General features: G+C 38.3%; 4 protein-coding genes and 1 long non-coding RNA gene across 13 annotated transcripts; 4 read left to right on the top strand and 1 right to left on the bottom strand.

Moving 5' to 3' along the window:
• Positions 1-3,975: 3,975 nt before the first annotated feature.
• On the top strand, positions 3,976-31,729 carry LOC120304354 (cysteine-rich secretory protein-like). Its single transcript, XM_039334815.1, has 8 exons — positions 3,976-4,130; positions 23,610-23,671; positions 25,099-25,212; positions 25,828-25,915; positions 27,086-27,234; positions 28,135-28,229; positions 30,515-30,603; positions 31,211-31,729. The coding sequence occupies exons 2-8, from the start codon at positions 23,612-23,614 to the stop codon at positions 31,321-31,323; spliced, it is 708 nt and encodes a 235-aa protein (XP_039190749.1). The 5' UTR covers positions 3,976-4,130; positions 23,610-23,611; the 3' UTR covers positions 31,324-31,729.
• Positions 31,730-58,959: 27,230 nt separating this feature from the next.
• LOC120304352 (cysteine-rich venom protein piscivorin-like) lies at positions 58,960-98,285 on the top strand. The gene is made up of 4 exons (XM_039334814.1): positions 58,960-59,099; positions 94,903-94,964; positions 96,365-96,478; positions 98,150-98,285. Exons 2-4 carry the CDS (start codon positions 94,905-94,907, stop codon positions 98,249-98,251), a joined length of 276 nt encoding a protein of 91 aa, XP_039190748.1. The 5' UTR covers positions 58,960-59,099; positions 94,903-94,904; the 3' UTR covers positions 98,252-98,285.
• A 4,797-nt stretch (positions 98,286-103,082) lies between these two features.
• LOC120304351 (glucocorticoid-induced transcript 1 protein-like) lies at positions 103,083-129,835 on the top strand. Its single transcript, XM_039334813.1, has 4 exons — positions 103,083-103,259; positions 120,049-120,259; positions 126,389-126,509; positions 127,263-129,835. Exons 1-4 carry the CDS (start codon positions 103,131-103,133, stop codon positions 127,609-127,611), a joined length of 810 nt encoding a protein of 269 aa, XP_039190747.1. The 5' UTR covers positions 103,083-103,130; the 3' UTR covers positions 127,612-129,835.
• Positions 129,836-139,531: 9,696 nt separating this feature from the next.
• ICA1 (islet cell autoantigen 1) lies at positions 139,532-219,231 on the bottom strand. 6 transcript variants are annotated; one of them, XM_039334810.1, is made up of 16 exons: positions 218,992-219,231; positions 218,202-218,248; positions 211,356-211,395; positions 210,571-210,742; positions 206,571-206,643; positions 205,785-205,908; positions 193,176-193,374; positions 171,095-171,220; positions 170,809-170,907; positions 160,594-160,685; positions 153,518-153,567; positions 151,962-152,021; positions 151,752-151,793; positions 146,781-147,053; positions 141,224-141,319; positions 139,532-140,444 (listed from the first exon to the last, which is right to left on the bottom strand). In XM_039334810.1, the coding sequence occupies exons 3-16, from the start codon at positions 211,370-211,372 to the stop codon at positions 140,323-140,325; spliced, it is 1,545 nt and encodes a 514-aa protein (XP_039190744.1). In that variant the 5' UTR covers positions 211,373-211,395; positions 218,202-218,248; positions 218,992-219,231; the 3' UTR covers positions 139,532-140,322. The 6 variants fall into 6 exon arrangements, with proteins under 6 accessions (XP_039190744.1, XP_039190741.1, XP_039190743.1 ...); XM_039334807.1 differs by having other exon boundaries at positions 151,962-152,024; positions 218,192-218,248; positions 218,992-219,228; XM_039334809.1 differs by having other exon boundaries at positions 151,962-152,024; positions 210,571-210,739; positions 218,192-218,248; positions 218,992-219,228.
• A 124-nt stretch (positions 219,232-219,355) lies between these two features.
• LOC120304350 lies at positions 219,356-275,582 on the top strand. 4 transcript variants are annotated; one of them, XR_005555706.1, is made up of 6 exons: positions 219,376-219,488; positions 249,135-249,192; positions 266,332-266,416; positions 270,872-270,955; positions 273,517-273,629; positions 274,851-275,582. It is a non-coding gene; the product is annotated as an uncharacterized LOC120304350 (long non-coding RNA). The 4 variants fall into 4 exon arrangements; XR_005555707.1 differs by lacking the exon at positions 249,135-249,192 and having other exon boundaries at positions 219,356-219,488; XR_005555708.1 differs by lacking the exon at positions 270,872-270,955.
• Positions 275,583-288,358: the final 12,776 nt, after the last annotated feature.

Raw genomic sequence — 288,358 nt, 5'->3', positions numbered from 1 at the left:
AGCGGAGCGGAACTTGCAGTCGGTTCTCCTGTGGCGACCTCCACAGCCGATGCACTTGAGCAGAGCCGAAGAGCTTCCCTTCTGGTTCTCTTCCTTCGCGGGGTGTAGACGGTCGACTTCCTCGTCCGGATCCTCCTCGGAGTTTCGTCGGACGTCTTCCTGGTGCACGGACGCACCCTCTGCACTGTTTCTGATCGGCCGCATGTTTTTGATGGCGCCGCCTGCTGCTTCTTCTGCGGTGACTTCCCTTAAGGCGTCTTGGAAGGATAATTCTTCCTTGGCAAAAAGTCTCTGTTGTAGCTCTCGATGCCTTAGCCCGCACACGAATCGGTCCCTCAGTCGTTCCTCGAGGTCCTTGAACTCGCAGGGCTTGGCGGCCTTCCGTAGCGCGGCGATGTATTCCTTGGCTGTTTCACCGGACCGTTGATCCCTCTGCTCGAAGGTGTGGCGCCATGAGATAACGGACACCTTGGGGTGGAAGTGCTCTTTCAGCAGCTTCTTCAGGTCTGCGTAGCTTACAGACTCTACTGGAACAGGTGCTACAAGATTTTCTGCGATTTCGAAGGCGTCTTGGCCGCAAACGCAAAGCAGGGTGGCGGCCTTCAAGCTATCTTCCCTCACTTGGTTTGCCTTGAAGTAGTTCTCCATTCTGGATACGTAGGACTCCCACCGCTCTGGATGTGAGACGTCGAATTCCGAAAGCCTTCCGATTTTGCCATCTTCGGATCTTCAGGAGACGGGTCTATCAGCCAGCCTACCCCCGAATGCGCACCGGATTGGCGGGCAGCTGCCGAGTCGACGCCGTTCCTCTTCCGCCGCTCAGGACTCCTTGGGTAAGCTTACACTTCTTCCTTTCCAGGTAGTGCAAGGCATCCCACCTTCGTCGCCAGTGTTGCGTCCTTGGCGGGAAAAACAGACACGAGAAGCAGCTGGAGTTCTCAGTTTCTTTTATTCAGCGTTCAGCTTACAGGAAGATGGCTTCAGCCTCGCCCAAACGCCTCGCAGCCTCTTATATAGGCAACTCCCGGGTAAATGGGTTACTTTTCCCGCGCCAGCACCCGCGCATGCGCACGGCGCTGGCGACAGCCTGTCTGGTCCCGGGCAGCTTTGCACCTGCCCGGGACTGCCTGCAAACGCCCGAGCCGTTTGCAAAGGCTCGGGACATAACACTTCCCATTCAATATTTTTTTATTTTTGCCGGAAATATCTTAAAATCATGGCATCTTTTAGTATCAGCAAATTCTTACTTGACATTTGATTTCATATACTTTGCATGAATGTCCTATGAATGCCTAAGGGAAACATCAGCAGGAGTAGAGGCTAGGGATGAAAACTGTAAGTTCAAAGGGTCACAGGAAAAATCACAAGCCTATGTAGCATCAAAAAAGGTTGATTAAAAGAAAATACTGAAGGCTTGAAAATAACATCACCAAAATTATTTGAACTCCAACTATAGCACAAGGATTTCTTAAATGCTTATATTAAAACTAATCTAGAACTGATCTGATACCATTCATGCAAGATATATGCCAGGATTTGGTGTTTTTCATGTTTTAATTGGTTATGGTTCATAGTTTGATATGATTTTATATTATTTTTAATTTTTGATTGGGAGCCACCAAGAGTTGATCGAAAGATGGGCAGCTTTATAAATGTAATAAATAATTAAATAAGCAAACAAATAAATAAATTCTGTAGAAGAGCAAAATGCCTCATTGATTGGTCAATGTATTGTGTATATGTATCTATATGTCTGTTTGTGTGTTTGTAATTTGATATAACAATCATCTATCAAAATATTATAAAAAGGTAACCTTCATAAAGCAGTCTAATATCCCTGATGGCACTCTTAAACCAGACATTTTAAACAAAGTCTTCCTCAGTGCTGTGAATCTTCTGGATAATTTGTAGTAGTTTTTTACTTAAAACAAAAATAGTTACATAAAAAACCCCACCTTGTAATGCAGAGTTTAAACATCACAAATTCAATATCATTTCAAAACAAACATGAAAGGTAAAATCACCCTGTTGTTAGACTTGGTGGTGGGATTCAGCCAGTTTGCACCAGTTCAGCAGAACCGGTAGCTAATTTTTTGTTGCCCAGACGCAGAATGGTCTTCCGGAAGTGGCATCCACACAGAGAACCGGTTGTTCATATATTTGAATCCCACCACTGGTTAGACTCAACACCTAGTGACCGTGGAGCTATGTCTGTATGATTTGCTTGCCAGCATATGGAAATGGCCTTGTATTGCCACCTTCTATGTGTTTTTAATTTCCCAGTCTTGTTCAACCTAGCCCTAGAAGTTTTTCATGGCTTCCCACCCAACTACTAACCCAATCTGACTCTGTTAACCATCTCACTATGATTCCATTTATGACTGAACTCTTTCTTCACTGAAAACAGAACTGCCAGTATGAAATTGCTCTGACACAAATCCATGGTGAGCACATTCTTGAAGTACTAGATATAATTTTTATTAAAAGGGGCATTACAAAGCTTAAAAGATACAAAAAGTGTCAGCAAAACTCCTAAGAGATAGAGGTCTCCTGTGAGAAAAGATTTTATATACAGTATGTGTGTGTGTTTGTGTGTGCACACGGGGAGGGGGAAGAGTATATTCTCGAGTTTGTATAGCTACCTATCTCACAAATGTGACTCAATAGCTTAAAACAATTAAATACAAATTAAAATAACAACATGGGATAAATGTATCAGCATTTGATATACAGTGTAACTATCTCATAAGATCCCCATTTCTTTGGGGTCCCCAGTGCTGCTGAAGAGGGATTTCATAAATGCCAGTAGGATTGGGGCTAATATCACCTCAGGGAGATTGACATTCCAAAGAATGGGTGCCAAAGCAGAAAGGGCCTTTCTTCTTAGCAGACAATATCCACAATACCCGTAACATGCCTCTCCTACTAGGCCTCATGGGACCGGTATATGTAATTGGGGAAAGTCAGTCCCTCAAATAACCTGGGTTCATGCCTGTGGGATTTTAGAAGTCAAAGCCAGCATCTTCAATTGAACAAGAAAGCAAACCAGCAACCAATGCAGCTTGCAGAGCAAAGGTGTAACATGTGCCATTCTTGGGAGTACACGTACTGTAACTGCCTGCACCATCACATTTTGTACCAGTTGAAGCTTCCAGATGTTTCTTCAAGGGCAGCCTTTTCTGGAGTGCATTACAATAGTCCATTTGGTCAGCATTCAAAAGGTAATGAAAACACCACCCAGGAATGGGCACAACTGGCACACAACACAAAGCTGTGCAAAGTTCCTCCTATCCATGACTGCCACTTGCTCTTCAAGCAGGATCTATGCATCCCAAAAGGATTCCCCCCCCCAGATTGTGCACCATGTCTATTTGGGGCAGTGCTATCCCTCCATTAACAAAGATGGTAAAGTCCCAAATCTAAAAGGCCCTAAAACCCCAAACCACTCAGTCTTCCCAAGGTTGAATTGAAGCCTATTGTTCCCCATTCTATAACCCAAGGAATTACAAACTCTTCATTCTGATTTTAGTGATGGGGAAATTACTAGAACATACCTTGTTATTCCTATGTTTATGTGGTAGTTTAGCAAGAATCTATCGATTTTTTTTCTTTAAACAGCAACGCAATAGAACAAGATCAGGGACTTAGCCCTGGCTGGCAACTAATGCTATACACCCCTCATTGATCATGGAGAAGAAATGCTGGCCAACTCTGCTTACGTTTCTATGCTTATGTCTGAAATAATTACATTTATTTCTGAAAATGAGAGAAATGCTTGAAACATATCTCCTTTATAGGTTATAACATAAAAACCACAAATACAGTAAAACAAAATGCCATGGAGTGTCTGCTTAGGTAAGTAAATAGTTAAGCAACAGTGCTAGAGCTACGGTTGAATTTTTGGCAAAATCCCATATACCATACAGCAGTGATGCCCTCACTGAACTTAATATATTACTTGGTTGAATCATTACCTAATTGGTGAGCACCAGACTACCATACAGTCTTAGCCCAAACCATTCCTAAAAGTGCACTTAAAATTAATCTAAGGAGGCTGGAGGAACATTTGTGGATTCCATTGACCAAAAAGCTTCATTTGACGGATCCAGGAGAGAGCCTTTCTGCTACCGGTATGTCACCTCCCTCTAGTCTAGAACATCATTCCCCTGAGGTGAAATTGGCCTCAACCCTCTTGCCCTCCCAGGAGGCCCTTAAAACTTAATTCTGCCATCAGGTCTGGAGATCTCATGGAACTATGGAGCCCTTTGAATGGTTGCATGCATATAAGTTGAGAATGTACTCTCCCCATCTTTTTGTTATTATAGTTATTTTAACCATTTTAACTTTATTTTACTTGTTTTAATTCTGTGGATTGTTTGGCTTTTACTTGTGTATGTCACTCAGATCACAAGTGTAGGGTGGGTGGCTATATAAATTGAATAAATCAGTAAATAAAACCTGAAAAGCTAGCTGAGGTATTATATTAAAAAAGTCTATAGTGCTTAAACACTTTACCCTGTCCTGTAATGCTGGACATAAAGTTGTGACAACCTAGAAATCACTACTTTATTTTGCTCAGTTAGGAAAGGGAATTCAAAGAGAAGTCTGTATTTTTATGAGCAGATGTTGAGAGAAAAAAGAGTGAATTAGAAGGAAATAAAATACCCGGTTTGAGTGGTTAATCCGCACAGGATTACCAAAGCTCACTGTGGTTGTATTCACATGACAAACTTCTTAATGCTTTAGCTAATTAACCCAGCAGTCATAAATTAACCATGGCCTCACATGATAGTATTTTCTCGTTCAATGCAACACATCCTTCTTTCCTTGACTGTTCAACCATAGCAGTAGCATTTAGCACTTAGACTTCTATACTGCTTCACAGTGCTTTTCAGCCTTCTCTCAGCATATTGCCCCCAACAATCTGGGCCCTCATTTTACTGACATTGGAACGATGGAAGCCTGAGTCAACCTTGTTTACTTTTACCTTTGGTTTTGTTTGGATATTCTACAGCCTTTATAATCCCAGGAGAAAAAGGATTAAATTGCTGTTGAAACTGTTCTTGCTCTTTTAATCTCAGACAGTCTTTTTAAACTAAAAGCTTATCTCAGAAAAATAAGCTATATTCTTATTCTGAATATATTTTTAATGTTATTCTATATTTTTGCATGATAACACTTTATAGTTTTTCTTCTGTTTTTATTAGTGTTGGATTAAACTTCCTCATATAAGAATGTCTCTTCTGGAGATTGGTAGTCTTCCTTTTTAATCTTTAGGACTGGCAAGAATGAATTGAGTGATATACCTGCCTTATTTATTTGTTTATTCGCTTGTTTATCAAATTTATTAGCTGCCCATCTTACCACCAGGTTAACTCTGGCAGATTACAATAATAAAAGATAAATATATACATATATTAAAACATAAATAAATACTTTCATAAACTACTTTGCTGGTCAGCAATCCCTTTTATGGTGGCCTGCATGAGTAATCATCAAACCAGCAAGAGAAGCAGGTGCCTTCAAAAAATTGACATGCATTTCATAGTATCATTGTAAGGTGGTGCTGATAAATTTGCATAGGCATTCAAGGAATGATAAAGTGATAATAGAAGAGTTGGACCCTGGGCTTGATCCCCAGCATGAAATAAAACAATCATTACTGAGGGAAACAATTAAAACTTATATGGAAGAATTGAATTAAATAGACTTTGGTGTTTAAAATATTCAACTAAAAATGAATATACATTTTATTCAAGAATGCACTGGTATTTTTTAGGCTTGATTTTTTAAAATATCATTGATTTTAAATCACCAAATTCAAGAATGCAATATTGATGTTTGTTATGTATGCAATCATAGTGCAGTTACCTTTAAATTTGTCTTTCAGAAACTGGTTAAGGTATCAAGAAATTACTATTTCAACATTTCCCTATTGAATGATAAAGAATTTGTACAACAAATGCCAGTAGAGACCTTACAATACTCTGATTTGAATTCAGAAACATCAAGTGCCCAACTTTTTGAATGGGAAAGATATAAAACATTTATTCAAAGTCAAATTATTCCTTATGCATCATATAAAGATAAGATTAAAAATAAAAGAGAAAATAATTTGGAAGATTAAATAATAATAATAATAATAATAATAATAATAATAATAATAATAATAATAATAAGTCATCTAGTCCAACCCCCTATTCAGGCAGGAAACCTTATACCATTTTGGACAAATGGCTGTCCAGTCTCTTCTTAAAAACTTCCAGTGTTGGAGCATTCACCGCTTCTGGAAGCAGGTTGTTTCACTGGTTAATTGTTCTGTTAGGAAGTTTCTCCTTAGTTCTAGGTTGCTTCTCTCTTTGATTACTTTCCATCCGTTGCTTCTTGTCCTGCCTTCAGGCTGTAACGATGCTAAGAAAAAGACTCAGGCATTTCTTGAGCAGAGGTTTGAAGCTGCAGGACACAGTTTGACAAACTCTGAGTTTATTGCTTCTTATATACTTTTTACATACATAGGCTTTACCATTAACTGCTGACATTTTACATTCATAAGTTTAACCTTTAGCTGTTGACATAAAGTAATTGAAAAATTCCTTCATATAAGCAATTATTTTCTAGTAAAATATTACCTGTTGAGAGCAGGTAAAAACAAATACAGGTAGATTAGAAAAGGAGAAAAAACTGACAAAGACAGGAAGAGATAAAGACAGGAAGAGATAAGGGGGAACTTAAAGCATATTATTTATTTAGGTAGGTAAGGTATTAAGTCAAAAGGGGGTGATCTTTTGGCTGCTTCCTTGGGACAAAGGGTATCAAAAGATTATGAGGTTTGTGGGGGGAAAGTATGGCAGTTTGCTGCGCATGTAGTTTTCCTCACACAGGCGCTTTGGAGAATAGCCTGACTCCCTCTTCTTTGTGGCAGCCCCTGAGATATTGGAACATTGCTATCATGTCCCCCCTCGTTCTTCTCTTCATTAAACTAGACATACCCAATTCCAGCAACAATTCCTTATATGTTTCATTTTTAACTTCTGTTTCTATTCTGTTTTTTATGGCACTATTTTGATAGGTTGATCTGTTTTTTCCCTTTGTGTAAAGACAGATGCAAAAAATGAGTTAAATAGTTCTGCTTTCTCCCTGTTGCTTGTCACCGTCTTGCCACTTTCCCCCACTAATGGACCAATCATTTCCTTCACTTTTTTCTTGTTTTTTACATGTTGAAAGAAGCTGTTTTTGTTATTTTTGACTTTGGTCGCAAGCCTTAGTTCATTTTGAGCCTTAGCTTTCCTCGCTTCATTTTTGCAGGCTCAGGCTATTTGTTGATATTCTGACTTAGTTATTTGCCCCTCTTTCCACTTTCTATACTTGTCCTTTTTATCTTTCAATTTATCAGAGAATTCTTTATGCAGCCATGTTAGTTTCTTTTGAGAGCTATTATTTTTTTTCTTTGTTGGTATTGTGCTGGACTGGGCTTTTATTATCTCGCTTTTCAAAATTTCCCAAGCTTCTTGAGCTGTTTTCCCCTTGAGGATTCTCACCCATGGAATCCTTCCCAAGCCCTCTCTACGTTTATTGAAATTAGCTCTCTTAAAGTCCAAGACTCTAGTCCGACTGTGTCCTATTGCTTGTGCTTCCATAATGTTGAATTCCAATATTGCATGATCACTTTCTCCCAAGCTTCCTATGGCTTCAACATCTTCTATCATTTTGTCTCTCTTAGTGAGAATTAGATCCAAAATGGCTAATCCCCTAGTTCCCTTCTCTACTTTTTGGGAGACAAAATTGTTTGCTAGGTTTGCAAGGAATCTGTTTGATCTTCCACTTGATGTCAGGGTAGTTAAGGTCCCCCATTACTATTGTGAGGTGCTTCCTACATACATTAGTTAGCTGACTAGCAAAAAGTTCATCTATTTCCTCTGTTTGGTTAGGTGGCCTGTAGTATACACCTATGCAATGTCATTTTTTCCCCTTTTATATTGATCCAAATGCATTCAGGACAGTTTTCATCATTGTTGTGCTCTATTTCTGTAGAGATGTAGTTATTTCTTACATATAGAGCAACTCCGCCTCCTCTTTTATTTGGTCTGTTTCTTTTAAATAATTTAAATCCCTCTAGCTGTGTGTTCCATTTGTGGGTTTCATCCCACCATGTTTCTGTAATGGCAACAATATCATATCTGCCCTCATTAACCTGAATTTCTAGTTCACCCTGTTTGCTGTTCATACTCTGTGCATTGGTATATAGATATTTGAGTCCTTCATGACTGACCGTGTGTTTACTTCCTACATAACCTGTGTGGTGCCTGAGTTCCCCTATTTTCTTACCACCTGTTTGGTTAGTACACTTTGTGTGGTACTCACTATTACAAGCTTGATTTTGCTTGACAGCAACTGAAATATTTATGAGCACAGATGATTAGATGCCCATATTTTGTACAGAAAAATAAAGAAAAAGAAATATAAATTAACTGCTATAATATAATATCAGACAGAATTCATGCTGACATGCTTATGATAGAGACCCTGGCAGCACAGTGAAAGACCTGGCAAGATCTTACTAATTGCCTAAAGCAAAGGAAAGGTAGGGCATTGATTCCAATGATTGCAGGTCAAAAACATGAAATACATAAAACTCCAATGGGTGTAAAAAAGCATTCAAGGAAGGATATCACACATTACACATTTGCTGGGTTACTTCTTGGAAATGTTTGTATACAGCCACAAATTCTTATACATCATGAACTGTTTTTTTTTTTCATTTCTGTTAAAAGCTGGAAGCATTAAATGGAAATCTGACCGTGAGAAGCTTTCCAAAGGCAGGCCTGATTATTAAGGGGTAGGAATAGATTTTATCTAATGTCGCAGGTGGATATGAGGTATTTATCCATCCCTTGGTAACCATTACTTATGTCTGATCAATATAGTTTAGCTTCAAACAGTTTTCCATGTATGTCCCACTTTATGCAAGCTTACAAATGCCTCATCTTGCCATCAGATTGATGCAACATTCACCCAGGCACAAAAAGAAGCTAAAACAAAATCATTGCTATTTTTTAAAAAAGAAAGATTGTACTATTATAATTAAAATTAACTATTACATCATTAAGGTGCTTGTCTGATTTGGCAATGTATTAGCCCAGCCAGCCTGACATTCATTTTGAAATAAGAAACACTTGTTGCATTTTTTTGCTGATGATCATAATTATTAAAGAACATCTTATTTGTCAAAACAAGGCAGGTGTTTCCCTTTCAGAGATGTGGCCGGGCGGGTTTAGGATTAGGCACCAGCTGGGACCCCAGGGTAGGAGAGGTGGGATGAAAGTGGTCATTCAGAATCTCTCTTGGCCTTCAGGGGCCTTGCTTCTCAAGTCTCATGAGATCAGTTTGAATTGTTGCCAATGCACCTGGCTGCACAGCAACCTCTCTGCTTGAGCTCCTGGAGACCATCTCGAGGTTGGCAGTGGAGTTCCCCAGACTTATGGTTCTGGGGGACTTCAACTTACCATCTCTTGGTTTGGCTTTGGAAGCAGCCCAGAAGTTCATAGCCATCATGGCAGCCATGGGCCTATCCCAGATCATCTTGGATCCAACTTAGGACAGTGGTCACATACCAAATATGATCTTTTTGTCAGAGCAATGGTAACATGATTTGGTAAGGGAATCTAACCTTATCCCCTCTGTCATGATCAGATCATGCCCTGGTATGAATCCTTGGGATTCTCCTATACCATCACCATCCCTTCATAAGGAAACCAGATCCATTTAAGCGGTCCACCCCAGCAACTGATGAACTCAAATGGGTTCCAGAGGAAAATGGGGGATATCCCAACGGCTCTGCCACACGACCCTGCTGAAGCCTTGATATAATCCTGGAATCAAAGGGTGGCCAAGCTCTGGAAAAAGATCACCCCTATGTGGCCTCTCTTAATCTATCACTCCTAACTCTCCCCATGTTTCACAGAAGAGATGTGGCTTCTGAAATATGTTATGGACACTTAGAGCACCACTGTAGGAAAACAAAGGATGATTCCTACTGAACATATTAGAGCTGCTATTAAGGCTTATCAATGGCAATAAGAGCAGTGAAACAGCATTATTTCTTGTTGCATCTACACCTGGAGGTCCAGTTCCAGACCACCAGGTCCCTCCTGGAACAGGAGGGTTTGGGTGATCATCTTCAGCACCATGCAGAGGAATTTGTTCAACACCTAACAAACAAAGTTGCTTGGATTCATTTCCAGTTGGAATCATATGTGATGCAGGTCCATGTGAGATGCCTGGGGAAAAGTCTGGAAACAGTTTGATCCTTTGGATCTGATAAAGTGGGCAGGGTCCTCAAGGCTATCACTGCAACCTCCTGTCAATTAGATCCTTGTCCCTCTTGGTTATGAAAGCTTCCAGAATGGTGACTGTCAGGTGAGTTCAAGCAGCGGTAAAGGTGAGTTCAAGCAGCGGTAAATCCTTTATTGTAGAAGTGATGTTCCTAGGGCCTTTTAAGGAGGCCCTAGTTTACCCCCTCCTTTAAAAACATGACTTGATCCCACCTGCCTGGACAATTTCCATCCAGTTATTTATCTTCCCTTTTTAGGGAAGATGATAGAAAAGGCGGTTGCTTGGCAGCTTCAGAAGATATTGGATGAAATAGATTATCTACACCTCTTCCAGTCAGGATTCAGGCCTGGTAATGGGACAGAAACAGCATTGGTCACACTTGTTGATGATCGCTATAGAGGGTGGAATGGAAGTAGTGCAAGCATCCTTGTTCTCCTTGACCTCTCAGCAGCCTTCAGTACCATCAACCATTATATCTTTTGGACCTGCTCTAGGGTTTGGGTTGGGCAACACAGTCTTGCACTGGTTTGGCTCCTTTTTCCAAGGCTAGTCCCAATCAGTTTTGATAGGGAGTGAGAGGTCCATCCTACGGCCATTCCTTTTTGGCATGCCACGGGACTTGGTGCTGTCCCTACTCCTTTTTATCATGAAGCCACTGGGTGAGATCATTCACCACCATAGACTGAGGTATCATCAGTACGATAATCCTCAACTTTATACACACACACAACACACACACACACACACCAGTGATCCAAGTGATGCAGTTGCTGCCCTCTCACAGTTTTTGGAAGCTGCAGGGGTCTGGATGGGGGTAACAGACTTTGACTGAACATTGGCAAGACCAAATGACTTTGGGTGCATAGAGCTTCAAGATACAGGATTTTAACATTCTTAGTTCTGGACAGGTTGCACTACCCCAGACAGACCTGCTCTGCAACTTGGGGTTTCTCCTGGTCTTGCAATTCCAGCTCAAAGACCTGGTGGCTAGGAAAGCCTTTGCACAGCTTTGTGTTATGCACCAGTTGTAACCTTTCCTGGATCAGGAAAGCAGCAGCCAATCACTTTCCTTCCTGCACACTGATCTTTATCTATCTACATATTTATGTATCTGTATGTGTGAGTGCATGCACTCATCAAACAAACCCAAACAGAAGCACACAAAGATAAATGTGTATTTACTAGGTTGAAGTATCAAAGTATAGATATGTCCAAGAAATAAAAAAAAATGCTTTCCATCATGCACTCTAATAGGTTCTATACCACTCCTTACCACACTAAAGAAATATCAGAGTGATTAAGATCTTTGCTATCTCATAGGTTCTGTTACTATTATTGAAATGATTGTAATTCTTGACGTGATTTTAGACTGGTAAATGACTGAAATAAATATAGCTATCTATATACACAATCTTTATTAAATATTGCTGGATTTGTTTTTTATAAAGTAATGTGACCTCTTTTACAAATACTGACTAGGAAACTCAACACTTGCTTGCCTTTCTCTCTTTTAAATTATAACAATTGCAATAGCACTCAGACTTATATACCACTTTATAATGCTTTACAGCCCTCTCTAAGCTGCTTGCAGAATCAGCACATTGCCCCCAACAATCTGGGTCCTCATTTCACCAACCTTCAGCCGGTCAGGATCAAACTGCTGGTAGTTGGCAGAATTAGTCTGCAATACTGCATTCTAACCACTGTGCTACCATAGATGTTATCAAAAGATGTACAGGAGATACTTGTACTTGTACTTTTTAGGATACCTCTCAATGGGTTTAAGCAGTGCTTCCAGTAGCATTTGAGAAATGAGAGCAGACTCACCAAAACTGCTTCAAAATTGCTTCCTATGATCAGTAATAGTAAAAGGACCTGAGGGATCTCCAACTAGTCTCTAATGCAGACTGTCTAGAACAGAGGTCTCCAATCGTTCCAGGCTTGCAGCCCAGAGGAAAGGAGAGCAGCTTCCAAATTGATGTGTTTGTGTGGACACAAACGGGGCCACGCGCACTGGTGCGGCACTAGCGGCCTCATTTGCGCATACGCAAATGGGCCATACAAATTTGAGAAGTCCTTAAAAGCTCATCCAGTGAGGTCTACAAGAGGGAAGTAAGGAAGGAGTATCACACTGGAGGTAGTTGATAGATTAAGAGAAAGTCACACACACACACACACACACACATACATCCTGCTCCCATCTTTCAACTGTAATTTTATTTTTTGTTGTGATTCTATTCTATTTTATTCTTTTTAGATATATTTATGTTTTACCATTTTACAGCTTTTACTATCAAGATCAGCAATAAATAAATAAACAAATAAACAAACAAGTAAGTAAGTAAGTAAATAAGAGACTTATTTAGAAACTCTTACATGAAAACAACCTAATTTACCCCGACATGTTGTAAGTTTAATGTTGTAGCTAAAGATATCACAACACTGGTAGAGTATTTAATTTGTATGTAAGACCTTGATATACTTCCGTGACGTTTGATGTACGTAATGTTCAATCTTTTGAACATTAAAGTCATGACTTACTGCATAACTTTTCCCACTGTTTTCACTTCCTGATCCTTTAAGTAGGGAGAGTTATTTTTTTAAGGAGAATTGGACTTGGTCCCAATATAATTTTCCATTGCAACACTAGCTAGGTTATTAAATAAAATTATAACAAGTCTGAAGATAGGGCAAATTATTGCAAACTATGACTGGGACAGTATTGATCCTTTCTTCAACCAATAATTGAATACTTGAAAGAATTGATAATACAGAGGAGTGGTTGGTGAATGAGATGGCCAAATTGACCTGTTTGATGAGAGAAAAGACAATTATCTACATTTATTGCTGACTGGAAACCTTATGGACTTTTTGTGTAAAGCAGAAAAACATACTTACGCACTATAGTTTTGACAAGTAGATGGGATAGATTACACAAAGAAGAGAGTCACAACATAATTTTTGAGAAATAGGTAAATCTATAATTGTATTTATAAGTGCTACAAAGCAGATTGGAAGACACTTACCTTTTTCGTTATTTTTTATTTTTCTTCTGTCTTTTTTCTTTTTGCATTTTAGCTTTCTCTTTCATTGCTTCCCTTTCCCTTTTCTTTTTTCCTTTTTACTCTTATTTTTAGCTTGCATTAATGTTTACTCTTTTAAAAATATTTCAATAACATTACATTTGTAAAAACGTGGTACAGAACAAATTTCATAAATATTACTTCAGTCCCAGCAAACAATGGTAGCTTTCAAATTCTCGCATTGCTGCATAGTTGGAAAAGGCTAATTTTCTTTTGGTTCAGATCTTTTTATTACTACCCAAAATTCAAGTAAGTTGCCAGCCAAATGTGGCTCTAAAAATAAAAAACCTGGAGGAGCAATAGTAGAATGGGAATGAAAGGACACTTTCCTCTGGATGCTCCTAGTCGTTTGATAAACATCTGATTCTTTATGCCTATTCAGTTTAGTGTGGAACAGGGGTAATCAACCTTGGGTCTTTTATGACTCGTGGACTTCAACTCCCAGAATTCATGAGGCAGCTAAGCTGGCTCAGGAATTCTGGGAATTGAAGTTCACGAGTCATGAAAGAGCCAAGGTTGACTACCCCTGGTGTAGAACATTCGTAAGAGAAATCCCACGACTGCCCTTTAGAGATAACCACGAAATGGTTATGTACATCTCCAGCAGGTGATGCCCCCTCTCAGAATGGGGAAATTCTTTCTGGGTTGTAATAAAAGGAGCCCTGTGAGAAACACTGAGTCTTCCTTTATTTTGATATAATTTGGCAAAAGCACATAGCCCCCCCCCCCCCGATCTTTTTCTTGCCTTTCTCACTCCCAGTCCTTGCTTATATTTTACAAGGAAAAACTGGTTCTAGATTTTCTCTGGTTGTCAGAAGAAGCAAAAAAAAAAGGATGTAATTTGGAAAGAAGATGACATTCCCTTAAATGAGCATGATGAACTTTGCAAATATTTACAAAATATTAGCTGTTCGATTTTATATGACATGTATGTCATTTCTTAAGCTTTAAGTAAACCTGCTCTGATTTGTAAGCCTTAAGCTTACTCAAAGACCCGAAGAGCGGAGTAGCCTGGATGTTGTAGCATGGCCATGGTGAGAAGGATGGAAGATGTGGCAGCATCCCTGGTATGGTACTGAGACCAAAAGATACTATGAATATCCTATTGATAGATTTGACAGCAGTATCCAAAGAGTTACAAGTGTTTGGGGTCCATATTAGGACAGATGGTTACTGTGACCATTCTGTGGCTAAATGTGGTTGAGATAGTCAGACTAATATAGGGGTGTTCGAGGATCAATGATCCCTAGCCTAAAATTTGACAGAAACATCTTCAGACTTCCTTGAGTCAATCCTGATAGACGTCCTTAGCAGGTAAAGCTGATTTATGAGCCCCAGGTTTGTAAATGTGGGAAGCCCAGAGAGTTATCCCTGGTATTTGTCAAGGGGTAAAACAGAGCCAACTACAACAGCTGAACCTGGCAGGACATGGAACTTCAAATCTGTTGTTATGGAAAACAACACATTGAGGGTGGTAATGAAAAGGGGGGCCATATTATTGCTTGTCATGCTACCACTAAAGTTTAGATGGTATGGTTGGCTAAGATTACCTAGCTATTCCATTTGGGAATTAGGATATCTAAACCCAAGACCTTCTGAAGAGCATCTATTGTATAAGGTTGAATTAGAATAGAGCTGGAAGGGACCTTGGAGGTCTTCCAGTCCAACCCCTGCTCAAGCAGGAGAACCTATACCATATCAGACAAGTGACTGTCCAGTCTCTTCTTAAAAATCTCCAGTGATAGAGCGCCCAGGATTTCTGAAGGCACGCTGTTCCACCGGTTAATTGTCCTCACTGTTAGGAAGTTTCTTCTTAATTCCAAATTGCTTCTCTCTTTGATCAGTTTCCCACCATTGTTTCTTGTCCTGCCTTCTGGTGCTTTGGAGAATAATTTGACCCCCCTCTTCTTTGTGGCAGCCCCTCAAATACTGGAATACTGCTATCATGACACCCCTATTTCTTCTTTTCTTTAGATTAGCCAAACCCAAGTCCTGCAGCTGTTCTTCGTATGTTTTAACCTTTGTATCTTCATATCTTAGTCTTTGATCATCTTAGTGGATCTTCTCTGGTTTTTTTCCAAAATCTGAACATATTTTTTTGTAGTATGGTGACCAAAATTGGTTGCAGTATTCTAGGTGTGGTCTTACTAGGGTTTTTTTAAGTGATACTAATACTTAATGTGATCTTGATTTGCCACTTTGCCAGGCCATAGGTGGGTGTGCCTCTAAAAGATACAATGGGTCTTAATGGCCTGGCAAAGTGGTTAAGCCTAAAATTCAAACATCTAGTCAGTAACTCTTCAACCACAGTAAAATCCTCTGAAGATTTTTTAATGAAATTGTGTCCAATAAAGGTGAAGGACGATGAGATTATGATTTATTTATTTATTTATTCATTCATTTATTTATTTATTTATGAGACTTATATACCACTTTAATTGCAAGCACTCTCTAAGCGGTGTACACTAGTAAGCAATGTATATATATATATATATATATATATATATATATATTTACATTGCCCCCAACAATCTGGGTCCTCATTTTACCTACCCTGGAAGGATGGAAGGCTGAGTCAACCTTGAGCCGGTGAGATTTGAACCGCTGACCTGATGAACACAGTCAGCTAAAGTGGCCTGCAGTACTGCACTCTAACTGCTGCGCCACCTCGGCTCAGTCTCATTCGATGTAGTATCCCTATTCACCTCCATTCCCGAAAATCTAGCCATCTCTATTTTTAGAAACCTTCTACAAAAAGAACTACAACACCCCAATTCTCCTAACATACAATTACATACAATTACTGGATTTCTGCCTTCAAATCTATTTTACTTTCAAAAACACAACATATGAGCAAGTAAAAGGCACACCCATGGGGTCACCCATCTCAAGCATTATTGCTGAAGCGGTATTACAAGAACTAGAACGTGTGGTGATGACTGATTATCAACTCAGTTTTTGGGTTAGATATGTTGATGACACCTTTGCAATCATCAAGCGATGTGACACTATCAAAATTTTGCAAAAACTTAATTCCATCTATCCAGACATTCAATTTACAGCAGAAGAAGAGAATAACAACACCTTACCCTTCCTGGATGTATTGGTCCATCGCCTTCCAGATGGCAATCTGTCAACCACCGTCTATCATAAAACCACTCACATAGATAGAATTCTTCACTACCAAAGCAATCATCCCATATCACATAAAACCAGCTGCATAAGAACACTATTCAAAAGAGTCAAGACCCACTACAGCACATAAACAGCAAAGTCTAAAGAGAAAGCATATCTCCTCCGCATATACAAACAAAATGGTTACCCACCAAGTTTCATCAGACGTTGCTGCAAGGATAAAACACCACGCACAAACCATAATTCTCCAACCACTACAACTTGGGCAACAATCCCATATATCAATGGAGTTTCAGAAGCAACTGCTAGGATTCTTGCCCCATACAACATCAACGTCGCACACAAACCTAACCAAACATTACGTTCCAAGCTAATGCGACCTAAAGAGCCATCACCAACAAGTGATTTGTCTTCCATCATATACAAAATTAACTGCAACACATGCCAATGTAACTGCATTGCAAAGACATCTAAAAGGCTTAAAACTAGAATATACAAACATATTCTAGCAATAAAAAGACAAGAACAACGCTCCCAAGTCTGAACTCATATAGCTGAACATGGCCACACTTTCAACTTCAAAGGAGCAGAAGTCATCGCTCAAGAATCCACCAAAAGCGGCCGTCTTTTAAAAGAAGCTTGGTTTTCTTTTCCTTTTTTAAAAAATATATTTTATTAGATTTTATATGGATAGGGAAAGGGTAGTATTGGTGCAGGTACAGGAAAATTTCTTCTGATGTTTCTAAAAAGTCTTTTCTATTTTCAGTATTGTCACTCCTTTTTCTGATTTTTCCATTGGCTGGATCTGTTGGTCAATTGGGTCCTCTGTCTTAGTGTTTAGTTGTTCCACTTTTCTTGTTATTTTCTGCATTGTTAGTTCTTTGGTTGTAGTCAAGATTTGGGTTTGTATATTTAAGCTGGCATCTTGTTCCTTTATGTTGCATCTTATTTTGTCACAAGCTGAAAGAATGGTTTTATGTATTGATTTCAACATGGAAAGGGTTTTTTTCCTGATCTTCATCCATATTCTCTATTCCATAGTACGTTAAGTTGAAGACTTTAGGATCAAACAATAAAAATCTTTTTTTTATAGCTAGATATGGGAGACCTATTTCACGTGTTATAGGTGGTCTTTATAGTTGAAATTGTTTGTCAAGTAAGTTTTTGTAGTCCAAGGTATTCCATCATCTCATATAACAACAAATGCTTCTCATGGAAAGAAATAGGAAAGCAATTCCCCAAGTATAGCTCTGAAAGTCAGTAAAAGTTTACATTCAAAGTTCAAACAGGCCAGATACGCCACCCAGAAGTTCCTTCTTTTCAGATGAGTTTTGCACAGGTGTAAGACACTAAGAAAAAGATGCAGGAATGTCTTGAGCAGAGGTTTGAAGCTGCAGGACACAGCTTGACAAACTCTGAGTTTATTGCTTCTTATATACTTATTACATACACCAGCTTAACCATTAGATGTTGACAAAGTTTTCTTCATTGGAAAATGTCTTCATGTAAGCAACTATTTTCTAGTAACACATTACATGGTCAAAGACCAGGTAAGAACAAATACAGGTAGATCAAAGGAGAAAGAACTGACAAAGACAGGAAGAGATAGGAAGGAACTTAAGCATATTATCTGTTTAGGTAGGTGAGGCATTAAGTCAAAAGTGGATGACCTTCTGGCTGCTTCATTGGGACAAAGAGTATCAAAAGGTTATGAGGTTTGTGGGGGGAGAGCATGGCAGTTTGCTGCGCGTGCATTTTTCCCCACACACAGATGGTAACTGTCAAGGTCAGAGAAGTTTTTTCTGGAGTCTGGGCTTCAAGCCAAGTATTTTTTAGGCAATAACAAATTGTAATACCATACTTCACCACAAGCTATCACCAACATCTTTTAAAGCTTTTTATGATAGTTTTTCAAGTCTTATTTTCTTATTTAGATAAAAACAAACGTCTCCAGTAAGAATAGGAAAACCTTTAATCCCCAAGTTTCAAAAGCATATACATCCAATTAGATTAAAATTATTCTTATAGTTGCTCTGTTTCCCCTAGGTAGTTAGCTGCCGCTTGTCTTAGAGTGTGGGGTAGAAATTCCCTTCCCTTTCTCCTCACAGGGGGAAAAATACTTTGGGCAACTTTTACAGGAAAAAATACTTAAAGTCTTAAAGAGAGGATCAGATCTCACCTAGTTTCATCTGTGTTGCTTTAAAAATGCTTGGTGGGTGATTCTGACTGTCAGCAGCTTAGTGATAAGGCATATTGCTATGGCCGGTCTTTCCCCCGCTGGTTTGGAGGGCTTCCCCGGATCAAACAGAAGGGTCCCGCCCTTGCTCGTCACCCCTACAGGGCGACTTTTGACCCTTTCCAGGGTCCCCCAGCGGGACAAATTAAGATGTGAAAGATGAAGCTCATCTTCTAGCATCCACGGCACTGCGATGGCAAACTGGAAGTCTGGCATGATCTATTTTTAACAAACCCATGCTGGCTACCAGTTATAACTTTGTTTGCTTCTAGTTGTTCACAGATCTGTTTTTTGATTATCTTTTCCAGGATCTTCCCAGATATTGATGTTAGACTAGTCTGTCATTTCCTAGATCTGGGGTTTTTTTCCCCTTTCTTGGAGAAGGGAACCACATTAGCCCTTTTCCAATCCTCAAGTACTCCCCAGGTGATCCAGGATTTTTGAAAGATATGGTGCAATGGTTCTGAGATAACATTTGCCAGCTCCTTCAGAACTCTGGGATATAATCTGTCGGGTCCTGATGATTTATATTCGTCAACGTCGGATAGCTGTTATGTTACCATTTTCTTGCTTATTTTAATTTTTGTTTCTAGTTTGTATTTTGCAGTAGGTTTCTTTTTTTTTTGGTAAATCAAGATTATCATTCTCCATACTACACTATTAGCATATGAGTATAGAGTTTGAATGATCACAAAGCTACAGTTTATATACTTTCAATATTTTTACATTATCTTGAAATGTAACTGCAGGGCTGATAACATTATAAGTAGTCCTTGCTTAACAACCACAATGGACCCCAAATTTTGCTCATACGTCATTGTGCTACTGCCAGTAGGGAAAAGAAGCGTATTTCTAAAATAATCAAGAATGACAGCAAGGACTGTGATGTGGAGGCTATTGTACATCTTGGCACTAATGATCTGTCCCAAAAAGATGTACTCTCTGTGCAGAATGATTTCCAGAGCTTGGGGCAGGAACTTAGCAGAACAGGCTGTAGGCTTACTTTTTCAGAAGTTTTACCAGTATATAAGGAGCAAAATGGAAAAGGCCAGCGTATAGCACAATTCAATATGTGGCTAAAGGAGTGGTGTAAAGGGGAAGGGTTTGGATATATTAGTCACGATGTCTGTAGCTGGTCCAATGAAAAAATGTACAAAAGAGATGGTTTGCATCATCAAAGAAAGGGACTGAGTTACTCGGCTATAAATTCACAGATTTTCTGGAGGAATATTTAAACTAAACAGCGGAGACAGTGAGTTAATTGATACAGAACATCCCTGTCCCCAGCAATCTAAAAACTATAGGGCTATCAGTGCATGTAACATAGATGTGTGTGCGGACAAGAATATCCACTTTGCTGTCAAGCAAAATCAAGCTTCTAATAGCGAGTATCACACAAAGTGCACTAACCAAATAGGTGGTAAGACAATAGGGGAACTCAGGCACTACACAGGTTACATAGAAAGTAAACATAGGGTCAGTCATAAAGGACTCAAATGTCTATACACCAATGCACAGAGTATGAACAGCAAACAGGGTGAACTAGAAATTCAGGTTAATGAGGGCAGATATGATATTGTTGCCATTACGGAAACATGGTGGGATGAAACCCACAAATGGAACACACAGCTAGAGGGATTTAAATTATTTAAAAGAAACAGACCAAATAAAAGAGGAGGCGGAGTTGCTCTATATGTAAGAAATAACTACATCTCTACAGAAATAGAGCACAACAATGATGAAAACTGTCCTGAATGCATTTGGATCAATATAAAAGGGGAAAAAATGACATTGCATAGGTGTATACTACAGGCCACCCAACCAAACAGAGGAAATACATGAACTGTTTGCTAGTCAGCTAACTAAGATATGTAGGAAGCACATCACAATAGTAATGGGGGACTTTAACTACCCTGAAATCAACTGGGAGACAAACTCTGCACCAAGTGGAAGATCAAATAGATTCCTTGCAAACCTAGCAAACAATTTTGTCTCCCAAAAAGTAGAGAAGGGAACTAGGGGATTAGCCATTTTGGATCTAATTCTCACTAACAGAGATGAAATGATAGAAGGTGTTCAAGCCACAGGAACCTTGGGAGGAAGTGATCATGCAATATTGGAATTCAACATTATGGAAGCACAAGCAATAGAACACAGTCAAACTAAAGTCTTGGACTTTAAGAGAGCTAATTTCAATAAACTTAGAGAGGGCTTGGGAAGGATTCCATAGATGAGAATCCTCAAGGGGAAAACAACTCAAGAAGCTTGGGAAATTTTGAAAAGCGAGATAATAAAAGCCCAGTCCAGCACAATACCAACAAAGAGGAAAAATAACAGCTCTCAAAAGAAACCAGCACGGCTGCATAAAGAACTCTTTGATAAATTGAAAGATAAAAAGGACAAGTATAGAAAGTGGAAAGAGGGGCAAATAACTAAGTCAGAATATCAACAAATAGCCTGAGCCTGAAAAGATGAAGTGAAGAAAGCTAAGGCTCAAAATGAACTAAGGTTTGCGACCAAAGTCAAAAATAACAAAAAAAGCTTCTTTCAACATGTAAAAAACAAGAAAAAAGTGAAGGAAATGATTGGTCCATTAGTGGGGGAAAGTGGCAAGAAGGTGACAAGCAACAGGGAGAAAGCAGAACTATTTAACTCATTTTTTGCATCTGTCTTTCCACAAAAGGAAAAAACAGACCAGCCTACCAAAAATAGTGCCATAAAAAACAGAATAGAAACGCAAGTTAAGATAGGCAAGAAAACGGTAAGTGAGCACCTGTCCAGCCTAGACGAGTTCAAATCACCAGCACCAGATGGATTACACCCCAGGGTTCTCAAGGAACTGGCAGATGTGATCTCAGAACCATTGAACTATATTTTTCAAAGATCATGGAGCACTGGGGAACTACCGGAGTATTGGAAAAGAGCTGATGTAGTTCCCATCTTCAAAAAAGGAAAAAAAATGGACCCAGGAAATTACAGACCTATCAGCCTGACCTCAATACCTGAGAAGATTCTGGAAAAGATAATCAAACAATGAATCAGCAAACACCTAGAGGCAAACAAAGTCATTACTAAAAGCCAACATAGGTTTGTCAAAAACAGATCTTGCCAGACAAATCTTATTGCATACTTTGACCATGTGACAAAATTAGTGGATCAGAGGAATGCTGTGGATATAATTTACTTGGACTTCAGTAAGGCATTTGATAAAGTAGATCACAACCTACTACTTGATAAGATAGGAAAATGTGGGTTAGACAGCATCACCACCAGATGGATCTGTAGCTGGCTGACCAGCCGTACTCAGCATGTGGTCTTCAATGGAACCGCATCTACATGGAGGAAAGGTGTAGTGGGGTGCCCCAGGACTCTGTTCTGGGCCCAGTGCTCTTCAACATCTTCATCAACGATTTGGACAAGGGGATAGATGGGGAAATCATCAAATTTGCAGACGACACCAAGCTGGCAGGAATAGCCAACACTCCAGAAGACAGGCTTAGGATACAGGAGGATCTGGACAGACTTGAACACTGGGCGCTATCTAACAAAATGAAATTCAATGGTGAAAAAAGTAAGGTTCTACATTTAGGCAAGAAAAACCAAATGTACATGTATAGTATAGGGGGTACCTTGCTCAATAGTAGTAACTGTGAGAGGGACCTCCGAGTCCTAGTAGACAATCAAATAATAACAATATAGTGGGCTTCCCATTCAATATTTTTTATTTTTGCCGGAAATATCTTAAAATCATGGCATCTTTTAGTATCAGCAAATTCTTACTTGACATTTGATTTCATATACTTTGCATGAATGTCCTATGAATGCCTAAGGGAAACATCAACAGGAGTAGAGGCTAGGGATGAAAACTGTAAGTTCAAAGGGTCACAGGAAAAAATCACAAGCCTATGTAGCATCAAAAAAGGTTGATTAAAATACTGAAGGCCTGAAAATAACATCACCAAAATTATTTGCACTCCAACTATACCACAAGGATTTCTTAAATGCTTATATTAAAACTAATCTAGAACTGATCTGATGCCATTCATGCAAAATATATGCCAGGATTTGGTGTTTTTCATGTTTTAATTGGTTATGGTTCATAGTTTGATATGATTTTATATTATTTTTAATTTTTGATTGGGAGACACCCAGAGTTGATCGAAAGACGGGCAGCTTTATAAATGTAATAAATAATTAAATAAGCAAACAAATAAATAAATTCTGTAGAACAGCAAAATGCCTCATTGATTGGTCAATGTATTGTGTATATGTATCTATATGTCTGTTTGTGTGTTTGTAATTTGATATAAAAATCATCTATCAAAATATTATAAAAAGGTAACCTTCATAAAGCAGTCTAATATCCCTGATGGCACTCTTAAACCAGACATTTTAAACAAAGTCTTCCTCAGTGCTGTGAATCTTCTGGATGATTTGTAGTAGTTTTTTACTTAAAACAAAAATAGTTACATAAAAAAACCCCACCTTATAATGCAGAGTTTAAACATCCACAAATTCAATATCATTTCGAAACAAACATGAAAGGTAAAATCACCCTGTTGTTAGACTTAGTGGTGGGATTCAGCCAGTCTTGTTAAATAAGGGAAAACTTAAGGAATTAGTGTGGGTTTATAGATGATTTACATATCCATGGAATGAACCATGGATATGTAGGATGCCTACTGGAGTACAAGGGAATAAAAGAGAACACACATAGAGTAAGTTTTGTGTCTAGGAGATATCTGAACTACTTACAGAAAGTTGAGACAAATCCCATTAAGGAGATAAAACATTGATATGTCTCAATGTTCTTTTGTTTTTAGAAATGATTGCCTTCATTATCTTGCCAATTCTTGCTGCAGTGCTGCAACAGTCTTCTGGAAGTGTAAGTTTAATAATTTTGTATCACATATAGCAGATTTAATATATACAGTACATAACTTTCTCCTCTTGCAATTAATCATTCATTAAACTGCCTATTATATGTTGGATTGCTCCATATGTGTCCTGAGCGGTAGAAATAACCTTGAGGAACAAGAGGAAGAGATGTAGCTGAGACAACAGTCAGTTAAATCTGAATCTAGCGCGTAAATATAATTTGAGAAAGCTTCTCAGACAAGACCACTCTTAGCTCTCAATAAGAAGAAGGCTGGAAAATGCATTCAGACTTTCAAGACTCTTGCTGTAACACTGTAACTGTCATGCTTCCGATTAATGAAACACTTCAAAGAACTTCCAGGCATTGTTTATCCTAAAAAGTCTTTTTTATTCATGTGACGAAATGTCGGCATGGCATGAAGAGAGGATGCTAAGATCTGAAATCTCCACACACACCCCCAGCAGTTATTTTCGCTAACATTTTCCCTCCCTTATTTTGCTGTCATGATTCACGTTCTCCAATTAGTTTGAAGGGCAAAGGTTCTCTTCCATTTGCAACTCATACTTTCTTCCTTCTCCCCTCCCAGCGTCTTCTGAGTTAACTCTAAAAATACCACACAGCTCTGCATATTTTGTCAGAGCAAGAACATCCAATGTTAGCAGCTTTGACATCAACCTTGTAATCAAATGGAATTAGATTCATTACTATGGTTTCTTGGTCTGGTCGGTGAAGCTTGGTCAGTCTAACTGTTCATTTTAATTCATAAATATATTACAGGGCTGAACACACAAAGCAAAACACAATCATGCTGAACAGGGCAGTCAAATATAATTAAAGCTGACAGATTTAATGAAAAGAATAATTTTAATTCCTGTGGTCTATAATAGAACTCAAGTCCCAATCTGCTGGAATAGCTCCCCCACAACTGAGATTTTAGGGATCCCTACCCTTTTAAGCCTTCTGGGGGGGCAGTGAAGACCTGGTTTTGTCCCCCTCCCCAAGTGTAGGGCTAGGATGGGGGTTCAATGAGGCTGCTTGGTCTGACATTTGGTGGGTATGATGGCTCTCTTTTTATTCCTGTTGTGAGCCACTTAGGATCATTATATAGACATCCATATAAGTTCTTGATATAAATCCGTAAATACCATTGCAGTATTCCCTTGAAGAACAGATTATGGGGAAATGATTAATTTATTTTAACTTGGTTCTGTGATCCCCTTTTCCTATCTTATGGCTAGTCTCTTTTCAAATACAAAGACAAATAGGGCCACTGTTTGATAGCTGGGGATCAGAAGAAAGTTGCATGGAGTAGAATGGTGACAGAAGGCGATAAGGCAAAGTCATTCACTGAGTCCTGAGACCACTAGTTGCCTGTTCTGTTTAAAGTCATACAATTTTAATTGTTTTTATTTTATTTTGCTTGCTATCTTAAGGTTGATTTTGATTCTGAGTCACCCAGGAAACCAGAAATACAAAACGAGATTGTTGACTTGCACAATTCTTTAAGGAGATCTGTGAATCCAACTGCTAGCAACATGCTAAAAATGGTAAACTAAATGTAATTGTATTCGTCAGAGAGTTTGGAAGTTTAATTTTCTTTCTAGTATAAAAATTATGTGATTTACCAAATAGGATAAGAGAACATACCTACTATTTATTGACTGAGTGATTCTCTTTTTGGCCCATATGCATTTAGGTGCATCTGTATTTATATTTGAATCTGTCAGTTATAATATCACTCAGAGAAATATACAATGAAAAAAAAGATCATGAAAACATATAATCAAAGTAGGAAATTGAGAGGAAATTAAGAGGGTCTTCGGCAATATCAAGTATAGGAGCATTCAACATACGCTCATTAGAGAACTCCATCTTAATTAGAATTTTAACACTGCTGGTCAGAAGGAAACATTAATGGCATTCATCAGGGTGCAACATGGGTTGCTTGCACTTGGTGTCAAAAAGGGTGGGGAGGAAGCCATACAATCCCACTCCAACTATTCAAAGGATGTTTTAGTGAATAGTGCTGTAACTTCTGAGTTCTTAACTACCAGAGTTTAAGGAAGCCAAAAGGTAGTAAAAAAGGATTAAATATTTTCTGCAATTTTAAATTATGCCTCTTTCATTGATTGATTGTTGCTGTTGATTTCTATTCCATTCAGGAATGGTATCCTGAAGCTGCTGCTAATGCAGAACGTTGGGCATACAGATGTATTGAGAGTCACAGTCCACACGATTCAAGAATTCTTGGTAAGTCGATCTAAAAGTATAGTATAGCTATAGCTGGTTAGAGGATTAATAGTATATTTCACATTAAATAGCACTTACAATCAATCTTATTCATCAGTATTAGCAGCAAGAGTAATACCTATGAATCACTCTATAGTTGCCACTCCCATGTAGATAATTAGAATAGAATAGAATAGAATAGAATAGAATAGAATAGAATAGAATAGAATAGAATAGAATAGAATAGAATAGAATATTGAGTTGGAAGGGACCTTGGAGGTCTTCTAGTCCAACCCCCTGCTCAAGCAGGAGAACCTACGCCATCTCAGACAAGTGACTATCCAGTCTCTTCTTAAAAATCTCCAGTGATGGAGCGCCCACGATTTCTGAAGGCAAGCTGATCCACTGATTAATTGTCCTCACTGTTAGGAAGTTTCTCCTTAATTCCAGGTTGCTTCTCTCTTTGATCAGTTTCCAACCATTACTTCTTGTCCTTCCCTCTGGTGCTTTGGAGAATAATTTTACCCCTCTTATTTGTGGCAGCCTCTCAAATACTGGAATACTACTATCATATCACCCCTATTTCTTCTTTTCTTTTTTTCTTTTCTAATTGGGAGGTAGAAGAATTGAGAAGGTAATAATTTTCTTAATTTTCCTTCCTACCCCCCCCCCCCGTGAGTTTGCAGGAGAAATGGTATTTGAACAGTGATTTCTTTCATTTTTTAAATATTATATATTACTACATTTATAGCCCACCTTCCCCCCATGATGTTAAAGATATTATCCTCACCACAGCTGTTTCTGATGGTAGATGCTGAGCCCAAAGATGTTCAGAGATTTCCATGGTCAAGTGGAGAATTAAACCTTAATCTCCCTAATCTCAATACCACACTATGTAGTAACATATAATTTCCTCCCAAATAAACTATATTATTTGATGTTCATCAGAAAACAAATGATTATCAATTTGCACAATTAAAGGTTCTGGAAAAGCACTACAGAAAAAAAAAATCTGGGTGCAAAATGTTCATTTCCTTGCCAATAGTTTAGCAAGACGAATGCGTCAGTGCTTCTGGAGAGATAAGAAATGCTCAGTTATCTCCTTTTTGCTGTCCTTCGCTTGTTTCAAAACATGTATTTACCTGTGGTTTTTTGCTGTTGCTTTTTTTTTTTAACCCTCCCCACTTTTAGGAGGAATAAACTGTGGTGAAAATATATATAAGTCATCTGTTCCTATGAAATGGACTGAAATTATTCACGCTTGGCATGGTGAAAACAAAGATTTCAAGTATGGCATTGGAGCAGACCCACCAAATGCTGTAACTGGCCATTTCACTCAGGTAGTACTTTTTCATATCTTTCTCATTTCTATGTTCACAGGTATAAACCCACAAAAATGAATAAGATTAAAAAAGTAGACTCCCTTGAATCAAGTTCAAGTCCTTGGCTGATCCTGAATCACTGAGCTAAGCCAGGCCTGGCTGCTGCACAGGAAAGCCATGACTTGAAGGTAGACTGGAAAATTGAGAAAACACCCCACAAAAAGATAATAGCAAAATATGTGTGGTGCTGTGGCCATGAAAACCAAGCAACTGTGTCCTTACAATCACTAAGTAATTCCATAAACATGAGCATCTTGGCTAAGAGCCATAGTCCCAATGCATGTTAAGGAAAGGGAAAACTAGACTAGGTTAAAGTGTTGTACTGTTTTGTTTTTTAAGTTCTGATATAGTGTAAATGAAGGATTGCAAACATACTAAATGTGTTATTTGTTATTCACATCTAGTGCCTCAGATCTTGGCTTTCATGCAGCTAGGAAGGAAGAACTAACTTGCTGGTAATAGCAAGTTACTCGGCTTGCTTTGGATGTGATGGGGCACTTTAGAAAGAGATGGTCTATAAAGTTCAGGATGGAGCATTTTCATATTTTACATTTTAAATACATGCATTTAAAGCACAGAGGATGAAGCCTCATTTGTTCTAATATTTATTTGCTTCTGAAACTATAGAAATGAACACACTTTTTAACTCAGAGGAAAAAAAAGATTGGAAATGTTCATTGTACACTCATTGTTATTGTGATATCCCACTTCACTGGCTAGGAGCAGACAATTATATATAGTACATTTTCTTACATCCCTTATGCAATTTTCTTTACATGCCCCTATACAATCCGAATGTTTATTATCAATATTAAGCTACTAGCATGTTAACCTGTGTGCATATTTTTGTATCTACAGATAGTTTGGCGCAAAAGTTACCGTGTTGGTTGTGCTGCTGCCTATTGTCCTTCATCGGAATACAGCTACTTCTATGTTTGTCAGTACTGCCCAGCGTATGTATCAACTATGATTTCTTTATTTGTCACATTTACAGCAAGTCTAATTAGAATGATTCTGATTGCCCTGGAAAAGAAAACAATGGGCTTAAATCAAATGTTGTTTATTATCTTACACTCAAACAAAATATAAAGCAGGGTATGATAAAAAGAACAAAATAAATGCGAGTGTAGCAGTAAAATATGGCTACCCCTAGATAGACGTATATGTTAGCTAACTGCAATATGTTTTGCATGCTAATAATGCAAGTTTAGCCATCGTATGTGAGTTTTTGGAGAGGGCATTTGTTCAGTGTAAGATATTGAAGATGAAAGATATCAAGACTCCAAGGATTACCTGAAATAGGGGTTCCAACAAAGAATTTCTAAGAGTTCTAAGCAATGGGCCTGAAGCATATGGACAAATCCTTTCTATGTAGGTGATTTTTCTAAATCTGCCTTTGAAGTTGGCTGATGGTAGAATATGAAATTGAAGCAATGAAAAATCTCCCAGATCATTTACTGACCTTGCCACTTTGAAAGAATATAATTTCCTATCCTCAAAAGTAATTTACTATGTTCCACTTGTGCTTCCACAAGAAGAATCCTTTTTGCTAAGAATGAACATGGCCTCATCCTGTCCCAAAGCCAGTGATGCTCTAGGATAGAATCCAAAATGGCACAGATTTTCTTCAATAGTCTTCTCTAGTTGCTGTGGGCTGAAATGTTATCTAATAAAAAAAGTTTGAACTGCTAGTTGTCATGATGGGAAAAAAAAAGGATGAAATAGGCATTGTGACAGTACAATGCAAATCCCATCCTTTTTTTCTTGTGCCCAGATTAGACACAACATGTTAAGCCACAAGGTTGTGCTCTAACATCACTGTTCCTTCCTGCAGATGCTTTTAGCAAGCAATAGAATCAAAAATACTTAAATTTTCATAAGATTGGCTGACATGCACAGTTATATTTCAGGAATATATCTTCCAATTATTTAACTGTATTGTTTCTGTGCTGGGTTATGAATAGATTTAAATCAAAACTGACTTTGGAATTTTTAAATAAAAGGCTATACAGGTAGTCCTCATTTAATTACCACAATTTGGACTAGCAACTCGGTCATTAAGCCAAGTGGTCCCAAAGGGGAATCTTGACTGTGTTACAGTGTCGATCTTACTTTCCTTTACTTTTACAGACCTGCAAAGTTGTAAAATCAAAGATTGACCGCAACGTTAATTTTTTGTTGCCATCAAAATTTTGCTATCTAAGTCAATCACTGAATGAAGACTACCTATATAATTCTGCAGACAATTTCCCTTCTGTGTTGGTCATGATGTGGTAGGATGTTATGATATTGCTTGGATATCTGTTTTTAATATAATACTGTTTCTTTAATTCGTGAAGCTGAACAGAGTCATTCTGGAATGGAGTAGCCAAGAAACTCTTTCAATTCATGTATCCATCCAGAAAATAAAAAAAAATAGAAAGCTGTGGATGAATAGATATTTTCTTTCTCCTTCTAGACCTGGATGTAACCCAAGTATTGAATGCAGCCCCCAGAACACCAAATTACTATTTTTGATATGAGTAAAGGGACAAATTATTTACTACATGGACATATACAATATACAACATTAGATTTTACTTATTTTAAATTCCTTAATTTTTCATTGTTTTGTATTCATTTTGCTTACTTTTTCATCCATCTTATTCTTTTTAACTTGAGTGGCAATTCCAGGAACGGAACTGGAAATCTTCAATCTCCAATCACATGTTTGTCACATGATCCCTCTCCAACTATGGGCAATACATGGGAAATAACCTGCAGAGAGACAGCATGGATGATAGGCATAGAAGGCAGACTTGCATCCTCAAGCTATCATGGCATATGATTGGCAGGAAAGGGGGAAAGCCTTTCTGTATTGGTTAGAGAGAATTGAGAAAGATAGAGAGATGGGAGAAGGAGAATGTTTCGGAGGAGAAATGAAAGAGGGGAAGAAGGAAGACATTAGGAGGAAGTCAGAGTTTCTCTCAATTCTTTCTCTAACAAGCCAGAAAAATCCTTTTTTGCTCTCTCACAAAACTTGACAGGGTTTACTCCCTTTTGGAGAAGACTTCAGAAGTCAGGTCTTCCCCTCTGATGGTAGTGCTGTCTGCTCTCTCAAAACTGGAAACTCAAACCAGAGAAACCAAGACAATGCAACCAAAGTCAATTATCTATTGAAATGGCATGGGTGTTTCATCAATCACAAATGGAACAGTAATAATGTATGGCACCTTTCTGTTCATCTTTTTCATTCCAGAGGAAACATCATAGGTAAAACTGCTACTCCATATACATCAGGACCACCTTGTGAGGATTGTCCTTCGGCTTGTGACGATGGACTATGCAGTAAGTTTTTTTAAAGTCAATTATTAAACCAACATTTTTAAAGGTCATGTCATGTCAGCAAAGAACAGATTTCATATGAGGAGCTAATCGTCTCTAGGTAGAATAACAGGTTTAATGGAAGATAGCCAACTATCCAGTAAGATAGGCCTAGGCAAGACATCTGGATCACCACATACATGAAGCATGCTATCGTGGGATAACCAGACATCCAGAGTTGCCTCAATGGTGCTTCTATATGCTCCCACACTAGTGGTTGATGAGCCCAGATAATTGAATCAGGGAAGACAAGGACGATATCAATCCATTTCAGCTTAGGAAGAACTTAAAATCCATACCAGCTTTTTGTTGGATTTTGTTCAGGACTATTGATGAAAGTAATAATTCAGCAGCTGCATATAATTATTCTAACATATACTCTAAAATAATTACTCTAAGTACTATTTTCATTTTTAAAAATCTTCAGCTTTGAATCCACCCCTTAAGAAAAAAAATAAGTTTGATGTTGAGCTCTAAAACACTGCATAAAATTGTAAAAGAGTCCCTAGCAAGTTGTACTTTTGGTGATGTCTCACTTTTATTTACATTTTTCTCTTTTTAAATTTTTCAGCAAATCCTTGCACACGAGTAGATGATTACGCGAACTGCAAAAGTTTGGTCCAACAAATTGGCTGCCAGAATGAACTGATACAGTCAGGCTGCTCTGCTACTTGCTTCTGCTAAAATAAAATAATATAGTGGGCTTCCCATTCAATATTTTTTTATTTTTGCCGGAAATATCTTAAAATCATGGCATCTTTTAGTATCAGCAAATTCTTACTTGACATTTGATTTCATATACTTTGCATGAATGTCCTATGAATGCCTAAGGGAAACATCAGCAGGAGTAGAGGCTAGGGATGAAAACTGTAAGTTCAAAGGGTCACAGGAAAAATCACAAGCCTACGTAGCTTCAAAAAAGGTTGATTAAAAGAAAATACTGAAGGCCTGAAAATAACATTACCAAAATTCTTTGCACTACAACTATACCACAAGGATTTCTTAAATGCTTATATTAAAACTAATCTAGATAAATGTAATAAATAATTAAATAAGCAAACAAATAAATAAATTCTGTAGAAGAGCAAAATGCCTCATTGATTGGTCAATGTATTGTGTATATGTATCTATATGTCTCTGTGTTTGCAATTTAATATAACAATCATCTATCAAAATATTATAAAAAGGTAACCTTCATAAAGCAGTCTAATATCCCTGATGGCACTCTTAAACCAGACATTTTAAACAAAGTCTTCCTCAGTGCTGTGAATCTTCTGGATAATTTGTAGTAGTTTTCTACTTAAAACAAAAATAGTTACATAAAAAAACCCACCTTGTAATGCAGAGTTTAAACATCACAAATTCAATATCATTTCGAAACAAACATGAAAGGTGTTAGACTTGGTGGTGGGATTCAGCCGGTTTGCACCAGTTCAGCAGAACCAGTAGCTAATGTTTTGTTGCCCAAACGCAGAATGGACTTCCAGAAGTGGCATCCACACAGAAAACTGGTTGTTCACATATTTGAATCCCACCACTGGTTAGACTCAACACCTAGTGACAGTGGAACTATGTCTATATGATTTGCTTGCCAACATATGGAAATGGCATTGTATTGCCACCTTCTATGTGTTTTTAATTTCCCAGTCTTATTCAACCTAGCCCTAGAAGTTTTTCATGGCTTCCCATCCAACTACTAACCCAATCTGACTCTGCTTATCCATCTCAGGATTATTCCGTTTATGACTGAACTCTTTCTTCACTGAAAACAGAACTGCCAGTATGAAATTGCTCTGACACAAATCCATGGTGAGCGCATTCTTGAAGTACTAGATATAATTTTTATTAAAAAGGACATTACAGAACTTAAAAGATACAAAAAGCGTCAGCAAAACTCCTAAGACAGCGGTTCTCAACCTGTGAGTCGCGACCCCATTTGGGGTCGAACGACCATTTCACAGGGGTCGCCAAAGAATGCAGTCTGCCATTTTTTCCCTTTTCCTTAGCTGTGCTACTCCCTCTTACTCTATTGGCTTTTGAAAGCCAATATAATAGACTCTATTCAAGAGACTCTATTCTATTGGCTTTTGAAAGCCAATAGAATAGACTTTCTTGAATAGACTCTAATTCTATTGGCTTTCGAAAGCCAATAGGAATTGTCCAGACCTGGTCGTTAATGGCTGTCTCTGCACTGCTGAGTGCACCAAAAGACCCAGCCCGCAAACGTTGCACATGCAAGTTGTCTGCAGCAAAGGCAAGTTTGCAGGAACTTTTCACCCCTCCCTGCTGAGCAACTACGCCATCTCCTACTTGTAAGTAAAAGAGGACCAGGGGTGGGAGGTGGGGAGCAGCACTTAATTCTGCCCTGCCAAAAAAGTGGAGTCCATGTGCACTCCTGCCTCGTGCTCACCCGTGTCGGCCAGGCTCTCCATGTCGCGCTGCAGCATGGAGAGTGTTGGAATATTCATGAACAGGAAGAGTCATGTGGTAACTCAGTCAGCCAGTGGGAAGAAAGTGCTACTGAGTCTGTGCAAGAAGAGCATTGAGTTAGGAGCTGGATTTCCAGTCTCAAGGTTTTGTCTCTGCTCTGTCTCTGTAAGAAGACTTCATTGAGTTATGTTGCTGTAAAGAAGAATGGTATTGTAAATATTTTTATATAAATATAAAGTTATTTGAATCAGCTAAATGCAGTCAACTGTGAGAGCTTCTGATTTATTTTTCACCAATAGAGAAATTAAAATTCTCTAACAGGTTATGGACCCAGAGCTTACTAAAGACTGCATTGTAATTTAAAGCTGGAAGAAATTGCCTGTGTGTAGAAAGTATAAGAACAAGGCAGAATTAGCAAAATGGCTGCAATGGAATTTAAGGAAAGCTGTGTGCCTCGTTTAGGCCAGAAGAATTACATTGTGTGGGCTGCAAAAATGGAATGGTTGCTGAAAGCTAAAGAGCTGTGGTATATTGTTGAAAATCCACCACAAGTGTTTGCAGCAGTTGATCAGAAAAGCCATGATCGAGCAATTGCTTATCTCATCTTGAATTTAGATGATGATCAATTTCTAAATGTTGCAAATTTAAAGACTGCAAAGGAGATATGGTTGAAATTGAGAGCTGTGCACATGAATGTTTCTGCTTGCAACATAGTGCAATTCTCAAGAAAACTTTACAGAGCCTGTTTGCAACCAGGTGAATCTGTGGAACAGCATTTCAATAAAATGCAAAGTTTATTTTTGGACTTAGAACAACATGGGATTAAATTCCCTGAGTCCCAGAAGGTTTTGTTGGTGTTGAACAGTTTAGATAAAACCTGGGACACAGTTTCTGCAATATTTGAGTGTAAAGAAGAGCAAGACTTAAAGTTTGAGGCTTTAAAGGCATGTTTGCTTAATGAAGAGGAAAAATGCCATTTTAGAAGCAGCCACGAGGAGGAGAAATTCCTGAGGAGGGGGTCCAGACTGCAAGTCTCAGGAAAAGAAACAGGCAGATTAGACCCGGACCAAATTGCAACAAAGGAGAGATTTTGCAAGCAGAGAGCTTGCTACATTTGTGGAGAAAAGACACATTTGAAAAGGAACTGTTTGCAGAAAAAGACATTTGTGCAAAGAAAAAGGACTGCTTTGCAAAAGGAACATTTTGGTGTTGCAAAAGTTTGCAATAGCAACAACAGAGACAAGTGGCTAATAGATAGTGGGGCAAGTCAAACAATTGTTAATGATTCTAAATTATTTTGCAGGTTTGTTCCAGTAGCACAAGAAGCCGTGGCTTTGGCAAATGGCCAGAAAGCAAAAGTCATTGGAAGAGGCGATGTAAAAATTCCATATTTGGAATCAAAGTTTACCAATGTGCTTTGTGTACCTGAGATGGAACATAATTTGTTAAGTGTGTCTAATTTAGACAAACAAGGTTTTGAGGTCATTTTTGTAAATGGGAAATGTCTCATCAAAAGGAATGGGAATATTTGTGCAGAAGGCATAAAGGAAGATAATCTATATGTATTGCAGGGACAAAAGGTTCAATGTTCTCATATATTTAAGAATGTTGCAGAGCATGATTCATGTGTTCATCTTCTGCATAGAAGACTTGGCCATGCAAGCTTTAAAGTTTTGCAGCAAATGCAAGATTTTGCAGAAGGGCTAAATTTGAAGGGATGCAAAACATATTTGGACTGTGCAGTACGCAAAGCATCAAAGTCAAAGGCATTCCCAGTTAGTAAATGTAGCACAAGACAAACAAAAAGAGTTCTAGAGCTGGTTCATGCAGATCTGGTGGGACCTATGCAAGCCAGTTTGGGAGGAGCAAAATATGCACTGGTAATTGTTGATGATTATAGCAGGTATTCATTTTGCTATTTGCTTAGAGCAAAGACAGAGGTGCTACAACAATTCAAACAGTGGGTAAGTTTTGTAGAGAGAAGGTACAGACAACAAGTGTGTCAGTTGCAAACTGACAGAGGTACTGAATTTATGTCAACTAAATTCCAACAATGGTTGGGGCAGTTGGGGATAAGACACAGACGTACAAATCCTTACACAGCAGCAGAGAATGGTGTAGCTGAAAGAAGGAATGGTGTTTTGCAAACAATGAAAGATTCATTATTGGAGGATTCTGGTATGAGCAGGTCATATTGGAGAGAAGCCATATTGACTGCCAATTATATAGTTAACAGGCTGTGGAGTTCCTCCATTAATAATACTCCATATGCCATTCTATATGGGAGAAAGCCATCACTGGCACATTTGAGAATTTTTGGAAGTACTGCATGGGTACATATTCCAAAAGCAATCAGAAGAAAGGGACAGCAGAAGGCAAGAAAGCTCAGGTTTGTGGGCTATGAGCCAGGGTCAAAAGGATATCGTTAATTGATGGAAGTAAAAGAATTATAATTTCAAGGTCTGCTAATTTTGCAGAACAAAACTGGGGCAGAATTAATGCAAATTCTGGGTATGTCTCACTTAATGACGGTGATCTGTTTAGTGACAATAATTCATCTAATGATGAAAAAATCATTATTGAAGATGTCCATGTTCAGGGAGGAGAGGCTGAACAAGACATGAAGCCAGAAAGACTTGAGACACAGAAGCAGTTAATACCTCGTAGGTCAGAGCGATGTAATAAAGGAATTCCACCTGACAGGTATTCTGCCAGCAAGGTAAAGGTTTGCAATGTGTGGCATGAGCCAAGAAGTTATAAAGAGGTGTTGGCATTACCAAAAGCTGAACAAGAAAAATGGAAGGAGGCCATAGATAAAGAGATGAAATCCATGGGAAATCATGAAGTATTTAAATCAGTGACTTTGCCACAGGGAACCAAAGCTGTGGGTTGTAAGTGGGTATATAAGAAAAAGGTATTGCCAAATAATGATATACAGTATAAGGCCAGGTTAGTGGCACAAGGTTTTTCACTATTAAAAAATGTATTAAGTTAATAGGTCTGATGTCTCTTCCTGTCATGAAGGGAGGAGTGTTGGAATATTCATGAACAGGAAGAGTCATGTGGTAACTCAGTCAGCCAATGGGAAGAAAGTGCTACTGAGTCTGTGCAAAAAGAGCATTGAGTTAGGAGCTGGATTTCTAGTCTCAAGGTTTTGTCTCTGGTCTGTCTCTGTAAGAAGACTTCATTGAGTTATGTTGCTGTAAAGAAGAATGGTATTGTAAATATTTTTATATAAATATAAAGTTATTTGAATCAGCTAAATGCAGTCAACTGTGAGAGCTTCTGATTTATTTTTCACCAATAGAGAAATTAAAATTCTCTAACAGAGAGCCTGGTACTGAAGCATGGAAAACATGAGCTCGCTTGCCTCGTGCTCATCTCGTGCGCCATTGGTGTGCATTGCGGCTTCTGCTGTGGGAGTCACAGGGCCCATTTGACACAGCGGGGCTGTGCGGGAAAGGTGGTGGCAAAGGTGGTGCTGGCGGGCCAGAGGCGAGCGCTGGGTGCGAAGGTGGCATGCGTGGGGCGTGGTGGGTGGTGACCTTCCTTGGGCCAGGCCAGCTGGTGGTCTAGCCGGTGCTGAACCTGCGCCACCACTGCCTCAACCTGTGTGCCTACATGGCTGCCCTGGAGCACCTGGCCCATGATGCTTGCCACCGCCTCAGCCTGCCCGCAGCCCGCACCCTCCTGCCATTGGCGTCTGGCTCAGCAACTGCAAGCTCTGCACCATCAGTGTGGTGTGCAGCTGGTGCTGTGGGAGCTGCGGGGCCCGCTCTGCATGGCAGGGCTGCACGGGGTGGCTGCAGGCTGGGGTATGGAGGTGGGGGCGGCTGCACCAGCCACTCCAGCTCTGGGGGGGCAGCCCACCACCGATGCCCCCCATGCCTCACACATATTCTTAGGAACCTGTCTCGCTTTCAACTCCCCCTAGGCTTCCAGAGTTTGGCCAGCAGGATGCAGGTAACCCCTCCCCCCTGTCCTTCCGCCTCCCACCGCACCACCCCGCGTCCCACACCTTAAGCCTCTGTGGCACCGAACTACTGGCACCTTAAGCCTCTGTGGCACCGAACTACTGGCGTGGTCCCCAATGGCCACTGACTCGCTCCCCCCCGCCGGCAACCATGCAAGCCCTGGCAATTGCTCCAGCCGAAGAAGCGGGTGGCTGGGTGGCTGCCGTGGCGCCGATCTTTTGCACCCGTCAGCTGGCGACCCCCTGAATGTGCATGTGTCAGCTGGGAGGTCTGGCCACGGAGGCCAATGGGGAGGTGGAGGCTCAGCAGGCGGCTTCCCACCTGCCCGTGAATGTCGGGCCCGCAGGGCTCGACACAGAGTCGACGGTCCAACATAACTTCCCTCCTTGGATGAGAAAGAACTAATCTCTCCCGCCCGTGTCTCTTTCCCCCCCTCAAGCAACAACAGGAGGTTGCAGACAACTAAGTCAGCCGGTGCAGGAAGCCCTGGAATGACCAGTCCAGGGCCCCTGGTTGCAGTGCTGGATGTCTTTTGCTCCTCCTAGAACCCGGTGGCAAGAGAAAGAAGTCATTCAAACTTCAAGCTAGCTACTGGATGCCTATTCGCACTTATTTTTCCTTTTTTTTTGAGTACTTGTCTGCCAACCCATCCATCTGTAAAAGAAAAAGTCTTCCACCCAAGCATAACTTTTAAGGATTTTAAGGATCTTTGAGCGGAAGAGAGGGAGAGAGAAATAGAGAGAGGGAGAGAAAGAGGGAAAGAGAAATAGAGAGAAGGAGAGAAAAAAGAGAGAGTGATAGGGAGAGAGAGAGGAGAAAGGGAGAAAGAAAGAAAGAAAGAAAGAAAGAAAGGGAGACAGAGGGAGAGAAAGAGGGAAAGAGAAAAAAAGGAAGAGAGGGAGGGAGGGAGAGAAATAGAGGAGGGAGAGAGAGATAGAAAAAGGGAGAAAGAGAGAGAGAGAAAGGGAGAGAAAGAAAGGAAGAGGAGGGAGAGAGGGAGAGAGAGAAAGAGGGAGAGAGAAAGAGGGGAAGAAAGAAAGAGGGAGAGAGAAAGAAAGAGGGAGAGGGAGAGAGAAATGGGGGAGAGAGAGAGAAAGAAAGAGGGAGAAAGAGATTAAATTAGTAACATGGTTGTTAAATGAATCTGGTTTCCACCATTAACGTTGCTTGTCAGAAGATTGCAAAAGGGGATCACATGACCCTGGAACAATGTGACCATCATAAATATGAATCAGTTGCCAAGCATCGAAATGTAAATCACATGACCCTGGGGATGCTGCAACGGTCATCAGTGTGAAAAATGGTCATAAGTCATTTTTTTCAGTGCCGTTGTAACTTTGAACAGTCACTAAGCAAACTGTTGTAAGTCAAAGACTACCTGTACTTTATCACTTTTTTCCATTTTTTTTGTCATCAAGTTTTTGACACCTCGCTAGGTGACTGGTGGTACTCAAATGTTGCCATATTCTAAAAGTGGTACAATCAGTGAAAAGATTGAAAATCCCTGAACTAATGGACCATTTATTTCATAACAGTAGCAAAATTACAGTTATGAAGTAGCAACGGAAATAATTTTATGGTTGGGGGTCACCACAACATGAGGAACTGTATTAAGGGGTTGCAGCATTAGGAAGGTTGAGAACCACTGTCCTAAGAGATAGAAGTCTCCTGTGAGAAAAGGTTTTATATACAGTATGTGTGTATTTTTGTGTGCGCACACGAGGAGGGGGAAGAGTATATTCTCAAGTTTGTATAGCTACCTATCTCACAAGTGTGACTCAATAGTTTAAAACAATTAAATACAAATTAAAATAACAACATGGGAGAAATGGATCAGCATTTGATATACAGTGTAACTATCTCATAAGATCCCCATTTCTTTGGGGTCCCGAGTGTTGCTGAAGAGGGATTTCATAAATGCCAGTAGGATTAGGGCTAATATCACCTCAGGGAGATTGACATTCCAAAGAACGGGTGCCAAAGCAGAAAAGGCCTTCCTTCTTAGCAGACAATATCCACAATACCCATAACATGCCTCTCCTACTAGGCCTCATGGGACCGGTATATGTAATTGGGGAAAGTCAGTCCCTCAAATAACCTGGGTTCATGCCTGTGGGATTTTAGAAATAAAGCCAGCATCTTCAATTGAACAAGAAAGCAAACCAGCAACCAATGCAGCTTGCAGAGCAAAGGTGTAACATGTGCCATTCTTGGGAGTACACATAACTGCCTGCACATCGCATTTTGTACCAGTTGAAGCTTCCAGATGTTTCTTCAAGGGCAGCCTTTTCTGGAGTGCATTACAATAGTCCATTTGGTCAGCATTCAAGAGGTAATGAGGGCATGAGTATCTATAAACACCACCCAGGAATGAGCACAAATAGCACACAACACAAAGCTGTGCACAGTTCCTCCTATCCATGACTGCCACCTGCTCTTCAAGCAGGATCTGTGCATCCCAAAGGATTCCCCCCCCCCCCAGATTGTGTACCATGTCTATTTGGGGCAGTGCTATCCCTCCGTTAACAAAGATGGTAAAGTCCCAAATCTAGAAGGCCCTAAAACCCCAAACCACTCTGTCTTTCCAAGGTTGAGTTGAAGCCTACTTTCCCCATTCAGATATACACAGCTTCCAGGCATTGACATAGGACATCAACAGCATTTCTTAGTTTGCCGGGGTAGAAATATATAATTCCCCCACAGCTTCATGTAGATGTTAAACAGGAATGGAGAAAGTACCAAACCCAGTGTTGTTCCACATAATAAAGGGACTCTCATTCCCAATCAATACCAACCAGTGTCTGCCCCGTAAAAAAGAAGAGAACCAGCACAATACAGTGCCACCCACTCCCAGACCACATAGCCATTCCAGAAAAATACCATAGTTAATGGTGTTGAGGACGGCCAAGAGATGAGATAGAGCCAAGATGAATACACTATCCCCATCCCGCCCCAGCCAGAGATCATTCAAAAGCATGACCAATACCATTTCTATCTTTTTTATAAAGTTTTATTGATTAATTTTTTAAGAGAATTCAATGGTAATTATTCAACAAAACGTGTTGTCTGAATATCTTATTCACTAATACAAATTAAATTCCTAATCCCTAAATCTTTTCTCTAACCATTGATAAAATAGGTCCCAAGTTTGATAATATTCTGTTTTCTTTCAGTCTCATAGTCAGTCTATTCATCTCTGCGCATTCTAGTATTTTTTTTAATTATTTCTTCATCTGATGGTATTCCTTCATTTTTCCAGTATTGCGCAAATATAATTCTTTTTTTTTATTGAAAATTTTTTAAAAGTTTTACAAATAAACAACAAAAACAAAGCAACCTTCCCAGAACTGAATATAGGCTTATTTAAAATTTAAAAAAAAAACCTAAACAAAATTTTACAACTTATGAAATAGTTAATAATAAAATAATATAACATAAGCATTAATAAGAAAAATACTTTAAAAAAAGAGAAAAAAGAGAGGAAAGAGAGAGAGAAAGAAAAAGAAAAAAAAAAAAGAAAAAAAAGAAAGAAAACAAAAGACGGAAAAAAAGAAAAAAAAACAATCTATACAATATAATCCAGAAGGCTTTTATATTTTTACACGACCACCAAATATGATAATAGGTGGCATCCAAACAACCACATCTCCAACATTTAGGCTGTAAATCAGGGTACATAATAGACATTTTTTGTGGATCAAGGTGCCATCTATAAAACATTTTATAAAACCACAGCATCATAATATAATTTCAAATTTGGTACCTTGAGTCCACCTCTCTCACGAAAATCTTGCATAATTTAAGTTTTACCCTTGGTTTTTTCCCTGCCCAAATAAATTTATTAATACCTTTCTGCCATTCATTTAAATTAAGCTCATTCTTTAAGATAGGTAACATTTGAAACAAAAAAAGAAATTTTGGTAGAACGTTCATTTTAATAACTGCAATTCTACCCATAAGAGATAACTGTAACTTATCCCAATTCTTTAAATCCTTCTGTACCCCGATCCACAACTTTTCATAATTGTTTTTATACAATTTTGCATTAGAAGCAGATAGTGTGACCCCCAAATATTTTACCTTGTCAACAACTTCAAAATCTGTTAAATTAACTAAGGTCTGTTTATCACAATTAGTCATGTTTTTAGATAATATTTTAGTCTTATTATTATTAATTTTAAAACCCGAAACACGCCCATATTGATGAATCAAATGTAATAATTTTACTACCGAGTAAGTAGGATGAGACAAAGTAACAACCAAATCATCTGCAAAAGCTCTTAACTTATATTCTTTTTTATTAACTTCTATTCCTTTTATTTCTTGCGATTCCCGAATTTTAATCAACAAAATTTCCAATGTTAAAACAAACAATAACGGAGATAATGGACACCCCTGTCTTGTACCTTTTTCTATTGTGAAGACCTCTGACAAACCCCCATTGACAATAAGTTGAGCAGTCTGTTTTTGATATATGTTAGATAAAGCTTGTACTATTTTTTGTCCAAAATTCATCTCCTTGATTAAACTTAACATAAACTGCCAATTCAGTTGGTCAAAGGCTTTTTCAGCATCCAAAAATATCAGCCCTGCAGAGACTTGGTTGTTCTTATCTAAATATTCTAATAAATTAATAATTTGTCTAACATTATTTTTCATATACCTTCCAGTTATAAAACCCGATTGATCCTTATGTATAAGCTGCTGCAAGACCCCCATAAACCTATTAGCTAAAATTTTTGCAAAAATTTTATAATCCACATTTAAGAGAGATATAGGCCTATAATTCTTAGGCAAAGTGAGATCTTGATCCTCTTTTGGAATCAAAGATATAAAAGCATTGCGCCATGACGGAGGGATCTCTAAACCCTGTAATATATTATTAAAAAGCTCACACAAAGGTTGAGTCATCTCTTCTAATAAAGTTTTATAATAAATAGACGTCAAACCATCCATACCCGGCGCTTTACCTAATTTCAATTGCTTGATAGCTGTCACAATTTCCTCATTAGTAATTAAACCATTAATCTCTTTTTTCTGATCTTCTGTTAATTTAGGAAAATTAGCTTTACTTAAGTAATTATTTATATCTATAGTTTGTACATTAGTACTCTTATATAATTTCTGATAATATTCTAAAAAAGATTTCTTAATCAATTCTTTCTGATAAACCAATTTGCCATTATAATTTATTTTATCTATAATTCTCTGTCTCTGTTTCTTTCTTAACTGATAAGCCAACCATCTCCCTGGTTTGTTAGCATTACAAAATGTATTTTGTTTCATAAACATTAAATTAGTTGCAGCTTGGTCAGCCATCAACATATTAAATTGTATTTTTAACAATTTTATAGCTTCTTTCACCTTTTCATCTAAAGGATTTGAGATTAAAAGCTTCTCTTTTAATTTAATCTCATCTTCCAATTCTTTACGTTTCTGAGTCTGCTTTTGTCTATGAAGATTATTCATTTTTATCAAAATCCCACGCATAAAGGCTTTACTTGCATCCCATACCATTGACATTGATGTTCCCTTATACATGTTTAAAGCAAAATAATCCTTTAAGCATTCCTTTAATTTTTCAACATTCTTTTCATGTTTAAATAAATTCTCATTCAACCTCCAAGATCTCCTCTCCTCTTTCTCAGCAACCAGTTCCATCCAAACTGGGCTATGGTCCGTCAATGACCTAGGAAAAGTTTTTACATTCTTCACCCTATTGTATAAGTCTGTTGTAATCAGGAAGAAATCAATCCTTGAAAAAGATTGGTGTCTATCTGAGAAGAAAGTGAAGTCTCTTTCCTCTTGATTACGTTCACGCCAATAGTCTCTCAATTCCCAATCTTCTTTCAAATCAAAAAAAGCTTTAGGTAGTTTAGCCTGCTTGAAAAAAGTAGAAAAACCTTTTTTGTCCTTTTGTGTATCTAAAACACCATTCCAGTCTCCCATTAATATCACAGACCTATAATCCAACAAAGCTATTTTCTGATGTAACAACCTGTAAAATTGTTCCTGTTGCTGGTTTGGTGCATACAGTCCCACTATAAGTATTTTCTTACCATATAAGCCAAGTTCAATCATAACATATCTTCCTTGAGGATCTGACTCTACCAGACTAGCTGGTAGATTTTGCTTAACATAAATTACCACACCCCCTTTTTTCCCAGAGGCAGGAGATACAAAATGAGATCCCAAGCGAGCATTAGCTAAATATTTTTGATCTTTAAGTAAAATATGAGTTTCCTGCATGCAAATATAATTCTTGCCACTGTTGTGACATGAAAATCAAATACATGCTTTGATTGTTAATCTTTTCTGGCATTATACCTAATTTAAAAAGTTCAGGTTTAAAATCTACATGTTCTCCAACATCTTTTCTAGCCAGACATGTATCTTTTTCCAATAACTCTTTACTTTGTCACAAGTCCACTAAACGTGATAATGAGTGCCTGACTTATGTTTACATTTCCAACATCTATCTAACATGTTTTTGAACATTTTTGCTAGTCTTGCTGGTGGCACGTGCCATCTGTAAAACATTTTATATAATTTTTCTTTGTAGGAAGTTGATATTGTCAGTTTGTAATTTCTTTCCCATAAATTTTGCCATTTTTCTAATTCTATATTGTATCCAAAATGTTTTGCCCATCTTATCATTGTTTCTTTAACTTGTTCGCTTTCCATTTTCAAAGTTAATAGAAAATTATACATTTTCTTAATTAGTTTCTCATCAAAAGTTAGCAATGTCTTATCAAACACAGTTTGTTCCTTATAAAATCTATACAGTTTAACATCTTTATGATATCTAGCTTGCATTTGTAAATGTACCCACCATGATAAATTGATACCCTGATTTTCCATTTCTTGTTTAGATTTAAAATTCCCTTCAGAGTTTAGAATATCTCTATATGTCCAGATTTTTTCAAAGTTCACTTAATTTGGGTGTACAAATGCTTCCATGATTGACAACCACCCTGGAATTTTCAAATATATTTAACATTTTATTTTTTCCCATGTTGTTAATAATGCATTTCTTATATAGTGATTTTGGAAATATTTATGAATTTTATTTTTCCCATACCATAAAAAAGTGTGCCACCCCAATTGTAAATCATACCCCTCCAGATATAACAGCCTTTTATTTCTAAGAGTTATCCATTCTTTTACCCTGTTAATGCAGATGCCTGATAATATAAAACCCACTCTGGTAAACCAAGACCTCTATTTTCCTTGGCATCTTGTAACATTTTCATCTTAATTCTAGCTTTCTTTCCTTGCCAAATAAATTTCAAGATTAATAAATTTAAGCCTTCAAAGAATTTTTTCTCAAGTTTTATAGGTATTGTTTGGAATAAGAATAAGGTTTTCGGATTTATACAAGAAGTTTTATAGATGGCACCTTCCTCCTACAAGGCTAGCAAAAATAGATAAAAAAACCTCACCGACATGCTGGAAGTATAGAAGGCTTCCAGGGACTTACTATCACATGTGGTGGGAATGTTCAAAGGGGCAAAAATTTTGGAATTGGATAAAAAATTGGCTGGAAGAAATATTATTACAAAAAATTGATTTAAAACCAGAAATCTTCTTATTGGGGATTATTAATGATAAACTCAGCAAAGCATCTTTTTACTTACTATTGCATATTTTAACCGTAGCAAGATTGGCATACGCCCAAAAATGGAAAGGAAAGGAAACCCCCACTGAGGAAGAAATAATAAATAAAATTTTATCCTGCGCCGAAATGGACAGGTTAACTCTAGAGATGAAAAATAAAACTGAAACAGACTGTTATGAAATTTGGAAAAATTTGTATGATTGGTTAGAGATAAGGAGGATCGCTGAGATGATTATCGATTGACTAGTTGATATTATAAGGACTTCTTATTAGTACCTATATTAGGACACAACTGAATGATATGTAAATACAACATTGATGATTGAAAGATGGTTTATCAAAAAATTTACAGATGTTATATGCAAAGTTTGTTATACTCTGTCCTGTTATAGAATGTATTTTAAGTTTCTGTTTTTCTTTCTGTAACATAAGGTAATATTAATAGCAATGTTGAAGCCAGGGAAGTTGAATCATGTCCATTTTTGTTTTTAAAATGTACATTTAATAAAATTTGTTTTTAAAAAAAGAATAAGATTTTCGGTAGTATGTTCATTTTCACTGTAGCAATTCTTCCTAATATTGACAATTGCAAGTTTTTCCATTTTTCCAAATCCAGTCTTATTTGATTCAATAGTTTTGTATAATTATCTTCTTTTATTGTTGAACATCTTGCTGTTAAATATATTCCCAAATAGTTGACCTTTTTAACTATTTGCAATTCTGTTTTTTCCGACATTTGGGTTTTTTGCTTATCTGTAAGGTTTTTAACTATTACTTTGGTTTTTCCTCTGTTTATTTTCAGTCCTGCCATTTCTCCATATTGTTCTATTTTTCCCAAAACTTTAAGAATCATCTCCAAAGGTTCTTCTAAAATAAATGCCAAATCTTCAGCAAATGCTTATAATTTATATGTTTTGCCTGTCAAGGTTCTGACTAATGAAACACTTCAAAGAACTTCCAGGCATGTTTATCCTAAAGCCTTTATTAATAGTGTTACAAAATGATGGCACATCATGGAGGTATGCCAGAATCTGAATTCCTCTTGCTGGCATCTAATGTTTCTTGCTAAAACCCCTCCCTTATCTTGCAGTCACATCTTCCAATTAGCCCAGAAGGCAAAGATTCACTTCCGTTCCTTTTCCCGGGCTTTTGTTATTATTCTCCTCCCTTTTCTCTGTCATCTGAATTAACTCTAAAAATACCAGACAGTTCTGCATATTTTGTCAAAGCAAGAATATTCAATATTAGCAGCATTGACATCCAGCCCCCCTTACAAAAAGGACAGATTCTGTAATGTAAACAAAAGCATATGTTAATAACTAGTTTTTGGTTTGTTGGGGTATTTTGCATGAAACCTTTTGACGAGCCTGTCAGCTTTCACCTCAATGAATTTCACCCAGATGGCTTCAGACAACGGGTATCCCTTCCATTGTACTAGGTACTGCAATTTCCCTTCAAAGATTCTAGAATCAAGAATTCGTTTCACTTCATAGTGTGTCTGTCCCACAACTACGAGGGGCCCAGGTGCCTTCTTCAGGGGAGGTCTTAAAGTGGAGCCCCGATAAGTTTTCAACAAGCTGCAATGGAAGACTGGGTGAATTCTTCCTAAAAGTCTAGGGAGTTTTAGTTCTACAGTGACCAGATTGATGATCCTTACCATGGGAAAGGCCCCAAGAATTTGGGCAATTTGAGGCGTAGATATTTAGTTGACAAATAAACCTTTTCCCCAACTTGGAAAGTTCTTTGGGGAGGCCTTTTTTTATCAGCCTGCTTTTTATAGGTTTCAAAAGTCTTTTTTAAAGCAGTTTTTGTGTTTCTCCAAACATCTTCCCACCCCCTCACCCACTGGTCAAGTGTCTGGGAAGCAGAGGGCACCTGAGGATATTCAGGTATTGGGCTGAACTCTTTTTCTGTGGCCACTCTGAGAGGCATGTAGCCAGTGCTGCTGTGCACAGAATTATTGTATGCCACCTCCGCAAAAGGGAGGAGATCAGTCCAGTTCGTCTGCTGGTAAGAAATGTAGCACCTAAGATATTGCTCCACTATTTTGTTAGTGACTTCTGCGGCCCCATTGGTAGCCGGATGAAAAGCAGATGATAAACCTTGAGATGATCCAATTAATGTAAGGAAACTTCTCCAAAACTTCGCTGTGAACTGCACCCCCCTGTCCGAAATTATTCGCTTAGGGGCGCCATGCAGCCGGTAGATATGTTTCAGGAACAATTTGGTCAGTCGTTGGGCAGATGGGAGTCCTTTGCAGGTGATGAAATGAGCCTGCTTCAAGAAAAGGTCTATTACAGTCCAGATGACAGTATTTCCACTACTTTCAGATAGGTTTACTATAAAGTCCATAGCTATTTCTTCCCATAGTTGAGAAAAAAAATCAGCTTCTCTGGGTCCCCATCGAAGAGTTGTTTTGAAGGGTGGTGCAAACACAGGCTGTTGCTGCTGGCCCCATCCTGGCTGCAGATTTATGCCCAGGGGTTGCAGATTCAGGGGCTGTGGCCAATCTCCCTGCTGTGATCGGTCTCCCACCAGCTGCTGATCTCCTGGTTTCTGCACCACCCCAAGCTGTTGCAAGGCTTCTATTAATTGTGGCAAGCTCAGAAATCACTGACCATCCATCTGCTGGGGAACCCCATCTACCCATTGCTGCAGATGCCTCAGACTGGAATTCCCTCTCTCTTCAGGGTTGGGGTCCCTGGCAGGGGAAGACAGGTTCTGACAGGCATTCTGCTGGGTCATGGGAGGCGTATAGGCTCCTCCCTCCAGGAATTGATTTCTGCTTTTCACATCTGGGTTTTGAAATCTTTCCAGTGACTCACCCAAAACTTCATTATCTCTGCATTCTGCTTTTGAAGTCTTTGCTCTCAGCTGGGAGATCTGCCAGAATTCTTTTTCCCTCGGCTGGCTGGCTGCCACTCCACTCCCTGGGGAAGCTGCTGTTGCTGAACGGCTGGCCTCAAGCCATCTTTCTCCTTTCATAATGAGATCTTCCCCGGATCTTTGTCATTATCTCCTTCAGATTAGGAATAGTGACCGAGGTCCAGGACCTTTTAATTAGTTTAAAAGATATGCAGATTCTGGCATGATGTCAAGGTTCTAACTAATGAAACACTTCAAAGAACTTTCAGGCATGTTTATCCTAAAGCCTTTATTAACAGTGTTACAAACTGACGGCACATCATGGAGGTATGCCAGAATCTGAATTCCTCTTACTTGGCATCTAACTTTTCTTGCTAAACCCTCCCTTATCTTGCAGTCACAAGTCACATCTTCCAATTAGCCCAGATGGCAAAAATTCACTTCTGTTCCTTTTCCCAGGCTTTTGTTATTATTCTCCTCCCTTTTCTCTGTCATCTGAATTAACTCTAAAAATACCAGACAGTTCTGCATATTTTGTCAAAGCAAGAATATTCAATATTAGCAGCATTGACATCGCCTTTTATTTCTAGTCCTTTAATTCCTATATCTTGTCTAATATTTCTATTTAGAACTTCCAAGGTGAAAATAAATAACAATGGAGATAATGGACATCCTTGTCTTGTGCCTTTTCTTATCTCAGAGTTCTCAGTATAATCTCCATTCACAATCACTTTCGTTGTTTGTTTATTGTATATTGTTTTTTATCATGTTTATAAAGTTCTGTCCAAAGTCCATTATTTTTAATTGCTGAATCATTAATTGCCAGGAAACATTATCAAATGCCAGGAAACATTATCAAATGAGCATCTAGAAATATTAGTGCCAGTTTTTCCCTGGATGTAATTTATAATATTCCAATACATCCACTATCACTCTTAAATTATTTTTAATTTGTCTCTTTGGCAAAAATAAAAAAAACATTTTGGTCTGAATCTATAAATTCAGTTAAAATCTTTTCAGTCTCTCTGCCATTATTGAAGTAAAAATTTTATAATCCACATTTAGTAACGATATCAATCTATAATTTTTTATCTGTGTCAAATCTGAGTCATTGCAAACGTCTTTCAGTGGTTCACTTAGTTAGTATATCTTATAAAGCTTTATATAACTCCACCGGTAGTCTATTTGGCCCCAATGTTTTCTCATTTTATTTATTTATTTATTTATTTTTGTCTTCTTATGGGCTCTGTTATTTCTATCATTGTTCTTTTTTCCTCTAACATAATCTTACAGGTTTCTGAAATTTTGGGAAGACTATTTTCTTCCAGATATTGGCTCATTCTCTCTCTTGAAATTTTTTCTGTGTCATACAGTTTCTTGTAATATTCTTTAATTATCTTTTTTATTTCTTCATTTTTAAATTGTAGGCAACCTTTTTCATCTACTAAATTATTTATCATTTTCTTCTCCTTCTGTTTTTTAAGTTTATAAGCTAACCATCTTCCTGGTTTATTTGCATTTTCAAAAAAGTTTTGCTTTGCTCTTTTTATTTGCTGTGCCAATTTTTCTGAATCCAACAGATTTAATTTATGTTTTATTGTTTCCATTTCTCTTTTCAGAATCTTCTTTTGCGGGTTCATTTGCAGTTCTGATTCTAGTTTTTCAAATTTTTCTTTTAATAGTATATATTGCTCTCTTTTCTGTTTGTTTGTTTTTTTTGCCATGTACGTTATAGCTATATCTCTAAAGCAGGAGTAGGCAACCCAAAACACTCAAAGAGCCACTTGGACCCGTTTCCCACCAAAAACAAAACACTGGGAGCCGCAAAACCCTTTTGATATCTAAAAGGAAGATAACACTGCATATATCCTTTTTTACCTTTTATATATATATATATGTATGTTTGTGTATGTATGTGCATATATATATATACAAACATACATATATACACACATACAGACATATATATATATATATATATATATATATATATATATATATATACACACATACATATACATATACACACATATATATATCTCATAAAGGTAAAAAAGGATATATGCAGTGTTATCTTCCTTTTAGATATCAAAAGGGTCTCTCTCTCCCTCCCTCTCTCTCCCTCTCTTTCTTTCTGCCCTTGGTCTGCCAGTCCTCTTCCCCCACTCTCTTTCTCTCTCTCTCTCTCTCTCTCTCTCTCTCTCTCTCTCCTTCCCTCTTTCTCTCTTTCTCTCTCTTTCTCCCCCCCTCTCCCTCTCTCTGATCTTCTGCTCACCTGGCAAGCTGGCTTCAAGCTGTTCTCCAACAAGCTCAGAGGTAGGCAACCTCAACTCTTTTATGACTTATGGACTTCAATTCCCAGAATTCCTGAGTCAGCATAGCTGGGCTAGCTAGCTCTCTCCTGCCCTTCCTGCTTCCTGCAGAGATGCAGCAAAGGGAGGAGCCACGCCCAAAAAGATTTTCAGCTTGTCGGAGAACACAGTGAGTCCACTCTCTTTTACACACACACACAAACATATATACACACACACATACACACACAGAAACACAAACACACACAGAGAGAGAGAAGCAGGGAAGCACAAGTGCCTCTCTCTGTCTCTGTCTCTCTCTGCAAATGGCAGAGGAGGCTGGGAGCCACAGGGGAAGGCTCAAAGAGCTGCATGTGGCTCCGGAGCCGCAGGTTGCCGACCTGTGGTCTAGTCCAATGGAAAGAAAGACTGGGACATGTGGTAGTATTTTTCCAGGATTTGAAGGGTTCCTACAAAGACAAGGGGGTCAAACTATTTTCCAAAGCACTATAAGGCAAGACAAGAAACAATGGATGGAACCTAACCGAGGAGAGAAGCAACTTAGAACTAAGCACTTCCTGTTCCGGTTCGCGGCATCACGAGTCATACGAGGAGACTTCTCTCCTCATCGACTAGGTTTCCCTCCGTTGGTGGACCCTTGTTGTTGTTAATTGCAAAGTCATGTCCGACCCATCGCGACCCCATGGACAACGTTCCTCCAGGTCTTCCTGTCCTCTACCATCTTCTGGAGTCCATTCAAATTCACACCTACTGCTTCAGTGACTCCATCCAGCCATCTCATTCTCTGTCGTCCCCTTCTTCTATTGCCCTCAATCTTTCCCAGCATTAGGCTCTTCTCCAGTGAGTCCTTCCTTCTCATTAGGTGGCCAAAGTATTTGAGTTTCAACTTCAGGATCTGGCCTTCTAAAGAGCAGTCGGGGTTGATCTCTTCTAGGACTGACCGGTTTGAACGCCTTGCAGTCCAAGGGACTCGCAGGACTCTTCTCCAGCACCATAGTTCAAAGGCCTCAATTCTTTTGCGCTCAGCCTTTCTTATGGTCCAGCTTTCACAGCCATACATTGCAACTGGGAAAACCATGGCTTGGACTATACGCACTTTTGTTGGCAGGGTGATGTCTCTGCTTTTTAGTACGCTGTCTAGATTTGCCATACCTTTCCTCCCCAGGAGCAAGCGTCTTTTAATTTCTTGGCTGCAGTCCCCATCTGAGGTGATCTTGGAGCCCAGAAAAATAAAATCTGTCACTACCTCCATTTCTTCCCCATCTATTTGCCAGGAATTGAGAGGGCCGGATGCCATGATTTTGGTTTTCTTAATGTTGAGTTTCAAGCCAACTTTTGCACTCTCTTTCTTCACCCGCATCAAGAGGCTCTTTAGTTCCTCTTCACTTTCTGCCATTAGAGTGGTATCATCTGCATATCTTAGGTTGTTGATATTTCTCCCGGCAATCTTAATTCCAACTTTTGATTCATCTAGCCCTGCCTTTCTCATGATGTGCTCTGCATATAAGTTAAATAGGCAGGGCGACAGTATACAGCCTTGCCGGACTCCTTTTCCAATTTTGAACCAATCAGTGGTTCCGTGTTCAGTTCTCACTGTTGCTTCTTGACCCGCATATAGGTTTCTCAAGAGACAAATGAGATGGTCTGGTACTCCCATCTCTTTAAGAACTTGCCACAATTTGTTGTGATCCACACAATCAAAGGCTTTTGCATAGTCAATGAAGCAGAAGTAGATGTTTTTCTGGAACTCCCTAGCTTTCTCCATGATCCAGCGTATGTTGGCAATTTGATCTCTAGTTCCTCTGCCTCTTCGAAATCCTGCCTGTACTTCTGGTAGTTCTCGATCCACATACTGCTGGAGTCTAGCTTGTAGGATTTTAAGCATAACTTTACTAGCATGTGAAATGAGTGCAATGGTGCGATAGTTTGAACATTCTTTGGCATTGCCTTTCTTTGGAATTGGAATGTAAACTGACCTTTTCCAATCCTGTGGCCACTGTTGAGTTTTCCAAATTTGCTGGCAAATTGAGTGTAGCACTTTTACTGCATCGTCTTTTAAGATTTTGAATAGCTCAGCTGGAATACTGTCACCTCCACTAGCTTTGTTGTTGCTCAGATTTTCTAAGGCCCATTTCACTTCACATTCTAGGATGTCTGGTTCGAGGTCAGTGACCATCTCATTGTGGTTATCTGGGATGTTAAGCTCATTCTTGTATAGTTCTTCTGTGTAGTTTTGCCATCTCTTCTTAATCTCTTCTGCCTCTGTTAGGTCTCTGCCATTTTGGTCCTTTATCATGCCCATCTTTGCATGAAACGTTCCCTTCATATCTCCAATTTTCTTGAAGAGATCTCTGGTCCTCCCTATTCTGTTGTTTTCTTCTATTTCTTTGCACTGTTCATTTAAGAAGGCATTCTTATCTCTTCTAGCTACTCTCTGGAATTCTGCATTCAATTGGGTGTATCTTTCTCTTTCTCCTTTGCCTTTCGCTTCCCTTCTTTCCTCAGCTATTTGCAAAGCTTCCTCAGACAGCCATTTTGCTTTCTTGCATTTCTTTTTCTTTGGGATGGTTTTAGTTGCTACCTCTTGTACAATGTTGCGAACTTCCATCCATAGTTCTTCAGGCACTCTGTCTATCAGATCCAGTTCCTTAAATCTATTTGTCACCTCTACTGTATATTCATCAGGAATATGATTTAGTTCATACCTGAGTGGCCTAGTGCTTTTCCCTACTTTTTTCAATTTAAGCCTAAATTTTGCAACGAGAAGCTCATGATCTGAGCCACAGTCAGCTCCTGGTCTTGTTTTTACTGACTGTATAGAGCTTCTCCATCTTTGGCTGCAGAGCACATAGTCAATCTGATTTCTATGTTGACCGTCTGGTGATGTCCATGTGTAGAGCCGTCTCTTGGGTTGTTGGAAAAGAGTGTTTGTTATGACCATCGTATTCTCTTGACAAAATTCTATTAGCCTGTGCCCTGCTTCATTTTGTACTCCAAGGCCAAACTTGCCTGTTATTCCGGTTATCTTTTGGCTTCCTACCTTAGCATTCCAATCCCCCATGATGATAAGGACATCATTTTTTGGTGTTAATTCTATAAGGTGCTGTAGGGCTTCATAGAACCGGTCAATTTCATCCTCTTCAGCACCAGTGGTTGGGGCATAGATTTGGACTACTGTGATATTGAATGGTTTGCCTTGGATTCGAATTGAGATCATTCTGTCATTTTGGGGATTGTATCCCAGTATTGCTTTTCCTATTCTTTTATTGACTATGAAGGCTACTCCATTTCTTCTGAAGGATTCTTGCCCACAGTAGTATACCTGATGGTCATCTGAGTTAAATTCACCCATTCCTGTCCATTTTAGTTCGCTGATTCCTAAGATGTCGATGTTCAGTCTTGTCATCTCTTTTTTGACTACGTCTAGCTTGCCTTGATTCATGGATCTTACATTCCAGGTTCCTATGGAGAAAAAATCTTTACAGCATCGGACTTTCCTTTCACCACCAGATATATCCACAGCTGAGCGTCCTTTCGGCTTTGGCCCAGTCACTTCATTCTTTCTGGCGCTACTAGTACTAGCCCTCTGCTCTTCCCCAGTAGCATATTGGACACCTTCTGACCTGAGGGGCTCATCTTCCAGCGTCATATCTTTTTGCCTTTTAGTACTGTCCATGGGGTTTTCATGGCAAAGATACTGGAGTGGTTTGCCATTTCCTTCTCCAGTGGATCACATTTTGTCAGAACTCTCTGCTATAACCTGTCCGTCTTGGGTGGCCCTGCACGGCATAGCTTATAGCTTCATTGAGTTACGCAAGCCCCTTCGCCACAACAAGGCAGTAATCCATAAAGGGGTGGTGGACCCTTATATGGGTCCAAAGTCACCCTGGAGGGTGCGACTTCCATCGAGAAGGCTGCTATCTGGCTGCGGAGGAGCAGCAGCTCCTCCAGCTGTCCGGACAAATCTCCGAGGGCCGACGGAGAAGATCGGCCAGTAAAATGGCCAATTGCCCTGCCGCTTCAGACCATAAGTCAGACAACATCTAAGCTTTGAGTGCCCCCGTGGTGAATCCGGGTGAGAATTTCTTCTTGTTTCTCTTTCTTTTCTGCCGTTTTTTGTTTGTGTACCTGTAAGAGCTTTTGGAATTATTTCCCTGGCTTGGAAAGGCGGCTTCTGATTTTTTGGGGAAGAAAGGCATCTTATAAACACTGAAAGACTATATTGTACTTTTATTTGGACACTAAAAAAGAAAAAAGAAGGAAAAGGTTTTCTCTTTCCTCTTTTTTTAAGAACTCTACTGTTTCTATTTTTTATATATATATTATACTTTAAAAGACAGAAAAAAGGAATTGATTTTTGGAAAAGACTTTCTTAACTCACTGAGGGCATCTAATGGCGAAAATGTAATACTGCAACTTTGCTTATTTTTCTACTGAATTTCAAAACACTAAAAATAAGCTGTGCACCTGTGAAGCTGTAGGGGTGGATGTTTTTGCATTAAATAAAGCCTCTACAAAAAAGAAAAAGAGATTTTCTTTTAAGCATTAGTATTAAAATGGAGAAACCTCAGATACAACTGAACTATGCACTTATATTGGAAAAGATTTATGAGGCCACTGCAGAAATTTGTGCTACATTCAAAAACTGTACTTTAGAATTAAGATCCAGAGACTCTACTACATCTGTTCAAACTGATGTCCAGGTTACAACTGACTAAGGCATAAATCAAAATTTACCGGAAGAGGAATTTACAGAGATAGAAGTGGAATTTATTTCATCTGACAATCCTTTCTTCAGCAACTTAGAGAACCAGAAGAAGCAAAGACCAAGACCTCAAAATACAAAGCAACTATACCGCAAGGAGAACAGAAAAAGACGTTTACTGCAGAGGAAGGGATTTATATTTTCTCAAAGATTACTACAAGCAACAAGAATGGATCTATTGGTTGAAAGGGAAAAAAGATGTTTACTGCAGAGGAAGGGACTTATATTTATTCAAAGATTACTACAAGCACCAAGAATGGACTTATTGGTTGAAAGGGAAGCGCTTTTATGGAAGCCTGTGTGGCATAGAAAGAAACCCAGAATTAGACTGAAAAAGAAATTCAAAAATGTTTAATGGAGTAAAAGGCAATGCTGATTTTATGGATTGTTTTAAGGATAATGATCTAGAGTTAGGAGTAAGAAAAATGCAATTATATACATGTGTGTTTAAATTAGTAAGTGCTTAAATTGATTAGGTGATTTTTCTGTATAATAATATGATCTAATAAGGTATGATAATTAATTGGATGGAATTTGAAGTTTGTGTAATGAATTGAAAGGAATTAAGGTTTAACATTATTATTTTTTTTCTTTTCTCTCTTAATTAAGTCAGTTATAATTATATACATATGTGTTTAAATTAGTTAGATTTTTTTTTGTTGTATGGAAATTTGTTTGGATAAAAGAACCTTGGCTCTATGGATTGTATTAAGGATAAAAAATATATAATCATATATAATGTGATCACCAGGAAAAATAATAAGTTAAAGTTTTAAATATAAAACACTAAAAGTTTTAAATATAAAACATTAAAATTTTAATAAAAAGCAGACCTAGCTTTCGTTGGCTCCTGCCAACATCAGCAGGGTACAAATGAATCAATGGAAGAAACATTTATAGGCACGCCAGCGCATGCGCTCGACTTCTAGACCGTGTAACAGGTCCTAACCGACCAATCACTGTGTCTACGCTAATCTCTACACAATTAGTTAATTTGTCCTCATCCCCCTTGTCTACATGCGTATTGGCCGCTACTTCTCCACTTTTCCGCATCCATGATGTGAGAGGGCAATCGGTCTTCCTCCAATCCAGCATGCAACCATCATCGTCGAATTGTTTCCCCCTCTCCTCTTCCTTGAGATATTCTATATGGACGGATCCCTTCCCCCCTCCAACCTTTTGATGTCCGTCATCGTTGTTCTCATACTCTCTATTCCGAGGTTTCATTGCAAACAACCTGCACGCACTCTCACTGCTGGATTCCCTTTCACACTCCATCTTTCTAACCTCCCCACTGTCACAATCCTTTAAAGCGCCCATCCCCTTCCTGCCTGTGATGGTTCCTAATCCATTCCAAGGGCTGATCTGTGATTCCTGCTGCCCGTTAAACGGAGCGATAGGCTTTCCTCAGGGTGGTCGTTTCAGCACACGATCTAGTTGGTATTTTTTGCCCTTCCCCCCCATGAGTTTTAATGTGGAGTCTGGTCTAGTGGTCGTGTTTTCGTCTTTCTTCATCCGCTGCGCTGCCATTCGGAAGCGTGTAGTCATTCCTGGGACAAGGAGCTCGCAAACGCTCTCTTTCCATGTGACAATGGGGGGTGTGGCTCCCTTCGGATGCAGGGAATAAGGTGGGGGATCCAACTCGCGCACCATTCTACTTCTGTCTTGCGATGTTTCCGCCACTTCACACGGGCACGAATGCGTCCCTGACGGGCAAGTAAAGGAATCAATAGTAATGGAGGCTTCCATGGGAGTGGAGGGAGTATCCAAGTCGATGGGGGTCAAGTCCTTAAGGTTGATGGGTTTCTCCATATGTGGTGGACATGTCTCCATTCTCACAGTCGGGAAAGTCTCTAATCGTCAGTTGTTATTCCCGTGGGTATTAATTCTCTGAGGTGAGGGAATGGGACTGCCACTATGGAATTGTCTACGCCATGGTGGTCGGGTGCAAGCTTCCCATGCCTTCAACGCTATATGTGCAGGGCATAGGTCTATGTGGCAATTGATGGATCCTTCACACGAGAGCCAGGCCTCCTTTAGTAATCTGCCATTCTTCGTGGTGTCATTGGCCACCACCTTCACCCCATCGAAATCAAACCTATGGCCAGACTCTATCATGTGTGTCAAAATTTGGGAGTATTGCTCCCCTCTTCTTATGGCCAACTTGTGCTCTTGGATCCTTGTCTTAACCCTCTTAGAGGTCTCACCCACATAATTGCTGGGGCAGTTATTACAATTAATTTTGTACACCACCCCAGATTTCTCCACTGTGGGGAGTGGATCCTTGGGTCTCATAATGCAAGAGCGCAGTGTCCGGTTAGGTTTGTGTGCCACCCTAACATTGTAGGGTGCCAACAACCTAGCAGTGGCTTCCGAGATGTTATTAACATAAGGGAGGGTGACAGGTGTCGTCTGAGATGGTAAAACCTCCATCTGTGAACCATTGGGGGTTTTAGACAGAGCACCATGGCGTTTAATAAATTTGGTGGGATACCTGTTATGCCTGCAGACATGGAAGAGGTGTTGCATTTCTTCCACTCTGGCTTTGGCTGTATTGCAGTGGGAGTCCACTCTCTTAAAGAGTGTTCTAATACAGCTGACTTTATGGGCCACCGGGTGGTTGCTGTAATAATGTAAGACCCTATCAGTGTGTGGGGGTTTACGGTAGACTTTGGTTCTCAGGGTACCATCGGGTTAGCGGTGGATTAGAACATCCAAGAACGCCAACCTACCCTGGTGTTCTTCTTCCTCCGTAAACTGTATATCCGCACACACTGAATTAATGTGCCCACAAAGTCAGTTTTCCGACTCCTCTTAATGATGACAAAAGTGTCATCCACATAGCGGGCCCAGAACTTGGGGTGATACTGGGACATCGCCACGTGCTCTAATTGCTGCAAAATAGCTTTGGCTATAATGCTCGAAATTGGGGATCCCATGGAGGTACCCTTAATCTGCTCATATGTGATGCCCTGAAACGTAAAATAGGTTTTCAAGCACAATCCCAAAAGGTCCACAAGGTCATTAGGGCTTGAAAACTTATTTTACGTTTCAGGGCATCACATATGAGCAGATTAAGAGTACCCCCATGGGATCCCCAATTTAATTTAATCCCCAAGGAATTAAAGTTTAATATTGTTTTTTTTAATCAAGTTAGTTATCAATGGAAGAAGAAATAAATGAGATTGGTGATAAGAAGAGGCTGAGAGAGATTAAGAACTTGAATATACTTGGTAGAGATATTTGAAGTGATAATTTGTTGATGTAAAACAATATTTGATTAAGGTAATTTTAAATTGATAAAGCTTTAAAACAGGTTGAGTAGTAATAGAAATTTAAGCTAGAAATGGAATATATTAAATCTATTATGTCATTTGTGAGAAATAGAGAGATGATAGTGAATGTATTAAGTTGAGCTGTTTATGTATGTTTTTTACCTTGAAATGTTTGTTTATCCAAACACCATGGTGCGTTTTAAGTACTTTTTGTTAAAATTAAAAAACCAATAAAATATATTTTTTTTGAAAAAAAGAACTAAGGACAAGTTTCCTAATGATGAAAGCAATCAGTCAACGGAATAGCTTGCTTTCAAAAGTTGTGAGTGCTCGGGCCATCACTGAAGACTTTCAAAACGGGATCGGGCAACCATTTGTCTGAAATGGTATAGGGTCCCCTACTCAAGCAGGGCATTGGACTAGAACAGTGTTTCTCAACCTTGACAATTTTAAGGCATGTGGACTTAAACTCCCAGAATGCCACAGTCCACAAGCCTTAAAATTGTCAAGGTTGAGAAACACTTGACTAGAAGAACTCCCAGGTCCCTTCCAATTCTAATATTCTATGTTCTAATATTCTATGTTCCAAGGAATTACAAACTCTTCATTCTGATTTTAGTGATGGGGAAATTACTAGAACATACCTTGGTATTCCTATATTTATGTGGTAGTTTAGCAAGAATCTATCGATTTTTTTTTCTTTAAACAGCAACGCAATAGAACAAGATCAGGGACTTAGCCCTGGCTGGCAACTAATGCTATACACCCGTCATTGATCATGGAGAAGAAATGCTGGCCAACTCTGCTTACATTTCTATGCTTATGTCTGAAATAATTACATTTATTTCTGAAAATGAGAGAAATGCTTGAAACATATCTCCTTTATAGGTTATAACATAAAAACCACAAATACAGTAAAACAAAATGGCATGGAGTGTCTGCTTAGGTAAGTAAATAGTTAAGCAACAGTGCTAGAGCTACGGTTGAATTTTTGGCAAAATCCCATATACCATATAGCAGTGATGCCCTCCTTGAACTTAATATATTACTTGGTTGAATCATTACCTAATTGGTGAGCACCAGACTACCATACAGTCTTAGCCCAAACCATTCCTAAAAGCCCACTTAAAATTAATCTAAGGAGGCTGGAGGAACATTTGTGGATTCCATTGACCAAAAAGCTTCATTTGACGGATCCAGGAGAGAGCCTTTCTGCTACCGGTATGTCACCTCCCTCTAGTCTAGAACATCATTCCCCTGAGGTGAAATTGGCCTCAACTCTCTTGCCCTCCCAGGAGGCCCTTCAAACTTGATTCTGCCCTCAGGTCTGGAGATCTCATGGAACTATGGAGCCCTTTGAATGGTTGCATGCATATAAGTTTAGAATGTACTCTCCCCATCTTTTTGTTATTATAGTTATTTTAACCATTTTAACTTTATTTTACTTGTTTTAATTCTGTGGATTGTTTGGCTTTTACTTGTGTATGTCACTCAGATGACAAGTGTAGGATGGGTGGCTATATAAATTGAATAAATCAGTAAATAAAACCTGAAAAGCTAGCTGAGATATTATATTTAAAAAGTCTATAGTGCTTAAACATTTTACCCTATCCTGTAATGCTGGACATAAAGTTATGACAACCTAGAAATCACTACTTTATTTTGCTCAGTTAGGAAAGGGAATTCAAAGAGAAGTCTGTATTTTTATGAGCAGATGTTGAGAGAAAAAAGAGTGAATTAGAAGGAAATAAAATATCCTGCTTTGAGTGGTTAATCCGCACAGGATTACCAAAGCTCACTGTGGTTGTATTCACATGAGAAACTTCTTAATGCTTTAGCTAATTAACCCAGCAGTCATAAATTAACCATGGCCTCACATGATAGTATTTTCTCGTTCAATGCAACACATCCTTCTTTCCTTGACTGTTCAACCATAGCAGTAGCATTTAGCACTTAGACTTCTATACTGCTTCACAGTGCTTTTCAGCCTTCTCTCAGCATATTGCCCCCAACAATCTGGGCCCTCATTTTACTGACATTGGAACGATGGAAGCCTGAGTCAACCTTGTTTACTTTTACCTTTGGTTTTGTTTGGATATTCTACAGCCTTTATAATCCCAGGAGAAAAAGGATTAAATTGCTGTTGAAACTGTTCTTGCTCTTTTAATCTCAGATAGTCTTTTTAAACTAAAAGCTTATCTCAGAAAAATAAGCTATATTCTTATTCTGAATATATTTTTAATGTTATTCTATATTTTTGCATGATAACACTTTATAGTTTTTCTTCTATTTTTATTAGTGTTGGATTAAACTTCCTCATATAAGAATGTCTCTTCTTGAGATTGGTAGTCTTCCTTTTTAATCTTTAGGACTGGCAAGAATGAATTGAGTGATATACCTGCTTTATTTATTTGTTTACTCGCTTGTTTATCAAATTTATTAGCTGCCTATCTTACCACCAGGTAACTCTGGCAGATTACAATCATAAAAGATAAATATATACATATAATAAAACATAAATAAATACTTTCATAAACTACTTTGCTGGTCAGCAATCCCTTTTATGGTGGCCTGTATGAGTAATCATCAAACCAGCAAGAGAAGCAGGTGCCTTCAAAAAATTGACATGCATTTCATAGTATCATTGTAAGGTGGTGCTGATAAATTTGCATAGGCATTCAAGGAATGATAAAGTGATAATAGAAGAGTTGGATCCTGGGCTTGATCCCCAGCATGAAATAAAACAATCATTACTGAGGGAAACAATTAAAACTTATATGGAAGAATTGAATTAAGTAGACTTTGGTGTTTAAAATATTCAACTAAAAATGAATATACATTTTATTCAAGAATGCACTGGTATTTTTTAGGCTTGATTTTTTTAAATATCATTGACTTTAAATCACCAAATTCAAGAATACAATATTGATGTTTGTTATGTATGCAATCATAGTGCAGTTACCTTTAAATTTGTCTTTCAGAAACTGGTTAAGGTATCAAGAAATTACTATTTCAACATTTCCCTATTGAATGATAAAGAATTTGTACAACAAATGCCAGTAGAGACCTTACAATTCTCTGATTTGAATTCAGAAATATCAAGTGCCCAACTTTTTGAATGGGAAAGATATAAAACATTTATTCAAAGTCAAATTATTCCTTATGCATCATATAAAGATAAGATTAAAAATAAAAGAGAAAAGAAAATAATTTGGAAGATAATAATAATAATAATAATAATAATAATAATAATAATAATAATAATAATAATAATAATAGTAAGTCATCTAGTCCAACCCCCTATTCAGGCAGGACAAATGGCTGTCCAGTCTCTTCTTAAAAACTTCCAGTGTTGGAGCATTCACCGCTTCTGGAAGCAGGTTGTTCCACTGGTTAATTGTTCTAACTGTTAGGAAGTTTCTCCTTAGTTCTAGGTTGCTTCTCTCTTTGATTACTTTCCATCCGTTGCTTCTTGTCCTGCCTTCAGGCTGTAACGATGCTAAGAAAAAGACTCAGGCATTTCTTGAGCAGAGGTTTGAAGCTGCAGGACACAGCTTGACAAACTCTGAGTTTATTGCTTCTTATATACTTTTTACATACATAGGCTTTACCATTAACTGCTGACATTTTACATTCATAAGTTTAACCTTTAGCTGTTGACATAAAGTAATTGAAAAATTCCTTCATATAAGCAATTATTTTCTAGTAAAATATTACCTGTTGAGAGCAGGTAAAAACAAATACAGGTAGATTAGAAAAGGAGAAAGAACTGACAAAGACAGGAAGAGATAAAGACAGGAAGAAATAAAGACAGGAAGAGATAAGGGGAACTTAAAGCATATTATTTATTTAGGTAGGTAAGGTATTAAGTCAAAAGGGGGTGATCTTTTGGCTGCTTCCTTGGGACAAAGGGTATCAAAAGGTTATGAGGTTTGTAGGGGGGGAAAGCATGGCAGTTTGCTGCACGTGCAGTTTTCCCCACATCTCACTCTTCTTTATTTTATTAGTGAAAACATCATCTTAAGCTGGAGTAGTTAGTGGGTCTTAGTTTAGTATGGAAGATTGCAAGACATCTTATTAAGTAAAGAGAAAAGACATTGAAATAAACAACAACAGCTGATAAGGACAGCAACTATTATAATGAGATAGTGAACAATCTTTCCAAGAAGGCCAATGGGAAGCCATGACCATAGAGCACTCCACCAATTTCCTAAGGTATCAATTTTTAAATCAGAAACCAAGTTATGCATAAGAGCCGAGGTGGCGCAGCAGTTAGAGTGCAGTACTGCAGGCCACTTTAGCTGACTGTTCAGCAGGTCAGCGGTCCAAATCTCACCGGCTCAAGGTTGACTCAGCCTTCCATCCTTCCGGGGTAGGTAAAATGAGGACCCAGATTGTTGGGGGCAATGTAAATATATATATATATATATATATATATATATATATATATATATATATATATATATATATATACATTGCTTACTGGTGTACACCGCTTAGAGAGTGCTTGTACTTAAAGCGGTATATAAGTCTCATAAATAAATGTAAAACATTTAATTTGCTTTTGAATAACGCCAGATTGATCAGAAACATTGAAATAACACAAAAAAACTGAAGCTGGGACACACACAGGTATAAGACAGGTAGAGAATAGATTTTCCATGTCATATGATTCAGAAATACAAAAGTCTGTCACTTGTGTTACATTAGCTAATTGCACCCAAATATTATATTTCATCCATGATTCTAAAAGATGAGGTGGGAGGGCTTGAGCCCCCACACAGCAATTAAGGACAAAGAGGCAAAGAATGACTAAGGAATTTGCAGTCAAAACCACAAATATGGCAGCGCATAAATTCTCTGGTGTAGGTTCTTTTCCCTGTTGTCTCAGAACCTCCTGTGCTTTGGATGTTAGGTTTTTCACATCGCCCCAGGTTGTTGGTCAACTGCGATGGCGAGAGCGAAAGGGACGTTGTGCTGTCTGAAGAGTCACCTGCTTCATTTCCAGTATTGGGTTCTGGACTTGATGCCATGACATCTTTGGCTGGTCGCACACACCAGGCTGGAATCCAGAGAGGGCCTGTAGGAGCAAGCACAGAGCATAGCCTCGTCCCCAAGTTAATAAAGGAACTGGACCTAGCCAGGTTTTATCAGGCAATTGCCAATAATATACCAATGGATTAGGAAGCACAGCTTTCTGTTGAAAGTGACACTGGTAGGCAGTAGTGTTTTGAAAAGAAATATTTAGCTGGTTTAAAGTTATTAAGACTTTATTGACTTGATGAGTTATCCATGCCAAATTAGGTACCCTTGATCCCTCCTTTTTTAACTGCTTATGAAGGCAGTCCTTAAAGGACCGATACATATGTGAGAAACAAAGGATAGCTGCTGTAAAGTTAAAAACAAAGCCATAAGATTGGAGTTGATCCTGGGCCTGATGTAAGCACCTGTAAGATTAAAAATAAGTTGGCACACATAATGAGAATCAGAGATTAAGTTAAAAGTCTGTTGAGAAAAGGTGTGGAAAGCTAAAATAGCAGCAGATAATTCTGAGCGTTATGATGAGGATTGTACTGCAGTGTAGGCAGATGATATGAAATACAGCCTACATATTCAGCATTGAAGAGATAAGTTATTCTGAAAATAAAATTGAAAATCAAATTTTGGGATAGAAATAACAATATTAATTAAATCAGTCCCATTTCAAGGACAAGCTTGATTGTGTCCTAAGGTTATTTCAGCAACAGCCTGGATAAAAGATAAAACATTTTGGGATGGGATAAGTAAATCCATTCAATACAATATACTTTTTTGCGCTTCTAACACAGTAAATACTCCTGTAAGTAGCTTACTAGTAAGAAATATCAAAAGTGTTAAGTGACAATTCCTATGTGGAATTCTGTCCACAAATTGAGTACTCAAGTACTTAATTTGCTAAACTGTGGTAAATGCTGGAACTACAAATGAGATCTCTAGGTTGTTTTCCTTTGGTCAATAAGTTAAATTCCAAGTTAATCAAAGATGGAAACAAATTTCTATTAAGTAGGTTAAACATTTACAAAACTTAAATTTTGCCAGCTGAAACTGCAAGAGCGGGGATTAAATTTCATCTCCATTCGCAAACTGGAATTCTAAGCAGAGAAGGAAAAAAAGTTTAAAATGAACAGTTCCCCCCCCCTTCTTTCTTTTGGTCTATCTTGCTCTTAAAGCAACACAGCCAGTTGAAAAACAAAAGAGACAGGAAAATTTTTTGTTACAAACTTTTCACTACTTCTTTTTGATAACAAAAACTGGAGTGTTCCATGGACTAGTGGAAGGGGCAATGTGTTTGGCTTGTAATTGTTCTTGAACAAGAATTTTTAAGGCCTGTAATTTGTACAGAGGAAGAGGCCATTGTGGTTAATGCAATTACAACAGGATCTGTGGAACCAAACCTGCCGTCCCCTCAATCCCTATCACGACCCCCTGCAGGGACAAAATAGGGCAAATGGAGCAATTGTTCAGGACTAGTATTGCTTGGCAAATTCTGTGGCATATTAGTCCATAATTGAATAAAGATGACACCTGTATAGTCAGAATCAATTACTCCAGGTATTACAAAAATTCCCTTTTTTCCCATGCTAGATCGAGGCAAAATTAATCCAACATATCCAGAAGGGAGAGGTCCAGAAAGTTGTGAAGGAACTACTTGTATTTCTCCTGGAAATTTGAAACACACTTCTTGTTGGATAGTTAAATCTATCCCAGCACTCCCTCTAGTGGCAGCAGGGCTATTGTTAATTGTTGATGGAATTACTGAAGGGTCTCTGTTTGGACCGGGGCCAGAGACCGGCCCGCTTTGAAGTTTCCCGACCAACATTCATCAGCCCAATGAAATCCCTTATTACACTTAGGGCATTTTGTTTTTGGACATCTCCCAGCATTATTTTTAAATGGTCGGGAGGCATACTTTCCTTCCCCAGGATTTCTGCAATCCTGTTTAAAGTGTCCAATTTTACCACAATTATAACATTTCCCCTGAGGTTTTGTAAGAGCTGCAGCTAAGAGATTAGTTTGAAAAGAAACAGTCCCTATATCCTGACATGCTTTTATCATTTCTGCTAAATCTGGTTTTGCTCCCAATCCAATGATGGCCCGTTTACATTCAGTGGTGGCATTTTCTTTAGCGAATTTCATAAGCAATTCAGCTTGGGAATCAGGATTATCAATTTGTCGTCTCAAGCCATCTTGCAGACGGTTAATAAAATCTGCATATGGTTCATTTGCCTTTTGACGAATATTTGAAAATGCTTGAGATGGTTTCCCAATTATAGGAACTTTTCCAAAAGCTTTGTAAGCACATTCAGAGAATATTTGAAGAGTAGCTATAGGCAAAACAATTTGTGCATCCACTGGAGTGTAATCACCAGAGCCATATAACTGCTCTGGGAGGTAAGCACCTCCAGAAGTTGCTGCTCTTAATGAACATTGATGTCTAAACTCATTATCCCATATCACATACTGAGCTGGTGTTAATAACATATGAATTGTTGTTTTCCAATCTTCTGGTACCAAAACATGATTCCTCATTGTTGCTTCTAACATACCTTGCACATATGAACAACCTAACCCAGTGTCTCTTATATCCGTATGCAATTCTGTTAAGATTGCATAAGAAAGTGGTCGATATTCAACCACTGGGGCTCCATTCGTATCTACCTGCCCAGTCAAAAGTACAGGACAAACTGAGAGCATATCTGCTATTTCCTGTATATCTCCCTCTCCTTTCACCATTTGATTTTCTATATACATGGCAAATGGAAACATAAGATCTAGAATTCTTTTGCTCTGAAGGTGTCACATCCATCATGGAAGATATAGGAGCTGATGGAACTGAAACCTTTTCATGATTAAAACCTGGAGAGGGAGTAGAACTTAATTGTACTGCATCAGCCCCATATTTTTCCACTGCATGGCAACATTGATGCCAACAATGCAAAACATCCACTGAGGCTCAGGGTAGCTGATGAACGGTGTTACCTATTCTTTCCCAATCCTTAAGTTGGAGCATCCCCCTTTCAGGATATCAGGGACAGTTTTTTCCTACCTCACTCACTAGCTTCCTAAGCTCTCTTTCAGGCATTGTCATTCCTGATTTTTGTAAGAGAAACTTTAACGCTCTTACATGCTTTTGCTGATGGTGAGATATATCGCAGCCCATACTTACAGTTTGAGAAATCTTGCAGGACGAGAAGACGAGAAGGTGCAACAAGGGGTCTATTCCAGACGACTTTAAATATGTTGGTTGCTGCTTTCCCTCAGAAGGGGATGTCCCTGCTTTCCCTCGGGAGGGGATGTCCCTGTTCGGGCACCAGTTGTAATGATGCTAAGAAAAAGACTCAGGCATTTCTTGAGCAGAGGTTTGAAGCTGCAGGACACAGCTTGACAAACTCTGAGTTTATTGCTTCTTATATACTTTTTACATACATAGGCTTTACCATTAACTGCTGACATTTTACATTCATAAGTTTAACCTTTAGCTGTTGACATAAAGTAATTGAAAAATTCCTTCATATAAGCAATTATTTTCTAGTATTACCTGTTGAGAGCAGGTAAAAACAAATACAGGTAGATTAGAAAAGGAGAAAGAACTGACAAAGACAGGAAGAGATAAAGACAGGAAGAGATAAGGGGGAACTTAAAGCATATTATTTATTTAGGTAGGTAAGGTATTAAGTCAAAAGGGGGTGATCTTTTGGCTGCTTCCTTGGGACAAAGGGTATCAAAAGATTATGAGGTTTGTGGGGGGAAAGTATGGCAGTTTGCTGCGCGTGCAGTTTTCCCCACACAGGCGCTTTGGAGAATAGCCTGACTCCCTCTTCTTTGTGGCAGCCCCTGAGATATTGGAACATTGCTATCATGTCCCCCCTCGTACTTCTCTTCATTAAACTAGACATACCCAATTCCAGCAACAATTCCTTATATGTTTCATTTTTCACTTGTATTTCTATTCTGTTTTTTATGGCACTATTTTGATAGGTTGATCTGTTTTTTCCCTTTGTGTAAAGACAGATGCAAAAAATGAGTTAAATAGTTCTGCTTTCTCCCTGTTGCTTGTCACCTTCTTGCCACTTTTCTGCACTAATGGACCAATCATTTCCTTCACTTTTTTCTTGTTTTTTACATGTTGAAAGAAGCTGTTTTTGTTATTTTTGACTTTGGTCGCAAGCCTTAGTTCATTTTGAGCCTTAGCTTTCCTCGCTTCATCTTTGCAGGCTCAGGCTATTTGTTGATATTCTGACTTAGTTATTTGCCCCTCTTTCCACTTTCTATACTTGTCCTTTTTATCTTTCAATTTATCAGAGAATTCTTTATGCAGCCATGTTAGTTTCTTTTGAGAGCTATTATTTTTTTTCTTTGTTGGTATTGTGCTGGACTGGGCTTTTATTATCTTGCTTTTCAAAATTTCTCAAGCTTCTTGAGCTGTTTTCCCCTTGAGGATTCTCACCCATGGAATCCTTCCCAAGCCCTCTCTACGTTTATTGAAATTAGCTCTCTTAAAGTCCAAGACTCTAGTCCGACTGTGTCCTATTGCTTGTGCTTCCATAATATTAAATTCCAATATTGCATGATCACTTTCTCCCAAGGTTCCTATGGCTTCAACATCTTCTATCATTTTGTCTCTCTTAGTGAGAATTAGATCCAAAATGGCTAATCCCCTAGTTCCCTTCTCTACTTTTTGGGAGACAAAGTTGTCTGCTAGGTTTGACAGGAATCTGTTTGATCTTCCACTTGATGTCAGGGTAGTTAAGGTCCCCCATTACTATTGTGAGGTGCTTCCTGTTATGTCCCGAGCCTTGCAAACGGCTCGGGCGTTTGCAGGCAGTCCCGGGCAGGTGCAAAGCTGCCCGGGACCAGACAGGCTGTCGCCAGCGCCGTGCGCATGCGCGGGTGCTGGCGCGGGAAAAGTAACCCATTTACCCGGGAGTTGCCTATATAAGAGGCTGTGAGGCGTTTGGGCTGAGCTGAAGCCATCTTCCTGTAAGCTGAACGCTGAATAAAAGAACCTGAGAACTCCAGCTGCTTCTCGTGTCTGTTTTCCCGCCAAGGACGCAACACTGGCGACGAAGGTGGGATGCCTTGCACTACCTGGAAAGGAAAAAGTGTAAGCTTACCCAAGGAGTCCTGAGCGGCGGAAGAGGAACGGTGTTGACTCAGCAGCTGCCCGCCAATCCAGTGCGCATTCGGGGGTAGGCTGGCTGATAGACCCGTCTCCTGAAGATCCGAAGATGGCGAAAATCGGAAGGCTTGCGGAATTCGACGTCTCACATCCAGAGCGGTGGGAGTCCTACGTATCCAGAATGGAGAACTACTTCAAGGCAAACCAAGTGAGGGAAGATAGCTTGAAGGCTGCCACCCTGCTTTGCGCTTGCGGCCAAGACGCCTTCGAAATCGCAGAAAACCTTGCAGCACCTGTTCCAGTAGAGTCTGTAAGCTACGCAGACCTGAAGAAGCTGCTGAAGGACCACTTCCACCCCAAGGTGTCCGTCATCTCATGGCGCCACACCTTCGAGCAGAGGGATCAACGGTCCGGGGAGTCAGCCAAGGAGTACATCGCCGCGTTACGGAAGGCCGCCAAGCCCTGCGAGTTCAAGGACCTCGAGGAACGACTGAGGGACCGATTCGTGTGCGGGTTGAGGCATCGAGAGCTACAACAGAGACTTTTCGCTAAGGAAGAATTATCCTTCCAAGACGCTTTAAGGGAAGCCACCGCGGAAGAAGCAGCAGGCGGCGCCGTCAAGAACATGCGGCCGATCAGAAGCAGTGCAGAGGGTGCGTCCGTGCACCAAGAAGACGTCCGACGAAACTCCGAGGAGGATCCGGACGAAGAAGTCGACCGTCTACACCCCGCGAAGGGAGAAAATCAGAAGGAAAGCTCTTCAGCTCCGCTCAAGTGCATCGGCTGTGGAGGTCGCCACAGGAGAACCGACTGCAAGTTCCGCTCCGCTACCTGCCGGGCATGCGGCAAACAAGGGCACATTGCAGCTGTGTGTCTGGGCCGACGAAAGGCACAACCTCAAGAAGAACGCCTGAAGGGTACCAGAGTCCCCAGCCAGAATAGGGTAGGTTTTTGCGCTTCGCGTAGAAACATTTGTAGGACAGGCACACACAAGCCCATGAAGAAAAAGCTGTCACTCAACGTGAAGCTACAAGGGGTTCCATTATCTATGGAACTAGACACAGGGTCTGCCCTTTCCATCATTTCATTGCATACATTTAGGAAGATTTGTTCCAGTAGTGGGACTAAGGCCAAGTTAAGGCCTTCTGATATTGTATTAACTGATTTTCAGAACTCAAGAGTGTGTGTTAAGGGGGAGGCCACCCTTAACGTGCAATACAAGAGTTTTGAAGGTCCACTAGACTTGTTAGTAGTAGGGGGTGAAAGAACGAGTCTCATAGGACTCGATTGGTTTGAGGCCCTGGGGATACACGTCACAGGACTCAACAGCTTACAAACACTCGACCTACAGGAAGTCTGCAAGGAATTTGCAGATGTTTTCAGCCCCCAGCTGGGCACATTCAAAGGACCACCTGTGTCCTTAAAGCTAGACCCCACTGTCACTCCCATTAGGATTAAAGCAAGAAGGGTCCCTTTTGCTTTAAAAAGTAAGATTGACACTGAATTAGACAAACTAATCCAACAAGGAATCCTAGAACCTGTTGATTCCAGCCCATGGGAGACCCCCATTGTCACGCCTCTAAAGGCAAATGGGGACATTCGCATTTGTGCTGATTACAAATGCACACTCAATAAGGCATTGCAGCAACATGCCTATCCTGTTCCTGTGGTCAGTCACATCCTGGCCTCTCTCAAGGGGGGGCGTGTTTTTGCAAAGCTTGACCTAGCTCAAGCATATCAACAGCTGCCTGTTGATAATGATGCTGCCATAGCTCAGACTATTGTGACCCACAGGGGAGCCTTTAAGGTAAAAAGGCTGCAGTTTGGAGTGAATGTCGCTCCTGGGATTTTCCAAAGCGTAATGGAAAACACACTACGAGGTATACCAGGGGTCTGCCCCTACTTTGACGATGTCTTGATTGCAGGAGACTCCACACACATTCTAGCTGAAAGGCTTAGGGCTGTCCTGTTAAGATTCAGGAAATCAGGCCTTAAGCTCAGAAAAGACAAATGCAAGATTGGGGTGCCTTCTACTGAATTTCTGGGATTCAAAATTGATGCTGCTGGGATTCATCCTGCTGAATCCAAACTAACTGCTATTTTAGAAGCACCCAGGCCAAAGTCTAAGGCCGAACTTCAGGCCTTCTTAGGCCTCCTGAATTTCTACAATTCTTTTCTTCCACATAAAGCTAGTGTAGCTGAGCCTCTTCACAGGCTACTAGACAAACAAGCTGTGTGGCTGTGGTCACAAGCACATGAGGCTTGCTTTAAAGAAGTCAAGGCCTTGCTCACTTCTAACAGTGTTCTTGCACATTTCAACGAGTCTCTCCCTGTGTGCATCGCTTGTGATGCATCCCCCTACGGGGTTGGAGCTGTCCTGAGTCACCTCAGGTCTGATGGAACTCAGGTTCCTATTGCATACTACTCCAGAACATTGTCTTCTGCCGAGCGCAACTACGCTCAGATAGACAGGGAGGCTCTGGCTGTTGTTGCTGGAATTAAAAAATTCCACGATTTTCTATATGGCAGGCATTTCACGGTCTTCACTGACCATAAGCCTCTGCTGGGACTGTTTACCACACGTAAGCAGACTCCCCACATCATTTCCCCTAGAATGCTTAGGTGGTCTATTTTTTTGTCTGCATATGATTTTTCATTACTCCACAAGCCTGGGAAAGAAATGGGCCATGCTGATGGCCTCAGTAGGTTGCCTCTGCCAGTAGTAGAAGCTGACCCCGCGCCAGCTGTCAACATTCTATCAATCCAAGCCTTGCCCGAGCTTCCTCTTAGTGCCAGGGATGTTACCGCTGAAACAGGTACAGATCACACACTTTCACGTGTCCGCTCCTGGGTCCTGTCCGGGTGGCCTGAGCACTGCCCTAGTCCTGAGTTTCAGAGTTTCTGGTCCAAAAGGAACGAATTGTCCCTTTCTCAGGGTTGTTTGCTTTGGGGAAACAGAGTTGTCATTCCCACCTCAATGAGGACTAGGGTCTTAGAATCCCTCCACGAGGGTCATCCTGGCATTGTTCGCATGAAGGCTCTTGCACGCAGCCACTTGTGGTGGCCTGCTTTAGATAAAGATATTGAGGCTAAGGTACACGCATGCCACATGTGCCAACGATCTCGCCCAGAGATGCCCCAAGCTCCTGTGCATAAATGGGAGGAAACACAGTCCCCATGGTCTAGGGTGCACATTGACTACGCTGGGCCCTTTCAGGGCCAGTTCTTCTTGGTCCTTGTTGACAGCCATTCAAAATGGCTTGAGGTTGTGCCTGTCTCGTCCACCACCACTGCAAAGACTATTCAGGTACTGAGGGGGATTTTTGCTGCACACGGGCTGCCAGATGTCATTGTGTCTGACAACGGCCCTCAATTCACCTCCTCCGAATTCCAAGCTTTCTTACAGGCAAACCTGATTCGTCATGCCACATCTGCGCCTTTTCACCCATCCACCAACGGTATGGCTGAACGCATGGTGCGCATCGCAAAGGACGCCTTGAAGAGACTCACCTACGGGGACTGGCATCACAGGTTGGCTGACTTTCTCCTTTCTTATCGCACCACACCGTCCACTTCTACAGGGAGAAGTCCAGCTGAACTTCGTTGGGGGCGCCAACTTACTACTAGACTTGACCGGTTGCATCCGGACAGACTGCCTTCATCTACCTCACATCCTAGGGCACCTAGACAACTACTTGTGGGTGCCCCGGTTTGGGCTCGCAATTACGGGCCTGGTCATACATGGGTCCCCGCTTCTGTGTCCAGGATCACAGGTCCTCTCTCCTACGAGGTTGCCCTGGACAACGGTCGTGTCCTGCGTCGGCACATCGACCAACTCCGCTCTAGGCGGGACTTTTCTGCTGAAACTCCTGGGTCTTTTCCAGGGGGGGAGGGGGACCCTTTGGAGCAAAGGGAAGGGCAAGAGCTACTGCCCATCGCCACTGAGGGAGCCACAAACGGCTCGTCCCAAGATTCTGCAATTGCTCCGAAAAGGAAGTCTTGGAGCTTACCCACACAACAGGCACTCACGCCTACTCCAGCCAGGGAGTTACCCCGGGGGCATACTCACTTTCCACACACAGCACACAGCACTCCAGCAACGGAGGATACCCGGGGGCATCCCAACAAATCATTCCCCGCAAGAGAGCTGGCACACAATGCCCAAGGTTGGCCTGACCTTACCCCAAATCCTACAGGGGGTCAAACATACACAGAGCTAGTCGAGGAACCAAGTCCCGACTACAACACCCCTAGCACAAATCAGGGGACACCTGAGTTTTGGGAGAGTACAGAAACCCACACGAGCCCAAACACAGAATGGGGTTCAGGGAATAGACAGCCTCCTGACAGGTCTTGGACTGACCTAGGGGGTTCTACAGAGACGCCCAGCAGTGGCTATCACTTCAAGGGGCCTGAGGGTCTACAGCTAGGTAGGACAACCAGGTCACAAAGCAACAGAAGCCCTGGCCTGACGAGCCCGGTGGGCAAGCAAGCAGGCCAGGCATCGGGGCACAGTCCTTGGAAGACACCAGGGCACAGTAGAGAGAACAGGCTCACGCCTCCCTCCAGTCAGGGGACTTATGCCAGTAACCCAGAGCTAAGAAGGTCACAGAGAGCAAAGAAATCTCCTAAGTACCTAGAAGATTACATAACATTGTTGGCAAGACAAAAGCCAGTAAACAGTGGGAACACTGGGGAGCAAATTGTCGTGTAAAATAAATGTTGTATGTTGATAGTAGTTTTAGCCCGGGGGAAAGGGGTGTTATGTCCCGAGCCTTGCAAACGGCTCGGGCGTTTGCAGGCAGTCCCGGGCAGGTGCAAAGCTGCCCGGGACCAGACAGGCTGTCGCCAGCGCCGTGCGCATGCGCGGGTGCTGGCGCGGGAAAAGTAACCCATTTACCCGGGAGTTGCCTATATAAGAGGCTGTGAGGCGTTTGGGCTGAGCTGAAGCCATCTTCCTGTAAGCTGAACGCTGAATAAAAGAACCTGAGAACTCCAGCTGCTTCTCGTGTCTGTTTTCCCGCCAAGGACGCAACACTTCCTACATACATTAGTTAGCTGACTAGCAAAAAGTTCATCTATTTCCTCTGTTTGGTTAGGTGGCCTGTAGTATACACCTATGCAATGTCATTTTTTCCCCTTTTATATTGATCCAAATGCATTCAGGACAGTTTTCATCATTGTTGTGCTCTATTTCTGTAGAGATGTAGTTATTTCTTACATATAGAGCAACTCCGCCTCCTCTTTTATTTGGTCTGTTTCTTTTAAATAATTTAAATCCCTCTAGCTGTGTGTTCCATTTGAGGGTTTCATCCCACCATGTTTCTGTAATGGCAACAATATCATATCTGCCCTCATTAACCTGAATTTCTAGTTCACCCTGTTTGCTGTTCATGCTCTGTGCATTGGTATATAGACATTTGAGTCCTTCATGACTGACCGTGTGTTTATTTCCTACATAACCTGTGTGGTGCCAGAGTTCCCCTATTTTCTTACCACCTGTTTGGTTAGTACACTTTGTGTGGTACTCACTATTACAAGCTTGATTTTGCTTGACAGCAACTGAAATATTTATGAGCACAGATGATTAGATGCCCATATTTTGTACAGAAAAATAAAGAAAAAGAAATATAAATTAACTGCTATAATATAATATCAGACAGAATTCATGCTGACATGCTTATGATAGAGACCCTGGCAGCACAGTGAAAGACCTGGCAAGATCTTACTAATTGCCTAAAGCAAAGGAAAGGTAGGGCATTGATTCCAATGATTGCAGGTCAAAAACATGAAATACATAAAACTCCAATGGGTGTAAAAAAGCATTCAAGGAAGGATATCACACATTACACATTTGCTGGGTTACTTCTTGGAAATGTTTGTATACAGCCACAAATTCTTATACATCATGAACTGTTTTTTTTTCATTTCTGTTAAAAGCTGGAAGCATTAAATGGAAATCTGACCGTGAGAAGCTTTCCAAAGGCAGGCCTGATTATTAAGGGGTAGGAATAGATTTTATCTAATGTCGCAGGTGGATATGAGGTATTTATCCATCCCTTGGTAACCATTACTTATGTCTGATCAATATAGTTTAGCTTGAAACAGTTTTCCATGTATGTCCCACTTTATGCAAGCTTACAAATGCCTCATCTTGCCATCAGATTGATGCAACATTCACCCAGGCACAAAAAGAAGCTAAAACAAAATCATTGCTATTTTTTAAAAAAGAAAGATTGTACTATTATAATTAAAATTAACCATTACATCATTAAAGTGCTTGTCTGATTTGGCAATGTATTAGCCCAGCCAGCCTGACATTCATTTTGAAATAAGAAACACTTGTTGCATTTTTTTGCTGATGATCATAATTATTAAAGAACATCTTATTTGTCAAAACAAGGCAGGTGTTTCCCTTTCAGAGATGTGGCCAGGCGGGTTTAGGATTAGGCACCAGCTGGGACCCCAGGGTAGGAGAGGTGGGATGAAAGTGGTCATTCAGAAACTCTCTTGACCTTCAGGGGCCTTGCTTCTCAAGTTTCATGAGATCAGTTTGAATTGTTGCTAATGCACCTGGCTGCACAGCAACCTCTCTTCTTCAGCTCCTGGAGACCATCTCGAGGTTGGCAGTGGAGTTCTGGGGGACTTCAACCTACCATATCTTGGTTTGGCTTTGGAAGCAGCCCAGAAGTTCATAGCCACCATGGCAGCCATGGGCCTATCCCAGATCATCTTGGATCCAACTTAGGACAGTGGTCACATACCAAATATGATCTTTTTGTCAGAGCAATGGTAACATGATTTGGTAAGGGAATCTAACCTTATCCCCTCTATCATGATCAGATCATGCCCTGGTATCCTTGGGATTCTCCTATACCACCACCATCCCTTCATAGGGAAGCCAGATCCATTTAAGCGGTCCACCCCAGCAACTGATGAACTCAAAGGGGTTCCAGAGGAAAATGGGGGATATCCCAGGGGCTTTGCCACATGACCCTGCTGAAGCCTTGATGTAATCCTGGAATCAAAGGGTGGCCCAGCTCTGGAAAAAGATCACCCCTATGTGGCCTCTCTTAATCCATCACTCCTAACTCTCCCATGTTTCACAGAAGAGATGTGGGTTCTGAAATATGTTATGGACACTTAGGAAAACAAAGGATGATTCCTACTGAACATATTAGAGCTGCTATTAAGGCTTATCAATGGCAATAAGAGCAGTGAAACAGCATTATTTCTTGTTGCATCTACACCTGGAGGTCCAGTTCCAGACCACCAGGTCCCTCCTGGAACAGGCGGGTTTGGGTGATCATCTTCAGCACCATGCAGAGGAATTTGTTCAACACATAACAAACAAAGTTGCTTGGATTCATTTCCAGTTGGAATCATGTGTGATGCAGGTCCATGTGATATGCCTGGGGAAAAGTCTGGAAACAGTTTGATCCTTTGGATCTGATAAAGTGGGCAGGGTCCTCAAGGCTATCACTGCAAACTCCTGTCAATTAGATCCTTGTCCCTCTTGGTTATGAAAGCTTCCAGAATGGTGACTGTCAGGTGAGTTCAAGCAGCGGTAAAGGTTAGTTCAAGCAGCGGTAAATCCTTTATTGTAGAAGTGATGTTCCTAGGGCCTTTTAAGGAGGCCCTGGTTTACCCCCTCCTTTAAAAACATCACTTGATCCCACCTGCCTGGACAATTTCCATCCAGTTATTTATCTTCCTTTTTTAGGGAAGATGATAGAAAAGGCGGTTGCTTGGCAGCTTCAGAAGATATTGGATGAAATAGATTATCTACACCTCTTCCAGTCAGGATTCAGGCCTGGTAATGGGACAGAAACAGCATTGGTCACCCTTGTTGATGATCGCTATAGAGGGTGGAATGGAAGTAGTGCAAGCATCCTTATTCTCCTTGACCTCTCAGCAGCCTTCAGTACCATCAACCATTATATCTTTTGGACCTGCTCTAGGGTTTGGGTTGGGCAACACAGTCTTGCACTGGTTTGGCTCCTTTTTCCAAGGCTAGTCCCAATCAGTTTTGATAGGGAGTGAGAGGTCCAGCCTACGGCCATTCCTTTTTGGCATGCCACAGGACTCGGTGCTGTCCCTACTCCTTTTTATCATGAAGCCACTGGGTGAGATCATTCACCACCATAGACTGAGGTATCATCAGTACGATAATCCTCAACTTTATACACACACACAACACACACACACACACACACACACACACACACACCAGTGATCCAAGTGATGCAGTTGCTGCCCTCTCACAGTTTTTGGAAGCTCTAGGGGTCTGGATGGGGGTAACAGACTTTGACTGAACATTGGCAAGACCAAATGACTTTGGGTGCATAGAGCTTCAAGATACAGGATTTAAACATTCTTAGTTCTGGACAGGTTGCACTACCCCAGACAGACCTGCTCTGCAACTTGGGGTTTCTCCTGGTCTTGCAATTCCAGCTCAAAGACTTGGTGGCTAGGAAAGCCTTTGCACAGCTTTGTGTTATGCACCAGTTGTAACCTTTCCTGGATCAGGAAAGGAGCAGCCAATCACTTTCCTTCCTGCACACTGATCTTTATCTATCTACATATTTATGTATCTGTATGTGTGGGTGCATGCACTCATCAAACAAACCCAAACAGAAGCACACAAAGATAAATGTGTATTTACTAGGTTGAAGTATCAAAGTATAGATATGTCCAAGCACAAGAAATAAAAAAAAAATTGCTTTCCATCATGCACTCTAATAGGTTCTATACCACTCCTTACCACACTAAAGAAATACCAGAGTGATTAAGATCTTTGCTATCTCATAGGTTCTGTTACTATTATTGAAATGATTGTAATTCTTTTTTTTATTGAAAATTTTTAAAAGTTTTTACAAATAACAAAAAGAGAACAACAACAAAAAAAAACAAAACAACCCTCACCCAATCCCTCCCAAACCACCCCGTCCATCCCCCCCCCGAGCTTCCCAGAACTGAATATAGGCTTAATTAAAATTTTAAGAAACCTAAACAAATTTTAACAGCATATGAAATAATTAATAATAAAATATATATTATTTTAAAAGAAGAAAAAAAAAGAAGAAAGAAAGAAAGAAGAGAAGAAATAGAAAAAAGAAATAAAGGGAAAAAAAAGAAAGCAATCTATAAAATATCAAAAATTATATACAAATTATAAAAAGGCTAAATGATATTTTTTTATATCCAATTTATGTTGTATAAAATTTATCCATTTTTCCCATACAACAAAAAATTTCTCTTGCGATTGCTCTTTTAAAAAAGCCGAAATCTTTGCCATTTCCGCCAGATAAGAAACTTTAAAAAACCACTCTTGCAAGGTAGGCAAAGATTCCTTCTTCCAATATTGCCATACTAACAGCCTTGCGGCTGTAATCAAATTTAACATCAATATAACCTCCTTAGCATCACAATCAGTAACAATACCTAACAAAAATAATTGCGGGGTAAATTTTACACTCCTTCTAAAAATTCTTTGAATATTCCACCATATTTTAATCCAAAAAGCTTTTATGTTTTTACACGACCACCAAATATGATAATAGGTGGCGTCCGAACAACCACATCTCCAACATTTAGGCTGTAAATCAGGGTACATAAGAGACATTTTTTGTGGATCAAGGTGCCATCTATAAAACATTTTGTAAAAATTCTCCCTTAAATTCTGGGCTTGTGTAAATTTAACATTCCTCACCCAAATAATTTCCCAGGTATCCAGTGGGATTGGTTCACCAAAATTTTGTGCCCATTTAATCATACAGTCTTTAATTAATTCAGATTCTGAATCCAATTCCACTAGAACCCCGTAAACCCTCTTAATATGAGTTTGTCTTTGATCCTTTACTTGTTTAAAGAGATTTTCATCTTCTCTAAGCCAGCCCATATTACAATCCATCTTCCATCTGTCCACTATTTGTCTATATTGAAACCATGAATAGGTAATATTTTCATGTATTAAATCTTCCAAAGATTTTAACTGCCAATTTTGACCATCCCATCTAAGTAGTTGTGTATAAGAAACCCTATCCATTTTAACTCCTCTCCTTATCCCCTCTATCGCATGCCAAGGTATGGCCCATAAAGGTATTTTAAAATCACTCTTATAATACTTCCTCCAAACCCGAAGTAAAGAAATCCTTATGATATGTGATTTAAAAGCTCGATCCACTTTTTTATTAAAAATTAAGTAGGCATGCCATCCAAAAAGTAAATCCCAACCCTCCAGATGGAGTATTTCTACATTTGTTAAATTTACCCAATCACTAATCAATGTTAAGACCACAGCATCATAATATAATTTCAAATTCGGTACCTTGAGTCCACCTCTCTCACGAAAATCTTGCATAATTTTAAGCTTTACCCTTGGTTTTTTCCCTGCCCAGATAAATTTATTAATGCCTTTCTGCCATTCATTTAAGTTAAGCTCATTCTTTAAAATAGGTAACATTTGAAACAAAAAAAGAAATTTTGGTAAGACATTCATTTTAATCACTGCTATTCTACCCATAAGAGATAGCTGTAACTTATCCCAATTCTTCAAATCTTTCTGTACCCTGATCCACAACTTTTCATAATTATTCTTATACAATTTTACATTAGAAACAGATAAAGTAACCCCCAAATATTTTACCTTATCAACAACTTCAAAATCTGTTAAATTAACCAAAATCTGCTTGTCCCGGTTAGTCATATTTTTAGGTAGTATTTTAGTCTTATTATTATTGATTTTAAAACCCGAAACACATCCATATTGATAAATCAATTGTAGTAACTTTACTACAGAATAAGTAGGTTGAGACAGTCATCTGCAAAAGCTCTTAACTTATATTCTTTTTTGTTAACTTCTATTCCTTTTATTTCCTGCGACTCTCGGATTTTAATCAACAAAATTTCCAATGTTAGAACAAACAATAACGGTGACAATGGACATCCCTGTCTTGTACCTTTTTCTATTGTGAAAACCTCTGACAAGCCCCCATTAACAATAGGTTGTGCCGTTTGTTTTTGATATATAGCACCTAGAGCTTGTGATATTTTTTCTCCAAAATTCATCTCCTCAATTAATTTTAACATAAACTGCCAATTCAGTTGGTCAAAGGCTTTTTCAGCATCTAAAAATATCAGCCCTGCAGAGATTTGGTTATTCTTGTCTAAATATTCTAATAAGTTAATAATTTGTCTAACATTATTTTTCATATACCTTCCAGTTATAAAACCCGATTGATCCTTATGTATAAGCTGCTGCAAAACCCTCATAAACCTATTAGCTAAAATTTTTGCAAAAAATTTATAATCCACATTTAAGAGAGATATAGGCCTATAATTCTTTGGTAAGGTAAGATCTTGGTCCTCTTTTGGAATCAAGGATATAAAAGCACTGCGCCATGACGGAGGAATCTCTAAACCCTGTAATATATTATTAAAAAGCTCACATAAAGGTTGAGTCATCTCTTCTACTAAGGTTTTATAATAAATGGATGTCAAACCATCTGTACCCGGCGCTTTGCCTAATTTTAATTGCTTAATAGCTATCACAATTTCCTCATTAGTAATTAAACCATTGATTTCTTGTTTCTGATCTTCTGTTAATTTAGGAAAGTTAGCCTCACTTAAATAATTATTTATATCTAAAGTTTGTACATTAGTACTCTTATATAATTTCTGATAGTAATCTAGAAAAGATTTCTTAATCAACTCCTTCTGATACACTAATTTACCGTTATAATTTATTTTATCTATAATTCTCTGTCTCTGTTTCTTTCTTAATTGGTAGGCCAACCATCTCCCTGGTTTATTAGCATTACAAAATGTATTTTGTTTCATAAACATTAGATTAGTTGCGGCTTGATCAGCCATCAACATATTAAATTGTGTTTTTAACAGCTTTATAGCTTCTCTAACCTTTTCATCTGAAGGATTTAAAATCAAAGACTTCTCTTTTAGTTTAATCTCATCTTCCAGTTCTTTATGTTTCTGAATCTGCTTTTGTATATGAACGTTGTTCATTTTTATCAAAATCCCACGCATAAAGGCTTTACCTGCATCCCATACCATTGACATTGATGTTCCCTTATACATATTTAAAGCAAAGTAATCCTTTAAGAACTTCTTTAATTTTTGAACATTTTTTCTTGTTTAAATAAGTTCTCATTCACCCTCCAGGATCTCCTCTCCTCTTTTTCAGCAGCCAATTCCATCCAAACTGGACTGTGATCTGTCAGTGACCTAGGAAAATTTTTTACATTCTTTACCCTATTATATAAGTCAGTTGTAATCAAGAAAAAATCAATCCTTGAAAAAGATTGGTGTCTATCTGAGAAGAAGGTAAAATCTCTCTCCTCTTGGTTATGTTCACGCCAATAATCCCTCAACTCCCAGTCCTCTTTCAAATCAAAAAAGGCTTTAGGTAATTTAGCCTGTTTGAAGAAGGTAGAAGAACCTTTTTTGTCCTTTTGTGTATCTAAAACACCATTCCAATCTCCCATTAATATCACAGACCTATAGACCAGCGAAGTTATTTTCTGATGTAACAATCTGTAAAATTGTTCCTGTTGCTGGTTTGGTGCATACAATCCCACTATAAGTATTTTCTTACCATATAGACCAAGTTCAATCATAACATATCTTCCTTGAGAATCTGATTCTACCAGGCAAGCTGGTAGACTTTGCTTAACATAAATAACCACACCCCCTTTTTTCCCAGGGGCAGGAGATGCAAAATGAGATCCCAAGCGAGCATTAGCTAAATATTTTTGATCTTTAAGTAAAATATGAGTTTCCTGTAAGCAGATAATATCATTATTATGTTGCTTTAAATAATAAAAGATTTTCTTTCTTTTCTGCGGGGAATTGAGACCGTTAACATTCCAGGTCAGGAACTTTGCCATCTCCCTTGACCAGGAGCCTGGAGAAAACTGCCTGAAGATCTGCCACTGAAGAATGTGTTGCAGAACTCTTGGGTCTTGTTCCTCCCACCGGCATTGAAACACTCTCATGAGAAGATTATTTAGCTTCTTTCTTCTGTTGTTCCTTTTCCTTACGTTTATGTGCTGCGCGGGTCATTCTCTGCTCTTTGACCTCTGTTTGGCGCAGCCATTCCACCTGTGATTTTCCAGCAGCCATCAAACCTAGTCCTTCAGACTGCTGTTCCACCTCTTTGCCGCCCAAAGCTTTCTGAATCATAAATGGAGATGAGCCTGCTCCCAGGACTGTATTATAAAATTCTTTGGCTTTAGCAACCGTATTAAGTCTATAACGTGTCCCCGCATGGCTCAAAACAATACCCATCGGAATCTCCCATCTGAATGGCATCAATCTTTTTTTAAGTTCATTAGCTAAAAAAGCAAAATCTTTTCTATTTCTTAATATTTTAGATGGGATTTCCTTTAGGATGATAACATCTTGGGCAGCAATCTGGAACCTCTTATTATAAAAAGCTTGTATAATCTCATTACGCAGAGACCTCTTTGAGAAGTAAATCACCACATCTCTTGGCAAATTCTTTTGTTTCGCAATCCAAGAATAAACTCTATAAATTTTTTCCACTTCTCTACGTAATCCATCTTTATCCCTATTCAGAACAACAGCTAGATCATTCATCACCATCTCCATCAGGTCTTGATTCATATCTTCTTTAAGACCCCTAATTCTCAAAGCATATTCCATTTGCCTATACTGAGACATAAGAATATCCTCTTGTGAAGTTTCCATCTTTTTTTCCATATCTTGAAATTTGTACTCGAGGAGATCTACTTTCTCTGCAACTTCTTCCACTCTGGAATCTAACTTCATGACCACAGAAGCCAATCCTGATAAAGCTGTAACTATGTCTTGCCTCAGAATAATATTATTCTCCACTAAAAGCTCCTTCATTTCCTCTTTAGTTTCAGATTTATTCTGTTCAAGAAGATCTTTGTTCTGTTTAAAAAGGTCCTTCATTTCCTCTTTACTTTCAGACTTGCTCTGTTCTGCTTCATTTCCTCCCTGATTTGAGATAGGGCATTTCCCATTATATCTTTAATATCTTGTACAGACAAGGCTGGCAAGGGAGGAGAAGATGGAGGTGTAACCTTAGGTTGCAGCACTAGTGGTGTAACTTTAAGTTGTTGTTGTACAGTTGCAATTACAGGAGAAGAAACCACCTTAGAGACTATAGAAGCTGGTTGTCTCTTTGAAGCCATTTTTTTAAAAGTCTTATTCTCTCTTTCTTTCTTCTTAAAAAAAAGATACTAAAATCCTTAAAATTAAAAAAAGGACCAGGGAGAGTGCAAAAAAAAAAAGAACTTCCAAAGCGCTTTAAAAGAAAAAGGAAAAAAGAAACTTGAAAGAGAAAAGAACTATGCTCATTTAAGTGCGTTCTTTCTTTCCGGAAAGGGAAAAAAAAAAGCACTTTCAAAACGCCATTTTACTTTCACTCTCACTTTCCACCGAAAAAAAAGAAAAAAGAATCAGCATAAGCTAAAAGAAAAATAAAAAGAAATACAACTCTAACTCTAAGTAAAATCCTTTAAACAGTTCTGTCCACTTTAAAGATCACTCACCAGAAAACTTTAAGCGCGGAGATGGTAGCGGCATTTCACTTTGTTTCCGAAGAAACAAAGACAGCTGGGAGGCAGAGAAAGCACGAACTCCGAGGGAACACTCTTTCTACCCCCCCCCAAAAAAGAATCCAGGGGGGGTTAAGAGGTTCTACCTCTATTCGTGTGGTCTCTACCCCTTCCCTTCGCCCGGGAAGGGGATTTTGAGCCGCGGGCCAGCTGATGCGCGCTGTGCTCCGCAGATCTGACGTCGTTGACCACCGGAAGCTCCAAAATGATTGTAATTCTTGATGTGATTTTAGACTGGTAAATGACTGAAATAAATATAGCTATCTATATACACAATCTTTATTAAATATTGCTGGATTTGTTTTTTATAAAGTAATGTGACCTCTTTTACATATACTGACTAGGAAACTCAACACTTGCTTGCCTTTCTCTCTTTTAAATTATAACAATTGCAATAGCACTCAGACTTATATACCACTTTATAGTGCTTTACAGCCCTCTCTAAGCTGCTTGCAGAATCAGCACATTGCCCCCAACAATCTGGGTCCTCATTTCACCAACCTTCAGCCGGTCAGGATCAAACTGCTGGTAGTTGGCAGAATTAGTCTGCAATACTGCATTCTAACCACTGTGCTACCATAGATGTTATCAAAAGATGTACAGGAGATACTTGTACTTGTACTTTTCAGGATACCTTTCAATGGGTTTAAGCAGTGCTTCCAGTAGCATTTGAGAAATGAGAGCAGACTCACCAAAACTGCTTCAAAACTGCTTCCTATGATCAGTAATAGTAAAAGGAACTGAGGGATCTCCAACTAGTCTCTAATGCAGACAGTCTAGAACAGAGGTCTCCAATCGTTCCAGGCTTGCAGCCCAGAGGGAAGGAGAGCAGCTTCCAAATTGGTGTATGTGTTTGTGTGGACGCAAACGGGGCCATGCACACTGGTGCGGCTCTAGCAGCCTCATTTGCGCATATGCAAATGGGCCATACAAATTTGAGAAGTCCTTAAAAACTCATCCAGTGAGGTCTACAAGAGGGAAGTAAGGAAGGAGTATCACACTGGACATAGTTCATAGATTAAGAGAAAGTCACACACACACACACACACACACACACACACACACATCCTGCTCCCATCTTTCAACTGTAATTTTATTTTTTGTTGTGATTCTATTCTATTTTATTCTTTTTAGATATATTTATGTTTTACCATTTTATAGCTTTTACTATCAAGATCAGCAATAAATAAATAAACAAATAAGTAAGTAAGTAAGAGACTTATTTAGAAACTCTTATATGAAGACAACCTAATTTACCCCGACATGTTGTAAGTTTAATGTTGTAGCTAAAGATATCACAACACTGGCAGAGTATTTAATTTGTATGTAAGACCTTGATATACTTCTGTGAAGTTTGATGTACATAATGTTCAATCTTTTGAACATTAAAGTCATGACTTACTGCATAACTTTTCCCACTGTTTTCACTTCCTGATCCTTTAAGTAGGGAGAGTTATTTTTTTAAGGAGAATTGGACTTGGTCCCAATATAATTTTCCATTGCAACACTAGCTAGGTTATTAAATAAAATTATAACAAGTCTGAAGATAGGGCAAATTATTACAAACTATGACTGGGACAGTATTGATCCTTTCTTCAACCAATAATTGAATACTTGAAAGAATTGATAATACAGAGGAGTGGTTGGTGAATGAGATGGCCAAATTAACCTGTTTGATGAGAGAAAAGACAATTATCTACATTTACTGCTGACTGGAAACCTTATGGACTTTTTGTGTAAAGCAGAAAAACATACTTAGGCACTATAGTTTTGACAAGTAGATGGGATAGATTACACAAAGAAGAGAGTCACAACATAATTTTTGAGAAATAGGTAAATCTATAATTGTATTTATAAGCGCTACAAAGCAGATTGGAAGACACTTACCTTTTTTCGTTATTTTTTATTTTTCTTCTGTCTTTTTTCTTTTTGCATTTTAGCTTTCTCTTTCATTGCTTCCCTTTCCCTTTTCTTTTTTCCTTTTTACTCTTATTTTTAGCTTGCATTAATGTTTACTCTTTTAAAAATATTTCAATAACATTACATTTGTAAAAACGTGGTACAGAACAAATTTCATAAATATTACTTCAGTCTCAGCAAGCACTAGTAGCTTTAAAATTCTCGCATTGCTGCACAGTTGGAAAAGGCTAATTTTCTTTTGGTTCAGATCTTTTTATTACTACCCAAAATTCAAGTAAGTTGCCAAATGTGGCTCTAAAAATAAAAAGCCTGGAGGAACAATAGTACACTGGGAATGAAAGGACACTTTCCTCTGGATGCTCCTAGTCGTTTGATAAACATCTGATTCTTTATGCCTATTCAGTTTAGTGTAGAACAGGGGTAGTCAACCTTCGCTCTTTTATGACTCGTGGACTTCAACTCCCAGAATTCATGAGCCAGCTAAGCTGGCTCAGGAATTCTGGGAATTGAAGTTCACGAGTCATAAAAGAGCCAAGGTTGACTACCCCTGGTGTAGAACATTCGTAAGAAAAATCCCACAACTGCCCTTTAGAGATAACCACGAAATAATAATAATAATAATAATAATAATAATAATAATAATAATAATAATAATAATAATAATAGTAAAGTTGGAAGGGACCTTGGAGGTCATCTAGTCCAACCCCCTGCTCGGGCAGGAAACCCTACACCATTTCGGACAAATGGCTGTCCAGTCTCTTCTTAAAAACTTCCAGTGTTGGAGCAGTTATGTACATCTCCAGCAGGTGATGCCCCCTCTCAGAATGGGGAAATTCTGTCTAAGTTGTAATAAAAGGAGCCCTTTATTTTGATATAATTTGGCAAAAGCACATAGTCTTCCTTTATTTTGATATAATTTGGCAAAAGCACATAGCCCCCCCCCCCGATCTTTTTCTTGCCTTTCTCACTCCCAGTCCTTGCTTATATTTTACAAGGAAAAACTGGTTCTAGATTTTCTCTGGTTGTCAGAAGAAGCAAAAAAAACAAGGATGTAATTTGGAAAGAAGATGACATTCCCTTAAATGAGCATGATGAACTTTGCAAATATTTACAAAATATTAGATGTTCGATTTTATATGACATGTACGTCATTTCTTAAGCTTTAAGTAAATCTGCTCTGATTTGTAAGCCTTAAGCTTACTCAAAGACCCGAAGAGCAGTGTAGCCTGGATGTTGTAGCATGGCCATGGTGAAAAGGATGGAAGATGTGGCAGCATCCCTGGTATGGTACTGAGACCAAAAAATACTATGAATATCCTATGGATAGATTTGACAGCAGTATCCAAATAGTTACAAGTGTTTGGGGTCCATATTAGGACAGATGGTTACTGTGACCATTCTGTGGCTAAATGTGGTTGAGATAGTCAGACTAATATAGGGGTGTTTGAGGATCAATGATCCCTAGCCTAAAATTTGGCAGAAACATCTTTAGACTTCCTTGAGTCAATCCTGATAGACGTCCTTATGAGCCCCAGGTTTGTGGGAAGGCCAGAGAGGTATCCCTGGTATTTGTCAAGGGGTAAAACAGAGCCAACTACAACAGCTGAACCTGGCAGGACATGGAACTTCAAATCTGTTGTTATGGAAAACAACACATTGAGGGTGGTAATGAAAAGGGGGGCCATATTATTGCTTGTCATGCTACCACTAAAGTTTAGATGGTATGGTTGGCTAAGATAACCTAGCTATTCCATCTGGGAATTAGGATATCTAAACCCAAGACCTTCTGAAGAGCATCTATTGTATAAGGTTGAATTAGAATAGAGCTGGAAGGGACCTTGGAGGTCTTCTAGTCCAACCCCCTGCTCAAGCAGGAGAACCTACGCCATTTCAGACAAGTGACTATCCAGTCTCTTCTTAAAAATCTCCAGTGATGGAGCGCCCAGGATTTCTGAAGGCATGCTGTTCCACCGGTTAATTGTCCTCACTGTTAGGAAGTTTCTTCTTAATTCCAAATTGCTTCTCTCTTTGATCAGTTTCCCACCATTGTTTCTTGTCCTGCCTTCTGGTACTTTGGAGAATAATTTGACCCCCCTATTCTTTGTGGCAGCCCCTCAAATACTGGAATACTGCTATCATGACACCCCTATTTCTTCTTTTCTTTAGATTAGCCAAACCCAAGTCTTGCAGCCGTTCTTCGTATGTTTTAACCTTTGGATCTTCATATCTTAGTCTTTGATCATCTTAGTTGATCTTCTCTGGTTTTTTTCCAAAGTCTCAACATATTTTTTGTAGTATGGTGACCAAAATTGGTTGCAGTATTCTAGGTGTGGTCTTACTAGGGTTTTTTTTAAGTGATACTAATACTTAATGTGATCTTGATTTGCCACTTTGCCAGGCCATAGGTGGGTGTGCCTCTAAAAGATACAATGGGTCTTAATGGCCTTGCAAAGTGGTTAAGCCTAAAATTCAAACATCTAGTCAGTAACTCTTCAACCACAGTAAAATCCTCTGAAGATTTTTTAATGAAATTGTGTCCAATAAACGTGAAGGACGATGAGATTATGATTTATTTATTTATTTATTTATTTATTTATTTGTGAGACTTATATACCACTTTAATTGCAAGCACTCTCTAAGCGGTGTACACCAGTAAGCAATGTATATATATATATATTACATTGCCCCCAACAATCTGGGTCCTCATTTTATCTACCTCGGAAGGATGGAAGGCTGAGTCAACCTTGAGCCGGTGAGATTTGAACCGCTGACCTGATGAACACAGTCAGCTAAAGTGGCCTGCAGTACTGCACTCTAACTGCTGCGCCACCTCGGCTCAGTCTCATTCGATGTAGTATCCCTATTCACCTCCATTCCCGAAAATCTACCCATCTCTATTTTTAGAAACCTTCTACAAAAAGGACAACTACAACACCCCAATTCTCCTAACACAGAGGATTACATACAATTACTGGATTTCTGCCTTCAAATCTATTTTACTTTCAAAAACACAATATATGAGCAAGTAAAAGGCACACCCATGGGGTCACCCATCTCAAGCATTATTGCTGAAGCGGTATTACAAGAACTAGAACGTGTGGTGATGACTGATTATCAACTCAGTTTTTGGGTTAGATATGTTGATGACACCTTTGCGATCAACAAGAGATGTGACACTATCAAAATTTTGCAAAAACTTAATTCCATCTATCCAGACATTCAATTTACAGCAGAAGAAGAGAATAACAACACCTTACCCTTCCTGGATGTATTGGTCCATCGCCTTCCGGATGGCAATCCGTCAAGCACCGTCTATCGTAAAACCACTCACACAGATAGAATTCTTCACTACCAAAGCAATCATCCCATATCACATAAAACCAGCTGCATAAGAACACTATTCAAAAGAGTCAAGACCCACTGCAGCACATAAACAGCAAAGTCTAAAGAGAAAGCATGTCTCCTCCGCATATGCAAACAAAATGGTTACCTACCAAGTTTCATCAGACGTTGCTGCAAAGATAAAACACCACGCACAAACCATAATTCTCCAACCACTACAACTTGGGCAACAGTACCATATATCAATGGAGTTTCAGAAGCAACTGCTAGGATTCTTGCCCCATACAACATCAACGTCGCACACAAACCTAACCAAACATTACCTTCCAAGCTAATGCGACCTAAAGAGCCATCACCAACAAGTGATTTGTCTTCCATCATATACAAAATTAACGGCAACACATGCCAATGTAACTACATTAGAGAGACATCTAAAAGGCTTAAAACTAGAATATACGAACATATTCTAGCAGTAAAAAGACAAGAACAACGCTCCCAAGTCTGGACCCATATAGCTGAATGTGGCCACACGTTCAACTTCAAAGGAGCAGAAGTCATCGCTCAAGACTCCACCAAAGGCGGCCGTCTTTTAAAAGAAGCTTGGTTTTCTTTTCCTTTTTTAAAAAATATATTTTATTAGATTTTATATGGATAGGGAAAGGGTAGGATTGGTGCAGGTACAGGAAAATTTCTTCTGATGTTTCTAAAAAGTCTTTTCTATTTTCAGTATTGTCATTCCTTTTTCTGATTTTTCCGTTGGCTGCATCAGTTGGTCAATTGGGTCCTCTGTCTTAGTGTTTAGTTATTCCACTTTTCTTGTTATTTTCTGCATTGTTAGTTCTTTGGTTGTAGTCAGGATCTGGGTTTGTATATTTAAACTGGCATCTTGTTCCTTTATGTTGCATCTTATTTTGTCACAATGGTTTTATGTATTGATTTCAACATGGAAAGGGTTTTTTTCCTGATCTTCATCCTTATTCTCTTGATTGTACATTAAGTTGAAGACTTTAGAATCAAACAATAAAAATAGTTTTTTTATAGCTACATATGGGAGATCCATTTCACGTGTTATAGGTGGTCTTTATAGTTGAAATTGTTTGTCAAGTAAGTTTTTGTAGTCCAAGGTATTCCATCATCTCATATAACAACAAATGCTTCTCATGGAAAGAAATAGGAAAGCAATTCCCCAAGTATAGCTCTGAAAGTCAGTAAAAGTTTACATTCAAAGTTCAAACAGGCCAGATACGTCACCCAGAAGTTCCTTCTTTTCAGATGAGTTTTGCACAGGTGTAAGACACTAAGAAAATGATGCAGGAATGTCTTGAGCAGAGGTTTGAAGCTGCAGGACACAGCTTGACAAACTCTGAGTTTATTGCTTCTTATATACTTATTACATACACCAGCTTAACCATTAGATGCTGACAAAGGTTTCTTCATTGGAAAATGTCTTCATGTAAGCAACTATTTTCTAGTAACACATTACATGGTCAAAGACCAGGTAAGAACAAATACAGGTAGATCAAAAGGAGAAAGAACTGACAAAGACAGGAAGAGATAGGAAGGAACTTAAGCATATTATCTGTTTAGGTAGGTGAGGCATTAAGTCAAAAGTGGATGACCTTCTGGCTGCTTCATTGGGACAAAGAGTATCAAAAGGTTATGAGGTTTGTGGGGGGGGGAAGCACAGCAGTTTGCTGCGCGTGCATTTTTCCCCACACACAGATGGTAACTGTCAAGGTCAGAGAAGTTTTTTCTGGAGTCTGGGCTTCAAGCCAAGTATTTTTTAGGCAATAACAAATTGTAATACCATACTTCACCACAAGCTATCACCAACATCTTTTAAAGCTTTTTATGATAGTTTTTCAAGTCTTATTTTCTTTTTTAGATAAAAACAAACGTCTCCAGTAAGAATAGGAAAACCTTTAGTCCCCAAGTTTCAAAAGCATATACATCCAATTAGATTAAAATTATTCTTATAGTTGCTCCGTTTCCCCTAGGTAGTTAGCTGCCGCTTGTCTTAGAGTGTGGGGTAGAAATTCCCTTCCCTTTCTCCTCACAGGGGGAAAAATACTTTGGGCAACTTTTACAGGAAAAAATACTTAAAGTCTTAAAGAGAGGATCAGATCTCACCTAGTTTCATCTGTGTTGCTTTAAAAATGCTTGGTGGGTGATTCTGACTGTCAGCAGCTTAGTGATAAGCCATATTGCTATGGCCGGTCTTTCCCCCGCTGGTTTGGAGGGCTTCCCCGGATCAAACAGAAGGGTCCCGCCCTTGCTCGTCACCCCTACAGGGTGACTTTTGACCCTTTCCAGGGTCCCCCAGCGGGACAAATTAAGATGTGAAAGATGAAGCTCATCTTCTAGCGTCCACGGCACTGCGATGGCAAACTGGACGTCTGGCATGATCTATTTTTAACAAACCCGTGCTGGCTATTAGTTATAACTTTGTTTGCTTCTAGTTGTTCACAGATCTCTTTTTTGATTATTTTTTCCAGGATCTTCCCAGATATTGAAGTTAGACTGGTCTGTCATTTCCTAGATCTGGGGTTTTTTTCCCCTTTCTTGGAGAAGGGAACCACATTAGCCCTTTTCCAATCCTCAAGTACTCCCCAGGTGATCCAGGATTTTTGAAAGATATGGTGCAATGGTTCTGAGATAACATCTGCCAGCTCCGTCAGAACTCTGGGATATAATCTGTCGGGTCCTGATGATTTATATTCGTCAAGGTCGGATAGCTGTTATGTTACCATTTTCTTGCTTATTTTAATTTTTGCAGTAGGTTTCTTTTTTTTGGTAAATCAAGGTTATCATTCTCCATACTACACTATTAGCATATGAGTATAGAGTTTGAATGATCACAAAGCTACAGTTTATATACTTTCAATATTTTTACATTATCTTGAAATGTAACTGCAGGGGTGATAACATTATAAGTAGTCCTTGCTTAACAACCACAATGGACCCCAAATTTTGCTCATATGTCATTGTGCTACTGCCAGTAGGGAAAAGAAGCGTATTTCTAAAATAATCAAGAATGACAGCAAGGACTGTGATGTGGAGGCTATTGTACATCTTGGCACTAATGATCTGTCCCAAAAAGATGTACTCTCTGTGCAGAACGATTTCCAGAGCTTGGGGCAGGAACTTAGCAGAACAGGCTGTAGGCTTACTTTTTCAGAAGTTTTACCAGTATATAAGGAGCAAAATGGAAAAGGCCAGCATATAGCACAATTCAATATGTGGCTAAAGGAGTGGTATAAAGGGGAAGGGTTTGGATATATTAGTCACGATGTCTGTAGCTGGTCCAATGAAAAAATGTACAAAAGAGATGGTTTGCATCATCAAAGAAAGGGACTGAGTTACTCGGCTATAAATTCACAGATTTTCTGGAGGAATATTTAAACTAAACAGCGGAGATAGTGAGTTAATTGATACAGAACATCCCTGTCCCCAGCAATCTAAAAACTATAGGGCTATCAGTGCATGTAACATAGATGTGTGTGCGGACAAGAATATCCACTTTGCTGTCAAGCAAAATCAAGCTTCTAATAGCGAGTATCACACAAAGTGCACTAACCAAATAGGTGGTAAGACAATAGGGGAACTCAGGCACTACACAGGTTACATAGAAAGTAAACATAGGGTCAGTCATAAAGGACTCAAATGTCTATACACCAATGCACAGAGTATGAACAGCAAACAGGGTGAACTAGAAATTCAGGTTAATGAGGGCAGATATGATATTGTTGCCATTACGGAAACATGGTGGGATGAAACCCACAAATGGAACACACAGCTAGAGGGATTTAAATTATTTAAAAGAAACAGACCAAATAAAAGAGGAGGCGTAGTTGCTCTATATGTAAGAAATAACTACATCTCTACAGAAATAGAGCAGAACAATGATGAAAACTGTCTTGAATGCATTTGGGGGGGGGATGACATTACCATAGGTGTATACTACAGGCCACCCAACCAAACAGAGGAAATAGATGAACTTTTTGCTAGTCAGCTAACTAAGGTATGTAGGAAGCACATCACAATAGTAATGGGGGACTTTAACTATCCTGAAATCAACTGGGAGACAAACTCTGCACCAAGTGGAAGATCAAATAGATTCCTTGCAAACCTAGCAAACAATTTTGTCTCCCAAAAAGTAGAGAAGGGAACTAGGGGATTAGCCATTTTGGATCTAATTCTCACTAACAGAGATGAAATGATAGAAGGTGTTCAAGCCACAGGAACCTTGGGAGGAAGTGATCATGCAATATTGGAATTCAACATTATGGAAGCACAAGCAATAGAACACAGTCAAACTAAAGTCTTGGACTTTAAGAGAGCTAATTTCAATAAACTTAGAGAGGGCTTGGGAAGGATTCCATGGATGAGAATCCTCAAGGGGAAAACAACTCAAGAAACTTGGGAAATTTTGAAAAGCGAGATAATAAAAACCCAGTCCTGCACAATACCAACAAAGAGGAAAAATAACAGCTCTCAAAAGAAACCAGCACGGCTGCATAAAGAACTCTTTGATAAATTGAAAGATAAAAAGGACAAGTATAGAAAGTGGAAAGAGGGGCAAATAACTAAGTCAGAATATCAACAAATAGCCTGAGCCTGCAAAGATGAAGTGAAGAAAGCTAAGGCTCAAAATGAACTAAGGCTTGCGACCAAAGTCAAAAATAACAAAAAAAGCTTCTTTCAACATGTAAAAAACAAGAAAAAAGTGAAGGAAATGATGGGTCCATTAGTGGGGGAAAGTGGCAAGAAGGTGACAAGCAACAGGGAGAAAGCAGAACTATTTAACTCATTTTTTGCATCTGTCTTTCCACAAAGGGAAAAAACAGACCAGCCTACCAAAAATAGTGCCATAAAAAACAGAATAGAAACGCAAGTTAAGATAGGCAAGAAAACGGTAAGTGAGCACCAGTCCAGCCTAGACGAGTTCAAATCACCAGCACCAGATGGATTACACCCCAGGGTTCTCAAGGAACTGGCAGATGTGATCTCAGAACCATTGAACTATATTTTTCAAAGATAATGGAGCACTGGGGAACTACCGGAGTATTGGAAAAGAGCTGATGTAGTTCCCATCTTCAAAAAAGGAAAAAAAATGGACCCAGGAAATTACAGACCTATCAGCCTGACCTCAATACCTGAGAAGATTCTGGAAAAGATAATCAAACAACGAATCAGCAAACACCTAGAGGCAAACAAAGTCATTACTAAAAGCCAACATGGGTTTGTCAAAAACAGATCTTGCCAGACAAATCTTATTGCATACTTTGACCATGTGACAAAATTAGTGGATCAGAGGAATGCTGTGGATATAATTTACTTGGACTTCAGTAAGGCATTTGATAAAGTAGATCACAACCTACTACTTGATAAGATAGGAAAATGTGGGTTAGACAGCATCACCACCAGATGGATCTGTAGCTGGCTGACCAGCCGTACTCAGCATGTGGTCCTCAATGGAACCGCATCTACATGGGAGAAAGGTGTAGTGGGGTGCCCCAGGACTCTGTTCTGGGCCCAGTGCTCTTCAACATCTTCATCAACGATTTGGACAAGGGGATAGATGGGGAAATCATCAAATTTGCAGACGACACCAAGCTGGCAGGAAGAGCCAACACTCCAGAAGACAGGTTAGGATACAGGAGGATCTGGACAGACTTGAACAGTGGGCGCTATTTAACAAAATGAAATTCAATGGTGAAAAAAGTAAGGTTCTACATTTAGGCAAGAAAAACCAAATGTACATGTATAGTATAGGGGGTACCTTGCTCAATAGTAGTAACTGTGAGAGGGACCTCCGAGTCCTAGTAGACAATCAAATAATAATAATATAGTGGGCTTCCCATTCAATATTTTTTATTTTTGCCGGAAATATCTTAAAATCATGGCATCTTTTAGTATCAGCAAATTCTTACTTGACATTTAATTTCATATACTTTGCATGAATGTCCTATGAATGCCTAAGGGAAACATCAACAGGAGTAAAGGCTAGGGATGAAAACTGTAAGTTCAAAGGGTCACAGGAAAAATCACAAGCCTACGTAGTATCAAAAAAGGTTGATTAAAGAAAATACTGAAGGCCTGAAAATAACATCACCAAAATTCTTTGCACTACAACTATACCACAAGGATTTCTTAAATGCTTATATTAAAACTAATCTAGAACTGATCTGATGCCATTCATGCAAAATATATGCCAGGATTTGGTGTTTTTCATGTTTTAATTGGTTATGGTTCATAGTTTGATATGATTTTATATTACTTTTAATTTTTGATTGGGAGACACCCAGAGTTGATCGAAAGACGGGCAGCTTTATAAATGTAATAAATAATTAAATAAGCAAACAAATAAATAAATTCTGTAGAACAGCAAAATGCCTCATTGATTGGTCAATGTATTGTGTATATGTATCTATATGTCTGTTTGTGTGTTTGTAATTTGATATAAAAATCATCTATCAAAATATTATAAAAAGGTAACCTTCATAAAGCAGTCTAATATCCCTGATGGCACTCTTAAACCAGACATTTTAAACAAAGTCTTCCTCAGTGCTGTGAATCTTCTGGATGATTTGTAGTAGTTTTTTACTTAAAACAAAAATAGTTACATAAAAAAACCCCACCTTATAATGCAGAGTTTAAACATCCACAAATTCAATATCATTTCGAAACAAACATGAAAGGTAAAATCACCCTGTTGTTAGACTTAGTGGTGGGATTCAGCCAGTCTTGTTAAATAAGGGAAAACTTAAGGAATTAGTGTGGGTTTATAGATGATTTACATATCCATGGAATGAACCATGGATATGTAGGATGCCTATTGGAGTACAAGGGAATAAAAGAGAACACACATAGAGTAAGTTTTGTGTCTAGGAGATATCTGAACTACTTACAGAAAGTTGAGACAAATCCCATTAAGGAGATAAAACATTGATACGTCTCAATGTTCTTTTGTTTTTAGAAATGATTGCCTTCATTATCTTGCCAATTCTTGCTGCAGTGCTGCAACAGTCTTCTGGAAGTGTAAGTTTAATAATTTTGTATCACATATAGCAGATTTAATATATATACAGTACATAACTTTCTCCTCTTACAATTAATCATTCATTAAACTGCCTAATATATGTTGGATTGCTCCATATGTGTCCTGAGCGGTAGAAATAACCTTGAGGAACAAGAGGAAGAGATGTAGCTGAGACAACAGTCAGTTAAATCTGAATCTAGCGCGTAAATATAATTTGAGAAAGCTTCTCAGACAAGACCACTCTTAGCTCTCAATAAGAAGAAGGCTGGAAAATGCATTCAGACTTTCAAGACTCTTGCTGTAACACTGTAACTGTCATGCTTCCGACTAATGAAACACTTCAAAGAACTTCCAGGCATTGTTTATTCTAAAACGTCTTTTTTATTCATGTGACAAAATGTCGGCATGGCATGAAGAGAGGATGCTAAGATCTGAAATCTCCACACACACCCCCAGCAGTTATTTTCGCTAACATTTTCCCTCCCTTATTTTGCTTTCATGATTCACGTTCTCCAATTAGTTTGAAGGGCAAAGGTTCTCTTCCATTTGCAACTCATACTTTCTTCCTTCTCCCCTCCCAGCGTCTTTTGAGTTAACTCTAAAAATACCACACAGCTCTGCATATTTTGTCAGAGCAAGAACATCCAATGTTAGCAGCTTTGACATCAACCTTGTAATCAAATGGAATTAGATTCATTACTATGGTTTCTTGGTCTGGTCGGTGAAGCTTGGTCAGTCTAACTGTTCATTTTAATTCATAAATATATTACAGGGCTGAACACACAAAGCAAAACACAATCATGCTGACAGATTTAATGAAAAGAATAATTTTAATTCCTGTGGTCTATAATAGAACTCAAGTCCCAATCTGCTGGAATAGCTCCCCCACAACTGAGATTTTAGGGATCCCTACCCTTTTAAGCCTTCGGGGAGGGCAGTGAAGACCTGGTTTTGTCCCCCTCCCCAAGTGTAGGGCTAGGATGGGGGTTCAATGAGGCTGCTTGGTCTGACATTTGGTGGGTAGGATGGCTCTCTTTTTATTCCTGTTGTGAGCCACTTAGGATCATTATATAGACATCCATATAAGTTCTTGATATAAATCCGTAAATACCATTGCAGTATTCCCTTGAAGAACAGATTATGGGGAAATGATTAATTTATTTTAACTTGGTTCTGTGATCCCCTTTTCCTATCTTATGGCTAGTCTCTTTTCAAATACAAAGACAAATAGGGCCACTGTTTGATAGCTGGGGATCAGAAGAAAGTTGCATGGAGTAGACTGGTGACAGAAGGAGATAAGGCAAAGTCATTCACTGAGTCCTGAGACCACTAGTTGCCTGTTCTGTTTAAAGTCATACAATTTTAATTGTTTTTATTTTATTTTGCTTGCTATCTTAAGGTTGATTTTGATTCTGAGTCACCCAGGAAACCAGAAATACAAAACGAGATTGTTGACTTGCACAATTCTTTAAGGAGATCTGTGAATCCAACTGCTAGCAACATGCTAAAAATGGTAAACTAAATGTAATTGTATTTGTCAGAGAGTTTGGAAGTTTAATTTTCTTTCTAGTATAAAAATTATGTGATTTACCAAATAGGATAAGAGAACATACCTACTATTTATTGACTGAGTGATTCTCTTTTTGGCCCATATGCATTTAGGTGCACCTGTATTTATATTTGAATCTGTCAGTTATAATATCACTCAGAGAAATATACAATGAAAAAAAAGATCATGAAAACATATAATCAAAGTAGGAAATTGAGAGGAAATTAAGAGGGTCTTCGGCAATATCAAGTATCTCCCCATAGCTGTATTTTTTATATCTTTTCCAATATTGGCTATTGTATCTTTAATTGCCATAATCACAGCAAAGGCTAGACTTGCAGAGTTGAACATTTCACATAAATTGCATGTCCTTTAGTTTGATATAAATCCCATGGAAATCAATAGCACGTGCTCTAGTTATTGTACCTACACTGCATACATACATACATATAGTACATACATACATAATTGTACCTACATAGCATAGGACTCACTGGAGAAGGGCCTAATGCTGGGAAAGATTGAAGGCAACAGAAGAAGGAGACAACAGAGAATGAGGTGGCTGGATGGAGTCACTGAAGCAGTAGGTGTGAACTTAAATGGACTCCAGAAGATGATAGAGGACAGGAAGGCCTGGAGGAACGTTGTCCATGGGGTGATGATGGGTCAGACACGACTTCGCAATTAACAACAACAAGCATAGTACAATACCTATGACATCTGGATTTTCCTTCTTTTACATGAAAATCAGTTAAAATACTGCCAGTTACATCCAAGCACTGTGGTTTCAATTGCCATCAAACATAAAATAATAGGGTTGGAAGGGATCTTGGTGGTCTCTGGTCCAACCGCCTGCCCATAGCAGGAGATCCTATATACCATTCTAGACAAAATGGCTGTCCAGTCTGTTCTTGAAAGGGATAATACCAGTTTTCTGTACCGTTTTGTACACTCTGATTTTTTTTTATTTTATGAAAACACTTGATTAGCTTTTTTCAAAAGTAAAACCAGTTTTACAAAGTATTTTACCCATTAAAATAACAATGCATATTGGCAAAGCAAATGGCCCAGGCAGATCTTTGATTCACATGGCAGTATTATCAGGAAACAGAATAAAAAGCCCAAATGTAATGATTTATGCACACCACTAGAGTTTTGTGAGATAGACAGCTATATATATTTGAAATATAAATATAAATAAGCAAGCTACAATAATAATGGTTGAAAGGTTCCAACCATAATTATCATCTCTTAACCTTATTTTTTCTTGGATTGGAAAATACCATTTTTTTCTTTGGCTTCTGCATGCAGGAGCATTCAACATACGCTCATTAGAGAACTCCATCTTAATCAGAATTTTAACACTGCTGGTCAGAAGGAAACATTAATGGCATTCATCAGGGTGCAACATGGGCTGCTTGCACTTGGTGTCAAAAAGGGTGGGGAGGAAGCCATACAATCCCACTCCAACTATTCAAAGGATGTTTTAGTGAATAGTGCTGTAACTTCTGAGTTCTTAACTACCAGAGTTTAAGGAAGCCAAAAGGTAGTAAAAAAGGATTAAATATTTTCTGCAATTTTAAATTATGCCTCTTTCATTGATTGATTGTTGCTGTTGATTTCTATTCCATTCAGGAATGGTATCCTGAAGCTGCTGCTAATGCAGAACGTTGGGCATACAGATGTATTGAGAGTCACAGTCCACACGATTCAAGAATTCTTGGTAAGTCGATCTAAAAGTATAGTATAGCTATAGCTGGTTAGAGGATTAATAGTATATTTCACATTAAATAGCACTTACAATCAATCTTATTCATCAGTATTAGCAGCAAGAGTAATACCTATGAATCACTCTATAGTTGCCACTCCCATGTAGATAATTAGAATAGAATAGAATAGAATAGAATAGAATAGAATAGAATAGAATAGAATAGAATAGAATAGAATAGAATATTGAGTTGGAAGGGACCTTGGAGGTCTTCTAGTCCAACCCCCTGCTCAAGCAGGAGAACCTACGCCATCTCAGACAAGTGACTATCCAGTCTCTTCTTAAAAATCTCCAGTGATGGAGCGCCCACGATTTCTGAAGGCAAGCTGATCCACTGATTAATTGTCCTCACTGTTAGGAAGTTTCTCCTTAATTCCAGGTTGCTTCTCTCTTTGATCAGTTTCCAACCATTGTTTCTTGTCCTTCCCTCTGGTGCTTTGGAGAATAATATTACCCCTCTTATTTGTGGCAGCCTCTCAAATACTGGAATACTACTATCATATCACCCCTATTTTTTCTTTTCTTTTTTCTTTTCTAATTGGGAGGTAGAACAATTGAGAAGGTAATATTTTTCTTAATTTTCCTTCCTACCCCCCCCCCGTGAGTTTTCAGGAGAAATGGTATTTGAACAGTGATTTCTTTCATTTTTTTAAATATTATATATTACTACATTTATAGCCCACCTTCCCCCCATGATGTTAAAGATATTATCCTCACCACAGCTGTTTCTGATGGTAGATGCTGAGCCCAAAGATGTTCAGAGATTTCCATGGTCAAGTGGAGAATTACCGTATTTTCCGGCGTATAAGACGACTTTCTAGGCCACAAAAACCTTCTTAAAAGTTGGGGGTCGTCTTATACGCCGAGTCGTCTTATACGCCGGAAAATACGGGTATTCTATTTTATTCCTTTACACATGTGGTTTGGTATATTACTCATCAAGTTTTCTCTCCCCCCCTCACTCAAAAAGAGTCCTTGATTGGTAGAGTGGCAGTGGGGAGAGCAATTAAACTCTAAGCTGTTTGTTTCAGCAATCTGTCCCCGTGTGTTGTGTGTGTGTGTGTTGTGTGTGTGTGCGCACGCTTCTCCTCGCTGCTTTCTGAGCTGGGAAGGATTGCATTTTCCGAGCTGGAAATCGGGGTGGGAAGGATTGGAGGGAGAAAGGAGGCATGTGTGCATGTGTGTGTGTGTGTGTTGTGTGTGTGTGTGTGCGCACGCTTCTCCTCGCTGCTTTCTGAGCTGGGAAGGATTGCATTTTCCGAGCTGGAAATCGGGTGGGAAGGAAGGATTGGAGGGAGAAAGGAGGCGTGTGTGCATGTGTGTGTGTGTGTTGTGTGTGTGTGTGTGTGTGCGCACGCTTCTCCTCGCTGCTTTCTGAGCTGGGAAGGATTGCATTTTCCGAGCTGGAAATCGGGGTGGGAAGGAAGGATTGGAGGGAGAAAGGAGGCGTGTGTGCATGTGTGTGTGTGTGCACGCTTCTCCTCGCTGCTTTCTGAGCTGGGAAGGATTGCATTTTCCGAGCTGGAAATCGGGGTGGGAAGGAAGGATTGGAGGGAGAAAGGAGGCGTGTGTGCATGTGTGTGTGTGCGCACGCTTCTCCTCACTGCTTTCTGAGCTGGGAAGGATTGCATTTTCCGAGCTGGAAATCAGGGTGGGAAGGAAGGATTGGAGGGAGAAAGGAGGCGTGTGTGCATGTGTGTGTGTGCGCACGCTTCTCCTCGCTGCTTTCTGAGCTGGGAAGGATTGCATTTTCCGAGCTGGAAATCGGGGTGGGAAGGAAGGATTGGAGGGAGAAAGGAGGCGTGTGTGCATGTGTGTGTGTGTTGTGTGTGTGTGTGTTGTGTGTGTGTGTGTGTGCGCACGCTTCTCCTCGCTGCTTTCTGAGCTGGGAAGGATTGCATTTTCCGAGCTGGAAATCGGGGTGGGAAGGAAGGATTGGAGGGAGAAAGGAGGCGTGTGTACATGTGTGTGTGTGGTGTGTGTGTTGTGTGTGTGTGTGCACGCTTCTCCTCGCTGCTTTCTGAGCTGGGAAGGATTGCATTTTCCGAGCTGGAAATCGGGGTGGGAAGGAAGGATTGGAGGGAGAAAGGAGGCGTGTGTGCATGTGTGTGTGTGTGCGCACGCTTCTCCTCGCTGCTTTCTGAGCTGGGAAGGATTGCATTTTCCGAGCTGGAAATCAGGGTGGGAGGGAAGGATTGGAGGGAGAGGGAGGAGGGAAAGGAGGCAGTAAATACTAGCCTGAAACCGGCTAGAATTCATGGGATGGAATACCAAGAGGAGGAGATCCAGTCTCCGGAGATCCCGGTGCGCAGCCCGGGGGAGTCGCATGCATGCCACGCGCACGCACACACTCAGCACTGGCATAAAAGGGTGCCTGCGGAGGAGAGAATACTGTACTCATTTGGGCTTACAGGTGGCCAATGAGAACTCAGAAAACTTCGCTCCCTTTCCTCCCTCCCTCTCCCCTTCTTCAGCGAAAGGATGTATTAGCTTGTCCATTTTTTTCCCTAGGGTATATAAGACGACAGGGAGGGCTGGGCAGGCAGGGAGAGCTGACCCACCCAATCCAACCAGGCTTTGTATACAACAACAAGCCAATCACCGGTAAGGTACATCGCTTGCCAGTGATAAGGTATATCGCTTGCCATGATTGGCTGGTTGTTGTATACTGGGTACGTACCGGTACAGTACAGCACCAGTATCTGTACCAGTTCATACAGTAGAGCACCAGTACATACAGTACTGTATACAAATGTCCAACAGTCAAGATGCGATCATGGCTCCACCAGCAAGAAGAAGGAAATATGAAGCCAGTTTCAAACTTAAAGTTGTAAACTTTGCCATGGAACATAATAACTGCGCTGCTGCAAGACAATATGGAGTAACAGAAAAGATGGTTCGGGACTGGAAAGCAAATGAAAAAGCGTTAAAGAGTATGGCAAGGGGTAAGTGTGCATTAAGAAGAGGCACCCCACATTGGCCAGAACTTGAAAAACATGTAGCAGACATGGTGAATGAGCATCGTCAAAATGGTTATGTAGTGACACGAAATAAAATATGTTTGTCTGCACTTCAGTGGGCCAAATCTAACCCAGATCACAGCAACAGATTTAAGGCCACAGTATCTTGGTGTACTAGATTCTTGAAAAGACATAATATGGTACTGAGGCAAAAGACAAAAATGGCACACAAATTACCTGCAGATCTTGATAGCAAAGTAATTAGTTTCCATCGATACGTAATACAACAGCGCATTAAACATGGCTATGCGTTAAGTAGTATTGGAAATATGGATGAAACTCCAATGAATTTTGATATGGTTGGAAATAAAACTGTCCATCAAAAAGGTGAAAAAACAATTTTAATTAAAACAACAGGACATGAGAAGTCCAGTTTTACAGTGGTACTAGGATGCACAGCTGATGGTGCCAAACTGAGACCAATGATTATTTTTAAAAGAAAAACAATGCCGAAACTCAAGTTCCCTGTTGGTTGTTTTGTACATGTGAATGAAAAAGGCTGGATGGATGAAGAAGGGGTAAAGCTATGGCTTGATAATGTATGGAGCAGGCGACCAGGTGGACTTCTTCAAAAACGTAGTCTACTGGTGTGGGATATGTTCAGGGCTCATTTAACTCCCAGCACCAAGCAAAGGCTTGCAAGAATAAACACAGATGCGGCAGTTATTCCTGCAGGATTGACATCGTTGGTACAGCCACTGGATATGTGCCTAAACAAGCCATTTAAAGATCGCATTCGAGAACAGTGGAATGAATGGATGGTTAGCGGCGAAAAGTCATTCACAAAAGGAGGAAACATGCGTGCTCCACAGTTGGATGTTTTGTGCAAGTTTGTCATAAAAGCCTGGAATGATATTGATGCAGAAACAGTAATCAAGTCTTTCAAGAAGTGTGGCATATCAAATTCATTAGATGGTATGGAGGATGACTACTTGTGGCAAGATGAAGAGGAAGCTGAAGCTGAGACCACACCATCTGATACGGAATTCGATCCATATGATGACTGCCTTACAAATGTACCACAAGATGTCATTGATATTTTTATGATATCAGATGATGAACAGGATGATTTTGAAGGCTTTTAAAGGGAAACTGTCACACAAGCAAAACCTGTAAAAATAGCTTGCAGTTATGATGGGCGTTGCTGACTTGTCAGGGACTTGCCCGGCACTTGCTCTTTCTATTGTTTTTTATCTTCCTCCTATCATCATCAGTTCAGTTTGGTTGACAGCTTAGAAAACAAACAGCATGGCAGCTCCCATGGTTTTATTGTCTTATCCTTCCTTTCAGTTTTAGAGTGAATTAGGAAAAGTTTAATCCACTTGCACTGTTTTATGTTTATATGTTTGATGACAGCCTTATGTTTATAAATGACAGTTTTTCTGCTAAGTACCTGCATGTCATAAGCATTTGAATTAAAATTACCATATTGAAATCAAATCTGATGTTTTTTAATTTTTATTTGGTGTGCGTTGGAAGAGGGGTAGTCTTATACGGTGAGTATAGCCCAAACTCTATATTTTAACTGGAAAAGTTGGGGGTCGTCTTATACGCCCAGTCGTCTTATACGCCGGAAAATACGGTAATCGTGGTGGGGTGTACCACTGTGCTGCTAATTTTGTATGAGAATCAAGGTAGGGTATTTTTTTCTTTCTTCAATTCAACCCTTTTCATCTGAAATATGCATCAAGTTAGATGATTTTGCATGTTTCACCTCAAATAAGTACTGATAAGTTTCTTATCTTGTGGAGTCTCTAGCTATATCTTTTAAGCTAATTGAACATACATTTCACTTTTTTTGAAGGCTTCTATCTCAAGATCAGTACCTATGCCACTGTCAAACATTTCTGTGCCAAAATCAACAATCTCACGTGTGCCGTACAGTGTAGAAGGAATAAGTCCCGAATTAGAAAAAGTGTTTATCAGAGATAACAGTGGAAAGGAGGAAGTATCAAAGGTAAGGGAATGCTGTGAGTGGCTATTATAAAAGACATGTTCTAGGAATGTAATCTATTCATTTAGTTTCATTTTTCTAATCATATATTCCAATCTTATCTGACAAAGCATTTTATGTAATCTCAATAATGAGATTAAAACAATGTAAACTATGCATATATCCAGGAATAACCAAAATACATTTAGCCTCCATGAGAGACAGCAGATCCCAAGGACCAGTTGAAGCAACTAGATCTTAATTGCTTTATGGAAAATTCAAGGCCAGCCTAATGCATTGACCTACCTAAAGAACTAATTTTACATGAAGACTCTAGATGGTTTTCATACCCATATGTGTAAAGTGACTAATACAAGAATTTGTATTTTTTTTACTTTAAAATATATTGATGATAATACAGCAATCCAATCAATAGTAATGGTACAAAGATTTTTTTAAAAAAATGAAATGAAATGAAATAAAAATTCTTACATATATATTCATGCATAAGTCAAGAATGCTTCTAAAATTTGAGTTCAGTTTATCCATGGATGGGCTAGTTTGCATATATACCCACACACACACAAATATACCAACATGCATACAGATACACTTTTTTTAAAAAAAAGTACTCATATTTCCTTTCACATGTAAGACTATCTGCAAATAAGCAAACCCTGAAAATTTTAACCAAAAATACCATGAAAAATGTGGGTTGACTTATCCAGGGATGGGCTTATACACAAGTATTAATGGTAGGCTGTTAAGAATCTTATGAGGCAGTTCTATTCATTGTTTTAAATTTTCTTTTTCCAGAAAATATGTTACAGAACAGGATTGCTATGTTATAACATCTGACAAAATTAAAGGATAATTGTTTGTTGTTCAAAAGTATTATCTTATAAAATTGATGTTTGTTGCTGGATGTTTAAAGCTTAATTCTCAAGGACACTAAGCAATTTTATTTTGATTGGCAGCACAAGAGGAGAAATTATACTGATTTCATTGGATTTTCCATATTTTTAGAGGGTTACTGGATATATTTTCTTTTAATTTTGGAAATAATAGAAAAATCAGAACTGAAGATCTTTGTTGATATGGCTCAAACATCCTATTCTACAGTATTTAATTTCAACAGAACAGATAGTCCTCAATTTATGACCATTAGCAATTGTTTGAAATTATGATAGTGCTGAAAAAAGGCACTTACAACCCCTACACAATGTTCTGACTGTTGTAGCACCCTGATGGTCATATAATCAAAATTCAAGCACATGACAATCTTATGACCTATAACCATGGAAGTGCTGTAAGTTTCCCCTCCCATACCATGGACCAGAAAGCCTCAACTGCCTAGGCCCAGCAGCTTACAGTCTACTCTAAGAAATCTTGCCTTCTCTCTTCCCCTCCCCTTTAAAACATCTTCCCAATCTGTACTGCTCCCCTGCAAGCCATTTTTCATCTGCAAGCCATCTATCTTGCACTCTCAAGCAGCTCCAGGCACCATTCCAATGTGTACTACCACTACTGCACCCCCTCCCTGATTTGTGCAAAGTTTCTTGGGCACACCCACATCCCCTTTCTAACTTGTGCAGCACCTATTGTGTACACCTATGTACCATTCCCAGTCTGCATCCTTTCTTCCTCTACATGGCAACATCCATTTATCTGCCTGCTGGCCTTGGCCTTGCAGTCCTGCTGGTTTTTTCACTGACTTTCTTTCTGTAAGCTTCCCACAAGCAAAATAATTGGGAAAAATGGTAGAATTGTAAAGGGAAAGGAAGGACATGATGGAGGGAGTTAGGGAGGGAGGGAGAGAGGGAAAGGAAGGAAGGAAGGAAGGAAGGAAGGAAGGAAGGAAGGAAGGAAGGAAGGAAGGAAGGAAGGAAGGAAGGAAAAAGAAAGAAAGGTGGAAGAAAAGGAGGAACAGTTTGGGAAGGAAGCAAGAAAGGAAGGAAACAAGGCAGATTTCTCATGCTATCTAAATTCTCAAAAGGAAACTCAATGGAGAAGGTAGCAGGAAGTTGAAAATTGTTCCTGCCTCTATTGCTTTTTGCTCAGAGGTGATAGTTTTTCTATTGGTTGCAGTAAGACAGATAAGATCCTAGAAAACAGGAAAACATTTGAATATCTTCATATGGTGGTAAATATGCCAGAAAATTGCTTTGAAGAAAACTGGGAGATCATGAATTCTATTCCTACTTTAAAGACAAAGTTAGCTATATGACTTTGAGCCAGTCACTCTCAGCCCTGGGAAGCAGACAGCGGTAAACAATTCTGAAATCTGCCAAAAAAACCTGAAGTGACTTGTCACCAGAAATCAAGATCATGTGAAGTGTCAGTACCGCTTTATACCATGTTTTCCTGAAAGTAAGACCTACCCCCAAATAAGCCCTAGTTTTGGGGCGAGGCGCACACCTAAAAATCAAGCTAGGGCAGGGATGGGAGTGGAGCTTACCATTGCAGCCAGGCCTCCCATGAATCGACACTTGTCTTGCCAGCCCACTTTTTTAGCAGCCAAAGAAGCAGCTTATTCTGCAGCTGAGAATGGAACTCTGGCCTGCATTTCTCAATCAGAGGATTTTCCAGAAAGCTAAGAACCAAGCTACGGATTCAATATTTTCGGGAAACATGTTAATGCTTTGGTAAGACCACATTTGGATTACTGCATTCAGTTTTGGTTGCCACAATATAAAAAAGATGTTGAGATTCTAGAAAGAGTGCAGAGAAGAGCAACAAAGATGATTAGGGGACATACGAAGAATGGTTGCAGGAATTGGATATGTCTAGTTTAATGAAAAGACAGGGTCACATCATAGCAGTGTTTCAGTATCTAAGAGGTTTCTACAGAGAAGAGGAAGGGTCAAGCTATTCTCCAAAGCACTGTATTAGAACAAGAAGCAACAGATGGAAACTAATCAAGGAGAGAAGCAACCTAGAACTAAGGAGAAATTTCCTGACGGTTAGAACAATTAATCAGTGGAACAACCTGCCTCCATAAGCTGTGAATGCTCCAGCACTGGAAGTTTTTAAGAAGAGACTGGACAGCCATTTGTCTGAAATGGTTCAGGGTTTCCTGTCTGAGCAGGGGGTTGGACTAGAAGACCTCCAAGATCCCTTCCAACTCTATTATCATTCATATGTGCTAACACTGACTCGAAGCTATCCTTTCCCCAAAAAATCCAAAACAAAAAACAGCACTCACAAGAATATAGATTATTTTTACTTTGCCCAATTAAAACTTAATAAATTATGCACAACAAAGTTTGTCTTCTACACAGTTACAAGTTCTTACGTAATCTTATAAAATAGGGCTTTATGTCTTTTATTTCTGAGAATGCTCCAGCGTCTTTGTATTGTTAAGACATTTTTAAATAAAGTAGAAAAATATAGAAAGGTATAATGATGATGAAGATGATGATAAAAGTTGGAAGGGACTTTGGAGGTCATCTAGTCCAACTCCCTGCTTAGGCAGGAAACCCTATACCCGTGGTGGCAAACCTATGGCATGCATGCCACAGGCTGCACGCAGAGCCATCCCTGTGGCTGTGCACTCCATTGCCCCAGAGGGACATGGGCCGGGCTACTCCCCTCTGCCTCTCCATGTGTGCCAGCGCTCTCGCTTTCTTTCTCTCTGCACTGGGAGTCGGAGCAGCTGCAAGAGCTGGGCGGATCCAGGCTGGATGGTGGAGGCAGCGCTTTTTTTGTCATACAACGCATGGAACGGTGTTCTGGCACCTTTTTTTGAACAGGAACTGCCAGCGCGAATCTAGGCATGCCTGCAAAGCGATTTTGCAGACCGCCAGCAGCCTGAGCCAGGCTCCAGAGGCCTGGAAAAGGCCTCTGCCACCCGGATCTATGGCTGCAGAGTGATTTCATGCCCCCCCATGGCCAATCCAGGCTCTGGAGGCCTTTTCCAAGCCTCTGGAGCTTGGATCCATGGCCGCCGAGCGATTTTGCAGCCCCCCCAGTGGCCCGATCCGGGCTCCGGAGGCCTTTTCCAGACCTCCGGAGCCCGAATCCATAGCCACAGAGGCCTGTGGACCGTTTTTTTTGCCTATTGGTATGGAATCACTCGTCTTGGTTGCGCTGAGCTTACAAACAGGTGGCCGTACCATTTGCTGAAAAAGGGGTGGGTGGATGGTGCGATCTGAAATACTTCATTTTAAGCTGTGTTATTGGAAGCCTTACATGTTGCGGTTCTAAAGCGGAGGCCCTTTCTCTCTGTTCCATCAGTCCAGTTTATTAAACTAAGTATGTATATCTTTTTTTTTTACTCTTTCTTATGCTACATAGCCTTCTTCCATTCTTGTAATATGCTGTATCTCCATAGCATTCGCAAAATTATCTCCATAACGTTCCCTCTTTTGTGAATGCCCCATTATTTTAAATGTATCCCTCTTTCCCCAACTGTCCTCCCTCCCTTCCTTTCATCTGTCACCAAATTTCCTTTCTGCACCTCTGTTCTTTTCATCCTATTTCATTCCTCATCAGTTCCCTTTTCATACTTGTATTTGTACACAAATAGCAACAGGTTGTCAACCATTTATGCAGGTTCAGACCTTATTGCCACAAAGTGTGTGCATACATGAACAAGCACACACATGCTTTATTTTTATCTTGCATGGAAACATTTGTTGTTCCATCAGAGATGGAACATAGCATTGTTTACAGGATTGATGGGTAACTGCCTTTACTGCACATATTTTTTCAACATATTATAGAAACCATATATTGTCAACAACAACAACAAAAGAAAATGCCTGCATGTTTATGTGTGTTTTTGCATTCATCAGATACTACTGTAGCTTTTGTAATTTTCACCTATTTCTTCCCATTCTCTAAAGAGAATAACATTTTTGACAAAGTGTATACATACCATGTCATTGGAATATGAAGCACAGTGCAATGCATTGTACATTTTATATGGATTCAGATAGTTTTACCTCAGGCCAAAGGAATAAACATCACACACGGCACATAAACAACATTCCTTCCTTCCTAGACTAATTGAACCCTAGTCAAGACACACTGATACGTGCGCACACACACACAGTATGTATGCGTGTGTGTGTGTGTGTGTGTGTGTGTATGTATGTATAGGTATACATATATGTGTATATGTAATTATATATGTGGTTGTGTGTGTGTGTATAGTTGTGTATATGTATGTGTGTGTGTGTGTCATATATATGATTCCGCCATTAAACAAAAATTCTACAGGACCAATAAGCAGTTCCAAATAACCACATATATCACTAGAAATTGAGCACAAAAATTTATAAGTACTTGAAGAATATAAGACTATAAGAAATGAGCTTGGATGATGAGTCCTAGAATTCTCTACCCAGCAAATCTGGAAGAAAGAATCCAAATTGGGAAAAGCTGGATAGCAGTCGGACTTGGTGGAGGAAGACCTGTCATTTGTATGGCTGGTTCTTCAGGCCTTCTGGTTATCAGTGAGCAACTAGTTTTTGTAAAAAAAAAAATTGTATAGGTAGTCCTCTGTTTACAACTACAGTTGAGCCCAAAATCTCTGTTGCTAAGTGAGACAACTATTAAGTGAGTTTTGCCCTATTTTACGTCCTTTCTTGCCACAGCTGTTAAGTGAATCACTTCAGTTGTGAAGTTAGAAACACGTTAAGTGAATCTGGTTTCCCCATTGACTTTGCTTGTCAGAAGGTCACAAAAGGTAATCACATGACCCTGAGACACTGCAACTGATAAATATGATGGAATGTCTGAATTTTGATCACATGATCCTGGGATGTGCAATGGTTGTAAGTGTGAAAAATGGTAAGTCGTTTTTATTTTCAGTGCCGTTATAACTTTGAAGGGTCACTATATGAACTGTTGTAAGTCGAGGACTAATTATAGTAAGTTTCTTCTACAGTGAGCTATTCATCAGATTTATTGTCCCAAAGGCCATTAGTCTTCCATGTCTGTTTTGTATCCAGTGGGCAAATGGGAAAATCATGTGGTATCTCTCAAAGAAGTGGATGTGGTTTTGTGATTTGATTACCAGTTTCTGCATTAAGTATCATTCTTTTTTTTTATGCATGGCTCAATTTTTACAACACGTATTAATTGCCTGTCATCCATGCACACCCTGGCTATCTGAGGCAACAGTGGTGCAGTTTTCTAGTTAACAGATGCACATATCCCATCTCCCAACTCCAAACTGAAATTACTTTGCTCCGGATTAAAAACAAATGCATCCAGTTAGTGAGAGCATTAACTCCTTTTGGTAATATATTCATGCAGATTCAAAAGAAGTAATAGTAGTAGTGAAGGCTTATTAAAAAATAGAAACTCTGCTTTATTAAATTGGAGCAACATGGGGAAGGACTTCTGTAGCATAAGAACTCTGGGCTGGAAAGAAGGTAGGTGGTATATGGCATTCTCCAGCACTGGAGATGGATAATCCACTAATGGATTAACTTAATCGTCCTGCCCAATCAGATCAAGTCAGCCAAACTTGCCACGCCCTGTCCTGGGCCTGTTTGCCCCAGTTTTCGACTTGATCTTGCCCAGAACAGACGTGCAGGTTTGGCTTACAGGGAGGTAGTTACCTATTAGTGGATTATCCATTAGATTATTAAAATTCCTAAAATAACTTGACTTTTAGTTCCCTGAGTAGAGCTAGGGCCAGCGCTCCTCCAGAGGAATATTCCTTATGATTACCATTGGGTTTCAGTTTCCTAACAAAGAACTCTGTTCTCTCTCCAACTTACTTTCCCCCCCATTTACTCCTCGCCGGGTAAAGAGGGATCCTTTCCGTCCTTCCTTTCCAATCCCCCCCCCCATTCTCACCAACTCCTCTCCAGTGTCGGAGCTTGCGGCTGCAGCTTTGATGGTCCTTTAAGATCCCGGATTGACTCGTGGAGGCCACAGGGCCTCGAATTGTCTTGATGAGTCCGATCGCTCCGGAGGCTTCCGGAGTCATTAAAAAAGCCGACAATCAGCTGCGGAGGGCGTTTTCGGCCTTTAAGAGACTGAATTGACTCGAGGCCACAGGGGCTTCTAATTGCATTGGTGAGTCTGATCGCTCCGGAGGTTCTCGGACTCACTCAAAACGCTGACAATCAGCTGGGGAGGGCGGGTTCGGTCCCGTTTCCCCTGAGAAGTGTGCATCAGGCCGGGCGACTCCCAAGAGCTTCGAAACCGGAGGGGGTGGTCGAGGTGAGTCGCGGCCGCCATTTTGCGACTGCGTGATATCTTTATCTCTCAGTTCCTGGGTTCTCATCTTTCTACACAGGGGCCCTGCAGCCCCACGGCCACCATCTTGGATGCTTTCGTCGCCTCCAGGCTGCCGATTCGAATTATAGCCTACTGATTCAGGCCTCACTGAGGCCTCCTTGGGTAAGGTTTTTTTTCCCTGAATGTAACAGCCAAGGTTGCCTGGGAGGTGGGGAGGGGAATAAGTCTCTCAGATCATCCTTGGAGATTCCCCTGTGGCATTGATATTACCTTATCCTTGGCTTAGACCCAAGAATTTTTATTGGACCTCCTGGTGTCTCAAGTCCTGGTCACTCTTGGCTTGCTGATTCTACAGTAGTCCCTAGCCTCTGACACTGTACAGTTGCCAACTTTTATATTGCTGGCCTCACTAGCAGACCGCATTCCACTTTCCGGTGGAAGTCATAGCAGCTGCAATTAAAACTGGTGCTTTGGATACCACTGGTTCAGTGACGGGGGGATGTAGGGCAACCTAATTCCAGCCTTTGCCCTACAACCTTATCAGCTAATTGATCCCTTTTCCAGGTGCACCCTCTTGCGCACCTGAAGATTTCACACCATCATGGAGGATAACATGGCGTCCCAATCCAGGGCCACCTCTCTTTCCTCCTCAGTCCGGAAAAGGCACAGATCTCCTTCCCAAGAGGCCGCTGGTAGGATCGCAGCCAAGGTCAAACCCAAGGCTGCATCTGGGGGGGAAAACCTCCAAATTGGCTGAAAAACAGGCCAGCAGGAGACACCAGGCATTGGAAAAAGTTTGCAAAAGCTCAAAAACAGGCCAGGACTGAGACTGCTCAGACGGAGTCCACCTTTTTTGATCTACCTCTAGGTCTTTCTTCTTCTCCCCAGGAAGTCTGGGCACCGGCAGAATCTTCCACTTCTTATGGCCAAGACGAGGAGGTACCTGAGGCTCAGGCCTTCAGGTCTCCCTCTACCCCAAGGGCCCCGCAGGCCCCGGAGGCCACCTTTACACCCACGGCCGCAGGACTTAGAGGGGAGGAGCTCACCCTCACAGCCTTGGACGATAGGATTCAGGTCTTGGTGGCCCAGGCGCTGGAGTGGGCCCTTACGATCAGGACTCCATCGTTGCCCAGAGCGGAATCCTTGCTTTCCATTCCTCTCTCGCGTCCTGTACATCACAGTTCTCATGACCCTCCCATTCGTCTTTAAGCGGGGTCTCAGTGACCCCGGAGCAGGATCAGGCGCTTGATGCCTTATGGTCAGAGAAGGAGGAACCGGTTCTGGATCCGCCCCCGTTCTGAGGGCTATTTAATCCATCTCTCTTTCTTCCTCTGCTTCGCAAGGTTAGCTCGGTGGCACACGGGACCCAGCCAGCCCGCCCCAGCAGCCCCCACGACGGATCCAGAGGCAGACCCTGTCTTCATTGAACCGGTGGTCACCCAACATCATGTTCCATGTCCAGCCTTGTTCCTCAACCAGTTAAGAAACAATGGGCCTCGCTGGGTACCTTCCCACTTCCAGGAGGTAATGATAAGAAGTTGTTTAGCGTGGCCTCAGAATTAAATGAGGTGTTGAATATTCCCATGGTGGATGAGCCCCTGTCTCACCTGTTCTCCCCCTCTACTATCTCGGGGGATATGGCAGAGGCCTTAAAATCTGAGGAACGCAGAGCAGAAATGACCTTTAGGAGGTCACACCAGACGGTGGCATGGTCCATCAGGGCTTCCACCTCAGCCTCCTTCTTCACTAGATCCGCCCTAATCTGGCTGCGGCAGTTACAGACCAGGATCCCTGCAGATGATGTCCGCACACATCATAACCTGAGCAAGCTAGTAGTTGCGACGGAATATGCTTCCGATGCGACCTTGCACGCGGCTCGATTTTCTTCCAGATCCTTGGCGTCCAACGTGACAGCCCGCTGCATGCTATGGCTAAGACACTGGCAGGCAGACACCAAGTCCAAGTGGCGCCTGGCAGCAGCCCATAACAGCGCGGTAAACTGTTTGGGGATGCCTTAGTCCCATACCTGTCAGAGAACAAAGATAAAAAGAAGATTTTGGCCCATCTTACTAAGCGATCCGATAGGCGTTCTACCCCTTACAATCGTAGATAGACCTTTCGGGCTGCCACTACCCTACCAGGCCCTTCACTCCCAGGCAGGACAGACCAGCCACGCGGCCCAGGTAGCAATTCCAATCCAAACGGCCCTATCGAGGCGGGGGTCGTCCTTTCCGCAGGAAGAGACACCCCAGTGGAGCCTCCCATAGGGGGAAGGCTTTTCCTCTTTGTTATTCAGTGGGAAGTCACCACCACAGACGCCTGGGTCCTGGACACCATTCGACATGGCCTATCTCTGGAATTCATCTCCAGTCCACCAAGACGGTTCATCACTTGCCTCCAGTCAAAGCAGTCTCCAAGGAGAGGTCTCATGCAGGAGGCCATCTGCCACTTATTAGAAATCAGGGCCATAGAACCAGTACCTGCGGCCCAACAGGGGTGCAGATTCTATTCCATCCTCTTTGTAGTCCCCAAGACCTCGGGAGGATGGAGGGCAATCTTAGACCTAAAACACCTGAACCGTTATTTGGCATATCGAAGGTTCAAAATGCAGACACTTCAGTCCATTTTAGGCAGCGTCCGAAAGGGGGACTGGACCTCACAGAGGCATACCTCCATATTCCCATCATTCCCGGCCATCGCCGGTTTCCCAGGTTCACTACATGGGACACCATTACCAGTACAGGGCACTTCCATTCGGTCTATCGTCGGCTCAAAGAGTGTTTCCCAAGGTCCTGGCAGTTCTTGCGGCACATCTGAGATTGATGCTGGTGTGGGTGCAATGCTACCTGGACGACATCTTAATACAGTCGACCTCCCCACAGTGGGCTCTGACAGACCTGAGACTGGTCATCAGAGTCTTACAGAGTCACGGCTTTTCGGTCAATTTCAAGAAAAGTCAGACAGTTCCATCAACCAGATTGCTCCACCTAGGGGCATCATAGACACAGTAGAGTGCCAGGTTTATCTGTCCCAGGAACGCAGGGCAGTATTCGGGAGCTGGTTCTCAAGGTCTGCAGAGAGAGTACTCTGTCTCCTTCCGGTCTTTCCCGGCTCCTGGGAAAGATGATATCGTGCATCTCAATCGTTCCCTGGGCCAGGTTACACTCGCAGTCCCTTCAGTGGTGTCTTCTACCCTATCAGAAGCAGGGAACATCCAGTTCCACACAAGAGGTAAGGATACCACCACACATCTTATGTTCCCTCAGATGGTGGCTCTCTCCAGCCATGACCAGAGGGTCTCTTTTCAAGGAGCCCAGGCAGCTCACGGTCATGATGGATGCCAGTCTGTTTGGCTGGGGAGCACACTATCAGTCTCAATGGGCCGAAGGAAGGTGGTCTCGGTCAGACCTGAGACACAACATAAACTGGCTGGAACTCAGGGCCATACATCTTGCTCTTCGCCATTTTTGCCACAGCATAGCAAGACAACATGTACTCGTCCTTACGGACAGTGTGGCGGCGAAGGCCATGTGAACAGGCAAGGGGGCACCCGGTCCCGGGTGCTCCTGGCCGAGGCCCAGCAGCTGGGCTCTTGGGCAGAGACCAACCTCGCCTCGCTCAGGGCGGACCACATCTCGGGGGAGGCAAACAAGAGAGCAGACTCCCTGAGCAGGTCAACCATGGACCACTCGGAATGGCATCTACACTCGAGGCTATTCAGGGAAATCACCCACAGATTTGTTATTCCCATCATAGATCTGTTTGCCTCCAAGACAAATGCGCAACTCCCGCAGTTCCTTTTGCAATTTCCAGTTCAGGGGGCAGAGGGAGTAGATGCCCTTCGGGCCCCATGGCCAGACGGCTTACTCTATGCCTTCCCCCCCTTCCTCTCCTCCCAGCGGTCAAGCTCCTTCAGGAGAGGGCAGAGGTGCTCCTGGTAGCCCCTTTCTGGCCGCGGAGACCTTGGTTCGCCGACCTCATCACCCTTGGAAAATCCCCCCAGACAAGGTGTCACTGGTCCAGGGGGACCTGACTCATCCGGACCCTCAATGGCTCCAGTTAGCTGTTTGGCACTTGAACGCAGGATCCTGACCCAGGAGTCCTGTTCGCCAGGGGTCATTGACATAATTCAGACATCCCGTAGACCAGCGACTAACCGTATCTATGATGCCACGTGGCAGAACTTCTGCCGGTGGTGTTCCACTCATCAACTATCTTTGTTGAGATTGGCCGTCCCAAACATTCTACACTATCTACTGGAGGGACTGAATAAGGATTTGGCACCAAATACCTTGCGTAGACAGGTGGCGGCCCTTTCTACCTTGCTCTCTTGCGACACTGTTAGCTCACTGGGGCAACACCCCTTGATCCGTTCTTTCCTCAAGGGAGCTACTAATACCAAGCCACCCGTGGTTCACAGGTATCCCACGTGGGAATTATCTAGGGTCCTTCAGGCTCTTACAAGGCTCTCTGTGAGCCCCTCGGGTCGTGCGACATGAGGTCCCTATCACTTAAGGTCGCCTTCTTGGAGGCCATTACTTCGACCCGGCATATCTCTGACATGGCGGCTCTCTCAGTTAGGGAGGATCTGTGTGTCTTCCACCGGGATTGGGTCACCCTTCGCTTAGACCCCACCTCTGTTCCCAAAGTTAATTCTCTTTTTCATAGGACCCAGGACATCGTTCTTCCTGATTTCTGCCCCAATCCGTCCCACGATCTGGAACGGCAATGGCATTCTCTGGATGACTGAGGGGCTCTTCATTACTACATTAAATGGATGGCTACCTTTCGTAATTCCGAGGCTCTTTTTGTCTCCTTTCTACCTTCTTCCAAGGGCCAGAAGGTCTCGGCCTCCACGATCAGTCGTTGGATAAGAGCTTGCATTGCGGGGGCATACCAGTCCAATTCATTGCCGATTCCACCCCATGTCACGGCCCACTCTACACGCAGTGTGGCCACCTCAGCGGCCTGGGCCACACAGGCTTCCATCAAGGAGATATGTAAGGCAGCCATGTGGTCTTCCCCATCACTGTTCATAAGGCACTATAAACTGGACAGATACGCATCCGCCGAGGTATCCTTTGGCAGGAGGGTCCTCCAACAAGTGGTGCCCCGCGACACGGTTCCAAACTTGCCCGTTTCCCTCCCGTAAGGACAGTGGGCTTTGGTATGTCCCATTAGTGGATTATCCATCTCCAGTGCTGGAGAAGGGGCGTTGTCTTACCTGAACGCCATTTCTCAGCATGGAGATGGATAATCCACACCCACCCAATTAGGTCCTTAGGCCTAGGGTTTAGACTGTGAGCCAACACGTCATGCTGTTAGTCAGTAGCTGCGTCCTCGTCGAAAATTGGGGCAAACAGGCCTAGGACAGGGCGTGGCAAGTTTGGCTGACTTGATCTGATTGGGCAGGAGGATTAAGTTAACCCATTAGTGGATTATCCATCTCCGTGCTGAGAAACGGCATTCAGGTAAGACAACTCCCCTTTTCCAATCTTTGCCAGTTCAAGATCAGGACTGCAGCGAGGCTCCAGGTGCCCTCTGCCAGGAGCACAAAAGCACACTTTGTCTTCAGAAAGACAGTGACTTTTACAGTCCTTTGGGGAAATTGTAAAGGGGGCATGGAAGGGTGAACCCAATTGGTTGACTCAGGAACTCAAATAATTGAAGAGCTAACAAGGTGGAGAGGGAGATAAATGTATCCCCTGACCAGGCCATTCTTTCTTTTCTTGCATTGACTTAATTTATCCCCTGCTCACCAAACTTCATTTACTCTGAAAGAGAGTAATGTATAGATGGGGATAGGAGGGAGGTTTAATTCCATGCCAGCCAGCCTATCTGACAGGTTGCTAGAGGCTGGTGAATTACCTGCATGATCTGGAATTGTTCATTGGGATCTCAAAGTGTGTTCAACAGGTCCCAACTTTATGTAAGAAAGAGGATCCCCACCCTCACCCCCAGAGAATGAACCCTGTTTTGCTGATAGACATTTATATTTAGCCTAGTTATTGAGTTAACCTATTTTTCTGGATTTAACCAGTGTAAAGGAATAATCTATATGTCGAGGAATTCTACTTTGGAAATTGTGTTGAAATACACACACCCAGATAGCAGAAAGCATTTCTGTCTCTTCCCCTCCCCCCTCAGGATAAGAATACTTGATAAAAGCAAATTTTGGCGTTATTTTACTCCAGTAGCTAATCAGATGAAGAGGGAAACTAAATCTGGACAAGAAACCGACAATAACTCTCCATTCTGTGTATAGAAGGTGTAGTTTTGTATAAGGAGAAGAAAGAAAGGATAAACTAGTACTGTAAATTCCAACTGTACTTGCAGTGTGACAGCAGTTAAATCAGTGCCACATTTCAAAGTTACAGTTAGAGTACTCTGATTGCAGCTGCTTTCTTGCAGGTATGTGGAATGGTGTGGGACCCACAGGTTTTGCAAAATGAAGAGAGGAAGTTGGTTACAGCTTATTAGGAAAGATAAAATAAACAACCAAGAATGCTTTATTGACCATTCTTCATCCAGATTTTTTATCAATTGCATCTGCTAATACAGGTGTTCTGAGATACTTTTCTGTTTTCACTTTTTTCCTTATTGCTTTTTGGAGTTTTTATCCTGCTTTCGTGAGAGGGCAATGTTTGGGAGGGGGTGTAGCTGCTCCCTTCCCCTCCCCAAGCCATCAGCTGAGCAAGACGCCCACCTGCCCATGCTCCTACCCCTATCCGAGGCTTTTGTTGTCATGAACATTTCTGTTGAGAATTGGCGGGGGGGGGGCTGTTTGGTTTTTATTCCCCTCCCACCTGCTGGGTGGTTGCAGCAGTTTTGGTTTCTTTCGTACTTTGAAGTTACTCACAAAGCACATTTGTTTTGGGGGGGGGGGAATCTCCACTCTGCTTGCTAAGCTTTCGTAAACCCTCTTCTTCCTCCTCCTCCTTACCAGAGCCCCCCTCTTTGTCTGCAACCAGCCCTGGCCCCTGCCTTGCCTTGCCTTGCCCCATGGCAATGGCACCCCTGCCCTGCCCCCTCTCTCGCCTCGCTTCACCTCATTCTGCAGGATGAGCCTCCTACCCACTGTCCCATCTGCCAGATACCCCCTGGATCTCCCCCAGCCCTGCCTGCCCCCCACAGGTATCCCTCCCTAGGAGCAACATCGAGGTGGCCACACCCACCCTGGCCATACCTACTCACGTTGCCATGACCTCCGTAGCCACGCCCAGTGGGCCATGCCAACTTGGCACCCGGTGATACATAAGCAGGTTTTGGGTTGCAGTTTGGGCACTCGGTCTCTAAAAGGTTCGCTATCACTGCCCTATACCATTTCAGACAAATGGCTGTCCAGTCTCTTCTTAAAAACTTCCAGTGTTGGAGCATTCACAGCTTCTGGAGGCAAGTTGTTCCACTGATTAATTGTTCTAACTGTCAGGAAATTTCTCTTTAGTTCTAGGTTGCTTCTCTCTTTGGTTAGTTTTCCTCCATTGCTTCTTGTCCTGCCTTCAGGTGTCTTGGAAAGAAACTTAACAAATATGCAAGCACTTACAACTAAGTAGTCCACAAACTTTCATAAAACTTTACTGACATTAAAAATATAATTATGATATAATTAATTATAAGAGATAAAATGGTCAGTGGAGTTTCTGTATGTTAAATATAATAACAGATGGTTAACAGAGAATTGAAGGTTGGTGTAATGTTTAGCTTAATCAGTTGACTACTTTTTCATATGTGGTGTGTGTGAGTGTGTGTGTGTAAAAGAGGAGGAGAATTTACTGCTTTTTCCTTCCTTTTTTTCAGCACCTAGCCAGGGTGGATCCTATATGTTAAATGTTAAATTTATTTGATCACTTTTTCCTTTTTTTTTTGTACACTATTTTTTTCTTTTTTGTTGTTAGGGTTCAATATATGCTTTTGTTTCATTTTGTTTGTTTTTCTATTTTCTATTTTACTTTTTATGATAAAATAAATAATATTAAAAATTATATCATAAGATAATGAATTACAAAACTGAGCAAAAAAAGCTTTTAAAAAGTTTTTATATATTTTTATGGGTGGGTTATTGCGTTGGTTTATGCTATAGGGTAAGGCAAATGAATTTATGTATTATACAAATATAGTAAACTACAGCATATATTTGTAGATTCTTAATTATGATATATATGCCATTATAAGTGGAGTCCCTTAATTTGACAGCAACTAGCAAAGATTCATGACAAAATGATATTGCTGGTGGTGGGGAAGGAATGAAGTCCTTACCACTACGAAAATAAAGAATTTAGGATGGGGAGCCTTATAGTTTTTGTTGTGGTGGCAGTCATTGTGATTTTGCAGTATTGGCTGAAATAAAAAAAATGGAAAATCATCTTGCAAGTATTGTTTGACTTACAGGAACACAAAAGCTGATATATGCATAAGTTTAGCTGTTTGAAAATTGAAGGAAAAATGCCGTGGAAAGATGTAAATCATAAAAATATAGCAAACAGCATCTAGAATCTTTAATGAGCATCTTAAATGCTTATTAAATAAATCTCTTTTTTTGAAATTAAACCATTTATGGCTACACTCATCTTTTATGTTTTGATATATAGGCAGTCCTTGCATAATAATGGTAATTGGGTCCGGCAACTGCATTGCTAAGCAGTGTTGTAAAGCACAGTCATGTGATCACATTGACCTATGACAGCAGTTATGGCAATTTAAGTTGTTATGCAAATCCCAAGTAATCACAGTGTCCCACTATTGCAATCTTTTCCAGCTTCCCTATTGACTTTGTTGGAAACCTGCAGTGAAGTGAAATGATGATCTTGTGAAGACATTAATGTTCTGACGGTTGCAACTATGAGGACCTGTCATGAGTCCTCTTCATTCAGTGTCATCGTCACTTCAGATAGTTAACGAATGAATGGGTCATTCAGTGAGGACTGCCTATAGCAGCTTTACAGGAAAGGGTGGGGGGGGGATATATTGTTCAGTAACTAGTGACTACTCTGAATCCATTAGTGTTTATTAGTAAAAGGATTCTTCATGAAAATAAAAGACCGGGGAAAAATAGAATTTTCTTTTCTTAAAAATGATAATGTACTTGATTTGTACAAGAGAAATTAGTTTGTAAAAAACTGCCATTATATATCATATTCTATAATATGGAATATTGGAATCAGAGGTCTGCTGTATCCTCTCATGTACTGTGAAAAAGATTTCTGTTCTTTTATCACTGTTAGAAGTTTCTTTAAACTTTTCTGCTTTTTAATGACATTTTTATTACTGTTAACGAAACTGTTTTGTTACTGTTAAACTGCTAGACAATTGGTTTGATACAAATAAATCTCAGCATGAAACTTTAAAAAGTGCAGCCATCTTTTTAAGAATATGACCCTTCACATTAAAGCAACTGATTTTATTCTCCTTTATAGCCCTACTTGAACTGATGCATAGCACACCACTGAGCCACTTGCTTCTTTTGTAGGAAAAATGACTTCCCTGCCCTTTTAAAAGATCAAGTCTGACATAAAGTGCGTTGAAAGAGGACAGGTCAAATTCTCTCCAGGATTCAAATTGCCTAAGGAAGGATAAATTTTTACTATGCATGCTAAGAATGATGTTTGTATTGTAGCCGTTGGATATTCCTGATGGTCGGAGAGCACCCTTACCTGCTCACTATCGTAGCAGTAGCACTCGAAGCATTGATACACAAACACCGTCAGTCCAGGAACGCAGTAGCAGCTGTAGCAGCCATTCTCCATGCATTTCTCCTATTTGTCGTCCTGAATCTCAGGATGGGAGTCCTTGTTCTACAGAAGACGTGCTTTATGACCGTGATAAAGGTGAGAGTCTGTTGGAATTACTAATCATGGCTTGCATTTACCGTAATGTACCCTCACTGTGTTAAAATCATTTTTGTTGTTGTCATCCTGGTGGTGTGAACACAGATTGCTCATTGATTTTTTTTTTTTTGCTTGTTAAGTGTTTTTTTTCTTGTGAAGTTTTACAAACATCTTCCATAAGTGTCAGAAAAGAACACAGTGGTCTTAACTCTTGTTAACGAATACTAGAGTAAGAAGTTAAGAGAAAGTTCACCGCTCCATATAACAGAACGTGAATCATTGGTCAATGAAGTTAAATCACTTCATGATTATGTTACTTTTAAATAATGAAACAAGTTAAACTACAGCATTTTCCAGTTGAGTGTGTAAAGATTGTGACTTTGGAATGAGTTCTGCTGATGAGCGAATCATGGCTGTGTTTCATTGTCTGTATTTAACAGTGCAATCTTCTATATGTCTACTCAGAAGTAAGCCCCATTGAGGTCAGTGGAACTTATTCCCAGGTAAGTAAGTACAGGGTTGCAGCCTTAAAGTAATGCCTCCTTGTAATTAAATGAAGACATTCTTAGCACAGTTAGTGTTTTGTACAGTGTGCAGTTCTACGCACCTTCATGGATTGATGAGGAATACAATATTCAGCATGCTTTAAATTATAGCATTCATTTTTATTTTTCTAAGAGTTTCTAGTGGCTGCAAAGATAATTTTAAAAGCATGTAATTATTTATTTTGCAATTGTATAAATCTCCAACATGTTGAAGGTAACATGGTTTGGGTTTTGTGTAGAACCCTCTGCATTATTCTTTATGTAGAAGAAGCAGAAAACTTTTAGTGGTACATATACATATATTTAAATATTAATTTATATTCTTTATTTGTTTAATGGAGTTCAAGATGCCTTATGACACTTAACTGATGACCTCCTATCCAGGCATTGACTCATTCACTTTCAAAATGAATTGTGTCTTCCTAGTTTGTCTTCTAGCCATCTATCTGAACTTATTTTGTAGAATTCATAAAGGCTACACATTCCAGTTTGCCTTATAATTATTTTAAAATATAGTTATATAGTTTCTGCAATTATTTTGAGAAATCTTAATTATGAATTGGTTAAATAATTAAAAATTACGATGTAAATTTAAATATAGCCAAATCAGTTAAAGAAATAGATGGAATGAATGAATGTCCTTGATTTTTGTTTGCTTGCTCATTCTTAAAAAGCTTGTATTTTCTTTTTCTTTCTTTTTATTCCTTACAATCTTTTATATGCTTTGTTTTTTCCTCCTTTTAACTGAAATACATCTTGAATTCTGCCTTTAAGATTTTACAGTTTTTACATTTTCACTTATATGTTATATACATTTCTTTCATTTCCTTTTCTCTTTCCTTTGCCTGCAGCACCATTTGAAATCTTCTTATCCATATTTTATCTGTTCTTGTATATATTCTTCCTTAACCCCACACATGGTCCTGTTCGTATTGCAGTTTTAGTTGAACTGGTTTGTTCAGTTGGTGTCAATACAGTACTCTCTCTTTTCTTACATTTATTCATTTTTGATTTCAGAACAACTTAAAGAGTATCATAGCTTAGTTTTCTTATGGATAAAGGTATCCATAGTGAGCAGTATGTTAAGATATATTAGAAAAGATGTAAAGATATAACATACTATAAAGTATATTGTGGAACTAAAGCTAAGGTATTTTCTCAATAATACTTGATTAGCATCTTTACATGCTGCTGCTCTTGCTGTTGCTACAATCATATAGTGTTAAAATATTACTTTACAATGCCTTGGTAAGGCCACACTTGGAATACTGCATCCAGTTTTGGTCACCACGATATAAAAAAGATGTTGAGATTCTAGAAAGAGTACAGAGAAGAGCAACGAAGAGGATTAGGGGACAGGAGGCTAAAACATAAAATAAACGGTTGCTGAAATTGGGTATGTCTAGTTTAATGAAGAGAAGGATGAGGGGTGATATGATAGCAGTCTTCCAATATCTTAGGGGTTGCTACAAAAAAGAGGGAGTCAAGCTATTCTCCAAAGCGCCTGAATACAGGACAAGAAGCAATGGAGGGAAACTAATCAAATAGAGAAGCAACCTAGAACTAAGGAGAAATTTTCTGACAGTACAATTAATCAGTGGAACAACCTGCCTCCAAAAGTTGTGAATGTTCTAACATTGGAAGTTTTTAAAAGAGACTGGACAACCATTTGTCCAAAATGGTATAGGTATTCCTGCCTGAGCAGGGAGTTCCAACTCTATTATTGTTATTATTGTTGTTATTATTATAGCAGCAGATTTTTAATAGCTTTATCTTTCTTTAGTGGTTGGGGCAGTCTATGGCTCATAGATGTTACCAGATTCCTAACCATAGACTGGCTGAAGTTAATGGAAGTTTGTAGTTCAGCAGTAAGGGAATAATGAAAGGAAATTCAGGTTGCCCATTTCTGTCTGATATAGGATACAATGAGCTGTTGTTTTCTTACAGATAAACTACATGAGCATTACTTTAAAATATATCTCACAAACTGCTTTTTGTTTATCTAATTTCTTTGTCTTACACTGCTCATAATAAAAACATTTTATAATTATAACATTTATTTTGAATAAAAATATTCAGTTAATAGATACCTTTATATTTTCCTCATATTCCTTAAGAATCTTTTAGATAAAGTTATTTTGGGTTTCGACAAATACTTTAAATTTTAGTTTATTTTCAAAGGAGAGCTCATAAAGGGTAGGCATAAAAGTATGAGTTTGTCATACTTTTAAGCTTTCAAAAATATATTTTCAATATTCTCTTCCATTGTTACAACTGTAATTGCGGTATACTGTATATTTAAATGAATCTGATAATTATATTCATTTTATGCATGATAGCCTATTAGCTGCTCTTTCAGGAAGAAGTGATGTTGACACAAATTATATCTAACTTAAGTTGCCATAATAGTCATGCTGTATATTTAATTGGCATAAATAAATAAATGTATATGTTTTCAGAGTTGCATATGATTTAAAACATTTCATTGTAATGTAACTGAGCTTGACCAGTAATTTTGGAGCTAATTTTAGCTAATCCATTTAATGCATTTTACTTTGTTTTTTAAAAGGAAATTATTTTATATTACTAAGATAATGCCTTATGTTACTTTATCAGTTCTAAATGAAGCATTAAGTGACCTTTAAAAGCTGTTTACAAGCTAAGCAGACATTTCATTAATTGACAAATACATTTAAGGATAGATTGTGGATATTGATTATTAAATTAATAATCTATTCTAAAATAGTGTAGCAGGATTGGGCTGTATCTAACATTACACAAGCAGGAGACAATCCTCTGCCAATTGATGTGTCCAAATTGCATCCTCAACATCCTCAACAGACCAAAGAGAAGAAAGTCAGTCAATTATTGATAATAATAACAAAACAACAACAACAACAACAATAATAACAACAGAGTTGGAAGGGACCTTTGAGGTCTTCTAGTCCAACTTATGATATTGGTCATAAGTTTTGGCAATTGTGGTAATTACAAATTGCTGTCTTGAGAAAGATAATGTGCCACATGTAATATTGCTTGTTCTCCTAGTGTAAGCTTACATTTGGATAAAGCTAGCGTTATAATTGAATTGCATAGAAGAATGTATACATTTCAATTGAACTACATAAGTGAACTTTTGAGTACATCTCTGGAATAAAAACACACTTTAAATGATTTTTTAATTAGAGAGAAAAAGCCTTGCAGTAGCATTTTCTATTCTACGCTACCTGTGAGATTTCTTTGGTATCACATTTTTGTGATAGCTTACTGCTGTTTTGAATAATAGAGGTGGTAATTATATTATTGCCAAAAACATTTGTCAGCATCAATTTCCCCCATTTTTCTGCTCTAGGGTAGAGGTACCCACATTTTTATTATGGGTCTATCTAACCACCAGAGGTTGAGTTTCTCTCTTTGACTTTTATATTCAATGATTTTCTGTGATGATTAAACTTAGTTTATTAACTTCATGTACTTGTTTTGGAAAGAGGTATTTTCAAGTTTAAATATCTTATATTAAGTCATATAAAATTATCCAAAGATTCTGAACTCTTTGTTCTTTATCATAAATCTTTTTTGCAGTCCAATTTGCATTATACTTTTCAACAGAAAATCAGCTTTAGGCTGGAACTTATTGGGTTTGTGAATAAAAAATGGAAGTTAATAATTGATCAAGCATAGGGAGAGCTAACCTGCTGGCCAGACACAGATCTGTTTTACATTTCTAAAGCATCTTTTCTTTTCATTAGAAGGCTGCCTTTAACCACAGGATCCATTGCCACCCTTTGCACAAGATTGGCTATTTACTTTTCTATAAAGAGCTGCTTAAGTAGGTTGAAATTTTTAAAAGAAATTGAACATAAAATCTGTAAAGGAAATCCACGGTCTACTTTTGGGTGGGATAATGATCTTGCCTGGCAGGGATTGGAGAAAATGTCAGTGGCACCTGTTTTGTGTATGGGGAAAGGGAGGGGAGAAAGCCCCCAGCCTGCAGTGTGATTAGAAGCAGTTTTATTGCATTAAAAGTGCCTGCTCCACAGGGGGCCAGTGATTAGAATTCAGTTTAGTCTCCCCCCCACCCATTGCTATTACAGCCTGCGGGTGTATTTTTGAGACCTTGTGGTACAAAGAGGGCTGGTTTTCAGCCTCTACTATTTAGATTGTAAAATAGAACTTCATTTTTGTTAAGTAAATCTCACTCTTTTTAGTAACAGGCAGAACCTTTAATGTTACTGATGAGCCATCTGTTTAGTCCACCTAGTTTTGGATTAATGAAGGCTCTTATTCTGCAGGTCTTTCAGTATTTGTTAAAACTAGCTTTATATGAAAACTACATTTAATGTACTTTAAGGAGAATGTGAAGACAGAACTTGTTACCTGAAGTTTAAAAACTGACAGATAGAGAAATATTTCTGTAAAGTTATTAAGACAAGCAGCTGGTAGATGTTAGTTGAATGATTCAGTTAATTATTTAGATACAGAAATCAATACTGGAGTTCCTTATTTTTGTTTGTGTTTTTTTGCTTCGTTGTTAGGATGATTTGTTTCTGAAAGTCAGGGCAGAGGATATTTAAAAAGAAATAAGAGAAATTGCATTTAACTTTTCAAAGACAGTAAACGAGCATGTTTTTAAAGTTTTCAGTTACAGCTACTGGGGGACTGATACAAGAACATTTGGCTTGACAGTTTGCGAAATAGTTACAATATTCTGTAGGCTTCTCTCCATAGAACTGAAAATACCAACTAGCAGAAATAGCACTTGATGTAATTGGTGTACATGATTACTAATTCACCTATAGAAGGAAATATTAATGAGAAAAGAAGGCTCTGATAGTTGCACAACTGTTTAAATGTTTTATTTTTGAATCATCCTTTGAGCAAGATCATGAATGATAAAATATAATGATCAGATCAGTAGATGCAATCCATCAGGGCATTTTTTCATATATCCTATTTTTATTGCTATATTTTTGTAGTTTTAAATTATAGATTGTACTTTAGTGCTGTTAAAATTTGCTAGGTTTCTCCTGTGTTCACATAGATAATCAAAGAGAAAACAAAGAACGGGTATAGCACTGTGTCAGGACTAAAAATTGGAGATGCTTACTTTATTTTGTGTTTCAAAGCCCATTTGTATAATAGCTTATATTATATAAATAGCTGTGTTTTTTCATAATATTGCATGTATTGTGGGCACTTTGTGTTTCAGATGATATGAGCATTGTTTCAGTTTTGTATAGTGAGAAGACAATTACAAAAAAAAGGCAATTACTTTTCATTAACTACTTACCCTTCTTTATTTGAATTGTACATATTTATTTAGTGGCTTCCATTTTTGAAATGCTTAATAGAGAATTTAATTTATTCCAAGATTATAATTCTGCTTTATTTGATCTGTGGTACTCTGGATAATATCTTCTTGTTATTTTCTAATACATGATAGATAACACTTTCAAATAGGCCACAATAAAAAAAAAACTCATTTGAAGCAAACCATGTTGTGCAAAAACCATCATATTTGGAAATCAGACTAATTTTTATAAAAATCTTAATCACTAGTAATACAACTGCTTTAAATTTTCAGACAGTGGGAGTAGCTCACCTTTGCCCAAGTATGCCTCCTCTCCTAAGCCCAACAACAGCTACATGTTCAAACGAGAGCCCCCAGAGGGATGTGAACGAGTGAAGGTCTTTGAGGAAGTGTCGTAAGTAATGTTTTTTATATCAGCTGGGATCTGCAAGGGTGGAAAATCAGTTTGTTGGACTTTTTTTGAGCTGCAGATGCATAATCTATTCCAGTGATGAAGTTTACTTCTCCCCTTCAAGAAACAAATCAGACTTGCCAATTTTTCCAGGCAAGAAGTTGAAAGTGTTCCTGTTGATTTAGAGGGACACGGGAGAGAGAGAGAGAGAGAGAAAAAACACCCTTGGTCATGTGATTTGTATCTTATGAAAGCGTAGCCAAAGGAGAATATGGAAATACGGAGTTTGTGTAATGTTTTTCATTCTGTAAAGGCAGCTGTAGCCAGAGTTCTTTTGGTAGTTTTTAAATTGTATTTATTTTATTAGCTTCTCTCTGTGTATTTGCATCTGTGTTAGGAAAAGAACAATATATGAAAGAGTGTGATATCTGCATTCTCTAAACACATAGCTTGTGTGGGCAAACTGATGAAGTTAGAAGGTATTGTATGAGCTCAGTAAAAATGTTTCTCTGGATTTGCTGCCCCTTCTTGTGTGTGAATATAATAAATTTGTCTGCTTGCTTTTTCCATGCATATTATTTATTGCTGTGAATCAGCTAGCTGACAGTCAATATGGAAGATGTTTGCCCATCTGTCAAGTAATTCCATTATTTTGTCATTGTGCATAGCAATATGTAATACTGCACATTTGTATCAAAGTGTATTCTCAAATTGTACTCAGATTTGTAATTATTCATCTGTTCCATTTTTTTATAGAACTCGTCAGCCTGTCTCAACCCCTCTCTTTTCATGTCCTGACAAAAATAAAGTTAATTTCATCCCAACTGGATCAGCTTTCTGTCCTGTAAAACTTTTGGGTCCTTTACTACCTTCTTCTGATCTGACTCTCAAAGGCTGTCCAAACTCTAGTCAAAGCACACCTCTGAGTACTCTGACTGTGGAGCAGCTGTCTTCTCGGGTTACTTTCTCTTCCCTGTTGGATGACACCAGCACAAGGGACTCTTCAGAGATTTTAGTACAACAGCCACCCCAGCAATCTCCACAGCTTTTGCAAGAACCGCAAGCTGAAGACCACTCCCCTCCTCAAAACTATGTTATAATCTAGTGCAAAATAGACTGTTGGTCTAAAACACAACTGCATGAGTGGCCACTTTTCAAGGGAAAAAAAAGCTGTTTTTCAGCATCTTTCTATATTTCAAAGCTCTTCTTGGCAGGGATGGAAATGCTCTGATTCAGCATTTTTGTATTGGGAGGGGGAGCAAAATGCTTGCAGAATCTATATACCATTTAGCATTTTAAGTGGAGACTATGCATTTCATAGAATGACCAGAGTAGTACTGTGTCCTGTGTTTTCTTTTTAAAATTCTACAGTATAAATAAGCTCTGTATCAAACAAAGGTTGCCTGTCTAAATAGAAAATGTCTTGCTGTGTTGTGTTCTATAGAAGATACTGTACTTCAGGATTATGTTTACAATTTATCCAGGTATTTATGTTTTAAACTTCTGTGATACATACAATGCAAAAAAAAAAAAAAAGAAAGAAAAAAACTCAAAAGAAAAATGGCCACAACAGTTGCACAGTGCCCGTTCAAGGGCATAGCTTCAGGTACTTCTCTCGAAGTCTAAACTCAGGTATCTTGGAATGTATATCATACTGGGATATAAAATATTTTACAGCTAAAAAGCTAAAGAGGGATCATCACTCTTCTGCCTTTTTATTGTTTTATGCATTAATAGTTCCTCATTACATTCCACTTATTATGGGGAAAATACATTCAGATCCAGGGAATTTGTACTCTGGTGAACATGAGGAAAGCCAGCAAATTTGTGATGTACAGCATCACTTCATGTCATTACAAGTAAAACAACTGTGGCATTTCATTTCATTGTGACAATTATGGCATTGAAAAGCTTCAGGTGTTGCACAGTTAATGACTGTTAAGCTGTTCTGAATAAAGTGTTTGGTATGACACTGTACATAAGCAACATTCCATGGTGTGTGTGAGAGAGAAAGAGAGAGACAGAGGGATGCCTAACAAAGGCAGGAATGCTTTTGTTGATTTCCACAAATTTTCTGCGTTTGGGAGGTTGATAGGAATTTTCTCTCAAGCTTATGTGGTGAGTTAAGGTTGTGAAATGCTACTGTTACAATATTAAAGGAGTCTAATTAATGTTTAGTTTATCTTTTGGTTAAATACTAACTTGTGTCTTCATTGCAAAAAGATTCTGAATTCTTTTGACAAGCAATGAATGATAATCTGTTTTATCTATGAAATGTATACTGCACCTGGATTAAGAAAAGTCTATTAAACAGCATATAATGTATTTTAAAAAGAAAAAAGGATAGGGAAAAAAAGCAATAGTTGTTAAGTTATATTATCTATTCAAAGTCTTTGTAGTGTCCTAGTAAATTTATTTTACATTAGATAGGCTATGCTGGAGTTTGTCTTCAAAATAGCTGCACACCCATGGAACATCCAGCATAGATTTTTCCCTCCTCTGAAACTGCAAAAGCAGTGGTTTTGGAGATAATGGGCAATAGAAAGAGGACTCCAAGGCAAGAAGCATTTAATATTCCTGTGTCTGTGTTTTTGGCTTTATGCGAGTAGCTTTATGTAAAGTTTGACTCTTCTGTTCAGAAAGGGAAAAAAGATTGATTTGACTGCAGCTTCTGTATTTATGCCCATTTGATTATTTTCTTTTGAGGACAACTTGGGGCAAGAAAAAAGGGGATAATAAATAGGCCTCAATGAAGGTACTTAAGAAAAGACATGGAAAATAAGTAGCTGCTACATGTTGTCTTATGGCTTCCTTTGTATTATTACCAAAGAGTTTGGTAAAGAAAAAAAAACTGTTAGGGAGGGTAGAGCAGTGGCATTTGTACAGTTGTATGGCTGTAGAAGCAAGCTGAGTGAAAGTTAAAGATTAGTTACAGGTTTTTTTGGTCTGTTTTTTCCTTTTGGGAAAAGGCATCTATCTATAATCCTACTAAACTCAGGCTTTGGTGAAAGTGCTATATAATTTTTGTGTTAAAGTATAAGGGAAGAGCATTCAATTCTTCTGACAAGTGTGCATTCTTTAAAGTTTTACTTTTAAGTGTTAAAGTGTATTTCCATTTTTATTCTTGAGTTGTTTCCAAATGTAACAATAGCTTGATTCTTAATGTTAAGGTTTATGAAAGCTCTGTCAGATTAGATCAAGAATGAATTCTGTGTACAATATTTACAGTGATACTGATTGTTCTGTTTCATGAGAAACTAAATATTAATTATCACTTGCATTTGTTTTTTGCTCATTCAAACATTCTGAATAAAATATATGAAAATTAATGCTTTGCTATGTAAATTTTCCAGCAATTATTGATCTCTGGTATATCCTACATTCAGTTGTAGAAAGTTGTAAGGTATTATTTCAAGAATATTTTGTATAGTTGTACTGTCATTTCTAGCTTCTGTGCTGAGCAGTATTCAAATTACCACGCAATATTGCTTTACCCCCCCCCCCATTGTTTTTTCAGTATAGAAGTTCCAGTGTCTATTTAAATGAAATTATTAGGAAAACTTGCGCTACAAACTGCAAAATATAATATGACTGATTTATTTGTAAACTAGCTAGAAGGTAATTGAAACAGAAAAAGTATGAGATTCTGAACTTACTCGCTGCAGGCATAAATTGTCACATGTTTTGCTTAATTGAACTTCATGCCAGCTCATGGGAAGAAAATCCATTTGAAATGTAAGGTATTTTAATGTTTATGGAAAAAAAGAGTAGTGACACTTAAGATACCTTGTATTTTATAGAATGGATCAAACTACTTTATTTCAGTTATCAATCAGAAAATTATAGAACGTCTATCATTACTGTTAGGTTTTCTAAGCAGTAATCAAACGTTGTCAGATTGTATCTTTATTTCATCAAAACAATTCATTTATTTCTCCCATTAGATGTTATGTTAAAATACAATAAATATATAACATTTCTGAAAACATTTGCTTACTTACACCGGGTATGCATGTTTAGTTTGTGATGGTTTTAATATAAACCATATTGATTCAATGATTGACTGACTGATTTTTTTTAATGTTATCCATTTTAATGTGATATGTTAAAAAGTATTCCTATCCTAAAAATGACAATGAAGAAGCAGACAGCAACTTTTGTGCCATCTCCTGCAAGTAGTACCAGCTTTGGTAAAATGAATGTACATTTCTCCTGCTACTGAAAGATGCATCCAGAGCAGAGTATTTTGTGTTTAGCACTGTGTTTTAATTTTTTTTATATCTTAAGATGTCCCATGTGTCCAACCATGTTGGACAATACAAAAGTTGGTTTAGATGTCTTAGGAGCCATTTTTGTGCATGTGCCTGTGAAAATAGGGTTCTGTTCAACATAGGACATTTTACAGAATCCACTCTAGTCCTGCTTTACTCACTAGGTAAAAGGTAAGAGGATCTTTTGCCCTCCTGTCTTCTTGTTAGATGTAATGGGGAGATTGCCTAAGGAAAATATTTTCCAAAAAACCCAACTACGTCTAATTTCCCTTTAAAAAAACCAAAGCTTTCCATTTTTATTATTTTATATATATTAATATATTTTATTTCACATCATTATTAGTCATTTTCCATCACTTTTGTGTAGGTATTTCATAAGTATCCCCTCAAGCCCATGCCACAGCCAACCCTGCAGTTCAAAGCCCAGCTGCCCTTGTGCTCTACAGGCCTTGCTGCACCAAGCTGATTTTTGCCATCTTCCACTATTCTCAAAGCATGCCTCACCTGATCCTATGAAGGCAGTTGTTGGGCATGCCTGACATTCTTCCTTAGACTACTCATGTTGTGCTTACAATGCCTTAGAAGTTTTCAGAAGGCTTGCCAAAGCATTATCATTGGCAACTGTATTAAAAGCTATTGAGAAGTCAAGAACAAGGATAGAAATATTACCCCAATCTCCCATTAAAAGCCATTGCAAAGCATGACCAATAGTGTTTCAGTTCCATTCTTGGACCTGAATCCTGACTGATTCAGTCAGGATTGGAAAGCAGATGAAAATTATCAGTGAGGTTAGATCTAGTGATGACTTTTTGAGGAGGTACACCACTCTCTGTTTAAGAGGTGGCAAGACAATTTCTAAGAATTCACCACTGCCAGCAGCCACTCAAACATCACTTTCCAGGACACCTTAGCCAGCCAGGAGATCTGGATCTGGTATGCAAGGTGGTGGAGCTCAATTGTAAGAACCCTATGAACTTCAACAAACCCAGAGTGTTATTGAAGGGATCTTCTGAATGCCTTCCCTTGTGAAGCTTCAGCCAAAGTTGATCACAGTAGTTTTCCTGGGAGTTAGCTCTTTGTTTCTAAGTGAATTTTATCCATGCCTTTGTGATTATCTTTTAAATTGGAAAAGGACCTATTTGAATTAAGGGTTTCAGTTTTTTGCTTGTGGTTAGAAAGTCAGTGTCAATATTTTTTTTAATCACCAGTTTGGTTTTATTTTACCAAGCAATAAAAAGGTGACAAATTCTTATTTTGATTTTTATCCAATAGCATTTTATTTAATTTTTATCTAATGTCCTTTGAAATAAACGTTTTTCCTGAATATGGTAGGTGATTTTTAATGGATTTTTGCTGAATTGTTTTAATAAAATACACATCTGTGAAATCCAAAGATTTTCAATGACTTTTGTAGAGGGAAGGGGCAGATTGGAGACAAAAAGAGTATTTGCTTGTTCTTTCATGTTTGTTCATATTTATACCATTGTAAGGGTTTCTGTCTATTTTGGCCTCTCATTTCCAATCAGCCATGGATATTATAAAGCCAATGGTCAGGAACCCTGAAAGTGGCAGATGTTCCATTACAAGCCACCAGTTTTCATCCTAAACTTAGATGAATAAACAGAATGGTAATTTTCTCAGGGACAGAGAGTTAAAATTAAAAATCTAGTTATAGCCTAGAATAAGGAAGTAATTTGCTTCAGGGAATGAAGTAAGAAACAATGTGGAAAAATGGGCAACAACTAAAGTTAGTACAACCACACCTGGTGGTTTCATAGCTTTGGAATATATTTTCTGGAATGGAGTTTGAAATGAGTTTCAGGTTATGTCCAAAGTCAAATTCTTCACTTTCACAGTGGATCACCACATAAAAACTAACGTCCAAGCTGTTTGTGTAGGAAAAGAGAAAATTGAATGGCACATTTTCATTCTATGACTATAAAAATCTTGACTTCCTATATATATAACGTATCAAAAGAAATTTTCAATACTACATGCAATTTAGAAAATCTATTCTCATGCTGGTTTAAAAAGAAAAGAAATAGACTCCATGGTTCTATTATATACAATTCTTATGTCTTTGAAATACCTCCTCTAAGCAACATCCTAAATTTCGTTCTCAAAGATAATTTTTATTAAATTTTTAAAATTTTACAAAAACAAAACAATCTTCCCCCCCCACCTCCCCAACCCTCCCATTCCCACCCCCGATCTTCCCAGAGCTGAATATAGGCTTAATTAAAATTTAACCAAAAGATCTTAAGAAAGAAAATATAAACCATAAATGAGTCTAGCATTAGTTAAAAATCTAAATACATTAATTAGAAAAATTATAAAATAATTAACAATAGTATATATGTATAAAAAAAACAAAAAATAAATGTTTAACAAAGAAAAGAATAGAGGAAGAAAAGAAAAAAAAAAGAAAGGGGAAAAAAGAATACCAGAAAAAGAAAAAGAAAAAAAAGAAACAAAATATTCCATTTTAAATATAAATTATTAAAAAACTAAATAATATTTTTATATCCAACTTATGTTGTATAAAATCTATCCATTTTTTCCATACCGCAACATGCTTCTCTTGCGATTGATCCTTCAAGAAAGCCGAAATCTTTGCCATTTCCGCCAAGTAAGAAACTTTGAGAAACCACTCTTGCAAAGTAGGCAAAGATTCCTTTTTCCAACATTGCCCTACTAACAACCTTGCGGCTGTAATTAAATTTAACATCAATGTAATCTCCTTGGTATCACAATCAATAACAATACCTAACAAAAACAATTGTGGGGTAAATTTTACCCTTCTTCTAAAGATTCTTTGAATATTCCACCATATCTTAATCCAAAAGGCTTTTATATTTTTACACGACCACCAGATATGATAATAAGTAGCATCCAAACATCCACATCTCCAACATTTAGGCTGTAAGTCAGGATACATACGAGACATTTTTTGTGGATCAAGGTGCCATCTGTAAAACATTTTATAAAAATTCTCCCTTAAATTCTGAGCTTGTGTAAATTTAACATTTCTCACCCAAATAGTTTCCCAAGTATCTAATTACATCCTAAATTTCATGATCAACTCATTCCCTGGAAGCTATTTTCAATTTTAAAATTGTGGGAGAACAGGAGTGGGCACAAAATAACTAAACAGCTTATGGGTTATTCAAATAAAGGAGACCTATCTAAAAAAAATTCCTCTATGGTTTTATTTCAGTTGGTAGCCTTGTATAAAATACACTTTGTGATAAAGTGAATGATTATGCCACTGTAGTGCTCTCTGAGCCTGATTGTTTTCTTGAAGATATTTCATTATGCAACTAAGTTACGTCACTATTATACCACCACAGATTTTTTAAGTGCCTCAAACCTAAAATATTCCCAGCAAGCACTTATGATAGGTGGATCATGCACATGTTTATACTTAACAAAACTATTTAAAATTTAGTTTAAATATCCTCAATGTATAGCAATATACCAAACACATTGTAAATTAGGAGAACCTGTTAAAACTTAATATAGCATTTAAATATATTTGTGTAATGCTTCAGTGCAAGTAAGGCAACTTTTATAGGTACAGCAGGCTCTTTGTTTCTTTGGCTGTATTTGAAAGAGAAAACAAATACAAAGAAAGCTGAATTTTCCACTTTTCAAACTCATTGAGCTGAGGCTTTTTTTTTCTTTATAGCTTCTTTTATAAAATTAAGTAGTTTCCATAACCTTACTCATTCTGCTCAACTACACAATCGTAAAAGTTCTCCAGACAGTTCTTTATTTAGCAATGCGCATGGTAGCTAAAATTGTCAGCTATCAATAAGCCAATTTGCCATCTAAGAGTGGCAAATCAATGATCACAAATTCATTTCCTACTCCCACTTTGCTGTGATCTTTGTGCACTACTTTCAGATTAAAATATTTTACCATAAATCAGACACAGAAACATATAGTTGTTGTCATACAGTAAAAAAAAACCAGCTTTGGTCAGACAATTGTTTATAATTTACAGCCAATCTGATTAAATAACTCAAATTGTGCATATGGCTAGCAAAAATGCTACAAAAGCATTCTTAATAATTTCTTGTACCAACATTTGAATTGTAAGTTTGGAAATTCAGTGTAAAGCTAGACTAGTAAAATTCTCATTAGTCTAATTCTATTGCACTGTATTGGTTACTAGCCACAAAGCATAGACCTTTGTGAGGAAGCAATGATTATTCAAAAATGTGGCATTGTGGGAATTTAGCTACTTACCTGAATTATAATAAGAGTTAGCAGCAAGGAAGATCTTTATTATATTTGTGACATGCTCTCTGCAAAATACTCTTTAGTGGAAGACCAGGCAACTTGCATGTGTATGATCTGTGACCTAAAAACAACTCTAATTAAATCTGACACAGTCGTATATTTGCTTCTTTAAAAGCCACTACAATCTATTTGCATTAGGCCTCCTCCTACCATTGCAGCTTCAATCCATTTAGCTGCCTGAGGATGTAATGTCAATAGAGACTAAAAGAATAGCTTAAGAGGATTTTAGAACATTGGAAACAGTTGATGAGAAATATAGTGAGATCTGTAATATAATCTGGAATACAATTCATTAAAACTGCCCACTGCTTCCACAAAATTTATCTTTGCATATAAGATCATAAGGTAAAATCCAATGAAACTGACACAATTGCACCTTCTGCAGCTCCAAGCAGGGCCTCAAAATCTGTTCCAGATGGTCAAGGGATCTTCTGGAGCAAATGAAAAAACGGGAGGAGAAAGTCCTGGTTTGTAAACTGACTGTTCAAAAGATAATCTTCAAATCATTCCTTAGTGTCATAATTAAGGTGAAGACCTATCAATATTACTGTTTAAAAACTATTATAAGTGCAACAAATTCTACAATTTGAACTAGAGCTGTGATTTCACATAATATGTAGTGATGAATGACTAAACATTTTTATTGGAGTTTTATTGGAGTAGAGATGCGCTTGTTCCTACATTATGCCCTAGAATAGTATATAGTAAACATGTTTATAGAAACTATATAAAAGATCTTTAAAATGGAAGACTTTTTCTTTCTGGAACAGTCTGCTCCTTGAGATTCTACTGAGTTTTAGAAAGCCAGTAAAACAATATTTTTCACTTAGCCTTTGAAAATTAGCAGAAATCTGCTGAATGTTTATTTTTAATAAATTTTCTAATACATTTTCTGTAAATATACAGAAAATATACAGTAAATATATTACTGTAAATATACTAATCAATCTACCAGCACCATTTTTCCTCACTCAGATAAACAGCTGCCCAGAGTCCTAAATCTGAGAAACAGCTTCAGCAGCTACTGATAGTGATGTGATGCCTATTTTAAGATAAGAAAGGAAATGAGAAATATTAATAATACTGTAATGTTATAAATTCAAAGTTGATGTGGCTGGATATGGATGATAATTATCACAGTTGGAACACTCTGGGAATTAAATTTATTGATTTATTAAAAACTTTAAAAATTAATTAAAAACATTCTTCAGGATACAATATTGTCCCTGACATCTCACTTTAACTGGGTCAACAACATGTCACTGAAATTCTGGAATGAGTCAAGCAAGGCCAGTTGATTTGTTTGTATAGATGGAATTCCAGGGCCCCAGCACCTCAGCTCCCAAGTTTGCTGCAAAAACATTTCTGTACCTGCAATTTATTGGGAAGGAATCACCATCTGGAGTATATATGTTAATCTCACAATCACCCTTTAATCCAAGTAGATTACACTGGCCAGAATATTGTTCTCAGCTATAATGGCTTTCTGCACCTTCAGATATCATCAGCTCACCATAATTCCTCACTGAAAGCCAAGAAGCAGCTCTCAGAATTATTGAGAGGGCTCATCCCATTCCAGTTTCTCTTTTTCTACAGTTGCTAAGTCAGGTCATTCATTTTCAGGTTTGATTTGCTACAAGGAATGAAATTCTGTATTTATCCACACATATAAATGGGGAAAATTGTTGTGTTTTCATTTCATTTCATTTCACTAAGGCAGTTCAACACTGCATGAAAAAAGATTAACCATGCAATAAGTATTACTCGAAGAAGGTTCAGCACTTCATCAAGTTTTGTTTTTGTTTTGAAAATACCAAATAACACTTAAAATAATGTGCAATCAGCTCCAACTAAAACCATTTCATTTCATATGCACCTATTGAGAGGGATATTACAATTTTTATTCCAATTTCCCCTTTTGTTTTAACATTTGCTAAAGAAGATTTTTTTAGTGTTTTTCTGCAAGTGCATGGATCTGCTTTTTTAACTTTTGATCAACTGACTGTTGATCCATCAGTTGTGACAGGAATTGACAGACTTGTTGTCCAAGCCTGACTTCATTGGCTGAGAGTGCAAAAGTCCAAAGAATCTTCCATCTCTTTCTACCAACAACATCTTTATTGTAAACCACCCAAGAGCCATTTAGATGAGATGGGCAGTGCAGAAATGTGATAAATAAATAAATAAAACATAGTCAGTTTGTTTCCGTGTACTCCATGTAGTCATTTTGGTTATTTTTAAGAATTAGCAATGAAGAAGCATTTTTAGAAAGAATGACATCAGAAGTTAATGTCATTCTCTTGCTTCATTGCAATTTCCTGGGCCATATAATCAAACTGCATCTTCTTGATATTTCAACTTCAACATTCCAGGTCCCAACCACAAGCTGCACGTTTTGGTTGCATGTTCTGTTATGGTGTTCTTGTTTTAACTAATAAGCATTATATTTGCTGAGTAGATATAATTTCTTTGAACAATGAAAATGCTTTTTATGTAGGTTATTGGAAATGTTTGAAGTGGGTTTTGTCTTACTTTAGGTTTCCTGGAAGTTAATATTTTAGCTTAATGTGATTTACTCAACCTTTTCAAATCATAGATCATTACTAATGGAATACCCTTTCTTTGATTAAATTTATATTATGGTTAAACCAAAAATATCCCTCTTGTCTCTTTTAAATTTTTTTAGAACTTCTTGCCAGTATAATTAGAAAAACTGAAAACATATTCAACATTAGAGGAACTGCACAATTATTTTACTATATTTTGCTGATATCTTATATTTTGTAGAAATACTTGTGGGGAAAATAGGAGGAAGGGATGTTATGCTGCCTTATTTATAAAATAAAGGTGGGACATAAATAAATATGTGCCTGATCTCGTTTAATTACTATCCGTCTAGCTGGTTACTTTACCAATTTAAGAAGTGAGACTTGATATCTTTGGGCCATAGTAAGATACAATGTATTGTATTGCGATATAATGGAGCATGTAAATATTGCCTGCTATCTTGTCCTGTGATTTCCCAATATACTTAGAGGCTGATAATCACATTTGGGATATTGCTGAGCTGAAGCAGATAAGGGTTTTTCATAAGTACCGTATTTTCCGGCGTATAAGACGACTTTCTAAACCCTGAAAATCATCTCAAAAGTCGGGGATCGTCTTATACGCCGGGTAGCTGTTCTCTGAATTTAAAACCAATCTGCCCCCTAGTGGCCAGCCCTATTTTTTTTTACAGAAATAAGCACTAACACAGTGTTTCTCAACCTTGACAATTTTAAGACATGTGGACTTCAACTCCCAGAATTCCACAGCCAGCAGGACAAAGCATTCAAAAATCCCATTTAAATTTTTAAATTTTTCTTTACAAATGTAAACCCAGCAAACACACTGTTTACCAACTATTAAGTGATTTATGTTTTAAAAAATCAATACAATATATGGGGAAAAAAATACCAGCTGAGTTCAGGAAGCATTAGGGAAGCAGTGGTGGGCAACACTCACTTTCTAGCAGCAAAGGAATGGAGCTCCTATTGTGCTTATCTATAAACAGAAATTCAATATTGTACCGTATTTTCCGGCGTATAAGACGACTTTCTAAACCCTGAAAATCTTCTCAAAAGTTGGGGGTCGTTTTATACGCCGGAATATACGGATGGGGAAGGTGGGGGGGGGAGAGATAAAAATGGAAAATCTTTATGTTATCTACTATCAATAAATATTCAATTAGGATGAAAGTCTTTGCATGATTGAGTTTATTTGGTTGGATCCTAAGAATATTAAAATAGTATAATATTATCTGGTATAAGAATTTCCAAAAAACTATCTAAACTGTATTTTGAGTCTAAAAAGACCCTGGGTGGCTTATAATTTTTAAAAGAATACATAGTTTTAAAGAAGGAAGATGACCAGCCCCACAAAACCACATGAATAACAAATTCAAATTGCCAGAGGCTCTATAAGTATCTTAATTCTATGCCTGGGAACAGGTCTAGATCATAAGATCCCAGAATATTTGAAGGGTGGGAACTGAATATATCCATGGGGAGTTGTTTCAAAGGCAGGTATTGGGATAGAGAAGGGTTTATATCCCTATAGATATAAACGATTTATATCTATAGGGACCCCAGGTGACCCACTCTGCCTTGTACTTGATGGGCAGAAACTAGAGAAGATAGATTAAAAAGATCCAATTCTATAAGGGTTAGCTTGCTGATTTGTTTGTTTGCTTGCTTCCTTTCCATGATAGTCACCTAGCACCAGGCAGTTGGACACAATAATTAAATAAATACCTGAGATAATGCATGTTGATAATAACTCTTCCCTTATGAGCTGATTGTTTACTATTTTTCCAACAATAAAATTGACTAGAAAATTTCTGACTACAAATGATAATATTTCTATAATTTTTTTATGTTCCAGCTGATAAAAAGGTCATTTACACATACGTTTTTGTCAAAACCATCTTTATTAAAGAAGAGTGTTACAACAGGCTTAAGAACATGGTAGTATGAAACCAGCTACAATGAAAAGAGCCTTATATAGAAATGAAGATTATCATGAATGCACATGGTGGCAAAGGCAATAAAATTTAGTCTCTTTTATAGCAGAAACTGCTGGCACAAAAAAACACTCTAAAAGTATGTAGTCTTGGCAGTGGATTTGGATTTATGCCATGCTACTTAATAATTTAAAATTAGAGAATGAACAGAATAGGTTCATACTCAACTATAATTTTCTAATGATTAGCCCCAAAGTATAGATTTTTCATTATTGATACTAAGAATAGAAATTAAGTTTATATTCTAATGTTGCAGTCATTTATTAGATATTATTGTCTTTCTGATTCAATCCATGCAACTTCCAATTACATATTTCCTGATTTATGCAAAGAATAAATATACAAAAATAATTTTTCCTTTATATTTTACCTTTTTATTTACCATGAGACTGCTCTATCAAGAGCCAAGCGACACCAAGTACACTAATCTAGTCAGCAATTCAATTTAAACCAAAATTTCGTTCAGTACATCTACTTACAAAAATGGGTGTAAACTGTTTATATAAACAAGAACTAATAACTGTAACCTATTGAAAGGGAAAGATCAATCTTTGATTTTATTAGAATGGCACAAAAGTGAGAAGTTGTACAACAACACACTGGTTCAATTTTAAATTTTCTTAAACCCCCAAGACAGTGCAAATGATTAGTGAAAAGAGATTTACCATAGGCAGACAACTCATGCATTGAGCAATTCATGTTCTTTATCTGTTTTCCCAACAGCATCTGGATTGGACAAAGGGTCCAGATCAGCAAAGAGACTAAACCAAGCTGTTAGATCTTTAGAAGAACTTCCAGTTTCTGCAAAAAAGAAAACATAGACAATGTTGGCCAAGTCAGTATTTGTCTTGGACTGCAATTTTGAAGGATAACATATGGACAAATGGATTTAGGAGGCATAACTCAAGACAGGATTTTAGACATATCTAAGAAGACCCTTTATCACATGTGCTTATGATCAGAAAAATATTCTGCAGGTATGTTCACTGTTTCTTTCCCTTTAGATATTCAGTGTATGTAAATTTGAAACCTAGCTTTCATGAGACTGTTTTCAAAAGTCATTTATCACACAGTCAATATAATTGCAAATACAACATTAGAATGGGCATGTGAAATCCAAATTATGTACACATTTGCCTATGCTATATATTCCAATTTTCCCCATTTATCCTGTTCGGATAGTAGAATATCAACATCTTGGAAGGAATGTCTGGGAGACAAAATGCTGATGTTGGATTTTTCTCTCTAAAGTGAAAGTTCTGTCTACTCTTGGAGAGAAAAATTCAGCATGTCCAATGGTTTCCAGGATATTATTACAAGGGCTATAAAATTCTAAAACTTCACAGCCATTAAAAGCTATTATAGAAATATAAGACAACAATTTCAATAATATTTTACATGCCAAGAAAAAGCAAACATAAGTATTCCAAGCATGATGAATACTTTAGTCAGAATGCAGTAAAAATAAAGTATAGCTTTAAAGGAAACTGTTCTTTGTAAACAGACCTATGCGAGGTACTGGAGAAGTCTGAGCTCAAAGATAACGTTTTTTTTATTTTTATCTTGTCTTTATCAATTACCTTTCATTGGTGTCTTGTTGATATTTGGGTTCAGGCTGTTGTATTTCTGTCCTGTCTGCACTGCAGGTGATGGGCTAATGCTGCTGGCTGCCCAACCTAAGATTCAATAAAAGAATTGTATGAATCAATAGCAATTACTTAATCATTTTAAATCATTCAAAGCAATAGTACCCAAACCATTTTCTGAAAATAAAAACTCCTTGATATGACTTGAAATGCAACTTTCATTTTGCTTGATCAAGTAATTGATTTAGGGAGCAAAGGTTTTCCTAATCATGTATATTTTTCTTTGCATTATTTTACTTTTTCATAAATTCTCTCTGTGTATTTTAATTTTGGCTTAAATATGGGCTGGTCCTAAAACCTAAGAAAGAGATCCAGCAAGACTGCAGTTGCTCTAAGATAAGCTGTTATTAACAAATTAGAACTAAACAAAAAATCAAAAGACTTTCTCTTAAGGTAGCAATACGGGGGGGGGAGGGTGCATGATGGCTCAGTGGTTAAAGACACTGAGTTTGTCAGTTGGAAAGCTGACAACCCAGTTGCAAGATCTGAGCGCTGCGCACCGAGGTAAGGTCCCGTTCCTGCTGCTGCTCTTGTCCACTTAGCAGTTTGAAAGCATTCAAATAGGAGTAGATTAAAAGGTACCACTTCTGTGGAAGGTAATAGCATTCCGTGTGCTTTTGGCCACATGACCACATAAAATGTTTTTGGACAATGTTGGCTCCCTCAGTCAAGAAAGGGAGATGAGCATTGTGGCCTGGAGTCAGATACTAGATAGAGAAACCTTTATCTTACAGGTAATCCTAACTTATCACCATTCAGTGACCATTCAAAGTTACAATGGCACTGAAAAAAGTGACTTACAATTGGTGCTTGCACTTATGACTGTCACAGCATCCCCATGGTCACATGATCCAAATTCAGGCACTTGGCATGTATTTCTGACTGTTGATGTATCCTGGGCTCATATGATTGCCATTTGCAACTTTCTTAGCAGGCTTCCAACAAGTGAAATCAATGGGGTAATCCAGATTTGCTTAACAACTTTGTCATTCACTTCACAACTATGTCATATGAGGTTGTAAACAAACTGATTTTAAGAGTATTTTAATTTTACAAAAATGTAAATTACTCTCAGCTTCAGGTGTGAAATAAACTAAATAGCAAGCTGAGCTAGGTTTCTAGTCTGGTGTTTAGTGGATTAAAGTAGAATGCTTTATTTGCTTTATAGATTAATTCTTCAATTTGCAGAATTGTAGCAAAAATGCTATTGTTCTCTGCCAGTGAAATATATTAGAAAAAATAATAGTTATCACAGTGAGCATTTCAGTCATGCAAATGGCATGTTATGTGCATTTTTAATACTTCCTCAATTATTTAAGGAAGATTGGGATTAGCCATGGTATAGTGACCCAAGTTCCTCCCAATAAGCAATTTTGATGTAAAAAAGCAAGCTGTTATATCAAATTCCATCCGAGAGAAAGGATGCTATCTTTGAATAACAGATACAGCTTACTCTTTCACTGATATTTTGTTTTTTCAATCTATCTATCTTAAATGATGGAATATTAACTGGTTTTTCACCACAAGATAATTGTATTATTTATAGGAAATAGCAATGATTGTGCTACAAACTGAACTTTTAAGAGACAAAGATAAATAGCATACCAAACACAAAAGGGCTGAGGAATAGGCACCAACCCATAATTCTACCAAGGTGTTCAGGGATTTCAGAGCATTGGAAAATATGAACATAGGTCACAATATACTGCCACTCCATGAAAAAGGAGGCTATTGTCACTTTTTGATTAATGGACACATTACATAAAGAAATAAACAATTATTCTTTCTACTAGGGACTAGATTGACTGTGTGAAAATTGATTTAATATATTCAATTTTAAGGCAAGTTTAAAAAGTTTAATTGCTAACTTGAAATATATGGCAATTTAGTAACCCATCAGTAAAAATACTGGAGTTATGGAAAAGATTTTAGAATCAAAGCAGGACTTCCCAGAAGGTAAATTTATAACAAATTGAGTACTTCTATGAGTACAGCAGGTTTTAAGAAACACTATGGAATTTCTATTGTGGATAGTTTAATTTATTGTAAAATATCTTTATTGCAATAATATATAACTGTTTGTGCTTGTTTAAATAAAACTTGTGATAAAATGTTTGGTGTTACAAAGCAAGAAAAATAAATTATTTCTGAAGAAATGTTTTACCTATAATACAACTGGGCAATTTTCAGTCCTGCTTTCTCCAACCTGCCAGCCCTGTTTTATTATCTCAGAAATTACTCAAGAGCAAGTTACAGATTTTTGGTTTGTTTTTTTTTAAATCCATAGTACAAAATCATAAAAAAGAGAAAAAAATCCAGCTCTGCTTTCTTTTACGATGTCAAAATGTCCACATCTACTCTTCATTTCTGGGGGAAACAGAAAGTGTAATCCACTTGAAAAGTTTGCCTCCCTCTGTTCAATAATACAGTTGAATTGTTTACACACAAGCTGCTGAAATAGAGCAATTGTAATAACATGTTTAATTGGATTATGAATTGATTGATCTAATAGCTTTATATTTGTTTTTATTTAAGAATATTTGCTTCTAAAATGGCAATTTTCATTAACTATGAAGTATGCCTTTGGTTAAGTATAATATTTGGCAAGCTCCATTTCCCTATTAAATAATGTTGGGATTCTTACTATACTATTCTCTTTGACTCTAGCTGTCTCCTTCAAAAGATCTTCGAGACTATTTTTGTAATGAGAGTCGACTGGTTAGGTCCTTGATCTATATTGGTAAAGAGGCCAAACACTGTATTTATACAGTATGTAACTCCAAACAGCTGCCCCATTTCTTTTCAATGTATATCTAAATCCAATAATTCAAATGCTAACTTTTTCAAGCCATCATCTCCCAATCTGTTTGTATGTTGATGTTATTATTATGTCTACCTCACAGATGGAAATGAGAAAAGTACTTAAGGCATTAGCTTTAGTCTGCAGAGAACAAAAACTATGAATAAAATATCAGAAACCCAAGGTCTTAGTTTTTTGCCTGACACTATCATAAAATCACATAAAACAGGCAAATGGGACTCCATTCAAACAGGTGCACACCTGTGAATTTTTTGGAGTACAATTTCATACCTACCTATCCTGGTATACTCATTTTTCTTACTGGACAAGTTTCACACAATGTACCTCTACAGTCAGGATCAGATTTTACCATTCAAAAGGAGTCCATTATGCTCCTTCAGCTGCAAAATCTTCCAAGCTAAGGCAGTCTTACAGCTTCTCTGTGGTTCCCAAATTTGCTCCCTTACAAATCTGTGACTTTGAATGGATCACTAAACAAAGAGTTGTAAGTAAAAGACTACTTGTACAGTGTGTTTATGTTTGTACATGTGCACACACAAACAGAAAGCCACATATTTATAGCAATTTTTTCAGCAACCATATAAAAGGTTTTATTTATTCCATCACTGCAGCCAAATATATAGTTTACCTCCAAGAGCATTCAGCACTGATCATACTGCCTGAAAAATAATGGGAATTGAAATGGTTCTTCTTCCAAAAGTCTCTGTTGAACAGGTGATAGGAAAAAATACATGTCTCCATCCCTCAGTTTTTAATTTTAATTTTTACCTTCCGTCATTTAATTGCTGTTTAATGTAACACAGTCACTACTATGAGAAATGCTATACAATAATGATGGCGAACTTTTTAGAGACGAGTGCCCAAAAACTGGCCCCACCCCCACTCCACCCCTGCTCTGCCCCCACCCCGTCCACCACCCTGCCTGCCCACAGAGCCACTCACTGCCTCCAGAGCCTGCTGCAGATTGCCCAGGCAGCGCCATGGCGGCCACACCCTCTGCCCGCGCCCCACAGCATCAACTGTGCGTGATGAGGCTTGAGGGCAGAATCTGGCCTGGCTGCCATGTTCTTGGCTGCCCTGCTCTGCATGGGCCATGCTCGGGGGCAACTCTCCTCCAGGGGGGCTGCTGGTGAGGGAGTCGCGTGGGGAGGCAAGTTGGGGCAACGGCACGTGTGCCCACAGAGAAGGCTCCGAGTGCCGCCTCTGGCATGCGTGCCATAGGTTCGCCACCACTGCTATACACATTTCTTCTTATGTCTAGAACCTTTTGGTTTCTTTGCTACACTTATTTATTTATTAAATTTGTTTGCTGCCCACCTCGCCACAAGGCAACTCTTATCCTGGATCAAGGTAAATCACACCACCTAAAACAATCTGCTCTTTAGCATTTTCCCAGTATTGAGAAAACAGTTATTTTTCTATTCAGACTTATTAAGCTAAAGAACTTGGAATAAGACCACTGAAATTCTAATGACATATTCACATCTTAGATGTGCCAGTCCTAATAATGTCCTTTTAAAAACAGTCTTTTTATTGCTACTCCAAACGATATTATTTCTTCTACCTGAGCAAAGTCAGAGGAATAATTTTCCCATCAACAAATGACAACCAACCCAACCCACATTAACACCCTGGAGGAATTAAGTACCCTTCACAACATGTCACCCCTTCATTCTAAAAATAATGAGACAATTTTTCCTTTCACCCTTTATGCCTCCCTCCCACAGCCACCATCTGCCCAAGAAACAGCAGAGAAATTAAACATAAAATATTGGCAGCACAGAAGATGTCCCACTGCACAGGGATAACTTAAACAACAAGAATGGTGATTTAATAAAGCATGTTTTCTTTTAAATCTTGTCCTGGAGATACACGTCTTTTAAATATGACAATAATTAATCAATATTCAATGAGAGCAAAAATGATCGTGTTTTTAACAAAAAATATATAAATAAAGTTAGAATAATATAAGGGTTGGAATTACCACTTCCTACAAATTATATTTGCAAACTTCTCAGGATATGTATGCATGTAATCACATTCAGGTAAAATGCAAAACAAAAGTTTTAAGTTTTGTAAGCAAAATTTTTCCTAATATTTCTTCCCTTGGCATTTATTTATCGAATAAACCTATACAGGCATTCATCTTCCAGACGAAATTCGGGGCAGCAAACAAAATTAAAATACAATACAATAAAACATCATTTGAAATAATAAACATCACTGAGGTCATGGTAAAACTCACATTTATTCACCAATTGCCCCATGCCAACTCCATCAACAACCCAACCAAGTCTTCACTGGTCAAGAAATAATCCACTGATGGTTCTGACCATCTGCAATTTCCTATTCCCATTGTCTGAGTTGTAGTATCAATTGCATATTGCCCAAGAAAGTACAGTGAATCTAAATCATAGTTTAAAGTACATTTGTTAAATTCACATAAGATAGCAAACTACGATTATTTAAAGTGGATGTGGATTATTTAGAAATTGTTTCCTTACAGTCTTCTCAATCAAAGAACACTGCTACATGTTATAGTAGGATTTGGCACTGAATACCTACACTCATTCCTGTGTTACCTTTGGCCAAAATAATGACAGAAACAATAATGTCACCAGACAAATGACTAATCTGGGATTATAATGTCAGGAATGAAAACAGGCCTACCTTGAAGAGAACGTTGCAAATTATTCATGTTTTGGTCTAAAAGCTGAGAAGGAAGGAAGCCTGATGATGGTGACTGATTGCTCTCCATTTCTCCCACAGAAGAGTTTGCCCCTGTGTCAGCAAGGGTAACCTCTCCAAAGACAGCTACCCATTCCCTGCTGAATTCGCCATCATCCAAAGAAGATGCATTGAGAATCTCATTCAATAATACCATGTCATTCTTATCAGTAAGTTCAGATTCTAGGGAGTTCACAAGCTGGTCCTTTGATACTGCTAAAAGAATAGTAACATACAAATTGATAGATTAATTAAAATAAGAACAAATGTAAGGAATAGTCACCCCGATCTATCCAAAGGGAATGAACTCAAAAGCAGAGTACACATAAATCTGTCAGGTAGGAATGAGAAAAACTCCTGCCTGAAACCCTATAGAGTTGTCATCAATTAAAATAGACAATCCTAGACTATATGGGCAGTTCCATCTGGTACATACAATTTCCAATATAAGTTATGATTAAAGTGTGCATAATTATTTAAATTTAAATAAACATTTGAGCTAAACAATCTTCTTAACACAGTTTTCCAATTTTATATTTTGGAATCATTCTGTAATCTGAAAATTTCTGATCTCTCATCTTTCAAATTAACCTTAATTAACTTAGCTTATGCAAGAAAGCATGTTCTGACTACTGTAGTACACTTCCAACTTTTTAAAAGTGCCTCCACAATTTCACCAAATAAGTATTTTCACTAATAATCTAAAATATGAAATTTGTTTTTCTGCAGTGGTTTTCATTCTTCTTGTAAAAGGAGATATAATTTAATAAGCTTAATAAATAAAAGGCCCATGAGGGTTTACCTAGCAAAGAACAATTTACTTTCTAGTGACATTACTCTTACTGAGCATAAAATCAAGAGTTTGGCTGAAAAGGAGTGACCTTATCGTGGAAGGCTTATTGATCTCATGCCTAAAAGATAAAAGTAAATGCACCAGAGCTGTTTTATGTATGTTTGAGCATAAGAGACAAATATAGATCAAAGATATTCACATAGAAATTATAATCTTTCCACTAGTAACAATAATATAACTGGTCAGAAGTAGACATTTATTAAATAATAAATAATATATTGATATCTAAAGATTTTTTTCATGGAAAAACTATTAGTGCTACTTAATGAGTCATTGAAGCTTATTGCTAATCTGTCATTTTCTTAACATTCTTCTTTCAAAATACTAAGCAGAGTTGGTTTAATTTTTTTATTTAATTCTTGAGTTGGGACACCATTCGGAAGTGCAAGGACTACATCAGTGATGGCGAACCTTTTAGAGACTGAGTGCCCAAACTTCAACCCAAAACCCACTTATGTATTGCCGGGTGCCAGGTGGGTGTGGCCTGCCAGGTGGGCGTGGCTACAGTCATGGCAGATGGCTGGGCGTGGCCAGGGTGGACATGGTCAGCTCGATGTTGCTCCTGGGGAAGGATGCCAGTGGGGGCCAGGCAGGTTTGGAGGAGATCCAGGGGTCTCTGGTGGGTGGGGCAGTGAGGCAAGGCAGGGTGGGAGTGCCATGTCGCAGGGCAAGGCAGGGGCTAGGGCGGCTGCTGCCTGACACCATCGGCCCCCATACACAAAGGCCAGCAAACGCATGGGTGCTGGGATGCATCCAGCCACATGGGACCTCGGCAAGTAGGCGGGCGGCTGGTTGAAGAGGATAGTTGCCATGTCTGGGGCATGGCGCACGTGCCCAGAGAGAGCTCCGAGTGCCACCTCTGGCACGTGTGCCATAGGTTCGCCACCACTGGACTACATGATACATTGAGAAATGTAATTAAAATTCAGACGAAAGCAATGGCAAACTTGCCTTCCATTAGTAGTGGATTTCAATTCATTTATTACAAATTTAGCATGACTCACTATTACGTGACTGGGGATTGAGGAAGTTAATCTTACAAATATAGATGATAACCATCTTAGGAAAGGTTAATTTAAAATGTATTTAATTTATTTATAAGGCTACCTAAATCCAAGATGACTCTGTCTTTAACAGTAAAAACAACTTAAAAAGAAGCAGGAAAAAGAAAAAAGCATTTGAAGGAGATAACTATCCAATGCAGCAAAGAAAATCTTATGAAAAGCTCATCATCCACCAGAACCAAAGGCCTTGGGGTGGGGGAAGACAAGTTTTTACTGTGCTGAACAAAAGGCACAGTAGGTACCATTTAAATCTCTGGGAAAATGCTGTTTCAGAGGACAGATGCAGCAACAAAGAAGACCTACTTTCTGGGTGCCATCAGATGACATTATTTGAACAATGGTATTTAAGAGCATGGCAGTATTAAGCCAGCTAATTTGGTGTAGTGATAAGAGACCAAAGCTAGAAACCGAGGGAACATGAATTCTAGTCCCATCTTGAAGCCAACCTTGGGCCAGTCATTCTCCCTAGGCTGTAGGAAGCAGGCAGGGGCAAGTCACTTTTGAAATCTTATCAAGAAAAATGCATGGACGTTTGTCTTGGCAGTTGCCAGGAGTCAAAAGCGCATGTGTGAGCACGAGCACGTGCACACACACACACACATATTAATGCAGATAACCTTGAAGATTTAAATAGAGAAAATAAAAGAACTAAATCTGAATTGTTAAATAAATCAGAAGATGAATTAACTAGTAAATTATAAGGCTGCTTAAAGCAATCAATTTGATGAAGATTTTTTTAAAAAGGCTTCCTTCAAAGCTGCTTTGTGAAGCAACATAATAATTTTGAAACGAAAAGTAAAGTGGAACACCATGTTGTCTAGTTTAGTTTGGATATATGGCACAAAAGTGCTGTGGATGCTGCAGCACAAGTGCAGGCATGCAGGGGAGTGGGTAGTGCAGTGTTGTGCAAATGGATGCCACAGTGTATATGGGGATGGGCAGGTGCTGTAGTGCAGCATGAATGTGGAAGTATGATATGGGATGTTAGATGTATAAGTATTATGGCCTGGCATGAATGCAGCTGGGCGGGGGTGGCAGATACTACCCCCTGGCCTAGTGCATCCAGGTGAGCAGCTAACCTCCTCTCTGGGCCCATATTCTCAAGTTCCTCTTGAGAAAAAGTGGCAGGCGTTGGAAAGACTTACCAGAGTGACTTGCAACCTTCTGCTACCTTCCCCAATGACTTTGTGGGAAACCAGCAGAGAAAGTCACAAATGGTAATTGCATGACCATAGGACTCAACAGTTGTAAGCATGAGGTGGTTACGTAGTACCCAATCACAATCATGTGACCATTGGAACATTATGACAGTTGCAACTTCCAGAATCAATTTTAAGTCCCTCTCTTCAATGCTCCTATTATTTTGAACAGTTGCTAAATGGTGGTTGTAACTTAAAGACTACCTATATCTCAAATTAAGCAACTATTCAGAATAAATATAACTTCCTTCAACATAATTTTTACACTGCTAGGCGGTCAACTATGCATTTATATTCTTCACATATGAAAGTAGGAAATATAAACATTGCAATGAGTTGGGCAATATGAATAAGTGCTTGAAAAACAAGAGCTTAATACAGCAAAGAAGGTTTTATTATAAAAATATATGCTTTCTGATTTTTCTTTATCAGAGTTCAGTAACACAGACTAAAATAATTTGGGAAATTAAAAAGGGAATGTAAGACACAGATCTGACTTTTTAAAAACGAGGCAGGAACATATAGGCAAATAGTCACATATAATCTATAATAAAGCATAAAAAACAACTTAAACTTGGGAAAAATACATAAAACTACAAATCTGAATTTTTAAGATACATTTCTAGTTCTTTTTACAGTTTCACATTGGTCAATAATGGTCAGTAACATTTGTGAAATGCATTAACAAAATATAGGAGTTGTGAACTTCCAACTGTATCATCATCATCATCAACAACATCATCATCATCATCATCAAGTTGGAAGGGACCTTGGAAGTCATCGAGTCCAACCCCCTGCTCAGGCAGGAACCCTACACCATTTCAGACAAATAGCTGTCCAAGTCTCTTCTTAAAAACTTCCAGTGTGGCAGCTGGAACTTTCATTCTCTTCTATTAAACTAGGAATGAATTAGGTATTTTAAAATTTAAAATACCTCACCCAACATATTGCAATACAGAAAATGTTAAGTTACAGCAAAGCTCACGGTATGTATGAAACAAGCTTTAGATTATACTAATCAATACTGCAGAATAATACAGAATAATAGAGTTGAAACGGATCATGGAAGTCTTGTAGTCCAACCCCCTGCTCAAGCAGGAGACCCTATTCTGTTTCAGACAAATGGGTGTCCAGTCCCTTCTTAAAAGCCTCCAGTTATGAAGCACCCACAACTTCTGAAAGCAAGCCGTTTCAACACTTGCCAACATAAGGGTGAAATAAAAAAAGCTTTCTACAAACTGTATAATGTGGCCCACAAAACATGCCTAGCTGGAAATCCAGTGGGAGAATATCTAATGCAGTGGTTCTCAACCTTTTTAATGCTGCAACCCCCAACCGGTCGTAAGTCGAGGACTACTCAACCGGTCGTAAGTCGAGGACTACTCAACTGGTGCAGCACCGTTTGCAGAATGGGACTTTTGGCGGGCTCAGCAGGGCAGAGACAGCCTGGACAATTCCTATTGGCTTTTGAAAGCCAATAGAATTAGACTCTATTCAAGAGAGTCTATTCTATTGGCTTTCAAAAGCCAATAGAATAAAAGTGAGAAGCACAGCCAAGGAAAAGGGGAAAAATGGCAGACTGCATTGTTTGGCGACCCCCGTGAAATGGTCGTTCGACCCCAAATGGGGTCCCGACCCACAGGTTGAGAACCATTGATCTAATGCATACAATGAAGTTTGATATCAGAGTAACAAGTGAATTTTCGTTTGAAATACTTAAGCATTTGAAGTCCTAGGCATACTGAAAAACAGCTAGCATCTATATAAAAATGTTGTAGCAAATAAAAGATTTACATACCATTTTCTCCATGCTTCAACTCTAATAAATGATCCATAGCTTCTAAAAAAGAAAATTTGAGGAAACAACTGATATACAGATTCTTCTGTAAATTTTATACTTAGAATAAGTAAATCTATTGAAAATTATTTGGGAACAGGTTCCACTGAACTCAGCGAAACTTACTTCTGAAATATTTATATAGTTGCAGTGCATTTCTAAAAAAAATACCTGAATTTTCTCTGTGATTGAAGTTTTCTCCAAAAGTACTCAGCATGTCATTAGCATCTTCTGCTGTAACCAAAATATTTTCTAGGTGAAATCAAATCCAGCAAAGAAATGAACAATACTGAAGATAGCCAGTGCCTCATAGATGTTTCTATCTGATCATTTTATTACTGGGACTTTTTATTTAGCTTGAAATAATCCTGAAGAAAGTATTAATCAGTAAAAAGGGTTTTATTAATCAGAATATATATATTTTTGATAAATCTAGCTTAATTCAAGGTAATCAGTGAAAGCATACTGAGCTTTAAAATAGCCAACTTACATAACTTAAGGGATTTCAAAATAATATATTCCATTTTAAAAAAAGATCCATGCTACATCCAAAAAGGACACTGAATCATTTCTACTTACCACACTATGTATACTGTAGAAATTTACAGATGATTAATAGTTTACAAACATCAATATTTAGCTGGGAGATCCAACATCCTCCATGTTAAACCCTAACACAAGCTGCAACACTATGCTGTTGCAAAAATAAGGGCTAGACTCTTTCTTTTGCTATCTATGAATAAAATCACATTTTAGTCTTAAAATTATATTTAAAGATACCAAGGTCTTTCGAGTTTTGCTTTCTCTGCAATAGAACTCTGATTTCTCTCTGAGAGATTTCTATTCAAATTAAGAGTAGGGGCTATTACAAAATCATTTTAGGAATACTCTGGCTTCCACTTTGTATGGTATTCTCTGCAGGACAACTCCTGAAAAGCAACCAGAAACTTCAAACTGTATAGATCAATTCAGATTAGTATATGGAATGGATTGGTTTTGTTCCAGTGTTGAAGTGGTATGCCAATTGTTTTGTTTTTTTCTTACTTAATTCATTTTGTCAATTTTAATACAGTCTTAAGCTAAAAATGTACAACTATTTTAATATTGCTATTAATATTCTATTATGTAGCTGTTCTTGGATTATATTTTTGATTACTGCACATTACTCAGGTAATTTTTATAAAAAGTCAGTACAGTATGGAAATATAAATAGGAAGTATACATAGTTTAATTAAAATGTCCAGATTAATTTAAGTATTCTTGCTCTCAAACTTACATAGAACAAATTCTCAACTAAGTCCAGATCACAAACTACATGTATGTTATCACTCACTGAGAAACAGCATATAGATGTCTGATTCATTTGCAAAGACACAGCAGAGTGCTCTAGCTGATTTAGTAGAGATCACCATTTCTTTTTTATTGCAGCAACAGTAGCCAGGCACAATGCTGTCCATCTCTTGAAGCACTAAGGTGAAATGCTACAACATTTATTTTATGAGAATTCATAATTGGTTAAATAAAAACTTAAATCAATTGCAAATCTCTTCTCTTAAATGGGTTGCTTGTACTTTAAATGTTTCAGAGTTGGGATGAATATCCTGAAATGACGCATGGTATTAATACTCTAAAGTAGCTTGTTAGAACAAAATGTTCACAGCTTTAATTAAGACAACTGGGAATCTGGAGCATGCTTGGTATTTGAAAAACATAATATAAAAGAATACCTGAGTTGGCTGTTTCCTTGGTGTTGCTTTCATCATCTAAAGATATCAACCTTAAATTGAAAGGAGTGAAAAAGAAGCTTATTTCCTGATACATACATACATACATACACATATACGTGTGTGTGTTTGTATATGCCCCGTCTTCTTGATCCATTAAACATTCCTAGCATCATTTATTTCCCCAATGAATTTTCATGCATTACATGGCCAAAATAAATCAGATGTAATCTTGTGATTTTTAGCTTCTAGTGATATTTCTGATTTTATACAATTTAACACATCTCTGTTGGTTGCCCTGGTTGTCCATGCAATACGCAATACTTTCTGTCAGCACCACAATTCAAAGGTGACAATTATTCTTCAATTAGCCCTCAGGTGCAGAATTCCCATCTTGAATAATTATTTATCCAAAGAAGATAAATTATCAAACTAATTTAATTGCCTCTTTGTTGATTTTAAACTTTTCATGTCCATCTGTAGTTGTTGTCATTGCCTTTATTTTGTTGAAATTAAGACTCAATCCTATGCATTTCCTAGTACAGTGTTTCTCAACCATAGCAATTTTAAGACTTGTGCACTTCAACTCTCAGAATTCTCCAGCCAGCCATGTTGGCTGGGGAATTCTGGGAGTTGAAGTCCACCCATCATCAAATTGCCAAAATGGAGAAACATTGTCCTACTATATACTTGTATTTCAGATAGTAGACATGCACAAGGATGAATGGTCCTTTTGAATAGAGGAGGTATGATTTTTGAGGGATTCTCAGCATTTTTAAAGGGTTTTGTATAAATATTCTATAATTACACATATTTTTATGTTTATGATAAACCTAAAAATATGGAAAATTATGAGGGTGAAGGTTTGCTCTCTGAGCTTGAGGGTTGGTTTCCAAACGTTTCGTTAGCAGGCTAGATAACATCTTCAGCAGTGTTTAGTGGATGTCTGTGTCAGTGTTATACTTCAGGTATGGGGGGTGTCGAGTGAGGGTCTTGTGATGGGCCAGGTGTGAGTCATCAGAGAGAGCTTGTGATGGGGAGGTACTTCAGGTCAGGGTCATTGGAGAGTGAATTAGTGGGTCAGGAGTGAGTCATCAGTGGGAGGATGGTAATGGGTCTTGGGATAGGGAGATTATATCAGATCAGGCCATTGGAAGGTGAACTGCTGAGGGGGAGGGGCTCGAGAGTTGGTGCTGTCTCTAGATGGCTGTTCGATTTATTTGTATTCTGAGGGGTTCATAGGCTGGTTGTAGATAAATATGTCTGTTGATGGAAGTGCCAGGCTTTGATGAACTCCCGAGTGTGGTGGGTGGTAGCATGGCTGATGATTTTAGTGTTGCTCCAATTGAACTGGTGTTGTTTAATATCAGTGTGGGTAGCAATTACGGATTTGGGATCGTGGCGTTTGACTAACAGCCGGTGTTTGTGGATCTTGATTTTTAACTGACATGATGTCTGTCCCACACAGAAGTGGTTGCAATCGTTATAGCTGATTTTGTAGATGACATTGCTTCTTTCAACTTCTGTGTCTTGTGTTTGGTTCTAGATAATTCCTGGCAGAGTGTGGATATAGGTTTGTGGGCTATTGCTATTCCTATTCTGGCTGTCATTTCTGACACCCCTTTTGTGTACGGTAAGGTTTGTTTTTCCATGGCAGTCAGCTGTATGGTGTGTGATAGTTTGAATGCTGTGTGTCGGAATACGAAGTTTTTGGGATAGACATTACAGAGAAAGATGACAAGTAGCCGTTTCACTTCTGCTTTTTTTAGTGCTGGGGTGCTACAGTGTGTCCTGAACCTTCTGAAGAAGGTCTGGACACAGCTTCTTTTGTGTGTAATGGGATGATTACTTGCGAAGCTGAGGATCTGGTCCATGTGCATAGGTTTGCAATAGACGCAGGTTTCCAGTTCTCCATTGTCCAGTCTCCTTACATTGATATCAAGGAACGGGAGTCTATTATTTGTTTCCTCTTCATGTGTAAATTTGATCCCAGGGAATATATTGTTATGTAGGTAGTGTGATTTCTTCAATTTGGCAGCGTTTGATGACAACGGTGTCAGTGACGTAACATGTTCAGAATTTTGGTAGGATTTGAGTCATTGCATGACTCCTTCTGCTATGAGGCCTGATATGGGAGATCCTATCGTGATGCCTTGTACTTGCTTGTGCATTTCCCCATTGAACTTGAAGTAGGTGTTGAGGCATAGATCCAGGAGCTTTATGATGGTTTCTGTGGACATGGAGTGTTCTGTAGTGGCATCCGCTTTGTGGGTATGGTGTTTGGTTAGTAGGTGATGTATGGTTTGTTTAGCCAGGTCGATATTAATTGAGGTGAAGAGGGAGGTGATGTCGAAGGAGACCATAATTTCTTCCTTGTTGATCTAGGTGTGTTTGATGCATTGGATAAATTGTTCTGGGGAGTTTGTTGAGTAGGTTGAGTCATTGACCAGGTGTCTGAGTTTCCTCTGCAGGGTTTTTGCTAGTTTGTACGTAGGTGTTCCAGGTAGAGACACAATTGGGTATAAGGGGATCCTGTTCTTGTGTATCAGATCAGAGTCATTGGAAGGAAAACTACTGTGGGGGAGAGGGGCTTGAGAGTTGGCTGTTCGATTGATTTGGATTCTGAGGGGTTCATAGGTTAGTTGTAGATCAGTATGTCTTGTGGAATGCCAGGCTTTGATGAACTCCCAAGTGTGGCAGGTGGTAGCATAGCCGATGATTTTAGTATTGCTTCAATGACCCTGACCTAATATAATCTCCCCATCACAAGACCCACTACCAGCCTCCCACTGATGACTCACTCATGACCCACTAATTCACACCCTCCAATGACCCTGACCTGAAGTACCTCCCCATCACAAGCCTCTCTCTGATGACTCAGACTTGGTCCATCACAAGACCCTCACTTGATATTCCCACATCTGAAGCCCTTATATAAGTACAACACTGACACAGACTTCTGCTAAACACTGCTGAAGATGTTACCTAGCCTGGTAATTGGAAACCAATCCTCAGGCTTTGAGAACCCTCATTCTATACCCGAGCTACAGACATTTGCTACTATGTAAAATTATTCCCTTTTCTGATTAAATAAAAAAGGAACTTCTTTCTGAACTTGTGTGAGGCAACTAAATAAGCAAATTATTGGTTACATGATAACTGATGACTTAGCAAGGTTCACTACAATTAATGTGCCTATGGTCATGCTATCATTTTTTTGGACTTGAGCCAAACATTGAGGACAGATCATTTGTTACAGACAGTGGGACTACAGATGTTTTTAGGAAGAAAATGAAAAATACCAAACATGATTAAGAGAGGGAGGAAAGACTGAAAGTATAACAATACTGCTTCTGTTACTATATAGATTATCATATATTTGTATCAAAATAATGAAAAGGAAGACTTTTATGTCTTCATTCATGCAATCATGAGGCTGAAAAGGAAACTGGCATCAGTCAAATCATTTATCTCTTTCTCTTTAAGGTTCTTTTTAATTGCTAGAAGTGCTTTTGCTGACTATGTTAGGGAAGAAGCTAGAAGCTTTCTTTACAGCAGCCATTCAAACTTGCTTTTATACAAGTGAAAGTGTTGGTGTTTGCTAGAGAATTTCTAAGCTGCATCAGTGGCACACAACAGATGACTCAATATGGGCATGAAAATGATAGCTTAAAAGAAACTTCTCAGTAATATATTCTTTCTGAAGCTACTAAATAATACATACTTTAAGAGTCCAGATTAAAGGAAGTTTTTTAAAAATAATTTCTCTAGGAACAAATAATTTCATCAAGATTTTTAGAAAAAAAAAATCAAATAAAATCCAAGTCAGCTTTAAAAGCTTTTTTCCTGGTATATTAACAATTTGTTTCCATTGATCTGAAACATAGATGACAATAAGATGCTATCTCTTTCTGATTTTTTTCTTCATTTCTGCATCAGCTAAACTATTTAAGTCCTGTATTATTGCAACATGGATGAACCAGTCAAGATGGTGTTCTATCTACACCATGATTTTCAAGCCTGGATGAGTCTGGATCCAAAAATGGAAGCATATAGTAGTGTTTTTTTTTATCAGGAGAGTCCTTTTCCATAGATGGCTGGATGCAAGGCTCATCTTTGAGCAATTGGGCGAATGGAAAAAACTAGAAGTGTTTCTCTTGTATTTTACATTCAAATGCAGAGTGGCATTCCTGTTGAGGCTGGTAGTATGTATGTTTAGGCTGTTGATTTTAGGCTGATACTGATACTATAAACTCACACTATGGTTGTAAGAATGATGAAGCAAAATTAGTTCTCTATTCTTACTGAAGCTGTAAAATGCCACTGGCAGCAATTTTTAAAGTATCCTAGATCCTTCTAAAGAAAGACCCTTTGTAAAGTTACCTGAAAAGAGATTGAACCCACTGATCCTGAGGAAGTGGGCAGATTGCTTTGTAAAATATGTTATCTTTATCTTTATGTTATACTCCTACAGCTTCTGGCTTATATGGGCAAACCTGAGAGTAGACAGAAATCAGGGTCTGAGCCATTGTGAGGGCATATATGGGAGGATGCAATCCTACTAGTCCTCCTGGATCTACCAACATTCTTTAATACTGTAGAACAGTGGTTCTCAACCTTCCTAATGCCGCGACCCACACACATGCAAGGACGTGGAAAAGGAAATAACTCCAACCAAGGAAATGGGCAGAAAGTCCTGGCGTTTCTACGAAGCAGCAGTAGCAAATCATGGCTTCCCAGTTCCTGGCTCCGAGCAGCCCCGACGCAAAGAGGCCTTTTCTCTTAGACAGCCCTTGGAAAAATGCACTTTCTTTCTGTCTTCCCCCTCCCTCCTTTCGTGGCCCCAGCGGGAAGAGGGGAGAGCCACCCTCTTCCCTCCCCTCGCAAGAGCCCAGTTCGCCAATGACCAGAACCTGAGAGGGAACCCGTGACAAGCGCTCCCGCAGCGGCTGAACCCATTCGCCCTCATGCACCCTCACACACTCACTCGTGACCCTGCCTGTTTCCTCCATCCCACTGGGGAGTTCAGCTGCCCGTCTACCTGGCTCTTTCTCCGCTCTCCGGGTGAAGGGAGCCTGGCCACCCTATCCTGCTGCTGCTGCGTCTCCGCTCCACTCGTTGTCTGCTGAGTTCGAGCTCGCCCTCCTTCCTTCCTTTCTTCCTTCCTTCCTTTCCTCCCTCCTTTCCTACTTCTTCTTTTCCCGAGACCGCTCCAACCCTCGCACGCCGGTCTGACGCAGCCTTTGGATGCCTGAAGTATAGAGATGGCTCTCCTGCTCGAGCTAGAGTGACCCCCTCAGCTGGCTGAATCTCGCCGCCGTGGCTCGATGCATTTTCGGTGGAGTTGTGGGCTAGCCGAAGGAGAGGGGCCCGGCAGAAGCTTCTCTGCGCCCCTCCTGCACCGCCATGTTGCCAGGAATTGCTAGTTTGGCAGCTCGAGCCCAGCTGCACGGAGGGAGAAGGCGAGGGACGTTGGCTTCTTTCTTTTCTGGTGACTGCTCCCCAGTGTTTGCTTTATTTGCTGAATCCCTTCCGTGGTCTTGGGAATGCTTTACGGCTAAGACCATCGGAAATATGTGTTTGCCGGTGGTCTTAGGCGACCCCTGTGAAAGGGTCACGACCCACAGGTTGAGAACCGCTGCTGTAAAACATAGTATCTTTTCAAACAGTCTGCATCACTTTACAGTGGTTCCATTCCTTTCTGAGTATATGTTTCCAATTATAGTATTCTTAAAAGACCAGAGAGCAACCTAGAGCATTCTAATATGATGTGCTATGGGTTAGATCCAACATGAAGCTACTTAGATAAGATTCTTCAATATAATACAATTATATTATAAAAATGTAATACTCAATTCTATTACATTAGAATCGGGTACAGACAATACTCGACTTACGACCAGTATTTCCACTGTTAAATTGTTGCGGTTGTTGAATTGGGCCTAACTTTATGACAATTTGTGTGGCAAACGTTAAGTGACACTCCAATGGGTATCACAGATTGTTGCAACTTAGTGTAACTGATTGCAAATAGCACTTGAAGTGTAATCCTATGATTGGATAGTATGAGAGTCATAAGTGTGAATACATATTGTAAGTCACTTTTTCAAAAGCTGCTGTAACTGAGCCATCATTAAACAAAAAGTTTTAAGTCAACGGGTACCTTTATGTTAATTATGCCCAGCTTTAAATCCCTACCCAAAATCAACTGGAAGACCTGATGGATGTTTCTGGAGACTGAGATGATCCAGATGGGAAGAAATAAAATGTCACTTAACCCTAGCAAATTGGAGGGTCGATTCAAAAACTGACTAAAAGAACATCAACTTTAGTTCTTGATCAGATTAAACATAGAAAAAACTGAATATTTTAGATTCTCAATTCTTACTGGAATAGTAGTAGAAGGTATGACCAAGAGAAGTTTTGACCAGATTTGACTAGAGGCACAAACCTACACAACAGTCACTTGTGCTCTCTTTACCTCATGTTTAGACTACAATAATGTTCTCTGCATGGGTCAGTTTGTAAAGATTGCCTGGAAACTAGATAGATAGATAGATAGATAGACAGACAGACAGACATCATTTAAGTTATTGCTATATGTATTTATCTAGACAGTGCTGTATTTTTATTAATCTATCATCTTAAAAGCATTCAAAATATTTTTTAAAAAAATGACGAAGTGCTGGTAATTACACTGACTTTCATTAAGTTCATATTGATTCAGCTACATTTTAGAAAAAGAGAAGAATTCTTGCTCATGCAAGATACACAGAAATTACAGTATGTTCAAAAAAGCATCTACTTCTTTTATAATCTGTCACTTTTGTCTGGAATTCAGGATCATGGCCTCTCTGGCATAATAATAAGGTTCTGGCCATAGGTTTCCTTGGTAGCTCTTTGTATGGGTAAAACAATAGTTTAGAGAAAAATAGCAGCTCACATAAAACAAAGATTACAAGTATCGAGTGCACTTATAATTAGAAATCTGAATTGTTCTCATCTGCAGTGTTGATGTGGAAAGTCCTTATAAGGTAATGGATTATATTCCTTTAACTGATGAATACTGTAAGACTTACTGACTCTGTTGATCATCTTCTGATTTGGTATTATGCAGTTCCTCCTCCTTTTCTTCATTTTCCATTAATTTATTTATAGGTTCTTGTAAGTTCTAAGCCAGCCATTAACACAAATGCAAAAGAATATAAAGAGTCAGTAATAAAGAATGCTGATCTTTTAAAATATGTTTTGAATAATCAAACTGTGTAAAACAAAATACAGTAACTAGTTTGATCTAAATGAGAGAAAAATATTAAACGTAAGAGTAGCTAAAATTTATTATAGGCATTATAACAAAAAGAAAGAGAATATTTGCTGGCACAAGAAGTACAAAAATTTGGCAAAGCAAAAACTAAACATGAAAGCTTAGGAATAAGCAAAATGCTTTATTTTTTATCATCAGAAGTAATGTTAATTGCTTAGTTGCTAGAACATAATAAATGAGTTGTGAGGTATCCCATAAGAGTCACAACAAGATATCTCATACCTTCTTTTATATGTAATCACACCAAACTGGTTCTCATTACATGTAATTGTATATGTTGGTCCAATTCAAAGTTCTGATTTTAACCATTAAGACTACAATGCCTTAAATAATTTGGAAATAGCCTGCCAGAAAAATGCTCTCTTCACATTACATTACCTCAAACTTATAATTCTTTATAAAAATCTAGTCCTGATCTGATGCAATGAAATAATGGCTACTGAGAAAAAGGCACTCTGCTTTTGTTCCCTGGTTATAAATTGTGATTTCTAGAGTCTCTTATTCACCATCATTTTGGCAACACAACAGATAAATATTTTTTTTATTATTCCAGAATCTTTAAAACCTAGTTGTATTTTGAATTCTTGAATATTACATTTTAGTAGATTCTAAATGCTGTAATGGCATTTTAATAATACTATGTTTTGTTTCTATAAATTATATTTTATGTACTACACTTCACAGAAAATACATAATAAAATACAATAAAATTTGCAATATTGCTGTATCCCTGATCTTAATGATTCTCAGGACATAAATATTAATTGTGCTACGGACAGCAGGACGAGAAGCAATGGATGGAAACTAATCAAGGAGAGAAGCAACCTAGAACTAAGGAGAAACTTCCTGACAGTTAGAACAATTAACCAATGGAACAACCTGCCTCCAGAAGCGGTGAATGCTCCAACACTGGAAGTTTTTAAGAAGAGACAGGACAGCCATTTGTCTGAAATGGTGTAGGGTTCCTGCCTGAGCAGGGGATTGGACTCGATGACCTCCAAGGTCCCTTCCAACTTTTTTATTATTATTATTATTATTATTATTATTATTATTATTATTATTATTATTATTATTATTATTATGGATCATCGCACATTCAGCCAGATGTTCAGACTGGATTTGGCATTTTGTCTACCTATCGAGTCCTTACCCAGGACCTGGGATAGGCAGATGTGGATGTTTGATGGTATTACAGATATCGTCGCAGGATGGAAGCAGTTCCTAGTAAGGCCGCCTTTTGCAATTGACTAATAGCGAATTTGTCAATGCCAATGGTGTTCAAGTGGTGCTCCAGTTGTTTTGGGATTGCACCCAAGGAGCCTATGACTATTGGTACTACCCTTGCTTGCTTTTGCCACAGTCTTTCTATTTCTATTTGTAGGTCTTTGTATGTTGTTATCTTCTCCAGTTCTTTCTCTTCTATTCTGCTATCTCCAGGCACTGCCACGTCCACTATCCAGACTTTTTTGTCTTTCTTATCGACAATTGTTGAGTCTGGGGTGTTATGTTGCAGGTGCTTGTCTGTTTGAATTCTGAAGTCCCAGAGCAGTTTAATTTTATCATTTTCTATGACTTTCTCTATTTTATGATCCCACCAGTTTTTGCTTACAGGCAAATGATATTTTTTGCAGATCTTCCAATGCACCATTGTTGCTACTTTGTCATGCCGCTGCTTGTAGTCAGTCTGTGAAATCTTCTTGCAACAGCTTACCAGGTGGTCCACTGTTTCTTCAGCTTCTTTGCATAGGCGGCACTTACTGTCTGTTGCTGTCTTCTCAATTTTGACTTTATATGCATTTGTCCTTAAGGCTTGGTCTTGTGCAGCCAGAATTAGTCCCTCGGTCTCTTTCTTCAATTTTCCTGCTCTTAGCCATTGCCAGGTTTTATTATTATCTGCTTTCCCAGCTATTTTTTTAATGTATTGGCCATGTAGTTCTTTGTCTTCCCATGCCTCTATTCTGTTCTTCATTTGGTCTTTCTTGTAGGCCAGTTTGGTCTCTCCAGTAGTCAGTAAGCCTTCCTGATATACTAATTTCAGTGCATCTTCATCATTGTTCTTCAGATATTCTTCCAAAGCCATTTTTTCTTCTTCAACCATCTGATGTACTTGTAGCATTCCACGCCCACCTATTTGCCTTGGTAGATAAAGTCTGTCAATGTCACTGCGTGGATGAAGGGCATGATTCATTGTCATTATTTTTCTGGTCTTCCTATCCATTGCTTTTAGTTCTGCTTGAGTCCAGTCCACTATTCCAGCTGTGTACCTAATGACTGGAATTGCCCAGGTGTTGATTGCCTTTATGGTATTTCCTCCATTGAGTTTGGACTTTAAGATCTTTTTCACTCTCTTGATGTATTCACCTCTAATCTTTTTCTTGACTTCAGTGTGCTTGATGTTGTCAGCTTGAAGGATACCCAAGTATTTGTAGTAATCTTCCTCATCCAGACTCTTAATGTTATTTTCGTGGGGCATCTTGATTCCTTCAGTTTTCACTATTTTTCCTTGTTTGATAGTAAGTGTGGCACATTTGTCCAAGCCAAACTCCATAACAATATCTTGGCTATATATACGGACAGTGTTGAGCAGCGATTCTATTTCAGATGATGTTTTTCCATACAGCTTCAGATCATCCATGTAAAGGAGGTGGGATAGTCTGGCAGATGTTTTTGATGTTTGATAGCCATGTCCTGAGTTATTCAGTATTGTTGACAGAGGAAACAGTGCAATAACAAATAGTAATGGTGATAATGAATCTCCTTGAAATATTCCTCTCTTGATATTAACCTCTCCCAGTCTCTCACCATTGATCTGCAACTGCGTCTTCCATTGTGCCATCGATCTTTGCACAAATTTTCTGATGTTTCTACTGACTCCTGTTATTTCTAGGCACTTTATTATCCAATCATGTGGCAGAGAGTCAAATGCCTTTTTGTAGTCAATCCATGCCACATTCAGGTTGGTCTTCCTTTTCTTGCAGTTTTCCAAGATCATTTTGTCTATTAGGAGTTGATCTTTTATTCCTCTGCTATTGGGGCGGTTTCCTTTCTGCTCAGATGGAAAGAGATTTTCAACTAGATGCTGTTGTACTGCATCAGCTACCACACCAGTTAGTAATTTGAAAGTTGTTGGTAAGCAGGTAATTGGCCTGTGGTTGCCTGGTGTTGCCCCTTTTGCTGGATTTTTCATTATTAGATAGGTTTTCCCAGTTGTTAGCCACTTTTCAATTTCTCCAACTTGTAGTATATTGTTGAACTGCTTGGCAATGAGTGGGTGTATAACATTTAGATGTTTCAACCAAAACCCATGCAGTTCATCTTCACCTGGTGCTGACCAATTTTTGATTTTCCTTGCTCCTTTTTCTACCATTTTTGTTGTTATTACTAGTTCTTTCATTTCAACTTCTGTTTTATTTGCATCCACCTCTTTTAACCAAGCTGCATCCTTGTTGTATTTCTTTGGGTTATCCCCTATCTGCTTCCAGAACTGCACTGTTTCTTCCTTGTCAGGTACTGGCTGATTCATTGCAGTTTCTCCATTGATGGATTGGTAGAAACATTTCTGATTGGATTGAAATTGGAGGTTCTGCCTATAGTTTGCAATTCGAGCTTCATATCTACTGATTTTCCTGGCTATATCTTTTAATGCTTATGCTGTTTCTTTGGAACAAGCTTCAATGCAGGCAACCTTATTCTGTTGTTTTTGTGCTGTCCTAGATGCTCAGTTATTCTTTGTTTCAATTCTTTTATTTCTTTAATTAGAGGGTTTTGTTCTTCCTGAGGAAGAGGTGCCTGATTTCCAAATGAGAACAGTTGTATATCTCTGCTGGATTCCTTCACTGCCAACTCCCCCTGGTTTTCCTCTACATTCTAAATTACTTCTGGTAAGGCTTTGATTTCTTTGCCCTGGGTAAACCTTTGCAGTTCGTCCAATTCTGTTTCTGTGAATACTTTATTTCGTATTATAAATCGGCGTTGATCTGCTAGTCTCTGTTCTGTTATTTCTGATTCTGGATGTTGTTCTTTCCACAACTGGTGCATTCGTTTTAGATATCCTCTTCTTGTTGGACTTGATCTGTAGTAACAGATCATTATTTCTTTGTTTTCCATCACTGTGTATCTGCGACGGGTAAACACCTTTTCTTCCAGTAGTTCTGCAGCTGCTGGCCCTGGTTGCTCAGCCAACAGTCCTGAGTCCTGTAACCCATTTTTCACCAGATATCCAGGAACTCCAATATCTAGCGTGGACCTTGTTAACTCAGGCGACATCCGAGTCGGTATGGCATTCTGAAATTTACGTCTCACCATATTTTTTATGGGAGAGACACTCTTTGTCTGACTCTTCTGATGAGACCTGTCCAGTATGGTTGAACCTTTGGCATAGCTCTCATCTTTGGCATAGCCCCACAACCATGTCAAGGTAGTGCCTCACTGGGGTATTATTATTTCATGTTTATAGTCTAATAAATTGTGCCATTGATTTAACTATAGCCCAGTATTATAGTGGATTATAGTTAAATCAATGGTACAATTTACCAGATTATATAGGGCCACAGAACAATGTCTTTGAAAAGAAATATATATTTGAACCATTGTGTAATGTTTGGTATTTATAAAGCCAGCTAGTGACTGCTAGTCTAAGGACCAAACAGTTAGCATTATTGTGGATATATGATTTACACATTTTTGGAAGATTTATTTATTTTTAATATAGATTTCTACAGATATTCAATTATTCAATTTATCTTTGACTCTGATAGAATCATGCTGCCAAAAAAACGCACATTGCATTTTCAATCTGCACAAAATAGTAGTTTTTTTAACTCCCCTTTTTTATTTTCAATTCTTATAAAAACAGTTTATTCATTTAGTTATTCCTAGTCCGATTCTGTAGTCCAAAAATACAGTTCATGGGTAGTAAGTCTCCCACCAATATTTATTTGCATCAACCAAAGCAATACACAAGAGAGAGCAGAGCCAAAATATTTGCCTTATTTTTCTCATAGAGAAGTGTTTGGGGACAACATCAATGGTGGGATTCAATCGGTTTGCACCACTTCGACAGAACTGGTAGCTAATTTTTTGTTGCCCAAGCCCAGAATGGACTTCCAGAAGCGGCATCCAAACAGAGAACTGGTTGTTCACATATTTGAATCTCACCACTGGACAACATGCACCCTCTCTACAGTAGTTTGTGGAAATGTACAGTTCTATTTTACAGCTGAAGAACTCAGAGGAAAAAAGACCTTAAAACTAGAAACTTAGCTTTGCCCAAAGAACTTAGCATGCTATACAAAGCATGGTATTGTTGTCAAGCTAATGGAGGTTATGCAATCATTTTAGTACTATGTTTCTGATTAAAATGCTTTTAAAAGTACTTGTTTTACCATTATAATCATATACAGAATTTCTATTTTTTGCAAAGACAATTACAATGTTATCTTATTTTTCTTTTTAAATACTGTTATCAAGCTAATGAAATACTATAGCTTACAGTAAGCAAAGTAACAGGCAATCAAATTTTATTTCACACATCCTAGTATTAACTATCACAGAACTTTTTATTTGGGGCATTGTGCAAAATTAAAGACAACTCTTTTATACAATACACCTGTGTTTCTATATAGTTTAGTGGACTAATTTACTGGTGGAGATAGAGCAGTCTTGCCAATGTAATTTTGATCTTTGTTTCGCTAAAACAGCTGACTGTACTTATATTACCTTTGGTATTTTTAAATAGATTTGGTTAACAAAATTATTTCATTTTTTAACTATTGCATTAGACTTTCCTTGAAATATTGACATAAATTACAACCCTAACATATGTAGAAAGAAAAGATGATTTCTTATTATTTATTATTACATTAGAATCACTATTTGTCTTTCCTCTGGAAACTCAATACAACTTATACGGGGTCTTTTTTATTTAAATCCACAAATTATTTGGTTATAGTAGCACTAATTCTATACAATTCATCTCTGGCATATGGTTCATGATATATTAAAATTTATGATGTTTACATATTAGGATTATTTTGGAAAATGCTCTCTTAGTGTGCAGTATAACACACTAAGTTTTTCTTAAAGAACAGGGAAGGAGAAGAATATACTGTACAACAAAATTTAGATCTTATATAAACTGATAACAGAGTTCAATATTTATCTTTTCAAAAAAGGAACAAACTTCACCAAGGCTAGCATGGCATAAGAAATATATTAGAAATGAGGCAACTTGGGACACTCCAGAGGTTCTGGGATTACATCCTCCCTCATTCCTGGCCATGATTTGCTTATCCCTGATAATATCATACTTAATGATATTCCAAATTTAAAGACATAGCTCAAGGCTAACCTAGATAATTTATACTGCTTTCCTTTAGCTGCTTCTTTGAAGAATGGAAGTTAAGAAATAAGTTAATTCATAAGACTGCCGCAACTATATTAGACTTCTTGCTACTTAGATATTTAAATATATAATTTTTCCACACCAAAAAATATTTTAGAATACAATTCCTACGAGAAAATGGAAGTGGTTAAGAACTTAGGAAACTCTTTTGCTCCTGCTATTTCCCTGTTTGAGTTTTCAACTTATAAATAATATTTTTCATTTAAAAAATTATAATGAGTGATATATGTTATATATGCCTGGATTGGACAATCTTCTGCTTGCTTCATTTCTGTAATTTCAAAGGCAGAAAAATATATTATATGCAAGCATTCCTCCTTTATCCTTCTTTTCATATGCTAACTTTCAATATTTCATTCCTATTTTATGTAAAGTGACAATTTCCTGTTGCCTTTGAATTGGGGAATTACAATTTAATTATCACTGAGATCAGTGCTTAGAAAGAAAAAATGAACCTCTCTCTTGCATGCTGTGGTCCTAACAAAAATCTTAACCGACCACACCTCTCTTTAGTTTGTTGTTTTGTTGTTTTATTAATGAATTTAAGATGACCTTCATACTGTATAATTACATAATCTGATCTCTGAGCATCCAATGTTTTTGTGAACAGGCAGAACAAATTATGAAGAAGCTACATATCAAATAGTAACAACAACAACAACAACAACAACAACAACGATGAAGATGCACTGAAATTAGTATATCAGGAAGGCTTACTGACTACTGGAGAGACCAAACTGGCCTACAAGAAAGACCAAATGAAGAACAGAATAGAGGCATGGGAAGACAAAGCAGTACATGGCCAATACATTAAAAAAATAGCTGGGAAAGCAGATATAACAAGACCTGGCAATGGCTAAGAGCAGGAAAATTGAAGAAAGAGACCGAGGGACTAATTCTGGCTGCACAAGACCAAGCCTTAAGGACAAATGCATATAAAGTCAAATTTGAGAAGACAGCAACAGACAGTAAGTGCCGCCTATGCAAAGAAGCTGAAGAAACAGTGGACCACTTGGTAAGCTGTTGCAAGAAGATTTCACAGACTGATTACAAGCAGCGGCATGACAAAGTAGCAACAATGGTGCATTGGAAGATCTGCAAAAAATATCATTTGCTGTAAGCAAAAACTGGTGGGATCATAAAATAGAGAAAGTCATAGAAAATGATAAAATTAAACTGCTCTGGGACTTCAGAATTCAAACAGGCAAGCACCTGCAACATAACACCCCAGACTCAACAATTGTCAATAAGAAAGACAAAAAAGTCTGGATAGTGGACGTGGCAGTGCCTGGAGAGAGCAGAATAGAAGAAAAAGAACTGGAGAAGATCACAAAATACAAAGACCTACAAATAGAAATAGAAAGACTGTGGCAAAAGCAAGCAAGGGTAGTACCAATAGTCATAGGCTCCTTGGGTGCAATCCCAAAACAACTGAAGCACCACTTGAACATCATTGGCATTGACAAATTTGCTATTAGTCAATTGCAAAAGGCGGCCTTACTAGGAACTGCTTCCATCCTGCGACGATACCTGTAATACCATCAAACATCCACATCTGCCTATCCCAGGTCCTGGGTAAGGACTCGATAGGTAGACAAAATGCCAAATCCAGTCTGAACATCTGGCTGACTGTGCGATGATCCATAATAACAACAATAATAATAATAATAATAATAGTAGTAGTAGTAGTAGTAATAATAATAATAATAATAATAATAATAATAATAATAATAATAATAATAATAATAATAATAAAGTTGGAAGGGACCTTGGAAGTCTTTTAGTAAAACTCCCTGCTCAGGCAGCAAACCCTATACCATTTCAGACAAATGGTTGTCCAGTCTCTTCTTAAAAACTTCCAGAGTTGGAGCATTCACTTCTGGAAGCAGGTTGTTCCACTGATTAATTGTTCTAACAGTCAGGAAGTTTCTTCTTAGTTCTAGGTTGTTTCTCTGCTTGATTAGTTTCCCTCAATTGCTTCTTATCTTGCCCTTAGGTGCTTTGGAGAATAGCTTGACTTCCTCTTCTTTGTGGCAACTCCTGAGATATTGGAACATTGCTAACATGTCAGCCCTAGTCCTTCTCTTCATTAAACTAGACATATCAAATTCCAGCAACCGTTTTTTATATGTTTTAGCCTCCAGACCCCTAATCATCTTTGTTGCTCTCCTCTGTACTCCGTCTCAACATCTTTTTTACATTGTGGTGACCAAAATAGATGTACTATTCCAAGTGTGGCCTTACCAGGCATTATAAAGTGGTATTAACACTTCATGTAATCTTGATTCTATCCCTCTGTTAAACCTAGCACTGTGTTGGCTTTTTTGGCAGCTGCAGCACATTGCTGGCTCATATTTAACTGATTGTCCATGAGGACTCTTGAGATCCCTCTCACAGTTACTACTGCTGAGCAAGGTACACCTATACTGTACCTGTGCATTTGGTTTTTCTTGCCTAAATATAGAACCTTACTTTTTTCATTTTGTTAGATAGTGCCCAATGTTCAAGTCTATCAAGATAATCTTAATCCTATCTTCTGGAGTTTTGGCTATTCCTGCCAGCTTGATGTCGGCTGAAAATTTGATGAGTTCCCCACGTATCTCCTCATCCAAATCATTGATGAAGATGTTGAAGAGCACTGGGCCCAGAACAGAGCCCTGGGGCACCCCCCTACACACTTCATGTAGATGTGGTTCCATTGAAGACCATATGCTAAGCACAGGTGGTCAGCCAGCTACAAATCCATCTGGTGGTGATGCTGTCTAAGCCACATTTTTCTATCTTATCACGTAGTAGGTTGTGGTCTACTTTATCAAATGCCTTACTGAAGTCCGAGTAAATTATATCCACAGCATTCCTCTAGTCCACTAATTTTGTCATCTGGTCAAAGAATGCAATAAGATTTGTCTGGCATAATCTGTTTTTGACAAATCCATGTTGGCTTTTGGTAATGACTTTGTTTGCCTCTAGGTGTTCTCTGATTCATTGCTTATCTTTTCCAGAATCTTTCCAGATATTGAGGTCAGTCTGATAGATTTGTAGTTTCCTGGATCCATTTTCCCTTTTTTGAAGATGGAACTACATCAGCTCTTTCCCAGTTCTCTGGTAGTTCCCCAGTGTTCCAGGATCTTTGAAAGATATAGTTCAGTTGTTCTGAGATCACATCTGCCAGTTCCTTCAGAACCCTGGGATGTACAGTAATCCATCTGGTCCTGGTGATGTGAACTCGTCTAGGGTGGACAGGTGCTCACTTATCATTTTGCTGCCTATCTTGTATTTCTAATCTGTTTTTTACGGTACTAATCTGTTTTTTATGGTACTGTTTTTGATAGGTTGGACTGTTTTTTCCCCTTTGTGTAAAGATGGATGCAAAAAACAAGTTAAGTAGTTCTGATTTCTCATTTAGAATCAGACTTCACACTCCATAGCAAAGAAGGAGAAGCAGTTTAGTTTTATGAATGTTGATAGATTAATAACTAGGTTCTATGAAAGACCAACTGTATTTTGCAATAAATTTCATTTGTTTAGATCACACTATTAAAATAGATTTAGGCAACTTTTATTTACCTTCAACATAGTGAATTGGTAAGGCTGATAACCTTTGAAACTTTCATGGATAGCTGCCATGGTATGAGATGTTTTCTCCCAAAAATGAAGGAGAGTTGTCTGTAATGGAAAGAAATATGATTCTTCAAATCACATCTAATGGTTAACATTTCCTGTGACATCTAACAAAAATTATCCAGCTGCAGATATTTTACTACATAAAGTTTTTATGTCTGTCACATAAAAACTATGATTCTCATTCCTAAAAATAGCCCCTAAGTTTTATAGATTCTTTCCTTATGCATACCTGGTATGTTGTAAGGACATGAGACAAAAGATTACATCTACTTGCTCCAAGAAGATCCACTTTCTGACAGACATCAGTTTTCAATTTGTCAAAATTCAATTTTGTATGACGGACTTGTGCTTGGACCTATAAATATAAAGATTACTTGAAAGAATAAGAAGCTCTTAAATATCAGATCATCCAAAATGCTTCCCTTGGTTCCACAATAACATTTAATTATATTAATTATATTTAATTAATAATAATTGTATCATCATTACTTTGTATTATACGTCTATTTCAGTTTTAATATAATAACATCCTTCAATAAGAAGTTTTTACAGATGAATTCTGGAATTATTATAAAATAAATATAACATTGAGAAAGAGTGTACAATTCATTTAGCTCTTAACTTCTTCATTCTTGGTAGAAAGAGACAGTCAGAATGTTCAAGAATCTGATGATTCTTAAGAGTGTGGCTTGCTGGCTAGCTGAGGACTCTTTTCTATAAACATTGCAACATTATTTTTCCAGTAAAAAACAAGAAGTAGAACTCAGGGAGAAAGTGAGAATTCAGACCAAAGGCTTCAAAATTGCTGGGAGAAAATAATAAGATAGATTTGGCAAGCAATTCAGCCAGGAACCCATGATTACATCTATGAGGGATCCATTACTTCTAGTGGTGGGATTCAAATATGTGAACAACCGATTCTCTGTTTGGATGCCGTTTCTGGATGTCCATTCTGGGCCTAGGCAACAAAAAATTAGCTACCAGTTCTGCCGAAGTGGTGCGAACTGGCTGAATCCCACCACTGGCTACTTCTTTTTTCAGTATATAGTTTTATATAATATATATTACTAATCTCAATCTTTTTGTTATGATTGCGTCTGCTATCATGCAGATTTCAGCCCATTAACTTGAAGCAGCTAACACAGGTTTTTTACTTTGATATATCCCCAAATATAAACATGTTTGGAAGGATATGGCAGGCTTGCACTGATATTTGTGTGACACAGATACTCAATTCCTCCTTGCTACAAATGCTTGATTGCAATATCATAAACCCAATAGTTAAATCTATCTACTTGGGTAGAAATGGTCTGGAAAATAAATCCATAAAAGGCAACAAGAAAGAAGCATGGCACTTGTTTGAAATATGTTTATTTTTTTATCAAGCTATTAGGAGCATATTTCAAATGAAACACGTTCACACAAACTACCTTCAACTAAACTGAATGATTCTCAAATATTCTCCATTTAGACACTCCTGATTCTTTGGTGATCCTAGTAACATCAATCTGAGAACAAGTAACTACTAGAGTAAAAAATTAATATGAAATGTGATCATTTGGAAAATATTCTATTCAGATTGTGCAAAATATCCAAAATGTGTATAGTTAGTGGGTCAGCAAAAAAATTATATGATAAAATGAATGAGAGATGAACTGAACAGAGGGAAAGGGGAGAATAAAAAAGAGGAATGGAAAATAAAAAGAAACACAGTTGTTGGATATATACTATTTTCTCCTAAACAGAGAAGATGTTAAGATTGTTGCTATCACATGTCAAACTGCCCTTTTTTAAATAGAGCTTACTTTCAAGAAGTTGAATTAGGGACTGGAGCTTAAACATTTTGAAGTTTTAAGAACTTAAGGTGCAATTCAAAAATTATCACTTTAAAGGGAGATCTTACAATGGCTCCCATAGCTTCTACCTCTGACTGAATCCTAATTTCAGAAAATCCTAAGAGAATTCACAGAAAAGGATAAATATGGACAGAGTGGATAGCTTTTTGGATACAAAAGATACGGTTAAAAAGCCTTCCCAACCTATTTAAATGCTCCAGATCCATGAGGAAATTTAGATTAACCACTTGATAGTTCTAAATGAATCCTTTATGGTTGCTTGCAATGGAAAAACAATAGTAAAACAAAACAAAACAGGAAGAGAATGGCAGAAATTTTAAAAAAGCAGAGCTGTCAACCCCTGGCTGAAAAGGCCAAACAAGCAAAATATCAGAGCCACTGCAAAGTTCTGATGGTTATCTTTATTGAGCAGAATCAAACCGGTATGGTCAAAGGGAAGGAAATGACGGGAAGCAGTTAATTAAAAAAATGAACTTTTCCCACCCCTCTCTGAGAGTACAGTCATATTGTCCAATAATCTTCTAGTAATTATTATGAGAACAGACTTTAACTTCGCCAAAACAATTCTTCAGCAGCTTCAAGTCTCATGCTGATATAGTACACCTATAGATCCAAAGCTCTCTTTCCTCCCTTCTATGGCAAGTTAGAAGAACACTGCGTCCCTAAAAGCAGTGTTCTTCTAACCCCTAAGGGCTTGACAAGAACATTCCAATGTTAGACTATTCTAGCTTTGAAATAGGATTGTTCTCTGTTCTTAAACCAAGCTGAGTAGCTCACAACCTAAGAGTAAAAATGTATCTACAAACAAAAAAATAGGAAAACCATATTCCTGGCGGAACTCTACTGCCAAAGACATAGTACACAGAATTCAGGAGCACAGATTGGGATGCTGCGCCACTGTAGAAGGAAGAGAAGTGAGCAGCATTCTCCACTGATTCTTTTGACCTAGTTTCACAACTACAATCTCATGGTTGGTGATGTTTGGGGCAGTGACCCTAGAAGCCACGAGAGACTCAGAAATAACAACAGCCACTACCTCATCCTGCCCAGAAGTCACAGCTAATGCTACATACAAAACCAGGAAAAGCACATTTCAGAAAGAGTAAATTTATTCCCCCCCACCCCCTATGTCAAATTAGGTTTCAGAGACTAAGCTTTGGTCAACCCTCTCAGCCATGATAAGGATGGATAAGGATGGATGAAGGCTGAACTAGCATTAAATAGCACTAGCTGGGGCCAGAATGCACTATGAGTAAAGAAGCAATAAACTCCTATATTAACATACAGGAAAGTGACTATTTACAGTGAAATAGACTCAATCATTCTTTATGTTCTCTGAATGTAGCATAATGCAAAATTATTCAGGTCAATTCAGATTCATTTTTTTATTTTAAAATGTCATTGTTTATTGATATAAGAATAAAAATAATGTACGTTGTGACTTTCAATATTAACATTATGAGACTTCCGGTGGTTAAGGCGGTGGAGATGGCGGCTACTTTGTAGCCGTCCTCCTGAGATGGTGTTAGATCCGCGGAGCACAGCGTTCATCAGCTGGCCCGCGGCTCGCAATCCTCTTCCCGGGCGAAGGGAAGGGGTAGAGATCGCATGAATAGAGGTAGAACCTCTTAACCTTCCCTGGATTTTTATTTTAGGGGGGTAGAAAGAGTGCTCCCTCGGAGTTCATTGCCTTCTCCGCCTCTCAGCTGTCTTTGTTTCTTCGGAAACAAAGCGAAACGCTGCTACCATCTCCGTATTTAAAGTAACCGTGAGTAATTTTAAACCGGACAGAACTGTTTAAAGGACTTTATTTATAGTTTAGCTTCATTTTATTTTTTTTTTTAGTTTACTTAGTTTATTTAGTATGTGCTGATTTTTTTTTATTTTTTGAGCTTTCTTTTCTTTTCTCGCGGGCGGAAAAGTGAGAGTGAAAGTAAAATGGCGTTTTGAAAGTTTTTCTTTTGAAAGACGGACTGGCTGAATTATTGCTTAATACTGTTTTCTTTTTTAAGTTTTTTTTTTTTATCTTCTGGGAGTTTTCTAAATTGATTCTATTTTATTCTATTTTATTTTATTTTTAATCTTTTGCATTTTTTATTTTTTACTGGTATTTTTATGAAGAAAGGAAGATAAATTAAAATGGCTTCAAAACGACAACCAGCCACTACAGCTCCTAAGGTAATCTCTTCTCCTGTTACTTCTACTGGGCAACAACAACTTAAAATAATACCCTCAGTGCAGCAACCTAAAACTACTCCACCTTCACCTCCCCCATCTGGTACATCAGCACAAGACATTAAAGAAATAATGGTAAATGCTGTGTCACAGTTTAGGGAGGAAATGAAGCAATTGTTGGAACAGAATAAATCTGAAAGTAAGGAAGAAATGAAGCAAGAGATGAAGGAACTTTTAGAACAGAATAATACTATTTTGAGGGATGATATACTTTTAGCTTTATCTGGAGTGGCCTCAGTGGTCGTGAAGCTGGACTCTAGAGTGGAGGAAATTGAAGAAACAGTAGAACTTTTGGATTATAAATTCCAAGATATGGAGAAAAAAGTGGAAGCTTCACAAGATGATATTCTTATGTTCCAGTATAGACAGATGGAATATGCTTTGAGAATAAGAGGCCTGAAAGAAGATAAAACCCAAGACTTGATGGAAATGGTGATTAATGACTTGGCTGTTATTTTGAACATAGATAAAGATGAGTTACGTGGGGAAGTGGAAAGAATTTATAGAGTTAATTCTTGGATTGCAAAACAGAAGAATCTGCCTAGAGATGTGGTGATATATTTTGCTAAGAAGTCTTTGCGAAACCAGATTTTGCAAATTTTCTACAACAAAAGATTCCAGATTGCTGCCCAAGATATTATTATATTAAAGGAAATTCCACCTAAAATTTTAAGAAGCAGAAAAGATTTTGCTTTTTTAGCAAATGAACTTAAAGCAAGACTGATGCCATTTAGATGGGAGATTCCGATGGGTATTGTCCTGAGCCATGCGGGGACACGTTACAGACTTAATACAGTTGCTAAAGCTAAGGATTTTTACAAAACGGTCCTGGGTGCAGGCTCACCTCTGCCCATGATGCACAAAGTCTTGAGTGATAAAGAGATGGAACAGAAACCTGAAGGTACAGGTGTGATGACTGCTGGACAGGTGGTATGGATGTCCCAAGCAGAGGTTAAAGAACAGAGAATGACCCGTGCAGCACATAAACGCAAAGAAAAAGAACAACAGAAAAAAGAAAAAGAAATTAAAGAATCTACTCAGCAAATTGTCTCAATGCCGGTGGGAGGAGCAAGACCCAAAAGCTCTGCAACATACTCTTCAGTAGCAGAATTTGAGGGGATCTTCTCCAGGCTCAAGGCCAAGGGAGATGGCAAAGCTCCTGACCTGGAATGTTAATGGATTAAATATTCCTCAAAAGAGAAAAAAAATCTACCATTATTTAAAGCAACACAACAATGATATTATCTGTTTGCAAGAAACTCATATTACATCTAAAGACCAAAAATATTTAAACAATCCTCGTTTGGGATCTCATTTTGTATCTCCCGCCCCTGGGAAAAAAGGGGGTGTGGTAATCTATGTTAAGAAGAATTTATCTGCTATCCTGTTAGAATCAGATCCTCATGGAAGATATGTTATGCTTGAACTTGGTTTATATGGCAAGAAAATTCTTATCGTGGGGCTGTATGCACCAAACCAGCAACAGGAGCAATTCTACAGGTTGCTACATCAGAAAATAACCTTGTTGGACTATAGATCTGTGATTTTAATGGGAGACTGGAATGGTGTCTTAGATATACAAAAGGATAAAAAAGGCTCTTCTACTTTTTTTAAACAGGCTAAGCTACCTAAAGCCTTCTTTGACATGAAAGAAGATTGGGAATTGAGAGACTATTGGCGTGAACGTAACCAGGAAGAAAGGGACTTTACCTTCTTCTCAGATAGACACCAATCTTTCTCAAGAATTGATTTTTTTTTATTACAACAGATTTATACAACAGGGTGAAGAATGTAAAAATTTTTCCTAGGACATTGTCTGATCATAGTCCAGTTTGGATGGAACTGTTTGCCGAGAAAGAAGACAGGAGATCCTGGAGGGTGAATGAGAATTTATTTAAACAAGAAAAAAATGTCCATAAACTAAAGGAATGTTTAAAGGAATATTTTGCTTTAAATATGAATAAGGGAACATCAATGTCAATGGTGTGGGATGCAAGTAAAGCTTTTATGCGTGGTATTTTGATAAAAATGAATAACTTGCATAGACAGAAACAGATTCAGAAACGTAAAGATTTAGAAGAGGAGATTAAATTAAAAGAGAAACTCCTAATTTCAAATCCTTTAGATGAAAAGGTGAAAGGAGCTATAAAACTGTTAAAAACACAATTTAACATGTTGATGGCTGATCAAGCTGCAACCAATTTACTATTTATGAAACAAAATACATTTTGTAATGCTAATAAACCAGGGAGATGGTTGGCTTATCAGTTAAGAAAGAAACAGAAACAGAGGAATATAGATAAAATAAATTATAATGGTAAATTGGTTTATCAGAAAGAATTGATTAAGAAATCTTTTTTAGAATACTACCAAAAATTATACAAGAGTACTAATATTCAAACTACAGATATAAACAATTATTTAGGTAAAGTTAATTTTCCTAAATTAACAGAAGATCAGGAAAAAGAGATTAATGGTTTAATTACTAAGGAAGAAATTGTTACAGCTATTAAACAATTGAAATTGGGCAAAGCGCCGGGTACGGATGGGTTGACATCTATTTATTATAAAACTCTAGTAGAAGAGATGACTCAACCGTTGTGTGAATTGTTTAATAACTTATTACAGGGGTTAGAGATCCCTCCATCTTGGCGTAATGCATTTATATCACTGATTCCAAAAGACAATCAAGATCTTACATTGCCTAAAAATTATAGGCCTATATCTCTTTTAAATGTGGATTATAAAATTTTTGCAAAAATTTTAGCTAATAGGTTTATGGGGATTTTGCAGCAGATTATACATAAGGATCAATCGGGTTTTATAACTGGAAGGTATATGAAAAATAATGTTAGACAAATTATTAACTTATTAGAGTATTTAGAAAAGAATAACCAAGTCTCTGCAGGCTTGATATTTTTGGATGCTGAAAAAGCCTTTGACCAAGTGAACTGGCAGTTTATGTTATGTTTAATTAAGGAGATGAATTTTGGACAAAATATATTACAAGTACTATCTAATATATATCAAAAACAGACTGCTCAACTTATTGTAAATGGGGGTTTGTCAGAGGCTTTTGTAATAGAAAAAGGTACAAGACAGGGATGCCCGTTATCCCCGTTATTGTTTGTTTTAACATTGGAAATATTGTTGATTAAAATTCGGGAGTCTCAAGAAATAAAAGGAATAGAAATTAATAAAAAAGAATATAAATTAAGAGCCTTTGCAGATGACTTGGTTGTTACTTTGTCTCAACCTATTTGTTCGGTGGTAAAATTATTACAATTGATCCAACAATATGGACGTGTTTCTGGTTTTAAAATTAATAATAATAAGACCAAAATATTAGCTAAAAATATGACTAATGGTGATAAACAGGTTTTAGTTAAGTTAACAGACTTTGAAATTGTTGATAAGGTAAAATATTTGGGGGTTACATTATCTGCTTCCAATGCAAAACTGTATAAAAATAATTATGAAAAGTTGTGGACGGAGATACAGAAGGATTTAAAAAATTGGAACAATTTACAGTTATCCCTTATGGGTAGAATTGCAGTTATTAAAATGAATGTCCTGCCAAAGTTTATTTTTCTGTTTCAAATGTTACCTATTTTAAAGAGTGATCGTAATTTAGATGAATGGCAAAAAGGTATTAATAAATTTGTTTGGGCAGGGAAAAAACCAAGGGTGAAACTTAAAATAATGCAAGATTTTCGTGAGAGAGGTGGACTCAAGGTACCAAATATGAAATTGTATTATGATGCTGTAGTACTAACATTGATCAGCGATTGGGTGAATTTAACAAATATAGAAATACTTCATTTGGAAGGTTGGGATTTACTTTTTGGATGGCATGCCTATTTAATATTTAATAAAAAAGTGGATTGGGTTTTTAAGTCTCATATTATAAGAATCTCTTTGCTTAGAGTGTGGAGGAAGTATTATAAATTTGATTTTAAAATACCATTATGGGCTATACCTCGGCATGCCATAGAAGGTATAAGGAAAGGGGTTAATATGGATATGGTTTCTTATGCACAGTTACTTAGATGGGATGGCCAAGACTGGCAGTTAAAATCTTTGGAAGAACTAATACATGAAAATCTAACTTATTCATGGTTCCAATATAGACAAATAGTGGACAGATGGAAGATGGATTGTAAAATGGGCTGGCTTAGAGAAGATGAAACTCTCCTAAAACAAGTAAGAGATCAAAGGCCAACCCATATTAAGAGAGTTTATGGGGTTTTAGTGGAATTGGACTCAGAATCTGAATTAGTTAAAGATTGTATGATTAAATGGGCACAGAATATTGGTGAATCGATTTCAATGGATACTTGGGAGCTTATTTGGACAAGAAATGTTAAATTCACACAAGCGCAAAATTTAAGAGAGAATTTTTATAAGATGTTTTATAGATGGCACCTTGATCCAAAGAAAATGTCCATTATGTACTCTAATTTACAGCCGAAATGCTGGAGATGTGGACATTTGGATGCTACTTATTATCATATCTGGTGGACGTGTAAGCATATAAAAGCTTTTTGGATTAAGATATGGTGGAATATTCAGAGAATTTTTAGAAGGAGGGTAAAATTTACTCCGCAATTATTTTTATTAGGTATTGTTACTGATTGTGATGCTAGGGAGGTTATATTGATGTTAAATTTGATTACAGCCGCTAGGCTGTTAATAGGACAATATTGGAAGAAGGAATCCTTGCCTATTTTACAAGAGTGGTTTTATAAAGTTTCGTATTTGGCAGAAATGGCAAAGATTTCGGCTTTTTTAAAGGAGCAATCTCAAGAGAAATTTTTTGCGGTATGGGAAAAATGGATAAATTTTATACAACATAATTTAGATATGGAAAAATATTATTTAGCTTTTTTATAACTTGTAATGATTGTTTTTTCTTTCTTTCTTTCTTTCTTCTTCTGTATTATTATTTATATACTTTTCTATATATGTTTTATTTTTCGCCTACCTCTTTCTTTTTTCTTTCTCTCTCTCTTTTCTTTTTCCCTTTTTTCTTCTTCCTTTTTTTTACGTATATTATTATTATATATATTATTATTATGATTTTTATTATTATTATTAATTATCTTATAAATTGTATACGTTATTTTTTAAAATTTGTTAAATAATCCTATATTCAGTTCTGGGAAGTCGGGGGGGGGGGGAGGGTGGGGTGGTTTGGGAGGGGGGGGTGGATGTTTATTTGTAAAATTTTTGAAAAAAATTCAATAAAAAAAAATATTAACATTATGATTTGTTTAACTATATATTTCTTAAAGCTTTGTCTAACTTATTTTCTAAACCAGGATTAATCTATAACCTTCCAATCTAAATGTAGCAAGTGTTTAAATAAACCATGTTGTAAATATTAAAGCCAAAAGGTAAGGAAAACAGAGGTGAAGAAAAGTACAAATGCTCATTCTCAGCTTAATAAAATAAGCTGATTATGAAATATAAATTGACCTAAAAAAAAGTATATGTATCCCTCACCAAAACTTATGGATGAGCAGTCCAATTGACTCTTAATTGATCCAGGAAGAGTGAGGTTACACGACACATAAATAAGGAAACAATTGTTTGTAATCAATCAGGATTCAGAGAAAGAACGCATATTGAGATTTTCTGAGAGTCTGCAGTCTGAAAAGTTTGTTATCACATGCTTAGGACCCTAAATGAAATAAAATTGCACTAATGGAATAATAGAAATAAAATAAATAAAATCACTTTGCAGGAAATTTGTATAACATCCCAAATTCTTTTGTGAGGGAGATGGGCAGTTTTAAAATTTGATAGCTAACTAGTTAGAGTGTTTTAAATGTTCTTTAGGTATTGCCTAGTGTTTATTTTTTAAAATATAATAAACAAAATGCTCCTGTACAAATATATTATAATAAATATATTTTATGTGAACTGATTTACTTTATTCAAATAAAATTCAAAGATTTGCCAGCTAATCAATCATATTGTAAACAGTTTTTCCTGATGGGCTAGCAGTATGTTCCATTAGTTTTATTTATACAGCATTTGCACATATATTTGTACAGAAGCATTTAGATTATTATACTGTACCTAAAGAACATTTAAAACATCCATTTAGGGGTATTCCCTCCCTCTCTCTCTCCCTCCCTCCCTCCCTCCCTCCCTCTTTCTTTCTTTCTTTCTTTCTTTCTTTCTTTCTTTCTTTCTTTCTTTCTTTCTTTCTTTCTTTCTTTCTTTCTTTCTTTCTTTCTTTCTTTCTTTCTTTCTTTCTTTCTTTCTTTCTTTCTTTGTCAATTCTGGAAATTTCTCTTTGTAAACTTGAGACCCAAACAGATAATTTCCAGGCCTGAATTTTTAAACAGATTCTGGATATGGTTACATTTCACAAACATCATGCAAGTAAAATATTCTACCACGTCATAGTATTTTAATTCTACTGAGAAATGAAAGAAATGAAAAGAAATGTAATGTAACAGTACTAAAGTAATGGAACAATAGAATAAACAGTGAAAAAGAAAGCAATGAGAATATAGCGATATAAGAATAAAAGATGGGAAGGTGGGGAAGTTGGGAACAAGGGGGGAGATGGGGTTTGCTATCAATCTAGTAGCTGCCTATAGTGTGTTATTCTCCCCTTGGGTTCCCAGGCCGATGGGTAGAGCCAGGTCTTCAGGTTCTTACTGAAGGATAGGAAGGTGGAGGCAGATTTCACCTTGGAGAATAGGGTGTTCCAAAGGGCCAGTCTTGCCATTCATTCCCGCCCTTTCTTTGAAATCTGAAGTTAATTCTGAAGGAATTGCAACACAACTGGCCACCTCACAGGATCATTATTGTTATGAGGAAAATAGGAGGAGGGAGAAAAATCAGGTTATTTGCCATTTTGAATTATTTATAAAAATAATAAAGGTGGGATAAATAAGTCTAAAAAATCTCCTGCAGCTAGAAGGAAGACTGGGATTGGGAAAATAAAGACTAATGGAACAGCTTCTTTGTTAAGACAACAGAGATAACTGCTGAGTTTATTCCCTACTAGTTGAAATGGTAAGATAAGGAATGAAGAATTTACTGCTAAAACAAGAATGACAGGGATAAATGTAGTTTTACTAAAAAGCTATTTTTACAAGAAGCTTCAGATGGTTTTATTAGAAGACAAGTTGGATTCTCTTAACTGCCTATTTTATTTAGTGATTGTATTTATATTTCATGTGTTTCTGCCCTCTTATTTTAACCCCACCATTACTCTGTAAGGTAAGATATCCTATACCTACATAGTGTCATGGATAAACAAAGACTTGAATTCAAACGTAATCCGAAACTTAAATCACTGCATTTTACTCATATAATACACAGGAAAGAAAAAGCAACTACCATATCAAAACAAAATGTTTGCCTTATATATTTTAAAGGAGTATATAGTTTATATTTTGTACTGCTGCAGAAAAAAGGTAGCCAATATGAGGAAGCCAATATGTCATTAGTATCTTTTATTCTACAATTTAAACTGATACGCTATTAAAGTCGTGGATAATTGTTCTTCATTACTAAGAAGCAGATGCTCCATTCAGGCAATGCAAAGCAGTGTAGAAATCATTACTTGATTAGAGGTGAGAGTCCTTTCCTCTCTGTAACAAAGAGTACATTATCTCTAAGTACCATGTGACTCTATGGCAAGGAAGACTTTGACATGTATCTGGAATTTCTCATTGCTACCAAATTAAAAAAATGTTTTAAAATTGCTCTACTTTGTGAATTTTATTTAAGGTATTAAGGGAATATAGATGGTCCTCAACTTGTAACCATCACTGGGATGAAAAATTCATTGTTAAGCAATGTGATTGTTAAGTGAGGCACCCTATTTTACAATCTTTTTTTGTCAATTTTGTCAAAATGAATAACTGTAGTCAAGTGAGATACTTTGTGACCCTAACTTACAATCTTTCCTGCTGGCTTCCCCACTGACTCTGTTTTTTGGGAGTTGTCTGGAAAGATCACAAATGGTGATCATATGACTGCAGGATGCTGCAACTCTTATATATTTAAGCCTGCTGCCAAACTCCAAGATCACAATCATGTGACTGTGGGGATGCTGTGATGGTCATAAGGGAGGAGAGGACCTTAGTCATTTTCTAGCATCATCATAACTTATGATCATAAGCCATAAGCCAAGGACTACCTGTACAAATAGTCCTTGATTATTACAGTCCATTTAGTGACTGTTCTAAGTTACAACTGCACTGAAAAAAGTGACTTGACCATTTTTCACATTTACAACTGTGGCAGCATCACCATGATCATGTAATAAAAATCTGGATGCTTGGCAACCGGTTGCAGGGACCTATGGTTGCAGGGACCTATGGTTGCAGGGACCTTTGGTCATGTGAACCCCTCTTGCAACCTTTTGACAAACAAAGTTGATGGGGAAGCCTGATTCACTTAACAACCATGTAACTAACTTAACAATTGCAGTGATTCACTTAACAGCTATGGCAAGAAAGGTCATAAAAAGGGGCAAAACTCACTTAAAACTGTCTTGCTTAGTAACAATAAATTTAGGCTCAATTGTCATTGTAAGTTGAGGACTACCTGTACAGCATACAAAAAGGAACAAATATCAATTGAAACAAGTTATGGAAAGCCTACAGAACATGCCTTCTGAAATTCTTTGTAACTCTTTTAAAAACAGTTCTGCTTTAGATCACTTGATTAGGGGGGAGAGAGGGAGGAAGACAAAGAACAGAAGAATTGGTAACATTTTGTGTAAATATCAAACTGCCTCTCCCATAGAAAAGTACTGGAGATTTTAGAAATCTGGTTTCTTTTTAAACTTGATATTTCTTTTATCAAATCAACTTTGCTCTTTTTCTATTTTGGGAGACATTGTATTGATTGGTAGTCTGAATGACAAAGCATGCTTCTAAAATCCCCTTTTCAATAGGGTGTGGATTTCAACTATTAGAATTCTCTCTGCTAACATGATGGTTTGGGTTATTTTGGGAACTGAAGTCCACATCTATTAAATTGCTGAAGTTGAGAAATACTGCTCTAAAGCAGGGCTTTTCAACCAGTGGTACGGATATCACCTATAGTACATTGGCACCTGGCAGGTGGTACGCGACTATCCTAGAAAAGTGGTAGCAGGGGAGGGGAATGAGCTGAACCGGTGGCAGCACTGCATAAGCCTGAGCTGGAGCTGCAGGGCTGTCAGGGCTCAGCGGAAGCACCAGGATCAGCGCCAGGCTCCAGCTGGAGCTCGGTGCTGATCCTGGTGCTTTTGCTAAGCCCTCAAGAAGCACCAATCAGCTGGAAAGCAGACTGATCCTGGCGCTTCTGCTGAGCCCAGAAGAAGCGCCGATCAGCTGGAATGTTGCAGCATCTCCAGGGTCTTGTGATTTACATTCAGATGCTTGGCAACTGATTCATATTTATGACGGTCACAGTGTCCCAGGGTCATGTGAAGTGACCAAAACCTGCTGCAGCCACCCAGCAGACGGGAGGAATAAAAACCAAACACCCCCACCCCACCCCCACTGCCAATCTTCAACAAAAATGCTCACAACAATGGAAACCTTGGACTGGAGGAAGAGCGACACCAAGTAGGCAGGCAGGTGTCTTGCTTGGCTGTGGTTTGGGGGGCACTTTTTCAGTGCCATTGTAACTTCAAACAGTCACTAAGTGAACTGTTGTAAGTCGAGGACTACCTGTACTTTATCACTTTTTTCTTTTTTCTTTTGGTCATCAAGTTTCTGACACCTTGCTAGGCGACTGGTGGTACTCGAATGTTGCCATATCCTAAAAGTGGTACAATGGGTGAAAAGGTTGAAAAGCCCTGCTGTAAAGCACAGAGTATGAGGATTGCAAACAGAGTCAGCCTGGTTAAGAATCAATTTAAAATCTGAAGTTCTCATTTCTCTGAACAGTAGAACATGGATTATGCATAATAAACAATATTAATTGAAAAAAATGTTTAATTCTTAAGAATAGTTACAAATCTTTAAGTCTCCTTGAGTTTTAAGTATTTATGAACAAAGTAATGGAAGGTGAAGTTTATTTCAGAATTATTATGGTGATTGCTATATAGCCAAAGCAAATCTATGCATAAATAACAGGAATGCACTAGTAGATTTAAGGTACAAATTTAAAGAGAACTTAAAAGTTTGCAAAATATAACTACAAAATATTAGGTAATAATACACCCCCCCCCAATATAGGCCAATGTAACATGGAACACTGGGGGCACAAAATGGTGATTGGGTGCTGATCGGAAAGCTAGAGAAAAGGGGGAGAAAAAAAGGAATAATATGTCTGTGTTCCAAAATAGGAACACTTTGCTTTGCAACACTTTGTTACAGGGTTATCCTTTTCATGAATACAAATGTTTATAATGAGCTCTAATAGTAGAGATTTTAGTTTTTAGAACAAAACCTGATTCATTTATCCATATCAGAACATTAGAAACAGAAACATTTTCCCCAAAAGATTCAAGAACACTGAAAAGTATCTTATAAAAATAAAACTTTCTACAATTTGGTATTGCCTGCTCTGGTGAGCAGTAGCTGATTCTTCAAGATCTTAAGCATTCTTTCATATCTCCAATTACAGTACCTTTTCAAATAGGATAATGTGCACAACTGAACCTGAGTGTTTCTATATACAAAAGCTATAATATTATTAAAGAGTTAGGTTCCTTCATTAAATACAAAACTTTCTTTTCAGGAAGGACATCCCAGGGATTTGAATAGTAGAAATGAATCATGCTACTAAAAGCAATTCTATACAAACACAGCAGTGTTGTATATTTGTTTTTTGCACTGAAATAACATTTCATAACTTGCATATATTTTGCAGGTTTGCATATATTTTAATATATTTTAATTACTCCGCTTATTCTAATACTGACATAATGAAGTATTATGCAAAACTCCAAAGGCCCACACTTCATCAGCCTTCATCCTATTGACAGATATAAGCACCTGAGGTATTTTTCATCAATATCTTCATAAACTTCAAGAATAATCTTTAGATTTTTATGAGTAGTAGTGTCAAAACTAGTAATAGTTCAGTATACATGAAGAATAAAATAATAGCAGCATGAAAAAGTATTAGGCTGTGCTTTAAATTCTATTTTCACAATCTCAAGAATGATGGTGCTGAAATTTTTAGGATGATGAAATATGTGTCAAAAAGTAGTTTAATACTTGCACAGAACAATGGTACAACAGTTTTCAGTCCTGTTATCAATACAAAATGTAAATTGCTATCTACTAGGACACCATCCAAACATTTCATCAGCTTATTAACAAAATGGCTGCCTGAAAGATATAGGAGAGAAAAAAGAACATTTCACAAATAGAAATAAACAGCTTAAGGACCTCATTTTTACTCTGTAAACATAGCTGATGGCAGCTTGGTTTCAAACAACAAATTTCCATCTGCCAGCTTTACTCAAGTGACAGGAAACTTAACAATTTAAATTGATTATGGTAAGTAAGTAAATCAGGAACAAATAGAACAAAGAATTTTACCCACTAATGTACATAAAAACAGATATGCACAATGTATTTTCAGAAATAAAGATGCTTTATTTTCTAGTTAATTACAAGTTCTATTCACCTGAATGCTTCCTGTTCAGTAACACTTATATGTTTGTTGGCCAGATGTTGTTAAATTCAGGAGTATATATCCTTTGTGTCAGAAAAGAGAATAAACAGGGAACATATAGAAACATCACTAAGAACAAAAAATATCATTCAAATGTACATATGATATATTACCACTGAGAACAAGTAGACAGAAGAAGAAATTATAACTTTTTGGTATTTATTTTAATCAAACACAATGTAGACAAGGAAAACAGAGACCCACTAAGTATTTTCCATCATTCAGCTACAACCCAGAAGGTCAAAATACTTGACTACCTATATGCAATTTCCCTCCCTTTCTCACACACAAACATGAACAAAATAAATATCTAATTTCCAATTTTCTAAAAAGTCTAACATTTTTACAATAAAAATTGTATTGGCATAGACATGTTCATAATCAACTTAAACTTCAAATACAGTAATTGCACAGTACAGAGCTAAGAATTCTTAATCTGAGGATGATGGTTTGTTCTCTGAGCCTCTGGGTTGGTTTCCGAATGTTTCGTTACCAGGCTAGGTAATACCTTTAGTGGAATTTAGGAGATGTCAGTGTTGGTTTGTTCTGTTTATAAGGGCTTTGTGTGGTCAGTGGGTCTTGTGATATGGAGGACACATCAGATGAGGATTTTGTGACAGTTCAGGTGTGGGTCACGTCAGGTGAGGGTCTTGTGATGAGTTTTGTGATGGGTAATTCACATCAGGTGTGGGTCATTGGGAGGTGAAGTGCTGGTGGCGGTGTTGCATGGGTTGGTTGAGGGTTGGTGCTGTTGCTGGTTGGCTGTGCGGTTGATTTGAATTCTGAGGCGTTCATAGGCTACTTGTAGGTCAATATGTCTGTTGATGGGATTGCTTGGGAGTGCCAAGCTTCAATAAATTCATGAGCATGGTGGGTGGTAGCATGGCCAATGATTCTTGTATTGTTCCAATTGAATTGGTGCTATTTGGTGTCTGGGAAATTAGGGATTTGGGATCATGGCTATTGACCTCCAGCTAATGTTTATGAATTCTGGTTTTCAACTGCATGAAGATGTTACCTAGCCTAGTAATGAAACATTTGGAAACCAATCCACAAACTCAGAGAATGAACCTCCACCCTCATCCTATAGCTACAGATATTTGCCATTATCACAATTCTTACTCTCTATATGTTTATTATTAGATAACAAATTGGAAATAAAAAGTTCCCAACAGAATACTTGAACTGAGGGAATATACAGAGTACTGAACATAAAGTAAATAGCCACTCTCAAAAAAAAAAGTTTAATGCTGATTTGCAAGTTCCAAATCATTTTTCAGTAGATAATTATTAATCTATATATAGCTTATGATATATCACTGCATTCAGATACTCATTCATAAACAATAATTTCATATTCACATATTTATTCGTAAATAATTTCCCAGCGTATAGTTAAATATGTTTTAAGCTAGGTCCATCTTTCGATGTTAGATTATTTCACAGATCTACAATAATTTGTATAACATACCAGGGAAAAACTATAAAAAGCAAGCTATACCAGCTAGCCTTTATGTGACTAAATGTCCTAAATATAACAAATACTTACATTAAAAAAATAAAATGGTTAGAAAGACATCAGTACTAAAATATTCTATAAATATAATGCTACACAAATTCCACTTATTGCCACGTACTCATTATATCACTGTCATATCATAAAGCTAATTTCAACATGGCTACTCAATTTTAGATGTTGCTGTATAAATTTACAAATGTTTTCCTTTGTTTGATGAAAATGGTCTAATACTGCTGTCTCTTGTGATTTAAAAAAAAATCACCAATTTATATTGAGGTAGTCAGTAAAATACTACCATGCAGTGGCAGCATTTAGAATTGCTTCATTTCTTGTAACATTATCAAAAAGTATATAATTAAATGTACATTCCCTAATAATATTATCAGTATTAATGCGTCAAATATCCACACAAAATGCTTCTTTAATCTGTTATAGAAATAGTCTATATTTATCATATATAATTGCCAATCTCAAATATTTTAACCAATATTAAACATTTAATCAAACTTTTCAACACAAGTGTTCAATACAGACAATCCTCAACATACGATAGCAAAGGAGCCCCCAACCTGGCTCTTTCCAATCCATATGTTAAATGAATGCAGAGATCTTAAGTGCACATAGGGTACCTCAGTTATGCCTATTTGGACCTTCCAAGGCCTCCCCCTACCCCAAGATACCCATGCTCAACTTCCTACCTGGGGTCCCCACAACTACCTTCACACCTTACAGTCCCTTCTGAAGATCTGCAGGAGATAGGGGAAAGGAAGAAAAGCAGGTTTTTCTTGCTAGGCCATGTGGGAGAATTCCAATAGCATCCTTTTCTCCCCCTCCCTCCTCAGTGGGCATTATGAAACCTGACCTGCTGGACTGAGCAAAGTAGCTCTTTCCCCCTCCTCTGCACTGCCTCTCTAACTTTTAACTCTTCATTGTTCTCTGTGGTGGCAGAGGGAGATCCAGTTTGAAAATGCACTTTTCCATCCAGCCACAACATGATGAGCAGAGTTTGTTACCACAGTGGCTAAATGGAAAAGTGCATTTTGAAACTGGATCTCCCTCTGCCAACACACAGAGCTACTTTGCCCAGTCCAGTAGGTTAAGTTTCACAATGCATGCTGAGGATGAAAGAAGGAAGGGCTCTGCTGGAATTCTCCAAGTGGCTCAGCAAGGAAAACTTCCTTTCCTTTCCTTCCCCTACCTCCTAAATTTGCAGATCTTCAAAAGCTAAGTAAGGGATTGTAGGGGGTGGAGGTGGTTAGAGGGACACCAAGGGTGGGAAGCTGAACACAGGTATCTCAGGGAGTGAAGCAAGGCCTTGGAAGGTCCAAGGCAGGCATCCCTGAGACACCCCATGCACTCTTAAAGCCTCTACATTCATTTAACAAATGGATTGGAAAGAACCAGGCTGAGGGCTCTTTCACTTTTCATTTAACATCCTCCTGACTTATGACTGTAATGGGCAGATCTTCAGAAGGTAAGTGAGGATTGTGAGGGGTGGAATAAGATTGTATGTATTCCAATTGGGGACAAAGAAGAAGGCCTATTGTCTTTGGGCAAAGGTCGGCAACCTGCGGCTCTGGAGCCGCATGCAGCTCTTTGAGCCTTCCCCTGTGGCTCCCAGCCTCCTCTGCCATTTGCAGAGAGAGAGAGAGAGAGACAGACAGACAGACAGGGACTCACGGTGTTCTCCGACAAGGAGAAAAGCTTACCAGGTGGGGCTCCTGCCTTGGCTGAGTCTCTGCAGGAAGCAGGAAACAGGAAGGGCAGGAGAGAGCTAGCTAGCCCAGGTATGCTGACTCAGGAATTCTGGGAGTTGAAGTCCATGAGTCATAAAAGAGCCGAGGTTGCCTACCCCTGAGCTTGCGGGAGAACAGCTTGAAGCCAGCTTGCCAGGTGAGTAGAAGATCAGAGAGAGGAAGAGAGGGGGGGAGAGAAAGAGAGAGAGAGGGAGAGAGGGGGGAAAGGGAGAGAGAGAGAGGAAGGAGAGAGAAAAAGAGAGTGGGGGAAGAAGACTGGCAGACCAAGGGCAGAAAGAGAGAGAGGGAGGGAGAGAGAGAGGGAGGGAGAGACCCTTTTGACAGTGTTATCTTCATTTTAGATATCAAAAGGGTTTTGTGGCTCTCAGTGTTTTATTTTCGGTGGGAAACGGACCAAGTGGCTCTTTGAGTGTTTGGGGTTGCCTACCCCTGCCTTTGGGATCATGTAGGGCAAGAATAAGGGGCGAAATAGATAGGTGGGCATGGTGCAGCATCTCTGCAAAGTTATGAATTCTATATAATCCGCTGATCATTTGTAAGGGCAAGTGACTGGGTGGATTCTGTAAAATTTGTAACTTTGAAACAGGGCCGTATGTAGCTTTTAGGGGGGGTTCTTTTGTAACTCTGAATGGTCATTAAACGACCTGTTGTATCTTGAGGATTGCTTATACTTAATTTCAGGTATGATTAAATTAAACATGAAAGTCTAAATTATTTTAAGAAATGTTTCTATGGATTTGTCAGCAATTAGGAATCTAAGCAATCACCGTGTGCTTTCAGCTTTTTAAATATTGAAGTGTATTGTCTATGGAGATTCTCAATCATCCCAGGTTATAGTTGTCCCAAGGTGCTTTTTTTTCCCCCAAAAGGCAGCTGGACTTTCTTGAAAATCCTTTGAAAACATTTCACTTCTCATCCAACAAGCTTCTTCAGTTCTAACTAACTGGTAGAAAATGGAAGGATTTATATTCTTTGCAGTCATCCAAAACATATCATCAAGTTGATACATGGTAAAGAAAATACTCTGGCCTTTCTGGACTATGCAGTACACATCAAGGAAGATAGAAGCCTCAACACTGAAGTAAACAGAAACCCCACACATGCATATCAGTAGCTACCTTTTGATTTTCACTATCCATTGGAACACAAACTAGGAACGATCAAATTCTACATCACAGTGTTGCACACCAGTAAAACAAAAAAGAGAAAGAACAAAAACATATCAAGGAAGCCCTCAGAACTTAGCTATCCTAATTGGTCTTTGTCAAATCCACAAAAAGATCCAGTAGGAGAACCCTCACAACAGAGAGAGAAGAAGAGAGCAACAAATGGAGCCATGTTGTCATTCCATACATTGCAGGAATACTGAAAGATCTCAGGTGGATTTTCAACATACATGCAGACCTGTAGATTGGGGAAATTAAATAACCACTTCATAAATGTATGGCATAACACAGAGAACAAACTTATCAAGGCAGGATTCAGCAGATTCATCTGCATCTGAAAGATAAGACTCACTCCTCTGAAGACAGCAAGGTTCACATTCTTCACTGAGAGGACCAATGGTTTGAAAAGAGAGTCAAAGAGGCTATCTATATTGAAACTAAATAGCCCAGTGGTGGCGAACCTATGGCACAGCTGCCAGAGGCGGCACTCAGAGCCCTCTCTGTGAGCACGTGCACTGTCGCCCCAGTCCTAGGCCTTCAGCTGGGTTTTATAAAACCTTTTTGCTTTAGGCCTCCGCTGCCATGTGCAAAAAAAAAAAAAAGGTTCAGTCAATTTCAACTTCTCGTGGGGAAAAAAAAGATCTTGCAAAGTTGGAATTGATTACTGAACTTTTTAGTCCCACCCAGTCTTCTGTTACCACCGCAGCCATGCCCACCCAATTGGCCACACCCAGCCAATGGACCACACCCACCCTCGACGATGCATGTGGGTTTTGGGTTGCAGTTTGGGCACTTAGTCTCTAAAAGGTTCACCATCACTCGAATAGCCCTTCCTCAACAGAGGAGAGGGATACAATACCATCTATCTCCTCCAGTTCTAAGAAATTCCACACCTTTTTACACTCTGACTCAAGTGACTCTCAGGATACAGATTACACACACACCCCAGTGGCTTCAATGACTCTCAGAGTACTAACAACTGACTCTCAAAGTATTAACGACTGGATGACTGCAAAGAATACAAAACCTTCCATGCCTCACTATTAGAACTGAAGAAGCTTCTTGAATATGAAGTGTAAAATTTTCAAAAGAAAAAAACCAAGAAAGTCCAGTTGCCTTTGGAAAAATAAAGCACTTTGGGTTAAAGCTTATTAATTATATTGCTGAATACTGAAATCTTTGGTGGTTTATCTTATATTGATATTACTAAAATAATACAATATGAGCATAAATGTTCATCTACATTCTAATAAGTGTCAAAATACTGGCCAGACCAAGACCTTTGTAGTTTCTGAAGATGGCATTACATGTCATCCAGTCATTTTAGCCTTCTATGAAGCAAACTATGATCAACATCTGACAGCTATCTTGAATATAAAGTGACACAATTGTTACTTTTTCACCGCTAAAGACTACTAAAGCAGCTTCTTAAAAATATAGAACAATTCACTGAATTGTTACTTTTTTAAAAAACGCAGTTATTTACCTTTATTTAATTAAATAGAATAGAAAAAGAAAAAAATGTAAAACCCTCTCTCTCATATCTTCAGACATCCACATCTGCCTATTTCAGGTCCTTGGGAAGAACTTGATACATGAATAAAAATGCCAAATTCAATATGAACATCTGTCTGACTGTGCAACAAATTTATAATGAAATATGGCCATCCTTCATTAAAATTGTCCATGCATGTCTTCAATAACTGAGAGGCTGGTAGAACTTGACCAAACAATGTTTAGAAATGGCCAATTTATGTAGGTAGCACTGGTAATTTTTAGCATATTTATGGTATCTAGTTAAAATATTTACATCTTCCTTTCTCTTAAACAGCCAAACAGCTGATCTAGGGTCATTAGACAGATGCCTATTAATGAACTAATAATATTTTTACACACTCATACACACCATATGTAATTCAAGTTGGTACTCAGGAAACCATTTGTTGTCAGACCTTTTAGTAGGGAAAAATATATTCTTAGCCAGAAATGTTCTGATACATAGAAAATAATCAGCTTATGTTTAATTAGCATCTGAGTGTTGACTGTACAATTATACATTTCTCAGAAGAATCAAATCCATTATTACCATTGACTATTATTTGGCAAAGTGTGGAAAACCTCATACCTTCCTAAATTTTTCCATCTGCTTATAAAGATCAGGATCCAGCTCCTGAGAAACATCTTTCATCCATAACAGAGCTCCCCGGTATTCAGTTCGACATTGTTCCATTCGGTTGACTGTCAACCATGTATCAGAAATAGCTCTGTATCTAAATGTCTCCACTTCTTGGTACAGTCTGCACAAAGGAGTACGCAATGCCAGTCTGTAACAAAAAGAAAAACATATGGGCTTAGGACAGCTGTCTCAGAATTATTTTTTGAAGTTGACTAGCAAGCTCATAAAACATGAGAACTATATTTTTAATATAAGAAACATATTCAAGGTAATTAGAACAGATATAGATCTTCAAGTCTCATTTCAAAACACAGTACAGAAAATAGAATTTTCACAATAAAACTGTGTAAATAAAAGAACACAACACAATCACACAACTACTTGCAATGATTTCAGGGTTGCTGCCTTAAGTACATTTAATCATAACACACTAATTATAAAGGATTTAAAAGTAGATTAAAAGTGAGTTTCTGATTGTTCAATCTCAGAATTCTTAAGAACTGACTTTGAAAGGCAAGCTGCCAAATACAACACACAACTTTTTTGCATTCCTTATTTGCAGTGAATAAAATGCCATCTTTAAAGTATTTTGGCTTTAAAGTGAATGTACTGTGGGGTTTCTCCAAACAATATAAATCAGATATAAGTAGTGTTGATTAAGTGAACACACAATTAGTACAGGTAGTCCTTGACTTACAACCACAATTGAGCATAGAATTTCTGTTGCTAAGTGAGATATATGTTAAGTGAGTTTTGCCCAATTTTTGACCTTTTTTGTCACATTTGTTAAGTGAATCACTGCAGCTGTTAAGATAGTAACACTTTGTTAAATGAACCTTGCTTCCCCATTGACTTTGCTTATTAGAAGGTCAGAAAATGTGATCAGATGACCCAAGGACACTGCAACTGTCATATGAGTCAGTTGCCAAGTATCTGAATTTTGATCACGTGACCATGGAGATGCTGCAATGGTCCTAAGTGTGAAAAATGGTCATAAGTCACTTTTTCAGCGCTGTTGGAAGTTTGAACAGCCACTAAATGAATTGTTGTGAGTCAAACACTACCTGTATTTATAAGCAGTGGATTTTGCATATTGGCAGTTTTAAAGCATTTCAGTTCAAGTATTAATAGAAATATCAAACTGGTTTGAGCCTTTTGTGCTACAAGAATATTTTAGTAATCATTATTTTATTAATCTTTTTTATGTTATTTTCATAAATTGTATTAACCATCTCTATTGTTTCCTTAATCATTATTACAGTTTTTTAAGTTGAACCTTTCTTTCACCACGATGAAAAATGGAAGATCATTTTGGACCAAGCATTCTCAGGTTTTTGTTGTGGGGAAAAAAGGGGGAACGTGTGTTGGATACATTCATCGCCTTGAGATATTTGTAAAAATAGTAAAGACGGGATACAAATAAATACATTTATTAATATGTTAATTACAGTATAGTGACATATCTACCTAGCTCAAAATTAATTGAGATTTCCAATAATAGATGAATAATAAATGTAGTATTTAGGACACCAGTGAACGTATCATTGAATTTATATAGTAGGTTAATGATAACAGAACAACAGAAGGGGTGTTGGGGCAATTCTAATCCAATCCTCAGCTCAAGGAGATCCCATATCATTTCAGACAAATGGGTATCGAATCTCTTCTTAAAAACCTCCAGTGACAGAGCACTCACAACTTCTGAAAGCAAGCCATTCCACTTGTTAATTGTTCTCACGGCCAGGAAATTTCTTTTTAGTTCTAGTTTGCTTCTCTCTTTGATTACTTTCCATCCATTGGTTGTCTTGCCTTTGGAAAATAAGTTAACCCGCATCTTCTTTGTGGCAGTCCCTCAAATACTGGAACACTGTTATCATGTCACTCCTAGCCCTTTTTTTCACTAGACTAGACATACCCAATTCCTGCAACCATTCTTCATATGTTTTAGCCTTCCGTCCCCTAACCATCTTTGTTGCTCTTCTTTGCACTTTTTTCAGAATCTCATCTTTTTTATATTGTGGTGACCAAAACTGGATGTAGTATTCCAAGTGTGGTCTTACTAAGCATTACAAAGCAGTACTAACATAATCTTTTTTTTTTTAAACAAATTGTATTGTTTTTTTATTTTTAAGACAAAGTGCTCAAGACACACCATGATGTTAGGGTAGTCAAACATCCAAAAACAAAACATATATACATAATTCAATCAATACATCAAGTATTCCCTCTCTTTTTCTCTTAAGTGACATAATTTATTTATAATAGTCCAATTCTAGCTTAAATTTATTCAACCTAAACCTGTTTTTAAAGCTTTATAAATTTACACTACTATAATCAAATTAACTTTAAGTACAAACATTATCAATTTGGATAACCCTTTCAAATATGTTCTAGTTCCTTAATTTTATCATAAATCTTATTTATTTCTTCTTCCACTAATATCCCTTATTTAAAATAAAATATTACTCTGTCCTATACCTATCTAATCCATCCATCAATCAATCTCTTTAAGCTGATAGAAAAAAACCAGACCCTAAATCATTTCAATACATTAGACAGAATTCAAATTTCATCCAATTGTCATAACTAATAACATCCATGTTATCAAACACAGATCATCTTATTAGATTAACTCAACATTACATAATAATTTTCTTACAAGTAAACTTATTGTTCTAAACAAAAAGACATTCTTAATCAATTTAATATATATATTCCATTAATCACCCTTTTTTCTCTTATTAGAATTAATAATTTTCATATAGATAAACCTATCAATCCAAAAAGTACATTCTTAGTCAATTTAACATATATCTTCGATTAGTCACCCGCTTCTCTTACATCTAGTTCATAATCTTAGTCCTTAAATCAATCCATAATTTTAAATTGCCTTTAGTCCATTACATAAAATTTTAAATTTCACTTCTTTTCAGTCTTATTCTGGGCTTCTTCATATGCCAGGTAGGTTTCCATAGCAGAGCTTTCCTTCCAGCTGATAAGTCTCTCTTTATTGCTTGTAATATCCTTTGGATCAATGATGACCATCTTGGCCTCTGCATTGGCCCTCTGTTTCTCTTAACCATAAAGTCTCGTTGTTTTAACATTTCAAATCTCAGTCTTTGCTTTTTCTGGTCCTCAACACCATGAGTGAACTGCTTATAAGGCAAAATCAATTTCTCTTTATTCTTAGTTAAGTCCTCTTCTTGTGTAATCTGTTTTATAAAATAGTCAGGTATAGGCTGAGAGTCAATTTTGAAGTTTAAAGGAGAGATTCTGGCTCTTAATTTTGTAGTAAACTCTTTCATTGTAGCACATATTTCTTCTTTAGCCTCATAGATCTTTTCCAGAATAAGTTTACAGTTTAAATGTGAATGCGGCTCCATTTTAAAAATTGTTCAGCTGCATTAAATTATCTTTCTCTTAAAAAACAGTTTGAAGGCCAAAACCATCACATCTCCAAATAGTCAACAATTACAATATTAGCTTTTGACCAGTAGATGTCCTCAGTAAGCTAAGAAATCTTTTTCAAGAGTCATTTTTTTCCCTTTTTTCTATTTTTTAAGGAAAAGGCGGACAAAGAAATAATCTTCCAGTATAAGATAATAATACCTCTCAAAAAAAAAAGAACAACAGCATAAACTGATAGTACAATTCTTAGGAAAAAATTTTTTCCAGTACCCCAACACACACACACACACACACACACACACACACACACACACACACATGAATGTAGTCTTTAAAACTTTGTTCTATTCTTTTGTTCAACGCCTTTCTTCCCCAACATGTAGAAGCTGCTTTTCCAAGCCAGGGAAATAATTCCAACAGGGCTCTTACAGGCAAAAAAAAAAAAAAAAAAAAAGCAAAATAGGATGAAGAGAGGAGCAAAAAAGAAAGTCTCACCCAGATTCACCACAGTGGGTTTTCAAGCTTAGCTGTTCTTTGACATGTGGTTTCTAGCGGCTAGGTGATCGGTCATTTTACTGGCTGATCTTCTTCTCCGTCGGCTCTCAAGTTGGCCCGGGCAGCTGGAGAAGCCGTCGCTCTTCCACAGCCGAGCGAAGCCTCTTCGACAGAAGTCGTACCCTCCAAGGTGACTTTCGACCCGCATAAAAGTCTACCCGCTGAGGGAAGCTAGCTGACAAAGAGACAAGTCTCTTAGTGTGACTAGGAGCGCCGCAATCTGGAACCGGAAGTCAGTACTAATGTAATCTTGATTCTGTCCCTCTCTAACCAGGATTGTATAGGCTTTTTTTGCTGCAACACCCTGCTAGCTCACATTTACAGTGAGGGGAAAAATTATTTGATCCCCTGCTGATTTTGTATGTTTGCCCACTGACAAAGAAATGATTAGTCTACAATTTTTTTTCAAACAATTTTTATTGATTTTTCCCTTTTTACACCAGAACACTTAAGAAACAAAGTGGGGATAGGGTAATCAGTTAGGTACAATAACATCATACATATACAGTATAGCTCAAATAATGCTCCTTAAAATTTCCCTCTCTAACAATTAGAATAGTATAGTCAAACTAATATATTTCTAGGTAAAATTAATTCATTAATACATTCTTAAATAAGAATTCAATTAATCAATAGAAATTATCAACAACCTTTCATTGATGTAAATCAAACCCTGTTTTTAGGTTTCTTAATTTCCAAATACCACACCTAACTTAGCCTTAAACAAAAATATTATTTACAATTCGGGTGTCCATAATTTCACTTATTTAAGCATATTATTTCCATAACTACATTCTTACATTTCTCAACTATATTCTATTTCTTATTCGGTAATTCTTCATTTATTAATTTCATCTCTTCCATCATTACAATCTTTTTATCATTATAGCTCCACAAATTAGTTATCATGTCTAATAATAAGAAAAGCATAGGAAAAATAGAAAAAAAATAGAAAGAAAAAAAAGAAACCAAGAAAAAGAAAAAAAGGAAGATCTATTATTCCAGAAAATATATTCTTACTATATTTCAATATTAAATTCTAAATCTTATCGTAAAAACACCTCTTAAAAATCCAAATCCAAATCAATCCACATCTCTATAAAGCCGTTGCAACCCATAAATGTAATCTTAAATTCCATATTTATATCTTATTCTAGCTTTCTTTCTGTTCCAAATGAGTTTCCATAGTAAGGCCTCTAAGTCCACAATAAAGCTCCCTCCATTTCTTGCCATAACGCATAAGTCAGGGGAGAATCTCCCATTGTCCATTTTAATAGGCTAGTGAAAAAGTTGTAGCGATTCTCAATAGCTCATGATTGAACATCCATCTTCATCTTTTTTGAAGTTGCGTCTAGTTTAATTACAGTAATTTTTGAATCATCCAAAGTCTCAATAGATTGTCTATAAAATGATGTAGAGTCTCCTTTAATATTATTTTGCTCTCCTCCTATTGGTTTTTTATCTGTCAGGTAATCAGTTGGAGTCTGGATATCAGCCTGCCCTTCTGGGGTAACATCCTTAGTTTCTGTGCTAAAAGTCATTTGTTCATTAGCATCGAAAGTTTTTTCTGGTGTAGATTGGTAGTCCTGATGTAAATTTAATTCCTCCATCTCAGTAAATTGTGGATAAGGTTGAAGATGGGTCTCTTGAGTATATACCCCATCTGCTGTTTCTTGGCTTGCAAAGTGCTCACTTACACCTTGCGCTTTAATTTGTTGTTGGAAAATAATCTCTTTTGTATAGGGAATTATTTGTTCAGTATTTTCAAGAATTTTGTCCAATATATACTTGTAATTGAAATCTGGACAGAGTTTCTCCATTTCAGTAGTATATAAAGCCCAAAACACACACACACACACACACACACACACACACATGAATGTAGTCTTTAAAACTTTGTTCTATTCTTTTGTTCAACGCCTTTCTTCCCCAACATGTAGAAGCTGCTTTTCCAAGCCAGGGAAATAATTCCAACAGGGCTCTTACAGGCAAAAAAAAAAAAAAAAAAAGCAAAGTAGGATGAAGAGAGGAGCAAAAAAGAAACTCTCACCCGGATTCACCACAGCGGGTTTTCAAGCTTAGCTGTTCTTTGACTTGCGGTTTCTAGCGGCTAGGTGATCGGTCATTTTACTGGCTGATCTTCTTCTCCGTCGGCCCTCAAGTTGGCCCGGGCAGCTGGAGAAGCCGCCGCTCTTCCACAGCCGAGCGAAGCTTCTTCGACAGAAGTCGTACCCTCCAAGGTGACTTTCGACCCGCATAAGAGTCTACCCGCTGAGGGAAGCTAGCTGACAAAGAGACAAGTCTCTTAGTGCGACTAGGAGCGCCTCAATCTGGAACCGGAAGTCAGTACTAATGTAATCTTGATTCTGTCCCTCTCTAATCAGGATTGTATAGGCTTTTTTTGCTGCAACACCCTGCTAGCTCTTTTGTATAGGGAATTATTTGTTCAGTATTTTCAAGAATTTTGTCCAATATATACTTGTAATTGAAATCTGGACAGAGTTTCTCCATTTCAGTAGTATATAAAGCCATTATTTTGGTGGAGGCTGTATTTAATAACAATCAGTCAATATCCGCTTTCACCCAGCTATACAGCTTCTTTGTCTTTCCCTTTTGACATAATTTGAAAGTCAAAATCAGACTCAAAGTCCAAAGAAAGGGAAAACAATTGCAGTAAATAATTTCACCACAAGATGTCCCCAGAAGGTTAACCAGTTCTTCAGTCTTTCCAGACCCCCAATAAAAATAATTTCTTTTCTCTTTTCCTCTTTTCCTTCTTTTCTTTAGTTATAAAAATAGTAGAAAATTAAAAAAAAATCCTCCAAATTGCTAGCACATTAAGTTTCTGTAACAAGGATTTTAGGATTCCCAAATATTCAAAAATAAAATCAACCATTGAAAAAGTTAACATTAATTTTTCTTTTGTTCCAAGGCTTTTCTTCCCCCATCAACAAAGCCGCTTTAAAAAGATAGGGAAAAGATTCCAAAGGCTTTTCACAGGAATAAATAGGAAAGGGAGAGGCAAGGAATGGCCTTACCGAATCTTCCACGGTGGTTCTATTTCGCTTAGATGTTCTTGTGGCTTACGGCTGGTGCAGCTAAGTGATCGGCCATTTTACTGACCGATCTTTACTCCGTCAGCCCAAAGGAGCTTGCTTGGACAGCAGAGGGCGCTGCTGCCCCTTCAGTCAAACAGGCAGCCTTCTCAACGGTGGTAGACCCAATCAAGGGTCTACCGGCGGGGGAAACTCGGCTGGCAAAGAGACGAGTCTCTTCGCACGACCATAGCGCCGCGAACCGGAACCGGAAGCAGTCTATAATTTTAATGGTAGGTTTATTTTAACAGTGAGAGACAGAATAACAACAAAAAAATTCCAGGAAAACGCATTTCAAAAAAGTTATAAATTGATTTGCATTTTAATGAGTGAAATAAATATTTGACCTCTTTGCAAAACATCTTGTTGGCAATCACAGAGATCAGACATTTCTTGTAGTTGGCCACCAGATTTGCACACATCTCAAGAGGGATTTTGTCCCACTCCTCTTTGTAGATCCTCTCCAAGTTATTAAAGTTTTGAGGGTGATGTCTGGCAGCTCGAACCTTCAGTTCCCTCCACAGATTTTCTGTGGGATTAAGGTCTGGAGATGGCTTCTTCTTGAACCACTCCTTTGTTGCCTTGGCCATGTGTTTTGCATCATTGCCATGCTGGCATACCCATCCACAACCCATTTTCAATGCCCTGGCTGAGGGAAGGAAGTTCTCAGCCAAGATTTGACAGTACATGGCCCTGTCCATTATCCCTTTAATGCAGTGAAGTTGTCCTGTCCCCTTAGCAGAAAACACCCCCAAGCATAATGTTTCCATGTTTGATAGTGGGGATGGTGTTCTTGGGGTCACAGGCAACATTCCCCCTCCTCCTAACACGAAGAGTTGAGTTGATGCCAAAAAACTCGATTTTGGTCTCATCTGATCACAACACTTTCACCGTTCTCCTCTGAATCATTCAGATGTTCATTGGCGAACTTCAAACGGGCCTGTACATGTGCTTTCTTGAGCAGGGGGACCTTGCGGGCGCTGCAGAATTTCAGTCCTTCACAACGTAGTGTGTTATCAATTGTTTTCTTGGTGACTATGGTCCCAGCTGCCTTGAGATCATTGACAAAATCCTCCCTTTTAATTCTGGGCTGATTCTTCACTGTTCTCATGATCACTGAAATTCCATGAGGTAAGATCTTGCATGGAGCCCCAGACCAAGGGAGATTAACAGTTATTTTGTGTTTCTTCCATTTGCAAATAATCACACCAACTGTTGTCATCTTCTCACCAAGTTGCTTGGCAATACTCTTACAGCCCATTCCAGCCTTGTGTAGGTCTACAATCTTGTCCCTGACATCCTTGGACAGCTTTTTGGTCTTGGCCACGGTAGAGAGTTTGGAATCTGATTGATTGCTTCTGTGGACAGGTGTCTTTTATACGGGTAACAAGCTGATGTTAGGAGCATTCCCTTTAAGAGAGTGTTCCTAATCTCAGCTCATTACCTATATAAATGACACTTGGGAGCCAGAAAGCTTGCTGATTGATAGGGGATCAAATACTTATTTCACTCATTAAAATGCAAATCAATTTATAACTTTTTTGAAATGCATTTTTCTGGATTTTTTTGTTATTCTGTCTCACAGTTAAAATAAACCTACTATTAAAATTATAGACTGATAATAACAATAACAATAATAGAGTTGGAAGAAACCTTGGAGGTCTTCTATCTAACCCCCTGCTCAGGTAGGAACCCTATACCATTTCAGACAAATGGTTGTCCAGTTTCTTCTTAAAAACTTCCAGAGTTGGAGCATTCACAACTTCTGGAGGCAGGTTGTTCCACTAATTAATTGTTCTAACAGTCAGGAAATTTCTTAGTTCTAGGTTGCTTCTCTCCTTGATTAGTTTCCATCAATTGCTTCTTGTCCTGCCTTCAGGTGCTTTGGAGAATAGCTTGACTCCCTCTTCTTTGTGGCAACCCGAGATATTGGAATACTGCTATCATGTCTCCCATCATCCTTCTCTTCATTAAATTAGACATACCCAATTCCAGCAACCGTTTTTTATATGTTTTAATCTTCATCCCCTAATCATCTTTGTTGCTTTTCTCTGTACTCTAGAGTCTCAACATCATTTTTACATTGTGGTGACCAAAGCTGGATGCAGTATTCCATGTGTGGCCTTACCAAGGCATAATAAAGTGGTATTAACACTTCACATGATCTTGGCTGTGTTGGTGTCATGGTTCCAACAGATGAAGCCAATTAAAAGAACTTCAGGGCAAAGATTTCTTCCTCAATAACATTTTATTCAGGAAACAATGTATCGGCACTTGCATAGTTGAACCAAGACTAATGTTCGCTCCCCCTGATACAATGCAACAAGTTGCAATTTCCAGCCCAGAAAGATTGTCATAAATCACATTCACCAATTAATCTAAAACTGCAGGCTCTGCTCCCCACTTTTCAGCCCGCCAAAACTTTATCTAGAATAGATCTTGAAGCTCACCCAGCTGCAATTATTTAGGCTAATTGAAAATGCTCAAACATTTTCCCCTTCTCCCCTTCTACATCTGAGAGTCCCAAAGAACAGAAAAGGCACAAGGAAAGCAAAAGGTAAAATGGCTGCAATTTCTTAATTGTCACAGCATTGACAGTTGGCTTTTTTGGCAACTGCAGCACACTACTATTCAGCAAGGTATCATCTATACTGTACCTGTGCATTTGGTTTTCTTGCCTAAATATAGAACCTTACTTTTTTCACAATTGAATTTCGTTTTCTTAGATAGCACCTAATGTTCAAGTCTGTCAAGATCAGTGGTGGATTCAGTCAGTTCGCACCACTTCGGTAGAACCGGTAGCTAATTTTTTGTTACCTAGGCCCAGAATGGACTTCCAGAAGCGGTATCCACATAGAGAACCAGTTGTTCACATATTTGAATCCCATCATTGGTCAAGATCCTTCTATATCTTAAGCCTATCTTTTGGAGTGTTTGGCTATTCCTGCCAGCTTGGTGTCGTCTGCAAATTTGATGAGTTCCCCATGTATCTCCTCATTCAAATCATTGATGAAGATGTTGAAAAGCACTGGGCCCTGGGGCACCCCACTACACACTTCCCTCCATGTAGATGCAGTTCCATTGAGGACCACACGCTGAGTACAGCCGGTCAGCCACCTACAAATCCATCTGGTGGTGATGCTGTTTAACCCACTTTTTTCTATCTTATCAAGTAGTAAGTTGTGGTCTACTTTATCAAATGCCTTACTAAAAGCCCAAGTAAAATATATCCACAGCATTCCTTTGGTCCACTAATTTTGTCACCTGGTCAAAGAATGTAATAAGATTTGTCTGGCATATTCATTTTGACAAACCCATGTTGGCTTTTGCTTATGACTTTGTTTGCCTCTAGCTGTTTGCTGATTAATTGCTTGATTAACTTTTCCAGAATCTTTCCAGGTATTGAGGTCAGGCTGATAGGCCTGTAGTTTCCTGGATCCATTTTTTTCCTTTTTTGATCATGTCAGTGGGCAAACGTACAAAATCAGCAGGGGGTAAATAATTTTTCCCTCACTGAAAGCAATTGTCCACTAGACTCTAAGATCCTTCTCACGATTACTAATATTGAGCCAGGTTTCACTTATTCTGTACCTGTACATTCGGTTTTTCTTGCCTAAATGTAAAACCTTACTTTTCTCTCTGTTGAATTTTAATTTTGTTAGATAGGGCCCAGTGTTCAGTCTGTTGAAATCCTTGATTCTTCTGAGATGTTGTGCTATTCCAGCAACACCAGCTTGGTGTTGTCTGCAAATTTGATGAGTTCCCCTTCTACTGGTCTAAGACAGAACTTTGGTGTATCCCACTGCTTACTTCCCTCCATGTATATTTAGTTCCATTAAGTATGGTTTGTCAACCAGTTATGAATCCATCTGATGGTGATGCTCTCTATCCCACATTTTTCTAACTTACCAAGAAATAGATTGTATTCTACTTTGTCAAATGCCTTATGAAATCCAAGTATACTATGTCTACAGCAGGGATGTCAAACTGCCGGCCTGTGGGCCAGACGCGTCACGTGGAAGCCACGCCTACCCCATTGCCAGCAATTGAAAAATTGGCCCGATACATTGCACGACGTCACGTGACATCGCGAGTTTGACATGCTTGGTCTACAGCATTTTGCTAGTCCACTAATTTAGTCACTTTGTCAAAGAATGAAATAAGATTTGTTTGGCACGATCTGTTTCTGACAAACCCATGTTGACTTCTGGTTTTAACTTTGCTTGCTTTTAGGTGTTTGCAGATTTGTTGCTTGCCCAATATTGATGTTGGGCTGATTGGTCTGTAGTTTCCTGGATCTGTTCCCCCCACCTTTTTTTTTTTAAGATGGGAACCACATCATCTCTTTTCCAGATCTCTGGTAGTTCCCTGGTTCTCCAGGATCTTCAAAAGATTTGATTCAATTGTTCCAAGATCAGGTCTGCCAGCTCCTTCAAAACTCTGGGATCTAATCCATCTGGTCCTGGTGATTGGAACTTCTCTAAAGTGAACAGGTATTCTCTTACCATTTTCTTCCCTATCTGAATTTGTACTCCTAGTCCGTCTTTTACGGGTTCTGCTTTTGTAGGTTGCGTTTAGTAAGCTTAGTTCTTCCTCACCCTTAGCTTTCCTAACTTCATCCTTGCAGATTTGGGCTATATGCTGGTATTCTGCCTTAGTTATGTGTCCTCTTTTCATTTTTTATACTTATCCTTTTTGCTTTCAGTTTATTAAAGAATTCTTTATGTAACCAAGCTGGTTTCTTCTTGGATTTATTTTTCTTTTTCAGTGGTATTGTGCTGGACTGGGTTTTTATAATCATATTTTTCAGAGTTTCCCAAGCTTCTTGAGTTGTTTTCCCCTTTAAGATTTTCATCTATTTTCATCCTTCCTGATCTTGCTGAAATCAGCTCTTTTAAAGTTTAAAATCCTAGTCTGATTATGTTCTATTGCATTATATTGAACTCCAATATGATGTGGTCACTCTCCCCAAAATTCCTGCAACTTCAACCCCCTCTATCATTTCTTCTCTGTTAGTAAGAATTAGATCAATTACATGATGAGCTAAAGAATTATTTTAATAAAGCTTCATACTCTACACATGCAGTTCAAGTTGGCTGCATTTCAGTTATGCTAAAGTGTTTCAAACTTTAGATTGTTATCTAAATAGAGAAAATTTGTCCTTATCTATATCAAGAATTATTTCCAAATCTAAATATCTAGATTAAGAAAGTTTAGCATCTTTGTTCCATGGATTTATAAAATGGTAATGCCATTTAGCCTCTTAAAGATATGGAATAAAGTTTTTAAAAAGTATTAAAGGAAAGGATATAAATATAAGGAAAGAAAAATCAAACAGAAAATTAAAGCAGAAATACAGACAAGAATTTTGTTGATAAAGTGCTCTAAGTCACTTCCTATTTCTTTTAAAATGAACTCCTAGAAAACAGAGTAGAAAGCAGAGTTAAGGGTCTGTTCCATAAATGAAATATAATAAAGAAGCCCATCTGGCCCAGCATACCTTTGTTGAGAAGAAAAACAGAGTGCCTTTCCTGTAGCTTGCATCATCTTTCCTGCTCTGGTTTTATCTTGAGAACCCTGAGATCGGAGAAATTTTCCCAATTCATTTTCTTCCTGAGACAGAACTAAAGAAGATGAATAACAAGAGATACATAAAATATAGCTGAATCTGATTTCTTTCCATCTTTTTTAGAAAGAAAATGTTGCAAGAAATGCTATTCACATATCTCTATTATTCCTAATTAACTTTCATGTGTCTTCTGTACTTATGAAAAAGTCAGATTTACCAACCTTACCTCTCATTTTCCCACTCTTGGCGCAATGTAAAAATTATACTGATATTGTTCTTAAAAGAATAAGAACAGCTAAATGATCTTTATCTAGAAGATATAACAGCAGAACTTTCTATTTTAGGTTGAACAAAGAAATAAACCTATTGGGATGAGATAAAATAGATGACTGTTGCCTGACCACAATGCTTAGAATTTCCTTTGATTATTTCAGTATCCTTTTCAATTTCTTGAGTCATAGTGAAGTGACAGTTTATTATTTATACTTTGATATGTTGAGTATGCTTAATTTTAAAACCTAGGTTCATGATTTCAGTGCCAATTTAAACTCTTGATAAATATTGAGGATTGCTACAGTACTTTCTTCATTTGTTATTATTAATGACTGCATGTATATGTAGAAGCATAGTTAACTAAACTCAGTAGGGTACATTTTTGCCAGACATGCATCGAATTTGCACTAAACTGAAAAAGGAGTTATACCTGAAGATACTTACAACAAATCCTTTTTTGATAATGCTCAATTGCTTTAAGTAAATCCATACAAGTTCTCTGAATTGAATGGAACAGCTAAAAATAAATATAAAATTGAAACTAAGTAAAATATTCTTTGAAAGAACAGAGACAAACAACATTTTCCTTAATGCGGCATTTAAACAAGCACTTTTCAAACTTCATAGGCTTTCCTTGCATTATGACTATGAAATAGTATTTTGCACTAATGGAATAAAAACACATAGATCTTAGATACACATTACAGCATGCAAGATAGTGTAATCAAACCATGTGCATTTAGATTCATTTTACTAGGACAATTAAAAAAAGTTCTTTTAATGGTATCCTCTTTTGAAAATATTTATTTCTTGTAGCACAGATTAAAATCTTAAATTAACAAACATCTATTAAGTTATATCATTATTTACAGGATAGCAAAATTTTAAGGACAGGTAAATAAAGCCATATTTTAATACAAGCTACACCAAAGAGCTTTTATATTACCTACATCTAAAACCTTGGGTCCTAAATTTTCCCACAGCAAAATATCAATAAGACATAATGAAAACCTATTTAGCAAAAAAAAGGGACATTACTGCCTCTAACTCATTAGTAAGCAACTCTTGTTGCACAGAGTTAATGGCAACCCAAAAAATTGGGGAGAAAAGAACAATGAAATTTATACAATAAAGCTTGTAAAATGTGAATGTTCCTAGGGAAACATTTTAGGATTATTTTAGGATTATTTTACATAAAAAATAAAATTTGCTTTCAGGTACACACTTTGATGAAAAATAACATAATCTTAGTGTGGACTAGTTTAAAAACAAATTAATTCTTAAGTATATGATAAAAGAAAAAGTACCTAGTTTGGCAGTCCTGCATTCATTATTTCAAGAAGGTTTTTTAGTACTCTACCCCTATTTGTCACAATAATCTTTACTGATTACATCTGCTAGAGCAGGTGCTATGATTCTACTTTTGAGACTACTGTATGCTTCAGATGTGGTTCATAGAGCCAACATGAAAGGAATATTGCTGCAGATGGATGGACTCCAAAGGCCTCATTTGAATTTAACAGATATTTCACTTTAACAACCCCCTTTTCTCAATGTATCCATTAAATTAAGGCTTTATTAAATTATGTATTTTCAATAACTAAATGATTAGTTATTAGTTATATGTAGAATCTGCCTTTATATTTGGGGATACAAATTTCTTGAGAGATTTGAAAAATACCTTGTTTTCACAGAATCATATAGTTGCAGGAATAATTTAAGTCCAAACCTTTGTTCAGTGAAAAAAATCCAAATTAAACCATCTCTTGGATAGCTCTTTAGCCTTTTGTATACATCTGACATATGGAAACCAACCTCTGTCTATATAATTGATTTTATTACTGAACTACTCTTACTGTTAGGAATTTTTTCAGCTTAATATCCAGCTGGAATTTGAAATGGGAATCCATAATAGATGAATTCAAAAATCCAATATATTTTCCTGTTAGTTAAATTCACTATCTAACTAGATATTGTCCATCTAGCTCAATATCAATTGTGTATAAGATCTGCACTGTGCAAAATCAAATCAAATATTTTTTATTATGGTCATAGACCAGCATATTATTCAGATAATGTTGTATAGATAGTCCTCAACATTACTTATTCAGTGACAATAAAAATTATGAAAGTGCTGAATGGAGAAATGTATGGCCTCTATCTGAGGTTCTGACTGTTTCAGCACCTCCCAGAGTTACGTGATCAAATATGGACACTTAGCACCAAGCCTGCCCTCATGACTGCTACAATTGTCTCCCCCATTGTGGGAAAGGTAACCTTGGTTGGTTAAGTCCACTGGCATCTGCCACAATCCAGAAATCCTCAGTCAGTTAGGCCCAGAAACAGGCCTCCTCTATCCCCACTTCCAAGAGGCCTGGACCTTCTCACTGTCTCACCATACCTGGAAGACCTCAGCTCTGGACTAGGCCCAGAGATGTATGGGCCGTCTTCCTCTTCTCCCCCCCCCAATCACTCTTGAGAGGCTGGCCTTTTTCCTGCCCTACCAGGCCTGGATCCACTTATCTTTCCCTTTTGCTACAGCTGCTAACAGATGCACCCAGCCAATGCAAGGCTCAATTAGAAAGACAATCTTCCTCAAGGCTAGATAGGCAAATTCTCAAGGTTGACCAGGAACAGGAAATCAGCAAGCAAATTGGTGGAGCATGGCAAAGGCCCAGGCCTCTAAAGAATGGCTGCGGGGTGGGAAGAGGGAGAAGGCCTGCATACTAGTGGGGCTAACTGGCTGAGGCCTTCTGGCCTCTGGTAGGTTTCTGTGTACTACTGCTTGCTGGGCCTCCCAAGGCCTCCTCTGCCCTGTTGAGTTCTGTGTTCAATTGTGGTCATAAGCACTACTTATATCTATGTTAGTAGTACTGAACTCAGTCAATGTACAAATGTACCTGTTTCTAGCTATTTAAATAATGTATATGGTTGCCCATTTCCTAAAAGTGACCCTAGATGGCATATGAGAGTTAAAACAACTAAACCAGATCTGTTTATCATGTTTTTAAAAGTTATGACTAGCTTCATGCAATATTTTGAAATCAAACAAACATTATGATTTAACCCTATGTGTAAATATACTTAAAGATACATGTTATCTTAGGAACAATCGAAGGAAAAATTCTGCAGAGGATTATTAAGAACATGTGCTAGATGAAATCTTCTTGGACATAGAGTACTATTAAGTCAATGACTAACTAGCCTATCTCTCAAAAACTCTTTGGCAAAGCAGCAAACATCCGCTGCTGTTCCCTCCCATTACCTAACCTATTAAGTTACTAAGTCAGTCAGTCTTCTGAATTATCTATTCCACTGTTGACTAATTTGACTGAAGCCCATTTCAGATATTGCTCTGCTGCTAGGGGTTCTTTTAAATGGAGATTATAGGAACTGAATTTAGTACAGCACTTTTATAGGGTAAATTACGAGGTTTACCACTGAATTACGAGTTCTACCTGGAAAACATCACACAACATTACTTAAGTTTCTTGGTATACTCAGATATATCCGCAAAGTCCTGTAGAATTACATTATAGGATCTTAAAACTTAGTACTGATTATATTTTTCTTCCCGTTGTTGGGTTTTTTGTGCTGAGATCAAAGTGACAAAAAACTACTTTGTAGCATGACAATGCAATCTTATTTTCCTAAGATGCTTTGATTCTGAATTGGAAAGTTGTTAACAGGAATAACTTTAGTACACTCATACTGTGCCTTTATACACATGTGTATAATTCAGTTACTGTAGACAAATTTTGATATCACTTACAGAAGTGTCATATATTAATTATTACAAAAAAGTTTTCATACCATCAGAAAAAGGATTTTTTTGCCAGACAACTTTGAAATTCTGCTGAATGACATATCTTCTGTTACTGAAATACAGCTATGTCTACAATTTATTTGGAGGCCATTCTGTACAGTGAATATGACAGCAAAGTTTTTAACAGGTATTTCTAAAGCCATGTGTTAAATGCAAAGTTACTTCACAGATACCACCTAAAGTTACTTTAGTGATGAAAGTAATATATATGATTGATAAATATTTAAAATGTCATTCTCAAACTGGAACTAAGTCAAATTATCAGTCTTTTTTTTTAAAAAAGCCCATTCATTGCATTTTTTGTTTCAAAAGTCTTAATAACTGAATAACCTCAATAACTGCTACATGCCAGATATATTTGTGCTATACTGTATCTGAATACACTTTAAAACACTTATTTTCACATGCTTTTGAAAGAAAAATTGTTAACATTGGCACATTGAGGGAGGAGGAAAAAGTTAAAAAAAAAAGCCCCCATATGAGTAATCTGCTCGTGTATAATTGTTGATGTTTCCTTTCCATCAATAAATGCAGGTATAAGAAAAGAGGGTGACAAAAGGAAGCTACAATAGAAAAATTAGAACTGAAAGGTACTTGCAACATTTAGGTCTTACATACCTCCAGTTTAGCATCCAGATCTGCATCTGAGGCTACTACATGCTCATCCTCTTTTTTTCCAGTGACTTTGATAAGAGTTTGTTTTGTTTTCCAGTATTTCTGCTGCATTTTATTTACTACAGATTTCTCTTGGCCTTGAGCATATCGATCATAAAATTCCCTTGAATAACTGCTGGAAAGCAAATAATACAGTTAAGAAAGACATATACATTATACAATGTAATAGATTTATTTGATATCTACATCCATATTAGTATTTCTTGAATTTAGTTTCATACTATTTTTCGCTGGTTTGTGAAACACTTCATACCATGACTCTTCCAATGTCAAGTAGAATCACTGATTCTACTTGAAATATAAATAAGATTTCAGTAAAGTACAGCAGCAACTCTGCTGGTAGCACACAATTACAAGTTGCCCTCCACTTATGATAACAACTGCGCCTAGAATCTTAGTCATAGAGTGGTTAAACAGATGCTGTGTGACCATTTTGCACAATGATCAGTTGTGGTAGTTAGGTGATTGTGTGCATTGTTAAATGAAGCATCAGGGTATGGACCTCCTGCATATAGTGAGAGGCCCAGACCCTCTCCCATCATACCAGGGAAAATGATTGCAAGAACAATGGGATAGTGGGACAATGTTTTACAATGGCCAGAAGTGCTATACACATCATAAAGCACCTGTTCTGAGGCCATCACTGCAAATGATTGTTAAATGACTAGTTATAAATTGAGGACTATCTATACATATATGCATACACACAAGCACACAAACATACTTACTATTTATGGCTGTCCATGTTTTAAAAATATTTTTCAAATGCTATGAATTAAGAAAAATAAATAATTATTATTCTCATTATGTACTTCCAGCCTTATAGGCAGTAGAGCTAAAACTTAAACAAAACTAAAAATGTGAAAAAAGATATAATTTTAACTTTTATCCAGTTAAATATAACACAGCAGAGAAAACTGTAACATTTATGTATTTAAATTATCCCAACATATTTCAATAATTTATTGTAAAAAAAAAACCTATCTAACCAAAGAGTATAGCCAACAATTAAAAGTCAAACATAACAGAATAACAGAGGTGGAAGGGATCTTGGAGATCTTCTAGTCCAATCCCCTGCTCAGGCAAGAGACACTATACCATTTCAAAAAATTGCTGTCCAATCTTTAAAACTTCCAGTGTTGGAGCATTCACAACTTCTGGAGGCAAGCTGTTCTAACGGATAAGAAATTTCTCCTTAGAAAATATCCATTCTCCCTTCAGGCCACAGGCAGCCACTACTACTACCTACATACCGTATATATTGGCGTATAAGGCGACTTCCGCGAGCGCTGAAATCGCCGCCAAAGACGGGGGTCGTCTTATACGCCGAGTCGTCTTATACGCCGGAAATACTGGTAGTTTCCGACGTATAAGACAACGTTCTAGGAATGTGGCTCGGCGATAAAGACGGGGGTCGTCTTATACGCCAGGTTGCCTTGTACGCCGGCATATACTGTACATAAGATTTAAGACATTTTTAAAAGCCAATACTCAATTAGGTGCAACCAGCTGACATCAAAAAGCTAAACAATGTTAGATTTACTTAATAGTTTGATGGAAAAACACCAGAAAATATCAGGGTATTGGGGCCAAATTGGGAAGATGAAGAACATTTTCTAAGTAGCAATGGAAAATTACTTCTGTATTGTTGTAACAACTGTAAACTGATAATTATTGTTCAGCAATATATTCCAGCAAAATGGTCTCTAAGTCAGGGCTTTTCAACCAGTGGTACGGATACCACCTGTGGTACATTGGCACCTGGCAGGTGGTACGCAACTATCCTAGAAAAGTGGTAGCGGGGGAGAGGAATGAGCTGAACCGGTGGCAGCACTGCATAAGCCTGAGCTGGAGCTGCAGGGCTGTCAGGGCTCAGCGGAAGCACCAGGATCAGCGCCAGGCTCTAGCTGGAGCTCGGTGCTGATCCTGGTGCTTCTGCTAAGCCCTCAAGAAGCACCAATCAGCTGGAAAGCAGACTGATCCTGGCGCTTCTGCTGAGCCCAGAAGAAGTGCCGATCAGCTGGAATGTTGCAGCATCTCCAGGGTCTTGTGATTTACATTCAGATGCTTGGCAACTGATTCATATTTATGACGGTCACAGTGTCCCAGGGTCATGTGAAGTGACCAAAACCTGCTGCAGCCACCCAGCAGACGGGAGGAATAAAAACCAAACAACCCCACCCCACCCCCACTGCCAATCTTCAACAGAAATGCTCACAACAATGGAAACCTTGGACACCTGGGCATGCAGGTGTCTTGCTCGGCTGTGGTTTTGGGGGGCACTTTTTTCAGTGACATTGTAACTTCGAACAGTCACTAAGCGAACTGTTGTAAGTTGAGGACTACCTGTACTTTAGCACTTTTTTTCTTTTTTCTTTTTTTGGTCATCAAGTTTTTGACACCTTGCTAGGCAACTGATGGTACTGAAATGTTGCCATATCCTAAAAGTGGTACAATGGGTGAAAAGGTTGAAAAGCCCTGCTCTAGGTGACCACATGAGAGGGAAATAGAAAAAATCTTCAGTGTAGGATATCCATTTCTATCTCTTCAGTACTATACAATATTTCTGGGTAATTTCTGATGCAATACAATTTTTTGTCATGTGGCCACTATTTATTTCCTTTCTCTCTAAAGTAATCCCCCCATGAAATAGTTTTGAAAAATATTTTACAATATATTTACAAAATATATTTTCTATTCAAACTTTAAAAAAATAATCTTGATTTTGGAAGACTTACTAAGAACAACTATATCTTTGTAATTTTGCTATAATTTTAAATGCAGACAATCTAAAATTATATTCATATAACTGCCTATTCCACATGAAAATGACTGTGTAGCATATAGCTCTAGATTAAAAACCAATAAATACATTAAGAAGTCACAAAACATTCTAAGTTTTCACTTGAAACAGGCAGAGTTATTAAAATTCTTTTCAGTAAAAAATTATTGCAAAATCAACAATGGTTTTGCAACAGTGATAGATAAAAACATTCGCTATATTTATTAGAATACTAACATTAAACTATGGGCAGATTGTATTCATCTGACAAATAGAAAGGCAACATCTCCAAACTAGAAGTTTTATTATTAATGTAATGTTAAAAAAGGAAAAACATAGAAAAAAGGATATATTTTAGCATACCGGCTATCTTCAACTTACGATCAAAAACTGAGCCCAAACTTTATGTTGCTAAGTGAGACATTTGTAAGTTTTGCCTTATTTTATGATCTTTTTTGCCACAATTGTTAAGTGAATCACTACAGTTGTTTATTAGTAACACAGTTATTAAGTGAATCTGGCTTCCCCATTGACTTTGTTTGTCAGATGGTCATTAAAGATGATCACATGACCCCGGAATGCTGCAAAAGTCATAATTATGATCCAGCTGCCAAGCATCCAAATTTGGATCATGTGACTGTGGGGATGTTGCAATGGTTGTAAGTGTGAAAAACAGTCATAAGTCACCTTTTTTCAATGTCGTACCTTTGAACAGTCACTAAACAAACTGTTGTGAGGACTATAACAGTATCAAATTGCATTTACTGAAGTATGTACACATTCACAATTAATAAAAAAATAGTTTTTTTTTAATATCAGTAGTATTATGGAACCTTGCAAGGGAAAAAAGACTATTAATGCTGATGATAATAATCATGCTAAATTGTGATATGAACAAGCAATCTCATATCCATATTAATTGGGTACAGCCATATTTCAGCATATGTGGTTATATCATAAAGAAGAAATAACATTCTGATTTGTATGCCATTTAACGGTAAAAACTTTTTGATATAATCATTAAAAAAAATCATTGGTAGATTGGCAGACTGTACTTTTTACTATATTTTGTTCCTGAGACACAAACCATGTTCTTTTCAATTTTAATCACAAATTAGGTAGATGTCTTATAATTTCTGACCTGATTCATTTGTAATTATCTCTTAGTTTCTTGGGAAATATGAAACAAATATACATCTACTACTTTAGTTAAGAAAAAAAACAATTGGTTTTTCACTCTGAAATCGAACATACAGTGCATCAAAACAGGTAACATATAGATTGAAACATCTCAAATAAAAACTAAAAAGGAACCCAATGTTTTTTTTTCAAAAGTTGAACATCATGAAATCATGTAAACCAAAGCAAAATAATGTAAACAATGGTACAAAAATATTGCTTAAAATGTCTATAGTATAATAGGATAAATGAAGAATCAGTTCGTGTGGTTGTTAAGGCTCCAGGTTAGAAATAGGGAGACCATGAGTTCTAGTCCTGCCTTTGGCATAAACCCAGCTAAGCAACCTTGAGCCAGTCGCTTTCTCCCCAGTCATAGGTGAAAGAAACGATAGAGAAAAGGTGAAGTATCATTATGATGGCATTCAAGCCTTTGGCTCATGATAGGAAAATAGTGCTCCAAGGAAATAATGTCCTAAGGCCTCTAAGAGCAGGGAGGGTAAAAGGGTAGATATAGAGATAAGTGTGGCAGGAAAAAATGTAAGTCTTGACATCTGCTCTTTCAAAGTCACCAAAAGTCATGGAGACACAAACCTCCTAATCTAACAGATCTGTAAAACCCTTTTCCTAAAGAAAGGGGATATTACAGCCATTTTTTATCATTCCCCCCCCAAAAAAAAGGGAGAGAAAAAAGAAGCACCCATATGTTAATTTGAACCCACTCATATATATATGGCTTTCAGGATTGCTAAGTATAGATGTGATCAGTTAAACAAGCAATTATCCTTCCAGTTTTCACAGAATGGACAAGGTTTTGGAGGGAAAAGTGTTTGGGATGAAATATTTTGATCTTGTGATAAAAATCAATTTGGAAGTTAGGAATTTAGGAGATATGACCATTAATATAAGAAAATAATTATATACTTGGCCCAGCACTGCATGACCGTACAAATTTTAAATGTTCCAAATTGTTAAGATTAGTTTGGACCTTGATAGGGTATTCTATACCTTTGAAAAGCTAGTACCAAGTTGAATGTTTCTTTGATGATGAAAAGGTCCTGCTAAAAACATTTTTTGTTATTTTTACAAGGAACTCCAAGAAAACAAATACACAGGAAAACAAACTATTGTTAAGTTCTGGATTATAATAGAATCAGAGTTGTCATCTTCAACCACAAGAAAAGTAGGTGGGGTTTGAATGAAGAAGAATACGCTAAAATAAAAGATACCAAAGCAAAAATCTCAGAATCCTACATAAATAGAACCCATTCATAACATGAGTCAGATATGCAGTTAGAATATCAAAACTAAGAAAAAGTCAAAATCAACCAAGACCTGGAAACCCTCTTATAAAGCAGGGCAGACTGTGTCATAAAACAGAAATTTCGAGGTCATGATCGATCTGTTTTAATCTCTTCTGATGAAATATAGTCAACAGTACAATCTGGGCAGATCAAAGATGCATTTCTCCAGTTTAGTTTAGAATTTGTAGGATTCCCCATACATATCCACACAAAGTAAAGTTTTCAGTAATTAAGCAAATTGTTCAAATAATAAAAAATGTCCAAAAGTCATGATAAATTACATAAAGACTAAATGAAAATTCACAAAGCTAAATGGCATTGCTGTATAATCAAACTTTCCATAATAGATAGTAAAGGCACCTAAATATTTGTGCCATTCCTAGCTCCTCTGAAATGCAATTTCTTAAAGACGAATGCATTAGGAGCCAGGTGCAAAAGTTCAGAAATGTATAGAATGATCTGTACTGGTTAATAACTTCAGAAATCAGTTGTCATGGACTAAAACAAGAGTGCCTTTCTTTTTAACAAGTACTATATAACAAAAAGCCTGAAGCATTTGCTGAGGAAGAAAAGAATCAAGTAAAATCTTCTTCTAAATTTTCACTGATAAATCTTTTAAAAGTCAAGTTTGCTTTGATACTGGAACGTAACATGTTATGGAAATAGTAGTGAGTCAAAAAATCAATGCAGATGCTATGCTCTCTCCCTTTTTTATACACATCAACATTATTTGCATTTTTGGCAAGCAAGGTAGGAGGGAATTGCAGATGGAAGGTGGTAAACTGAAAAGATATAAATCAAAGGTTAGGTCTTCCTAGTTTCAATGAACATGAGCAAGCTGTGTCTGAAGCCAATTTCTTCCTTACTCTATTAGAAAATGTAATGTGGGAACTAAGCAAAGCTGAAGGGATTCCTGATTATTGTTAATGGGGAGTACAAAATGATCAGGAACAGGTTGTGAGCTTTACAATAAATCATCAATAGTTTCAACTCAGGATCTGGAGGATCAACAGGCTGAGCAGGGAAGATATATTTGAATACAATGGAGGTTTCAGTGAAGTTGGTGGTAAATGCCTATGGTTACATTTTTTTTAGACTTTCTGAATCTGTAACATAACAAAAATGAGTCAATGATAGTGTATTACATCACATATCTAGACAGCACCTAATTTCTGGATATTCTAAATCCAGACTTTTTATAGCTGGGACCATTTTATTTTCTGAGAGGCCAGAGTTGAAGTTTTTCAGACAGTTCTTTCAAAGTTCCCCCGTCTTCAACCTAGTTGATACTTTAGCATAGCATTCACATACAAAGTGGCCAAATTCTCGATAATTTAAACACAGTTTTTGCATTTCAGCACGGCCTTAAAAGAGGAGTTCTGCTAGTACGAACTATGTGCGTTCAACTTCCAAAATCTATGAAATGGGGGAGGAGAGATGAGGCAGGACTAAGAGAATAGTGATTTCTTTCCTTTTCTGCCCATACTCACTGTAATTTAAGTCTTCCATCAATATAGGTAGTCCTCGACGTACAACTACAATTGAGCCCAAAATTTGTTGCTGAGACATTTGTTATGTGAATTTTGCCCTATTTTATGACCTTTCTTGCTATAATTGTTTAGTGAATCACTGAAGTTTTTAAGTTAGTGACAAGCTTTCCCACTGACTTTGCTTGTCAGAAGATCGCAAAAAGTGATCACATGACCCCAGGATACTACAACCATCATAAATATAAGTCAGTTGCCAAGCATCTGAATTTTGATCACATGATTGGGAATGCTGCAATCATCCTGTGTGAAAATTGACTTTTTTCAGTGTTGTAATTTTGGTCACTAAACAAACTATTATAAGTCAAGGACTACCTGTACTTAAGAAAATTTAAGTGACAAGGTCTTTGGGATGCCCTTCTCCCCAGAGTCCTTCCTGTATTTCATCTGATAATCCCACTTTAACAATTATGCTGTTTTCATTCCAGCTTACATACTGAGCTATCAACTGTAAGTCAACAGTATACATCTATACCTTGCAATGGATTTTATACTTGGCAATCTATTTGACAGACGTAACGAGACTAGTGTTCAAAAATTGATAAAGTTGTCCAAGTCTGGACAGCTCTGTATCAGGAGGGTTGCCTGTTTTGCAGGTTTCTCAGTCATTAAATTGCTTATACTTCTTATACAAGATTAGTTTGGTTGAACTGCACATCCCATTTCATTTGACTCTGAGGAGAGTCAAAAATTACTGCTTTGAATTGAGTTTTCTTTAAATACATCAATTTCTGGAATGCCCCAACTGGCTGTACCTGAAATTACCTTCAAACTCCAGCTCAGCTTTGGGCAAATCACTGCTTCACAGGGCCCTGGGAGAAAGATAGGACAAAGTGCCATAATTAAGAAGTGGAATCCTTTGGTTAATGTCCCCACCACAAACCAAATCATGGTATTTTCCAGCCAGAGCCAACAACTGCTCATCTTGACTTTTCAGTTCCAAACAGTACACTCCCCACAATAGGATTCAATTTTTATTATTTCTTAAAGCAGCCTGTATATAAGTAAAAGGCGTGTGGACAGTAACAGTTCAAGTTAATTACTGGAAATCACGAAGCAAATGGCCACTCTCCCCCCCCCCCCCGGAGGGGAGGCGGGCATGCACCTGCTGGGATAATACCGGTATCTGTTGAAATGATGAGTATGGGGAAATGAGCTGGCAAAGGAAAGAGATGCCATTTTGGAAGCAGATTATTCCCCAGATACAGAGAAACTGGGGCTCGGGTCCCATTTCGTTCTATCCAAATTACCATCTCTTCATCCAGCCCATCCTCTCTCTCACCAGAGCAGTTCACCTGTCCTTCCTCCTTCTCCTCCTCCTCCTCCTCCTCTTCCTTCGGAGAGAAAGAAGTCAGAGAGCTCCGCTCACGGTTGCTTCTGAAGCGGCAGGGGCTATTATTTAGGTGGCTCCTGACCAGCATGCGCAGCCCCGCCCTGCGGCGGTGGCGAAAACCGTAACCGCTGCCTCAGGAAGAACCTGTTTTTCCAGCTGCGGAGACCGAGGCTGAAGCTGAGCAGGGCCTGGGCCAGAGGTCCCCCCGCGCGGAGCACCTACCTCGTCCGCGTTTCTGCGGGGAAGAAGATGAGCCGTGGCGGTTGGTTGCGCGCGCCCCGCTCCGACGCCGGTGGCTCCTCCTTACCGGGGAGCTCTCATGCCGCTCGCCGGCTCCTTGCCTTCCTCTCGCCCACAGCCGAGGCACCAGCAACTTCCCCGCCGCGTCCTGCCCTCGCGTCGCTCGCTGGGCACCGCGGTTGGCTCCAGGTGTTCCAGCGCAGCGAGCGTCACAAAGCCTCCGCCTGACAGGAGAACGGCCTCGAGCAGAGTTGGGCGGAGCTTCGGCCGCCCCCACCAAAGGCCCCTTCTACTTTTGCCTTCGGGAGGCGAGCGGACTGGAGCGACGCGCTCCGCCCTGACTCGGGCTTAGAGCGAGCCTCCCTTCCTCCCGCCGCTCGGGGCTGCCTGGCGCGGCCGGGCTTCCTGCTTCTGTTCTTTCTGTGCCCTCAGAGCAGGGGGTGACTCTTGGAACCCCCCTACCCTCGTTCTGCATAAACGTAAGAGATTAAAAAAAATAACTTCTAAATAACAGAACGGTGTTTTCCTTCCTTTCTTTGCCATGGAATGATCGACGTCACGACCGTAGCAATAAGCAGGTGGAATACTTTCAGTTATTGCCAATGAATTCAGATTCAGCATCTTTTCCTGTGCTACTTTTTTCCTAATCGCCCGCTAAAGCATAAGAGTTCAGCCATAGAAAGGGGGGGGGGGGTTTCCTCTTTTTCCTGCAAGAAGCCGAATTGCGGCTTCGAAACGGATTTTATGTAATTCGGTTGTTTCTAGTTTGAGTTGTGGGGGAATGAAGAAGGAAGCGGATTCCAGTAGTATGACTAAAAGCAAAAGTTTGTCTTTTTATCTAAGCAACACCTATTAGACTAATTAGAGTAATGCGAACATACAAGTTTTTGAACTGTTCTTTTGAATCGCTTAAAGCACAATTGCGTGTAACGGGAAGTATATGAGTTGATCTACTAGACTGCATTTTCCACTTCGGATTCTCATTGTGTTAAGACCTGTAGCTATAAAATATTGCCTTTTATCTTAATTTTATATCCTTTGCTATTGCTGTAAGCACTTGAACTCTTTTTAGCATCTCGTAGGACGACACAATCTTTATATTTATTTAAAGTAGATGAATTTTCCTTACTTCGCATACCATATGGCATATGGTAATAACTAATCATACCAGAATTTTCTGAATTTCCAGTACTATAATTTTTGCACTCTTTCCTATCTTTGTATTACATTAGTTATGTAATCATATTTCATTTTTTGTAGTTTTGGTAAGTAATATACGTGCAACTAATAATAAAAATGTAGTTACTATGTTTTTGTTTGACCTTGAAATGAAATCCAACTACATGTGTTTGTATTATAAAATTGTATAATTGTATACACTAAGGTTATTCCTTCTATCAAACTAGAATAATCTGTTAGCCCCTATCGTTTACTGTAATATATATCTCCCTCCACTGTACATGACTTTTTAAAACAATATAACCATTTAAATTAACCTAGTTTATTTAAAACTCTTGTTCTGGAGAAAAATTAAAAGATCTTTTAACAGTTGATACCGACATGATGGTATATAATCAGATTCAGAATTCAGAATCAAGATAATTAGTTGAGTAATTCTGTATGTTTTATATTCATATAAGCAATTTCTGAATGTATTTTTTTAAAATATCATTGAATCTTCAACATATAGGATATATCATTATCACTTTGAATTAGCATGATAGCAAGGAATCACATTTGATTCCTTTATTCCTTAAAAGTTCCTAAATACAATTTCTTTATTCTGTCTGAATAATAATGTAAAGCTTAAGAAGAAAATAATATTTTTTAAATATTGTGCTTAGCAAATAACATATTGTCTTAATGGTATTTTTAAATTACCAGTTAAAATAGAATACTTAAAATACACTAACCGATTTTATGGGCTGATTCTGATATAACAAGATAATATGGTTTTTGTACATAATTCAGGATCAAGCTTTACTCCTCTTTGCTTCAAGGGAAGCTAAATGTGGCCTGAAAACTGCTTTCACCGAACTAATGAATCAATAGTATATGTGAAAATAAGTCCCTACTACAGTGGTTCTCAACCTTTTTAATGCTGCGACCCCCAACCGGTCGTAAGTCGAGGACTACTCAACCGGTCGTAAGTCGAGGACTATGCAACTGGTGCAGCACCGTTTGCAGAATGGGACTTTTGGCGGGCTCAGCAGGGCAAAGACAGCCTGGACAATTCCTATTGGCTTTTGAAAGCCAATAGAATTAGACTCTATTCAAGAGGGAGTAGCACAGCTAAGGAAAAGGGGAAAAAAATGGCGGACTGCGTTGTTTGGCGACCCCCGGGAAATGGTCGTTTGACTCCAAATGGGGTCCCGACCCACAGGTTGAGAACCACTGCCCTACTATTAGGCATTAGCAGGAAAAAATGGGTACATTTTGCTTTGATAATAGAGCTCTCGTCTTAGGTTGCATAGCATTTGTACTAAATTGTTGTTGCTGTGATATTAGTAATTTGGTAGCAAGGAAACACGAATACTACTTTTTAGCCTTATTTGCTTTTTATATTTATAGATCATAAAGCAACAGTAACCTCCCAAAGATACCAGAGAACATGCAACATATGTTGGATGAGAAAATAACAATGATGGAAATTACTGAGGCTATAAAAAGACACACAAAAAAAAGATAAAACTCTGGGACCTGATGGTTTACCAGCGGAATTTTATGTAGCTTTACAAGATATAATAAGTCCGATACTGAAAGATCTTTGTAATGAAACTTTTTTGGGGATGAAAATACCAAAATCCTGGACAGAAGCTAACATTTCTCTGATTTCCAAAGATGATACTGATTTCACACAAATTAAAAACTATAGGCCAATATCACTATTAAATGTGGACTACAAAATATTTACAGCAATAATAGCAGAAAGAATGAAGAAATTTTTGAATGAATTTATTCATTCAGATCAAAATGGCTTTTTGCCTAAAGACAGATAAAGAATAACTTAAGAATTATTTTAAATGTGTTAGAATACTATGATAAAACATCTGGGAAAACAAATGGCATTGATATTTTTGGATGCACAAAAAGCTTTTGATAATCTTAACTGGCAATTTATGTTTCATCAATTGCGAGTGATGAACTTCGGTGAAATTTTTATAAATGCAATTCAAGCAATTTACAAGGAACAATCAGCAAAGATACTTATAAATGGAGACTATACAGATAATTTTGAGATTAGGAAGGGTTCAAGACAGGGATGTCCACTGTCTCCCTTGTTATTTATTCTTACACTGGAAGTGTTGGCCAGGAATATTAGACAAGATGGGGAGATCAAAGGACGAGATAAAAAAATCAGAAATATAAATTACAAGCTTTTGCAGATGATTTGGTTTTTATTTTGGAGGAGCCTTTGGAAACAGCCACTAAATTATTGCAGAAAATAGAGGAATTTGGAGAAGTGGCTAGGTTGAAAATAAATAGGGAAAAGACTAAAGTACTTACAAGAAATTTAACAGAAAAACAGAAAGCTCAATTTGTGGAAAAAACAAATCTCCAGATGGTTAAAAAAGTTAAATACTTAAGTATTTATTTAACATCAAAATGTATAACAATAAAAGAAAATAACTATGGAAGATTATTGAATCAAATAAAAATGGATTTGGAAAAACTTTCAATTATCTTTATTAGGAAGGATAGCGACTATTAAGATGAATATCCTACCCAAATTGTTATTTTTATTTCAGACGGTTCCTGTTAAACTAAGCCAGAAATTTTTTGATGACTTAAATGCAACAGTAATGAGATTTATATGCAGGGGAAAAAAGTAAGAATTAAAATTAAACTGCTACAAGAATCAAAAGACAGAGGGGGCTTTGGGTTCCCAGACTGGAGACTTTATTACCAAGCCACTATTTTGTTGTGGCTTAAAGAATAGATCACACTGAGAAATAAATGACTTCTTTACTTAGAGGGACATGATTTGCAACTGGGTTGGCATTCTTTCCTTTGGTACGAGAAAAACAAAGTACATAAATACTTCCAAACTCATGCCATAAGGAATGTATTCCTTTCAGAGTGGGAGATAGTTAAAAAGAAAATTTATATGAAAATACCTGAGTGGCTTTCCACAATGGAAGCATTTGCGTATCCAAATTTAATTAATTATGACAAACTTGTGGCCTAGAAAGACATTTTAGATAAAGAAGGAAAATGTAAAAATAGGCAACTTCAACAAACTGGCATTGATTTAACATGGTGGTCATACTTGCAAATTCAAACAAGATATGAAAAAGGTGTAAAAGTAATGGGATTTTACAAAGAACAGACATCACTAGATAAAATACTTTTGAAAACAGATGAAAATCTGATTAAGAAACTATGGAAAAACTATGGGACTGAAATATTAAATTTACTAAAGCAGCTGCATAGAAGGAAAACTTATATAAAATGTTTTATAGATGGCACATGACACCAGTTAGATTAGAGAAAATGTTTAAAAATGTATCAAATATGTGTTGGAAATGTAAACAACAACTAGGCACTTATTACCACCTCTGGTGGATATGTCCTAATGTTAAAAAAATTTGGTTTAAGATCCATATGTGGCTAGAAGAGATGATTAAAATACAGATAGAATTTAAACCAGAACTCTGTTTGTTAGGAATATTAGGTTTGAATTATGGAAAAGAGAATGAGTATTTAATATTGCATGTTCTGACAGCCGCAAGAATAATATTTGCCCAATTTTGGAAAAATGAAAATTTACCATCTGACCAGGCTATAATAACAAAAATACTCAAATGTGCAGAAATGGATAGACTGACTTTAGAAATGAAAGAGAAAGAAGACACAATTTACTTTAAAACATGGGGAAAATTTTATTATTGGTTAGAAACACGCTAGAGCAGTGGTTCTCAACCTGTGGGTCGGGACCCCATTTGGGGTCGAACGACCATTTCACGGGGGTCACCAAACAACGCAGTTTGCCATTTTTTTCCCCTTTTGCTAGCTGTGCTACTCCCTTTTATTCTATTGGCTTTTGAAAGCCAATAGAATAGACTCTTGAATAGAGTCTAATTCTATTGGCTTCAAAAGCCAATAGGAATTGTCCAAGCTGTCTCTGCCCTGCTGAGCCTGCCAAAAGTCCCATTCTGTAAATGGTGCTGCACCAGTTGAGTAGTCCTCGACTTACGATCGGTTGGGGGGTCGCGGCATTAAAAAGGTTGAGAACCACTGCGCTAGAGTGAGAAAAGGTTATGAAATTTAAAGAGATAATTGATAATTTGTATTTATATTCCATGATTATTTGTATGAAGTTCTTATTTCTTCTTCTTCTTCCTCTTTGTATATTTGTGATCTTAAATAATATGGTAAACTATAATTAATATGTAGTATATTATTATTTTAAAGTGATTATAATTAATTAATATTAAGCTTTATTAAGTAGTGAAATGAATGAGATTTATTGACTAATTTGTTATTTACGTGATTATATGGAAAGTTGTTTAATAATAGAGTAATTATTAAGATTTAGTATGTAAACCCGGACTGGTAGACTTGCTGAAGTGATGTTATTTTGTGGGATTAATCCCACTTTTGTGTTATCCCTTTTCCCTGGTCTAACCTTTTTGTATGTTTCCCATTGTCTTACCCCTTTTGACCCTATCCCCTTATTACCTTTATACAACTCAATAAAAATATTTATAAAAAAAAATTAAAAAAATAAAGCAACAGATTCTTATTTTGTTTTAGTCATCCAATTGCAATTATTCAAAATAATTATATATTTCATTTAAGAGGAAAATAATACAGCTGTGTTCATTGCCAGGATAATATTCAAGATAAAATTATTTAAATACACAATTCAAATGGAAGATATTGTTGACTAGAGATATTCCAGCATATCTGCTGCAGGCTTTTTTCCTTAGGCCATATGAATTCTACACTTGGATCAGAAGTTTTAAAACTCAAGAAATCTGTTCTTCTTCTTAGTCCTTCTGAACAGGTTCCTTTTTTCTAGACAAATCCAAACTCCTAAAACTTCTTAAAAGCAGATGTATTACTTTATCCTGAATTCACATCTACTGAGTTTGTTCTAGAATAAGAAAAGGGAGAATAATAGAATGCTTGAAGTTCCAGTGGATTGAAAGAAAAATGTTATATAGGGAATAATAAAAAAAACTCATTTAAAAATAATTAAAATTTAACTTTAGTGTTTACAGTCACCTACTTCTTTTTCCTAGACATAGCCTTTTGGGGAGGTACAGGGGAATCTGGATCAGGGCATGTCATTGAAAATGTAAGTGGACCCCCCCCCTCTGTGTCTGTGTCTGCGTGTCTTTGTATTTATATATAGCTGCCTGTAATCAAACTGGTGTGCCCTAGTTCTGAGGCAAGTTCTGAAATAAATGTTTTAAGAATAATATCTGGGCAATGAAAGAGTTTCACTTGGATTAAAAGTGGAAAATAGGTGGGTTTTTTTTGTAAATTTTAGTAAAATAATATTTCTAAATAAAACTGTTAATGTCTGATATGTCATGTATTACCGTATATTCTGGCATATAAGGCGACCCGGCGTATAAGACGACCCCCGTCTTCGGCGCTGAGTCACATGCCTAGAAAGTCATCTTATATGCCGGAAATACCGTAATTTCCGGTGTATAAGACGACTCGGTGTATAAGACGACCCCCGATTTTGGCGCCGATTTTACCGCTTGTGAAAGTCATCTTATACGCCGGAAAGTATGGTATCTATCAAATACTACTATAGCATAAGCTATTATGTTCTGACAGTGTATCCTTTGAAATGTTCTAGTCTAGAGTTAGGCAACGTTGGCTCTTTTATGACTCGTGGACTTCAACTCCCAGAATTTCTGAGCCAGCCATGCTGAAGTTGAAGTCCAGGAGTCATAAAAGAGCCAAGGTTGCCTAACCCTGCTCTAGTCAAACAAGATAACCCCTTTAGGTTACTCTTCATACACCAACTTAAGTATTACAATAAAACATAATTAGCAATGCAATGGCTAAATTGGTGTTAGCCCATAGTGGGCAGAATTGTGGGATTTCCCTTTCTCTTGTATCATACCTTTATATACTAGGAGGCGGCAATTGTCAAAAAGTAGATCAGTCTTAGATTTCATCTGTCTAGTAGTAATAAAAAACAACAAGAACATATTAATCATCTTTTGGCTTTGACATACTTCGGGAAAGTTAATTTTGCTCTGCTCATCACTGAATGGATACAGCTGTTCAGACAATGCACTAAATCTCCCTCCTTGACCTATTTTAGCAAACATCCATATATGCCATGCTGCCCCATATGTATTTATCCATTTAATTACAAGAATTTATGTGCCTCCCAGATATTGCCTCCCAGCAATATCAAACAATTAACTAGGCATCCAATAACTGAATGCTAAGTGCCTACTGAAACCTTTTTAAGAGCTCTGCAAAAAAACAAATAAGAAACTTCACTGATAAAGTATTCCAAAGGAAAGGGTCAATTTTGAAGAAAGGTTGATTTTTGCCTTATGCACTTTTGCTTCTTATAGTTGCAGGACCCTAAGGAAAACTCTCCCTGCTTGAATGCATCAGTTGTAACAATAATTTGTCTCCCAGGTCCCTATTTATCCTCATAGTTGTATGAGATTTAAACGAAACAAAAAGCAAAATGATATTAGCACCAGTGGAGTATTTTTGCTTTTTTAAACTCTTTAAAGCAGCAATAGAAGATAGTTTAAGAAATGACAGATGAGGTTACAATTACAATTTTAAAAAAGAAAAGCAAACATGGCCTAGGCTATAGCCAAAATTTCATATAGCCTCCATTTCCCTATAGATACATGTAAAATTTATGAGATAGTGACCCACTGAACCTTCCTGAATTTCAGCAGGGTCCTTTCTAAATACAACGGAATCTAGCTCTTTTGCTAATATTTTAAATATCTTTGTGAAGTACACATTTTATCTTCCTAGAATGTTGATTTCCGTCTTCCTCTTTCTTTTGCAGCAAATTTCATCTGTTTGAAAATTTGCTCTTGATTAGATAATTTTTTTGAGTGGTTCAATTGATTGATTGAACTTTTTAGTCCCACCCAGTCTGCCGTTACCACTGCAGCCATGCTCACCCAATGGGCCACACTGACCCAATTGGCCACACCCAGCCAATGGGCCACACCCACCCGGCACCCGATGATGCATAAGTGGGTTTTGGGTTGCAGTTTGGGCACTCGGTCTCTAAAAGGTTCGTCATCATTGCACTATATCATTTTAGACAAATGGCTGTCCAGTCTCTTCTTAAAAGCCTCCAGTGATGGAACACCCTCAACTTCTAAAGGCAAGCCATTCCACTGGTTTATTGTTCTCAGGAAATTACTCTTTAATCCTGGGTTGCTTCTCTCCTTGGTTACTTTGCAACCTTGCTTGCGCGAGGCTCGGAGCACGCCTAATTGTTACCATTCTGCTCGGGGATGTTGTTAAAAGGAGTCTGAGAGGCCTACGAGCCTCAGAGCTGTGATGGAGTGGAAAAGACGTCAATAAAGGAGCTGTTGGAACTACAGAATGTGCTGTATTCATTCGCCATTGATTTGAGGACCCAACACTGGCGACGAAGGTGGGATGGCTTACAACAAACAAAAAGAAGAATTGTAAGCTTACCCAGGAGTCCTGAAGAGAGGAAGACGGCGTTAAACTCAGCACCTGGCCTGCCAGTACAGCGTCGCTGGAGGTAAGCTGGCTGATAGACCCCTTCCTTACAAAGAAGCAAGAATGGTGAAGATAGGGAGACTGTCTAAATTCGATGTCACGCATCCAGAAAGATGGGAGTCTTATGCTGCCAGGGTAGAAAATTACCTTAGAGCAAATCAAGTAAGGGAAGATGATTTAAAGGCCGCTACTTTGCTGTGTGTCTGTGGTCAAGATGCATTTGAAATTGTTGAAAATTTAGCAGCCCCTGCTCCTCTTGAATCTGTCACGTATACAGATTTAAAAAAAATATTGAAGGAACATTTTCAGCCCAAGTTGTCTCTTATTGCATGGAGACATACTTTTGAACAGAGGGATTAAAGAGCTGGTGAATCAGCTAAAGAATACATTGCAGCCTTAAGAAGAGCAGCTAAGCCTTGTGATTTTAAAGACTTAGAAGAAAGGTTGAGAGACTGATTTGTATGTGGGCTTAGGAACAGAGACTTGCAACAGAGACTCTTTGCAAAGGAGGACATTTCATTCCAAGATGCCTTGAGAGAGGTCACTGCAGAAGAGGCAGCAGGTGGGGCAGTCAAGAACATGAGGCCTATCAGGAACAACCCAGAAGCCGTCTCTGTGCACCATGAGGGAGTCCAGGAGAGCTCGGAAGAAGATCCTGAAGATGAGGCGGATCATCTTTACCCAGCCAAAGAAAGAAAACAGAAGGAAGGCAAAGAAAAATCTTCAGCTGTCCCAAGTGCTTCGGGTGTGGAGGTCGCCACAGGAGGACCGACTGCAGGTTCTGTTCTACAATCTTTAGAGCATGTGGAAAGCAAGGCCACATAGCAGCTGTGTGTCTGGGCCGTCAGAAGGTACAACCCCGAGAAGAATTGCGCCTGAAAGGTACCAGGATCCCCAGCCAAAGTAGGGTGGGTTTCTGTGCATCACATAGAAGCATTTATAGGACAGGCACACACAAGCCACTTAAAAAGAAACTGTCACTTAAGGTGAAGTTGCAAGGAGTTCCATTGGTTATGGAACTAGACACTGGGTCTACACTTTCAATTATTTCCATTCACACATTCAGAAAGATTTGCTCTAGAAGTGGGTTCCAGGCCAAGCTTAGGCTATCTGATATAGTCTTAATGGACTTCCAAAATTCCAAGGTGTGCGTTAAGGGGGAGGCCACCCTTAATGTACAATACAAGGATGTTGAAGGTCCATTAGATGTATTGGTAGTTGGGGGTGAGCACACGAGTCTCATTGGACTCGATTGGTTTGAGGCCTTGGGAATACAAGTTACAGGGCTTCACAGCTTGCAAACATTAGGTCTACAGCAGTGGTTCTCAACCTGTGGGTCGGGACCCCATTTGGGGTCGAACGACCATTTCACAGGGGTTGCCAAACAACGCAGTCTGCCATTTTTTCCCCCCTTTTCCTTAGCTGTGCTACTCCCTTTTATTCTATTGGCTTTTGAAAGCCAATAGAATAGTCTCTCTTGAATAGAGTCTAATTCTATTGGCTTTCAAAAGCCAATAGGAATTGTCCAGGCTGTCTCTGCCCTGCTGAGCCTGCCAAAAGTCCCATTCTGCTGCACCAGTTGAGTACTCCTTGACTTACGACGGGTTAAGTAGTCCTCAACTTACGACTGGTTGAGGGTCGTGGCATTAAAAAGGTTGAGAACCACTGGTCTACAGGAAGTCTGCAAAGAATTTACAGATGTCTTCAGCTCTCAGCTGGGAGCATACAAAGGCCCTCCAGTTTCCTTGAAACTGGACCCCATTGTCACTCCTATCAGAGTAAAAGCAAGGAGAGTACCCTTTGCTTTGAAAGGGAAAATTGATGCTGAATTGGACAAATTGATTCAGCAAGGTGTCTTAGAACCTGTTGACTCAAGTCCTTGGGAAACTCCCATTGTCACGCCTCTTAAGGCTAATGGGGACAGTCACATCTGTGCAGATTACAAATGCACTCTAAACAAGGCATTGCAACAGCATGCATATCCTGTACCTGTAGTCAGCCACATTTTGGCCTCCCTCAAAGGGGGGCGTGTTTTTGCAAAGCTGGATTTAGCACAGGCTTATCAACAGTTACCTGTTGATGAAGCTGCTGCTGAAGCACAAACTATTGTCACTCATAGGGGGGCATTCAAAATCAAAAGACTACAATTTGGAGTAAATGTGGCTCCTGGAATTTTCCAAAGCATAATGGAAAACACCCTGAGGGTTATACCAGGGGTTTGCCCCTATTTTGATGATGTCCTAATAGCAGGAGAATCCACTCAAATTTAGCTGAGAGGTTGAGGGCTGTTCTCCTGCGTTTCAGGAAAACAGGCCTCAAGCTTAAAAAAGACAAATGCAAAATTGGAGTGTCTTCTCCAGATTTCCTGGGATTCAGAATAGATGCCAAGGGCATTCACCCTGCTGAGTCTAAATTAAAGGCTATCCTGCAGGCTCCTAGGCCTAAGTCTAAAGCTGAATTACAAGCTTTTCTGGGCTTTTGAACTTTTATAATGCATTCATACCTAACAAAGCTAATGTAGCTGAGCCACCATCGGCTCTTGGACAAACAGGCAATGTGGCAGTGGTCACAAGCACGTGAAGCAAGCTTCAATGAGGTTAAGGCCTTACTTACATCAAATGATGTGCTTGCACATTTTAATGAAACTCTTCCTGTGTGCATCGCTTATGATGCTTCTCCTTATGGGGTGAGAGCAGTACTTAGCCATCTAAGACCTGATGGAACTCAGGTTCTTGTTGCATATTACTCCAGAAACTTGTCTTCTGCTGAGCGAAACTACGCTCAGATAGATAGAGAAGCCTTGGCCATTGTTGCTGGAATTAAAAAATTCCATGATTTCCTATATGGCAGACACTTCACGGTCTACACTGACCATAAGCCTCTGTTGGGGTTGTTTACTACAAACAAACAAACCCCCCATATCATCTCCCCCAGAATGCTGAGAAAGTCCATCTTTCTGTCAGCCTATGACTTTTCTTTGGTTCACAAACCTGGCAAGGAAATGGGCCATGCTGATGGCCTTAGCAGATTACCTTTACAAATGGTAGAGGCTGCCCTGCCCCTGCCATCAACATTCTTTCCATTCAGGCATTGCCTGAGTTGCCGTTAAATGCCAGGGATGTGGCTGCTGAATCAGCCACGGACCTCACACTCACTCGTGTATTGTCCTGGGTTTTGTCTGGATGGCCAGAGAGTTGTCCATGTACTGAGTTTCAGAGTTTCTAGCTTAAGAAACATGAGTTATCCACTTTTCAGGGTTGTCTGCTGTGGGGCAGCAGAGTTGTTATTCCTACCTCAATGAGGCCTAGGGTCTTGGCTTCCCTTCATGAGGGCCATCCTGGCATTGTCAGAATGAAGGCGCTTGCACGCAGCCATTTGTGGTGGCCAGGGTTAGACAGGGAAATAGAGGCTCAGGTGCACGGATGCCACTTGTGTCAGCGCTCACGCCCAGAAATGCCTCAGACTCCTGTACATAGATGGGAGGAAACATAGTCACCTTGGTCTAGGGTGCACATTGATTACGCTGGGCCCTTTCAGGGTCAATTCTTCTTGGTCCTTATTGACAACTATTCAAAGTGGCTTGAGGTTGTACCTGTCTCTTCAACCACTGCTGCCAAGACCATTCAAGTACTGAGGGGGATTTTTGCTGCACATGGGCTTCCTGATGTCCTGGTGTCTGACAATGGTCCTCAATTCACTTCTTTCGAGTTTCAAGCTTTCTTACAGGCCAACATGATTCGTCATGCCACCTCTGCACCATTCCACCCTTCCACCAACGGTATGCCCCCATATGGACCCGGAACTACGGGCTGGGTCACTTGTGGGTTCCTGCCATTGTATGCAAGGTTACTGGCCCTTTGTCCTACGAGGTCTCCTTGGATGACGGTCGTGTCCTTCGGCAGCATATCGATCAGCTGCGTACGAGACTGGACTTACCCTCTGGAACTCCTGGGCTTTCTCCAGGGGGGGGGGAGGGGGACCACTATGGGCAAAGGGAAGGGTGTTGGCAGCAGCCGGGGCCAAACGGGGAGGCCACAGACGGCCTGTTCCAAGGTTCTGCAAGTGTTCCAAACAGGAATTCAAGGGAACAAGAAATCACACAGGCACCAGTGCCTACTCCAGCCAGGGAGTCACCCAGGGGGCATATTCATTATTCACAACTACCATTCAGCACTCCAGTCAGGGAGAATAACTGGGAGCATCCTAATAACCCAAACATTGCAAGAGAGCTGGCACACAAACAGTCAAGTTGGCCCAGTACTGCTACTGTTTCCAGAAGGAAGACTTCACACAGGGAGGTGGTCGGAGAGGCAAATCCCAATTCTGGCACCTCTGGCATAGATTGGGGGGCAACTGAATTTTGGGGCACTGCAGAAACCCCAGACAATCCCGTTATGGGGCTTGGGAGTGAAGGGATGCGTTCCCTTGATAGGTCCATTGTGGGCTTGGAGGGCTCTACAGAAATGCCAAACAGTGGCAGGCTTACAGAGGGGCCTGAGAGCCTACAGTTAGGCAGGTCAACCAGGTTCATGGGGGAGCAAAGTCCCGGTGGGCAAGCAAGCAGACCAGGCAACGGGGCACAGTTCACGGGGACCACCAGGGCTTGAAAGAGGAGGCAACTCCATGTCATCCTCTGTACAAGAGGAAATAGGGGATTCTCAGAATCTAAGGAGGTCACAGAGAGTAAAAAGATCTCCCAAGTATCTTGAGGACTTTGTAACCCTGCTGGCAAAGCAGAAAAAGTGAGAGGGTGCCTGCTGTTGTAGAAAATGGAAGTATGGGCATTGGGTGTTAATCCCAGAACTATATCCCGGTACCATTGTGGTGCGGGTATTGCACAGCTGCAATAGATGTGCAGGTTTGGGGTTGGCACACCACGCTCATGTTGAGGTCGCGTATAACTACCTATATAGTTAATAAGTCTCATTCGGGGGGAAGGGGTGTTGTGTCCTGAGCCTGCAAAGGCAGGCTCGGGACGTTGCAATGGTCCTGGAACTGGCTGGCGCCGGCTTCGCGCACATGTGCGAAGCTCGGAGCGCACCTAATTGTTACCATTTTGCCCGGGGACGTTGTTAAAAGGAGTCTGAGAGGCCTGCGAGCCTCAGAGCTGTGACTGAGTGGAAAAGACTTCAATAAAGGAGCTATTGGAACTACAGAATGTGCTGTATTCATTCGCCATTGATTCGAGGACTCACCATTTGTAAGCCACCTGGAGTTACTGAGAGTGAGTTGGGTAGCCATATAAATTTTCTTAAATAAACAAACAAATAAATAAAACACATAGAACTACATATTGTTAAGAAGCACTGAAATCAATGGTAAATTAATGCATAACAGAACATAAACCAGCTGATTCATTGGATTTTTTCTTGTTTCTGCATGTAGCTAAGTGCTTCCCAAGATTTGCTTTAGGATTTCCCCCTAATCCTTAAAATATATACTTACTTCTCATTTCTATAACTGACAGCAGTCACAATTTTTGATATTTCTCAAGAGAGTGATAAAAAGTGTTTATCTTCTCAAGAAATTTACCATCAATGTAATTCATTTCTAGATAAAATAATCTAATTCTGTAAGAAAATTACTAAGCATGCTTGAAAATAGATATAATAAATATATTAGAAATTCTTCAACATTTTCTTCGCAATTTTTGTATTTTAAAAATACTATAGTACCATTGCCTCTGCTTGTCTAAGAATATAGTTCAAACTTAATTTTTTTTATTCTGAACTTTTCTTCTCTTTTATTTGAAATAATTGGTATGTTTTAATAGGAAAATTGAATGAGAAGAAGCACAGAGAATTAGGAATTATCCTAATAAAGCTAGTAATATATGCATATTTGTACAGGTACTATAGTCCTCACAATAATTTGTTTAGCGACCATTTGAAGTTACAATGGCATTGAAAAAAGTGTCTTAGGACAGTCCTTGCACTTATATAGCTGCAGTATCCCCATGGTCTTGTGATCAAAATTCAGGCACTTGGCAACTGGCATGTATTTACAATGATTGTAGTGTGCTAGAGTCATGTGATTGCCATTTGTGACCTTCTCAGCCAGCTTCTGACAAGCAGTCAACAGGAAGCCAGATTTGTTTTACAACTGTGTGATTCACTTAACAACTGAAATGATTTGCTTAACAACTGTGGCAAAAAAAATCATAAAATTGGGCATGATCACTAATCACTTTGCTTAGCAATAGAAATTTTTATCCCAATTGTGGACATAAGTTCATGGCCACCTGTAATATATATTAATAATCTGTATATTGCTTAAATAGTTTAGTGATAATATATGAAGAACTTTTTTAATGAATAACACAGTATACATTTAGTTTTAAAAACCTAATTATGTGAGTCTATGGAAGAAATTTCACAGCAAAATTCTAGGCACCTGTGCTGTGTTCTCTCCATACTATTTAAGGCTAAGCCTTTCACTCTTTCCCCCACCCCCATCAGCACAGCAAAATGATCAATAAAGCTGCAACCTTGAAACGGGTGAGAGGACTTAGGCGCCACCAGCAAATAAGGAATAATAACAGAACAAAAGGTATTTTTCCTTCAGAAGTAGCAGATGGTCCAAAAGGCAGGAAAAGAAAACATAGTGGCACAGCAAGACAAAGGATAATGTTAAAAAAATGCAACAGCTCCACATGCTGGCCATTAACAGAAAAAGAGGCAGAGAGGGATGGGGACTTAAGACGAACAGTTAAGAAAGAAATGTTGATGCATGTTAGTAATAGTGTATGGTAGTGATTTTTTGTTGTTTGTTTAATCGTGTCCCTTTCTTGGAGGTACCTTGATTCTTGGATACTGGAGAACCCCTGCATTTTTCTTGGCAAGGTTTTTTGGAAGTGGCTTTCTACTGCCTCCTTCCTTGGGACTGAGAGACAGTGACTAGCCCAAGGTCACCACGTTATAATGATGATGATGATAAAGTTGGAAGGGACCTCGGAGCTCATCTAGTCCAACCCCCTGCTCAGGCAGGAAACCCTATACCATTTCGGACAAATAGCTGTCCAGTCTCTTCTTAAAAACTTCCAGTGTTGGAGCATTCACCGCTTCTGGGGCAGGTTGTTCCACTGGTTAATTGTTCTAACTGTCAGGAAGTTTCTCCTTAGTTCTAGGTTGCTTCTCTCTTTGGTTAGTTTCCACCCATTGCTTCTTCTCCTACCTTCAGGCACTTTGGAAAATAGTTTGACTCCCTCTTCTTTGTGGCAGCCCCTGAGAGATTGGAACACTGCTATCATGTCCCCCATCGTCCTTCTCTTCGTTAAACTAGACATACCCAATTCCAGCAACCGTTCCTTATATGTTTTAGCCTCCAGTCCCCTAATCATCTTTGTTGCTCTTCTCTGTACTCTTTCTAGAGTCTCAACATCTTTTTTACATCGTGGTGACCAAAACTGGATGCAGTATTCCAAGTGTGGCCTTACCAAGGCATTGTAAAGTGGTATTAATACTTCATGTGATCTTGATTCTATCCCTCTGTTAATGCAGCCTAGCACTGTGTTGGCTTTTTTGGCAGCTGCAGCACACTACTGGCTCATATTTAAATGATTGTCAACTAGGACTTCAAGATCCCTCTCACAGTTACTACCATTGAGCAAGGTACCCCCTATACTATACCTGTACATTTGATTTTTCTTGCCTAAATGTAGAACCTTTTTTCACCATTCAATTTCATTTTGTTAGATAGCGCCCAGTGTTCCAGTTCATTCAGATCCTCCTGTATCTTAAGTCTATCTTCTGGAGTGTTGGCTATTCCTGCCAGCTTGGTGTCATCTGCAAATTTGATGAGTTTCCCATCTATCCCCTCGTCCAGATCGTTGATGAAGATGTTGAAGAGCACTGGGCCCAGAACAAAGCCCTGGGGCACCCCACTACACACTTCCCTCCATGTAGATGCGGTTCCATTGAGGACCACACGCTGAGTATGGCCAGTCAGCCAGCTATGGATCCATCTGGTGGTGATGCTGTATAATCCGCATTTTTCTATCTTACCAAGTAGTAGGTTGTGATCTACTTTGTCAAATGCCTTACTGAAGTCCAAGTAAATTATATCCACAGCATTCCTCTGGTCCACTAATTTTGTCACTTGGTCAAAGAATGCAATAAGATTTGTCTGGCATGATCTGTTTTTGACAAACCCGTGTTGGCTTTTAGTAATGACTTGGTTTGCCTGTAGGTGTTCGCTGATTCGTTGTTTGATTATCTTTTCCAGAATCTTCCCAGGTATTGAGGTCAGGCTGATAGGTCTGTAATTTCCTGGGTCCTTTTTTCCCCCCTTTTTGAAGATGAGAACTACATCAGTTCTTTTCCAGTCCTCTGGTAGTTCCCCAGTGCTCCAGGATCTTTGAAAAATATAGTTCAGTGGTTCTGAGATCACATCTGCCAGTTCCTTGAGAACCTTGGGGTGTAATCCATCTGGTCCTGGTGATTTGAACTCGTCTAGGCTGGACAGGTGTTCACTTACCATTTTCTTGCCTATCCTAACTTGTATTTCTATTTTGTTTTTTATGGCACTATTTCTGATAGGTTGGTCTGTTTTTTCCCTTTGTGTAAAGACAAATGCAAAAAATGAGTTAAATAGTTCTGCTTTCTCCCTGTTGCTTGTCATCTTCTTGCCACTTTCACTCACTAATGGACCAATTGTTTCCTTCACTTTTTTCTTGTTTTTTACATGTTGAAAGAAGCTTTTTTTGTTATTTTTGACTTTGGTTGCAAGCCTTAGTTCATTTTGAGCCTTAGCTTTCCTCACTTCGTCTTTGCAGGCTTAGGCTATTTGGTGATATTCTGACTTAGTTATGTGTCCCTCTTTCCACTTTCTATATTTGTTCTTTTTATCTTTCAATTGATCAGAGAGTTCTTTATGCAGCCATGCTGGTTTCTTTTGAGAGCTGTTATTTTTCCTCTTTGTTGGTATTGTGCTAGACTGGGTTTTTATTATCTCACTTTTCAAAATTTCCCAAGCCTCTTGAGTTGTTTTCCCCTGGAGGATTCTTATCCATGGAATCCTTCCCAAACCCTCTCTAAGTTTATTGAAATTAGCTCTCTTGAAGTCCAAGACTCTAGTTTGACTGTGTTCTATTGCTTGTGCTTCCATAATGTTGAATTCCAATATTGCATGATCACTTCCTCTCGAGGTTCCTATGGCTTCAACACCTTCTATCATTTCATCTCTGTTAGTGAGAATTAGGTCCAAAATGGCTAATCCCCTAATTCCCTTCTCTACTTTTTGGGAGACAAAGTTGTCTGCTAGGTTTGTCAGGAATCTGTTTGATCTTCCACTTGGTGCAGAGTTTGTCTCCCAGTTGATGTCAAGGTAGTTAAAGTCCCCCATTACTATTGTGATGTGCTTCCTACATACCTTAGTTAGCTGACTAGCAAAAAGTTCATCTATTTCCTGTGTTTGGTTGGGTGGCCTATAGTATACACCTATGGCAATGTCGTTTCCCTCCTTTTATATTGACCCATATGCATTCAGGACAGTTTTCATCATTGTTGTGCTCTATTTCTGTAGAGATGTAGTTATTTCTTAAATAGAGAGCAACTCCACTTCCTCTTTTATTTGGTCTGTTTCTTTTAAATAATTTAAATCCCTCTAGCTGTGTGTTCCATTTGTGGGTTTCATCCCACCATGTTTCCGTAATGGCAACAATATCATATCTGCCCTCATCAACCTGAATTTCTAGTTCACCCTGTTTGCTGTTCATACTCTGTGCATTTGTGTATAGACATTTGAGTTCCTTATGACCGACCCTGTGTTTACTTCCTACATAACCTGTATAGTGCCTGAGTTCCCCTAATGTCTTACCACCTATTTGGTTAGTGCACTTTGTGTGGCACTTGCTATTAAGAGCTTGATTTTGCTTGACAGCAAGGTTGATGTTCTTGTCCACACACACATCTATGTTACATGCACTGATAGCCCTATAATTTTTAGATTGCCAGGGACAGGGATGTTCTGTATCAATTAGCTCACTGTCCCCGCTGTTTAGTTTAAATATTCCTCCAGAAAATCTGTGAATTTATAGCCAAGTAATTCAGTCCCTTTCTTTGATGGATGGAAACCATCTCTTTTGTACATTTTTTTCATTGGACCAGCTGCTGACATCGTGACTAATATATCCAAAGCCTTCCCCTTTACTCCACTCCTTTAGTCACATATTGAATTGTGCTATACGCTGGCCTTTTCCATTTTGGTCCTTATACACTGGTAAGACCTCTGAAAAACTAAGCCTACAGCCTATTCTGCTAAGTTCCTGCCCCAGGCTCTGGAAGTCATTCTGCAATTTGTATCCAAGATAGAACTAGAACTTATGGTCTTCCAGTTGATGCCTTCATTACTACACCAAACTGGCTCTCTGTAATAGCGTATAGTATAGAATATAGATAATTGTAATAGATAATAGTATAGTGCAGTGTTTCTTAACCAGGGGGCGATTTCGTTTTTCAGGGGGGCGATGGAATGAAAAGGGGCGATGTAGGGGCGAAGGAATGAAAAGGGGGCAATATTGGGGCGATGGAGTGAGAAATTTTGGGGACACTTTTGAGACTTTTTCATACAGTGAATCGCTGTGTATCTATGGTACAAAAACATCAGATCGCTCACTATTAGTGGATTGAATTGTTTTCAAATGTTCCTCCAGCTAGCTTCAGTACAGAACACCGTACATATGTGAATATGCATCGCTTATGTTCATGCGCGTTGCGCAGCAGCCTCTACCCATACAGTGGCGTGCCATTGGCCAGAATGGGCAGTGATGGAGGGGGGAGCACTTCTTTCGAAACATTGCATGCTGAGTGGCTGTCCCCTGTGATATCAGCTGTAATGTTGACGTCACAGTTTGAGTTTTCAGCTTTGTTTTCGAATTTTTGTTGTGCTCTGTAAAACATTTGTTGTGCTCTGTGTCTCTTTGTATTGTACTTTTTTAGCGTGCACTCCAGTTTGATATTATATTTTCTTTGTGTCTTTTTAATCCTTTTTACAGTGTGCGTGACTATATGTACTTTCCTCAAATCTTAATTTAGTTTCAGAGTTTTCTTCTTGAAATTCTTAGTTCCTGCATTGCAATATGTTCTTATGCCCTTTTTATATTTCTTTTTGCGTCTTAAATTTCACTTGTAATTCAATCATTAAATGTTACTGTTTTTCTTTTCGGGCATTTCACTTTCTTGCAGTTGAATTTTGTTTTCAGTGGTCATTACATTTAAGTGTCTTTAATAAATAAGATAATAATGAAATACATGTGTCACGAAGTTTGGGAATAAAGTGCTGGATGGCACCAAAATTTTTCATACAGTTGAGATATGGGAAAAAGACTGGAAACGAACTATTTGCATTGATATGTCCTGATGACAATTTTAAAGAAAACAAAAAAAAGTGTTTGCATAAATTGAAGAATTATTTCCTACGTTGTCATTGAGAGGTTATGTTGGGGGAGGGGGGCGATGACAACTTCTTCATTGGCTCAAGGGGGCAATTCGTTCAAAAAGGTTAAGAACCACTGGTATAGTGTATAGTACGTATATTGAATAGAATATAGTTTAAACATTGCCATAAAGTATTATAATAGTAATTATATAGTAATAGTATTGAGATAGCAATTGAATACAGTTTCAGAAGCACTCAGAAACTATGTTTATTCTTACAAACTAAACATTTCCCCAACAAACTAAATACCTCCTTCTTTATAAGAGATATAAAGAAACCAGATATACAGGGACCAGTGCGTTTGTCTCTCAAATCTCAGTCAATCTAGAATCCACGAGAGAGTCACAATAAGTATATCAATTCCTTAAAGATGCTGACAAAATATCAGTGTGGATTTCATCAATACATTCAAACCAAGTCAAAAGTCACTGCTTCTATGTGGTCACTTCTGTAGAGATACGTAGTACCGAGGAACATGAAATTAAAGTGTTGATTTAATTATAATTCATATAGTTCTCATTTTATAAAAAGCTGTATCATTTTTCAGACATAACTGCAATAAGTACCTGGTCTCTTTGCTTCTTAGTTCTTAATTGACTCATAATTATCAGAATCCGTTGATAATGAATTTAATACAATATAAATACATTTTAGTTCATTGTTAACTCAACCTGGTAAGTATTAGACTTCTTTTTTTGTTTATAGGTTTTATTCATTTATAACATTAAAATGTGAAAATACAAAAGCAAAGAGTAGGAAACAACAGTAGAGAAAGGGGAAACAAAAAAAGTGTGAACAAAGGCAAGGGAAGAAACAAAAGGTACTGACTTCCGACTCTCTCTGTTGCAATAAAATCAGACATTAAAATCAAATCTCATTTTTTTACATTTTTATAGTAGTATGCACTAGCCATTTCTGTATCGGCAAATCAGTCTAATCAGTAAAACCCAAAATCACAATACCATTTTTTCCACCTCAAGCAGAAGTCCAAAAGCGGTTTCCAAGTAGAAACAAGAGTACTTATGTTCTTTTCTTTTATCAGCACAGTCAATTTGGCCATCTCTGCTAATTCGATCAGCTTTTGTAACCATTCATCCATTGTAGGAATTGAGTCTCCTTTCACTTTTGTGCATAGAGCAATCTTGCTGCCGTCATCATATATAACATCAGAATTCCAATTTTTCCCCCAGTTCTCTTTCCATTAGACCCGAAGGAAAATTTATTTTTATTAATTTTTATTAATTTTTATGTTTACTTTAAGAATTTTCTGCATTAATGTATGATCCTATTCCAATATTTCTTTGCCTTATCACATATCCACCATAAATGATAAAAAAATCTCTTATTTACATTTACCTTTCCAGCATTCCTTTGAAATACCTTTATACTTTCTAGATAACTCATCTGGTGTTAAATACCAGCGATACATCATTTTGTAAAAAAATTCTTTTAGGTTATAATTTAATGTGAATTTTAAGCCTTTTATCCACATATTCTCCCATTGTGCAAGCATCACATTATATCCAAAATTCCTTGCCCATTGGATCATACAATGTTTTACATGTTCATTTTCCAAATTCAATTTTAATAATCGATAACACTCTATGGAGTAGAGAATTGGTCTCTGACAGAAGGCCACCTGAAGAGACTAGAAGCATTTGAAATGTGGATTTACAGGCGGCTGTTATGTATAAGCTGGGTTGACAAGATCAGAAATGAGGAGGTGATAAGTCACTGGGAAAGCCAAGGGAAATCATCAAAACAATTAAAAAATGAAAATTAGAATATTTCGGACATGCAATGCGACACCCAGAAAAATACGGCATACTCCATTTAATCCTCCAGGGAAAGATGGAAGGCAAACGAGGTCCAGGCAGAAGAAGAACATCGGGACTAGTTTGGACAAAACTCAGTAGCACTTTTTCATGTGCCTGCTGATAAAAACAGGATCGCCGAGGGACTTCCGGTGGATTTTGCGCGCGTGATGGCGGCTACTTTGTAGCCGTCCTCCTGGGTAAGTGTAAGAACCGCTATGAACAGCAGATATCAGCTGTTCAGCGGTTCAAAATCCCCCTCCCGGGCAAAGGGGGGGGGTAGAGAGTGTCTGAATAGTGGTAGAGCCTCTTTCGCACCCCCCAAGTTTTTTTTTGGGGGGGTGAAAGGAGTGCTCCCACGGAGTTCAGACTTGTCTCCGCTTCCCAGCTGTTTTTGTCCTCAGGGACAAAACGAGCCGCTGCAAACACCTCCGTGCTTAAAGAGAACTGGTGAGTTTTTTTTTTTATAAACGGACAGAGCTGAGTAGAGGATTTAGTTTTTGCTTTCTTTGACTTATTTGGATTTTAAGTTTTAAGACTTGTTTCTATTTTTATTCTCTCTTTTTATTTTTCTTTCTTTGTTGAAAGGGAAAGTAAAATGGCGATCGGCAAACTCCTCGGTGTTTTTTTTTCTGGAAGTTAGAATGCTGACCGGCAGGCTTTTTGGTGTTTTTCTTTCTTTCCTTTCCCTTTCTCTTTTTATTTCCTTATGATTGGAATGGTTGTTTTTGGTATCTCTAAGTATTTTTTTGGGAACGGATTTTTTCTATTTAATTATTTTTTTTTTCTTCTCCCTTTTTTTTTTCCTTTGAACTCCCTTTTTTTTTATTGTAATGACCCTTTTTTGAAGGACTTTTTTCTGTTTAATTTTTTGTAATTTTTAAGAAGGAGTAAAACTTTTTTTTAATTCTTTTTCTCTTCCTTTTTTTCCCTTTTTTCTTTTTATTATAATGACCTTCTTTGGAGGGAGTTATGATTTTTGAAGGAATTTTTATAATTTCTTAAGAAGGACTAAAGGTTTTTCTTTAAGATGGCTCCAAAGCGTCCAGGGATTTCTACAGTTTCTAAATCAACAGTTTCACCCTCTTCTGGGGGTCAGCTAATAACTATGAAGGACTTGCAAGACATGATGGGAGATGTTATAATTCAAATTAGGGCAGAAATGAAAAAGATTTTAGAGGAAAACAATAAGATCTTGAGACAAGATTTTGTTTTGGCTTTAGAAGGTGTTGCTTCTGTTCTTGAAAAGGTGAACTCCCATGTGGAAGAGGTAGCTGAAAAAGTGGACATAATGGAGGGGAAAATTGAAAGTATGGAAAAAGAAATGGAAAATGAGATTCTTATGCTTCAATATGGACAAATGGAATATGCCTTAAGAATTAGAGGCCTGGGAGAGTCTTTGCAAGGAGATCTGAAGGAGATGGTTGCAAAGGACTTTGCATTGATTTTGAATAAAGAAAAAGAGGGAATACTTAATGAAATTGAAAAATTATTTAGGGTTAACTCTGTGGTGGCAGCACAGAAGAATCTGCCAAGAGATGTGGTAATTTACTTTGGTAAAAGATCTTTACGCAATGAAATTGTGCAAGCCTATTATAAGAAGAGATTTCAAATTGCTTCACAAGATGTTATAATTTTTAAAGAGATCCCATCTAAAATTTTAAGAAGAAGAAAGGAGTTTGCTTTTTTAGCAAATGAACTTAAAAAGAGAAAAATTTCATTCAGATGGGATGTTCCGACTGGAATGGTGGTGAATTACCTGGGGACATGTTATAGACTTAATACTGTTTCTCAAGCAAAAGATTTTTATACTTCGGTCCTGGGGGTATGTGCATCGCCATCTATTAAGTTTAAAGCTTTGGAAGAAAAGAATGTAGAATCACAGTTTGAAGAGCCTATATTTATGAAAACTGGAGAATCTTTGTGTGAGAGGCCTCAACAAGTCCAGGTTGAGGAGCAGAAAACAACTTGTGCAGTATATAATTCCAAAGAAAAGCAGCAACAGAAGAAGGTTAAGGAAGTTTCATACTCAGTGGTTTCTGAATCTCTGGGAGATGTTAGACCTACAAAGTCTTTGGAGCAATCTTTAAGGGTGGAATTGCTGCCTGAAATGGAAATTGGGAAATCTCAGTTTGAGGGGCATCAACAAGAGAGGAACGGGCAGAGGATAACTTGTACAACTTACAATTGTAAAGACCAATACAAGGAGGAATTTAAGGAACCCTTATTGGCTTCGGAGTCGATGGGAGATTCAGGAATTTTGGAGCAGTCTCCTAAGGCAGAACTTGCAGCATTTCTTACGAGTTTGATACAAGAATGGAGAAGGGAAATGGAAGAATGGAAGAATGGAGAATGGAAAAAATTGGAATGTGAATAATTAATAATACTAATATAATTGAGACTGATAAGGATGCAGTTTTTTACGGATGGAATTAGTTATTGGTGAAGATTGAAATGTTTAATGTGTTTATTAATTTTGTTGTTTTAAGTTTTGAACCTTTAATGATAATATTGTTCAAATTTGTGTTTTGAAGGGATTATAATTTGCTTATTTTAGTGAGGGGATTCTAATGTTTTAAATTTTAAGTAATGTTTAAATTTGTGTTTTGAAGGGAGTATAACTTGTTCAAGTTTTAAGTATGTTTAAATTTGGTTTTTAAATATTATTAATATTTTTAAGAGAAAACAATTTGTTTAATTAAATGTTTAGATTTGTTTAGGAAAGAAAGTAATGTTTAAATTTGTGGTTTTGGAGGGAGTTTATATAGAGTGATGATTGTATTTAGATTTGTTTAGGATTTAAAAGTGTTTCTAGTTTTTAAATATTATTATTAATATTTTTAAGAGAAAATAATTTGTTTAATTAAATGTGCTTAGATTTGTTTAGGACTTATAGGTTTTTTAAGTTTTTTTTTTTTTGGATAGGAGAGAAGATTATGAAGATTGAAGGAAATATGTACTTACTTTAAGTTCTTTAAGAGTATTTAGCTTTAATGGTATAACAAAGATTTGTATGTTTATTTTTTCGTTTTAGGATAAAGAAAGAGGGAGAAATTAGATTTTATACTATAGATATAGATATTCAAAGAAAGTAATGTTTAAATTTGTGTTTTTGGAGGGAGCTTATATAGAATGATGATTGTATTTAAATTTGTTTAGGTTTTAAAAGTGTTTTAAGTTTTTTTTTTTAATTAAGCCTGTACTCAGCTCTGGGAAGTCCAGGGGAGGGTTTGGGAGGTTGGGAAGGGGGGGGGCTGAGGTAGGGGGGGGTATGGGAAGGGGATTTGTTTTTGTAAAATGTAAAAATCTTCAATAAAAAAAAAAAAAAAAAAAAAACAGGATCGCCAACATGATCGCCAATGTCTGATAACGGATATGGCACAACAAGAAGAAGAAGACCTTGGCAATTACATGATCATCACTACCATATAATAGGATTTCTGATTCATTTTTAGCAAACTCAAAACCATGGCTTTTTTTGTCTAGTTTAAATCTTTCCTTCATCTGTTGATATGTAAACCAATGACAAGCATGACCTTCTAATTTTAATTCTTCCCTAGACTAAGTATTAGACTTCTAAAATGCATAAATGTTAATGATTGTGTTGCAAGTAGATGTTTCCTTTGATTTTGGTTTTAGTATTTTAAAAGCTAGTTTTCTAGAGAGTTTGTTCATCTATGTCAGGGGTGTCAAACTTGCAATGTCATGTGACGTGTTGTGACATATTGTGACTTTTTTGCCATTGCCGTCAATGGGGTAGGCACGGTTTTGCTATGATTTGGCCCACTGGCTGGCAGTTTGACACCACTGATCTATGTGATATCAGCCTCTAAATAACCCATACTTACTTTATTATCTTTGACGTGCTTTACTATTTCATTCTATGGTCTGGGGGGCTTTTTTGGGGGGAAACCAAATAACAAGAATATACAGTTAATCCTCATTATTCCCAGATTGTAAATTTTCTTACTTATTAAAATTTATATGTAACCCCCAGGTCAACATGATGGTGCTTTCATGGATATTTGTAGACATGCACAAAGTGGTGAATTTGAGTAGGGTGACACACACATTCCCAGCTGAAGGTCGAACAAGATGACACTCTATTTTCTTGTTTTAGTTTTCTTCCCATGAACAAGCATTCTGTATTTCCCCTGGAAACAATGGTTCATATTCACTAATTCAGTGTTTGCAGTGATTTTAGAGATAACTAGAGCAAAATCTGAGAATCAACTGGATTTCAAATCACAGATGACCCGACTGATTTAACTAACTGTACCCCAATAGCAGAGTTTATATTTACAGTTTTTGGTTAAGTGTGGAATTATTTATCTGTTTTTGTATATCTTTCATAAAAAATGTTTATGTTCTACATTTTAAATAGGAAAATCAAATGTTAATTGTTAGGAGTATAAGTTAAAAGCACACTTCTTCATTTTTGAATCTGGAATTTAGTATCACAAAATGATAGATATTAAAAATAACACAGACTTATTCTAAAACAATTTTTGTACTAACAACATGTAAGTTGTTTTCCAATATAATATTTTTAGTAATATTCACATTTATTTTAACTAGTTAAAAAAATATGATTAATCAAAAATTTTAAGTAGGCTGACAATCATAAAATCTATGTAGCCCTGTATTACGACTAATTGTGTTATTTGGTAAAAATACCCTTTTACTTCTGTCTCTGGACAGGAAGTTATTTGGTCGGTTGCTAAGTATCAATTTGGGAGTCTCTTATCTGCTGACAGCTTCACTCTCTATCCGTCAAGGAATAGTACTTGCTTAAAGAGGAAAAATGATGGTTTGTCTTCTAAAAAACTATCAATTGGTATAGAAAATAGTCTTTGTAAATCCATTTCTAAGTACAAGTATTGCTTGCTATCTTGTTCACCTTTGCTGAATTGGGAAAAGTGACTGCAATTGTAATTTCTTCAGAATGTGTATCAATCTGCTACATATTTCCAAGGGCAATTTCTGTCTTTTAAAGTGCAGAGATCATCTGGCACAAAAGAATCTGAATTCTAATAAGGGTTGTCTCCTGCATCATGTAGAATATTTATTACTTTCTCCTCTAATGACTTGGATTTTTCTCATTCTCTGCTTCTCTGGACTTAAAAAAGAGGACAGATGATCTATTTTGTCTAAATTTGAGAAAGCTATATTTACTACTCTGTGTGGGACACATGGCATCATACAAAGTATTCCTGTATGCTATATTTAATCCAGAAGCATTTAAAGAGATAGAGGGAGAATTATGTGCCATTTCTCTACAAATTTCAGAGAAATAATGCATAATAGAAGATTTAAACTAGTGGCATGTACGCTTCTTTGACCCCAGGGCAGCATTTTTTCCTTGAATAATATGTTAAGGCCCACATCCTAAGAAGTGGGTAGAGTGAGGATATAAATTAAATTTGAATAATAGCATTTAATTATAGATTATCTCCCAGAGATGATAATGCATTTCAATCAGTGGTCAAGTGCTAGAATTAGAGTTCTCATGATGTTCTGAAGATGAAGGATTCCAAAGAGGAAAAAAATGAGAACACAGACATTTTCTTCACTTTACTGTTGCTTTGTAGTCTCTACACACCAGAAAAGCCAAGTTCTTCTCTTCTGTGGCTGGAGGAATTTCATTTATTTGCTTATTTTTCACATTTATATGACCACACATCTCACAAAAGTAATTCTGGGTAGTGTAGATTGCTTTAAATTCTATTTTTGAACTTTCAAAAAATTAAAAATCTTTTAAATGTTTATTATTCTGTAAACTGCTCACAGTTGTTTGAAATGAGATGAGCATCAAATAAAGTAAATAAATGAATAATGGAGATGTGAACAATATTGGAGATTTAGTCCTTGTATTTTCCTGATGGGACTGGGAAAAAAACATCAGTCAGAAAATCTGAAGAAAATTCTGTACAGAAGAGATGATACGGAACAAGATGGACCATTTGACAAATCCAGCAAGATTCTTTTCTTTTTTCTTTTTTGCAATGATGGGCTCTACTGGTTTGTATCCTTGACTCTATATAATTTCTTATTTGCATACTTTAATTTGCCAGAATTGTATTATGCTTAATGGGGAAAAAGGAATTTGGAGCTCTTCTACTTTTCCTGGTGACATCATTCTTTTATAAATTATAGTTTTATCTTGCTTGTGGTTACAGAATGTTTGCATTATAGTCTCTTGCTTCTACCTCATCTTATTATTGCTAGTGTTTTCAACTTAAAACAGTTATTATATACTGAAACCATCATATTCAGTAGAAATTGTTCTAATTTCCAACCTCCACCCAAGGTAATTAAATTACATCAATATTGTGCTATTTAAAGAAAATAAACCTTGACCGTTCTTTAGAAAGAGAAATATTGAAACTGAAGCTCAAATACTTTGGCTACCAAATGGAAAGAGAGGAATCATTGGAAAAGACCCTCATGTTGGGAAAGATAGAAGGCGAAAGGAAAAGGCAGAGGATGAGATGGTTAGAAAATGTCACAGATGCAATGAGCCTGAGTTTGGGCAGACTCAAGGAGACAGTGGGGGACAGGATGGCCTGCCATGCTGTGGTTTACGGGGTAACAGACAATTGGGCATGATTTAGCAACAATAACAACGACATAGATTACTATTTCATACTTTATTTCTCTCTTCATAAAGTCTGTATTATCCAGTTCAGTGATTAGAAATGGGCTATGACTCAAGGTTTTTACTTTTAGCAGTTAAAATTGTGATTGAAGGCAATTTTATAAGAAATTGCACGCAGGGCAAGCCTTAAACGTAAATGAAAGATCCTTGAATGGATTAGCAGAATTCAGTTAAGTGATCTTAAATTTAGTTTCATGAAATAAAGATACCAGGGTGACTGGATTCTTTTAGACTTGCTATTTCATCAGTGCTTGTGGATTAAAATAGAATAGAATAGAGCTGGAAGGGACCTTGGAGGTCTTCTAGTCCAGCCCCCTGCTCAAGCAGGAAAACCTATACCATCTCAAACAAGTGGCTGTCCAGCCTCTTCTTTAAAATCTCCAGTATGGAGCACCCACAATTTCTGGAGGCAAGCTGTTCTACTGGGTAATTGTCCTCACTGTCAGGAAGTTTCTTCTTAATTCCCGGTTGCTTTTCTCTTTGATCAGTTTCCAACCATTGTTTCTTGTCCTGCCCTCTAGTGCTTTGGAGAATAATGTGACTCCCTCTTCTTTGTGGCAGCCCCTCAAATCTAGAACAATGCTATTATGTCTCCCCTATTTCTTCTTTTCTTTAGATTAGCCAAACCCAAGTCCTGCCGTCGTTTTTTGTATGTTTTAGTCTCCAGGCCTGATCATCTTAGTTGCTCTTCTCTGAATTTTTTCCAAACTCTCAACATCTTTTTTGTGACCAAAATTGGCTGCAGTATTACAGGTGTGGTCTTACTAAGGTTTTATAAAGTGGCCTCTGTTTATACAACCCAGGATTGCATTAGCTTTTTAAGCTGCTGCTGCACACTGCTGGCTCATAGTCAAGTGATCATCCACGAGGACTCCAGGGTGCCTCTCACAGTTGCTGTTTTTAAGCCAGTACAATCTGTACTTGTATCTTTGCTTTTCCTGCCTAAATGTAAAACTTTGCTTTTCTCCACATCATTTTGTTGGATAGGGCCCATTGTTCAAGTTTGTCAAGAACTTTTTGGATTCTGAGTTTGTCTTCTGGGGAGTTGGATACTCCTGCTAGTTTAGCGTCAACTGCAAATTTGATGAGTTCATCTTCAATTCCCTCATCTAAGTCATTGATGAAGATATTGAAGAGTACTGGACTTAAGACAGAGCCTTGTGTTACTGCTTACTTTTCTCCATATGGATGTAGTGCCATTGAGGACTACTCGTTGAGTATGGTTTGCTAGCCAGCTACAGATCTATCTGGTGGTGATATTGTCTATTCCACCTTTTTCTAGCTTACCAAGGAGTAGGTTGTGGTCTACTTTATCAAATGCCTCTCTTAGATTTAAGCTTACTACTTCCACAGCATTTTGCAAGTCTGCTAGTTTAGTCACTTTATCAAAGAATGAAATAAGATTGGTTTGGCATGATCTTTTTTTAAACAAACCTGTGCTGGCTACTAGTTATAACTTTGTTTGCTTCTAACTGTTTGCAAATCTGTTTTTTGATTATCTTTTCTAGGATCTTCCCAAGTATTGATATTAAACTGATTGGTCTGTAGTTTTCTGGTCCATTTACTGTAAGTATATGACGAAGAAGGCAACATGTGCTATGATCTTGATTTTTCTGAGTTTTTTCAGTGTCATTAATTTCTACCTTCACCAAGTGAATTATGATAAAAAGCATGCTGAATTGCTTAAAGGGGTTGCCAAATATAGTTTTTATTACCTTCTAGGAAACCAAGGCCTAATTAATGCTTACCTAGAAATATATCCCAGCTGTGGGAATCATACTTCCACATTAAGTACTTACTCTGAAATTGCCACTCATTATTAACTTTTCCCCCATTTTATTGAAACATATTGTTGCCTAGCTATTCTACCTCTGTAGCTTGTAGAATAACTATTTTACAACCTATTCTCCTTGTTCTGTGTTTTCTGGAAGTTTCCAAATTCCATCTTTACAAAAGAGACAGACTATAATAAAGGCTTTTTTTTTTACAAGGAAATATGATTTTGGCTGTTCAAATAATACTTTATCCAATGAACATATTACCAAATTCCCATACTGGAATATACCACTCTGGATCAAACAGCAGTAGTATTGTTCTTTATTAGCTTTTAACTCTTTTTATTTAACACAAATTAAATTTGTTTGATTTTAATAATAATATTATAGTAATATAATAATCCCCATACAGGAATATACCAATATACCACTTTGGATCAATAGCAGTAGTATTATTCTTTATTGGCTTTTAACTCTTCCTATTTTGCACAAATTTAATTCGTTTGATTTATAATAATATCTTTGAATAAAATACTGAAATGGGGCTATGTGGAAATTTCTAAATGTAGAAGCTTCAAAGATTTTATATAAATGCTTATTTTAATTTTGAATTTTTACATGACAGTTTTATGATTGCAGTAACATACATGCTGTTTATTATTACAATTACAATATTATTACCATAATATTGTTATTTTTGTTGTTACAACATTTCCACAGTTCTTTCCATTGCTGAGAGCATTTTAAATGAATTATCAATTTGTAATGTTTTAAAATCTCTGAGATAACGACTTCTGGTTCCAGATTACAGCGCTTGCAGCTGTGCGAAGAGACTGCTCTCTTTGCCAGCTGATTCTCCAGTGCCGATAGACCCTTAATCAGGTCGAAAAGCTGCCCTGGAAGGGCGGCTACTGTTGAGGAGGTCCTCGTCGTCCGTGGGAGAGCAGCAGCTTCTTCCATGGCTCAAGATTGCTCCTTTGGGCCGAGGGTGGAAAGACCGGCAAGTAAAATGGCCGTTCACTTTGCCACTGTTACCAGAAGTCAGAAGAACATCTAAGCGCAGCTGAGCCAGTTGAGACTTTTCCCCCCTTCTTTTGGTTCTCCTTTTTCTTTTGTGCCTGTAAAAACCACTTTTGAAATCATTTCCCTGCTCTAAGAAAGCGGTGTTTATGAGTGTGGGAAAAGAAGCTTAAATAGACTGAGTTAATTTAAAGTGATTTTTTTATTTTATTTTTATTTTTTTATTCACTTTGGGGTCTTGGAAAATTTTTTTAATATTGAATTTACTACTGGACTTAGTCTACATCTGAAGAATTCTCCCTTTTTGTGTGTTTTCTGATCTTGTTAACATTATTCCTGGTGTCTGGGAGGAGATTTTATATTTTACTGAAGACACTTTGTGGAAAAAGTCAAAATTTCAACTGTTTCTTTTTCTGATGGTGAGATTGACCTTCAGATTACCATAAAAGGGAAAAGACAAAGAAACTTAACAGCTGTATTTGTGGGAGTGGATACTGATTAAATGTTCCTGGAACACAGCCCCTATTAAAAGATACAGACTGTTTCTAATTATTTTTGAAATGGAGAAACCCTATGTTCAACTTGACTATAAATTCATACTGGAAAAACTTTATGAAGCTACTGACCAAATACGTTTGCAAATAAAAGATTGCACTATAGTTATAAGAAACAGAAATTTTGCTTTGAATCTACAAATTGACCCCCAATGCCCTCTATCTGAGCATTCTATAGACCAAAAAAACAACAGAAGTGGAACCAACTATGATTAAAGAAAATTCCACTTTATTTCATATGCATTCTGATGAGATCTCCGAGGAACCAAAAAGGACTGTAATTAAACCACTTAAAATTCCAAAACCAACAGAAATGGATAGACAAGCTCAACTAACCGAGAACCATGATAGCTTGGATAAGCAACTATTAACTACAAAGTTGGACATAACTGAGTCTGTTATTCAACAGTTTCAAATGTGGAGACTTGACTCTTTAAAACAACAAGGGATTATTTACAAAGGAGCTAGGTCTCTAAAACAGAAAAGGGGACGCTTTTGTTTGACCCAAAAGATACAAGGCACAAAAAGCGTCTTGTTCATTGATATAGAGGCATTGCTATGGAAACCTGTCTGACATAAAAAGAAAGCTAGAATAAGATTTGAGAGTGTGACTCAAGGTTCTATACCGTATAATGGGTTTAAAAGGCTTATTAGATATGGATTGATTTATGGTTTAAGACAGTTAAATAAGATGTTAGATTGAATAAAAATTAATTAAAGATTTGAATTTAATAAGAAGATGCTTGTCTATATATTAACATGTTTGTTGTGGATATAGTAATTTTGGGAGGGGTTAAAGGAGTTTGACACAGATATTGAGGGATTGATAGATTATAAAGTATAATAGTATATATAAAGTATATATACCCCCTTTGGAGCGGGTTCGCAACTTAGGTGTCTTCCTTGATCCACAGCTGAAATTGGAACATCATTTGACGGCTGTGGCTGGGAGGACCTTTGCACAAGTTCGTCTGTTGCACCAGTTGCGACCCTACCTGGACCGGGAGGCTCTCCTTACAGTCACTCATGCCCTTGTCACCTCACACCTGGACTACTGCAACACGCTCTACATGGGGCTACCCTTGAAAAGTATTCGGAGACTACAGTTGATCCAGAATGCAGCCGCACGAGTGATAGCGAGTGTTCCTCGGTACACCCACGTTACACCTATCCTCCGTGAGCTGCACTGGTTGCCTATTGGTCTCCGGGTCCAATTCAAGGTGTTGGTTATTACCTTTAAAGTTCTATATGGCTCAGGGCCAGGCTAATTGTGAGACTGCCTACTACCTCATAGTTCCCTTCGTCCGGTTAGATCCCACAGGCTGGGCCTCCTTCAGGTCCCGTCGGCCAAGCAGTGCCATTTGGGGGGGCCCCGGAGGAGGGCTTTCTCTGTGATGGTGCCCACATCTTGGAACCAGCTCCCCCCGGAGATTAGGACCGCTCCCACCCTGTTGGTTTTCCACAAGCTGCTTAAGATCTGGCTTTTCCGGCAGGCCTGGGGTTTATAAAATCTGACCCCTGGATGAATGTTACTGTATTGTTTGTCTTGTTAAGTTATATTGTGTTTTTATTGTTAGCCGCCCGGAGTCCTGTGGGAGTGGGGCAGTTTATAAATTTTAATAAATAAATAAATAGAGTAGAAAGGTATTTTTTTCTTTTTTCTTTTGTTTTTGTTTTCTTTCTCTTTTCTTGTTTGAACTAATATTTTTGCTATTAGAAATGATAGTTATTTTGTAATGGAAGAAGAATAAGAAAAAAGAAGAAATGATATTAATAAATGATTATTGATTATGTTAAAGAAAAAGGGAATGGAGAGACACCTGAAGTGTTAATTATGTATTTATATTAGCAATATGGAATATAGCAATTGAAATGTAAAGTTTAATACAAGATTTGGACTTATTTAGATGAAATGTTATTGATGATTGTTTTGATTGACTTAGTTGTATTGAAATACATTAACTTGAATATAATATATTATTAGAGGGAATAGAGAGGGGGTTTCTAATGACTTAATCTGAACTATATGAGTATGACTTTTTTTTTGGACAATTGACTACCCTGCCACCACTTGTTTGTAAAATGAAAAAAACTAATAAAGCTTGTTTTTTTTTAAAAAATCTCTGAAATAACAATTATTATTTTCATATCGCTGACGAAGGAAAATGAAGTCACAAGAAAATAGATCATGTATGCATCTTATTGAGGATAGAATAGAATCATAGGATGGGGAGGGACCTCAGAGGTTTCTAGTTCAATCTTCTATCCAAGGCAGGAAACCTTTCATCATCCTGAACAAATGGTTGCCCAATCTTTTCTTTAAAACTTCCAGTGAATGGAGCACCCACAACTCCAGTAGGCAACATGTTTCAGTGATTAATGGTTTTCACTGTCAGGAAATTTCTCCTTAGTAACAGGTAGGATCTCTCTTTGATGAGCTTCAACCCATTGTTCTTGTCCTACTCACAACCTCCTCTTAAGTTCTTAGAACAGTGGTTCTCAATCTTTTTAGACCGGCGACCCCGGTCATAAGCAGGCGGCGCGCATGCGTGGCGCCTCCCCCTGCACGGCACGCATGTGTGGTGCCGCCCCCTGCGCGGCACGCATGCGTGGCGCCACCCCCTGCATGGCGCGCATGCGTGGTGCTGCCCCCTGCACCGCCCCCTGCGTGGTGCACATGCATGGCGGCGCCCCCTGCGTGGCGCGCATGCGCGCCGCCCCATGTGCTGCCCCTGCGCGGCGTGCATGCGCGGTGCCACCCCCTGTGCGGCACCAGCGCCCCCTGTGCCACCCCCTGTGTGGTGCACATGCACGGCGCCGCCCCCTGGGCCGCCCCCTGCGCCGGCTGAGAAAAAAAATGGCGGATCGCGTTGTTTGGCGACCCCCGTGAAATGGTCGTTCGACCCCAAATGGGGTCGCGACGCACAAGTTGAGAACCGCTGTCTTAGAAGAAGCAAGATTTGAACCAAGAATCTCTGTCTCCCAGCTGCAATATGTATTCATGAATTTACTGCTGTATTTTGATTTTAGGAGTATTGCCATATTAATTATATAATTATTATAAGGCTCATAAAGAATTCATCAATACGTTAGGAGAAGATACATATAGTATATCAGTACTTTAATGCTTAACATATAGTAAGCATATGAGTCACATAAACTGAAATGTGGCTGTTTGTTTTCAAAACCTCAGCAGCTGACAAAGCTGACTTTCTTTGTCTGAGTTGATAGGCTACGTAGGATTGGGATTGGTTAATATTTATGAGAGCCTACCATGAAATTGTAAACTAGTTTAGAAAATTGAAAAACATTTCAGAAGAAGGAATTCAATCTGCTTCAAAATAATTGCAGGAATCCAGGAAGTCAGAGCTGAGGTCTGCTCAAAGGCAACTTTACCTTTAATTTATTAAAGTGTCTATGTTTATTTTCTATGTCCTTCTAGAAATAATGCCAGAGAGGGACAACAATAACAACAACAAAAACAATAAGCATCAATGAATAAGAAATGTTGGAGTATATAATTGTTACATGAAGAAACAACTATAGCTCTAGAGAGCATTCGAATCATAATGCAATCTGCAATATTTGTAAAATATTTTCATTTTTATATTTTTTTTCAATTCAATAATGACTTTTTGTATTTTTATAATGATTGTTTTTATATTTTTCTTGTTTTATTGATTGTTGTATACTGCCCAGAGTTATTTTTTCAGACATGGTTGACAATATAAATAACAAATAAAATAGTTGGCTGAAAATTGAAAATTTGCAATAACTTAAAACCCAAGTATCTATAAAAATGCCATATATTATTATTTTGAATCCATAATCTTGCACTGTATTTCAGTAAGTAGGATATATATAGCAGACATCAGGAAATGAAGAACATTGTTAGATTTCTAGGTTCACATTGTTGTATTTGTCCTCACTATCTAAAAATAGTGGCATCCTCTATTTAAAGTTTAGAATTCAGTTTGTAGAACAAAACTTCCTTTAGACTGGAGTGTCAAACTCAATTTCATTGAGGGCTCTATGAGCATTATAGTTGCCCTGAAAGGGCCAGATGGGCATGGCTGGATAAGCATGGCTAGGTGATCACTGCTGGGTCACCGCAACTGGGTAGGCTTGGCTGGGTGGGCGTGGCTGGATAGGTGCAGCCAGCTGACTCAGGATGGCAGGGTTGACATGGAAGAAATTGCACCAAAGAACTCAACATGGGGACAACTTGGTCCCCACAAGCTCCTTGCCTCTCCAAACTGCTGGCAGCCAAATATGTGTGTGCACACACGTGTGGGTGTGCATGCACACACACACACACACACACACACACACACACCACATTCCACATTTGGGGACTTTTATCCACAGAGGAAGGAGAGGTCCTTCTCCCCAAGCCGGCATGATTGGCAGTTTGCCAGCTCAGATGTGGATAAAAGTCTCCAAGCTTGGAATCATGTGTGCATGCGTGCATTGCAGCATGCCAAAATTCTTGGTTGAATTACAAAGATCTCTGTACAAAAGGAGGGATGATGGGAAGCTATGTGAGGGAAGGCTGCCCCAACAAGCCAGCATCCTTCTCGAAAGCTTTTCCAAATAGGAAACAAGTGTCTCCAACTTTTCCCAATAACTCTCCAATGTCCAAGAAGCCCAGAAATAGAGTTCAAAATCCCTAAAATATACATCCAAAATTTAGTTTTCACAGGCAATGCTGGTTAGATGGCAGAAGAGGGGGTGCAAGCTGCAAGGACCACATCTGAAAAAAGCAACCTTCACTTTGGGAAGCCCACCCATTCTCCAATGCAGAGGCTGCAGGGAAGACACATCTGGAAGGCAAGGCGCAGTATCCATATTGGACACTTCTACTCTCCAAGCCCCCGGATGGTCGAGGAAAAGAACCAAAAGGGACCCTGCAGCCCAGCCCAACTCAACCCCACTTCCCTGAGGGGATGCCTGGTTGCATGTACCTCCTTGAGGTTGCTGCTGCTGTGCTCACTCTCCTTGGCCAGGTTGCTCATGAAGGGTGTGGGAGGGTGGGGGAGATGAGGTTTGGTGCAGCTTCACCTGATGGGCTATGATGGTGCTTCACCTGATGGGCTATGATGGTGGCTTCCCCTCCAGGCTAGTGAGCTTTCCGGCTTGGAGGAGAGCAGAGGGGCAGTGGCGCTTCTGTTGGATGGAATGGCTGCCAGTGCTGCCACCATGGAGCTGAGGTGAGGCAGATGGCGAGGTGGGGTGCCCTGGCTGCAGAGCTCTGAGTGTGGTGCAGGTGGGGAGGGGTCATGAGTGCATGAGTGTGGTGCAGGTGGGGAGGGGTCAAACCTGGCTTATTGGACACACTGAGCTCACATCCAGCTGGCCGTCGCTGCTGGCCAATGAGTGGCCGAGGGGCCAACGAGCTGCAGCTGCTGCTGGGCACTATGAGCCCCCGGGTGCTTGCCATCTCTTGTGCCCAGGAGAAGCACTCAGCTGGGCTGGGATGAGCTGGGACCAAGGTGGCATGGGCTGGCCCCTTGCCATCTCCAGGGTGGCCCCGCAGGCCGGATCTGAATATATCATGGGCCAGATTTGGCCTGCAGTCTTGAGTTTGACATGTCTGCTTTAGAGAGATGAAATGGCTGCTTTAGATAGTAGACATTTAAAACAGGAGGAACTACAAGGTGTTAGAATTCAAAGTTCTGTAGGAACCACAAGAGAGATGACTTTGAGGAATGTGACCCTACTGCCAATGCTCAAAAAAGATTCAAATACCAAGTATAACATATAGAATTTGGCTGAATTTTTCTTTATTGCATAGGCATTGACAAATTTCTTAAACAAAAATCACACTAGGATAAAGATACAAAAAGCAAGGAAGATAATAAACATTGTTAATGTCCATTTTAAGTTATTTCCTCTATTGTTTTGTAACTGATCTCTTAACCTAAAAGTTGTACTATTTTGAATGTTTGAGTTTGTCTTTATCTTTACTTACTGAAAACCTGTGGAGTTTTTGGATTGCTTCGACCTTTACGGGTAGTCCTCGACTTACGACCACAACTGAGTCCAAAATTTCTAATTTTAAGTAAGATATTTGTTAAGTGAATTTTGCTCCACTTTATGACCTTTCTTGCCACAGTTGTTAAGTGAATCACTGACAATTAGAACAATTAACCAGTGGACCAACCTGCCTCCAGAAGTGGTGAATGCTCCAACACTGGAAGATTTTTAGAAGGGACTGGACAGCCATTCGTCCGAAATGATATAGGGTTTCCTGCCTGAGCAGAGGGTTGGACTAGATGACTTCCAAGGTCCCTTCCAACTTTATTATTAGTCCAATATTATTAGTCCATTATTATTATTATTATTATTATTATTATTATTATTATTATTATTATTGCAGTTGGTAAGTTAGTAATCCAACTGTTAAGGTGAATCTGGTTTCCCAATGAGTTTGCTTGTCAGATGGTCGCAAAACTGACCACATGACCTTGGGACACAACAATGGTCATAAATATGAATCGGTTGCCAAGCATCTGAATTTTGAAAGGTTGTAACTATGAAAAACAGTCATATATCACATTTTTCCATGCCATTGTAACTTTGAACGGTCACTAAATTAACTGTTGTTAAGTCAAGGACTCCTTTACTATTTATATGTATCTATTCAAGTTTTAAATTTTTCTGGATTCATTTTATTTAAAATTTGTGTAAGAAAGACCACTCCAAATTATAAAAAGATTTTTCTGTATCTAAGAATATTACTGCCACTTATTTTGGTTATGGTTGATGCATTTTAATGCATTTATTATAAATCTGCTGTTTTCATTTATCTTCCTCTTGAGAATGTAACCTCAGCAACAGTAGATAATCCAAATTCAATTAAATTTATTCTTAATGATTAAAAATTATGCAATATTGTTTCCCAAATTCATGGATTCCTATTTAATTCTTTATGTGAAGCCACCATGAACATACCTATTGAAAATCCTTGCACTAAGAGCATAACTTCATGGTTGCATTACTTATTTCCACTGGAGTGCTTGTAATATAAAAATAAATGTAGTCTATAAATGCTATAACCTAGATTTCATTTGGAATAAAGTATATGTGCATCACATTTCCTTCTATTTCCATCTGTTCTTGTATTAACACTGACCCATGGCAGCTTGCATTTATGGATATTCTTTTACATCAATGAAAAGTGGATACAGTTTATATCTTTTGCAGCCCCATTGAATTAAATTCAATACAACATATGTATTAGGTCATTATTTTAGTTATAGTAGCTTCATAGACATTTCAATATAAATAATTATTATAGTTTCAAATTAGTTTATGCAACATAAAATGTGTTTTAAGCGGATTAATCTCAAAGCCCGTAAAATGAAACTTGTATGCAGCAACAGTGACATCTGGTGGCTCTTTGTACCCACTACAGTTCTGCAGGATGTACAAAATATACTAACCCATTGTTGAAATTCTGTTAGCGGTTCTGTATGAGGACTATACGCCAGTTCAAAAACAGTTTTTGATCTCTATGATCCCAAAGTGTCTACTGAATTTGACAGCCAACCCAATTTATTCTGAGGTCAGTTGCAATGCAATCCAAATAAAAGTTCAATTTTTGCAGTGATATAGCTCTGAAAAACTTAGAGGCGGTTCATTTGCTCACTGAAGGAAAGCACAATCCCATTCTTTTTGTTGGCTTCTCAGAGGTTCTGCTGCTTAATCAGATTCCTTAAAGGGAATGGCTTTAAAAGCAGAAATAGGAGAACTCTGAGGACTTGATCTAATGAGCTTGGCCTTAAGTGACGTGGAGGACCACAGATTCCCAACCCAATATTAAATGAGGGTCTTTAAAGTATTTTCATTACTGACAGATAGCATATAGGTAGACTTGATAGATATGTTAATTTAAGTTAATACAATAATGTCTTTGGTCTTGTATCAAAAAGCATCCGACATTATTGAAATGAATACAATATTTTCTTCAGGAAAAGCTTTACATAATGCAGTATAAAGAATTTCTGTCTCAATAGTCAAGCTGAAACAGCTGCTTGTATACCTTTTGGAAAGTAGTTGTACAAATTATTTTTGGGGGCACAACACGAACTACATTCACAGTTGTCTATTTCACAAGATTAAGTCAACTAAGGCTTTAAATTAATTGGTATACCAAAAAAAAAAGGAACGGAAGGAAAAACAAGCAGATAAGCCACAAGTGTCAATCTCGATCACATCACTTGACATATTGTGATGTATTGCGATATTTTTTGCGTTTGCAGAGCTGGGGTGTTTGTGACCTCTGTGCAACGCATCTGGCCCATGGGCCACCATTTGACAACCCTGAGATAAGCAGAAGACCCACAATATATAATCAGTAGTTTGTTCTCTTTGACAGCAAGGGAGATCTTGCAAGCAGCTTGAAAAATGACAGAGTCTAGGAAGTGGCATGAAACTGTTAATTTCTGATTTTCTACTGAAGAAGGACATGGTGCTAATAGCAGCCATAAACATTTGCCATTACTTAAAAGATAGCAAGTCATGGCAGCCTTCCTATCCTAATGTTCTCCAAATAAGGTCATCACTCTCGTAATCTAGAACTAGCATGAGCAGATGACTCACCACAGTCAAATGTGACATAAAATAAAATGCATTAACAGAAGGATAGAATTAAGATCATGTGAAGTATTAATACCACTTTACAATGCCTTGGTAAGGCCACACTTGGAATACTGCATCCAGTTTTGGTTACCATGACACCATGATGTAAAAAAGATGTTGAAACTCTAGAAAGAGTACAGAGAAGAGCAACAAAGATGATTAGGGGACTGGAGGCTAAAGCATATAAGGAAAGGTTGATGGAATTGGGTATGTCTAGTTTAACGAAGAGAAAGACAAGGGGGGACATGATAGCAGTATTCCAATATCTCAGGGGCTGCCACAAAGAAGAGGGAGTCAAGCTATTTTCCAAGGCACCTGAAGGCAGGACAAGAAGCAACGGATGGAAACTTATCAAGGAGAGAAGCAACTAGAATTAAGGAGAAACTTCCTGACAGTTAGAACAATTAACCAGTGGAACAACCTGCCTCCAGAAGTGGTGAATGCTCCAACACTGGAAGTTTTTAAGAAGAGACTGGACAGCCATTTGTCTGAAATGGTATAGGGTTTCCTGCCTGAGCAGGGGATGGACTAGATGACCTCCAAGGTCCCTTCCAACTTTATTATTATTATTATTATTATCGATCATCGCACAGTCAGCCAGATGTTCAGACTGGATTTGGCATTTTGTCTACCTATCGAGTCCTTACCCAGGACCTGGGATAGGCAGATGTGGATGTTTGATGGTATTACAGGTATCGTTGCAGGATGGAAGCAGTTCCTAGTAAGGCCGCCTTTTGCAATTGACTAATAGTGAATTTGTCAATGCCAATGGTGTTCAAGTGATGCTCCATTTGTTTTGGGATTGCATCCAAGGAGCCTATGACTATTGGTACTACCCTTGCTTGCTTTTGCCACAGTCTTTCTATTTCTATTTGTAGGTCTTTGTATTTTGTTATCTTCTCCAGTTCTTTCTCTTCTATTCTGCTATCTCCAGGCACTGCCACGTCCACTATCCAGACTTTTTTGTCTTTCTTATCGACAATTGTTAAGTCTGGGGTGTAATGTTGCAGGTGCTTACCTGTCCAGTATGGTTGAACCTCTGGCATAATTCTCATCTTCCTCAGAGTACACGAGCCCCACAACCACGTCAAGGTAGTGCCTCACTGGGGGTTGTTGTTGTTGTTGTTATTATTATTATTATTATTATTATTATTGAGCCAGACTAAGGTCCCATCACAGTGATATTTGAAATCTATAGAATAAACTCTGTTTCAGAATTTGTTTCCTGAGCTGCTGCTGATCAGGCAGGACCTCAACCAACTGCTTTGTTTTTTCAGTTTTGTTCTGGTACTCCTTCCATATTAGCAATTGCCCTTCATGAGTTGAATCATGAATGTTCACAAATAACAAGTGTGCATCATGATTTACTTTGAAAGCCAGGCAAGTGCTTAATTTCCCAAGTACATTGTTATTTAGCTGGAACAGAAAGATCTGCATTGACTAACAGCAATGCTTAACATTGTAAGCATTAATATATTGTGCAAATAATGGAAATATCAAAGAAAGTGTATCCTGTGGTCACTGATAAAAATAGAATATTAATAAAATGTTCTTATATGAACATGATGATGGACAGTGGGTTCATTATCAGAAGGGTGGAATTCTCTGAAGATATTAGCCTTAAAAAGTTTTAAAGGATGCTTAATGCCAGTAATTCTAATATAGCAAAGGTATTAAAGGGTACTTTCCAGTGTCTATCAAAACTTATCCTGATTGGCGTGATGTCCATTATTGCTGAAAAGATGGAGCCACAGCAGAAATCAGAATTTGTCTGCTGGATGCCATGTTGCTGAATGTTACATTAGACATCTCCACTTGCTCACTCATCTGCTTACTTTGCAGTTAGTGGAAGTAAAATTACAATCTAGAAGACATAGCTCTCATTTTGCTTAAAAGAGTGGATATTTTGTTGAATTCCACAGCCATGAATTGAATTGGCTACTCAACTTGCATCAGTTAATAGAATTTTGTCCTCCAAATCTCTGAAGAGTTTTTTTTCTCAACATCTTTGCTGACTTCTCACAAAAAAGGAGCAATTGCTTCAAAGATATTTGAAAGGAAAGCACATACTGTATATTAAGCTACATATAGGATCCAAAAGATCATTAGTTAACTTTGCTTTGGTTCTACTACAGAAAAGTGGAATTAGGGGCCCAGGGGAATACTGTAGGCCTGAGTTTATCAAAGCTCATTCCAGTTAGGAACTCCCTTGGCATTTGAGCTCAAGCAATTAGTATTATGAGCTTTGATGAAACTGGTTCACTGCTGCATTCATCATTATTCAGGGTTACTAATTACAAACTTTTTCAATGGCCTCAGAACTGTAACTCTCTATTACATTTTATATTATTAGAAAAGTTCACAAAATAACTTAAAGCTGTCCTTTTTGAGTTACAAAAACTGGATAACCATAAGATGGCAGATACATTTGCTGCCATCTCATCTTTGTCTGCATTTTTGCAGCTCAGGGGCATAGATAGGCCCTTCCCCTTCCCCTCCCTTTTAAATGAAATAGGTCTTACTCCAGACAGCACCAAAGGCAGGTAGAAAACCAAGGCTTCCTGAATCATAGCTCAACACTTTATCTCCAGACCTACCTATGTTTTCTGAGCAGCTTTTCCTCCATGTAGTTGTCACAAATGTACATCTTGAAAGTGATTTGGCAAAAACCTCTCCCTAGGGAAGTTTGTTTTAGTTTGTTTTAAACCAGCGGTTCTCAACCTGTGGGTCGCAACCCCATTTGGGGTCGAACGACCATTTTACGGGAGTCACCAAACAATGCGATCCGCCATTTTTTCTCAGCTGGCGCCGCCGTGCATGTGCGCCGTGCATGGGGGTGCCGCCGTGCATGCGTGCCGTGCATGGGGGCGCTGCTGCACATGCGTGCCGCGCACGGGGGGTGCCGCGCATGCACGCTGCGCATGCACGGCACGGCCTTATGACCGGGGTCGCCGTATAAAAAGGTTGAGAACCACTGTTTTAAACTAAATATCATTAGATAATAAACACAATCTAAATGCAGAAGGCAACAGAAAATTTCCTTACAGAGCCATGTGCAATCATGAAACATTGTCAAAATCATTAGATTTTTTTAAATGTATGTACAAGTGAGATCATTATATGTGAAGTATGTTTATTTTACATACGTACAATAACTTCCCTTGTATTATTACTGTTGCTGTCAGAACCTATATTCTAAGAGGACCCTTTTCTACCTAATTCTAACTTTACTCTTTCTATACTTCTGGATTCTGCCATGCTCCTGGAGGGGAGGGGGGGAAAGCACTGTGGGTTATTGCTCTGTTTCCCTCTATCGCAACACTGTAACACTTTGCTGTTTCTTCCTCTGTGAACTATCTTTCCCCTTGATGTCAGCTAGAAGGGGGGGGGAGAAAGGAATGCGCCTCTGGCAACTGGTTTATCTCCACTTTTGGAAGGGAAGGTGTGAAGAGCCGACAAAACATTGCTGCAACCCCGAGACAGACAAAACATTGCTGCAACCTGGAGACAGCCTGTCGTTATCTGCTCTTTCCCACAACAGACTTAATACCTGGGGATTGGCCCATTTGAACTGACCGGATGAACTTTGGAGTGGAGTTTGCTTGGGACGCTTTTAACTTATTGATCTGAGCAGGAAACCCTCAGTTCTTGTCTATTATGGCTGCTATCAGCTTCTCCTAATAAAAGTTCCTTTTGGAAGAAACTGCTTCCACGAGTTCTGCTTTCTTGGGATGAGGTTTCTCTTCCTGGCTGGGTTTGTTTTGTTTTACTGCAATTAAGTCAAAGATGAATATTCTTTTTTTCTAGTATTTTATTGTTTTTGTATTTTCTTCTGATAACATTTTGGCGGCAATTTATTGAAAACAGCAGTACACATAGTTCTCAACTTATGACCATAATTGAGACCAAAATTCCATTGCTAAACAATACATTTGTTAAGTAAGTTTTGCTCCATTTTACCACCTTTCTTGCCATAGTTATTAAGTGAGTCACTGCAGTTTTTAATTTAGCAACACAGTTGTTAAATGAATCCATCTTCCCCATTGACTTTGCTTGTCAGAATGTGACAAAAGTTTATCACATGACCCCTGGTCACTGCAACTGTCATAAATACATGCCAGTTGCCATGGATTTTGATCATGTGACCAGGGATGCTGCAATGGTCACAAGTGTGAAAAACAGTTGTCACTTTTTTCAGTGTCATTGTGACATCAAATGGTCCCTACAAATGGTTATAAGTTAAAGACTATTTTATCATATATGTTAGCTCAATTCCATATTCTAAAATCTTATTACACTGAAATGTTTAACAGATTGCATCATGTGCTATACATTCTTAGTTGCTTATATGTTTGAGAAATTCTATTTGACAGATAATATTGTACCTTGCATGTGGGAGTTCATATATGTATATCAATGTCATCAAAATCCATCTATGTTCAACATTTGGAATATAGCTACAATATTAAATATTTTAGTTTGGTCTAGTGGTTAAGTCACCATGCTGGAAACCAACAAACTGTGAGTTCTAGTCCTAGATATGAAAGCCAGCTAGAAGACTTTGGACATCTGATTGGTTCAAAATTGGGAAAGGAGTCCAGCAAGGTTGTATTCTGTCACCCTGCCTATTTAGCTTAAATGCAGAGCACATCATGAGAAAGGCAGGGCTAGATGAATCAAAAGTTGGAATTAAGAAAGCCGGGAGAAATATCAACAACCTAAGATATGCAGATCATACCACTCTAATGGCAAAAGTAAAGACGAACTAAAGAGCCTCTTGATGCGGGTGAAAAAGGAGAATGCAAAAGTGGGCTTGAAACTCAACATTAAGAAAACCAAGATCATGGCATGTGGCCCTCTCAATTCCCGGCAAATAGATGGGAAAGAAATGGAGGTAGTGACAGATTTTATCTTCCTGGGCTCCAAGATCATTGCAGATGGGGACTGCAGCCAAGAAATTAAAAGATGCTTGCTCCTGGGGAGGAAAGCTATGGCAAATCTAGACAGCATACTAAAAAGCAAAGACATCACCCTGCCAACAAAAGTACATATAGTCAAGACCATGGTTTTCCCAGTTGCAATGTATGGCTATGAAAGTTGGACCAGAAGAAAGGCTGAGCGCCAAAAGAATTGAGGCCTTTGAACTATGGTGCTGGAGAAAACTCCTGCGAGTCCCCTGGAATGCAAGGCGATCAAACCGGTCAGTCCTAGAGGAGATCAACCCTGACTACACTTTAGAAGGCCAGATCCTGAAGCTGAAACTCAAATACTTTGGCCACCTAATGAGAAGAAAGGACTCACTGGAGAAGAGCCTAATGCTTAGAAAGATTAAGGGCAATAGAAGAATGAGGTGGCTGGGTGGAGTCACTGAAGCAGTAGGCGTGAGCTTAAATGAACTCCAGAAGATGGTAGAGGACAGGAAGGCCTGGAGGAACATTGTCCATGGGGTCGCGATGGGTCGGGCACGACTTCGCAAGTAACAACAACACAAACATAATAAAAGCAGGATAAAAATATAAAAAAGGAGGTATGGCTAGCATGAACAACTCAGCATCATCTCACATAATCCTCTGATCCTCTTGGCATTTTTGTCAAGGTAATATTTTAGTATGAATCAATAAAGAAGCATTACGCAATATCCTGGACTTTAGATAAAGCACCATAGAAATATTTTCATATTTTTTTTTCTACAGAAGCTTTCTAAAATCCTAGATAATTTATTATGTATAAGGATGGCTGAAAAATTAAAACTTGGTTCTACAAAATAAGATGATAATTGCTATATTTTGGAGTGTCATACCCAATTTTCCAAAAAAATAATCCAGTAGTTTAGTTATGTCAAAATCTTGACTCATTTTAACAAGATTGTTTTTCAAATGTTGAAAAAGTATATACAGAAATACTTGAGGTAATTATCTGTAATACTCAAGAGAATACAGCAGTCGAATGGCAATATTTCTTTTAAAAACACATTGCATTTCCCTCTGAATGAAAGTGATGGGAAGAGCATCATTCACCAAATTCTGATTAAAGATAGATATAGCAGGGAATAGCAAAAGAAAATTTCATTGCAAGCTAGAATCGTTGGTAGGTGCGGCATGATTACTACAGAATTGACTGACCAACACCTACTTTGACTCTTTTTCATAATTTTAGAATATATGATAGAATATGATTCATAATATTATTTCTTCCAGTTCCACTTGTCTGCTTTGATTGGGTTATTATTTTGATAGTATTTTTACAACTATATATTAACAATAGACAAATTCATAGTTTTAGTTCAGATGGATTCCCATAAATTGAACTATTTTTCCCCCAAAATTGGGAAATATCTTAAATCTAAATAAAACCTAACAAAAGCTCCCAATTGGGAAGAAGTACATTTTATAAGCCCTCCCAGGTAGACCAGATCAGAAAATCAACACCACAGGAAAGCTAAAACTTATTTTGCTGAGAGTGACTATAATAATAGAATCTTGCAAATATAAGATTGGTTGTTCTACTTCCTTCCTCTTTTTCTACTTCTGTGAATCAGAGAAATGTTTGGCTGAGTCTTTTCGAAATATTTTTTTGTCTGTTATAGACTGAATATGTTTGTTCTCTTATAACCTGTATATCTCCATCGAGATCATCTTCCTTATTCTACACATTTTCCTAGTCACTTATATTTGGTGCATTTCATTAATATCTGACCATTAATATCCAACCAGATGGTGGGAAGATAGAAGGAAAGATACCGTATTTTTCCAACCAGGAAACGAAGACTCTGATGTCTCTTCTAACAGTTACTCTCAGGTGATTTCATAGTCTAAATAAAATATGCCTAGTTTTTGGCTTGGTTATTTAGGGTTTTCTCCACCGCAACCTCTGAAAAACATAATTCATGTGTATGTAGTTTTAGCAGGTACCTGGAGAAATCTTCATTGCGTTTAGAAGCTTAACTAGAAAAACTATCAAGAGATATGAGGACCGTAGGTTATACTGGGAAGCTAGAAAACAGATCACAAAGCAATGGCAAATCAGGAAAAATGCATCGTTGTGTCCTTTTAGTAGCCTTGAAAGTATGTCTTTTTAAAAAATACATACAAATATGTATATGCCTATATATCTTCATTGCCAACAATGAAATACACGCATGCATAGTTAGTACACTGTATATTTAAAAAGTTTATTTGATTCAGAGGTAAAAGAGAGAAGAAAGTTATATCTCAGATAGGCAGAAGAAATTTCTTACTGCTGTCAAAGTAGTATTTATAAATTACAACTTCCCTCCATTTATTCTGTTATTATATTCAAGAGTGCATAAAGATCGCTTATTTTCAGTCCCACTCCAGTAAAATCAAAATGAAGAAGGGATTTAGTTTTCTGGGCCACAAGAAATATCCCTGAAGAGCAGCAAGCCTCATATTTGGTGGCTGCTAAAATTCTTGGTAATTCAGTTGTGTCAAACACCATCAGTTTGTTCAGATATTTCCTACATTGTATCATTTTACATTTTGAGTATCCATTTGACTAATGTATGTCATGAATATTTTTTCTACAGAAGTAAAATATATTAAACTTGGAGCTTTTGTTATTCCATATTATTTAGCTCTAAAAATCAATTTTTATTTTTATCTGCCTACCTTTAAATAATATATATTTAATGTCTACTTAACCTTCTGTTAACCTGTTCCATTAAAATTCTTCAGACACACTGTAGCGATGCACATAATCTCTAGTTCATTATCTTAATTAGATCTGTCCTATATTGTCCCACTCTTCATTCTCATTAGTTTAAAGGTGATCAGCCTTCAAAAAGCGGGTGGACAGAATTCACTATTGTGGCCATCTAGCATTCACCTTCTTTTGAATCTTTCAGGTGTAATAATGATGCCACTTCCTGGTAGATTTAATTAAAACTTGCTTTCAAATGATGTGAAGAGTCATTTTGGAAAATGAAGACAAAATTAATTCATGGATGTAAAATGCCTACACTATAATGGATCTGAACTGAATTGGGTTCCTTATTAAAATGTAAATGGCACATTAAAAGTGGCATGAAAATTAATGTCCCTGATCCAAGAAGCACTTTTAAAAACCTTCCCTAGACCAAGAATATTTATTCAAGTAGGAATACTAACAATAGTGTCAAAGTATTATTGTTTTAGAATTATATTTTTAAGAATCCTTTCTTCAAGGAACTTACCAGATTCTGCTTTAAACAAATCTGAATGTGCTACCATTTAACTATTGGAACTTTTTAGTTTGTATCTGCAGCACCAACATATCTTGGCTAACTTTTCATACAATGCATATGTTCTTGCCAGATGAGAATAAGACTCTTTAATTTGCTACATCTAAAGCAATGGTTCTCAACCTTTCTAATGCCGTGACCCCATAATACATTTCCCCATGTTGTGGTGATCCCCAACCACTTATACATCACCGGGTGCCAGGGGCGTGGCCAAAAAAAGGGGGGAAAAATGGCGGACAGCCTTGTTTGGCGAACCCTGTTAAATGGTCGTTCGACCCTAAATGGGGTCCCGACCCACAGGTTGAGAACCACTGATCTAAAGTCTTCTTTTCACCCCTGCAATTTCATTTTCATAGCTAATCTCAGACAGGAATATTTGAATACACTATGGAAAGTGGGTGACAAAAGGAACTTTTCTTCCCATCTTGATCACAACCAGAACCCTCACTCAGGATCTCTCCCTCCCTCCCCCTCCCTGCCCCTCCCCTCCCCCTCCCTCATTTTGAAAGAAGCTTCCTTTGGAAGACCTTCTGTGAATGCCAGTGCTAGTTTTGAAGAGCTTTGTTGAATTTTTCAGCTCTAACTTGTATCAGGTAAGTCATTTTGGGAAAACCTGGTTTTGAAGGCTAGCTTATTCAATGTAGAAAATTAACATAATCATTGTAATCAGTGTTCTCAGCCTTAGCAACTAAGATGTGTGGATTCTGGGAATTGAAGTCCACATATCTTAAAGTTGCCAAGGTTCAGAAACATTGTAGATAAAATTCTTTGTCCCAAATTATCTTTCTAAAAATATAGATTTCTCTCTTTCTCCAGATGACTGGGGCTTTCTCTCCATTCCCTCAGTCCCATCATCTGCTGTGTATCACTACCTTGCATCTCAATGTCTCTCTCACTTCACTTGCTCAGCTTACTTCAGCCATTTTCTGCCTCATTTGGACCCCTCTGGCCACTTGCCTGCTTGCACCGCTCACCAAGTTTGTTCTCCTGTACTCATCTGGTGCCCTTCTGGCCACTCACCTCTTTGCTACACTCGCTGGAAAGTTTCTGGGCCCCCTGACAGACCCTGGATATCCAATTGTATTTGCAGAACCCAGTGGGCTTATGAAAGCAGTATTTTCTTGACCAGCTAGATGCATGAGGATCTGATGGTAATCATTTCTCAGATCCAATACATTGAACCACTTTGCTCCCAATAAGCAATGCAGTGTTCTCGATCCATGAGGTAGTGTATTGATCTGGAATGGTCCTCTAGTTGAGAGTGCAGTAACCTGCACATCTTCAGGATCCCATTCTTCTTCTAAACCACCACTATAAGAGAGGTATGGGGACTCTGAGACTCTTGGATAACCCCTGTTCTCTTTAACTTTGCCATCTAAGTCCATCTAAGAGAATCCACTAAGACCTCTCTTTGAATGGCCTATCTTCGTATAATCAGATTTGATGCTGGGCACTCTTAGCACATCCCACACTGAACTCATTTTTGGACAATAAATGCTACCACCTCAAAAATTGATCTCTAGCCTGCTCTACCCATTTTGGAGCAAACAGGGTATCCTTCGTGTAGAACTGTTCTATTGGGATCTCACCCCCAGCCCTTTCCCTGATGATGCAATGGACTTTGACCTAACAACATGCAGTCCTTCAACCTCATCAGGACATTAGTAACATTTTGAACTCCAACCAAATTTCTCTGTTGGGTGTGCTGCAATGCCTTTGTGGAAACTGTTGTGTACTCCGTTCACGTGCGAATGATGAAGACACATGGCAATGCTGAACAAACACTTTATTCATCTTCTACAACAACCAAGCAAAAGCAAAAGGCACATAGGCCTTTTTATATGGCCAGAAACCCGGACAATGTCAACCAATAGGAACAGAGCGTTTTCACACCTTGTGCATGCGCACAAGGCTGGCACCGCTCTGTCTGGTCCCCGGGCAGCTTTTGGAATGCTCGGGACCAATGCAACATCCCGAGCCTGCTTTTGCAGGCTCAGGACACAACAGAAACCACCTCAGGGATTACCTCCACTTCAACATCTCCTCTCATGGGGTCAGTTTCGAAGATACTGTTAGGCCCAGGCTGTTTCTAGTTCAGCCTGAGGGATGCTTGCAGACACCATACCTCCCTTGGTTGCAATGCCCTCCTCACTTGGTCCAGATTCCAGAGTTTCCCCACTCCTTTTGCAGGGGCCTGCTGTGCTCACACCATGCATTGGTACACTACTCACAATGCCTGGTGAATCCTCCTGAATCTGGTTTACTTGCAGGGATAAGAGATGTGAATAGGTCAGTATTCATCAGGAACTCCAGGTTGCTCTTGGGGGCAAGTATATACAATGGCCAAGGTGCCAACAGTTTTGAAATACCCCACAAACAGGGGGCCAAATTAGATTGGGAGGTAACCACTGTAAGGAAGTGTCTTGGTTCCAATGCCCCAAATCTCCAAATTGTCCAGCTTCTGTAGGGGAAGGTGTTTCGGGTGCCTGTCATAGCAGCGCCTGTACAATAAAGTTACTGTGCACCAGTGTCAAGGAGGCCTCATGTAAATGCCCTTGATTTTCACCAGCACTATGGGGGAGGGACCTACTAGTTTGCTGAGGATTCTGCCAGCCAAGGCCAGCACACCTGGTTTAGTAGTTCATGCTTTTTGGCTTGGAGGCTTTTGTGCGATGTCTTATTGCTTGACCTTAGATGCTCTTTTTGGCTTGTGCTACCCATTACAATGTCTTGTTGCTTGACTTTCACCAATCTCTCATGGATAGAGACCTGACACAGAAGAAAATATTCCTATTGATTCTGTGGCAAAAGAAAGCTTTGATGAGGTTTCACTTCTTGGTTTTGGTGCCCACTTCTGCCATCTGCAGTTCTTAAAGTTAAAGCTAGTTGGCATAGATGGGCATCCAGTTGGTTCCTTCACTGGGGCCCTCAGAATTTCCCACCTGGGTCTGACTTCTTGGTCTGCGTGGCCTCATCAAGTATGTCTATAATCGCCTTCATTCCCCCAATTATAGCAAATCACTGGACTCAATAACTTCTTGGCTGGAGTAATGGGAGATGCCTGCCTTTAACCGATCTTGTCATGTCCCCATTTGAGGGTGAGTATCCTTTGCTGACAACGAGGTCTCCACCTCCATCAGTTGGGATATTTGAGTTTCTGTGGCAAACTGGTAAATCAGGCGAGAAGTTGTCTTTGTTTGCCCAAACACTTCCTGCAATATGATGAGGTAAGTCATAAGTCACAGACGATTCCCGACTAAACTTTAAATTTCTAACTGCTTCTGCAGTGGGACTTTTCAGACTCTCTGTGATCCTCTTCTTCTTCTGTGTTTCTGGTATACCCCATTCTTCCACTGCCTGCATGGCTTTTTCCATCTGAGTTCCATACTCCTCCCCTGTCAGCATAGGCTGCATCCCTGATATGCAATTTCTTCTACCTGACCCCCAAATGATTGTTGCTAGCACATAGCCACAAGGTTTTCCATAACATTGAAAAGCCTTACCCATGGTGTATCTGATATGGCAGAGTTGTGTGCTTCCCCCTTGGGGGTTAATGTCCTGTCCAAGACCATGGCTTGATCCCTATCCCCTGACTCCCTAATCCAGGAATCACTGATCTGGGTGTTTGAGTGGACTAACTGCACCCTCATGTCCTCTGTTAAATAAAGGCTCTTGCCCCCAAAGCAAACTGGGACCTTTTGCCTTTACTCTAACAATGTATAGGAATGGGAGGTGTCTTGGTCCACTTTCATGTCCTCAGTAAATATCTTCTGATCTTGAGTTAGGCCCTTAACCACTTGCAGAATTTGTTCTTCTATCCAGGCATCCACTTAACTCTACTTTTATACTACCTGTACTACTTTTTTGTTCCTTGTACTACTTATTAAAGGTGATGGGGTCTATTTTGCCTACTTGGCTTATGTCTCTATTGTGATCACCTCTTCTGCAGAAAAAGGGTTAAAAGAAATCCTAGAGGAGTCTTAATAGTATCACCCCTGAAAGACTTGCTAAAGGAGAAAAATCCTTCTGTCCCTTTCTCCAGGCAATTGAGGCTTTCCCCCACACTCTTAGTCCTATTCTCTGCATGTATCACTCACCTGGCATCCCAGCATCTCTCTCCCTCTCCCTGCCCCCTCTGTTTCTCTCTCTTTCAAGTCATCATCTTGTCTCTGGTCACTTGCTTGCCCTGCCCTGATTGCTCAGCATTTACTGTGTCTCCTCTCTCCTCCTTTGTTATTCTGTCTCTTTGCCCCTCTTTTCCTGATCTTGTCTTGTCCTGGACCTCTACCCCGCCATCTCTTCTGTTTTAGTTTTGGCCACTATTTCCCTGCTAGCTTTATCTTTCTCTGCCGATCATCCCAGCAACTCTTCCTGAACCGTTCTTCTTTTCCACAGTACTTTCCCCTTCACTTTTCACTCTTGTTCTCCACAGCTCACATATCACTCTTTCCCCCCTTCTCGCTCTCTTCTTCATCTTCTTCCCTTTTTTGTTCTCTCTCTCTCTCTTCTTTGTTCTCTCTCTCCTTCCCCTTCCTCCCTGTTTCCATCAAATCCTGTCCTTTTAAACATCTCTCTGTCCTGCCCTTCCTCTCAAATTTCTGGGTGAACTGCCCACTTGCTGGCCATTCTGGAATGCTCATATTCGGCTGCTGGCTGACCGCTGTTCCCCAGGGTGGCTACACTGGTGACTCCAGTGTGATAGATTGTTGTTTCCATAATACTCCCATAAGCCTCCAGTCAAAGTAACTACACTTACTAGGCCCTACAGAATGGAAATCTATTTCAAGGATATAAGTTTATAAAAAGTTAGTCCTTACATTATAGAAAACTGCCTATTTAAGGCAAAAGCATTCTGAAAGGGATTTTCTCCCAAGCTGCAGATTGTCTGAAAAGACGTATAATATTATAGCAGTTGTTCCCAAAGAGGATTTATACTGAATTTTCATATTCTTACTACATGTTCCCACAGAGACCAGATTGCCCATTATCAGACAGATAATGGTATCTAATTTAATAAAATAGAATAAGAAAGACAATTGTGATTATGCTCTTTGGTTTGCTCTCTCTTTAATAGATAAACATTGCTTTTTTTTTTTCAGTCTGAAATTGGTGGTGTTTGATTCTATTTACCAAATAGCAATATTTTTCAAAAACAACACCTGGTTTTTCTAATATGAAACTTGTAAAAAAGCCACGTTCTGCAGCTAGGTGGTGATGTTTCTTCTTACCAGTTAATAAAATATAATATAATATAGGCTCTTTGGGAATATTGTTTCTTTTTAGTGCTTCCTATTCCTAAACAATAGCAGGCATTTTAAGGATGCAAAGTTCATCTTATTGGAAGAAATTCTTTGCCACAGATTATAGTATCTTCCTGCATATGACAGCTCAAATTTTAGAAGCACTGTCCAGATTTTGGTGTAGGAATGTGATGGAGAAAAATACTTCAACAAGGAAGTTTTCTTCCTGAACCATATTTGAGGTAGAATAAAAGTTAACCTCTTCAACATCTCAAGGTTCTATAATTTGGTTTAGAGCTAATTCTGGAGTAAAGAAGAAATTTCTCTCTCAATACTATTTTTCTAATGAAAATCTTCATGAAACCATCATAAAATTATATATAATACTTAATATTATATCTGTATGTTTTGGTCTGTAGGAAGAAAGCACCTTTAATAAGAGAATTGATGAGAAAGTTCAGAATTAACCATCTTCTTGCAATATTGTTTCCCAAACCAAATCCTTCTATCAAAGCAATCTGTAGAAAGCAAGGTAATTTGCATTCAAGTAAACCTGATATTTGTTACCATAAGACAGCAAAACCACTCAGCAGCCAAATCCTGAAGTCATCATTTTAATATTTTATAATACTTTTGCCTGACACCATATTGGAAAATATTACGAGAAGTTACCGTGGTGGTCAATGGCTAGTGCGCGTTAGTGGACATCTACTGCTGTTCTGCTAGATAAATATTTATGGGTTTTAAAGGGCAGTGTTTTACTTTAGGCATCTAAAATAATAAGATCTCAATGATTTTTGCATGGAACCTAAGACATCAAAATAATTCTAATGTAATGTGATCAGTTTTGGGGAGGTGTGTGTATGTGTGTGTGTGTGAGAGAGAGAGAGAGAGAGAGAGAGAGAGAGAGAGAGAGAGAGAGAGAGAGAGAAACACACATACAATCATCTACATACAGACAGATAGAACGTCTATGTGACTTTGATCATTTCAGTTTTCTTATGTCATCTCATCCTTATTCTATAGGAGGCCCTCCAGATGTATCAAGACTGCAACTTTCAGTATTCCATAATCCAACACAACTAGAGTTTACCAGATCTCTGTCATTTCTCTCTGTAAATATGTAACTGATTATAATAAGGGGAGATAAGAAAGAGTAAGAGCAACAGATGATTGAACCAATCCACCAGTTTTTGCCTGAGATTTGCAGAGTGTGAAGTGGAGGATTAGTAAAGTCAAGTGAGCAGTCTGATAAGGGGATTGAAGCCCTGCCCCTTTAACATATATATTCACATTAAAAAGGGATGGATGTTGATTGCAGGGCCTTGGCTGCCATCTCGACTTTTCTGAATCCCCTGCAGATGTCTCAGCTGAAAGAAGTATATAAGAGTTATACCTTTAAGGATGGAAAAGAAAAAGCATTGTGTTCTCACTGAAACAATTTCTTCAAGGATAAAAAAGGAGAAAATTTGATAGTTGTGCAAGGAAAATATTGAGATGGATAGAATGAATGTTAAATGCTTGTCCCCAAAGAATAATGAAAATAGCATTATTGCATTCATAATATTTCCTGTCTTCAGGTCTCATTATAGTCATTTCCCCAACAAATACATGCACAGTATACCATTTCCTTTTCTCATCACTATCTTTGTCATGGAAAATAAGCTATCAGATCCTAATGACTTAGTTATTTAAGCCATTTCTGTATTCTTTATATTTTGAACAACCTCTCTGTTTCACTTCTTCTCCACAGGTTATTAATGATAAGAGCGGGAATTGCTATCAAATTGCTGAACAACGAAAAGGCCAAAGTATCAAAAATTGCCATTATCTCTGCAACAAAGATTATATGACATGTGCGAAGAAAAAGCCAGAATGAATTCAAGTATGTCTCCTGAAGGCAAATGATATTAACTAATATTATAAAGAGCAGTGGCAGTAAACGGAAAGTATTTCAAGGTGTTCAGTTCCTTCTCTGCAGATGAGGTTTGACCTTCGCGTTCTCTGAGGGCCTCATTTCCCTGAACAATGGGAAGTTTCAGGGGAGCACTCATTTCATTTGGGGTTTTTTGAGAAGGAAAGTTGGCTGGAAACATCCTTTTTGTAATATCTGAATATATTTTATAAATATCCATTGCATATATGATAGAAAGCAACAACTTAACAGTCAACAATGCCAATATTTACTTTCCAGATTACTGATCCTTAGAAATGGGCCCTCTTATTTATCTCAAGTAGTTAAACAGATGCCCCTACCTTCCCTCAATCTGTGCATCTCTGTCCCTTATCCCACTGGTTTCTGTAACCTTCCTCTTTTTGTGCTGCTAAAGAATTTGCTTATTCGGTATTACTTTTTGTGGAGAGAATTATATAAAGATTGCCCAATAAGGACACTTGTAGAGGGGTCCAAAAAGTAAACATGGTAATCACAATTGCATGGTCAAATCCCTGTTACTTTTTAACATACATTATATATTTAAGATCATGAGCATTACTCTTTTGTTGCAACCACCATCCCTCCCCTTCCCAACGGGCGATGTTTTTTTTTTTTTTAAAAAAACTTTTCATCATCTATTTCTTAATCACTGTGAAACACTGACTTATAATTTTGTTAACAGACTTTATGTATTTAGTCTACTGATAAGATGGCCCTGTATTCTACTTTGTTAAAATGGACATCTACTGCAAGCAGTTCTATTTGAAAAATTCCCTAGTCCAAGCCCAAGACTAAAATCAAGACCATAAAAATTGTCCAATTAGCACTTGGACAATAGGCTGTGATAGCCCTCAGACTGAAATGTTCTACATTCCTATTTACCTGGAGTAAGAGTTTCACAATGTTCATCTATTTTTATAAACGACATATTCACCTTTTATGTAAATATGGCTGATCAATGGCAAATGTTCTTTAATCTATTCCCTCCCGCCAATGTTCATTAGTGCACAGTATACAAACTAGGGTTTGATTTTGGTAAACTTTTAATATTTGTGACATCTTCCCCTCTTCAAGGGGAATCCTTTGATTCCCTCAAGGGGAATCAAAGAGAATCCTCAAGGGGAAAACAACTCAAGAAGCTTGGGAAATTTTGAAAAATGAGATAATAAAAGCACAGTCTAGCACAATACCAGCAAAGAGGAAAAACAACAGCTCTCAAAAGAAACCAGCATGGCTGCATAAAGAACTCTCTGACAAATTGAAAGATAAAAAGGACAAGTATAGAAAGTGGAAAGAGGGGAACATAACTAAGTCAGAATATCACCAAATAGCCCGAGCCTGCAAAGATGAAGTGAAGAAAGCCAAGGCTCAAAATGAAGTAAGGCTTGCGACCAAAGTCAAAAATAACAAAAAAAACTTCTTTCAACATGTAAAAAACAAGAAAAAATGGAAATGATTGGTCCATTAGTGGGTGGAATTGGCAAGAAAGTGACAAGCAACAGGGAGAAAGCAGAACTATTTAACAGACCAACCTATCAAAAATAGTGCCATAAAAACCAAAATAGAAACACAAGTTAAGATAGGCAAAAAAGTGGTAAGTGAGCACCTGTCCAGCCTAGAGGAGTTCAAATCGCCAGGACCAGATGGATTACACCCCAAGGTTCTCAAGGAACTGGCAGATATGATATCGGAACCACTGAACTATATTTTTCAAAGATCCTGGAACACAGGGGAACTACCAGAGGATTGGAAAAGAGCTGATGTAGTCCCCATCCTCAAAAAAGGAAAAAAAATGGATCCAGGAAATTACAGACCTATCAGCCTGACCTCAATACCTGGGAAGATCCTGGAAAAGATAATCAAACAATGAATCAATGAATACCTAGAGGCAAACAAAGTCATTACTAAAAGCCAACATGGGTTTGTCAAAAATAGATCATGCCAGACAAATCTTATTGCATTCTTTGACCAAGTGACAAAATTAGTGGATCAGAGGAATGCAGTGGACATAATTTATTTGGACTTCAGTAAGGCATTTGATAAAGTAGATTTATTTATTTATGAGACTTATATACCGCTTTAAGTGAAAGCACTCTCTAAGCGGTGTACACCAGTAAGCAATGTATATATATATTTACATTGCCCCCAACAATCTGGGTCCTCATTTTACCTACCTCGGAAGGATGGAAGGCTGAGTCAACCTTGAGCCGGTGAGATTTGAACCGCAGACCTGCTGAACACAGTCAGCTAAAGTGGCCTGCAGTACTGCACTCTAACTGCTGCGCCACCTCGGCTCACAACCTACTACTTGATAAGATAGAAAAATGTGGGGTAGACAGAATCACCACCAGATGGATCCGTAGCTGGCTGACCAGCCGTACTCAGCGAGTGGTCCTCAATGGAACTGCATCTATATGGAGGGAAATGTGTAGTGGGGTGCCCCAAGGCTCTGTTCTTGGCCCAGTGCTCTTCAACATCTTCATCAACGATTTGGACGAAGTGATAGATGGGGAACTCATCAAATTTTCAGGTGACACCAAGCTGGCAGGAATAGCCAATACTCCAGAAGACAGGCTTAAGATACAGAAGGATCTGGACAGACTTGAACACTGGGCACTAACTAACAAAATGAAATTCAATGGTGAAAAAAGCAAGGTTCTATATTTAGGCAAGAAAAACCAAATGCACAAGTACAGCATAGGTGGCACCATGCTCAATAGTAGTAACTGTGAGAGGGACCTCGGAGTCCTAGTAGACAATCACCTAAATATGAGCCAGCAGTGTGCTGCAGCTGCCAAAAAGGCCAACACAGTGCTAGGCTGCATTAACAGGGATAGAATCAAGATCACGTGAAGTATTAATACCACTCTACAGTGCCTTGGTAAGACCACACTTGGAATACTGCATCAAGTTTTGGTCACCACAATGTAAAAAAGATGTTGAGACTCTAGAAAGGGTACAGAGAAGAGCAACAAAGATGATTAGGGAACTGGAGGCTAAAACATGTAAGGAACGGTTGCTAGAATTGGATATGTCTAGTTTAACGAAGAGAAGGACAAGGGGGGACATGATAGCAGTATTCCAATATCTCAGGGGCTGCCATAAAGAAGAGGGAATCAAGCTATTTTCCAAAGTGCCTGAAGGCAGGACAAGAAGCAACGGGTGAAAACTAACCAAAGAGAGAAGCAACCTAGAACTAAGGAGAAACTTCCTGACAGTTAGAACAATTAATCAGTGGAACAGCCTGCCTCCAGAAGCAGTAAATGCTCCAACACTGGAAGTTTTTAAGAAGAGACTGGACAGTCATTTGTCCGAAATGGTGTAGGGGTTGGACTAGATGACCTCCAAGGTCCCTTCCAACTTTACTACTACTACTACTATTATTATTATTATTTTGTGCCCTTTTAAGTTACCTACTACAGGAAATGGTTAATGCATTATTGATATGATAGCTTTAAGTTAAATTTAGTTGACAACTAGCAAATCTCACTGTTCAATTTTCATGGAGAGATGGAGTTTGCATTTGATCTAGTAACTTAAATACAGTAACTGCTTTGGGATGAAGAATCTAGGATAGAGGGGACCACTGAAAATCCAAGGGCATGTGTCCTTCTTTGGCTTTCCAGGGAAACTTGTTCCCTAATCACTAATTTGCATATGACAGAAATAAAAAAGTAGTCATTATTAACTAGAGAGTTATATTGATTATATTTAATGACAATGAACTTTAGGTTTGGTCCTGGCCACACACTCTCCTTTTACAAAGGCATCCACATAAGATGAATCATTGCCAAGAAGTTGTGCAGCTTTTTGATTGAAGGTTAGCTAATTTTCAAAAAGCAGGTGAGTCACTCAGATACAGTAGTGTGCATACTGCCCATAAAACAGGAAGGATTTAATAATAGAGAAATGTGTGCCAGAGTGATCCCTGTTGACAAGTAGGCAGATTTCATTGTTTAGTTTTTAGAGGCTTTTTCTGTACACATTCTTAGCACATTCTGCTTAAGGAAAGTAAATATAGAAAATAATAGTTATAATGGTTGTTGTTATTATCATCACTGTGCAGTGTTTTGTATGTGAAATGAAGGTGTTTCAGAGTACACATGGTGCACACGTAAGCACCTCTTGACAACTCCTTAAACCCAGTGCATTTTTCCCTGAGACTGCACTGCAGCTGCAAAAAACAATTATATGATCCTATAAAATTCACTGCTGCTTTAGGAAGTTGCTAAACATTATATGAGCACCTATGCATGGTCCAAAGCACCTTGTTTTCTTTGAATCCAAAGCACTTCACAAACTTGATAATTATTCTTAGAGCTCTGCAAAAGTACATTCACATTCTACCTTTTTATAAATTAGCTGTCAACTCTACAAAGGAATTTGGCTGCAGCCATTTTTCCTTTGTTTTCGGTTGCCACAGAATAGGGAGGGAGGATTAGTATTTTTTAGTTTAGTCGAAACAATAAATTGTTCTGTGGGAACCAAGGTCATTTCTGGTTGCATTTTGGCTGGCTAAAGCTTCTGTTAGAAAGCCTGCTCAAGTAGTTAATTGGGAAATGTGATTTATAACAGATTACTGGAATGGGAAGTTCAACTTTGTAACATTGTAATCTTTGGGAGGGGACTTCAGTCTTGGTTTCACTTTTGATCATCCCGATACTATGTAGCCAAATAAATATGTTCTTTAAGGAATTTTTTTGCCTTGGAGTTTTTTTTTATTGGTCTCATCTATCGGAACTGTGACAATAGTGATTTATTATTATGTGCCATCAGGCCAGTGATGGCTCTTAGTGACCATAGAACTAGGCCTTCTGCAAAATCATCTGTCTTTAGTCTGTCTTTTCAGATTTTCCTATAGTGCAACAGGTAGCCCCATAATTAAGCCAATGAAACCTGCTGCTAGTTGTTTTCTTCTATGTCCCTGCCATCTTTCATGGCATTATAGACTTCTTAAGAATCTTTGTATAAGCTATCCGAAGCAGGGTGACTTGATGATTTTGTATTATCTTTTTGTTTGTTTTCTTTGCTACCCATGGTATTTTCACAACTTTGAATACCAAAATTCAATATCAACAAGACTCTTTCTTTCTTTAAAGTCCAACTTTTCCTTCTATAAAATGGTACGAGGAGAATAAGTTCCTACCCAATTCTGACCTTTGTAGGTATAGATATATCACAATATCTGAATATCTTTTCCAAGGCCTTCACCGCTACCTTACCAAGTACTAATCTGATGTGAAATTCTTTACTGCTGGTTTTTCTTGTTGATAGTTGATCCTACAAGACAGAAGTTATCTACTATTTCAATATCTTCATGGTCAATATTAAGACTGATTGCTGTACCTGTTATTATTAGCTTAGTCCCATCTTTCCACCGGGCTCCTTGAATTTTATTTTATTTTATTATTTTATTATTTATTTATTTCTATCAGCACCTATCTCAACAAATGATTCTTGCTGCTTACAGATCATTCTTGGCCTTTTCTAAAACTAGCTTGATTACCTTGCATCTGTAGGTCTGTAATCTGTGTTAGATGATCCTATGCAGTATTTTGCTAACACATGGAATTAAGGATATTATGTGATAGTTTACACACGCTGCTGTAGATCAACCTTTTCTAGTCTATTGGCCACTAACAACATACTTTAGTTAGAATTTACCTGATTTTTCTTCTATTGCTTGCCATATTTCTGCAGATATTCCTGTATGATAACAACTGAAGTTTTGATCTATTTTCATCTTCTAGTATGGGAAGTTCCTGTACATAGGGAATATCTTCCAAAGTATGTTGGGAGTTGTGATTTCTACTGCACAAAATTTCACTACATTCCTTGCATCTTGCTTTGACTTCTTTGAATCAATTACTGTTATAAATACTATTGAGTCACAGAAAGGATATGTAATAAATATTTTGTATCCCAAGACCACCCTTCTTTCTTATGAAGTTTCAGGATACACTAGGAAGTTTGGATCCTAGCTTGACATATCAAAATATGAGTGAAATGCTTACACCCAAGTCATTTTCTTACCTTTTATACTAGTTGCCAAATGAATTAGAAACTCCCTAATTTTTTTAAAAAATCATGTTTTATTAAAATCACAAGAATATTCAGCTTCATTTTTCAATTTCAAATTTAGGTATAGAATTTTAGCTTGTTATTCCAACTGATAGTCATAATTTTGCAGTTGCTATTGATTTTTTTGCAGTTGCTATTGAATTTCCTTTTTTGTGGGTGTTGTTACTTTTGAGTGATCTTGATCTTTGTATAGCTCTGAATTTAATTTTACAATTATTTCCTGTATTGTTCTACACACAGAGCCATCTTCATGTTTTAATGCAAAAACTTTATTTCTTGTTTTTATAAGTTTGCATTTTGCTCTATTAATCCCATTGTTTTCTTCAATTGCCTTTTTCGCAAGCTTCATGTTAAATTGGCACATTTCTTCTTGGATACGTTTTCTTATAGTCTTGTAAAGTTCAATGTACTCCAGTTTATTAGTGAAACTTCCGGTATTCTTTATTATCCATTTTTTTATTAAATCAATAGTTTCATCAGAGATTTTTGACTGTACCAAGTTTTTTCCCCAGTGGTGCTATAGATCAGGGCTTTTCAATCAGTGGTATGCATATCACTGGTGGTATGTTGGCACCTAGCAGGTGGTACATGTACAACGGGTTAAAAAACATTGTAAAAAAAGTGTAAAAAAAGTGTAAAAGTGGATGAGATGAAGTGGTGGCAGTGCTGCACAGGCTTGTGGGAAACTCAGCTGAAGCTGCGTGAGTGTTACCTGGGTTGGGCTGAGAGCCCAGGATCAGTGTGCGCAGCTCCAGCTGCTTGGCGGTGGCCTTGGGGGTGGCAGGCAGCCTCATTCAGTCTTTGGGTGGAGATTCAGCTGGAGCTGCATGAGCAGTGGTGGGATTCAAATATGTGAACAACTGGTTCTCTGTGTGGATGCCACTTTTGGAAGTCCATTCTGGACCTGGGTAACAAAAAATTAGCTATTGGTTCTGCCGAACTGGTGCAAGCTGGCTGAATCCCACCACTGTGTGTGAGGTGTTGCCTGGGTCCTGTTGAGAGCCTAGGATCAGTATGCATAGTTCCAGCTGATTGGTGGCGGCCTTGGGGGTGGCATGCAGCCTCACACAGTCTGACTACATTCATGTGGCCAGTCAGGAGCATCTGACAACCGAAGATAAGCACTAACTAGCAATTTTTGAGCAAGGTGGATGGAAGTGGGTGAGACTTATCCTCTTTTTATGACCTTAATACTACTTTTCTGGAAAAAAGAATGCCCAAAGCAAAGAAGCCTCCCCAATGAGAGAGAGAAGAAGGGAGGTTTTAGCCCTGCTTCCTCGGGAAAAGAAAAGTGGCAAATTAATTTGGGGAGAAGTAGAGAAAACTACAAGATCAATTTGGAATTAATACAGATGTATAGGTTTGAAATTTGGGGACTAAAAGTACCTTTGAAACTTTTTTTTAGAAAAGATATTTGAACGTCTGTAAAATAGGCTTGGATTTGGAAAGCTGGAAGATGGTGTCCACAACATCTAGTGTTGAATCACAGCACTACAATTTATTATGCTTAAAGGAAACTTGGCTTGAAGCCCAGACTTAGATAAGACTCTTTGTTGTTTCTGGAAACTTTCACTTTTGCAAACTTCAGCTGGAAAAAGGGAAAAAAACTCTTGGGCTGCTTATCTGTGTTGGGGACCCTATTGGACTATAAAGACTACATATAAAAACAACATGGGTATTCCATACTTAGCCTCAAATGGTAACAAACCATCTTTAATACTTGATATACCAACAAGAAAATGTTAATGAATCTCAGAAAGAAATTCTTTCTGTGTTGAAATCAATCCAAGAGACAATTGTTTTATTTCATGATGAGACTAAAAATAATGCAAATGAGATAAAAGAACAATTTTCTAACCCAAACTTACAAATACAGACAATGACTACAAAGAAGGAGCCAGTAACCCAGAAAACAGAAGAAAAATTAGAAGAAACGGATCCAAAGATGGAGGACCTAAAGGAAGGAATTAACAGACAGATACAGACAAATGAAAAATTAGAAGATGCAGTGTTAACACTGGAAATGGAAAAGATATCTTACTTGTCAAGATCTCAGAACACATTTGAGGATAAGGAAAAAGAGCTGATCGAATGGATGATAAAGCTGTTAGGAGAAATGCTGAATATTGACAAACAAGGAATGAAAAGAAAAACTGAAGGAGAAGGATGGAGGTTGTTTAATGAACATAAATGGATTGAGCGTTCTTCCAAAAATACTTCAATCAAATTCTTTTCCTCATTCCAAACAATATATACAAAAATAGAGGAAGAATTACTTGATGATTCAAATGCACTGACTTGGAAAGTTATTTGGCAAAGGAAGAAAGCTAGAGTAAGACTGAAGAAAATAGAGGTTTTGACCTATTAGAGGGGATATTATACTATTAAACAGATGTTTGAATATGGTTAAGAAAATAGATAATTGTTAGAAATAAAAGTATTATTATAATTAGAAGGATAGGATTTGTAATTAGAATATTATATTTTGTTATGATGGGAAATATGAAAATTCTAAAGGGTTTGAATAAGGGAAGTTTTTGGTTATCCAAATGTAATTTATTATGAGAAAAGTATAAGTGATAGAGATATTTTGAACATTGATGGGAAATTAAATTTTTTTAAAAAGTGGACAGGTTATTGATTGAATAAATGGATTTTAAGTGTAAATGCAATTGAGATATGTTCTGGCTAGAAGAGATATTATAAACTGACACTATCGATATTACATATATCAGAAAAATATGATGAAGATGTCTATATTTAATTGTATTTGTATTAACATAATAAGAATTGTATTTGCCTAGTGTGGAAAAACAAATACTATCGGAAGAAGGGAGGATCAAGGAAGCATTGGATGGTGTAGTATTGGAACTAGACTGAGAAAGTTAATATGTACCATTGAATTACCAAATGGACTCAGAGAACACATTGTTTATTAAGTATTCATGATTAGAAAATTAATAAAATATTTATAAATAAGTATACCATGCCTCTAGTATACTTGTTTATAAACAAGTATACCATGCCTGGCTTTCATTGACTACGAAGGCGTTTGACTCAGTATTCCAGCAAGCAATAATTAATGCATTGCTCAACCAAGGTGTAGACACTGCTTACATAAACTTACTACAATCAATTTATGAAAAAACAATGGCAACAATCTGACTTAATGATCTTAAAGTGAAAATCAAAATAGAATGAGGTGTACGACAAGGCGATACAATATCACCTATCCTTTTCTCAACCTGCCTTGAAGAAGTATTTTGCAAACTAGACTGGGCAAAAGATGGAGTAAAAATCAATTGTACCTATTTAAATCAATTAAAATTTGCAGATGATGTTGTTCTCTTTTCATAAGACCCAGAAAAGCTACAAAGGCAAATACAAAAGCTACACAAAGCAGGAGAACCATTTAGCTTAAAAAATAAACCTGAAAAAGAGCAAGGTTATGTTTAATAAATTAACTAAAGAAAGAAAAAAAATTATATCTGGAGAACAACTAATAATAGACCACTAAATATACCTTGGCCAACAGATTTCAGTGATGATACAATAAAGAAAACTGAACAGCATGTTAAAGGTGGTTGGCAAGCATTCAGCAATCTAAGCATAATTTTCAAGAATGATCTCCTCCTATGCCAGAACAGAAAAGTTTTCTATCATTGTGGTCTACCTGCTCTAACATATGCCGGTGAAACATGGACACCAACCTCACAATCGATACAAAAGCTACGAGTGATGCAAAAGAACCATGGAAAGATACATGTTCGGCATTACAAGACAAGACAGAAACACCTGCACATGGATTAGAGAACAAATGAAAGTATATGATATCATCAAAAGAATAAAAGAATTGAAATGGAAATGGGCTGGTCACATAGAAAGAAGTAATAACTGCTAATATTACAACTGTGCTCTAATTTCCACAACTTTATTGATAATGATCATGCCTTAATCAAATCTGTTTTGTTATAGAATATCACTGGCCAGTTTGAAAGAAAAATAGGTGTAGAATCATCTGATTGAGATCAGAGGCAATACTTATCTCCAAATACTCTCTTCAATAATAATGTTTTTGCCTCAAAACTTGAGGTTGACTCAACCTTTCATCCTTCCGAGGTCAGTAAAATGAAGGCCCAGATTGTTGGGGGCAATATGCTGACTCTGTAAACCTCTTAGAGAGGGCTGTAAAGCACTGTGAAATGGTATATAAGTCTAAGTGCTATTGCTATTCTATTGCTATTTCTACAAGGGTTATTTTCCTATGAAAGAAGCAACTGTTCCAGTAAAGGTAAACAGACATTCCATCGTATCACCAAATAGTACTTGCTTTATAGAATCCTACCTTTTTTTTTGCATAAATAAAGGGGTGGCCTGGAGTGTGTTTTGGTATTGATATTAATTTCCCCACAATTTAATGCAAATATATTTCAAAGATAGTTTGTTCCTCAAATGAATCACATTGTATTGTCATTGCATTGCTTTCTGACATTATTTCTACTTTGTGGGTCCCATGTCTCACTAAACAGTGTGACTATATATACTCTACATCTCTCTTACTGTAAATATGCCATCTTTACAGCCTGTAATTTCAATCCTTTTTGTTAATTAATGAAAGTCAGCATGTTTTCCAAAAATGATTTAATATTAATAGGGAGTTGAACAAAGTCAAGATGGAAGCTATCAAACAATAGTATGTAAAATTGGAAATGCTTTGATTGTATTCCTGTAGTCTCCATGTTGATTTATTTTGCTTCCTTTGCCAACAGGGAGAGATTGTAAGTGGGTGAGAAGAGATTAAATTTAGGTAGTGACACAAGCCTTCTAATTTCCAATTCTTCAACAAAAAAGAAATAGTGCTCCCTGTTTGATCATAAGAATAAAACTAATCATTTCAAAACACTACTAATTAAATAGCATGCATATAAAACTTAGTTGCAATAAGATTCCTATATTTTGAAGGTCACTGAAGAGCACAAACTGATCCCACTGTGTTAGTCAAGTTATTCCCAGTGTTTGGAGAAGAATAGATTGCACATTGCTCACTGCGGTGATTAAATACTACAAAGTGGTGATGAGAGTTGGACACCCCCTCCCCAGCCCAACTAAGAAATAACCTAGGAAAACCCCAACTAAACTGGGTCAACAGCAGCCTGAGGCTAAATGGCAAACACTTGACACACACAATGAGGAACCAGCTAGCAGCAATCAGGATTAACACACAACAATAAAAGTAATTAACACCTTTTAGGCAAGAAAAAGGAACTAACAATAGTCACAAACCAGCAAATCAAGAAAGACAAATTTTAACTCACCAATTAGAAATGGTAAGTTTGTTACCAATCAGAAATGACAAGTTTGGAAACCACAAAAGGGTATAAAAACCCCTGTTTAAAGATCACTCCCTTCTGCTCCTTCTTTCTTCTCTGCACTTTCCTGAAGAACCATCTTTCTGCAATAAACTGTAACCTTCTTCCCAAAGCAGTCGCCATGTTTGTTTATTTATTCCCGGCTTGGATGAACCAGGATGAAGACTTTACTTCTAACAATTTGGCGACCCAGATGGGACTCCAAGCTAACCTCTCCAATGGACTGAGACTGGTAAGCCCCATCTTGCCGGCAGCAGACCCCCTTGTGTCTGTGGATGGGTTTCCCAGGCCTTGCCCATGTGGAGCTAGGGTAGTAAAGGGAGTTTTGAGAGTTTGAGCTCAAGGGCTGCTTTGGAAAGAAGATGAAGGTGAGTACCTCTAAATTTTAAGTTTAAAGCCCAGGGGAACAAAGAAAATGTATGCATTTCTGTTTGGGTGAGTGAGAAGACTTTTTTTCCCAATCACAGTTGGATTTTGCTGCTTCTGGTCTTTCCTAGCCGCAGAAAGGATCTGTTTAATTGGCAGAACCTGGAAAGCATGGGGGTTGGCCAGAGCACAGAACCTTTTGTTAGGGAAAAGGGAGAGGCTGGGTGAAAATGAAATGGAATGAGTGAATGAAAGAATTGGATTTGGGCAACTAGCTGGTAAGGCCCTGTAAGCAAAGCAAAGTTAGGAAATTAAGCCTCAGGAAGGGAGCGGCCACTTACCTCCGAGAGCAAGTGGAGGTGCCCACGGACATTAGAGGCGTCCGCAAACAGTGGTGTGAAGCCGGCCGGTCGAAGAGTAGCCAGTACCTTCTAACGAGGAAACCAGAAGTGTCTCTGCAGACCCCTTTTTGGTCTGAAAACGTGGCAGGATCCCTCAGAGGAGCTGTCCCACGAACTCTGTGAGGGATCCAGAGTGCTCCGTGAGTCCCATTTTTACCGGACTCACAAAGAATCGTGGTGGAAGAAAGAAGTCTCAAAAGGAGGCTTTGACTGTGTAGTGCCCTTTAGCGTCAAGGGAAAATCTCGTCATATAAGAATGGGAGATTCCAATTCAAGGGCTGAGGTAGGTTTCCCAGTTGAAAGCTTGCTCGTAGCCTGGGACAGGAATCAGCTTCCTGTCCAGGCCGGAATGGAAAAGAGGTAGGTAAAGAAACTATATGAAAAAAAAAGAAAAATAGACTTCGACTGTGTTAGGAAAGAAGTCTCACAAGGAGACTTCGACTGTGTAGCGTATGAAAGAAAAATAGACTTTGCTTAGGGCCTTGCTGGGAAACCAATTTGGCTAAATAAAGGTACTTAAAAGGGAAAATAAGAAATAGTGATTCTCTCTCTCTCTCTCTCTCTCTCTCTTCTCTATGCAACCACGTGGTATGTTTAAAATATGTGCCTTCCCTAACTTGAGTTATCTGAAATTTATGGTGGGAATGACTAGGATGTGTAAAACTAAGACTTCTGTTCTCTTGTCTTTGTGTATATATGTTTGTCAAAGTCTGTGCGTGAGAGGTAAATGTGACTGTTAACTGTTTCAAATCCAAAGGAAAAAGAATTTTAAATTCTGCTAGAAATTCTGCTTAAAATAAGCCACAAAAAGGAAATACCTCACTCTGTTTGTCTGGCCAACAAACAGAGTGAAGAAAAAAAATGTGTTTGTTTGTTTGTTTGTTTTCCTCTTTCTCTCTGTGTACGCTCAAGAATAGCCTTAAGTTACCAGGAGGGATTGTTTTAAATTTATCTGTTGGAAAAGTTTCACTTGCATTTACTGTATGTGTTTTATCTATCCTTTTCCTGAAAATGTGTGTCTATCTACAAGAGCATTTTGAAGTTCAAGTCTGATTGTGTGGGGAAATAATTTTCTTAAGTTACTTTTCTTATCCTATCACTTACTGGT

This window comes from Crotalus tigris, unplaced genomic scaffold (genome assembly GCF_016545835.1).
Source record: "Crotalus tigris isolate CLP2741 ecotype Arizona unplaced genomic scaffold, ASM1654583v1 scf7180000017634.973608, whole genome shotgun sequence".
NCBI lineage: Eukaryota > Metazoa > Chordata > Lepidosauria > Squamata > Viperidae > Crotalus > Crotalus tigris.
The sequence above is the reverse complement of the archived record's forward strand: the minus strand, read 5'-3'. Positions and strand labels throughout refer to the sequence as shown.

What these genes read in the sequence shown, in the direction of transcription:
- LOC120304354 (XM_039334815.1), top strand. Translation starts at nt 23,612, where the DNA reads ATGATTGCCTTCATTATCTTGCCAATTCTTGCTGCAGTGCTGCAACAG. An exon ending in GTTTGTCAGTACTGCCCAGC is followed by an intron (nt 28,230 to 30,514) that starts GTATGTATCAAC and finishes TTTTCATTCCAG; the next exon opens with AGGAAACATCATAGGTAAAA. An exon ending in TTGTGACGATGGACTATGCA is followed by an intron (nt 30,604 to 31,210) that starts GTAAGTTTTTTT and finishes TAAATTTTTCAG; the next exon opens with CAAATCCTTGCACACGAGTA.
- LOC120304352 (XM_039334814.1), top strand. Translation starts at nt 94,905, where the DNA reads ATGATTGCCTTCATTATCTTGCCAATTCTTGCTGCAGTGCTGCAACAG. An exon ending in TGCAACAGTCTTCTGGAAGT is followed by an intron (nt 94,965 to 96,364) that starts GTAAGTTTAATA and finishes TGCTATCTTAAG; the next exon opens with GTTGATTTTGATTCTGAGTC. An exon ending in CTAGCAACATGCTAAAAATG is followed by an intron (nt 96,479 to 98,149) that starts GTAAACTAAATG and finishes TATTCCATTCAG; the next exon opens with GAATGGTATCCTGAAGCTGC.
- LOC120304351 (XM_039334813.1), top strand. Translation starts at nt 103,131, where the DNA reads ATGCCACTGTCAAACATTTCTGTGCCAAAATCAACAATCTCACGTGTG. An exon ending in GCTTTATGACCGTGATAAAG is followed by an intron (nt 120,260 to 126,388) that starts GTGAGAGTCTGT and finishes TTAAATTTTCAG; the next exon opens with ACAGTGGGAGTAGCTCACCT. An exon ending in AAGGTCTTTGAGGAAGTGTC is followed by an intron (nt 126,510 to 127,262) that starts GTAAGTAATGTT and finishes ATTTTTTTATAG; the next exon opens with AACTCGTCAGCCTGTCTCAA.
- ICA1 (XM_039334807.1), bottom strand. An exon ending in TTATCAAAAAAGGATTTGTT is followed by an intron (nt 205,909 to 206,570) that starts GTAAGTATCTTC and finishes CATCTTCTTTAG; the next exon opens with TTCTGTCTCAGGAAGAAAAT. An exon ending in TTTGCAACGTTCTCTTCAAG is followed by an intron (nt 141,320 to 146,780) that starts GTAGGCCTGTTT and finishes ATTGAATCTTAG; the next exon opens with GTTGGGCAGCCAGCAGCATT.